A 285583-nucleotide genomic window follows, 5' to 3' on the forward strand; every position below is an offset into this window, starting at 1 on the left:
GGGGGTTGGATCATAAGAGGATGACTACAGGAAGCAAAGACGCTTTTAGTCACATGATTTCAGGAAGCTCTACCTTCTGTCTGCTTTAATCTAACACACGTGAGGTTTCCAGGACTGATGGGAACCCTGCGGCGCTTTACCTGTTCCCCGTGAACTCTTCGCTGCAGAACATGCAGAGACGATGGAAGCTGCTGTCGTCTCGCTCCTTCTGCTGCTGCTCCAGGACCTCCTCCTGTGGGAGCACAGAAGAAGAGCTCAGAGGAATTCTTCAGAAAACTACCTCACAGTGCTCAGATATTTAAAGTGCAGAGGTTACAACGACACAAAGCGTGTAAAATCATCACTCAAATCTGCAATTTTTCTGATTTTTCCCGATTTTCAGACTTTGCCTCAAAATAAAGTTTAAAAGAAACGAAACTTCCAGCAGCACAAGATTCACTCAGGATGCTCCGAGTGTCACGTCTCCTCACCAGTCGTTTCTGCTGCAGCTTCTCTCGGAGGACTCTGTCTTCTGGAAGGACGTCACACAGCAGGAAGTAGTCCTCCTGCTTCTCTGTCAGGTCAGCGAGGAAGAAGAGTTTTTAATGAGTCATTAATCAGAGCTGGAGGAAGTGTACGTGGTTCACTTTGAAAGGTCAGGTCCTCTGTGGGTTTGAGTGAACTCACCGACTGGGCCCGTGGAGTTGGTTTTGATGACGCTGCAGAAATCTGTGACCGGCTGCTCGAGGAATCTGCCCTTCCAGTACAGCAAGTACCTGATGGAGGAAACTCGTCAGTAAAAACCGCAGCCGACTCACAGCCAGGTTTACCGGCGCACAGAAACACTTCGTCACGGTTCATAAAAGCAGCACACTAACAGGCGTGGACATGCTGGACTTGTTGTATATATGTATACTTGTAAGGTAAGGGTTTCCCCCCATCACCCCAAATAATTACAGTAAGTCTTTGGTGAAATGATCGAGTTCCAAATGCTAAAAACATCCAAACGTGTTCCCGAGAGTTAAACGAGTGAGCCGGAGCATGTGTGGCTCGTACTTTGGGACGTCTGCGATGAGTTTGACGTCGGCGATGACAAGCTTGTGCTCCATCAGCAGGTGTCTGAGGAGGACGTCTTTCCGCGGCGGTGGGACGGACTCAGAGCAGAACAGGCAGACCAGCGGCTCGGAGCCGGGACATTGAACACCGGGAGGGCTGGAGGTGTCAGCCGGCTGATCGGGGAAACACAGCGGCTCCAGAATGCTGTCCTTACCTGAGAAAGCAGAAGAGAGACTACACCTTATATACCACACACACACTCTACTCCAGACCAGGTGAGTCAAAACCAAGCGGAAGCGAGAATGTACAGCCTGGCATGAAGAAGCATTTCCCTCTGATCTACAAAAATCTGTCTGTATACAATTATTTTCATCACCCGTGGGGACAAAACTATGATCTAAAAGTTAAAATAAATAAATAAATAAATTACATAACTCATTAATCGAGCTAAGACTTTACACGCTGTTAAATCCTGAATAAACTTCACAGCTGTCAGACTGAGTGTACTGACTGAATATAGAGATTGCTGTATAATCAGAGTTAGCAGCCCAGCTATTTCCTAGCCTGCTAGCTTAGCCGGGCGGGTTCCCGCCTGCTTTTCTGATTTTTTTTAGCCTTTTTTCTGCTGATTGTGAATTCCCACAGACTCGGAGAGTCACCGACACCCAAACCTTTGCACGCAGACCACCAGATATCAGCATTAAAGCCGCGGACACGTTTAAAAAGTCACACTTACCGTCTTTACTCGGCTCGCTGGCGGCCATGTCTGGTGTCACGTGGTGCAAATATCACAAATCGAACCAATGGGAGGCCGTAAAATGCCAACGAAGCGCCTTCGCGGACCCCCGGTAAAACACGAATTATAAAAGGTGCATTCAAGTGGTTCAAGGAAATATAATAACTTAAGTTTCGAAAGCTGAAGGTTAATTAATGTGAATGAAGTTGACTAACATGTAACATTGGACGTTGTTGCATATATATAGCAAAGAATATAAATCACATGAACACTCAGATCCTCAAGATATACCCCTGAGAGTGTTCTCTGAACATGAAAGTTTAGTGTTCATAAATCCCCATTTATTAACATTACATTAGCATATGTGTCCTCCCCTCTATTACAAATTTTTAAATGAAACGTTATTTGTGAATGTGTACCATGTGTACAGGTGTAAGGTTCCCTAAAATAAAAGTCTGAAAATAACATTTGAGTTTCTGTACAGGGGGGCACAAGAAGGCTGGATATGGTGCAAATTCTTAAATAAATGACCCAAGTTTTATACGTGAAGTCAGTTTTAAGGTGGAGTGGCTGCTGATGACACACAGCTCATCATCCAGCTTGGATTCGGGAATTCACTGGAAGCACGTTGTGGTCAAAGACCACTGGGGGGCACAAACAGCTCAGTGTTCATCCTGCAGTCTGACTCACTCTCAGGTTTGGTGCTGTTATTCTCAAAAAAACTATAGATAAAAGCAATGACAGCAATACTGCATAAATAATAAACCTTTCTCCCTTTAAGCACAGAATGAAAATATGAAAACACACTGTCAGCTGTTTTTTTTTTTATATATTGCAAATACATACATGATGTGATGTCATGCCATGGTGATAATCTCATATATGACACGTTATTATGACTCTGTAATCACCGAAAAGTGCTCAGAGTCAGTCTTTGTGACTGCAGTTTTTTAGTCCAGCATAAAAAACAAAGTATTTCACAAACACTTTTAACCAGTATATAAAACAATATTTTGAGTTTTAAAAGTTCACGTTCACTGGCGCACACACTACCAGACACTCCTTCTCCGTGCTTCATGGTGGGAACCATGCATGTAGAGACCATCGTTCACCTTTGTGGAACCAAAGATCTCAAATTTGGACTCATCACACCAAAGCACAGATGGTCTAATGTCCATTCCTTGTGTTTCTTGGCCCAAACTAATCTCCTCTGCTTGCTATTTGACCATAAAGGCCTGATTCACACAGTCTCCTCTGAACAGCTGATGTAGAGATGTGTCTGTTACTGGAGCTCTATGTGGCATTTATCTGTGCTCTGATCTGAGTAGCTGTTAACTTGTGATTTCTGAGGCTGGTGGATGAATGTATCCTCAGCAGCAGAGGGGACTCTGGGTCTTGCTTTCCTGGGGCGGTCCTCGTGTGAGCCAGTTTCATTGTAGCGCTTTATGGTTTTTGTGAAGTTTTTGCAATTTCCTGGATTGACTGACCTTCAGTTCTTAAAGTAATGACGGACTGTTGTTTCCTTCGCTGATTGGTTCTTGCCATAATATGAATTCTAACAGTTGTCAAATAGAGCTGTCAGCTGTGTACTAGGCCTGCACAATAAATTTAAAATTTATTGTCATCGCAATATCAGCCTGTGCGATGGGCCCATTGCAAAAGACGGCGTCAACTGCGATAATTGGGTACCTTAAAATGTTTACACACGTACTTTAAAGAATTTGCCAATCAAAGAAACCCCTTTACACATTTGACCAGTCGAATAGAGCCCTTCACGGCATTAACCAATCAAATGGATTAGAGGCCCGCCTCCTATGTAGGTGGGGAGCGAACAACGCTGCAGCGACGAGTCGGAGTTGTAATGGCTGAGAGCGAGACGCATGACGAGAACGCTACTGACTATGAACTCGTGGCTAAAAAAAATAGTACCTCGCTTATTTGGAGGTACTTTGGATTTGGTAAAGATGACGTTCTCCAAACACAGGTGCTCTGCAAAACTTGCCGAACACTCGTGGCAACCACCAGAGGAAACACGACTAATCTCCACCATCATCTTCAACACAACCACAGAGAACTGTTTGAAGAGTTCCAGAAAGACAGGGCTAGCTAATGTTGCTAATGTTAAGACAAAGAGCGCCGCAGTCCAACAGCCGTCTCTGTATCAGAGTTTTTCAAGTGGAACTCCTTATGAGAAAACGTCGAAGCGCTACAAAGAAATAACAGAGGCCATTACACATTTTTGACAAAGACATGATGCCTATAAATACAGTTAGCAGAGAGGGCTTCACCAGTCTGATACATGAAGTGGACCGGAGATACCGCATCCCCTCACGAAACGACTTTTCCCATGTTGCCATTCCACAAATGTACGAAACATGCCGCAAGACTAGGGGTGGGTTTTAATAATCGATCGCAAGTCATGTCGTTATCGCAATATTGATCGCAGTTATCGCACATCGCAGGTTTTCCTAATATCGTGCAGCCCTACTGTGTACCAACCTGACTTCTAGTCCCAACCAGATTCAGAAGGCAAGAAATTCCAGGATTCCAGCTTTGGAGTTAACACACCTGTGAAGTGAAACCATGTCAGGTGACTACACCATGAAGCTCGCTGAGAGAAGGCCGAGGGTTTAATTCCATGTGTTCATCCATAGTTTTGATGCCTCCAGTGAAAATCTGTAAATAGTCATTAAAATAAAGAAGAACCATTATATTTATATAAATATTATATATTTGTGATTGTTATTTATGTTTTTGCATATTTTAGTACTTATTTTTGAGAATTTCTTGTTCTATTAATTGTAGTTATTTGTAATGTTTTACTCGTTGTTTGGTAGCATGCTGCAATACTGAGACCTGAGACTGTCACGGTCTGTGTGGCAGACTGTGGGGGAGAAAGGACCTAAATGCTGGACTCTGTGCAGTAAACAGTGCGTTGATTTACAGTGAAGTAAATGTAACACACAATAAATCTCCAGTGCGCTCCCACGACTCCCGTGTCGCGCCTTCTCCCAAGTATCTGTACTCTGCTCCCGAGTCTCCGCACTCTCCGTGCAAAAACAAAATCCTCTAGCAAACAGAGCCCCTAATCCCAACAGTTTCAAAGTCCGACCGCACGTCCAGTAGCGGTGTCAAAACAGTCCCCAAAAAACTGAAAAAACCAACCGCAGTTCTGCCACAGTTTTGGCAGCTGGCCCGATGGACGGTGACGGCAGGAAAACAGCTCGAGCGGCCTGCCACAGGTCTGGCAGCTGTGGCATAGCAGTTCTGGTGGCCGGCCAGTGATCTGATGACAGCCTTGTAGTAGGTCCAGCCACGTAAGAGCTCCAATGGCCCATGGCGAAGCACTGCAGGTGGTTTGTGACATGCAGGCCGTGCTGGTCCCTCCGGCAGCGCCGCAGCTGCCAACAGTTGAACTGATGGTGAAGATGGTGTGGCAGCTGCAGGCAGTGGAAATGATGGTGGTGTAGCAGCCACTGGGGGTAGATTGGACGGTGATGCAGCAGCAACAGGTAGGTAAAGTGATGGTGGCGTGGTTATGGCAGGCGGTTGAGCAGGTGAGGTCTCCAACATCACAGACACAGGAACAGCAGCACAATGCAGAAACAAACACATATCATATAATACGAGTCATAAATGCTCATGGACCCTGGGTCGCTCAGACCCAGGTCCTGGACAGAGAATCTGTTTTTCATTTATATCGTGTCAAATGGCTGAATGACAGTGAAGCTGAGTCTGAGCTCTCTTCTTCTTCAATTATTTGTGGCACAAATTTAAAACGTTTCTGGAAACATCCCTCAGAGGTTTTGGTCCATGTTGACATGACATCATCACACGGCCGCTGCAGATCCATGATGTGAATTTCCTGTTCAGCCAAATTACATTCAACTCAGTTCACTTTTATTTATACAGCAAAACATCCCAACAACAGTTGCCTCCAGGTACTTTATATTGTAGAGTAAGAACCTTATGATAATAAAGAGAAAAAAGAGAAACTCCAACAACATGTGAGCAAGCACTTTGGCAACAGTGGGAAGGAAAAACTCCCTTTTAACAGGAAGAAACCTCCGGCAGAACCAGGCTCAGGGAGGGGCGGGGCCATCTGCTGTGATTGGTTGGGGCGAGAGAAGGAAGACAGGATAAAGACATGCTGTGGAAGAGAGACAGAGATTAATAACAGGTATGATTCAATGCAGAGAGGTCTGTTAACACATAGTGAGTGAAGAAGAAAAACCCAGTGCATCATGGGAATCCCCAGCAGCCTACGTCTATTGCAGCATAACTAAGGGAGGATTCAGGGTCACCTGGTCCAGCCCTAACTATATGCTTTAGCAAAAAGGAAAGTTTGAAGCCTAATCTTGAAAGTAGAGATAGTGTCTGTCTCCTGAATCCAAACTGGAAGCTGGTTCCACAGAAGAGGGGCCTGAAAACTGAAGGCTCTGCCTCCCATTCTACTTTTAAATACTCTAGGAACAACAAGTAGGCCTGCAGAGCGAGAGCGAAGTGCTCTAATAGGGTGATATGGTACTGTGGGGTCATAAATAATAAGTATGATTTAGTCTGATGCTTGCAGTGTTAGTGCAAACAAATGGAAGGAAACAACAATCAAAGCAATCTGGATTCTTCCAGCAGTGTCACTAACACAGATGCAGTGATGGACAGGTGTGACACAGATGTTTCTGATGCCCCTCGTGGTTCTGTCAGGACATCATTAGAGTGACATGAAAACCTTCAGATGTTATGATGTTACTCTTTCAAACCCTTTCACCGCCCTCTCTCTCCCTCTGGAGGCGGTGCTCTCTCGGCCTCCCCGCGGCTCCTCGTTCTGCTCGAGCAGGCCGCTCAGGTGCGTTCAGGTGCTGCATTATTCACACCGAGCCCGGGGGCTCTAATTAAACCCTGGAGAGAAGCGAGGCGAGGCAGCCTCGGTCAGCCTGGATATGATGAGGCTTTCTGATTTAGACCGTGACTGCAACACGAGCCGCATCAATCTTCTTTTTTTTCTCCCTCCAAGCCTGAACACTGTAACTCAAAGAGCGAAGGGTTCCTGATGCTCCAGGTGAAGCAAAAGCACGTTTGGAGGCCTGGACGTCCACACCGAAGCTCAGAGTGCTAAAATATCCACACAGCAGCAAACCAAGTGAGCCTGACTGCTTCTAAACTGAATCACTGCATCCCAGTGTCGTCGTTTACTGTGACAAACCTCTTCTATCTGCATACACAGAACATCACAACAATGAACAACTGAATCAAGTCTACTTTTGCAAAGAGACGTGGGACTTTTACAGATTTACTTTGTTGTGACATGCTGGCCGTTTCACATCCCTGAGTCTGTCTGAGAGGGTCTGGAAGCTCTGGGGGGGATTATTCTGGAGACTCCCACCAGGTGATCTGTGAAATCACCTTCAGATTAAAAGTGGTCACCTGGACCTTTATCAACACCGTCTTATTTTAAGTTTAGCGTGACATAATGCAGCTGGAGTGTTAGGACTGCCTGAGAATATCTGTAAAACAATCAAATATTTATCAAACACAGTATTTACAAGCTGCAGTTCCTCCAACGTCCACCAGAGGCTCCAGCGCTGAGGCAGTCCCCACAGACTCCCATGTTAAAATGTTCGCCTTTAATGGATCCTTTCGTCCTTCATAGCAACTGTAGCAACGACAATGTTTTGAATTGTATTAAGGATTAAATTTTGCATTACTAGGGGTGTGGCCTATTTGAATGACAGGTGGATGGTGACACAGGCGAGAGCTGTCTGCTCAGCTTCACCTGACCTGGACCTCAGGACCATGTTTATGCTTTGAGTCTTCTGGAGCATTTTTAATGACATCATCTGATCAATAATAAGACTGCTGTAAAGTTAGTGTACCAACAGAACATCCAAGAAGTCCGAGCTTCAGTTTTACTGAGTGAAATTTGAAGAGTTCTACTCACCAGAACTGGAAATTGTGAATGCAGAGTTGCCATGTAGAAAAACTCCAGACTGCCCGGGTCTTTGAACTTTCTGCTAAAATAATTCTCCTGTGACGATGTTGGATTCAACAAAGATGATCACAATCAGTGCAGCAGAACAGGAAGTACTTTATTTATTCATTACCTACATTACCCATGATGCAATTCCTTTTTGTTCTGTGACAGGAGTTTAAATGAACAAGGTGATTTTTAAAAGATGTAACCATAAAACACTTGTGTTTAATTGGTCAGACTGCCACAGCTGATGTGAGGTCGGCTTCATATCGAGAAGAGCTGATCGGTAAATATTTCCATTTACAGACTCGGCATCTTCATCCCTTCACTGTAAAGCGTAAACACTGTGCTGCCTCTCACTGTACCTGTCTTACATCAGCCTGTTGCAAGCTTCAAATTAGTGTCACTCTGTTCATCCAGGCCCCACTTTGCCTGTTTTTACACATCCTCCATCCCGGTCTTCCAGAGTTATCTGCACCGTATCTCCGTTTGCAGCTGCTCTGGCCCGATCCTCTCCATTAAGCTTCCACATAATCAAATCTACTGACAGCTCGCTGCAGAAACGCTGCTTTCCTCCGGCTTTTCAAAGAACACACCACCCCCTCCGCCTGACTGCTGCTCTCCACTCGGGTCCAACCTGGATGCTGCTGGCGATGAATTGTTGCATAGCAACCGCCTGCTCGGCACCTACACCGTTCCTCGTGTTTGGAGCCCGAGAACCTCAGAAGACGTCATGATGCGAGCTGAGTCACCCACACGGATCAGAGTCACAACAGCCACAAGGGCTCTTCTTCCTCTGCTCTTTATCCAGCTCACACACACACACACACACACACACACACACACACACACACACACACACACACACACACACGCACACACAATGCTACACACCACAGAACTGTGTGTAACATGTTTCCTAAACATCTGCAGGTGACCACCTACACCTGTGACAGTGATGTCATGACTGCATCCATGTCAGAACAGCTCGGGAAATCACAGCAGATGTGGGTGTGCGTCATGTGTTTGTAGTTTTTCTGTATTTGTAGGTTTTTTTCTGCTGTCTGTCTTTTTGCTGCGTCTCTGTTGCTACATTTCACGTCACTTTTCTGGTCTCAGAAAATTGTTATTTTTCTTTTGGTTACTTCATGTTTTACTTTGTTTTTCTTGTTTTGTGTAACAGTTGTGTTTTTCTTTACTGTACTGAAGGTCTGCCTGGCTGTGAGTAAATGAGTGCATGCATTGTTATGATCTTTAATTCATGTTGTTTGTAACTTTTGATCTGGATTATTTTATCCATCCATCCATCTTCTTCCACGTATCCGGGGTCAGAGACAGAGAAGCCCAGACCTCCCTCTCCCCGGCCACCTCCTCCAGCTTGTCCGCAGGAACACCAAGGCGTTCCCAGGCCAGCCGAGAGATATAATCTCTCCAGCATGTCCTGGTTCTGGCCCGGGGCCTCTTGCAGTGGGATATGCCTAGAACACCTCACCCAGGAGGCATCCTTGTCAGACGCCCTCCAACTGGCTCCTTTCAATGTGGAGGAGCAGCCGCTCTACTCTGAGCCCCTCCTGGATGGCCAAACTCCTTATCCTCTAAGGGAGAGGCCAGCCACTCTTCGGAGGAAGCTGATTTCTGCCGCTTGTATCCGCAATCTCGTTCTTTCGGTCACCACAGCTCGTGACCATAGGTGAGGGTAGGGAAGTAGATCGACCGTTAAATTGAGAGGTTCGCTTTTACTCTCAGCTCTCTCTTCACCATGACGGACTGTGTTGAAGGGTTTTTTTGTGTTGGAATATAATATATTATGCTCCGTAAATGTTCCGGCTTTGTTAATCTACTGTGTTGTTGTAAAGTGTTGGTAGATGTCGTAAATTGGGTTGTGTTGGGCCACCATGCGGTCACATATAAACTGTGGCAGTTTATAGTTGTTTTAGGTATAACACCAGGAAAGTGGGGAAAGCCTGAGTTAACTGAGTTTGTAACTGGCTTTGTGTGACTGCTTAACTTGACCACCAATGTCAGGGTAAGTAAATCCAGAAAGATGCTCTGGGATTTGAAAGACAGGATCCTGTGGCTTGTGGATGACTCGCTGATTTTGTCAGATAACGATGACAGATTACCTTTAAGCTCTACCTGTGAACACTGGATATCTTCCAATTTTTCTCAGCCATGTTGCAATGGTAGTACAGAAGGTGTAGGGGAAATAATTTGTATAATTTCAAGGCACACCAGAGGCCAAAATGTACACCTGTATTCATGTCTGTCCAAAAGATGCTCCGTGCAGCCTTCCATGTTGGATCTTCTTCTGATCATAGCATCTTTCAAAGTCTTTACCCAGTTTGAGACAGTTTCTCTGCTGTGCAGTGAGCTCCATCCGCCATCATCTTATTAAACACACATTCCAACAAACGTTCACAGCGGGAGCGCCTTTGATCTCTGCCATCTACACTTGGCCGACTTCTCCGATCACCCTCTCAGGTGCAGGGCAGCTGATAAATCCAGAAAATATCAGTAAAGAGGAAGAAAGAGTGTTTGTGGAAAGGAGAGAGCAAAAACACACCAAATGCCCCCATCAACCCACACCCAATACACTAATATAGATTATGTACAGGCTGCTCTCCATATGCAGAGTGAAATTATTGAACAGTTGTTGATTTGTTGCTCAGAGTTCCTGTAATTGGTCGCATAATTGTTTCCAGCTGCTGAGGCAACAAGAGTCAAAGTTTGGTGCCTGGAGTCGCCCTCTGAGGTGACTGATTAGCTTCAGCAGCTGAGCTCAGTGAGGTTTGGAGGGAACAGCTAGTTGCAGTCAGGCTAAATTATCCATTTGCAAGCTGACATTTAGTTTTCTTCTCTTCGTTTTCCATTTCTTATCTCTAACCTTGAGTTAAGGCCTGGAGATTTCTCTGTTCCTCACACTGCAGTTACCAAATTCTGACATACTGAACTCATCTGTCTGCTAATTACTCACTCTGTTCAAACAATAACATATATGACATCTCATTCACAATCTGCTCCCAATATTCTCTTGGACAACCTCTGAGGCCGTCACAGAGCAGCTGTATTTGTACTGACATTAGATCACACACAGGTGACTCTATTTAGTCATTAGCACTCATCAGGCAACGTCTATGGGCAACTGACTGCACTCAGACCAAAGGGGGCTGAATAATTACACACACCCCACTGTTCAGTTATTTATTTGTAAAAGATGTTTGGAATCATGAATGATTTTCGTTCCACTTCTCACGTGTGCACCACTTTGTGTTGGTCTTTCACGTGGAATTCCAATAAAATTGATTCATGTTTGTGGCTGTAATGTGACAAAATGTGGGAAAGTTCAAGGGGGACGAATACTTTTGCAAACCACTGTAAATACAAAGTCTAAATGGGTAGTGTACACTAACACACATGCTTTAATCGCCGCCTACAGGAGGTGTTCAACATGCTGAAGGAGAGTAAGGCGGACGTCTATGTCGACCCCGTCCTTCACGCGGCCTGCGGTCTGGACATCAAACACCACTGTGCTGCCATCCCACCTGGCAAAGGACGCCGTGAGTCAGACTCACGCAGAAACCATGTGACTCACACACAAACATCACATCCTGTGAAGACGCTTTTTATTGACCCACACTTTAAAACTCATGTGATCCTAATCAGCTTCAGATTGACTTATAATCACACACCTGTGTCTGCCTCAGAGATGTCGTGCCTGATAGAGGCGCTACAGCACAGACGCATTCGTCTGCAGCCTGAGTGCAAGAAGAGACTTCAGGATCGCATCGATATGTGGAGCTACACTGCCAAGGTACACCTGCTGAGCATCGTGTTGGTGTTTCACTATATCACTGCTGGCTGTGTTCTCACAGAGAGCGCCGTGAGGATGACACACACTACCAGCCAAAAGTTTGGACAATCCTTCTCTTTTAATGGTTTTTCTATTAAGGCATTAAAACTATGAATGAACACATTTGAACAGTGTGAAATATCCCCCCTCTGCTGTGATTCCTGCTTTGCTCACTCTTGGCCGTCTCTCCATGAGCTTCATGAGGTCGTCACCTGAAATGGTTTCCAACAGTCTTGAAGGAGTTCAGAGATGCTGAGCACTTGTTGGTCCTTTTTCCTTCTCTCTGCGCTCCATCTCATCCCAAACCATCTCCATTGGGTTTAGGTCAGGTGACTGTCGAGGCCATCAGCACTCCATCACTCTCCTTCTTGGTCAAACAGCCCTGACTCAGCCTGGAGGTGTGTCAGGGCTGTCTGGAGGTGTAGCCGTGCTGGTTCAGTGTGACTTCACTTTGGAATAAATCCCCCAAAAATGTCCCCAGCAGGTGACGACATGATGAAGCTCACTGAGAGAAGGCCGAGGGTCTGCAGCACTGTCAACAAAGCAAAGGGTGGAATCTAAAATATAAAACATATTTCGAGTTATTTATCAATTGTTTCTTTGCTACATGATTCCATAAATCTTGCTTCATATATTTGATGTCTTTAGTTTGTATCTACAATGTGGAAAGTAGTAAAAATCAAGAAAAACCATTAAATGAATTTATTTTTAAATTGAAAGTCGATCATTCACACATTTTTCATTATGAGCTGGTTTTTATGAATTGTCTTTCCTGCCCAGACGTCACCGCAGTTTCCAATAATGGAGGAGAGAGGAAGACCACAAGTCTCACGTATGCTCATGATTGCATCTGTGAGCCTCCTCTAATTTATTGTCTGCTGCACACTGATGTATGTTAAACAAAAACAAACAAAACCATCTAAATATGACATTTTATATTAAATATTTTCTATCACAACTCATTTTTAGAAACTTTACATTAGTTCCTTCTGTGTAACATCAAATCTGCATTTGGGTTGGTTGTAATAGTTTCACACCATGTTTCAGCACATCTGCACAATGTTTTTGAGTATCAAGATATTATAATTTCACCTGATCCTATAAAATCTTCCGTATTAATGTCGTGATGTACCAGTGAGGTTCCAGTATTAAAATACCTTTATTAATCTGACTCAGTCGTGTATTTTCAAACCTGTGTAAGTTTGCTGTCTCTTTATAAAATTCCTCTAGGTCGCATTTGAATCATGACCCCCACTGACCACCTCACCACAAAAGATCAACAAAATAAATCAACAGCTTTACTTTTATACAACACGCAGGTGCAGCAGTGCAGACGCTAAAACACTACGTACACTATATAAAGTCCACGCTCCACTCTGCCCTCACTCGTGAACGACACACTTGTTACATAAACTTCACTTGTATCTGCAGCTCGTCCCTAACCTGCAGTTGAAGCTTGGCCTCAGACTTGGAGGTGCTCATTTTCAGTCCCACTGTATCACACTTTGCTGTGAACCACCCACCACCTGACTACATCATATGTAACAAAGCAGAGACAAGATCCTGAGGTCACCAAAGTGGAAACCATCCACCGCTTGGCTACACCTAGAAATTCTATCCATAACATGTAGTTATTAACAGAGTTTGTAGCAAAGGGTGATAGGATCAGCCCTCTGAAGGATGTAATCGAATACCACAGTCCACAAAACACACCTAGACTGGTTGGATAAGCTCCCACACATGCTTCAGGATGCTTTGAGAGTACAAACTGGGAGGTGTTTAAAAATGCTGCTGCTGTGAGAGGACTGTGGATTTAGAAGTATACAGCAGCAATAGTGGCTATATCAACACATGCACTGACAACGTTATTCCCACAAATTACCGTAAGACCTATCCCAATGAAGTCCTGGCTCAACAGTGAAGTACGGTCCATGCCATACTCCACTGCATTTGTCTTAGACAATGCAAAATGTCAACATACAGCTTGTGTAAGTCAATCATACAAGCCAAGACACAGTGTAGAACAGCGGTCCCCAACCTTTTTTGCGCCACGGACCGGTTTATGCCCGACAATATTTTCACGGACCGGCCTTTAACGTGTCGCGGATAAATACAACAAAATAAAACTAGTACCGGTACCAAAAAAAAGAAGATTTATTCGTAACACACGTGAAAAGACTCAGGAAAACCAGTTAATGATAAAAACGATAACAAAATAACGCTGAAAACCGATAAAAACCCTGAAAACTATACATTTCACACCTGAGCCTCAACTCTCGCGGCCCGGTACCAAACGACTCACGGACCGGTGCCGGTCCGAGGCCCAGGGGTTGGGGACCGCTGGTGTAGAAGCTGGGGAGTATCAGTCAACACTGTGCCGCTTTTAAAAAAAAAGAAGCTAATTTTTAAAGTTAGGTTATTTTCTTTTAATTTAACAATTTGTGTTTGAAGCTGAGCCCATATTCTGTTATTTTAGAAATATCCACAAAACTGAAGTTTTCACTAATTTGTAACGTACACGAACAAGAGGCAGCTAACTAATAAAACTAGTCAGACAGTTAATAGTAACACACTGACAGATGAATGCACTGATATTAACCCTCTACTGCGTGACTTTTTAATGTTTGGGGAAAAAAATATTTCTGCCTATTTTGGGTGAACTTTATGGTCCCTAATAATATATCAATCATAAAATTTGACACCCCCCCCCCCCCCCCCCCCCAAACAGATATTGGTTTGTTGCTTTAAGGCAACACTGTGCGATAAGGGTAGTGAAACACCAAGTTATTCTATAATAAGTTTTATTAGTACAACAAGGATGAACAAATAAAAAAACAACAAAAAAACAATGTAACCATTTCACAGAACAATAAAACACCAAAATACAGGGTGGGCCATTTATATGGATACACCGTAATAACATGGGAATGGTTGGTGATATTAAAGTCCTGTTTGTGGCACATTAGTATATGTGTGCCACATGGTCGAAACGATGGGTTTGTCTTTGACGAGGATCTTCTTCTGCCATGCATTTCTGAGGACGGTTTCCTTTGTTTTGAACTGAAGAAAACAGACGACAATGGAATGGAGAGCGGCATCAGCACCTGGCTTAGTGGGAAATTGAATTTATTTGTATATTTTGAAGATGAAACGATTATTTTGTCTTCAGGTCCAGCAGAGTTTCTTTTGTGAAAGCTAAGTCAGAGCTAACATTAAAGGTGGAGGACGCAAACAAAAGTCAAGAGGAAAAGTGCAGAGAGCTTTAGCATCCTGTCAAAGACTTCATCGGCAAACAATTCAACAATTTATGAGCAAAACTGCTCCACCTAAAGTTTCATTATCATTATCTGCAGTACACAGTACGGTAATACTATTTTTTTTTTCCACGTGCCCGTGAGCTCCGCCGGCAGCCAGCTGCGCCAGAGTGACCGAGCCCAAGGCCGAGAGGCCGAGGGCACCCCACCCCCCAAAGTGGCCCGAGCGAGCCCCAGGCTCCAGGCCCCGATAAGCAGCCACCAAGGAGTGTGAGCCGGTGTGTACCTGGGCGCCCATCCCCGGACCCAAAGAACCACCAACGCACCGACGTCTGAGGGCGTCTGCCACCGGCAGGGGAAGTGGTGGGGGGAGATAGGCCTCCATACCTTAGAGGGCCTGAGATGTCCCCAGAGAGGTGGCGTCTGATACCCAACCTGACATATAGACACAGACATACAGGCACACACAGATACAAACATCCATTCCCACCCTCATGCTCTCATATGCAATTACTCAACACTCACCCAACGTGGAGACAGACATAGAGAGACACTGTACACACAAGCGTACTCTAAGAACCGGGTCTAGGTACCTTTGCCCCTGGAGGGGGAAACTGCACCCAGACCCAGGTGGTGTAACCCTTTTCCCTGTGGTGGGGAGAAGCAGACCGCCCCGACTCCGCAGCAGCAGGGAGGCCTCACACTCCAGACCCCAGTCTGATCACATTTTCAACAAAGCTCATTACCGAACTGCCCTCTTCTCCTTCGGGGACTCCGTAGATTCGCAGGTTATTTCTTCTCGATCTAGACTGAAGGTCTTCTAGCCTTTCGGTTAGTTTCCTCTGCTCCATTAGCGATTGCCTCAGCGCGTCATAGGCCACCGCTGACCAGCTTTCAAGCCCCGCCACTCGTGTTTCGGCTTCCTCGAGTTTCTCGCCGTGTTCTTGGAGCGCTAGCTTGTTAGCCGATAGCTGTTGGTTTGTGTCTTCTTTGAATTTCTTTAGGTCGTCTTTCAACTCACGCCTGAGGTCTTCTTTGAATGCGTTGAAGTCAGCTTTCATCTCCGTCCGGAGGTCAAAGATTTGTTGGCTGATATTTTTAATGCCCTCTTGCAAAGATTCGAGATTGGCCCCCTCGCCATTTTCTTCATCTGACACACAGACACAGTTACTTTACCAATTGACCCCTGAGCTCCTAATTGTCCCTCAAACCTGATTCAGGGATCCACTCCTCTACTTCACTGTCCTCACTTTCTGAGGACAGAAAGTGCACATTGCCTTGGTTTCCCTCCATAAAAGGTTTTTTACATCCATGTCCTGTAATTATGAGTAGATTGTAAAGTAAAAAACATTGACTATGATCATATAAATGCACACAAACACATCTCTACACGCAAATGCAAATGCATTATATTGCCTGAAAAAAATTAGGCTAACTGCACAGTGTTGCCTTGAGGCAACGAATGAAAATTAACAGTTTTACTGTATAAATAAATTTTAGTGGCTACAGGAAGAGGGTGATAGACTGTCTGAAGCAGTTAGAGCAAGACAAGGCTATTGACCGGACCTCATACCACAGGCTGTACCCAGGGGAATCTACACCAACCACTATGGTTTACCAAAAATACATAAACAGGGTGCACCTTTAAGACCAATTGTCTGCATGATCAACTCAGTCACCTATAACATCTTTATAGTTTCTGGCTTCAATCCTCAACCTGCTGGTGGGCAGCTCTGAACACCACATCCAGAACACCTGGAAGTCAAGGTCAAAACCTTTTTTTAATGTAAAAGTGTTTTCGGAAAAACTATTTTGTTGTTGATGTTGTAAATGTGATTTGCACTTCCCAGCCACCGTAGGAATCATATCTGTTATTAATCTCAGCAGGTCCCAGGCTGTGCAGATACTAATGAGAAGTGAAAGGCTTGAAAAGGGGAGATGGGTGGGGCATGGAAACAATAATGAACAGGTTATAGTGCCGGCAGGCGAGGGTGTCATATATAGACATCGGAGAGGAAGTGACGTGTATGGAGGTGTGGTCCCACTCCTGAAATTCAGATCAATTATAACTGCAGTGTCCAGTCTGGGTCATTATTATGTATAAAGTCTGAAGTCACACATAAATGCTGGATCTGGTAACATTTTAACAGGAAACCACAATTCCAGTTTCTACCAGCACACTTTATCAACAAAGTGACATTAACCACTGATTTCTGGACTTTACAGTTTTTCAAACCTCAACCTTGAAATTTTGTTTTGTTAACATTTAAAGACTAACCACCCCTGCATTTTTAAAACATGCAGTCAGTTTTATTATACTTGGCTTCTAGTCTACTTCCTTAAGCAACATCTGCCTCTAGATGAACTTGTTCTGCTCCTCTGTCTTTCCCATCATATATTTTGTGTTCTGGTGGTGGATGTTCATGTGAAACATGGTTTAACATCTTTTATTTTACATTTTTAATAATAATGCCAGTGCATGTAAGCTAAAAGCTCAGGCTTCAGACTGCTCGAAACACTCAAATTTGCAGTTTTTTTTGTCCTTGGAGTTTAATGTCATACAGAGCAGATGTGAACACAGAAGCCCCATAACCTACTTGCAACACAATCTACTCATATTGTGTCACAAAGGCCCAGAGACCTGTAGGAAACCATTGAACCACCAATCATTCCCAACCCGTTGTAAGTGCTTGGTGATTAGCTGCTATTGCCCCGTCATGCTGGCCTAGAGACCGGTCATTAACCCCTCGGCAACCGCCCATTGCTATGCCAACGTGTAGATTCTGCAAACAGCTGATGAATGGTTTCTGGAGAGTACTGGTAGCTATCAGTATAAGATGTTTACATATTTTTTAAATCACCATCACATATATGTTATTGTTTTTATTTGTTATCAAACTGTATCAATGCAGTATAATGTGAAAAAAAAAACGTGTTAAGATAACTGATCGAGTCTGTTTGGAAAAGCATCACAAAGTCTTAACATGATTATTTCTAATATTTATTCATTCAAAGAGAAAGAACCATCACTGCTTTTCAATTTGTTCGTGTCTGCCTTTCCTCCACAAAAAATCCAGACATTTTTATTTTTTTAATTCTTTTTTCTTTTGGCTTTCGTTTGAGTCTATCAGCATCGAGGCTTCTCGCCCTCTGTGCCGGTATTGTTGACAAAGAGGCTTTTGAGGAAGAGTAGCTGCAGGTACCCAGAGGTGACGATGAGGAGGCTGAGGGCCATCGACCACCAGGTGATGTACTTTGAGTTGGACTGCAGCAGGAAGTAGTCTACGCTCTTTCTCATCCGACTGAAGCTGTAGTGCCGGAACATGTGAAAGACGTAGGTCTCCACTTTGTGGGTCGTAGTCTGACACAGCAGAACAGACGCAGGTATAAAAATCTGTTTATTCACTTTTGATGTGTCAAACTCCAACAATCCCGCCTCTGCTGCCAGTTACTGTTTTTAATTCACTTTGTGAAACACTTTGAACTTAAGTGTGAAGTTTAAATACATTTGAGTTGTTTTGGCTCACCAACTGCTGTCAGTACTGCCACAGACACCACAACACTATAACAACTATAACAGCAGGTAGCTATGTGTACCTCGATGACGCTCAGTGTGTTGTTCAGCTCTTTGCTGATCTCCTCCTTCCTCTCCTCCTCCTCGCTCTTTGAGGGATCTTGGTAGGTGTCATAGTAAACACCAAAGCTGAGGGAAATCTGCATCGAGCCGAAACGGTTGTGGAAGTTGCTGAAGCACATCTGATAGAAACCTGGAAGTAGACAAGTCAAGATGTTTTTCTTTTTTTTCCCCATATAGCACAGTTAAAAGTAACACAGCAAACACAAAATGTTTTCCAGTTAAAGCAAACGTATTACGTATCACAGAATCCTGTGAACATTGAGTTTATCCTTAATGTTTCCATAGGAATTAAAATCAGTTTGCAGCATTCAGTTGTGTGTTAACACAATACTACAATCATCTCAGGAGTGGATGTTCCAGCAAAGAAGAGGAAGCCTCTTCTCTTTAACTGAACATTGCAGCAGCGCTCAGGTTCCTTTGGACAGACAAAACCAAAGTGGACATGTTTGTCCATAAAGGAGAAAAGGAAACACGTCAGACCAGCTGCCAGCACTGTGGTGGAGGGATGATGATCTGGGCTCCGTGCAGTGACTCAGTAAACCATGAACTCCTCTGTATACAAATGTATTCTTGAGTCAGATGTGAGGCCATCAGCCACAGGACAATGATACCAAGAAGAGTGCCAAACCTCCAAAAGTAAAAGAATCAAAGTGGTGCAATGCTCCAGTCAGTCCAGACCTCAGCCTGACTGAGAAGCTGTGGTGGGACCTTCAGAGAATGGTGCTGAAACCGACTGAAGAGTTGAGTCTCAATGATGAGACTAATAACATCTACAGCAGCGGTCCCCAACCCCCGGGCCTCGGATCGGTACCGGTCCGTGAGTCGTTTGGTACCGGGCCGCGAGAGTTGAGGCTCAGGTGTGAAATGTATAGTTTTCAGGGTTTTTTTATCAGTTTTCAGCGTTATTTTGTTATCGTTTTGATCGTTTACTCAGTTTTCCTGGGTCTTTTCACGTGTGTTATGAATAAATTTTCTTTTTTTCGGTACCGGTACTAGTTTTATTTTGTTGTATTTATCCGCCACACCTTAAAGGCCGGTCCGTGAAAATATTGTCGGGCATAAACCGGTCCGTGGCGCAAAAAAGGTTGGAGACCGCTGGTCTACAGGGTGCACGCACGAGGCATTGACGATGACGTGACCATGAGCAGAGACAAACAAATAATGAAAGGATGAGAAACAGGTGAAAACACGGCTGGAAGTAACTAAAGAAACAGGAAGTACACTCAACATAACGAGCACAGGACAAAAGACCATCGTAATAAAACAGGAAACAGACACAGGAAAACTAAACACTAACAAAATGTCCAAACTTAAAACACTGGGTCAACCACCCAGGCACCATTACAGAAAAACATGATGAAAATTAGAAGATTTTATTGAACATTTCTGTAAAACTCCTGCAGGGTGAGATGCAGTGGGACGACCTGTATCATGAGAATAAAAGATGAAATCTCAATGGAAATCTCAAATGCTAATCTACCAGCTAACGCTAACAAGGTGTTTTTGTGTTGTTTTAATGTTTTAATAATTATTTGGCTGCTCACCTTTAAAACATGTATCTCTCTGACTTTATATCCTCTACGAGAGTTTGTGTTGTATCAACATTTAATGTTAAAGTGAATTACATAATAGAACAGAATATAATATAGAACAGATTGTAGGACATAATTTCCTACAATCTGTTCATCGCATTCAGCTGAAGTGAAATAACAGCATGGAAGAGCTATCCATCAGACAGACAGCTACCTGATTCTGCAGCCTCAAAGTTGATCTGGCCTTTCGCATCATCAACAGTAGACAGCAACAGATCACTCGGAGTGTTGACGGTGACAGACAGGTGTCTGTCATGGCCGACTCCCATCACCCACTGGACCTACAAAACCAATACAGAGTTAAAAACCATACAGAGCGTCCACACACTGCAGGAATCACGAGCAGCTCTGTCAGTGTAAAATATCCTGCTTGATGTTACCACTGTGAGCTCTTTTCAACAGATGGTGCCGATGCTGGTGTCCATGCTAATCTGACATTTGTGGGAAAACAGACTACATGTCAGGTGGCTTCACTTAGCTTGACACAGAGTTTTCTTCTTACCATGAAGTTCAAGTAAAATCTCTCTCCACGGTGAGCAAAGTGCCAGAAACACTCCAACCCAGCAGCAGGAAGCACTATAGCAAAGTCGTACTGGTCAGAACCCCAGAACAGCTCCTGGTCTGTGACGTCGGGGCGGGCGTTTGTCTGGGGAACCCCATGAGCTGAGCCCCAAAATAAAAAGCCCAGAAAGAAGCAGGGAATCCAGCACAGCATGTCTAAAACATGGAAGGGTGAGAGTAGAGTCTGTGCTGCAGTTAGATCAAAAATGATTAACCAGCCCTGAAATGTCTCCTCCTCTGCTGGGAAAACTGGACGGGCTGCACAGATGGAAGCACTGCTGATAGAGAGGAAAACCCTGCAGGAGGGAAACTCTCCAGGTGATCCAAACAAATGAACCTTGAAACTTCCACAGACAGATCCCGACATCCTGCGGAGGTTTGGACCACCGGTTCAGTAATATTTGACCATGTGGTGGATGTACATTTAGATTATTCTCATGGCCGTCATTCACATTTCAACATTTACATGAATCCATTGATCCACTGGTGAAGAGGAAACAGCAGACATATGCCAACAGGAGAGTGGGTGTGTAGTGCTGAGAAGGTCTGTTTGATACATGTTTTACATGATAAAACTTGTTTCCATTCTAGACAAAGATCATAAAGATAATACAAACAGTATTGTTTAAATGATGGTTTCATTTATAAAGCGAAAAACTCTCCCCAAACCTGCCCTGTGTGCAAAAGTAACTGCCCCCTAAACCTAATCACTGGTTGTTCCACCCTCTGCAGCAGGAACTGCAGTCACGTGTTTGTGGTCCTGCAGTGAGTCTTTCACATCACTGTGGAGGAATCTTGGTCCACTCTTATTTGGAGGATTGTTGGAATTCAGACACATATTTAAGGTCACGCTGACGCACCTCAGTCTGATTTCAGTCCAAACTTTGACTCGGCCACTCCAAACACTTCATCTGTTTTTGGACTCATTGAGAGGTGGACTTGCTGCTGATCGTGGTGCTGCTGCATAACTGGAGTGCTTTTGAACTTCAGGGCACAAACTGATGGTCAGACATTCAGGACTGTCAGTGGAATTCAAAAGGGTCAGAGCCTCTCTTTAAGAAATGTCACTTCACATCTGCAGCACTCAGTCTGCTGCAGGAAGCGTGCTGCTGCAGTCTGTTGGGGGGGGGGGGGGGCATCATCAGGAACAAGGATGCAAGGAGAGGAGACAAACTAGTGAGGAATGCTGGCTCTGTAATTGGAGCTGGTACACACACACACACACACACACACACACACACACAGAGACACACACACACACACACACACACACACACACACACACACACACAGAGACACACACACACACACACACAGAGAGAGACACACACACACACACACACACACACAGAGAGACACACGCACACACGCACACACAGACTCTGTGTGAAGCTCGTCTATATCATATTTGCTGATCTATCAAACAGCTTAAACTTATTCCTGGTTATTTTCTGATCAGTGCTGAGCAGTTAAACATAATTAACTATCAATGAAATCATGTATGAATTATGATTCTGTGATTAACATACACTTCATATCTCTTCTCATTTTCAAAATCATGTCGTTGAGCTTTGAAACGTCTGCATTTGTGAATAAAACATTTTCTTAGTAACAACATTTATTTAGATCCAACCAGGCAAAATATGATTTTTGCCATTTTTCAAGTGGTCTTAAAGCTTTAATCAGGACTGTATCTCATATCACTTCAGTTTAATGTGAAAAAGCTGCATCAGTGTTTTGCTGGGATGTGTCTGCTCCTCTGGCTTTCCTGTTAGCAGTGAGTGCAACGATGTCACAGAGGTTTTAGTGCAGCATAAACTCCAGCACATATTTTTGTCACTCTGGAGCACATTTCAGGAAAATAACAAGAAGTAAATGAAGGAAAGCGACAGAAGCCGACAGGATAAGACGAGCGTCGTATCTGAGACAATAACCAGGGCCGGACCGTTTCTGACAGCTGCATCATTTTTATTGTGCAACAACACGGCAGCAGAGGACGATTTGATTTTGTCTTGGGAATAAATCACTACTGGAAATCACAGGACTCAGATCAACACACGTCTGCTCTCCAGAACCAGGACGACGTGCTGAGATCACGGTGGGCGACAAATGTTCATCAGCAGAACGATGAGACAGAAACACAGAAGAGCCGTTTGGAAAGGCAGGAGGTACAGTGCTAACAGGCTGCAAGAAATATGAATACGGACTCACGTCTGTCTCTATCAGTACTTATCATGCAAAAGATACGACACACACGTGTGCAAAGAAGTGTCCAGGTTCATCCTGACCATCAACCTTTCTGACTGAAGGGCATTTCTGCCAGCAGGACTTCAGATATAAGCAGTGACGTGAGATATAAGACAATAACACTATCAGTCGTGGTCTGGCATTCCCAGAGCACAAAGCTCAGCAGGACATAAACAGTGTGGAGTCATCAACATCATCAACAGAAGGCAGAAGAGCTTTGAATGTCCTTCAAGAAGTCTGGAGAAGTGTTCCTGCAGGTCCTCACAGAGACGCCAGAGAGCTGCTCAGAGAGTTCAGAGTGAGCTGAAGGATGAAGGTCAGACCATAACATTCACGTTCAAGCTCGTTAGAACTGTAAAGACTAGATTTTTGCCTCATATTCTGTATTTTTAATGAATATTTGCACATTTCAGTGAATCGCTGCATCCGTTTCCAATTCTCCTGCAAAATGTAAAGAAACGAGTAAAACGAGGGCTCAACAGTGCTAACAGACCTCTCTGCATTGAATCATACTTGTTATTAACCTCTGTCTCTCTTCCACAGCATGTCTTTATCCTGTCTTCCTTCTCTCACCCCAACCAATCACAGCAGATGGCCCCGCCCCTCCCTGAGCCTGGTTCTGCTGGAGGTTTCTTCCTGTTAAAAGGGAGTTTTTCCTTCCCACTGTCGCCAAAGTGCTGCTCATAGGGGGTCATATGATTGTTGGGTTTTTCTCTGTATGTATTATTGTAGGGTCTACTGTACAATATAAAGCGCCTTGAGGCGACTGCTGTTGTGATTTGGCGCTGTATAAATAAAATTGAATTGAATTGAAAAGCCCAGATGGCACATGCTTTTGGTGGCTCCTCAACACAGATATGTTTCTCTGTACTTAAGCCTGAAATACACAGTTTCTGCCGTCTTGGCAGAATATTTCTGTCTTACAGTGCTCAGTGGAATACCTGGCATTGTGCTTGTGCAAAGCATGAATATCATGCCCTCATAAAAACATTGCTAAATGGCATCTCTTTCAGACACAGAGAGACATCTTCCAGTCAGATGTGCCACTATCATCAGGCCCCCCATCACTGATGGCTCAGGAGGGTTCTTCCTGTGAGGACAATGCTGCTGTGGGAAGGTGTATCCGCTGTATATTTAAAGAGAAAAAAAATTCCTCAATCAAAATCAATAATTTTGACAACCACATTGTTTTGTCTCTTGAATTCTGCAGGTGAGGATCGCAGAAATAAAGTACTCACCTGAAGATTTCTTTAAAAATGCTTTTGTGTTTGTGAAAATGTTGTGTTGGTGCCTAATCACAGTCTTCTTCGCCCTATTGTTATTATATTATATTATATTATATTATATTATATTATATTATATTATATTATATTATATTATATTATATTATATTATATTATATTATATTACTGAACCATGTAAAGGATCATTGACTCAATCCGTACCGTATTTCATGCTTATTGCCATTTTGAGGCTGTGACTGACACAGATCACATGTAGACCTGCATAAACTGTGGATTTCACCCCCCTGTGGTAGTCATGGACTTACACAGAAAAGGGGTGTTCAGCTTGGTAGGTAAGTGTTATGCACATTTGTGTTTATAGTTCATGGAGTATGTTACGTCCATGTTCCTAATGAGTCGATTTATTGTAGTGAGTGACCTCAGAGCCCCCCCTGAAGACTTTGATGCTGAGCATGACAGTGAAGGTTTTTGGAACTCTATTCACCTGGAAATGATAAGCCGTGGGGGTTTTTCCAAGTGAGTGATTGCAAAACCTTATTTACAGTTATTCAGTGTTTTAAAGTAATTTAGACTGTAAGTCAAAGCATACCGTTTTCTGTAGGCAGCGTGAAGAATCCATTTTCAGTTCTTAGCAGCTTAGCAGTGTCACAGAAGACCGTCTGTTTGACGAACTCACCAAGCTAAAGGTAACATGCTTTGTAGTTTCCAGAATACGTGACATAAAGCTCTGGGGTCGTTCCATGTACAGTTTTCCCTAATTACTTCAGCTTGGAGTGATGAGAAACTTGTGCAAAGCCTGCAACATTTCCAGCGGTGTGTAAGTCTTAGTTTTTTGACACATACAAACTGTTAGAAATTTGCTGTGTCTGAGATGTATTCAAACTTTTGTGACACGTGTTCAAAAGTCTGTTTATGATCACTCGCAATGACAAAGTTTGAAGTCGTGAGTAACTGTCTTTTAGGTACTGAAGCCACGTAAAAGAGGAATCCTCTGTGTTGACCCAGTAAACACAAAGGCAGGATTTGGTGGCCATGAGGTCACATGTTTATAAGCACTTTTGGTTTGTTCCAGTTTTCAGGAACCTGTTCAGTGTTCCAGGTTAAGTGCATCATGTTCTGTTGATCTCGAGTGTTCACACATAGAGTACATTCACATGCTTATAAACTATATCAGCCTGATGCTTCACCATTTGATTCTTTGTCTCATCTTCACACTCTGATCAAGTCAGTGATGCTGTCTTTAGCTGTTTCAGACATAAGTAGGCTCTTCAAAATGTTCTAGTTTAACATAAAACACTAACATTAAATGTTGGTTTATAAATTATGCCAACCTGAAAATAAAGCTGAAACTGCTGTGTGTAACACACTGACCAACTGTGAGCACGTGACTGTACTTTTTCATTTTGCGTCGAGGTCGTGTTCCTCAGGCTTAAAGTTGGTGCTATTAGCAATTAACATTTGACCCCCGTCATGATGATGGCTGTTAACTTCTCTCCCGGGCAGTGGTCAGTAAAAATAGCTTTGACTTGCAGGTAGTTTGAGTGTATGGTGACATTAATTTCGCCAGTCTTTTTTTAAGGGATTTTATTAATGAGTCTTTATTTCCAATGTAATACAGGATTTTCCAGACCAAGACTTTGGACCTGACTGTGGGATCTTCATGCTAATTGTTATTTTTCTCTTCTGTTTCTTGAGATTCATACAAAACTTAATTTAAGCTTCAAAACAATGAAATTTGTATTTTTGATTTGATTATACTGTAGTAAGTATTCTATTTCATTTTAGAGCAATGGAGTCTTGAATCTTTTGAAAGTTGTTAAATATGTTTCATATTGAATTTATATTTTGACTTCTGCACTATGTTGTGTCAAGGTTTAGACACATTAACAATATCAACATTTTCTGTTAAGCTTTTTGCGCAGAGAGGAAGCCAAAGCTGTGCTTCGAGGACAACATGTGCCCATTTTCAGACTAATAAAAGCACAAGTTCCAGGAAGTCAGTCAGGCCAGTGTTCACTTTAAACACTAGTGTAATTACATGCTTAGTGACACGTGACTCACTGTTAAAATAACTGTCCTGCATCAGAGAATAGCTAAGTTTTTATCCCCGTTTGCCCGACACAGGAGCCAGCAGTTGTTGAAGATCTGCCTCCTGCTGTGCAGCAGGTTGTTCAAAATAAGGCACTTTTCTGTGGACACGTAACAATGCCAAAATATCTGTCCTTAAATAAAGAGGACCAGCAGAGGGTTAAGAGACATGTCGGAGGAAGGAGACACTGGAACAAGGGACTTCTTCCTCTTTGTTTTTCAGTTTGCAGAGGACATGGAGCTCTTTGTAAAAGCATGTGCTGACTACGGGTCAATGCGATGTTTGACATGTGATGGACAGATGAAGGCACTGGCTGTTTGGTTTCTTTATGTCTTGTTATTTTTTTTCAGTGTACAAAATCCAATTAAAATTATTTCAAAATGTTGTTCACTTGTTTCCATGTCCATACTTCAAAATAAAAAGCTTGTTGCTGTTAACAGTAATGTATTACTGTGGTCCTGAGTCTGAGGACTCGTTGTTTTGTGTTTCTTTATATTCTTCTATATTCTTGTTTATTCTGCCTTGTCTTTTGTTTAGGTTTGCTATGTGTTAGTGTGTTTGTTTCATGCCTGCCTGTGTTCCCTCTGTCTGTCCACGAGTCTGCCTGCCAAGTTCAGTGTCCGTTCTGGTTCTCTGTGTCTGTTAGTTTCCTGTTTTATTCTGAAAGTTCATGTCTCATGTCACTGTGTTCAGTTTTACCTTTCTCCTGTCTCGTTAGCCTAATTTCTCCCAGCTGTGTCTCCCTCCTGTTGCCCATTTCCTAATTACTCCCCTGTGTATTTAAGCCCTGTGTTTTCCTGTGCTCCCTGTCGCGTCGTACCCTCAGATCCTGCCTGTGTGTTCCAGTTAGTGGTTTCATGTTTGGTTTCTGTTTTATTGGTGCCAGCAATAAAGCTGTGGTTTTGAGTTTCAAGTTAGTGTTTGAGTTCTGCACTTGGATCCACATTCTCCACCTGCCCGCACACAGAGCCGTGACAATTACCTTGTAATCAATAATATTTTTATACATTTTACACATTAACCCTCTGGACTCTATGCTGGCCATTTGTAGCCACCTCACTTTTCTTTTTTTGACCATTTTTGCTGTGTTAATGCAAATGGAATTAAACTTCCCAACGGTCTAGATTTTGTTTTTAACGTTTATAATGTTCAACTTCAGCTTCTTAAATACATAAAAAAATATATACACTAAGCATCACATCATCTATCATGGCAACTTTTGGCCAATTGACCCATTATAACAATTTTAAATTCCCTGTTATTAACACTTAAAAATTAATTTCATCGTAAAATCAGCACATGAAAATTGTAGTTTTTTGTTGTTGTTGTTGTTGTTGTTGTTGTTGTTGTTGTTGTTGTTTTTTAAACCAAATTACATCATTTACCCATTTTTGGCCAAACAAGCAATTTCATGTAATCATGCAAGTTTGATTTTAAGGATCTCATAGTTGACATTGCACAGATAGACTGGAATAGATTATGACACGTCAAATACTACACAGGCTGCAGTGAATTTCTGTGGATGCACTATTGAGCTTTGAGTTTCCCAGTCAAACTCAGCTTTGAAGAACCTGCTAAAAGCACTTTTACTCTTGTACTTTTCAAGATACCATAGCTGAAATATTAACTCTCAAAAAAGAAAAAAGAAGAATCAAAGCTGCAGCACAAACGGCAACAAACACCGTTCGTAAATGTGTCCTGGAGTTCATGCAGGTGCAGAAAGGGCTGCTGCTGTAAGTAAGCCTGACAGCTTCCAGATCACTTATTTTCTGCCAAGAAGGCAAGAAGGGCATCACTGCTCTTTTCTACAATCTCCTGGATGATGTGGAAAACAATGCCTTTGTCCCATAAAACCACTTCACAGGAGTAGGAGTCCTCTAAAACCTACAACTGAAGAGTGATCCTCAAAGAAATGGGGCGCACACTAGTGACCTTAACAATTAACAGCCTTCTCCCCGATGCTGAGATGAAAAAAGTTAGTTTCATCAATGATATGGTGAAAGAATTTGAACTTTATCACCTTTTTATCTGAAAAGTTACTGGTAATATATAATCTAACTGGCATTTAAAGGGTAAAAAAATGAATTTAGATAAAGTTTTGGTTTCGATGACAAGGACTGGTGCTAATTTAAAGAGTCAACTCGGTCAAAGTAGAAAAATGTTTTAATAAATATTAATCTTGTAGCATTTTGTGAACGTAAACAAAAGGTGGCCATTTGTGGTCATGAACAAGCTGAGAGGGAGTTTTATCTTTTTTGCTCTCATAATAATCAATGTTGATGGTAATCAATTACATGTCCCAGACTCTACTATTAATAACACAAGTAGCACTGCTAATATATGAAATGGTGAGTTTTGAGGTTTTCTTCCAACAAGCATATTGTACCAAAATATTTTGTTTTAAGGGTTAAAAATGTAAAACGTAATGACTATTTTATATTTGTGAAAAAAAACTTTATGCAGAAAAAGTATCAAAAAACCCATAAAACTAATAAAAATTACAGACCTAATCTGACACTTTTGTCCACGAACAAGCTGAAGGGATTTTTGAACAAACCCAGAGGGTCGAAAAACATTTAATTAGAACCATGTTTATTTCTCAGCAGCATCAATAGTAACAAAAACGCTTTTGCTGGCAAAGTCGATTGTTCTTATCTATTTTAAGTACATCCTATAAACCTTTTATTCCAAAATATTGCGATACAGGATACATTTTTTTTAAACAAGAACTTTATTGAACAAACAATGAGTTTACAACATACACACAGATGAAGTATACAAGAGAATAGAACATGAATACAAATAACCAGGGGTAAAAAAAAACAAAAAAATTCACATATATGTTGTGTTTTGAGAGACTTTTTGCTGGTGGAGCCTGATATTGATTTTATGTACAATTCCACATCCTTAAGAAAATAACATTGGAGGTGGGGTGAGTAAGGGGCGGGGATTTAGCCTGGACGCTCTGTTTAGAGCTAATAAAACATTGGGGAATGAAGGCAAGAGTGGCAAGAGTGCCTTCTGGCACGCCAGATAAAGAACAGAATATGTAGAAAATACAATAATGAAAAAAAGTAAAATGTGAACGTCAACGCCCACGGATCCTGACAGTTATCTTCCTGTTTTATTCTGAGTTGTGTTTCCTCTTCAGGATGATTCTAATCAGTCTTGTTGTTCCTCCATTTGTGTCACCACACTGCGCAGTTTATCCAGCAGCACTGCACAGGAGAAAATATCAAGACTGTAATAATGAACAAACTTCAGTCTCACCGTGACAGTAAACACATGCACTCAGTCACAGAGTAACTGAACTCACCTCCAGCTGATGGCCTCTGGAAGCCGCCGTAGGCCCGGCACTCGTTGATCAGCTGTCCCAGTTCTGCAGGACAGTCATCAGGAAGCGGCTCTCGATACTTCTCTTTACACACCTTCTGATAAATGTCTTCATCTGAAAAACCTACGAGACATTTGAAGACACGTCAGGAGGAGAAGTCGATGGAGAGGACTCCAAATCTTAGTTTAAATCTGCAGTGAGTGTAGTTTAGATACAAACCTTCAAAAGGATTCTTACAGGTTACAATTTCCCACAGGATGATTCCAAAACTGAAACAAGTTCAAAAGGAAATTTGATCATTTGACAAACCACAGCAGGTCTGAAATCAGTAAAGTGTTCTGAGGTCAGCCAGGAGCTGTTTTCACACAAACCCCCAACCAGAGGAGTCTCGCTCCGATGGCACATGTAAGTCACTTCTACATCAGCTTCACTTTCAGACCCACAAGCTAAGTCCATCTTTTAGAAAGTTTATGAATGAGGGCCTTTGAGCACACCTCTGTGGACCGACAGCCGTGGGGTCTCACCTGTACATCTCCCACTCTTTGCAGTAGCTGAAGCTGGCGTCGCGGAGCTTCTCGGGACAGTGGTAGCACAGCGACCTCACGGCTCTGTCCTCCGTCTGCCTTTTCAGAGACGTCTCTGTTTTCGACAGCCTGAAACCTCCCAGCTGGAAACAACAACCAAACCGTCATATGAAGCAAATATGTTCAGCTGCAAGGAATCCCAGCATGCATTGCCTTCAGTACCTTGACGGTGTAGTCTTTCGTCACCAGGAACTTGCTGCTGTTGATGGACCCGTGAACCCTCCATTTTTCCTCTGTATTGTGCAGTCTAAGATACGACAGGTAAACTCATCATCACCAACATGACTCTATGAACGACACGGTCACTGTGAAGCTGCCCAACTCTAAAGAAGATGCAATGATTTGCAGACCTCATAAACTTTACTCACAGAACTCAGAAAACATCAAAGGTTTCAGCTGAGAAACTTTACAATGCAAAGAAAAAGTATTGGCTCATTTTGAACTTGAGGGCAGGAACATATCTCCTAAAAGTCGGGCCGTGTTTCCCGCTGTGTAGAGTTCCTCTTCTTTTAACAACAGCCTGTAACTTTGTGTGAACTGAGGACAGAAGCTGCCGTACTTCTGGGAGAGGAACACTCCCGGGTCTCCTTCGTTCTGTGTTTGGTTTCACGATGCTCCAGATGTTCTCAGCTGGTAGGCCGCTTCGCCACCTGCACTCTTCTACTGAGAAGCCGTGCTGTTGGAACGGATGCAGTCTGTGGTTCAGCATCATCCTGCAGAAACATAAAGGCCTTCCCTGAACGGAGCATATGTTGCTCTAAAGCCTGTATATACCTTTCAGCATTGATGGAGCCTCTCCAGATGTGCCAGCTGCCAGTTTCGTTGATACGATCCCCAACCCATCAGAGACGCAGGCTTTGAACGAAGCACTGATAACGAGCGGGATGGTCCCTCGCCTCTTCATTAACCCGATTAGGTGCAAAATGTTCCTCCATCTTTTCCTCGTAGCACCACTTACTGTTCCAGCCTCCAACTTTTTCTGTGTGCTGTTGTAGATAAAATAACTCTGACCCTGATCAGATCTGCAGATCGTTGCATTCTGTCTTCATTTACATTTTACACAGGGTCCCAACTTGTTTGGAGTTTAGGTTAGAATCTGTAATAAAGCAGACACACTGACCGATAGAGTCCTCGTGCTGCATCCAAACACATGTGAGCTTTCCTGATCCAGGTCAGAGTGAGGTCAGAGTCCAGAACCTGGCGAAGACTTCCTTTCTCACAGTACTCCATGATGATGAAGAACTGAGGCTTGGGTCCTACAGGCAGACACAAGGACAAGTTATTACAGGTTTGTCACTGAGTGTATTTATCTGTGATGTTTTCACGTATTTATATGTGGGGATAGCGTGTAACAGGCACTCTGGTCCACCGTGAGGATCCCCCCCCGACGTGGACATGCATGCTTCAGTTGCAGTACCAGCAGGAGATCACTGGTGACCAAGCAAGCTATGAAGTCCGTTCCTTCTGTGCCAGGCACGACTAAGCTGATAAAATGTGTTAGTATTGTCTGTCAGTTCCTGTTTTCATTTTAGGGTTAGCCCCTGGTGTGGATTTCTGTTTTCATCTGTCCTTCTTTCTTTTTTGAACCCTCCTTATCTACGTGTAAAGTGATCAACTGCATTTCCTGTGTTGGCTGACGCTCTCGTTTTCATGCGCTGCAGTTAATTTTTCAGGTTTGGCTCAAATACAAGTGCTCGTTCCAAAAAATATGCACCTCTGTGTTCACACGCTCACCGTTCTCATCCTGGATGCAGATTCCAAACATTCGCAGGATGTTGGGCGACTCAAACTGCTTCATGGTGTCGACTTCCTTGTTGAAAATAGACTTCACGTCTCTGGATGTGGAGAAAATGTTTGATGGCAGTGAATACAGCAGGACACAGAGAGCACTGGGAGCCTGAGCTGGAACAGCATGTAAGTGAATGTGTGTGTTATTTTCTAATGGGAAGGACTATTTTCCTGTGTTTCTTCCCAGTATGGGGCTGAACTGTGGCACAGACCGTGCACTGGTGTTCATGGGGTTGATGTATCTCTTGATGGCCACTGGGAATCCCTGATATTCTCCTTTGTAGAGCTCGCAGCTCGCTGTTGTCTTGAAGGGCTTTTTGGGATGTTGATACTTCAGTTCATCTGGTTTAATCTGTCGCACAGCCACGCTGCTGAAACTGGGCTTATTCACTGTGAACAAAAAAGATAAAGACTCCATTATAAATCCCACTTTCTCAACATAAGATGTGTGGTTTGTCAGTAAGTCACCATTCACAGACTTGTTTATGACACAACTCTGCGCAGGGCCGCTCAGCATGTCGTACTCACACATCTGCACCACTTTGTCCAGCTGTCTCAGTATGGTGTTGGTTTTCTCCTGCTGCTCTTTCATGTAGTCCATCAGCACTGAAGAACAGAGAGAAACACAAACTCTGAGTCTGGTCCAAACGCTTTAACAGGATTTATTCTAAGTGTGGAAACACTGAGAGGAACAGAATCCGCTTTGGTGAACAAGGATCAAAACACTAAAGAGCTCTGCTTGAACGTCTCTAAAGACAAATTCAGTTTCTCCTCACATTTGGTCATCTCCGTGTCGTCCTCCTTCCCGTCCATTTCGTCTTCTGTCTCTCTCTGTCTAAACACCTCGTACAGCATCTTGCTCTGCTCTGATTGCAGAGCTACACACAGGACCTGGTAAGCGTCGTTGAGCCGCTCGCTCACCGTATCAAACTCTTCTCCGTGGCTGCCCGATTTCAGGATGCGCTCCACCAAGTTGGCTGCCGTGTATTTTTCAATTAGCTTCTGTGCTGACTCCAGAGTTAGGATCAGCTCCTCGAGGGCTTTCTCTACCTGTGGAGAGAACTCTGTGATGGACTTCACCACATCCTCGAGGGCTTTGACTCGGACCGAAATCCGCTGGCAGCGCTTTTTGTTGGCCTTCACCTTTTCAGCCAGGGTGTAAATCCCTGAGAAGGCGGACCAGATGGGCTCTAAAGTGTCCATGATGAGCTAAAGAGACAGAGAGGACAGTTTATACCAGGAAATGCAACACATCCCTCCCTCACCTAGGAAGTGATCACTTGAATGTTTGGTGAAGTTAAATCGTAAAAAGCAACGGCAGAATTCAGGGTAATGTTCATCAAGGAAAGAGAGGTTTTTGTCCTGTTTCTCCCCCAACCGGTCGCAGCAGATGGCCCCGCCCCTCCCTCAGCCTGGTTCTGCCGGAGGTTTCTTCCTGTTAAAAGGGAGTTTTTCCTTCCTGCTGTTGCTAAATGGTTAAACAACTGTGCAGATGTAAGAAAACCACTCATCAGTGAGACTAAAGATGAAAAATCTGTCTTCTGTTTAACTCTGTGTATGCATAGAAAATACTAATAGCAAAAACCTTTTTAAACCTTTTTTTGTTCAGCACTAACAGCTTTTAATCAGTCAGTGTTTAACTGGTGATTCTCCACATTTAGATATTTTGATGAACACTCGTGGCTCTCTTCTCATTCCCTGCGACACGGCTTCAGCTTCAGAGCCAGAGTCAGCCAGAGTTTCTCAACAGGAAGACAGTCTGCAAGTTAAACTACGAAACAGGATGTGAATGAAACACAATTACCAACACGCACAATACAAGGAAACACAAAGGGAGGAGGACATCAGCCTCAAAAAGAGCCACCGAGTAATAACACAAATCAAAGTCCACAGTAGCTCAAAACCAGGGACAAGGTTCACATGACGCAGAAAGCAGTAGTTTATACCTCCTGCCATGCTCTGTTTATCGGTTCTTTCTTTATGTTTGCCCGGCCTCCTCGTGCACTGACAACGCTCCATCGGTTTTATTTTGGCAAGTGTTCAGTTTTACTTTCCCCGGTCTTGTTCCCTGATGTTCCCTTTCTCCGTAGTTTGCTTGTTTGTGTTAATAGCACGTTTCTCTGTAGCTACCCTGTTACCAGCGTTATCCCAGCCTTTATGTGTCTGCCTCAGCTTCAGTGACTACCTCGCCTAGAATAAAAAGCCATTTTCAGTTGATCAGTCTGCATTTGGGGTCCTCATCCACCATCTAACCTGACACCTTTCCTCTCAAAGGAAAAGTCTGAAATTAAAGTCTCAGCATCATAACCGCTCATGGGTGTATCCTCTGCAGCTACCTCTCAAACACAAAACCTCTGAAAACCTCCACAGGTGATCCACACACAAAAAAATCACCAAGCTCAGGAAATCAGGAAACTTTTTAGGTGAATTTTCAAACGAGTGTCTTAACTGAGTCATCAAATGAAAAAGAGCAGCTGTGAGCAAAGAGGAGAAACAGGAGAAAGACGGTTTACCTGTCAGGTAAAGGCTGCTCTTCTTCACACGGCAGTCTGCTGTTGGAGCACCGCAAAACATAAATCGCCTCTTCAGCCTGCTGCTCTGCCTCTTTGCTTCCTGTCTGTCAGTTAAAGGCCACGCCCCCAACAGTCAGTTTTATCCAGGAAGCAGAAACTGTGCATAGCTGCACTTTATCCACACACTTCCTCAGTTTTCCATCATGGAAGTGTGTGCATGACACAGGAGGGACATTTTTGACTCGTTTATCAGACCTTCAGTGTGGCTGAATCCAAACAGCTCTGCCAAAACAGAAACCAAACAAAAGCTTCTTCCCCATCTGTCAGTGTGAACGAGTAGATTCACTTTCACTGAAACATTTCTGAACCAAATCAGAATCTGCAACAATGCAGGAGTGCTCTACACTTCCACGTGCATTCATACATACATGTGTAGAGTATCTATGTGTAGTATTTTGCAAGGAAACAGTATTTTACTTCTAAAAAAACTCGTCCACTGCAAGTATAGACTGTATATAAAAGAAGTGAGGCAGATGCAGAAAGGCCTTAACCCTCATAATGTCCTCCTGATTTCCACACACCTGTGGTCCTCAGGGGTCAGAAATGTCCCCACTTCATTTGACTGTTTTTTAAAGTATAAAGTATAAATTGTCAATCAATTCAGTGTTACACCTGAGTTTTACTTAAGACCAACACATTAACACAAAATTTACCCAACATTTTACATTTTAGGGCCACCAGACCTTGTTTACATAAAGTACACTCTGTTTTTGAGTGAAAATAAAACAAGACAAAAAAATATTTAATTGTTTAGATAATTTTGAGTATCTGACTAACTACAGAGTGCTGTATGTTGAACTTTAGTGAGAAAGGCTTTTTTGAAGCATTTATAAATTTTAAATGGCAGCACATAATCACACCTGTGGTCCTCAGGGGTCAGAAATGTCCCCATCTGGTTTGATTGATACTTAATTAATATGAAGTGGATTTTCCCCCACTTTTAATTAAAACTTAATTCAAACATTTTGACACATTTTTTTTTTCCATTTCAAATGTAAGTCTGATAAAAACCTCATTAAAATGATTTTTTTTCTTTGTTTTCAGGTAAAAAATAAATTAAATCATCAGTTATCGTGAGGATCGTTTCACAACCAGAGTCGGTTGCTTTAACAGATGATCACAGACGGGTTTATGTCAAAGTTAATTTAGAAAGCTGTTTTTAAACTACTTCAAGTTTTTTACTGGCAGCAAATAATCACATCTGTTGTTCTCTGGGCTCAAAAATGACCCCGTTTGCTTTGACTGTTTATAAAGCAATAAGTATAAAATATCATCCATCTCTGTGTTTCAAGGTTTTATTCAACTTTATTCCAACTCATTACCTGACAGTTTTCTATATTTTGGCATGGTAGGACAGCAGGGCATGGGTCTGAGTGAAGGCAAACTTTCATGAGGACAAAGACGTGTCCATATTTGACCCAAGTGCAGGAGGAAGCTCAGGTTCATTCCTCTGCACTGGTCCCATCATGGACAGCTTTCTTTCTGCAGTTGCAGGCCAAGGGTCATATACAGTAAACAAGGTGTTACTGGTGATTGTTTTCTTTTGGAAACCTGCAATGTTAGGGACAACTCGCGTGTCCTGACTGCAGGACAGACGGTTTGCCATCGCACACGAGCATGTTCCATGTACAGCTGGACCTGCATCACATGCTGCCCATGTTTTTATCTCATAGTTCCCTGGTTTACTTGGATGCTCTGTTGGACAGAGTCCTCTGAAGGGGACTTGGTGCTCATACAGTCACATCAGTACCAGGATCTTACATCACAGCAGGAGAAACACCCACTTGTTCCATACACCTCAAATGGGAATACGTTTGTGTCGTGAACAATAATCATCTATTGTGTCTTTATCAAGAAATTATATCCTTTTTGTGCTTCTATGTTTAATCTTCTGTCACCTTTAAAACTTCTCTCCCAGACTCAGGATGTCATGAACTGGCCGTAGCGACTCTACTGGATGCGCGGCAGTAAGAATCAACACACCCACATATGCCTACAGCTGCATTCGGTCCATTTTTCTTCCTCTCTCGTTGTCCCTCCTTGTTCGTCATTGAGTTGGCTGCAGAGCAGCTCATCTGCTAATTGGATGGTTGTTGGTTCAATCTCTGTGTGCTCTAGTCTGGAGTTCTTACCAAGGTGTCCTTGGGCAAGTTACTGAACCCCAACTTGGTCTCTGATGCATCGATTGGCATGTGAACGTTAAAAAGCATAAAACAAGCAGAATACACTGTGTATAATGCTTTCACTGCTCGAGTAGCAAAGCAGCTGAAGGAGTATGGGACCTGGCATCTGTGCTTGGACTGTGGTAGATTGTCTTTGTCTGTGGCACATGAGAGAGTCAGGCATCGTCTGTCACTGGGGAGGATAGAAGACCAGATCAGTGTTTCCTCACATTACTGCAAATATTCCTCTGTCTCAGCTGACTCCTCTTTCCTGCTTGATTCTTTTCTTCATCATAATTGAAATGGAAGATGTGCAGTCCTCTGACACATCTTCTATTTCAGTTTCACATTCTGAAAATTCAAGAAACTTCAAGAAGCCCAGTCACTTTCTTTCCAAGCTCCTCAGACTACCATGTGCTGGATGCCTGAGAACCTGCTTGAACATCGTTCAGATTCTTCATCACTTTCCTTCACTTCATAGCCTTCTTCCACTTCTGCAGGTGGGTGATGTGCTTTTTCAGAGAAAGGGTAGCATGTGCTCTAAATATTGACAATATTTTCTATATCTTCTAACCCTGGATCTTCCTGAACAGTGATTCTCTCTCCTCATTATACTAGAGGACAATATGTGCTTTGTTCTACTGGTCATTGCTTTGCACAACATGGTAAAAAAAAGTATGCTCATCAAAGTATGCACATCTCCAGTGCAATGGAGGCTTGTGAGCTACTTTCTGTGTATGTATTATTGTAGGGTCTACCTTACAATACGAAGCACCTTGATGCGACTGTTGTTGTGTTATATTATTCAACCTTTCAGGTTTGTTCTGGCAGGCTCAGGAAAGCCAGCAGGCTGCCCTGAGTATCCTCTACTTAACTCAAGTGACTCCTGGAGGCAGGCGAGGTTTGCATGAAATAAAAAGCTTTTTGTCTGTTGAGGTCATTTTGTTTAATAGTAACAACAGAAATCCCTCTGGTGTCTTTTCATGAAGACTTTTAAGTGCCGGGCTCGGGTGTGGCTGTGCAGTGTGCTGCTTCTGGGACATAGTGACTCATGCAGGCGTGTTAAACAGGGTCGCTTAGCTGGGAGACATAAACAGGAAGCAGGAGCTACTTTCGTTTTCTTGTGGTGCTCTGACAGCAAACTTCTGTGAAGAAGAGCAACTTTATCTCAGAGGTAAACCGTCTTTCTGCATTTTCTGCTCTTTGCTCACAGCTGCTCTGTTTTTGGACAGTACTCCCCGGATTATGGCGGAGTTACACTTTTGCTGTTTGTTTGTTTCAGCATCTCTCAGTGAAACAGGGGAAAGATTAAGCACGAAGCCAGAAAGCTCGTGTTTGGTGAAAAAGCGTTTGTCCGTATTTAAACCGCAGAAAATGGCTTGTTGGCCTTTAATATGCGATGTATTCCGAGCTGAACTGGGACAAAAAAATCCACGCTGGTGTTTTTGGACCAGGTGGCACACGGTGACGTAACAAACCAGCAGCTGGATGCTGACGTCTTAACGCTGCTCGCCTGTGGAGCTGAAGGTTGAGGGTTCGACTCCTGACTGTGTTTTACTTCATTCTGTTTGCTCACCACGTTACTTTCACCTTCCTCGTCTCTTCCTCACTTCTTCACAGCTGGAGCAGCTACAGCCTGCTGTGACTGGGAGGCCCGGTTACTGGTTGTTGCCAGCTGTTACTGGTTGTTGCTTTTACTGCTGATCGTTGCTTTTACTGCAGCTAACGGCCGCTAACCTGTCGTTCATTCCACACATTCTCAGCATCTATTTTTAGTTTCTATTGTTTTCTCTCAGATTATCAGCTCCATCTTTTCGCCACTTCTTTTGCGAGTGAGTGCACACTAGTGATGGGTCGGTCGGGAACGAAATGGCTGTTAGAGCCGGGTCTTTGAAGTGAACGACACGAGCCGGCTCCTTATCGCGAGCGGTGGTTTTTGTTTTTTTTTTCTTTCTCTCACCCTCTCTCTCTCTCGCACTTTTTCCCGCTTCACTCCGCACGCAGCCTTGTGCTTTACGCTGGGAAGAGGGGGGAGGGGCGGTAGTTACAGTCAGTAGCACAGGAACAGAGCAGGAGGGAGAGAGAGAGAAAGAGAGCCAGGGACATTAGAAAGGTATAGTAATCATCCACAACTATTTTCAGTTGCAGATGATAAAGGATTCAGAAAGTTTATTCATGCAGGCCCATATGACAGAGAATGTGCATCTTATTTTTGTTTTCATATTATAATTTATATTTAATTGTGTTGTGGTTTGCAGTGTTTTGTGTTGTTTCACTTTAAATTTGTAAAAGGAAAAAGCTGAAAATTTAAATAGTTAAAAGTTGAAATGTGAATAGTTGGTTTTTGTATTATATGATTTATTTATTACATTTTATGTGGAGTGAATAAATAAAAGTATATTTACGGTGGCCTCTACAGACAAAACACGTACAAACTTCAAAACACATAAAAACTCAAAACACGTACAAAAGACAACAGAAGTGCTCCAGGATGCTAGGGGGCAGTGTTGAACTTTTGTTACCTAGTGGCTACACAAGCCAGCAAGTACCAACGACCGGATTTGGTGTGTGGTAGTAACAGGTAAGTGAACTTTTTTTTAAAAAAATTATTTGACTATATATGAATGCTTGTGTATAAACACACAAACAATACACATATGCTTTCATGCTTTCAATTGTGTAATTTAAGTGATCTAGTAGCTCTGCTTTGGAAGTTCAGTTAACGCTAGAAATGTGTTTTGGAGTTTGTACGTGTTTTGTCTCTAGGGGCCACTGCATATATTTATATATAAACATATATAAATAAAACCACTTTTTCTTTTTACATTAGTAATTCCTTTTGTGCATAATTTTATATTATTGTTAATAATAAATTAATTAAAGCAACAAAACAACCTGAAGAGCCGGTTCAGAGCCGAAAGAGCCGGCTCTTTTTAGTGAGCCGAACCGAAAGAGCCGGTTCTCTAAACAGAGCCGGAAATCCCATCACTAGAGTGCACAGCGAAGGTAGGGGCGGGGTCTGTCACATAAAAGAGATTTCATTGGACAATCCAGTGTCAGTAATGAAAATGAACCAATGGGATGCTGTTAGGTGCCCGGTATGCCACATTACCAGTTGAGCTCTGAATGTATCCGTCATGAATGATATCAGTTCATCTGAGCTCCAAACATTATTCCTGTGGGCAGACGCTGCAATCAGTGTTTGGCAAAGTCACTTTTAAATGTGTTTATTTATCCAGTTAAAGTAAAGTCTCACTGACATTAAAAATGTCTTTCTTAAGAGAGACCTGGCCAAGAGGGCCGCAGAAACTGCAGCAAGTCTAACAATAGTTCTGTAAAGATATTTTAATCTGCCAAAAAGAACCAGGGTGGTTATAATGTAGGTGAAATAACACAGTCGTTGTAAAAAAACTAAGGTCATTTCTTTATAACCCCTTTGTAAATCCTGTTCACTAAACTCTACTTACCAAGTAAACACATTACAGATAAAACCTCTGGGACCCCGCGACAGGTGAAAATCCATCAAGTAGAAACCATATGTTAATTTTATTATTTGTAAGCCATAAAAACCCTCTCCACACTCTTATAAACCCTAATATGTCCCTGTTATTAGTTTTTTAGACTATAAAATGCTTATTTTATCACAAAAATAATTACATTTTAAAAAGGTAAAAATACCCAGGCCTCCGGGCCACAGAAACCTGGGATATAATGACATTTCTGCAGTAGCCTATAAATTTACAGATAAATTCATGATGTAGCGAGTCCACAAAAGGCAAATCTGTGTGGTTTTTGTGTGTGGATCAACACTGGAGAGTAATCCAAGGTCTTGATTTGTCTTTGAGAGGTAGCTGCAAAGACATGAAGGCGTGATGCCAAAGATGAAGGAGGAACAAACTAAGACTTACTGAGACGTGAGAGGAAGGACTAAAAACCTGCTTGGTTACACACCATGTAATACTGTCATAGTTGCTGGCTTTGGTCCCAGGCTTTCAGCTACGTTGGAGTTTGACTCGAAATTATCTCTCCTATTCACAAGTGAGGAGAGAGTGGAGCTGTAGACAGATGGGTTGGTGAGGGGTCTGCAGGACTAAGTGGGTGAGGAGCTCTGAGCAGAGACACGACTCTTTCACATTAAAAGAAGCCAGTTGAGTTCAGTAGGACGCCTCCTGAGCATTGAAGCATTGATGGATGTGCTTTGATTTGTTGCATTTTTCCTGTTATAAGCTGTCCTCTCTGTCTCTTCAGCTCATCATGGAAATGGTAAAGCCCTTCTTTTCTGCTGCCACAAACATCTACAAGCTGGCTAAAAAGGTGAAGGCCAACAAAAAGCGCTGCCAGCGGATTTCGGTCCGAGTCAAAGCACTCGAGGATGTGGTGAAGTCCATCACAGAGTTCTCTCCACAGGTAGAGAAAGCCCTCGAGGAGCTGATCCTAACTCTGGAGTCAACACAGAAGCTAATTGAAAAATACACTGTAGCCAACTTGGTGGAGCGCATCCTGAAATCGGGCAGCCACGGAGAAGAGTTTGATACGGTGAGCGAGCGGCTCAACGACGCTTACCAGGTCCTGTGTGTAGCTCTGCAATCAGAGCAGAGCAAGATGCTGTACGAGGTGTTTAGACAGAGAGAGACAGAAGACGAAATGGACGGGAAGGAGGACGACACGGAGGTGACCAAATGTGAGGAGAAACTGAATTTGTCTTTAGAGACGTTCAAGCAGAGCTCTTTAGTGTTTTGATCCTTGTTCACCAAAGCGGATTCTGTTCCTCTCAGTGTTTCCACACTTAGAATAAATCCTGTTAAAGCGTTTGGACCAGACTCAGAGTTTGTGTTTCTCTCTGTTCTTCAGTGCTGATGGACTACATGAAAGAGCAGCAGGAGAAAACCAACACCATACTGAGACAGCTGGACAAAGTGGTGCAGATGTGTGAGTACGACATGCTGAGCGGCCCTGCGCAGAGTTGTGTCATAAACAAGTCTGTGAATGATGACTTACTGACAAACCACACATCTTATGTGGAGAAAGTGGGATTTATAATGGAGTCTTTATCTTTTTTGTTCACAGTGAATAAGCCCAGTTTCAGCAGCGTGGCTGTGCGACAGATTAAACCAGATGAACTGAAGTATCAACATCCCAAAAAGCCCTTCAAGACAACAGCGAGCTGCGAGCTCTACAAAGGAGAATATCAGGGATTCCCAGTGGCCATCAAGAGATACATCAACCCCATGAACACCAGTGCACGGTCTGTGCCACAGTTCAGCCCCATACTGGGAAGAAACACAGGAAAATAGTCCTTCCCATTAGAAAATAACACACACATTCACTTATATGCTGTTCCAGCTCAGGCTCCCAGTGCTCTCTGTGTCCTGCTGTATTCACTGCCATCAAACATTTTCTCCACATCCAGAGACGTGAAGTCTATTTTCAACAAGGAAGTCGACACCATGAAGCAGTTTGAGTCGCCCAACATCCTGCGAATGTTTGGAATCTGCATCCAGGATGAGAACGGTGAGCGTGTGAACACAGAGGTGCATATTTTTTGGAACGAGCACTTGTATTTGAGCCAAACCTGAAAAATTAACTGCAGCGCATGAAAACGAGAGCGTCAGCCAACACAGGAAATGCAGTTGATCACTTTACACGTAGATAAGGAGGGTTCAAAAAAGAAAGAAGGACAGATGAAAACAGAAATCCACACCAGGGGCTAACCCTAAAATGAAAACAGGAACTGACAGACAATACTAACACATTTTATCAGCTTAGTCGTGCCTGGCACAGAAGGAACGGACTTCATAGCTTGCTTGGTCACCAGTGATCTCCTGCTGGTACTGCAACTGAAGCATGCATGTCCACGTCGGGGGGGGATCCTCACGGTGGACCAGAGTGCCTGTTACACGCTATCCCCACATATAAATACGTGAAAACATCACAGATAAATACACTCAGTGACAAACCTGTAATAACTTGTCCTTGTGTCTGCCTGTAGGACCCAAGCCTCAGTTCTTCATCATCATGGAGTACTGTGAGAAAGGAAGTCTTCGCCAGGTTCTGGACTCTGACCTCACTCTGACCTGGATCAGGAAAGCTCACATGTGTTTGGATGCAGCACGAGGACTCTATCGGTCAGTGTGTCTGCTTTATTACAGATTCTAACCTAAACTCCAAACAAGTTGGGACCCTGTGTAAAATGTAAATGAAGACAGAATGCAACGATCTGCAGATCTGATCAGGGTCAGAGTTATTTTATCTACAACAGCACACAGAAAAAGTTGGAGGCTGGAACAGTAAGTGGTGCTACGAGGAAAAGATGGAGGAACATTTTGCACCTAATCGGGTTAATGAAGAGGCGAGGGACCATCCCGCTCGTTATCAGTGCTTCGTTCAAAGCCTGCGTCTCTGATGGGTTGGGGATCGTATCAACGAAACTGGCAGCTGGCACATCTGGAGAGGCTCCATCAATGCTGAAAGGTATATACAGGCTTTAGAGCAACATATGCTCCGTCCAGGGAAGGCCTTTATGTTTCTGCAGGATGATGCTGAACCACAGACTGCATCCGTTCCAACAGCACGGCTTCTCAGTAGAAGAGTGCAGGTGGCGAAGCGGCCTACCAGCTGAGAACATCTGGAGCGTCGTGAAACCAAACACAGAACGAAGGAGACCTGGGAGTGTTCCTCTCCCAGAAGTACGGCAGCTTCTGTCCTCAGTTCACACAAAGTTACAGGCTGTTGTTAAAAGAAGAGGAACTCTACACAGCGGGAAACACGGCCCGACTTTTAGGAGATATGTTCCTGCCCTCAAGTTCAAAATGAGCCAATACTTTTTCTTTGCATTGTAAAGTTTCTCAGCTGAAACCTTTGATGTTTTCTGAGTTCTGTGAGTAAAGTTTATGAGGTCTGCAAATCATTACATCGTCTTTAGAGTTGGGCAGCTTCACAGTGACCGTGTCGTTCATAGAGTCATGTTGGTGATGATGAGTTTACCTGTCGTATCTTAGCCTGCACAATACAGAGGAAAAATGGAGGGTTCACGGGTCCATCAACAGCAGCAAGTTCCTGGTGACGAAAGACTACACCGTCAAGGTACTGAAGGCAATGCATGCTGGGATTCCTTGCAGCTGAACATATTTGCTTCATATGACGGTTTGGTTGTTGTTTCCAGCTGGGAGGTTTCAGGCTGTCGAAAACAGAGACGTCTCTGAAAAGGCAGACGGAGGACAGAGCCGTGAGGTCGCTGTGCTACCACTGTCCCGAGAAGCTCCGCGACGCCAGCTTCAGCTACTGCAAAGAGTGGGAGATGTACAGGTGAGACCCCACGGCTGTCGGTCCACAGAGGTGTGCTCAAAGGCCCTCATTCATAAACTTTCTAAAAGATGGACTTAGCTTGTGGGTCTGAAAGTGAAGCTGATGTAGAAGTGACTTACATGTGCCATCGGAGCGAGACTCCTCTGGTTGGGGGTTTGTGTGAAAACAGCTCCTGGCTGACCTCAGAACACTTTACTGATTTCAGACCTGCTGTGGTTTGTCAAATGATCAAATTTCCTTTTGAACTTGTTTCAGTTTTGGAATCATCCTGTGGGAAATTGTAACCTGTAAGAATCCTTTTGAAGGTTTGTATCTAAACTACACTCACTGCAGATTTAAACTAAGATTTGGAGTCCTCTCCATCGACTTCTCCTCCTGACGTGTCTTCAAATGTCTCGTAGGTTTTTCAGATGAAGACATTTATCAGAAGGTTTGTAAAGAGAAGTATCGAGAGCCGCTTCCTGATGACTGTCCTGCAGAACTGGGACAGCTGATCAACGAGTGCCGGGCCTACGGCGGCTTCCAGAGGCCATCAGCTGGAGGTGAGTTCAGTTACTCTGTGACTGAGTGCATGTGTTTACTGTCACGGTGAGACTGAAGTTTCTGTTCATTATTACAGTCTTGATATTTTCTCCTGTGCAGTGCTGCTGGATAAACTGCGCAGTGTGGTGACACAAATGGAGGAACAACAAGACTGATTAGAATCATCCTGAAGAGGAAACACAACGTGTTGATTTTAACTTTTGTTAAACAAACATTAATCAATACCAAATTCAGGGAGTTAACAAAATCCGCACTTCCTGTATGAAAGAGTGCTGCCTCGAAGGCTCATCCTTCGCTCTTTGCTGTCTGTGATCAACCCAAACAGCTGGAAGATTTAGCTTTGTTTGTTCTGCACATGTCTCTGAATTTCAACTGTTTCAAAGATAAATGAGTGGAAGTCTGGACGCTTTACAGTCTTGGAAACATTTTGTTCTTTGTGTTAAAACACTCAAACCACCTTTTTCTGGCAGAATCTCACAAACACCTCAAAGATCCCACAAACAGCTGCGTTACAGCGTATGAAACAAGTCGGTCCAACCTCCTGTGGCGGTGTCAAGTCAGACTTAAACGTCGCCAGCTCTTCTCACAGCTGTCCTGAACACTGCAGCTCAGATTTCACGTGAAACCAAAGAACGACCTCCCCGCTCAAAGCTGTTCCCTTCATCGCTGTAACGACACCTGTTGAAACAACTTGCAGGAAAATGATTTGGTGCAAAGTGCCAAAAGCTGAACTTTGTTCCATTTGCTAAATGAAAAACACTGGTGCAGCTGCCACCTTTTGCTTTTTAAAATTCATTAACCAAACAATTCATCAGTCTCACATTAATCATCTCCAACTCTTTTTCTGCAGATTAAATCTATTCTGCTCATTTCCACCTTAAACATTTGAGGCCAACCATCCAAACCTGCTCGAGCAGCTCTGAATGATTCAAAATAATGAAATCATTATTATTAATAATCACACTGGACCCCGGGGCTGGCCCTCAGACCAGGAAGTCCCGTCTGGTTTGATTATCGGCTAATTTTAATGAGAACATGACAGAAAAGCAGCACAGACCGGCTTCAACGACACTGAGAAACAAAAACAACACCAAATGTCATTTGTCTAAATCGCAGGTTTATTCTTGTTTATTTGGGTTTAAATTAAATAAGGCACATTCACATCATCATTAAGACTCTGCTTTGACTTTGACATCCGCTCAGACGAAGTTCAAACATAAAGGTGGTTCCTGTGTGAGGGAGACAGGAAACAGTGACACTGATGGGAGACACGTTCACAGCACTCTGCTCGTAACCATCAAATCGACTCTCGAATAAAACCGTCAAAACCACAAATATGAAACATTAAACAGCAGGACAGTCGGCTGTGATGGAATACCACAGTTTGTCTTTTTCCTCTGAAGACGCGCTCGTTTCATCAGGTAACTACACCCCTTTCATGAAGTACAGAGACCGAAACTCAGAAATTAATCTGACAGAGGGATAAAAATCAGACTGATTTGTTGTAGTTTTCAGTCATTCATCAGGCTGAACAGTCTGAGTCGGGTTTTGGGGTTTGTGTTCGATGATGTCGTGATTTCATGAGACATCAAGAGGAAGCTCAGACAGTTTGGTTCGGTTCTCGACGTCCTTACTGAAGGTTAATAAACCACCTGAGCTGATGGAGCTCTGACTTTGACCAAAGACCGTTTAGAAACGCTCGCACTCCACGTTTGTGGCCGCTGTCACGTTTTCTTTGTGCACGGATTTGGTCGAGAGGCTGAAATGCTAAATTATCACCACGGACGTCATAGCATAAAAAAATATGGCCGTAGGAAAGTCAACGCTGAAGTGCGTTAAGGTGCATTCGTTCTAACGACCAGCAGGGGGCGACGCAAAAAGACTTCCTGTACAGGAAACCGTGAGTCAGTGACACTTCCTGATGAGTTTATGGCCTCAGCCTTGAGGTTCAAGTGTTACATGAGAGTTTGTGATGAGCACAAACAGTCCACAGGTCCAGTTCAGTGACGGTGACTGAAGCCCATCAGCATCCTTCTCTGCAAAAGAAGCCACGCCCATCGGGTTAAGCCTTACAGTATTCAGATGGATGTCATACGAATTCACTCCATACAGTTTTTCTATCAAACTATAAACGTGGCTCACTCTCCACTCGAGGGGTCAGCGGTTTTAATGTTGGTGCTCAAAAATCATCAGCGCCTGTAAAAAGACGGAAATCCTTCAAACACTTGATTTGGAAAACAGCCGGCGGTGGTGTTGGATTAAAATCTGCTGGATAAAAGCTCGCAGCGAGGTTCAGCAGCGGACAAGGAGACACACGGAGCTCCACCCTCCTAAATAAAATAAGATCATCCTGATTAAACCAAAGTAAAAAAAGTCAGAGCCACAGAGCAGCAGCACAAACTAAAGTGAGGACATTCAAACAGCAAGAAATGAAACCAGCTTGCATCCCTTTTTCTCTGTGAAGGCTGGAAGTAGAAAGTGCTTTAAACTCAGCTGAGACGTTCGTGTTGAAGCTCAATGTAAAGAGTTCCCTGTGCGAGGATGGTTTGGATCTCGCTCGCCTCCGCACAAAAGGGCCGAGCAGTTTTCAAACATCTGAAAAACAAAGTTCGGAAACCCGTCAGTGGAAAAAATGCAGCTTCTAGTTAATGTTAACGAGTGAAAAGGGAGCACGAGCGCCGCCGAGCCTGTGCGGGTTAAACCCGATCCAGGTTTCTGAGTCAGGGCCGTCTCTGACGTCCCCACTGACACAAAACATGGATGGTGCCCGACGCCCTTTCAGTTTGCCTGAGGAGGCAGAAACCTCCGAGCGGGACAAATACAACCCGACGCGCTGCAGCGAGAGGACGTTTGGTTCGTGAGGATCCGGAGTCTCGTGTGCTTTTCTTTCGGCGGTCTTCTTGCTACTCGTGCCGTCTGCACTTCACGCTCCCTGCATCACTGTGCGCTGGGTTCTGGCTGCTGATTGGCGTTGCTCTCTTCGACTCTTTCGCTCTGGGTCGGGGAGGGCAGGTTAAGGGGATAAGGGGTGGAGTCTTCATCCCTGTGCTCTGACGGTAAGCCTTCAGCTTCCTCGCCAGGCCGAGGGCGGCCGTCAGAAGAGTCTGCGTGTAAATCTCGGTCGGTCTGGCTTTCGGGGTCAGACTGAGCAGACAGGATGTTTGCGAGCGGGACGTCGGCCGAGCTGTCGACCTGCGACGATGTAGTTGACGGCGTGGACGGCGAGGTCTCGCTGCCCGTGCTGCAGCTGGAGGCGTCGGTGGAGAGCGATTCGGCGCCGTCGGGTAGTTCAGGAGCGCACGCGACGTCTGTCGGGTCAGCCACAGTCAGCGCGTGCGTTCGCTCCGGCGTGTGCGCTCCGGTGTCGAGGGTGTGAGAGCGAGCCAGGCGCCGCTCTTTGAGGCTTCCTGTGGGGCTGCTGACCGCCACCGTCTCTCCTCGCCTCAGCCTCCACCTGTCCGGATTCACCTGCAACGAAACGGCAGCAGAACTAAAGTCCGTCCTGCTCCAGACCGGAAACACCGATAAATACCGAAATACATAAGAGAATAAGACGCGTGTACCTGGCTGAGGTTTGGAGAACACCTGGGTGGAGAACCTGAAGAACCCTTCCTCATCTGCTGCATCCTGAAGGTGCAGGTGGGGCAAAGGAAAGAAAAATGGGGCCGAGGTTCGATGGTGGAAGGTTAAAGTCATACATTCATGAGAAATAAATTCTGATATTCTGTCAGACTAAAGCTGCAAATGTCTGTGAAATACACTCAGAAATAAAGTGGAATAAATCACATTTAGGAGGAATAAACTTTCTTTTAATCGAATCCTGCAGCTGCTTCCTCTAGGGGGCGCCACAGCGCATCATCTGCCTCCATCTCACCCTGTCATCCAGCCCTCTGCACGTCCTCCTTCACTACATCCATGAACCTCCTCTGAGCTCCATCTCCACCCTCCCTCCTCTGCACACGCTCAAACCATCTCAGCCTCTCCGACTCTGATCCATCCTCCTCCCTCCCAACGGAGACCTGAGCATCTTCAGCTCAGCCTCCTCAGTTTGTTCTTCTGTTCTAATCTCAGAATATTCCTGAGAAATAAGCCTGAATATCCTCTGAGAATATTCACGAGGAAAAAAACAAACACTCAAATACTTTCTAAGAATTTTGCATCGTGAATATGAAAAGATTCAGAAATGTTACTGCGATTGCTCAGAACAGTCACTGCACGTGTGGTTTGCTTTCACTTGATGAGTGCGATGGTTTCTTGTGACTACATCGTGAAAAAGGTGTGGATTCGTGGCTTGTTTGCGGCCTACCTGCTGATGGACTGAGCCAGCTTCTGCTTCCTGTTGTTGGAGTTATCCTGCAGCCTCAGACGCTGCACGAAGGAATGAGCTGAAAGAGCAAAAGCACAGAAACGATCCTGATTACACGGCTGTGGATCACAGTCCCCATTCTAATGAATGAAATTTAAGTAAAGCCTGCTTTGTAGGATTTATTGCTGGTGTTAGTTACCCAGAGCTCCTTTGGGGACGGAGAGGAGTTTGATCGGTTCATCATCAGGGGAGAGTCCAGATGCTTTCTGCAGAGCTCGCAGGATTTCAGTGTTCTGCACGAGATAACAGGAATATAAGTCTTCAGACCTGCACGACGGTGCAGCGATGAAGAGCTAACAGCTCCAGGAGAACCCCCCAGGAACGACTCCAAAGTAAAAGAAGACGAAGTTTATACTTCTCATATTCAGCAGATCATGGTCCCATTCTTAATAATTACAATTGTGCACCGGCCACTGCAAGGTCAACAAGCCGTTTAAGCTCTCTGTGTTGGCGCTGAGCTCCAGTTACACACATTTGGATTATTTTGAGCTGTGAATCATACAAAGCTACCCTAGCACAGTCCAAAGATATACATTTGGAGTCGAGCGGGTTTACTTTCATGCTTTTTATGAACTCTGAAGCTTTTTGGGAGCTACAGCTAGCTGAACATACTGGAAGGTGCTGTGCAGTTTCATGCTCATCACATATTTATGATTTTAAAATCATGTATCAGACATCAGCATCGGAGTGGTTTCCAATTCATTCTGCTGGACTACAAAGGTGGGACCTGCAAAGAGCCCTGATGTCAGCACCGTGGAGTCGGCCTGGTCACTGAGACGGAGCGACGCCATGACGCTGACATCAGGACCCTGTGGGTCCTCAGATTCAGCGTGAGGCGCTCCACGACCTTTCCGCCCAGCTCGTAGGCGCAGTCCAGCGGCGTCCTCTGCCTCTTGTTCCTGATGCCAGGAGAGGTTCCGCCCCTCAGCAACAGCTCCACCAGCGCCAGATGCCCGCCCCGCACTGCCTCATGGAGCGCCGTGTTCCCCTGAAGGTTCGCCACGTTCACCAACGCATTACTCTGTGAACACACACACTTTCAGGGTTAATGTCAGTGTGTGTGTGTGTGTGTGTGTGTGCGTGTGTTTACCTGTAACAGGATGGTGGCTGTGTCCAGATTTCCACGCAGGCAGGCGTGGATCAGCGGCGTGTTGCCATAGTGATCCTTTTTATTCAGCTTGGCGTTGCACTCCAGCAGAAACCTCACCACCTAAACATCACCATGACACTCAGAATGACTTCATCCTTCACAACGATGACAATAAAATCACTTTTTGCCAACAGACACACACACACCACTGTAGTGGCCACCAGCAATTAGCCGGGTCCCAGTCAGAGTCACAGACAGACCGACTGTGTTTTCACCGCTCAGCTCTACACAGGCGTCTAAGAAAGTACAACACCTGCAGAAACAGGCTGCAAGGTGAAATTAGAGAAAGTGACCGTGCAGAATAAACAGCTCACATTTCCCCTCAGTGAGGAGAAAACCTCTGAGCGGCACCTGAAACTGACGCTTGGGGTTGGACTCCTCTTTCTGAGCCGTGTCTCTGCTCAGCGACACGAGCGAAGGACCGAGTGGACTCGTGCAGTCAGCTTTTTGCTCTGCAGTCTGACTTTCTGATTGTTCCCGTTCGAGTCCGTCTTTGTGCCCATTGCATAACTTCTATTTCCTCTGGGTGAACATCCAACAACGAGCATGCTGTGAACTAAAGCTCTGCTGGTGGACACGTGTCCTGCAGTTTACTGAATCTGAGGCAACATCTGCCAGCTGTTGGTGTCCTGAAGTCTCTGACGTCACTGCCTCAGAGCCTCAGTGATGATGTTGCCTGTCTTTCTTTAATATTGGCTATAAAATAGTTATAGGATGGGCACCAGTTTGTTTCTGGAAAACAGTGAAGACCTGCAGCCAAGAAGAATCTAGTAAGATTATTTTAATAATACTTGTGCACATCAGGCTACTCTAAGCATGTTTTTACCAAACAGCAGCGTAACCTGGAAATCTGCTGCTGTAGAGCCTGATTTTCTGCTCCTTATGTGACGTTTTCATCAAAATTTGAGTAACTTTTTTAAAACTAACTAACATCAGCCAAAACTTCCGACACGTCTTCCTGAAAATGTGGCCAATTTTTCCATGTTTGAATCCTGTGCACGGAAAGCTCACACATTCACTTTTCCCTTATCACGTACCGGGATGTGGCTGTTCTGGCAAGCCAGGTGAAGCGGCGTGGCGCTCTGGTTGGTGCGGGCGTTCACGTTGGCCCCGTGGCGGATCAGCAGGGTGGCCAGCGGCAAGTGTCCGTGGAGGGCGGCGACGTGGAGAGGCGTGAAACCGTCGACGTTGCAGCTGTTTACGCCGAGAGTTCCCGCCTGCTGCACCGATAGCTGCGGGAAGATCAGAGAGTTTAATGGAAATGGCGTCGCATCCACGCTGCTGCCCGGGCCGCCGGCGTACCTTCTGAGTGGGAGCGCAGTTTGGGCACTGACACAGAGGGTGGCAAAGCGGAGCCTCCGGCCGTACTTCTCCCTGATCCTCCTCTTCCTCATCCATCCACTCCAACAGGTAACGCACCTGAGAAACAGGATGAGCAGACGTCGTCACGTTTCCCATCGAGGGAACGCGACCCTGAGCGTTCAGCTCAAATGCAGAAGACTCACCATCTCCACGTCAGCGTCTGCCACGGCTCGCAGCAGCTTCTCCACCTGTCAGTCAAACACAGAGGCGTCAGACACCAACGTTTTCTTCTTCTTTGGTACTCGGAGCTGCACCGACCTACATGAACGCTTTCTCAGAAATAAAGTTTGACCGATTGATTATTGATGCTAGCTAAGTTCTGAGCAATGTTGTTGTGTTTCCTGTGCTGCGAGGTCAGCGCTCACCTCTCTGTGCCGGATCCGTTCTCCCTCTGGTTTGACCTCCGAGCCCAGGGAGGAGGTGCTGGAGACGGAGGAGCGGCGGCTGCTGCTGCAGTCTGAGGCCAGAGGCGAGCGGCTGGGAGACTGAGAGACAGAAAAGAGATGCTGAAAACACAACCAGCCTCCAAATACTCCCAATGCTAACATAGTTTAGCTTTAGTGTGTGAATGCAGGTCAAATGTGACCACCAGGGTGAACGTTTCAAACATACGTGGTGAAACCAGAGAGGACGCAGAGTCAGGACTGCGAACATTCGCTCACCAGTTCAAAAGTAGTTCCAGGTTTCACTAGAACTACTTTTCACTGAGTCCCCCTGTTAAACATGCAGCCGCTCTGTCTCGTGAGGAAACCTTTTTGTATTTAGTTACACTTTTGTCACATGGATTTTGACAATATTCACTGTGATGTTGGAGATCTGTCCGATGCAAGCGTGAGTGCAGATGAGACTCACGTCGACGCCGCTGCCGCAGCGCTTCCGGCCGTTCTGAGTGGACTGCAGCTGCATGAGGATCTGCAGGAAGACATGAACAACACATTAATTTTACAGTATGTGCACCATGAAACCAATATGTTTCTTTTTCAGGGAGCACGTGAAGCATCTGTTTACATCATTTGAAAAACTTTTATCGTGCAAGAAAGGCTGAGTGAACATGACTCAGAGACTCTGCAGGGCTAAAATCCAGAGTCTGGGGCCTGATTCAGACACAGCCCCAGGCTCTGGTACTGCCTGGAGCAGAGATGAAACAAACATCTGATTTTAAAATGTATCTGAAGCTGGTTTAGTGGACAGACTGGAGAAAGAGGATCAGTCGACCTGCCGTCAGCAGCTGATCAGATTAGCTGTGACTTATGGGAGCCGTGACACTTATTCTTTCCTGTACTGAGATCAGGAGCTGCTTTCCTCATTATGCTACCACAGCTGTGGGGTAAGGGACTCAAATCAGCACCCACACAGTGTGGAAGCGTCCTCTGCATGTTCTGGCACAATCGAGTGTCGCTGACCTTGGAGTTCAGGGCGCACTGCAGCGGCGACTCCTTGCTCTTGTTGAGGATGTGGGTGCTCGCTCCGTTCTCCAGGAGCACCTGGATGATGCCCTCGTAGCCCCAGCGCGACGCCATGTGCAGCGCCGTGTCGCCTTTGTCGTTCACCAGGTCCAGACGGCACGTTTGGACATCATAGTACACCAAGGCCTTCACACACTGACACACAGCATTTATTATTTATGAACATGCTGAGTTATTTACTGGAACAGACTAACCCGGTGGGTTCAAACCAACTGGAGCATTTAGAAGGATGAAATGTGAGGACATAACAAAGAGAGCGGCGACGTACGTCCTCGTGTCCGTACATGCAGGCGAGGTGCAGCGGCGTGTTGCCGTTGTTGTCCTGAGCCTCCGTGTTGGCCTTGTAGTGCAGCAGCAGCAGCTGGACAACAGAAACAAAGGAAGGACATCATTTGTTGTAACGTACTCCTCCTCTGGAGCGTTCATTCGTCTTTATTCTAACGACAAGTTTGTTTGGCTGAGGTCAGACAGCTGTGGCTGATCCAAAACACACATTTCAGTCCTCACTTTGGAAACTGGTTTAATGACTTTGTTTGCTTATAACTCATCTGTTTGGATTATGTTAAAGCTTAAAGGTAGAGGTGATGTTGAAGGTGATGTTTGAACCTGTCAGTTAAAAATAACCAGACTTTGACTGACAGGTGGGTGGAGACACAGGCGGCTGTAGCTGCAGCTTCACCTCAGCTACCTGGAGTCTCTGAGCTGGACCTCTGCGCCGTGTTTGTGCTGCTGGAGCCTTATGGAGCATTTTAAGGACATTTTTTTCAGACCAATAATAAGGCTGCTGTGAGGTCACTGCACTAACAGACCGTCTAAGTTCAGTTTTTGTAATTTAAATCCCAGGATTTTAGTTTTCTGCGCGTGCTCACCGTTACTCCCTGGTATCCGCGCTGACACGCCAGGTGCAGCGGTGTGAGGGCGTGGTAGTCTGTGGCGTTGACCTGAGCTCCTTTATGCACCAGTATGTCGATCAGCTGGGACTGACCTGCCACACACACACACGCACACGCGCACACACACACAGGTTAGTTAATACTTTTTATATATAAATTATGCCTCGCAGTATTAAACAAACTCATGTTGGGTCACTGCGCGTTAGCAGCCACTCACCGCAGTGAGCAGCGACATGCAGAGGAGTGTAACCCCGGTCATCTCTGGAGAACGGCGTGATGATGGACGGGTCGTTGAGCCGCCTGAAACATGGCGCCAACACTCAGAGTCACTCTACGGTCAATAGTGGCTGAACGCGTTAAACAAGGAGCTTATTGGTCAAAGGTTAGAGGGAGCTTTCAGGAAGTAACCAGTGAGGCTCAATCAGACTCTGCGGTCTGATTCTTACTTCAGAGCTTCAGCTGCGACAGGTGGGCGTGGCCGACAGGTGGCGCTTTCTGCTAGGCCTCACTTTAGCTAACAGGACTGCACAGCGTTTGTGCTGCAGCTACATTTTTGAGTATTTTCGTTTTTAATGGGCCATTGCATAACGGTCTGAAATACACTTTTAGAGAGTGTGTGTGTGTGTGTGTGTGTGTGTGTGTGTGTGTGTGTGTCTGGGGGTTTCAGTGGGAAGTGAAAATACAAATGGTTTTTATTCCTGATTCGAAGCTCTGATGCACAAAAAAAAAAAAATGGAAAAAAGGGGAAGTGATGATCAGCTGAACAATGAAAATAGAAGTCGAAGGCATCACATCAGCTTTTCTCTGCATATGTGCAAAGGCAAAGTCAGCCTTAGAGTGAATTTCCAGCTTCACCGTCAATAATCAGTGTGTCATAAACTCCAGGCAGGTCATATCAAATGTGTACCGTGGAGCCTTTACTCTTCTTTATTCTTCGTTATTTTCATGTGAATGCTTTGACGTACTCTCTGTACCTCTGCGTGTTTGTCTGTGTGAGTCTGGACACTGACCCGGACAGCTGGAGGTCACAGAGGTCACAGGAGCAGAGAGGATGACACATCTTCACATCTTCATCGGCCTCTCCATCACTCAGCAGGCGTTCAACCTCCTCTTCATTTCCATTTGCTATGTGCTACAAAACACACAGGAGCAAACTGAGCATTAGCAAAATCTCGCCACTAGATGTCAGAAGACTGCAGATTGCCGTCAAATGAGTGTTCTTTGGTATAGTGGAGGGTATAGGATAAACATGTTAGCCAAGAGAGATCAAAAACATTAAATTCAGACTTTCAGAGCGCACCCCATAACAGCCGTAGCCAGCGAGCGTGTTGCTATCACTGTTTGGGGAGCGGATCCATCCAGATGCAACCCAGAGGTTTTCCACATCTGTCTGCTGTTTACCTCAGCTGTCAATGCTGGGTGAGAAGTGTCCACCTTTATTTACTCTGGAGGAGTCAGGAGTCACTTTTGACTGCTGACAGTGTTACTGAGGTAAACCTTTCTGTTGGTAAGCTGCTGTTAGCCTCTGTTAGCTGCTGTGTTTTTGCTGCTGTTAGCCTCCGTTAGCTGCTACGTTTTTCTGCTGTTAGCCTCCGTTAGCGGCTGTTAGCCTGTTAGCTGCTGTGTTTTTGCTGCTGTTAGCTATTGTGTTTTTGCTGCTGTTAGCCTCTGTTAGCTGCTGTGTTTTTACTGCTGTTAGCCCCTGTTAGCTGCTGTGTTTTTGCTGCTGTTAGCCCCTGTTAGCTGCTGTGTTTTTGCTGCTGTTAGCCTCTGTTAGCTATTGTGTTTTTGCTACTGTTGGCCCCTGTTAGCTGCTGTGTTTTTGCTGCTGTTAGCTGTTGTGTTTTTGCTGCTGTTAGCAAAAGTTTCTATAAAGTGGATGTAACTGACACTTAGTGAATAAACTTTCATATCATGTGAGAATGTAATCACACTGTTTATCTGAGGGAAAGTGGGTTTTTCTTAGGACCCTCAAGCTAACAATCTGATACGTTAGCTTGTATTCAGGTGTTAGAAGGGGGGGGGGGTGTCCTTCCTGGCCACTGTACTCAAATATAGTGAGGGGATATGACGGCTTCCACAAACCCACTCCTATGTATTTTTAACAGATTAATTATAAGTTTATCTGAATGTATCAGCTTCTTGGAAGACGTAATTACTGGTCTATGTACAATATAAAAATAACCCCCAAAAATAGTTACTACACATTTAAATCACTTTCATGGCCTGGAAAACACCAGGAAACATAATAAACATAAACAGAAGAAATGCCAACAGAGGGAACAGAGCTGAAGATTTTAAGTGCCAAATAACAGTTTTTATTTCACTCTCTTAAATTCCTTCTCCTTCAAACTGAATCGGACCTCGAAGGATCTGTAAAAACATTCACACCATCAGGAGAAGCTTTTACTGTACAAAAAAACAAATACACATCGTGTGGGAGCAGTTTTATACATCATGCTGATCTTTTATGGGACATCCGCTAACGTCTCGGGCTGCAGCTCACCTCAAACAGACAATTAATGGGCGTGGCTACACCCTGAGTCAGCAGACTCATCCTCTCCTTGAACAGCGCCTTGTCGCTGAGCTCACCAGAGCCCTGAGGAAGGAGGCAAAAACAGGAGAAAACACATGGATGATCTCCAGCACAGTGAAGCAGCTGCTGAGATACGACAGCGGTGTGTTTGTGTCTCACAGAGTTCTGCAGCTTCCCCAGGTTGATGTACTCCACCGCCGCCTCGAAGGTGCTCAGACAGTAGCTGAGCTCATCTTTACTCGAGTGGCTGAAGCAGAAGTTCCTGATGTAGCTCAGGTTGGCCATCCTGAAGATAAGACAAATTAGATCACCCAGCTACATCTGTATTAACCCAAATGATGTTTCATAACTATAGATCATCCGCAGCAGCCTCCAGTTAGGCTGCCTTTCACTGGAAGATTAATTGTGCTTATTTATAGAGGAAAAATCACGCGCTGTGGACAGTTTACTGTCAACAAACATTATGAATTCAATAAAGTAATCAAATATTGCAATAAAAAAATGATGCATTTGATCATAAAACATTAACATTGATTGTTAAAGTCACTATTGGAGGCCACCGGTCCGTGTCCTCAGCTGCACAGAGCAGTAAACGCAAAAACTTCACCTCCTGCCTCATAGGGGGCGCTGCAGAGTTCAGACTGAGCAGGTTCTGCTGCAGAATAAACACAGGAACCGCTCGAGATGTTTTTAATATTAAAATGTCTCCAGGTTGTGAAGTTTGCGGCACATTAGAAAATATAAATTCCAATTATAGCAACTTTCTGTACCGTGGCATCGTGGACACGCCCGTTATCGAAAGCTCAAAAGCATCTGATTTAACCTCCAAGAGGAAAGTGTGACCCACAAAACCTAAAAAAAAATAAATGAAACGGACACAGAGCTGCCAAAATGAGATGTTAAATTTCAAAAACTGAATTTTTGGTCCGATGGTTCCAAATTTCACAAATGTGGGTGAAGCCAGTGTTATAGTTTAGCCACGCCCACATGTGAGACCTGGAGAATGGGACAGTTTGGCGCAGGTTTCAGGGATCAAGAAGGTGATTTATTTTCTGTAAATGATTACAGCACCTAAGATCGATTAGATGGTTGTGTGTATCTTCACAGCGAGCAGGGCTGCGATACCATCCCTTTGACCCAAAACTGTAAAACTGTGAGTCGTCTTTTTGTTTTCACCGCCTCATTTTTTCCTCATTTCTCTGCATTTTATTCACGACAGAAGGTCAAAGGTCGCAGCCAGTTCCCCTTTCGCTCACCAGTTGGGGATTTCCGTCTTCACCAGCAGATAGAGGACGACAGACAGCAGGTCGTCGGCGCTCACGGCTTCTATGCTCACTGTGGAGGGAGACACACAGTCAGTGAGTGGAAACTGAAGAGTCATTCTTCCCGTTCATCTCTCCCTCAGCTCAGCACTAATGAGTAAACTGGCCTCTCGTCAGCTCGGCGCTGCAGGCTGACAGCGGGGTTGTTGCCGTGATCCAATAAGCTTGGATTACCAAAGCAAACTGTACAAATGGAAGCTCACAGAGTCGGTACTGTCCTTTTCTTTAGGGAAACACAAGAGTCGCACAGCCGCTCTCTGATGAGTCCCGTATTTCCCTGCATTACACGTTTGATAAGGTGGTTTCTCTTATGTCACCACGAGAAAATAAAGGAATCGTCTCATTTGTCAGACTCCTGGATCTAATGTGATTTTCTCAGAGTGATCCAATTGAAAACTATTAGATATTTACAGTTTTTTTTGTCCTGTTTGGGACTTTTTCTACAAACGTGTCCAAATGACATGAACTGAAGTTTAATTTGACGTTAAATTCGATTAGATCTGCACCGCAGTCAAATCAGCTGGCTAACACTGGGTCGCCCCTGGCGTCACCGAAACAGCTGAAAACAGCGCAGACCTCCCAAGCTCTCAGACTGTGTTTTTGCAGCACAGCCCAAGGATGGAAACTACGACATGATCGCAAATATTACGTTAATATTATCAATAATATGGATTAATGGCAGCACGGTGGTTAGCACTGTTGCCGCACAGCAAGAAGGTCCTGAGTTCAATTCCACCATCAGGCCGGGGGCTTTCTGTTTGCATGTTCTCCCCGTGTTTGCGTGGGTTCCCTCCGGTACTCCGGCTTCCTCCCACCGTCCAAAGACATGCAGCTTGTGGGGATAGGTTAATTGGATAATCCAAATTGCCACTAGGTGTGAATGTGCGAGTGAATGTGAGTGCGAATGGTTGTCTGTCCCTGTGTGTTGGCCCTGCGACAGACTGGCGACCTGTCCAGGATGTACCCCGCCTCTCGCCCTATGACAGCTGGGATAGGCTCCAGCGCTGTGACCCTGAAAAAGGATAAGCGGAAGCGAATGAATAAATGGATGGATGGATGGATTAATGCCAATGGACTTGCAACCTCTGTGTCTGTGGCAAATTCCTTTCTACTGCAAGCCTCATCCACACCTGTGCACAACCCAACATCCATGAATCCACCTGAGGAAACTCGGGGTTCATCGTCTTGCTCGAGGGTACTTTGGCATGCAGTATGTGGTGCACCACAGACCAGCTGCAGACTGACTAGAACTGGTTCCAATGTGTTGCAAATCTGTCCAATCGACTCGAGGCTGCAAGGGACCCGCTCACGGCGAGCTGTGACATACTTCCATTAAAGCGAGCGCTGAAGCTCCACACACACATTTAAACTGCTTCTCCTACAAAAGAGGTCTGATCGAACACGATGAGCTCACACACTCGTTTTAGCTCCGCACACACAAACCAACACAGTCAGTACCGGTGCGTCTCGGGGTCTGGGTGGCGGTCAGCGCGACTCTACGCAGGCAGAGCAGTTTGAGGAGGGGGGACGTCTGCTGGTTGAGCTGGCTCAGCTCTCTTTTAGCCCGAGACAAGTTTATGCTGCAGAGACAGAAGAACGGGGGACAGACGATGGGTCAGAGACATCGAACGGACACATTCACAAAGCTTCAGTGGCTCGGGTAAAGGAAGGAGGCACACAGCTAAACAACAGATTCAATTTACAAAACAGAGACAGAACCAATCACATGGTGCACTGAAACATGACGGAAGTCTTCATGATCGCTCCATTTCACCAGTAACCCTTGGATGGTCTCCACTGTTGGGACCCTGAGCTGTCCCTCGGGTCAGACTGACCAGGACATATTTAAAAACAAGTCTGAAATAAAATTTGACTTCATAAACCATGAACACGTATCGTCTTTGTCTATGTAAGCTGTTGGAACGCTGCCACGATCAGGTCGCCTTAACTGGGTCCGTGTAAACGTTGAAGGCATTTTGCACATTTAAACATCGTCTATAACGTGTTCAGAACAGCAAGCGCTGGTTAAACCTGTCAGCAGAACCAGATTTGACGCTGCACAGAGGTCTGGGTCTCAAAGTCCGCTCCGGTGTGGGACTGACCTGAACTCGGGTTTGACTCCCAGCTCTTTCTGCTGCAGCTCCTGCAGACTCCTGGTGGTTTTGTTGAAGGCAGCGTCCTGTCGACCGGCAGCACAAGAGACGGGAGAGGAACTTTTGAAACTGTCAAAGCCTCTTTTTGGGGTCATCACAGTAATAAAGAGCATGAAGGAGAAATATTAAGGCTTCCATCACTGAAACAACGATCCCTCTGCAAAGACAAGTGATCCCTGCAGACTGTGTGTTTGACGTTATATCTGCAGCAGCACGCAGCATAAACACCAGCGGACGTGTGTTCAAAGCGGACGAACAGACGGTTTATTCGCTCCCTCGTTACGTCTAATGAGTAAATCTGAGCTCACACCTACCTGGCTGGCCTCAAGCGTTCCCACAAAGTTAAAGATTAATTCATGGATACCATGATGAACGTACATCTGGGAAAAGAAGAGGAAAACCAATATTTTAATACGTGTCAGAAACAGCTCATCAAAGTGTGCCTGCAGTAAAGAGACGAGTTTCTCACCTCACACCAAAATAGCTGCATGTTTGGATTATTAAGCTGCTGCTTCTGTTACATGTAGTTTTGCCCACACTGAGCTCTGTCTTATTTTTTGTAAATATCTTATTGAGTTATTCGGCTTATTAATCGATTCCTTTATAGTTTCACTGGCATAAAGCAGGAAGTTATGTGTGACAGCTGTGGGAGCTTCTGCATGTGTTTGATGAAATCTGACTTTCTTGCAAACTTAAACTTGCGTCTACGTGTCAACCTTTCTCCTTCCCTGAACCCAGCCAGACGTTACCTCCACAGCCTGTTTGAGGAGCGTCATCTGAAGCTCCTGCTTTGCCAGAAGTTTCTGCAGAAAACACAAAGCATGCACGGGAAGAGGAAGGCGTTAGAGGATGTGATCAGGCCCAAAACTGCTGAGTCGCAGACGGCGCGGCCACATATCATCGAATCATCCAGTCCAGAGGAACTCACAGCACATCCTGCGTGTGTGCGTCAGGTCAGAGGTCACGCTGATTAAAGGAAGCTGATTTGAAGCATTAGTTACGGCGGTCACATGACACTGTTTGGGGTTCGATCCTTTTTTTCCGAACCGGAGGAAACGATTCCTCCCCACATGACAAGCATAACGCTCACGTGTGCAAAGCCAACAGATGAACGTAACGTGGCCGCATTAACCCAACATTTTACAACGAGGTTGATCTAACGAAGCATTAACGACCAACGATGATGTTTCACCAGAATGCTTCCTCTGGTTTACCTGCTGTTTCGTTTCATTTCCCACAAAGAGGGAAGCGCAGACTGCACCGAGGTCACAAATGCCTGAATCAACGAAAGCAGGATTTTTCTGAACTGCTGCACGCGAACTACAGCTGCCGACTCAGTACGGCTCCCGCTTATATGCAACACTCACATGAGCTTCTTCTGCAGTAAAAAGCATGTTGGACTGTCATGACGATTGTTCACAGCACACTGCTGAGCATCTGTGCCTGCAGAGTATTGAAATACTCACGTCAGCGAGCAGCAGGTGGTGCAGGAAGCACCCTCAGACCTGCTGTTTGTCTGAGTTCATGGGAAGTTCAGTTCTGGGGGATTATTCCGACAGTGCCTGCAAAGTTTTCCTGCCTTAAGACAGGATGTTGTGAGGGAATCACCAAGTTTGCGCACAGCAGAAACAATGAGTGACAGAAATCTGCATTTTCTCCCAATTTTTATGTTATTTTAGAGATTTGAATAAGAATCCTTTTAATACAGGTGATTTTGCTAAAACCTCTGTAGTTGGTGCCACAGATTCAACATCCTGACCGACTGGACTGCTCGTCCTTTGTATGGTGCAAAGATCCTCTCTTATCCAGCTCAGGCTCACAGCGGACTGGATCGCTGTTAAACTAAAACAGCAGCCTCTCAGTCAGTAATCAGCACTTTCCATCAGCTGCTCTTCCCTCAGGCAGAATCGGCTCTCAAACACAAGCTCACAGTTTTATTAAAAAGAAACGAAGCGGAGACACGGACAACTTTAACAGTCACATGCTCAAAAAGCACGGCCGTGTTGCTCGACCACGTTTCTCACGCCTTTGATGTCATCGTGCAGCCGAGGGACAAATGAAACAAAGTCAGATAATCACACGAATAACCATGAACGCACCGAGCCACCATGCAAACCAGAGAAGCACACGAATAATAAAGACGTAGAAGAGTGAATATTGGCCCCAGGTGAAGAAGCCAGAAATAAATATTCACCAAATCAAGGAGAGAAAGGCGGATTTTCATTCAGCCAGTTTTAACGTGACAAATAAAGGTTGTTTCTACTCACCAGGTGAGAGTCTCTCAGCAGACACTGAAGACATTTAGTGTAAAGACCGTTCACCGAGTCCTGACAGGAAACAGAACAGCTGTTAGCTCAGCAGGAAAGAAAAAAAATCGAACGCAAAAATCCTCTAAAGACTCGAAAACATTCAAACACATTAACGCTAAAAAGATGATCACTCTCCTGGAGGTGTTATTTACATTGTTGTCATGTATTAAATCAAAGTGAAGCTAGCGTGGAGGAACCTTAAACCTGCACTCTTTTTGATGGCCACTGGGGGGCGATAGCTGCAGCTGTACAACGACAAGTTCTGTAGACATGTGACATCAACTTGTCTGCCAATAACAGGCCTCGAGACGAGTCTGCAACCATCTGCAACCACAGGGAGGATTTCCAACCAGCTGCTGGGAAACCATCGCTCAAATCAAATCAGTCGGTGGCCCTGGTAACCACCAGACACTAGGGGAAACACGGATTACCCAACCGGTTGGAAAAACCTTGTGATTGCATCAGTATTTCTGCCTTATCTGAGTCATGGGAGCGCAAACCTGTCTGTGGTAAAAGAATGACGAAGCCTGTGAGGCGTGCCATTTTATGTGCAGAATATGCTATTTTCGGTCAGACACGCCCAGAGCTCTGTTTCCTTCAGCCCCGTTCGTCACTCTAGTCCGTTTATCACCAGGGTTCTGTTTTGTGTCTGTCATCCCTACTATGTGGTGCCGGAGTCCCTTCCTCTCCTGCTCCCTGAAGGCCTGACAGAAGCTCTGGATGTGCTTGTCCATCTTCTGGGCGTGGCGGCCCAGGAACTCCCTGACGTCCTCCAGGCTCCTCAGGCTGTAAGAAGACGGCGTGCTGACCTCAGACAGGCTCGGGTCCACCTCCATGGGCCTGGAGACGCACAGGATGCTGTAGCTTTGCTCCCGGTCGTTGTAGAAGGTCTCCTCGAACAGGATGGGGATCGACACTGGAGCCGGGAACCCGGATCCCAGCAGGACCTGCCTGTCCTGGATCCGGACCTCCTGTAACACACAGAGGAAAAAAAGCTGTTAAACAGCCTCTTTTTGTATTTTTAGGACTGTAAAAGTAGGACAGCGGTGCATTTAAACTCAGCCTCTGGCAACAACGAGCAGCACAGACTGGCTTGTGTTGAAGACAGACCTTCCCGTCCGCAGTCTTATAACCGTCCTCCACGGGCTGCAGCACATAGCTGTCGAAGTGAGAGTCCGAGTAGCTGCTGAGGGTCAAACTTCCACAGCACGGCACCAGAACCTGCAGGTTCAAAGCAACACGCAGGGTATTCAATTTATTAACCACTCAGCACAGATTTAGAGTGACCTTTCCACACTAATGACAATCAGATAAGCTCTGATCTGTGTTAGGAAGCAGAAAATAGGATCAAATGGTACAAAGAGTGGAGTCTTCACTGTATTAACTGCGGTTAGATGATGAACAGCACTGAAATGGCTCCTGGCCTCTAACTCACTTTCGCTTTTAAAATAGTAGATGTTTATCGTGAAGTATACTGCACTTCGGTGTGTGGTGGGAGTATTAAAATACAGATTATAGAGCCGAGGCTCCACAGTGTTTCTCTGCACATTCGAGTATCCGATGGTCTGAAAATAGCGCAGAAACACTGACATTAAACAGGCGTCATTTGTTTTTAAGATGTTCACATGAAGTCAATAAATGCACATGACCTGATCGGCAGCATTTGATTAAGGATGTGAAGACGCAGTCACGAGCCAGAGCAGCTGCTGAAGCCCTGACGTATGCACAGCATGTGCACGCTGTGCCATGTAGAACTGATTTTTCTGGCTCTGCTGCGAACCACAGCTTTAATGCAGTTACATGCATTTTTTTACCCCACTGATGTTTTGACGGCGTGCAGATGACCCGACTGGCCGGCGTTCAGACATCTGATTCTCATCTGCTGCTCCAGGCGTCCGATCGTCATCTTTAACAAGCTCAAACGCGGTTTAGAGCGCCGCTTTGCAGCTTGTCAGCTCATCTGATATCTCTGCGCTTCACTGAGATCCAAATGAAATGTATCAACCCCGCTTTAACAGTCTGACCAAAACAATGCTCCTCTAACTCAGTGAGAGTGAAGGGATGGCAGCAGAGCGCGTTGAAACCACCAGAAACCCCCACGCTGACCCACCGTGAGGCAGGAAGTGGTGTAAAGGTGTCGCTGTGTTTGGAACGCCGGCTGAGCGCGCTTCTTTTACCTCCTCATTTAAACATTTTAACAGGGATGACGTCCCCGACTCTGATCTTTAACCTGCTTTAAGGAGCTGGTGTGATTCTCAGCTGTTTGCAGGCGCAGCCTTCAACCACTGAGGAGGAAGCGAGAAGCTGTTCTGTGATAGAAACTGGCAGAGCTCTGCAGCCGGCTCACACCTGGACCTATTCAGGTTCTGCTGCAGTTATTTTGAGCTCTGTGCCGTTTCCTCATTTTCACTTCCCCCTGTTTTTGATTAATGCAAACCTTCCTGAGCAGAGACAGAGACGCTCAGACCCCCAGCCACCTACAGACGATGCAATCCGAGGGTCTCCAGCTGCACACTGATGTGTTCCTAACACAGACGAGCAGCGCCGTCTCTCTGGCGCGTGCTGGATCTGCCTCGCGGTCTCACGCCTGACATCACTTCCTCCGTGAGGCAGCCGGGTCAGATGGACCTGAGCTCCTCACCCTGTCACCGAAGCTCAATTCTTCTGCTTGTTCCCTCCATTCACAATTCCTACTATTAGGGCTGTGCGATATGACCAAAATCTCATATCCCGATATAAGACATCTATCGTCCGATAACGATATAAATCACAAAAATGTAACATTTTCTGTAAATTCTGTGAATCTCGGGCAGCTCGACTTGCGTGAAGTGTTTCCAGCTGCGCGTCGTGTAGCTGGAGTCGAGTGTTTTAACCGATGCATGAAACGATACATTTTTAGACATAAGTTGTAACGGCCGCCGTTTTCTTTGTGAGTATTTATTACACGGCGTGCTGCGGGGAAAAGCCTGTTCTAACGTTTGAGTCTAAGGTTGATTTTTTAGCACCTGGCGTCTTTTTTACTTCTCATCCGTAAATAATCTGCTCTTTCACGTGATTCAGTTTATTTTGAAAAGTCTCAACAGGATCCTGAGCTTTATTGTGAAAGGTTTATGTGGAACATAAACAAGCGGACACGCGATGCTGTTACCGTCGTTGTTGCTAACGACAATGCATAAAAACAGGCGCTTGTCCGTCCGTAGTGTGGTTATATTAAATATAAGAGAAAGAGAGAACTTAATAACTACAGTGACATCAAAACATGAACAAATATTGCTGTAAACAGTTTATTTTGCGACACCACGAAACAAACGACAGCGTAAAATGAAACGACAGACGTTTTTATATCGTCATCAGATATATATCGTTATATCGAACAGCCCTACCTACTATTACATTTAATCACATCTGCTCAGTCTGAAGCATTTTCCACCCATTTTTAAAAAACATTGATCATCTAAGTGAATATAGACGCCGCAGATTCACAGCTATGTGACACCCAGACAGAGCGCTCTCTGATTAATCGCTCTCTGATATCGTGATCGGGTACCTGATCCTCGCATACTTGCAGGTGGGCTTGTCTGGTGACATAAATGAGATGACAGGTCAAACTCACGATGCCGTGGAGCTCTGCCACTTGGCTGCAAAGGTCGGGTCTCTGCTTCTCCAAGGCCAGGTAGAAAGGATTCTTCAGGATGTTCTCATCATATACAGCCATAAGGAGCTGGAGGTCTGGATCCTGCAGACAGGACAGGAGGATGATGGGAGGAAAGACATTAATTATCAACCAAGTACGTGTCAAGGACTTTTATAAATATGTGACCAGTTAAACCCTTCGTGGGGAGAGGACTGTGGGGTGCAGCCCTGTCAGGACTCATCTTCTGGGGATTATAAATAATTGTAGAGAATAAATCTTCCACATCAGCCTCTCTGAGAGCAGCTGCTGGTTTCCTGTCGATAAGCATGTGGCAATACTGCTCATTGATGTTTGAGAAAAGCCAAGCAACAACAACGACAAAAGATCTCATGATTCCTTAATGCCTCCAAATTTGAATCTTAGGACAAGACCCGAAAACAAGCTCATTTATGGTCTTTGAGGCCACCGAACAAGAAGTCCCTTTCAATCTCGTTTCCAGCCTAATGTGGGCGGGGGTGGGGGCTTATGTTCCCATCTCGTTCTGTCAATCTGCAGTGTTCAGGCCCCCCAGAAGTCGCTCACGGTCACGTATGAAGCTGTGCTGCCTGGATCTGAAGAAACCAGGGCTGCTTCTCTCTCAGCTGATCCAATTCTTATTGAACTGGTTTATTTCAGTACGATTGATCTAATAATCCTCCATCCAGACAAAGCTTCACCAGCTCCAACCTGGCCAGGCTGGATGTGAGGCCTGGGAAAAATCTCCCAGAGTCTGTAGTTACTAATGCTGCAAATAAGAGCTTTAATGTCTAATTACAATTCACCGAGCCAAAAGAGGTGAGCAGTTAGGTGGTTTGAACTTTTGACTCCATTTACCTGCAGCTGTAAACCGCGAGTCCTCTGAAGGTGTTGCAGGACTGTGGATGCCTTCAACAGAAGACACATCGTTTTGAACCCGGGTGTGATTTTTTGACAGCGCTTTTATTTTGAAAAAAACCCATGCTATCAAAGCTAACTTCTTTTAAGCTTCTGTAAAGCTGGAGCAGTCTTCCAGCTTCAAAGAGTTTAAAGGTTATCCGCTTCTGACCCAGTCTCTGAGGCCTCTTCCTTAGAGACTGGGCGAGAAGTTCAGTTATTCAGGAGGAGCTCGGAGCAGAGCCACTACTCCTCCACCTTGAAAGGAGTCCGCTGAGCTGGTTTGGGGACCTGGCTAGGATGGAATCCCTCCCGAGTGAAGTATTTCAGGCATGTCCTACTGGGAGGAGGCCACGGGGTAAACCCAGGACTCACTGGAGAGATCATGTCTCTTGGCTGTCCCGGGAACGCCTGACTACATTCACCCATTCACACACACAGGCCCCAGATGAGCTTGGAGGAGGTGGCTGGGGGGGCTGATCTTCTCTGCTCGGGCTGCTGCCCTGCAATAAGAGGCTCTAATTTCTGATCTTTAACCCTGCACACTTCCACTGATCACCAAACTGTTTTTAAAATTGTACTAAATGCAGAAGTATTGCATATCAGCATCACTCACACCAATGACCAAAAGACTGGTGTCAACTAAAATTGTTCCCATTCTTCAAAAGAACCAGTCAGAGGTGTACACTGGTCAAGCTTGTCTGATTAGAACTGCTGTTACAGCATCTGGATTTACTGAAAGAAGTGGAACATTTTCTAAACCTTTCAAAGGTAAAACACTGAATGCACCAACTGTAACAGAGCTGATTATTTTTTCGTTGTTTCGACTGATTGAAAAGTAATCAGCAGCTAGTTCAATAAACAGGTATTTTAGTCCAGTTCTTAAGTAAAAGCCGTTCCCTGTTTGTAGCGTCTCCAGTGTGAGGATCTGAATGATGTGTTTGGGACTAAACTGATTATCTCAGTTCATGCATTCAATAATAAACAACTTTCCCCCACACATCAGTGAGCTGGAACCGGAGTTTTGTGGAAAGAATGCACAAAAAAGCAGGTCATCTCCTCGCCTGCATTTAGCTGGTATATCATTGTCGTTGTGTTGATAAGGAAAGTAAAAACCACCACGCTCCATTTTCTGTCTCACATTTCTGCAAGTGAAAAGTTAAAAATTCCCACAGGTTATAAAAGTGTGATTTCCTTCGCCGAGGCGGCAGATGTGTAATCAGCCAGATGTGTTCGGCCTGAGGCGAAGCTCTTACACCTCACCCAGAGAACACAGATCGTCACCAGAGAAAAGCAAAAGGGTCTCAGACTCATGCACTGCTCTCTGAGCTCTGCAGCAGCTCCGTTCTTCTCTTCTTCAGTCGTTCTGTTGCAGACCTGCTGCTGTGCTTGGATCTTTGTCCTGTTGATGACCCGGTTTGGTCCAAGCTTCAGCTGTGGGACACACGGCCTCACACTGACTCTACAGAGGAGCTCATGGTCCACTCAGATCATCGTCCCTCCTTCACCGTGCTGACGGCCGTATGAGGTGTTTGTTTCCTCCAGACGTGCTGCTGTGCGTGATGGACGAACATCTCCACTGTGGTCTCGTCTGTTCCAGGAGTGTGGAGCTACGCTGTGCTGCTGTGTTTGTATTTTAGAGAGAAGAGGCTTCCTCCTGCAGACCTTCCAAACAGCCATACTTGCTCACTCTGTTTGTATTTGCAGTGCCGTAAACTTTAACATTAAAAATGATAACAGTACAGTCAGAGATGAAGTCCTAAGACGTAACCGAGTCTTTAGCAGTGATTGTAAAGAAGACACAGATTTCCTCAGGCAGGTTGTTCCACAATCCAGAAGCCCTAACAGCTCGAACCCTTCTCGCGAACATCAGAAGTCGCACACCAGTTGGAACAAGAACAGCAGGTCGAGTACCTTTACAGGGGCCGTGCAGGGCTTCAAAATATAACAATAAAATTGTAAAAATCAATCCAAACAGCAGAACCGTTAGAAGGGCTGTAATGTGCTCACTTTTCTTGGTTCTTTTAAGAAGTTTGGCTGCTGAGTCCGAGGGTTTTTCTATTAAAACACCATTTACCTTTTAAAAAGTCAGCACAGCTAATAAAACAAAGGCGTGGGATCGAAGTAATCTGTTATTCTTCCCATTTCTAGCCTGAACATCAAAAGGAGAAACAATGCCAACAAAGAAAACTCAGTCAATGAAAACAGAAAGCGGTCTGAGATGTCTGATAAAAACATGATGACTGAAATGATACTCTGCAGCACATCCATGAGATTACAAACGTTACTGTACGAGCGCCAAATTTAATTTAAAAACACTTCATTCATCTGCGCGCCAAAACCACGACAAACCAGATCAATTCTACAGAAAACACGATCAGTTCTGCCCATTAAAGAGTCAGATGTTTATGTAATGACAGAAAAATATGTTTTTAAACATTTTCTGATCTCTTAAAAATCTCTAAACTGACCGCTCACACCTTGCAGGTGATCCACTCACCTCAGAGGTCAGCTTCATCCTCCCTGAGCTCCCACACACGCACTGGAAACCAGTTCAGCACAGCACACACAGTAAATCCCCACCCGAGCAGCTCCATGCTGGGGAAAAACATCACGTGACCCTCGTGACCTCCCAGGCTGGAAGCAAAACAGCAGACAGAGGAATGTCTGTCCACTCGGGCTTGAGCCACATTCACAGCTGATGTCTTAGCCTCAGGTTGAAGGGAACAACAGCATCACCAACAATCACAAAATACCGAGATCACCGTCCAAACTCAGGATAATAAACCCCAGTCACACCAAAGTCCTCTGATCTGAAGACACAATGACTCACAGACTCACTTTCCTGAGTGGATGCTTAGTTGTTTCGTCTAAGATGAGCGGTATTAGCTCCGCCCCCTCCAAGTCAACCACCTTCTGGTTGGCTGCCCCTCACAAGCTGTAGGATTGTTTATGCACACACTGGTCTTAGTGAAACTTTGGTCATGTTTAGTATGAATAGTCACCACTAGAATAGGAGACATGAAGGAATATAAGGAAAAGTAGGATCATTTCAACACAAAACAAGGAGACAAATCGGGAGTGTTTTATCTTTTTAACTGATTCGCATCTAAGGACTTGGATTTTATATTCCAGGTTTCTCCGAAATGCAGCTTTAAACTGGCACACTTGCACTTCACACTTAGCAGAGGTGGCCCGAGGGTTTTCTTCCACTCTTTTAAGTCCTATTATCTCATGTTCACTCATACTCTCCCTTTCTATTATGATTTTTTTTACTGTGTTATATTGGGTTATCAACCCATCTGTTTCGAGTAAACACCTAGATGTTCTTCTTCGATTTGCTATTATATATATAAACAAATACAATTTGATGTGTATTTTCCTGTTTTGTGGTATAGATACCCATAAAACAAGAAGGTAACTTAAAATGAAACTAAAGTCGTAACTCTTAAATTTGACATTTTGTGAATGGAGTCTGGCGTGGCGCTGGAAGCAGCTAATAAACTGTGTCACGGTACCGTTCACATGACAGGTGCAAGGAGGAGTTTTATGCTGCTCTCTGATAAATTAATATCTGAAGTTAACCATAGTTATCTAACAATTGTTTGTTCGGTTTTGTGCGTCTGTCAGTAAACGGGGACTTTAAGTTTTTAAATTAGCCTCCTAGCTAAAACCAAAAACACAGCCTGTAGCATTAGCGTTTCTGGGGATTTACTGTTGCCTCAGCGTAGTGACACGTTAGCGTTTCCAAACACGGAATTGAGCCAACAGATGTGATGACTTGGAAGAAGACTGATTTTACCTGCTATTAACGAGTCCCTTCGGTCATCCGGGGTTTAGCATGTCAAAGCCAAACAGCCTCAGCAACAGCAGCCTGCCAGGAGCCGTACGAGCTTATCAACCTTGCGAGACGAATTGCGATAAATAAGCTGCTAAAACGAGCCGATTCGCCGATTATAGCGTCCTGAGTCCGATTCTGTCCAAGTAAAACTTTTACAGAAGAAGAAACGCGTTCGTGTACACGAACGTTTCATTTATGGGATCTGATGTGGACAAATTAAAGGGGAGAAGCGCACCGGGTCACACTGACCTCTACTGGCCAGTGCAGTGTACTACACAAACACAATGGCTCACACCGACCCCTACAGGCCAGCGCGGTGTACTGCACCATTTTCATCTTCTGTAGCTCTCCGTCACCACCATTACACCCACACTTCCAGGTCTCTGATAGGATCGGAGCTCAAGACCACACATTTCATCAAGCATTATTTTTTATGTCACTACTTTATTTTATCCATTTTGTGCTTGTTCTCAATTTTATTTACTTCCCCAGCGTTGTCTCCATATTTAATTATTTCCGTTATTTCCATGCACTAACCTGCATGTAAGATGCTATACCAAGTTTGCAGGATGTATATACATTTTAAATAGCAGTGACAGAAGCAGTTTATGTGAACAAATCATTTTTTTTTAACTCAAAGTGATGAGAATCAAATCTTTACAGAACATAAATAAAGAAACAGTGAACCGAGTTACAGCTTCAAACATTGCAAAATGAATTTTATTTATGCGTGCACGGGAGTCACTGGGAACAAACGCCAGCCTGAGAAACTTCACCTATGCTTGATTACATGCGATTCTTTGACTTTGCTGTTTTTAGTGCAGGTGGAGGTACAGGAGACTGAAGAACAAGTTTCACGCAGCACTTTGTAAAACCAACAGAGAGAATTGGAAACAAATGACCTGCTGCAAACACCTTTCACCAGCAGGAGACAGATTTACCCAGGAAGTTTAATGTAGCAGCTGAAACTTGAAGAAAGAAATGAGAACAGTTTGAGAGCAAGTTCAGCATCATCATCATCCATTCATTGACTCTCTTATTGGACAAAGGATGATGAAGATGAAGCTGCCAGGCAACAGGAAAAGAGGAAGACCTCAGAGAAGATTCATGGATGTAGTGAAGGAGGACATGCAGAGGGCGACGCTGGGATAGGAGGAGATGGAGGCCGATGAGTCGCTGTGGTGGGCAAAAGAAGGTGGTGGCGATTCATTCCTCTGCATTTTCTCTTCCCCCCTCGTCTATTTTGATCATTTCATTCTGGGAATTGGTGCTGAGTAAGAGGAGTCGCTTTCCAGGTGCTTCGGCTACTGTTTGGTGCCTCATACACGAGAACACCCATCCTTCCTAAACCTCTCCTCCTAGTTTCCTCTCATGTCACCTCAGTTCAGTCTCACGTGTTTTTATTCGCTGAAAGTAAAAAAAGCTGAGTGCAGATCTTCTGGGTGTGCAGTTGAGTCGTTTTTATAAATGTCTTAGTTTGAAACTTTCCAAAGTTAACAAAGCTATTCTTAAATGCTGGAATTTACAGTAAATACTGAGTACTTTTACAGGAAACAGAAAAAAAATTAACTGACGGCCACTTTGCAACCCGCCTCCGTCCCAGCTCCTCCTTTTCAGTGTGATTCAAGTATTGCATTAACTGTTTAGGAATTACAGCCATTTACATGCAGTCAACCACCATGAGACAGCTCCTTCCATGACAACATGAGCAGATAAAATACACAGAACTATTCCATCAAGGAAGCGAGCGAGGCTAAAATAAAGAAAGAAAAATAAACCTTTAGGATTGGCCAAATAAACAATCTGGATCTTTCTTTAAAAAGAAGGAAAGCGCCGAGCAGGTCAGCAGCACCAAAGTGTCTGCGAGACAAATACAGTGGATGATCACAGAGGTGTTTCCATGTTCACGAGATCTAACAAACCGAGAACACGACGAGGAGGCAGAGGTATAACTGTGAAGGTCAACAATCACGCGACGCCTTCACAAATGGAAATGCAAACAGTTTACAGATGAATCATCATCATCATCATCATCATCATCATCATCAGCTACAGAGTGGACCACTGTGGGGAAAATGGGTGTAATTCATAAACAGTTAACACAGAACTGGTGTGAAAACCTGAATTAAAGCTCAAAGTTGGCCCTTCAGTCACATCCAGTGTGTGATTAAAATCGACTGCGATGGGAAAAGTTAAACAGTTTCATCTTCCAGCTGCTCGTCTGTGTTCTTCTCCTCAAAAAGAGAGTTTTGAGGAGAAGAACAAGCCCAGGGTGAACACTATGAAACCAACCTGCACTAAATAACAGCAGTAAAGACTCCCTTTAACACGACAAATAAGAACAAGACTCTCACGACCCGAATATGAAATGGAACAAGCACCGCTCGTATGGGGCACGAATCTCAGCCGGCACCGTCAGCTCACACTGAATATTTTTAATCATCTGTAAAATTAAGCTTAAAAAGGAACATTTTCATTTCAAACTTAAAACAACTCCCTCTCAAATCTCTAAAACTTAGACTAGTTTAAATTCTCACCGTCAGTTTATACATGTACACTTCTTATTGTAAACTTTATATTTAAGACTTTGCTGTTGTTGCTGCTGCACAATAAAAAGCTCCTATGGAGGCGAAGCGACCAATTACAGACGAGAATTTGAAATAAAGAAAAATCTAAATGCAGTTTTGGCTCAAGTCATTACATTTACCTTACAATGTTCCCTGTGACCCAAACACACACACACCAGAGTCTGTTATCAGCGTCTCACCGTCATGTGACCGACATCAGGAAGTATTTTGGAGCCCCAGTGTTCGTTCACCAATTTAAAGGGACAGTTGATCCACAAATCTCTGCACATGGTGCTGGTTATCCCTGCAAATCGTTCTACTGTTACGTTTTGTCAGCACAAACATCTTTAGTCAGAAAGTTATCTTGATAAAAAACATGAATTTACAGAAAATACCTTTTAAACTGCTCATAAAAACTAAAGCAAAAGTGGTTCAAGCTTTCTTAAATCAGACATTTGACAGAGATCCTAACCAATCATTTCACGGTCTGTTGGTACAAGAAGCTGCGCTGAGTCACACACCAGCAGCAGCAGCCTGAAAGCACGACCACTTTGTTTTTTTAATATTTTGGTTAATAGCTCGAGAACACAAACCTTGGTCGGAGGGGAACACTATGACTGTTTCAGAACAACGGGGAAAAAATCAAAGTGAAAACAGAATCTGAATTTTTTTTCCTGTCACTGACACGACGGCGAGAAACGCTGCAGCTGGACTCTCGTGTAAGCAAATCTGGAACCCCTACTCTGTGCTGAAGTTAATTTGCTCCCATTGAAACGGCAGAAGCCTCAAACATTACTGAGGTCAAAGGTCACAGAACAGACACCACGACCCCGAGGATGACGATGGTTGGAGGATGTTATATAAAGTCGTCGCTCTCACTGCTGCTCTCCGAGTTCCCATACCAGTCATCTTCACCCGTGTTCTCCACAAACCACTGACCTGACAACCAAAAAATAAAACAGGGTAAAAACATTAAATCCTGTTTCTAAGAAAGCTGAAGAGCTGCAACACTGAAGGGAAATAAATAAAAACATAATTCAATGATTCAAAAATCAGTTAAAAAAAACCCCACCAGTACAAAGACAACGCATCAAATATCACAAACGCAGAAATTCTCTGGATGACAGGAAAATATCTGTTCGTTTTAAATGTTGCATCACAGTAGTACCGCACACAGCAAGACACCCGTCACCCTGAATGGGACCAGTGGAAGAAGATCGATGGACTTTGCTTCACTCAGTCTGAACCATGCAGAGAAACGTGTTCCTGAACATTTAAGGTCTGCAGCCTGGCCTGTGCACACGTTTCTCTGCATTATATCAATATTTGAATTTTTATTGTGAAAACCAATAATCTTTTGCATTTTGACACCGACAATGTTTCCATTAACTGTTCGACTTCTCGTCTGTGAGGGCGAAACAGCCGGGAGTCGTGGGAGTGCGGGGGCGGAGCACCGAGGCGAAAGGCAAAGCTTTCCATTTCCAACCCACCAACTTTACAACCATCACTGCTTTTGCTTTGAACATTGCGTTTCTCCAGACCTCTGATGTCCTCATCCAAACTATTTAGAAATGTTTTAAATATTGGGCTTACGTGATTTGCAAATCATTCCGTTTTTGTGCACATTATCCAGAATCCCTAACATCAGCGTTTCACGTTCTCAGATTCCATCAATAACAGTCAAATTTAGACTTGGTTGGGTTTTCAGGATCTTACCATTTGGCACTCCGTCCTCTTCCTCACCCTCAAAGTGCTCCATGTCATAACTCACAAATATATTCTAGGACAAGAAATATCCTATTAGTATTGCTGCTTTTCATAACAAGGGGCAATTACTGCTTTTACTATATTTCCTTACAGTTAACATGAAGATAATCCTATATTTCTTCTGTAAATCAAAGAAAACTAAATCAGTACCTTGTTTCTGAGGAGTTTGTCCCAGATTCCCGGCTGCTGCTTGACCAGTTTGAGAACTGGTTCGTTGGATTTCATTTCCCAGCAGCAAACGTCAGCTGCGATTTCGTAGTGAAGCTCCAGGTCAGCTCTGTAGAACCGACCGTTCACGCTGCCACTGAACACAATCAGCAAAGAGAGAGCAATCAGCAAAGGACCAGTTCTTCTGTGTAGTCATCTATTGTAGTAAATACAGTAAGACTGTCCCCAGAGGACCGCACTCTGGTGTGAGGGACAGAGTACGTCTGATTTTATAGGGAGGTGGTGGTGAGATAAACGGGGCGCGTGGCCATGAAGGGATCAGTAGGTGAGAAGGATTTTACAGAAGACGCAGGACTTGACTGGGAGCCAGAGGAGGTGCAGCGTGTCCAGGGATGCAGGCTGAGCAAACAGCAGTCCAGGACTGAGGCTTCAGCGGCTGGAGTCTGTTTTAGAGAGGATTTAATGTGTGATGACTGAGAGGGTGGAGTCGTGGATGAATTCCATGTTGTGGACCTCTGAAGTCACAACCGGGGAGGCCAGAGTAGTTACACAAGCAGTTAAAGACGGACTAAGGAGACTGAAAAACTCCTGAAAGGTCCCAGAGGAGGAGGATGCTGATGTGTCCCCAGTCTGCAGCAGTGAGGTCATTTGTTGTATTTATGAGGGCCATGTCCGTTTTTGTGAGAATGGAGGAGACGGCAGCTGTTTGAGAACTGCCAGGCTGGGTTCTGAGGATTTACTGATGATGGAAACATGATGACACAGGGTGGGCAAGACCTGACCGAGGCGGTCAGCCTGTGATCCAGAGGACAGGTGGAGCGACTTCAGTAACTTCAAGATGATGGGATGAGAGTGGGCAGGACTTTCTGTTGTTTTGTGAGAGTTTAATGCATTTTCATCTACACATGTAAGCTGCTCTCAGGCGCTTTTTGTAAAATAGAGCCTGATGACAGCTTTCTTTGCACAGAGCTTGGATTGCATGTTCTTTTCTTACTTATCTAAATGTTTTTTTAACCGAGACAACAAGTATATCCTACTGCAAATAAACTACCTGCGTTCATTAGGAGGTCTTTATTTCAAGTGTTTCACATTCAGTCCAGCACCTGCCGCTGTTTCCACAACTTAGTGTTAAAAACACCGCTGCAGCTCTACAGAAATGTCTTTTTTGGTTGTGTATATACGAGAACGACATTTCCTGTGCTGTGTCGTCTAAAACCTTCTGACAGATGCTTGGTGGAAAATGTCTGTTTTTTCGTCCTTTGAATGATAAGAATACAAATCTCTCCATCTGCTCAGCTGACTTCTGATGGGATGAGAGTGGGCAGGACTTTTATACGTGACAGCAAAGCAGTCTGGCACCTTGACTTTTAAAATCAGAGTAAGATTTGCAAAGGCTGCCGATCTTGTATTTATTTATTTTTACTTTTAATTTTAAATATTCGTTATGGTTCATGTGCTGGTTTTCTTTAAAAAAAAAAAAGGTCATGTGAAAATACCCAATCAGAAAGCCAGAAAGGATGGCTGTGTCATCATTTATGGACTAAAATACAATCTGAAAGGTTTCAAACTGAAGACGGAGTCAGAAGTGTTTACAGCACAGAGGTTTATGTCTTATGAGTGCAGGCAAGCAGAAATGACACACTGGTGCAGTGTCTGCAGTGACGTGGACGGTGACGCTGTCCATTTAGTGGACAATTTAGATTCCTACTCTCACCTGTGGCCACAAACAGTGAGTAGACTTTAAACAATCACAGACGCAGAAACACTGGGGAAGTGGCAACCGGTCCATAAAGATCAAGAACCTCACCTGGTTGTGCCAAAAGGCACAAGCTCAAGGAGCCACAACAGGACTTCTTGAGCTGTGTTAAGTTAGTGAAAAGATGAGATCTTGGCTACAGGCTGCAGAAAGGTCAGAGAATGGAAATCATTCCGGAGGACTTCAGAGTAGAGCTGCATCAGGACAAAAAACACAGCTGAGGTGGTTCAGTATCGGAGCGGTACACCTGCCAGGTGAGGTGTTTTGGGAATGCTCAACTGAAAGGAGCCCCCGGGGCAGAGCCAGGACATGCTGGAGCGATATCTGGTGGCCATGAAGACGACAAGCTGGACTTGACTGATTAGACTAATTCCCCCATGACACAGTGAAGGCAGTGCAGACGAATATTTGACCTGCTAGTGTCACGAATAAGCTTTGAATGCCTTTTAAAAGTAGCACCGTGGAAGCTAATTGTAGAATTATAATTGTAATAATGTGACACTAAACGCTGATATTAAAAGATTTTATTGGGAGGGTGGAAAAATTAAATCAAAACAACAGGAGCAGAAACTATTTGCTGAATTATGGGACATAAACTCTGTGATGGACTTTTCCTTGTACCAACGTTTCAAATGTATCTGCCTAAACATTTTGCACATCTGCTCTAGATTATGGATTTTTAATTAAATGGCTGAGAATTATTCAGAATAGATTACAAAATAACTCCATTAACCCAAAGAACTGATTAACTTTGCGTCAGATACCAAACAGAACTGAGTGTTTTCACAGCTCACGATTAAACTCGAGTGTAATTCACATGCAGGCTGGTTATACTTTTGTTGCCATGATGCCAGGTCTCTCTTGGAAATGAGATTTTTTACCTGGATAAATAAAGGATTAATAATAAATTATGGTGAACATGTACCCACTCCCACCTGTGTAAAGTGTTCTAGACAACAAGCTCCACCGAATGTTGGATGTGATGCCAAATAGGTAAGCGCTCATGGAAGGTCTGAATCTCACAGACCTATAAATGACTCGGTCCGAGCAGAAGTCGCAGCGCTGGTTCTCCGGGTTTGCCAGCTTCACGGTGACAATCGCAGAGTCGGGCGTCTGGAACCAGCGGATCAGAGGGTGGAAACTGAAACAACCAGGAGATGCACGTTAGGACGAAAATCAAAGCTCTGGACACTCAACACCTTTAGGTACTGATGCTGCTGTGGGGAGTTCTTCCAGCTTTTACCTTCGTGATGCATCATCAGAGCCTGTGCTGATGACCTGCTGCCTACTGCTTTGACCAGCACCTTCCTGCACACCTGTATACACGTGCCCCCCCCCCCACACACACACATACACACTTAACTACATGCTGAGTAGCCAAAAGATTATTTTAAAAAAAAACTTTTTGCATTTACGTAATTTTTTATGGGGCGTGAGGGCGTGACCTGAGTGACAGGTGGATGGCAACATGAGCGGCTCTAGCTGCTAGCTTGCTGCTCGGCTTCACCTGAACTGGACCTCTGGACCGTGTTTGTGCTGTTGGAGTTTTGTAATGCAATTATCTGACCAATAATATGGCTGCTGTGATGTTACTGTACTAACAGACCTGTATTTAAAATTTAGGATGGATTTCATATATTATTTTCGCGTCTCTTATGGGCAAAGGTAACAGCCACACCCATCTAAAACCTGGAAAAGCTCTGATGTCTTTGTTGTTACTGAAGTTTGGACTGAATAAGATTTTTACCTTCTTCATGCAGGTTCAGAGCAGCAGTGTGGCTGGTTGATGGGAAAACGTCTCCATCTCTGGTGCTGCGTGTAGGAGAACGATAAAGATTAAGTCAGACACAACATCTGAAGGATAATAAGGAAAGCATCGAGCCAGAGTAATAAAGAAAACTGGAAGACCTCGTCCATGGATGGAATTGAGGTTTGTGCTCTGAGACTATTTCTGTTGTTTTGTGAGAGTTTAATGCATTTTCAATAAACTACCTGCGTTTATTAGGCCTTTATTTCAAGTGTTTCACATTCAGTGAAAATATCTGTGTTGTTTCGTCCTTTGAATCATAAGAATACAAACCTCTCCATCTGCTCAGCTGACTTCTTATCAGTGTTTCTTTGTCCAAAACCACCCTCACTCTCTGACTGGGAGTTCTGATCACACACTGGGACCAGGTGGTCTGTAGGTGCTGGGACCAGGGACTGGTTTCCTGACCTCATTGGCTCTAGTGGAGAAAGGTCTGGAGCCTTGAAGTTGTTGGCCAGAACTTCTTCCTCAGCTGTAATCCTGACATCCTTCAGAGATGTAATATTATCTCCAAGCCTGAAAAAATCCACAAACACCTGCTACTTTAGTCTTCTTTTAAGAAAATTGGCTGATAAAACCTCGAGTGAATACTTTGGTTGGTTGTCCCTTCACCTGGACACGTGACCTTCATCCTTGCTGCTGCTGTTCTCCTCACACAGCGCCCTCAGCAGGTCCACATGCTCCGGGTTCCTGATTCCCATCCCGGTCTTCAGGATCTCCGCCTGGATGTTGTATTCATTGATGACAGTTTTCATTCCTGGAATCTGGGTGACCCGAACCTTCAAGGAAGAAAACAAAAAGGGAATCCCGACACAACTGGCGGTGCTAAAAACCAGTCCAGCTCAGGTAGGACACACTTAAAAACTGAGACTTTTTAAGCTTTGTAAACCGTAAATATTAACAGCTTTGTATAGATGGCTGTATGGAGAGATGTTTTAAAATGTAAAACATCACCATTGGATCAACAAAAACTGTGTTTCCCAGGCTGAGAACTACTCTAGCTCGATGCTGAAGTCCGCGGATCTTCTGGCTGATGGCTCTGGTAACCTGCAGGCGCAAAAAAAAAAAAGAAAATTAAACACACTCTTTTTCCCTTGTCCCGTTCTTAAGATGGAAAGAGAACCTCTGGTGAAGAATATCTATCTACCAGAAGTAAAGTCAGAGAATGCATGAATTATTGCCTCCAGATCTCAGAGGAACATTTAGCAGTTTAGCGGTTTGTTTTGGTCAAGGCTGCCATCTCCCTTATTTCTGTTTGTTCTTTGTAAAAAACAATATTTTCATTAAAAATCTGGTTGACCTAAAACAGCATGGTGGCATCTTAAGTCATGCACATAGAGACTGTAAAACGTTTGGGGGCTCATCCAGGATATGAACCTCTTGTACCCAAAGCAAGATTCATGGCTGCCAGTAGCTCCCAGATCAACTTATGATGAATAAACAGAAATGCAACAGCAACAGAAAGATAATGCCAGTGCTGATGAATGACTGCCTACTCTGCAACCAATCAGCTCTAAGAATAAATCAGAGAGGAGAGAGAGAGAAGTGGTGGAAGCAGCAGAGGAATTAATTGGAATTTAAATCGGAGCTGAATTATAGTTGACACTTTTCGATAGCTTGCTCAGCCCCGTACTTTGTCTCTGATGTAATCCTTTTTAATCCTAACTTAATGAATGATTGTGTTAAATAACAATGCGGCTGTAGCTGTGAGTGTACATGACTTCAAAGTGAGAAAGGGAAACCTTGGGGTGCCAGCTGGTCTCAGAATCAATTGGTTTGACCCGGCAGACAACGATCTCTACGGCCTGTCCAGGCACAGAGTGAAACTGCTCCGGCAGCTCGAGGATCTGATGGGATTTCACCTCCTCCTCCTTTCCCATGTCAATGAAGCAAGCAACCACGCTGAAAAACAGCCGGCCGCCTCTGTCGGGCACAGAGAGGAGCTTCACCCTGATAGAAAACAGACAGGAGTCGACTTACAGTGATGAACTCGCAGTCCCAGAGTGTGAGGCTGAAATCATCGCCACCCAACGGTGGTGTTTAGATTTGATTTGTCAGACCTGTGGAAGACATCGTCCTCCTGCACAGCGTACAGTCCTCCTTCCAGCAGCTTCTTGGCTCCAAGCTTCTTCTCTGCGTAGTACGAAGCCATCTCAGAGGCCATTTTCTCAAAGCCCCCGTCCTCCTCCTCGACGATACGGCCGTAGAAGACTGACGCTGTCTTTATGTAGAGCGGTACAACCTCGGATACACAGAGTCACATCCACTGTTTGTGTTGTTTTAAACACAATCAGTGATCGTTAAACAAATATCAGGGTTTCATCCAAGAACTCCACTACTGAGCCAATGTAATATCCTCACAGCTGCACCATGATTTACAACATCACTCTGAGAAAAGAAGCATCATCCTCACTTCTATGACTCCAGATGCCGGCAGTTTGGACTGATCCAGCTGTGAGACGAAGCGGTGGCGTTCAGGACAAATGCCATTGTTTCTGCAGGGGAAAGCACACAGAATAACATACAAGTCATTTTCTCTTTACTGTCTGAAACTCATGATGTTATAGACAACGCAAGCAACAATATGGCTAATTAAAAAAAAGGGTAGGTAAAAATCTGATTGGCAAAAGAACCCAGCATGAGAAAGATGGCTGCCAGTAAGTCATCCATGTGACAGACAAACTTATCTGCAGACTAAAGAATAAGGCCCGGATCAGTGAACAAGACTGAAACCACAGAGTCGTGTATAATCTGGAGACCTGCACACGCCAAAACTCTTCAGGTAGCTGCAGAGGGGGCGGTCTGTTTTCTGGTCCTCGCGTGCCATTTGTACCCCCTGTGCGAAGGTCAGCAGCTCGGGGGGCAGCAGGGCATTTGTCCTTTCCAGGTAGCGCAGAACCCCAATGACGTGGCGGGCGTTCCTTTCTGAGATCAGCAGCACCGACCTGGTGACGGCTGAGCTGCTCCTCATTTGATCCTGAGGAGAAAAATTAAAAAGTCATCCAGGGGCTCAAACATTGACGGTTAACATCTGCTTATGTTTCTTAATACTGAGCACTTTATTAAGAACACCAAAATACATATGGCCTGCCTTTGCTCTGAAAGCCATATTTTCCACACAGCTCCACTGTCAGCCCCAGAGAATGGCAGGGTGCTGTTCAGGGTCTTAATCTCCTGAACTCTGCTGCACCAGTTTGTTTCATTTACAGTCTGATCACTTTGGAATATGAGTATTGTTCTGTAGCTGCAGGACTTCACACCCTGTGTTACCTGAATAAGCAGGTGTACAGGTGTTCCTAATAAAGTGCATCCGCCACTCGTTCTTACTCGTTTTGAGAAGTTCCTGAAGTTTTCAGCCATGCAGAAGAGTCGGCTGCCAAAGAGCTTAGGAGAGGAGGGGAAACTGTAATGGACGACGCAGGTCGCATCTCTGATATCCAGACCCTTGAGACAATCGTCGGTGGTTACTAGAGGTCAAAGGTCAAACAAGAAAAAGAAATGACAACTGCACGGCTCACGTTCAGGTTCATGTAATCAGGTTAACGGTCACCATCGAAACAAATTGAGAACTATTTTCAGTTACCGAGAATAACGTGAGTGCCGGGGCCGATGTCCTTCTTCCACTGCTCGAGCACAAAGTCCATGTCACGAGTTAACCCTTCGTGGATCTTGAGGCAGAAAACTGACCTGGTGCTCACAGCCTGACGGAAGAAAAGGTCAGGAGGGCAGATTTAAATTACAATTATTACTTTTAGTTTAATCAATTGCACACAGTTGAGTAGCACAGAGAACTGGAGCTATTTTTAAAAGGTGAAGATTATAAAACATCAGTTTGTGTGAGTGAAGCAGGTTTATGTGTCTAGCGTTTTGTTTGTAGAGTATATTACTGTATTACTACGGGGTGACCGTGGTTCAGGGGGTTGGGAAGCTCATCTGTAACCGGAAGGTCGCCGGTTCGATCCCCTGTCTCTGTCCTGGTCGTTGTGTCCTTGGGCAAGACACTTTACCTACCGCCTACTGGTGTTGGCCAGAGGGGCCGATGGCGCGATATGGCAGCCTCGTCAGTCTGCCCCAGGGCAGCTGTGGCTACAACCGTGGTTTGCCATCACCAGTGTGTGAATGTGAGAGTGAATGAATAGTGGTATTGTTAAGCGCTTTGGGTGCCTAGAAAAGCGCTATATAAATGCAATCCATTATTATTATTGAAGCAGTAAGGATTGACTTGTTATTGGCAGTTGCGCTGACAGTGGCGCTGTCACTTGGTGTTCGCTCGCTCTGCGGTAGAGTATCACTTCCTGTTCCTGCTCAAACACAGTGGTGTTTCTGAGTAGCTTATTTGCTTAGCAATTTAATTAACAACTTTTAAATACATTCTTCTTTCATAGTATAATCTTCACGTGCTTCATCCGAAGCACACTTTCTGTGTACTCACTACCTAATTTATAGCCAAAGTATTCACTCACTGTCTCTGTACTGTTTCGCTAGCTTAGCTTAGCTCGTAGCCGACTCGTTAGCACCATGGCTACTTCACCTGTCCCTCCTGCACTTTCTTGCTCATTGTGTCAGATGTGTAGTTACTCCTCGGCCTCCTTTAGCAGTAATGATATCTGTAACAAATGTAGCATATTTGCAGCTCTGGAGGCCAGGATTACTGAATTGGAGACTCGGCTTCGCACCCTTCATTCACCCGTAGCTAGCCAGGCCCCTGTAGCTGGTGCAGCCGAAGATAGCGTAGGCCCCGCTAGCTGTTCCCCGGCAGACCCCAAGCAGCTGGGGAAAGAGGGCGGCTGGGTGACGGTGAGGAGGAAGCATAGTCTTAAACAGAAGCCCCAGGTACACCACCAACCCGTTCATGTGTCTAACCGTTTTTCCCCACTCGGTGACACACCCGCCGGGGGTCAAACTCTGGTAATTGGTGATTCTGTTCTCAGACATGTGAAGCTAGAGACACCGGCAACCATAGTCAATTGTCTTCCAGGGGCCAGAGCAGGCGACATTGAAGGAAATTTAAAACTGCTGGCTAAGGGTAAACGTAAATTCAGTAAAATCATAATTCACGTCGGCAGTAATGACACCCGGTTACGCCAATCGGAGGTCACTAAAATCAATATTGAATCGATGTGCAACTTTGCTAAAACAATGTCGGACTCTGTAGTTTTCTCTGGTCCCCTCCCCAATCAGACCAGGAGTGACATGTTTAGCCGCATGTTCTCCTTAAATTGCTGGCTGTCTGAGTGGTGTCCCAGAAACGATGTGGGCTTCATAGATATTTGGCAAACCTTCTGGAGGAAACCTGGTCTTGTTAGGAGAGACGGCATCCATCCCACTTTGGATGGAGCAGCTCTCATTTCTAGAAATATGGACAAATTTATTAAACCCCCCAAAATATGACTATCCAGAGTTGGGACCAGGAAGCAGAGTTGCAGTCTTACACGCCTCTCTGCAGCTTCTCTCCTCCTGCTACCCCCCCAAAAACCCATCTCCATAGAGACTGTGTCAGCTTCCAAAAAGACAAAAAACAAACTAAAAACCAGCAACAAACAACTTAAACATAAACAATTACAAAGAAAGAACAATACAGTATCCACATCTGAACCAAAGAGTAAAACAGTGAAATGTGGATTATTAAATATTAGGTCTCTCTCCTCCAAGTCTCTGTTAGTACAGGACTTAATAATTGATCAACAAATTGATTTACTCTGCCTTACAGAAACCTGGTTGCAGCAGGATGATTATGTTAGTTTAAATGAATCAACACCCCCGAGTCATTCTAACTACCAGAAACCTCGAAACACAGGCCGAGGGGGCGGTGTGGCAGCAATTTTTCACACCAGCCTATTAATTAATGAAAGACCCAGACAGACTTTTAATTCATTTGAAAGCCTGATGCTTAACATTGTCCACCCCAGCTGTGAAACTCAGAAACCAGTCTTACTTGTTATCATCTATCGTCCACCTGGGCCTTACACAGAGTTTCTGTCTGATTTCTCAGACTTTATATCTAATTTAGTTCTGAGCTCAAATAAAATAATTATTGTGGGTGATTTTAACATCCATGTAGATGCTAAAAATGACAGCCTCAACATGGCATTTAGTCTGTTATTAGACTCAATCGGCTTCTCTCAAAATGTAAAAGAACCCACCCACCACTTTAATCACACTCTAGATCTTGTTTTAACATATGGCATAGAAACTGAACATTTAACAGTGTTTCCTGAAAACCCTCTCCTGTCTGATCATTTCCTGATAACATTTACATTTACAATAATTGATTACACAGCAGTGGAGAGTAGATTTTATCAAAGTAGATGTCTTTCTGAAAGCGCTGTAACTAAGTTTAAGAATATAATCCACCCACTGTTATCATCTTCAATGCCCTGTACCAACACAGAGCAGAGCAGCTATCTGAACGCTGCTCCAACAGAGGTCGATTATCTTGTTAATAATTTCACCTCCTCACTACGTACGACTCTGGATACTGTAGCTCCAGTGAAAACTAAGGTCTCTAATCAGAAGTACCTGACTCCGTGGTATAATTCTCAAACACGTACCCTAAAGCAGATGACTCGTAATCTGGAGAGGAAATGGCGTGTCACAAATTTAGAGGATCATCATTTAGCCTGGAGAAATAGTTTGCTGCTTTATAAGAAAGCCCTCCGCAAAGCCAGAACATCTTACTATTCATCACTGATTGAAGAAAATAAGAACAACCCCAGGTTTCTCTTCAGCTCTGTAGCCAGGCTGACAAACAGTCAGAGCTCTGTTGAGCCAACCATCCCTTTAACGTTAACTAGTAATGACTTCATGAACTTCTTCACAAATAAAATTTTTATCATTAGAGAAAAAATTACCAGTAATCATCCCACAGATGTAATATTATCTACAGCTACTCTTAGTACCATTGATGTTAAGTTAGACTCTTTTTCTCCAATTGATCTTTCTGAGTTAACTTCAATAATTACTTCCTCCAAACCATCAACGTGTCTTTTAGACCCCATTCCTACAAAACTGCTCAAAGAAGTCCTGCCATTAATTAATTCTTCGATCTTAAATATGGTCAACCTATCTCTAATAATCGGCTATGTACCACAGGCCTTCAAGCTGGCTGTAGTTAAACCTTTACTCAAAAAGCATCTCTAGACCCAGCAGTCTTAGCTAATTATAGGCCAATCTCCAACCTTCCTTTCATATCAAACATCCTTGAAAGAGTAGTTGTCAAACAGCTAACAGATCATCTGCAGAGGAATGGTTTATTTGAAGAGTTTCAGTCAGGTTTCAGAGCTCATCACAGCACAGAAACAGCTTTAGTGAAGGTTACAAATGATCTTCTTATGGCCTCTGACAGTGGACTCATCTCTGTGCTTGTCCTGCTAGACCTCAGTGCAGCGTTCGATACTGTCGACCATAATATCCTATTAGAGCGATTAGAACATGCTGTAGGTATTACAGGTACTGCACTGCAGTGGTTTGTATCATATCTATCTAATAGACTCCAATTTGTGCATGTAAATGGAGAGTCCTCTTCACACACTGAGGTTAATTATGGAGTTCCACAGGGTTCAGTGCTAGGACCAATTCTGTTTACATTATACATGCTTCCCTTAGGCAGCATCATTAGAAGACATAGCATACATTTTCACTGCTATGCAGATGACACCCAGCTCTATCTGTCCATGAAGCCAGATAACACACACCAATTAGTTAAACTGCAGGAATGTCTTAAAGACATAAAGACCTGGATGGCCGCTAACTTTCTGCTTCTTAATTCAGATCAAACTGAGGTTATTGTACTCGGCCCTGAAAATCTTAGAAATATGGTATCTAACCAGATTCTTACTCTGGATGGCATTACCTTGGCCTCCAGTAACGCTGTGAGGAACCTTGGAGTCATTTTTGACCAGGACATGTCCTTCAACGCACATATTAAACAAATATGTAAGACTGCTTTCTTCCATTTGCGCAACATCTCTAAAATTAGAAATATCCTGTCTCAGAGTGACGCTGAAAAACTAGTTCATGCATTTATTACTTCCAGGCTGGACGACTGTAATTCATTATTATCAGGATGTCCAAAAAACTCACTGAAAAGCCTTCAGCTAATCCAAAATGCTGCAGCAAGAGTCCTGACAGGGACTAGAAAGAGAGAGCATATTTCTCCTGTTTTGGCTTCCCTTCATTGGCTTCCTGTTAAATCCAGAATTGAATTCAAAATCCTGCTCCTCACATACAAGGTCTTAAATAATCAGGCCCCATCTTATCTTAATGACCTTGTAGTACCATATCACCCTATTAGAGCACTTCGCTCTCGCTCTGCAGGCCTACTTGTTGTTCCTAGAGTATTTAAAAGTAGAATGGGAGGCAGAGCCTTCAGTTTTCAGGCCCCTCTTCTGTGGAACCAGCTTCCAGTTTGGATTCGGGAGACAGACACTATCTCTACTTTTAAGATTAGGCTTAAAACTTTCCTTTTTGCTAAAGCATATAGTTAGGGCTGGACCAGGTGACCCTGAATCCTCCCTTAGTTATGCTGCAATAGACGTAGGCTGCCGGGGATTCCCATGATGCATTGAGTTTTTCCTTTCCAGTCACCTTTCTCACTCACTATGTGTTAATAGACCTCTCTGCATTGAATCATATCTGTTATTAACCTCTGTCTCTCTTCCACAGCATGTCTTTTATCCTGTCTTCCTTCTCTCACCCCAACCGGTCGCAGCAGATGGCCGCCCCTCCCTGAGCCTGGTTCTGCCGGAGGTTTCTTCCTGTTAAAAGGGAGTTTTTCCTTCCCACTGTCACCAAAGTGCTTGCTCATAGGGGGTCATATGATTGTTGGGTTTTTCTCTGTATCTATGAAGCGCCTTGAGGCGACTTTTGTTGTGATTTGGCGCTATATAAATAAAATTGAATTGAATTGAATTGAATTTTACGGCACTGCATATCTGTGTTTCACTGGATACATTTATATGAGATCATTGTTTGTGTTTGGTCGTTTGAGAGACAGGATGAAGTCGATATCTTCCTGTCCTGACTTTATGACAAAATATATACTTGGATGTAAAAAGCAGCCCGCGTGTCACCTTGAACACATCTTCGACCTCCTGAAAGGAGTTTGCTACGATCAGCGTCTTCTGGCCGACGTCGGGGCTGAAGCCAAGCGTTCCCAACAGGACTGAGATCTTACTGATATCCAGAGTCATGAGGATGACCTGCAGGGGGAACAAAACACAAGCCAGTAGAGACTTCCGCCTAATGTACTGTGCGATTATTTCAGTTGCGTTATTCAGCTCCTGATCAAACTGTATGACTGAATCGTAGGTAGGGCTGGGCCATATCATACTGTTCACGGTAATACCGGTACAATGCTGGACAACGATAAGAAAATGAAATCTCGCGATAGAATATGGGTAAAACGCGCATGCGCAGTGCCTTTGTTTTCATACGCACATGGCAGAAAAAGCATGGCGGTAACGGAGAATGAGAAAGGCGGATCGTTGAGTGAAACAGATGAACCAGAATTGGTTTGTAAAAATGCCACTTCAGTGATGTGGAACTGGTTTGGTGTTTGTCCGTCAGATACCCACCAAAGCACTTTTTTTTGTAGAACATGCAAGCGGCCGTTATTGCCGTATTTGTCGGACTAAGGTGCTCGTAAATCTGGGAGTAATCTGGGTCCTAAACTCCGTCCGCTTCAGGTCCCAAAGTCAAACGAACACTGCGGCATCATTGAGAGTTAAAAACTGTCTAAATTCTTCCATCTTTAATAAAACGATCAGCGTCGCTGCTTTACCAGGTGTAACTATGAAGTTTAACATCCAGGCATCCATGAAAACAGGATTTATTACATTTAACAGAGTTAGAAGTTAGCAGGAGGTTAGCTCGTTAGTTTGCACCTAAAGATGATATAGCATGTTCTGACTGAGAGATTTCTGAAAGAATTCAAACGTACAGCTCTGCTATCACTTCCAACATGAATGAAGACAGAAAACTAAACAGCAGTGACGTTTGTAGGGTTACTGAAGTTGGGCTAGCTGGTATATAATGATGTGCTATGTGATCGCTAGCGACACAGCTATGTTAGCATAACATAAACAGTGAAGCTGGAGGATGAACGCTAACTTTTTTCCACTCGATAAAAGTTAACGTGAAGGTTCCTGATGGTTAGAGACAAATACAATCGCATGGCAGGATGCTGTAAATGGACCAAACTTCAGTCAGGAGAACAACTGAGATAATCCATCCACAACACGAGGTTAGTCATTAATATACTGCAACAACATGGGAATAGCTGTGATACAATACAGCATCAATGAGGTACAGAAGTGGAGGAAGCAAGAAGAATGAGTTGAATAAAGTTTGATTTATCTGACTGCTTTGTTTCGCTTAATGTGTCTTATAATCCCGTGCACCTTACGGTCCGAAAAATACATATTTGACTTTTTTTATTTGTCACACTGCAGTTTCATGTTGCAAAGCTCCTCTTTTTAACTTCAGTGGATATCATACATGGTTATGCTCAGGATATGTCAGCACATTTCTACTGGAAATGCCTTTTGGTTAAACTTTCAGCGAGGAATTTGCATTTGCACTGTTAAATGTTTATATAGCTTTAATGCACATAAAAAAACAGCTGCTTGTTCAAGTGAAAATAAATGGATGAGGGTTTTTTTTGCGCTAGTAAAGTTGTGGAGTTGTATTTTGTCTCACATCAGTTATATCGTTATCGCAAATGTTCAAATATATATCGTGATAAATATTTTTGGCCATATCGTCCTGCTCTACTCGCAGGGGTTAGAAGTTCGTAGGTCACGATGCATGTTCTCGCACTATACGGCTCGATGTGACCCGAGGGCTCACACTGTGTCCAGATTTTAGCTTGGTAACATGAAGTGTTACCAAAGCTTATATTACATGGCTAATATACAACACAAAATCAACAATACAACACACACCACCACACCCACACACGATCCAACTCTTTTCATGGTTATTGTGGTTGTGATAATTTTGTGAGGCCACATCGAAAAGGCTCGGACTGAGACCACTCTTTAACCCTAATTTGAACAGGAAAGTTTTTACTGACCTGCTGAACGTTACCATAGAGAGCGGCTTCCTCAGGAACGCTTATGACGATGCTGGGGCATGGCATGTAAGTGGATAACAAACCCTCCATGTGATTTGTCCATCTTTTGGCTACAACAATCAGCTGTGGAGGACAGGAATCACTTTCCTTGTCAGAGGTGACCTGGAAGTGCTGCAAGATGGTCGTCATCTGACAGAAGAAACAGAAAAATATTTCAGGTTTGGTAAAATCCAACCATCAAACTCTTTGTAACTAGAAACACCGTCTAACTACAAAATAGCAGTTTACTCTCTTAAAAATATTATCAATGGTAAAAATACTTTTTTTGGGGTTTAATGTAGCTAAAGAATATCAGGCCTGAAAATCTGTCGTTTCCAGTTTCAAAAGCCACTTTTGTGTTATGCTGTGTTGTACTTTCTACATTTGTTTTGCCACCTGTGTGACTGGCCGTGCAGACTGGTTGCACCTGCTCTTGTTAACCTCAGCTCAAGCTGAGCTGCCCCTCTGATTTCTAATCCTGTCCGTTCTGCTCATTCCCATCAATAATGACCACTTCCCGTCACTACAAAATACTACTTCACAAATAAAACAGAAGATCATATTTTTCCTTGAAACAAACACAGCTATCAGAGAATAACATTGATGTAACTGCAGCACATTCTAGTTTCAATATTAATTTCACCAGATGGATCGCAGAAGAGTTTCTCTGCTAACTGTCACGTAAAATAGCACTAGATGTAGTATTTTACAGAAACTGCATCGACCTGCACAGAGCAGGTGAGCTGGGCAGGAAGGGCCTGGAGAATCTAGCCTATTTTCAAAATAAAAGACTCTTATTCTGAAACACTCTGTTCGAAGGACACACAAACCTGGATCTTTGACAGAGATTCTGTTCATAGCGGTCGTGGATAGAACATCCAGGGGTAGCCAGGGGGTGGAAAGCTTCTGCTTCAGGATCTCACTTCTGGGTTTTACAGATAACATGGTTCTGTTGGCTTCATCAGCAGGTAGCCTCAGGCTCACACTGGAGCAGTTCACAGCTGCGTGTGAATTAGCACCTCAAAGTCTGAGGCCGGAGCAGGACCATGGCCTCCAGGTCACAGACTAATTACATGCTTTAAGTCTCTTGGGGTTTTGTTCAGGAGTGAGGCAAGAGTGGAGCAGAAGAATCATTAGTGATGTAATCATTGGTTATTTTCCAACCCTCGCTTATGGTCACAAGCTCTCGGAGACGGTGGATACAAGCAGTGGAAATGAGCTCCTTTTAAGAGCGGCAGGATGAGGAGTTCAATGATTCCACATCGAAAGGAGCCAGCTGAGGGGGCTAGAGAGCCTCTCCAGGATGTCCTGGGAACACTGAGTGAGCTGGAGGCTGGAGACCTGGACTTCTCTGCCGAGGCTTCTGCCCCCACACTCAGTCTGCACGTCCTCTGTACCCCTGCACATTGTACTCTGCTTATCTTTTGGATTCAGGTTTGTAAGCTTTGTATTTTCTGGAAATAATTCTCTCTAACCCCTCTAATAAGTTTTATTACAGGTTACTATTTGAATTGATCCTATCTGATGCCCGTCAACGAAAACAGAACTAAAAACTGACGCGATGTGTGCACATTTACAGTTGTACATCATAAGTCATCACCTCATCTGGAGCCAGACTGAAGAGCTGGTCAGCTTCATCCAGCACCAGGTGGCACAGCCGCAGGAAGAGGAAGCAGTGGCAGGACAGCAGACGGACCAGACTGAAAGGAGTGGTCACCAACAGCAGGCCTGGAATTAATCAGATTAGAAGACAGTCAGATTCTGAATAGTTACTGACGTAAATCAATCATTTATCGACCACCTAGCAGACTGCGATGATGCTGGTTATGCTTAACTCACAGTTTTTGGGGATCTTGACACTCTTAGCCTCGTCCTTGTTGATGCCCAGCAGCACAGCTGTGGGGTAGAGCTTTTGGGAGACCTTACTCACCCCCAGGAGGTCATAAACAGCTTGGACCTTCTCCCAACCGGGACACAGCAGCACAGCTATGGGCTACAAACATACGAATTGATAGTGACAAAAGCAGAATTCATCCATGCTTCCTGCCTCCTGTGTGTGCACTCACCCCTGAGCTGGAGGTGTGGGAAGTGAAGATGGAGTTCAGGATGATGTGGGTAAGGAGTGGGGTAAGGTAGCTGAGCAGCTGGTCTGCGCTGCTGGAGATAACAAGGGTATGGCATCCTCGAGCCACAGCTGGCCAGCTGTAACAGTCAGCTGGAGACAAGGTGCTGTACTGCTTCCGCTGCACCTGGAGACAAACCGGTCACTGTGAGAGGAAACCACCAAAAAACCGCACTTCCTCTAATGCCCACTAGATGCTGTCTCAGTACTACGACTCAAAAAAAACAGATGCTTCGTGAGCCGTGGTGTCTACGTCCACCTTTTCTACTGACTGTTTGAAACTCGGAGGTTAAAGAGCGGCGAGGGACTGACACAAGAGAAGACTGAGCAGTCACATGAGAGCGTGGATGAAACGGATAGTTGTCAAATAAGATCAGTAATACAGAAAGGGTTTTATTGCCAAATGTTGCCCAGGTTTACAACATTAGGAAAACATACTGTAAGACAACACTTAAATAAAAACTTAAAGTGCTAAGCATAAATATATACATATATATACACACATACATACATACATATATATACACACATACATACATATATACACACATACACATATATACATATATACACACACATACATATATATATATATATACACACACATACATATATATATATATACACACATACACATATATATATATACACACATACATATATATATATACACACACATACACATATATATATATATACACACACATACACATATATATATATACACACATACACACATATATATATACACACACATACATACATATATATACACACACATACATACATATATACACATATACATACATACACATATACATATATACACATATACATATATACATATACATATATACATATATACATATATACATATACATATATACATATACATATATACATATACATATATACATATACATATATACATATACATATATACATATACATATATACACATACACATATACATATATACATACACATATACATATATACATACACATATACATATATATATATATATATGTATGTGTGTGTGTGTGTGTGTGTGTGTGTGTGTGTGTGTGTGTGTGTGCAGGTGATGATTGGTGAAAAAATGGAACAGATGCAGAGAACACAGTATAGGGTCATGTGTTTGTGGTGCCAACAGTCATATGGTTATTGTTCATGAGTCCAACAGCAGAGGGGAAGAAACTGTTCTCATGGCGAGAGGTTTTGGTCTGAATGGACCGGAGCCTCCTGCCTGAGGGGAGCAGGTCAAACAGACTGTGTCCAGGGTGAGAAGGGTCAGCTGTGATCCCAGCTGCACGCCCCAGTGTCTTGGAGGTGTACAGGTCCTGCAGTCAATCATCTTCTCAGCAGAGCGCACAACACGCTGCAGTCTCTGTTTGTCCCTGATAGTGCCTCCAACGTACCACATGGTGATGGAAGAGGTGAAGATGGATTCGATGATTGCAGTGTAGAATTGCATCATCGTCCGTGTTGGCAGGTTGAGTTTCTTCAGCTGCCTCAGGAAGTACATCCTCTGCTGGGCCTTCAGCAGAGGATGAGTAATTAGCAGAGTAGTTACTTCCTAGCTGCTCTTTTTTATGGCTATAATTTATAATTTCAGCTCTAGACACTGAAGGATTACAGTCTGTTGAGACCAAAGGCATGAGTGCGGATTCCTGTCACTCTAATAACCTTTAGGTAAGCTGACATACACATAAACATATACTTCCGTCCAGAGTTGCAGTAATTTTTCACCAAGAACTTGAATTGATGATTCAAGAGTGGAACTGTGTCAAGTCTTCTCCCGCACGTTCCTGGGGCTTCGGTCTGACCTCTGTGGTGTTGGATGCATTTTTTTGGACTTCCAGAACCATCTTCCACAGTGTGTATGAATGCTGGAAGCACCACCCCAGTTAAACCTGGACTCATGAGACCATCCAACCAAGTGCTTTTCTTACTATAACACAGCAGTTTAGTCTCAGTCCCGAGTCCTCTTCGCGTTGTACACATTTCACCAACATTTGTTATGTCAGATCACGATGATGACCACGTTTCTTCGTCAAAGATGATGGTTCACCTCTGTCCTCCTAGGTTTTAATATGCTGGACTGTTTTTTTAACCCAGTTTCTGTACTTTCAGTTTCTCCCACGTTATTTCTTTGCTTGATGAAGGGCAATAATTTGATCCCAATTCGAGTAAAACCTTCTCTTCTCCAGGACCATGTCTTCAAACACGGTAGGTTAAGAAATGAGAAGCTACTTACTGCTTCAGGGTTAAATAACCTGTTGCCAGTTGAAACCTACGAATCACTCTTACCTGTTTGCTTAGTTAAATCCAGGTGCTGATTTCTGATGCCTCGAGTCTCAGCATCGCTACGCTCACTGTCTGATTGCTCGGTCCTCATGGACAGCGACAGCGCCTCGTTGAGTTTTAAAAATTATGGCGACAGCAGCACTCCCGTGTCCTATAAGGGAAGCTGATGCTCAAGTGCCTTAAACCTGCACTCGTGATCTTATGGTCTCACATGATAGTTTAAAATCTTACTGAATTTAAAATGTCCTTTATGTCAATCGGAGTCAAGTGTAAGCACACACTCGTCCTCAGATTCAACTTCAAATCAACCCCATGCTCAACGCTTTCATTGAAAAAAAAAAACAATAAAAAAAATGTGCGGCCATCAGTGTGTCCATCTTTTAAATACTCTAGATGAAGGAAATAATCAGTAAATTAACAACAACTTTATTTGTATTTCTGAACCATTTCTGAGAACATTTCAAATTTGAAATTGAATCTGATGCTGTGTTATAAATAACGAAACCACTTTCACAACATTTACAATTATACCTGAATGTTCAGGTCACTAAACTCTCGTTTCCTAGCATGTTAAAGAGCCTGATGACAAACTCAGGCCGTATTCTTGTTTACCCAGCAGAGGGTGTCTGCGATGGCGGTGTCATTCACACTGATCCACGGCTCTGCTGGGAAGGTAGCGTGCACCAGAATCCCACTCCGGCAGGGGTCGAGGGGAGAAACCTGAGACATCCAGGTGAAAGGACAAAGGAGGCTTTAAATAACATCATGAGCAGCGTTTGCATGAGTAACAACCAATAAATCTACAGGCTTTCATTTTCATATTTTCTAAGAGGTAAAATAATTTTTTTATTTTTATTTTATTTGCACTCTATAACTTTGTCTTTAAATCAGAGTTGTCTGCGTAAACGTACCACAGCGTCTTGGGCGTCGGGATCGGGGTTCAGAGCCTGTGGATTCAACAACTCCAACAGGCTGCATCACAGACAGAACATGAAGAAACTACTTCAGTCGAACAGTCTGGACACAAATTACTGCCTGACATAGTACTACACTACACAGCCACTTCATTAGGTACACCTTGGTAGTGCCAGGTTGAGCTGCTTTTGTCTTTAGAGCCGATTTCATTTTACATGGCTCAGATTCAACAAGCTTCTGCAAACACTCCTCAGAGATTTTGGTCCATGTTAACATGACATCATCACACAGCTGTTGCGTGCTTCACCACGTCTCAAAGATGCTCTTTTGGAGTGAGATTTGGTGAATGTGGAGGCCGCTGAGATGATGCTGAGAGGATGCTACGCTGTGGTCATAAAGGGATGGACACGGTCAGCAACAACACTCAGGTAGGCTGTGGAGTTACAGGCAGGATGGATCCATGCTGTTATGTTGTTCATGCCAAACTTTGACCCTGAACCATTGCAGCAGATATAAAGATTCATCAGGTCGTACAGTGTTTTTCTATCTTTTATTGTCCAGTTTTGGTGAGTCTGTGTAGCCCTTCTGCTTCAAGACAGAGATGCTCTTCTGCACACCTTGGTTGACTTGCTATTGGCCTTCCTATCAACTCGAAGCCGTTCTGCCCTTCTCTGACCTTAAACAAGGCATTTTCTCCCCAGAGAACTGCTGCTCACTAATCAGCCAATCACACGGGGCCTGATATTTGTTAACAAGCAGTTAGATACAGGTGTGTCTAATACAGTGGCCGGTGAGTGGATTTTACAAGCAAACTCAAAGAAATGATTAACACACCTTTTATCCAAGCCAGTAATTGTATTTTCATCAGGTGCAGTTAACACAATTTAAAAAATTAATAAAATTGAATTAAATGAAAAACATTTCATGTCTTTACTCAGTGTTTATGTCTTATGGGGATCGAGGAAAGCTCAAAGACAGGAGCAGTATGGTTAAAACACAGTGTGCAGGAGCTTCTATCCTGTAACGTGTTTTTATCAGGTTGACCTGTGTCGTTGCTTCCTGAGAGAGAAAAACTGCAGCTCACCGTGCACAGGCCCAGTCCTTCTCACTGCTCTGGGTCTCCTCTGCTGGAGCCGAGGCGACAGATGTGCTGGAGCTGCTGATTAAAAGAGAAAATCAGAAACACGATTAAAGTGAAGACAAAGATGCTGAATGTGGAGAAAGCACACATTATTATTAATATTAATTAATCTCATCAGATTTTCCCGGGAATGTGGAACAGTCTACTGGAATTCTGTTTAGGTATAAAAGGATAAAGATGGAAGAACTATACAGAGAAGGAGCTGCACAAATGCCCAGCATCACAGAAACGCTATTTTTAACTCTGGTAGAATCTAAGAATATATTACGGGTGCAAAAATTCACGGTTCGGTTCGATACTTTGGTGTCACGGTTCGATATTTTTTTCGATACAAAAAAAATGTTCATGCCTTTTTAATTTGTCATTTATTAAAATTATAAATATATATTTTAACTCAAAAGTACAGTTTTTCAATTTAATGTTGCTGAAACAACAAAGGGATAAAAAAATAAATCTGATGGAGAAATCCCTCATCTTTGGAAAAGAGAGTTTATTACAGAGAAACGTCTCTTTCCAAAATAAAAGCTATACTATACGCTTCTTCTGGGCTATATTCTCAGCAGCATATTAAACATATCAGGTCTCCATAAGGAGAATCCTGTGCTAACGGCTGTCTAAATGACTCGGGTAAAGTTTGTAGCATGCGTGCTTGTTGTTTTTGTCTGCTTCCACTTGTCTTTGCACGAGGATGATGTCGGAGTAAATGTGCAGTCATATTCGTTGTGTTCCCACTAGTGCTGTCAGCGTTAATCTGAAATGACGTTAACGCCATAACACGGCAAATCTCCGTTAACGAGCTACCGCGGATCGCCCCGTGCGTGGGGCTGGACGGCGTCAACACGTCGACAGTGCAGCCTAGGCGGAGTAGTCGAGCGCAGATCCACTGAGCGCTCAACACAGACAGCATCGTCAGAAGAAGAGTTGATAAAATAAATTAAAAATTTTGTATTGTTCGATACATATGCGTACCGAACCGAAAGCACTGTATCGAACGGTTCAATATCGATACGAGTGTCGTTGCACCCCTAATATATATGTAAAATGCAGGTCCTGTTGTTGCACTCCAAAGTACCCCTAAGAGTACTTAGTATGACCATTTGGTTTGGTTTTTCCTCATGCGGAGTACTCTACCTTGCCTCTTCATCCACCAAAGATTCAGCCTGACAGCTCTGAAGATTCTCAGCTCCTGGTTTCTCACTGCTGGGACAGACTGCAGTCAGTGAGGGGAACCCAACAAATGAAGCAATCAGCTCAGATAAAGACTACTATCTGGGCTAATTTTTGTCTTTTACCTCATCAGAGGCAACACCTCAGCTTCCTGCAGGGAAAACAAACCAAACAAGATTCTGGATTTTAGTTTCACCGTTAGGAAGTTCAGAAACATCAGAGTTTAGTCACTAACAGCACCAAGTCTGTCCTGAGTCTGACCTCATAGCAGCCGTACCACACAGGCTCAAATGTTCTTACTATGAGCGGGTGGAAATCCAAATCTCAGTCAGGAGCGGGCGCATCATCTAAAAGCTGCTCTTTTTTCTGTACGAGTGCAGCAAACCTGCAGCGCGTCAAGCCGACTGGACATTTACAACAACCAGCTGGTGACTGAGATGCTTCCTCCTGCATGAAGTATCAACTCAAACCTTCAGGAGGATTCATGCCTGCACGACATGTGTACATTAATGAGCGCCCCCTGCTGACACCGCTGGAGTAGACGGCGGGCTCAGCTGTTAGGACCTAGTTGGTCCAACCTGCACCTGCAATGTTGGAAAATGCACTCACCTGGGGAGCTGCCAGCTCGGAACGGCTGCCAGGCTTCATAAACTGTAGAAACCTGTGAGGAGGGGGCGACAGCCCATCACACACGATGATATAAAACATCATGTGCCTGCGATCTGAGACCGTGGCCGACTCACCTGAACAGCTGATGGTTTTTAGTGAGGGCTGCAGCCAGAGACGAGTCTGCGTCGTCTGACGAGCTGCTGAAAAGTGAACAGAGGCCACTTGGTTGCTTTTAATCGGAACTCTGCTGAACTGAACAACTGAACGAGCGCTCACCTCTCAGCTGCGTCTGAGCCGCTCCCTGACTGGCTGTTTGGAGACAGCTGTTGTTTTGTGACCACTGACCGATGTTCACCTCCAGCCTTCACCAGCTTGTGTTGTACAATCTAAAGCAGAGACATGAGAGTTCAGCACATGTGGTTGTTTCATTAGAACAGATAAAAGTGAGTGAGCTAGCAGGGCTGCATACCTGAGGAGGCAGGGAAGGAGCTGTAAGCCAATCAGCTGCCCCCCCAGCTTCAACCAGACTCTGCTGATCTGGGACACAGAAACAAGCACCGGAACGAATACAGTCATATGAATAAGAAGGTGCACTCTCCTTCATGTTTCAGGCCATCAGCCCGACAGCTAAAGCTCGGCAGCAATAGGATGACTGAAAAAGAACAAATCATGGCACTGCAGCGATCCAGAGCTCAACAGACTGAAAAGCTCATAAGAGCAGAAATGATGGTAGAGAAGTAGGCAATTGTTAAGAGCAGGAGGTGTTAAGCATTAATGCAAACTACCAGGTATTTTATTTCCTTTGTTTCCTGAGGGGCCACCGCAGCAGATGGATCCATGTTTGATTTGTTGCAGACAAATCAAACATGGATCAAACCAACATGTGCTGAGAGCAGTGAGCCAGAGTTCATATATCTGTTTACCGGGAGGCGGTTGGGTTTGTGCTGTCGGCTTGTTTGAGACGCTCTGGGTTAAGATGCTGTAGGACAGCATCACAGGAAGTCGGTCTCCCTCCTCCAGGCCGTCGCCTGATTTTGTGCTGTAGTAGGCAAACCTCTTCGCCACCAAGTCGTCATTCACGCAGATCTGTTTAAGAAAGGTTAATACAAACGTGATCACGTGTCTCCAAACAAGTCTGCGTGCAAAATAAAAGCTTTTTAGTCAAACTTCACCTTGATGTCACCAACAGTCACGTAAAGCTTGATAGGGGTAGAGTCTGACTCAGGTTCAAGCAGCACGGCCTCCTTTAGGGTCGATGCTGTGAGATGAAAGACGAGTGTCAAGCTCAGAGATGCATCGCACCGAAACATAAAAACTAATGTTAATGGCGTTCAAGCAGCAGCAATAACACTCACCTTGCAGCAGCTTGTGCAGGAAGAGCGTGGCAGAGCTGTCCCACCGAGCCGACGGTCTGCAGAAGAACACAAGAAAGATCTGCAAATGTGCTCCGCTGCAGCCTCTAAACTACGTGAGATGAGCTCGCCTTACTTGAGCTCTGCCTTCTCCTCAAGCAGAGACACTCGCAGGGTTGTTGGTTTGATTCCCGCCAGGTGGAACCTTTGCACCCCGAAAGGCAGCTGAAGGAAGTTCTCCATCGCCACCCGGATCCTTTCAGAGGGGATAGAGTTAAAAACCAAACAGATGCAAAAAATAAATAAATAATAATAATTATATATATGGCACACACCCCTGACATGAGTCTACCTCTCATCATTCATATAACATTTGGTAGTAAATGCAGCGCAGCTCTCTGCACCTTCACGTATAGAATCACGCAGCAGCACCTGTTTTAAAAAAGTTCTTTCTTTTTTTTTTAAGCTCCCCACAGATTTAGATTTTCAAAATAAGAGCCTAGGGGAATAAATCAGTAACGGATTATCTAAAAATGGACCTCACTCTCCTCAGATCCCAGCATCCTCCTCTGTCATACCAACCCTCTGCATGTCCTCATAAAACTCCCCTGAAGTCTTCCTATTCTCCTCCGTAACAGATAGGCCTCCTGTATTTTTGTCTCCAAACCCATAAACCAAGACTAACAGAAAAGGAAGAAAACAGGTGGAGGACCACGTAGCTTAATCTGTCACCCCACACTCACTGCAAAGAAGGAAAAAAAGAAAAGAAATACAGGTTCTCCATAGGATAGTGCCAAGAAATTATAATGTAAGTGACATCCAGAAATGATAGGAGCCCTTTTTAAAGAAAGACAAGAACATTTAAGACAAAATAATATGAGATGATGGTTATGGAATATTTTAACTGACAGATTGCGTCCGCGGTGCAGACACTGTGCACCGGTTCGTTGTGGTGAAGAGAGAGCTGAGTGTAACAGCAAAGTGTTCAGTGTTCCCCAGATACGCTGGAGGAGGTGTGCACCACCCTCTCATGCACTAACACAGTACCTCTCTTGGCACACAAAGACACCGTGAAGCTCCTTCTATCCTTCTCTAAACAGTAAACATTCCGGTCTCCGTTCCACCTCCACTGGCTCCCCCCAGGGCTGTGTGCGCGCCCCCCTGCTCTTCATCATCTACACCGATGACTGCAGATCCACACAGCTCTGTCACCTGGTGAAATATGCTGACGACACAGTTCTCCTGTCAGGCCCCTCACAGCACCACGGGCCCACTCTGCAGGAGTTTGTAGAGTGGTGTGACAGCTCCAAACTTGAACTGAACGTGAGCAAAACCAAAGAGATGGTGGTGACCTTCTCCAGTAGGCAGAGGGATCTGGCTGCTTCAGTCACCACCACCATCCACGGAAAGCCAGTGGAGGTAGTTGAGGAGTACAAATACCTGGGAACCATCTTTGACAACCTCCTGAAATTCTCTGCCAACACAGAGGAGATTCTCAGGAGGTGCCACCGATGGCTATGCCTCCTTAGGAAACTCAACTCCTTTGGAGTCAGCACACCCATCATGGTGACTTTTTACTACGCCTTCCTGGAAAGCATCATGACCTTCTCCATTACCTGCTGGTCCCACTCCCTCAGCCTTCAGAACAAGAACAGACTGCAGCGCACTGCATCAGTGTGCTCTAAAATCATTGGCCTGCCTGCCAGAACTCTGCCGCAGGTTTTCAACCAACAGGCCCTTATAATGATAATGGTTGTAGCCGCTGCGATGCTTTCGACCAAAACAGGCGCAGCTAGATGACATCATCAACATGCGCTATCGCGATATAGTCAAAATCTCTATCGTTGGCCAAATTCATATCGTTTCTATCGTATATCGTTTACATCGCCCACCCCTACTTGAGACTCCAAACACGGTAAACCTCACAAATTTCTCACGTATCAAAACCGTCTCTCTCTTTCGCTCACTCCTAAAACTTCCCCCTCTTCCCAAACAACCAGATGCCACATGTTGCCATATCATTTTTTTGATTGGTCGACATGGTACATTTTTCCACCAATAGGGAAGGAGTGTTTTTTCTTTTTTCACCAATGACTGTTGTTTTTCACTCACAAGCAAAGCGTGTTTGCTAGCGCTTAGAAAACGCCGTTTTTACAGTTTCTTCCCGGAGTAAACGCCACTGTTTTATTAAAAACAAAAAACATCGGTTTTACGTGGCCTATCAACACAATTTAAACACTGGTATACAGTTTGAAGTCCGCACGATCAACCCAAGTTGAAATGGAGACTCTGGGCCCGTCGACCCCAGAGGGTAAACCAGAAAGCCTTAAGTTGGCTAGTTATGTATCAGGCTAATGTTTAAAGCTTTCACTTGAGTAAATTAACTCATATCACTGCTAAGTAATGTTAGCTAAGTTCACAGCATATTCCATAACAGCGCTGCCATACTGCATCACACTCAATGCATTTCAATCATTTCTCCAGCGAGTTTGATAGCAAAATAATAATAATAATAATAGTTTTAAAAAACAGCATGTGTAACGTACACGTACTGGAAAATTATTTACTAGCACTCACCTATCATGCGACTAGAGAGCGCAAACTCCGCCATTGTTGTTTTCCATCAAACACTCATTAAAACAGCGACCTACAGGTATGTTAGCGCACTCATCCCCGACTGTCCGAGGGAGGGGCGGGGTCACATATTGAAACAGACACAAGGCAGCCAGGCGGGGAAAATTTGCCTCTACATTTTGCGACTTATTTCTCTATCTGATAAGAAAACTATTCAATCAGATGGTTATTTGTGGTGAATGAAATACAGGGAGTGCAGAATTATTAGGCAAATGAGTATTTTGTCCACATCATCCTCTTCATGCATGTTGTCCTACTCCAAGCTGTATAGGCTCGAAAGCCTACTACCAATTAAGCATATTAGGTGATGTGCATCTCTGTAATGAGAAGGGGTGTGGTCTAATGACATCAACACCCTATATCAGGTGTGCATAATTATTAGGCAACGTCCTTTCCTTTGGCAAAATGGGTCAAAAGAAGGACTTGACAGGCTCAGAAAAGTCAAAAATAGTGAGATATCTTGCAGAGGGATGCAGCAGTCTCAAAATTGCAAAGCTTCTGAAGCGTGATCATCGAACAATCAAGCGTTTCATTCAAAATAGTCAACAGGGTCGCAAGAAGCGTGTGGAAAAACCAAGGCGCAAAATAACTGCCCATGAACTGAGAAAAGTCAAGCGTGCAGCTGCCAAGATGCCACTTGCCACCAGTTTGGCCATATTTCAGAGCTGCAACAAAAAGCACAAGGTGTGCAATACTCAGAGACATGGCCAAGGTAAGAAAGGCTGAAAGACGACCACCACTGAACAAGACACACAAGCTGAAACGTCAAGACTGGGCCAAGAAATATCTCAAGACTGATTTTTCTAAGGTTTTATGGACTGATGACATGAGAGTGAGTCTTGATGGGCCAGATGGATGGGCCCGTGGCTGGATTGGTAAAGGGCAGAGAGCTCCAGTCCGACTCAGACGCCAGCAAGGTGGAGGTGGAGTACTGGTTTGGGCTGGTATCATCAAAGATGAGCTTGTGGGGCCTTTTCGGGTTGAGGATGGAGTCAAGCTCAACTCCCAGTCCTACTGCCAGTTTCTGGAAGACACCTTCTTCAAGCAGTGGTACAGGAAGAAGTCTGCATCCTTCAAGAAAAACATGATTTTCATGCAGGACAATGCTCCATCACACGCGTCCAAGTACTCCACAGCGTGGCTGGCAAGAAAGGGTATAAAAGAAGAAAAACTAATGACATGGCCTCCTTGTTCACCTGATCTGAACCCCATTGAGAACCTGTGGTCCATCATCAAATGTGAGATTTACAAGGAGGGAAAACAGTACACCTCTCTGAACAGTGTCTGGGAGGCTGTGGTTGCTGCTGCACGCAGTGTTGATGGTGAACAGATCAAAACACTGACAGAATCCATGGATGGCAGGCTTTTGAGTGTCCTTGCAAAGAAAGGTGGCTATATTGGTCGCCGATTTGTTTTTGTTTTGTTTTTGAATGTCAGAAATGTATATTTGTGAATGTGGAGATGTTATATTGGTTTCACTGGTAAAAATAAATAATTGAAATGGGTATATATTTGTTTTTTGTTAAGTTGCCTAATAATTATGCACAGTAATAGTCACCTGCACACACAGATATCCCCCTAAAATAGCTAAAACTAAAAACAAACTAAAAACTACTTCCAAAAACATTCAGCTTTGATATTAATGAGTTTTTTGGGTTCATTGAGAACATGGTTGTTGTTCAATAATAAAATTATTCCTCAAAAATACAACTTGCCTAATAATTCTGCACTCCCTGTACAGTTACACTTTCAAGCACTTTTAAGCACCACATCTGAAATTCAAGCACTTTTCAAACCTTGAAAAGACAACATTAAAATTCAAGTATTTTCAAGGATTTCAAGCACCCGTACAAACCCTGTAATTTCAATGCTCCCCTCTGGGCAGCGCCTCCGCTGCATTTCCTGCAGGACTGAGAGGAGGAGCGCCACCTTTGTCCCCAAAGCCCCTCTGCTTTTTAACTCCAGCCGATAAGAACATTTCCAACACCAGAAACATAAACTACTCTACGCTCTTTTTATACTGCCGACACTTTACTCCATTTTAGTCACTTACAGTTATTTATTCACCTTTCAGTCACTTTAATTTTGAAATTGTGTAATTTTAAAACTGTGTATATACTGTATATTCTGTGTATTTATTATCTCACTCTTTTTGCCTGTTTAGGCACTGTCCTTCTCTTCAATGTCATGCTGCTCTGTTGTATCTTAATTGCCCCTTGGGGATAAATAAAGTCTCTCTGATTCTGAAGTCTGTGTGTGGGAAGCCATGTTTTAGCAGTATCAGTTATGTTAAATGTGTTAAATATGAGGATTATCAGTTAGATTTAACCTGAAACCTTATATTTTATTCTGAAGCACTTAAATCTAACCAGCTTTAAAGGCGCTGCAAAGTCTAACTGAAGGCCCAACAGGTTTAAGATTACAGGCTGAAAATGTTCTTGCATGAAGCCTAAAGATATATTGTGTACACTATTCTGTGTGTGTGATATGAGGTGGAAGCAGTTTTTCCCAAGCTGCTCTGGTCTTACTGCTCTGAGGGGACGACGACTCGCTCTCCGTGGTCGACCAGAAAGCAACAAGCTTGACAGGAAACCGAGTCCATGAAGATCGACTCCACCACGGCCCGAAACCACGACTTCTTTACCGCCCAGTACACCACATACACCTGACAGGAAAGCACACACAAATCTCCTTACTCTATCAACTCGCCCAACACAGGAGCGACAATGTTTCTGACGTCTTGATACCCGTCCTTCCTCCAACGACGTATGCTTTAGCGTGCATACGTCCTGCGTGGTGTTGCGGTAGAAGAGGTTCATCTGAAAATGTAGCTTTTTGTAATGTTCTGAAGTCTCCACATCGCCGCTGAGACCCCAAATGGCACCCCAGAGACACGATGGGTTCTCCACCTGCAGAGTTCAGTTTGAAGTACACATCATCATCACTGTGCTGCATAGAAAGGTATGTTTTGCACCTCTTGATGCTCAGCTTGAACTTCACTGAAATACCTAGCTTACATTTTGACAAATTAAAGGAAAATAAAGTCTTCAGTCTTTGCATTTCATTATTACACTTATTTTGTTTCACCCTCTCCCAGTGACAAATTTCCCACGTGGGGAACTAATAAAGGCTATCTTCTCTTATGGAGGTGACAAGTAATCACACCTGAAACACCTTTGTGATAAGTGATATTTTAAAGGGTTTTAACCCTTTAGCACATGAATCATGACAACCACAATCAGGATTTTTTTATTCATTATTTTTTATTCATTATTTAGGCATGAAAAGTTTTTGAATTTCTTTTTTTTTTTTTTAAAAAAAACATACTTACTTTTCTAAGTTTTTTTTTTTATTTATTTTTTTAACATGTCCACTTAGGTGGCTACCACTCCACGGGCTGACCAGTGGGTGGCAGAGTATGAAGGGACACATATGTGTCCAATGTAGTGTTTTATGTGCAAATATACCATCAACACTGACACAAATACAAGAAAACAGCCTTTGAATAGCTGTCCACTGTAGTGACCACTATGCGTGAAAGGGTTAAATACACCAACTACATCTGCTGGGCATAAAAACTGAACCCGTGAGCCACGTTTAGCTAATTAAAGCAGTAACACAGCCATTAAAGGCTCACGTACCTTCAGAACAGATATTTTCACCATTTCTTTATTTCGTCAGTCTCACAGCAGCGACACTGGAAGAAAACGGTCGGATTTAACAGATTTACCGTTTCTCGAACGTCAACTGTTTAAACTTGAGCCCCGTTAGCTAACGTTAGCTCGCCAGCTACGCTCCGTTTTACTGAAATTTCAAATGATAAAAAGAAGAAGAAACATTTTTCAGTCTTCGGTTAAAACAACTTTTTTCCTGTAACTTGTTTCTGTTTAGCGCAGGTCGAACGTACCTGTTTGTAGGAGAAAGCAGCAGCGAGTGTAAGGCGCGAAGAAAAGCAGACGTAAGGGGGTCAGTTCCGAGTCTGACCGGTAGAGGGCGCTACGGTGCCAGCCTTTTCCTTATTGTAAAAATTTAATTTATTTTGTATTAATTTTATCCATTAAAATATGTTCGTGTATAAAACATGATTGAAGAAAAGGCTGGGAAATTTACCAAATAAATTCCAAGAAAAAAGCTTAATAATTTACAAGAAAAAATAAAATTAATAAATGAGAATAAAAAAAAGATTAAGAAATTCCTATAAAATAATTTTAATTTAAAAGAAAAAAACGCCATAAAACCCGATTCCCTAAGAGGAAAAACCCACAAAAAAAACGTTAGAAAAAAATCGTAAAAAAAAGGGGGGGGAGGCGGAGGGGGATCTAGGAGAGAGAAAAACACAAATATTTTTAGCACGCATTTTGTCATTTTTACACTGTCCGATGACAAAAGAACTTCCCTCGGGATAAATAAAGTTCTTATCTTATATTATCTTAGGCCGTGCAGGTGCGCTCTTCTTCCTGTCCTCCAGGGGGCGGCGTGGAGGTGTATGTCCGTCATCTGAACAACGGCAGGAAAGGAGGAAGAGAAATGGGGGAAATGCCATTACAAACTGACATTGAATTACTGGGCAAGTTTACAAGGACATGGTCAAGATCATCCGACAAAAACTGTTTTCCAACCGTGCTGGGATAAAGAGAAAGGTGAATTGAAGAGCTTTGGGTGGACAGTGGGACAGAAAGCAGCTGAACTTAATCTGGACCTGATCAACATAAGTCAAACAGCACCGTTGCCTACAATACCACCATGGATGCTCCCTGATGCAGTAGCAGATTTCACATTGTTAAACAAAAAGAACAAGGAGAGGGGTTTCTCTTACATTCACATACAGCGCAGGAATATATTAATCAGTATTGTAGTTATGTCAAAATCTACACAGATGCATCAAAGAATACAGCCAACCAAAGCGGGATAGCATTTATTGTTCCTGAATTTAATATCAAGGTGGGGAAAAGGATCAGTGACGATTTATCAGTGTACACAGGAGAAATGGTTTCATTATTGTTAGCAGTCCAGTGGATTGAAGAAACAAAACCACTAAGCTCTGTGATATGTTCAGACTCAAGCTCATCACTGGCCAGTCTGCAAGACAGTCACTCAGACTGCAGACTGACATTCTGATAGAGATCCAGCAAACATTATTCAGAATAATTATGATGCGGCTTGTGGTCACATTCGTATGGTTACCAGCACATCATGGAGTTAAAGGAAATGAAATGACAAATAGGACAGCAAAAGAAGCAACAAGGAGACCGATGGTAGATATGGTTATTAGTGTTAGTGGGACGGAGATCAAGAGTAGAATGGGATACAAAATGAAGGGAAGGTGGCAAAAGCAAGGGGAGGAAGAGAGGAAAGGGCGATGGTTTTACAAAATCCAATTTTTTGTCATTTCGGTCCACACTCCACACCAGCTGGTGGCGGTAGTGCACCAATTTGCTGTTTGCCAACTGCCAATAAACCCTATAAAGAAGAAGAAGGAGGAAGCGAGTTAACGTTATGGAGGCAAACGCGAACCCTGGTCGCTAACGTCCTACATTCATCCAAGTCAATAAAGGCAACTTTAACCCGCTGTGGTGCTCAGCTGCATGGAGAACAAAGCGCCTGTGCTGCTTAACGCGGTTCCTCCTTACGGACACATGATCTGCAGCGACAAATGGAGAAATTCGTCCTTCATTCAGGGTTTGAAAGGTAAATAAGCCCCACGAACCCGAAGTAATAAACATTCACCAAAAATCAGACGAGAACCCGCCTTTAACGTTTTATTATAAAAGTACTGACTTTTAATACTTTTAATGTTGTGTTTTTTGATGCCAGAGTTTAATGTTAATGTTCAAATATGATGATAATAATATTTTCAAACAAATTCATGCTCTCAGAATTTATTATTAAACTTAAGCTACACTTTTTAAATGATATATTCATAAAACTCATAGTATCAGATATTTGGCCTAAAAATTGAATGACATAGCTTAAGTAGCTCTGTAAATATAGCTATTTGATTTCATCACAAAAATCTGTATTTTATGAGCAATAACAGCAGAAGGCTGAAACTTGGCAGTTTTTCTCTTATTAAGATGTGAATAAGTGAGGTGGTCAGACTGGAAGCATTTGGTGAGTTGACATAAAGTACAGTTCTTTAAAAGCGCCATGTCGATGTGCAGAACCCAGCTAAACAGCTAAATTTCCCTGTGTTTAAACTGTCCAACAGCACTCCTGAGGTTCAGTACGGCGAAATACCTCAGTCACTTTATTACTGATCAAATGAATGATGATGATGACGACATACAGACAACGGTGTAAGTTCTATGTGCAGGCAAATTCAGCTCCTCTTCAGTTTCAGTTAAAGCGGCTTTAATTGCACACCGTTATATACTGCCCCCTTGTGGTCGTCTGACGAGCAACGTAGAATGCAGAAGCCGCATGTTGCATGTAATGATGCAGTGTCAGTCAGATGTTTGTAGCTGTGGGTGTTTGGACTTTTAAAGCACTTTTAAGAAATGTAATGTTTGCTTTTAGAGAAGGACTGGATGGCTCTAGTAACAGTATGCTTTTAGCACTCACAGATCCGCAGACAGTGAGTGCTTCCCGTTACTCATCCAGTCTGAGGAAGCTCTGGCTAAAGTGTTTGTGTATTTAGTGCAATGAATTTGCATCTGCTGCAGATGGAGGTGTGAAAATCATCTTTGAGACTGAGCTCGGAGTGGCAGATTTCCTCCTGCCCAACAAAAGCAGTGTCCTCTACGTCTCTGAGTGTGACATCATCGCAGGAAGCAGCTACAAGAGGAAGGTGGTTCGCTACAGGAACGTAAGTTTGATGTGGAACCTGGAAGCTTCTCGATGATGTTCAGGTTGATATTGGAGGCGCTCCTCGTGTTTGTTTTCAGGCTGGGAGCAGCTTCCAGGAGCTGGTGTTGGTGGAGAAGACCAGACTCAGCGAGCAGTACTTCCCCGCTGTGCAGAAGTTTGTGGTGTTTGACCTCGGCCTGTCTCTGCTGCCCATCAGCGGGCAGACCGACGCCTCACAGCTCATCACTCAGATGGTAAGATTTGGTGGTAACTCTGGGTTACGGTACATAAAATCATTTTGCGTTGTTTTTCTCTATGATGTCACATTTTGTAAATGTGTGTCATAAAAATATTGCATTAAGTTCATTTTTATAGACAACGGTCTGCTATAAAGAATCATATCAGTGAGAGCTCAGTATTAACACAACATGAGGGGAATTTCTTCATACATGACTTTTTGTTTTACAGAGACATAATGAAATATGATGAAAACATCTGTGAGTCACAGGCGCTGTAAACCCTGCATAACAAAAAGGATTCAAACCAATCAGAACAAAAGACACAGATCAAAGCTGGCCTTTTTTTTAAATTTGAGGCTTGTTCTTGTTGTCTCCAGGTTCACGGGGAGGGTCGGGAGAACCCCTTCAGGAGGAAGAGCTCGTCCCGCCTGCTGGACCCTCTGGTCCTGGCTCTGGTCCAGCAGATCCCCGGGGTGGGAAAGGTCAAAGCTCTGGCGCTGTTGCGGCACTTCTCCAGCATCCAGCAGCTCTGCAACGCCTCCCCCGCCGAGCTGGAGCCCATCGTGGGCCAGGCTGGCGCTCAGCAGATCCATAGCTTCTTCCACAAACACACTGCCGGGACCTGAACAGCTCAGTTCAGATTACAGTGGCCAAAATCCAGCCTTGAGACTGAAGTTCCTGCAGCATCGATTCACACTGAGAGACAACAGTCCTGGTTCCCAGAGCTGAGATGTCTGCATGAGGAGGCTGAAGAAACTCAGTTTTTACTCTGGCTTGCAGTTGCTGGTTAGGTTGAAGCAATAAAAACTGCACGGTTAAAATGAGGTAAAGGTTGGTGTTTGGGGGAGAATAACCCCTTCGCAGCAGGAATCCTGATCCATCTCACTAATAGAAAAAAACCTTAGTGGATCAGGTTTAAATTAATGAGTAAATCAGGATTATTTGACACCCCAGGAATGAGAACAGTCACTGGACGATCAGGGCCATCGCTCCTGATCAGAGCCGGGTGACCATGACCTGCACAGCAAACAGCACTTTTCACAGCGGTGCCTCAGGTCAGGCACGCTCCTCATCTTCATCGACATTCACGGTGTTTGCGTCCTGAGATGTGTGAGAGAGAAGGCTTCCTGCAAACTGCCTGACGTGTGTCACTCTAAACCAGGCGCCAGGCTGGGCTGATGCAAGAATTACTCGCACATTTGTGTCTCTGAGACGACGGTTTACAGCGCAGCCTTCAGCGTGAGCAGGAAGCGTTGGAGGCAGCGTTAACCTAACATGTTGCCCGGTGTGTTCCCGTGTGCAGGCGCAGGGAGCACCTGCAAACTGTCACTGGCCACAGAGCTGAGCATGAACTAATTCCACGACTCGGTTCATGTGCCGATTTTTACTCTGCATTATTTATTTTGACCTGAATGGATGGTTCAGTTTTAAAGGACAGACTCGGACATCAGTTTGCCTCCTGAGCAGAGAAAATGTTCCAGATTTTGAATTCATGCAAAACTGTTTTCTACGACTGTGAAATAAAAATAAAAACAAAGTTTTGCATTTTTTCTTTTTATTGCTTTAAAAATACCTGAAAGTATTATTCTGATGAAATGAGCTGCAGATTATTCCTCTGTGTGACCAACTCATTTCAGTCTGAGGATACTAATAAATGCACAGACTGCATATGTTGGGGTGTGTGTTACACTGGACTCTTTGAAATTTGGCACACTCGACTACATTAATATTTTTAACTTTATATTTATATTACCTTTCTTCTATATATTTTCAAATGAGCTAATGACAATACTTTTGAAAATATGAAATGATGTCTTTAAATCCTTACAGAATTTGGGAGTTTCTTTCCGTCACTTAGACTAAAAGCAGACTCTGGTCCTTAAATGTCTTGCACTAATCCCTTTCGGCAGGACCGGGAGAAGGTGAGAAGGTGAGAGTGCTCGGGCCGTTTTCCTCTCGGTGTCCTTGAACGCCTCTTGGTGAGTCCTGGGTATTTAACATTCTACCCTGGACAGCGGCAGGTTGTTGCGCAAGCGCAGCCCATTCAGTCTGCATGAATGCGGAGTGAGGAGAGGACAGGAGCACTGGGAGTACTGGGACTGGGAGGATCGGACCGGACCCGGGTAGGCGGACATGGATGGACAGAACAGCGGCAGCATCTGCTCCCGGCCGCACGGCACCGGGACGCACGGCAGGAAGAAGAAGAAGAAGATCCCCGACAGAGTGACTCTGAAGAAGGAGATCGGGCTGCTGAGCGCCTGCACCATCATCATAGGTGAGGCTGAAAAACAAGGAGATTCCTTCTTCTTTTGATTTAGTGCTGCAGAACTTTACATAAAACTCGTTCTTTATCAGAGCTGTGCTGAAACGGACCAGCTCCTCTGTGGCTGATTAATAAGCTGAAAGCTGCACAGGAAACTCACAGCTTGTGGGGGGTAGAAAAATGAGGGAGTCCATATTTGTTGTGGGTTCACATCAAACTGAGTTGTAGTGCTTACGTGGCTGAAATACATGAAGTCCAGGAGCAGGCTGTGGTGAAGCAGAAGATCATTGTCTGCTGGAGCAGAAGGAGAAGCTGGGAGCTTTAAAGAGGAGCATCATCCAGGGTGGATGGAGGGGGGAGGCCTGCAGGAGCTCAAGTCTGACTTAAAACTACTGTCAGCTTCAAACGGGCTCTTATTGTTCCTCCGTTTGATGCTGGGCATGTTTGCAGTGAGCCAATCAAAATCCAAACTGCTTGTGGTGCGCAAAAAAGAGTTTATCTAAGCTAAATGAGTACTTTTTAAAAAAAATATATGAACTGTGTTTTTCTGCTTGGCACACAGACACAAGGAGGAACTTTTATATTGTACTGAGCCTCATACTGTAGGTTTCCTTCAGCACTGGGAGACAGAATCCTTCAGGGACTGAGCCTGGTGCTGAAGTGCCAAAAAGTGCAGTTCCTCTAATGTCCACTTGAGGCAGATACTCTCATGTTAAACTGTCCAGCTTTACACGCAGAGAAATAAACTTGTTTACAGCCTGAAGTTTCTGTACAAAAGTTTTATCCACAGAATGTTGGACACAGCCAAGAAGTGGATGCTGCGCACTATGGTGGCCTCAAGATCATTGACGGTGAGCTGTGATGATGAGAGAGCTTAGTCTGAAAGCAAAGGTGCCGATCTGCATTCTTACCTACGTCTACACTCACAAACTCTGAGTGGGGACTGTGAGAATGACATCACAGATACGAGCAATGGAAATGAGCCTCCTCTCCAGGGTTTCTGGGCTCTCCTTTAGGGACGAAGAGCGAGGAACTGCCCACGCTGAAAGAAACCAGTTGCGGTGGTTCCAGGGGCGTAATTTCCAGGGGGTTAGGAGGGTTATGGCCCCCTCAATAATCAGACCTGGAGGCCTCCTGGTGAGGTGCTTCTGAAATGAGTTCCAGAGCAGACCCAGGACTCTCTGGAGAGTCTCTTGGCTGCAAACATATTTATTTCTGCACTGTAAAAATAAAAAAAAATTGTAATATAAAAGTATTTTACTGTGTGCTTTTAATGATATTTTAGAATATCATTAAATTTACATAAAAAGATTGTGATTTTACATGTCAAATGTAAAATAACATAAAATCACTGTAAATGTGCTGTAAAATGTGAAGTTTTTACACGAGAGTCTGTGGGGACTGACTCACTGCTGGAGCCAGGTTCAAAAGGACCGCCGTGGTGGCTTTAGATAGCACAGAGGAGCAAAACAGTGAAGTGAATCAATGCAGGGAGGAGGCTGTGGTTGATGTATATGTCGGCAGAACTTTGGACTTTAACACAGGATTTTGTTGTTTTTTTCCGTTTTCAAACCAACAGACTGACTGATTTTGTTTTTGTGCATAAACCCAACCATACATACCTGTGCCATATTTTACACTCCCATTAACGTCATTTAGGATGTATAGGGATAAATGACCTTTCTCTTGTGAGGGACAGAAAGTAGGCCCACGGCTTAGCAGCATGGAGTAGCAGGTTTTCCCTAGTAGGTAACGAGTAGGTATCTTACAAGAGTTACTCTAAGTTATCATGATGGGTTATTTTAACCTTGTGGTCTACTAGCAGGCACAAAATGCCTTCTAACAGTATAGCTTAAGTAAAAATAAAATAGCTCAATAAGGTAAAAACTCCACAAAAGAAGGAGCAGAATTTAATAGAAATGAAATAAATCTTTAAGAAGTCACCAAGAAAAAACTGTAATAAGGATCTTTATGATGCAGGGAAAGATTTTCCTCATCTGTCCTTGTGGCAGCAGAAACAGATGTTAGAGGAAGTATTCAGAAGTATGTCTAGCTGTTCACCACAGTCGTGTGGATGGTCTCTGCATCAGCTGATGGAGGAATCTAAGCAGTGATGGGGGGAAATTCCCTCATCAAACAATATGGATGCATTAGCCGGAAGTTTAACATCCGAGCAGCAGTAACGTTCAAATCGATTTTTATTTTATATTTTTATATACAACGCCAAATCACAACAACAGTCTCCTCAATGTTCCTTCATGGTCACGTGTCCGGGTTCATGCTGTTATTCCTGGTACCCACACTGTGTCTGTGAGGTGTGAGTGCAGCCATGTCTCCATGAAACACATCAAACTACACTCATCAGTTCACCGAGCTCATCCATGTTATTATCCAAGAAGCTCACATGGTTTCACCTCAGGGTAAAAACACAACGAGTAACTAAAATGTGTTTTATAGGCTTAAACAAGCTGCTGTGATAGGCTGACACTCTGCACACAACGAAACATTTCTGTGGTTTAAAGCAGCTGTCTTTCATTTCTTTTTCACCACAAGTGATCAGTTCAGTTTTCCGGTGTGTAATGAGGATTCCAGCTGTTGCGGCCGACCTACAGTGGTTTTATTATCGAGTAAATGGAGTGCTCCAAAGTGTTGCCAAGGCATTGAACCCCAGGCTGCTAACCTGCTGCCTCCGTGGATGTTGGTGCAGGTCTTGGCTAACTGGACCTCATCCACACTTGGCTTTACGTTTTTTCCCTCCAGAACAAGAGGAAGGTTTTGTGTGCAGAATGCTGAAACACCTTTCCATTCACAGAGAGACGGAGGGAACAAACTGGCTGCTCTGCACGCTGCAGGAAGCTCTGCATCTGAAGTCATGTTTCTGTAGATTAAAACAAACTCAAATCTTTTTTCTTGACCTTTTAATTCCTTCAACGCTGACATGTTTCAGAGAGGAAGCTGCAGGAATGAGCTGCTGCAGAAGGTGAGTCGGTCACTTCCCACCTCTGCAGACTGGAGTGGATAATTTATGTCTGGTTATGTAATGGCTGTGTGTGCCACTTGGCTGCCTTCTGCCACGCTACTGGTAGTGCTGTAGACTGAATGTGTCGGATCTACTGGTACTCCACGCTGCATACTGAGGCTCTGGGCAGGAGGAATTGTTCCCATCCTGAGTTATGGCCTTTATGTCCTTCTCTAACTCACTCTGTTATGGAGCTCTTTGTGTCTTTATGTCCTCTATATAAACTCAGAGGGGACCAGTTTGGACTTTGGAGCAGTAGAAATGTTCAGGATGTTCTCTGACAAAGAAGTCACATGTGAAAAGCACGTGCAAGAAGGATGGTGCTATGTGACCAATAAGAGAACAATCAGGACCCTGTGGGGTCTCTACCTCCAGCTTCATTCTTTGCATTGTTTTCTGGGTCTCATTTACTCTTTTTTAGTATTTGACAGATTTCTGGACTGATAGCAAGCAAAAGCCAAATTCTCCTGAATGTATCTCATAAAGCTTGAGGCTCTTCATCCTTCCTTAGAGTTGATGCTTTGGGCGTCCCCTGCAAAATCAATCAGTGCCTTTTACCTGACTTGCAGACAGGCACACTAACCCCTGATCCTCATGTCTGTGTCACCAGAATACATGAATACAAATGAATGTACAATGTGTCCCCCGCCCAAAACAACAACAACAACAACAAAACAAAAACACAGATGAAGAGAGAGGAGTCGAGGCGTTTGACAATATGAGACATTATCCATCCATCTTCTGGTTATCAAATTCAGGTGTCCCAGGGCAAGGTGGGAGGGCTCACACACCGGACAGGTCACCCATCTATCACAGGCCTAACAAAACCAGGAAATAAAACCATAAAAGACACACAAGGAAAAAACTAACAAAGTAAACCAGGAAGTAACCAGGAGACTAACATGAAACATGACATAGACAGGACAAGAAAAAAGGCATGAGAAGTAAGAAAACTCAAGGAATGATTAAAAAACTAATGGAAACCATGGCAACCATAACAGCTCACCAACAAAGCACCCCAAAGTGACACATACCTCATATGACCTGGGTTATTCAACATACAAGATATTAAAGAGCTCGACTCTTGTTAAATGTGTCTGATAGGGAACATCATCGGCTCCGGGATCTTCATCTCTCCTAAGGGTGTCCTGGAGCACTCGGGCTCAGTGGGAGTGGCTTTAGTGGTCTGGGTGCTGGGAGGCTGCATCGCTGCGTTGGGCTCCCTCTGCTATGCTGAACTGGGCGTCACCATTCCCAAATCTGGAGGCGACTACTCCTACGTCACAGAGATATTTGGAGGTCTGACGGGGTGAGTGATCCTTTGTGTGTCCAGTACTCTTCACTGAATTAGGATTAGGATGATGAAAATCTAAATGTCAGGGGCCTGAGACTAACCTGAGACTGCTATAAGTGCTTTTAAGTTCAAATGTGGAAATAACATAAAAGAGAAAAGGAGCAAACTCTTTGCCACAGTACTGTACAATAAATAAATATGACTTTTTATCAGGGTTAATGCCAGTAAATAACTTTCTTGACCAATGTAGGTCAGTCTACATGGACAGGTAAAGGGTGTAGCTTCATACTACACATGGAGACAGATATGGAAGACATGAATTAGCACAGCTAACCAGCAGGTTCTTACCATCAACCGAACATTTACATGTTCTGCCGTCATACAGGCAGGTTGTGTACCAAAAACTTTCTGAGTTGTTGTTCGTGTAAATTTTTCTAGTTACGACACTTCGTTGGAAGGACGCAGACTCATTAACTCGAATGTGTGTAGCAGAAGCGTCTCGTTGTGGTGGATGAAGGTGATGCCATCAGGACGCTGGTGCTGCTGCTCGCTTCACACCTCAAATCAAACTGGAGGATGCCCTAAAGTGGTTCATGATACAGAAAGATATTTCACTGCAATAGAAACCCGTTTCAGTCCTTCTGTCAAAGACATGACGAACAAAAGGAAACCGTTTGGGCCACAGAGCCCGCTTATTCTGGACTGTCTTACGAGTGCCATGAAGACTCCAGAAGTCTAGAGGTTCTTTAGCTGCACTCACACTGGACGTGGTCTTTTTTATATTCACCAGTGAAATCCACGGCGAGGGCTTTGCTTCGTGTTTTGGTGTCCTCCTCAGTGATGGAGAGTTTCTGAATCTGTGTTTGTCACTGAAGCTCCTTCTCTCTTCCAGATTCCTCCTGTTGTGGAGCGCCGTCCTCATCATGTATCCGACCACGCTGGCCGTCATCGCACTTACTTTCTCCAGCTACGTACTGCAGCCGGTCTTCCCAAACTGCGTTCCACCGTACATGGCGACACGGATGCTGTCTGCCACCTGTCTCCGTGAGTGATAACTTTATCAAACACACTTTGATCAGTGTGAGGCCAGTTCATCAAGTCAGAAGAATTGCTTCATTATTTTGTCTTCTGTGGAAAACTTATAAGGTCGATCCTTCAGGCCCACAGGAGATGCAGTACGAATCGGGATGTATATAACAGGCAACACCTCGGACGCTGTAGTGATGAAACACATTTCCAACCAAATTCGTTGTCCCAGAAACTTTTTCTAAAAGGTGCCTTTAGACTGTTTGATTCAAATGGCAGATTTTCGTGGCGTATCAGAATATACATACACCTCCATTAATATTTGTTGTACCTCAACCAAGATCCTTTTGGTATCCATCAACAGGCTTCTGGTATAATTCTGGTGACCGCTCTTCTTGGAAAAGTCAGTAGAGTTCATGTATATTGTTTGGTTTCCTGTCACAGACTCAACTGTTAAGCTTATACCACAAATTTTCAGCAGCGTTGAGGTCGAGGCTTTGGGAGGCCCATTCCATAAGCTTAATGCTAACTTGGTTTATCCAAATGCAGTGTTTGGGATCATTGTCCTATTGGAACCCAAGACTGTGTCCAAGTTTCACCCGTCTAGCTGTTGGTTGGAGAAGCTGAAGATTGTGGAGGTAGTCCTCCTTCTTTATTCCATCCACTTTGTCTAATGCGTCACAGCTGCAGTGTTTTCAGGGTTGAAAGCCTCACCTTTGCTCCTCCAATCAGCTCCACCTTTGTCTCGTCTGGCCATCAAACTTTTCTCCAGACGCCGTTTGGCTCGTCCACGTGGGCAGCTGCAAATTTCAGTTGAGCTCGTTGATTTTGGAGCAGGAGCTTCTTTCTTGGTCCATGGAGATGTGAGACTGGCTTCACTGTGGAAGTGACACTGGTGTTCCAGCAGATTCCAGTCCAATGGCAGCCTATGTTCCTGAACATAACATAATAATGGCCCGGGTTGTTCCTGAACATCCTAACCAGTTTCCTGTCATCTGAGGGGGACAGTCTGGGTCTCTCCCAGACCTCAGGGGTGACAGATCTGAGTAACTTGTACTTGTGTGATCTTGGATCCTTGCTCAGAAACGGCTCAGAGAGACTTTCCCAACTTGTGTAAATCTGCAGTTCTGCTTTTCAGATCTTCACTGAGATGGCTGGACTTTCCCGTTGTTCCCAGTATTGGTCAATCCAGTGAATGCTGTCAAACAAATCCTTTTTATGCTGCAGAGAGAATCTGTCAGTTGTAATTAACCATGATCACTAATGAGAAGCTAACAGGCCTCGGCCAAGTTTAAAGACATTATAGAACCTCCAACATCATTTATCACAAGCTTTCAGCATGTGTACGTAAACATCAAAATGAATTCAGACTTGAGCACCCAGATCCTGTTTTTTAAAACAGTCCATCCTGGAAGAAGAACCGTTCAAAGAAATCATTAAAGGCCCAAAATGACTGTGAGGTTCAAGCCTGTGACGAGTGGATGGAAACCTCTGACCTCAGCTGTGTCCCATGATACTGCTGCTCAGCATTCATCTTTAGAAACAGTTGTGCTGATCAGAAACATACTGGTTGCTCTTTTTAACAGAGCTTGAATGTGTTTCCAGATTTGGGGGATTTTGTCTGGAGTGGTCAACGGGAAGAATGAATAAGGCAGAAATTCTGTGTAAAAAAAGCCTTTAATAAAAAAAAAAAATCACATGTTCGGTGTGATGCAGCGTGGAGAATAACTCATGGAGCTGCAGATTGCGGCTTGCGAGTCTGCCGTGCTGCTCGTTGTGTGCTCATCTTCCCTCTGTGCTCCAGAGAGCAGTGATGCAGCATTACTTGAATGTCGGAGGAGAGTAAAGTGTGTTAAAATGCTTCTAATAACAAATGCATTGGAATCCTGGAGGAGGAAGAAGAGCAGGACCAGGAGATGAGATGAGCTAAAATCATTTAAACCCTCCGAATCAAAGATTATCCATGTTTTGTCTGTCAGTGTGTCCATTATTCAGCGTCATGTGTGTGTCAGTTTACAGTTTCTGTGGAGCGGTTTGGTGCTCAGGGTGTGAATGAACTGAAGAAGCAGCAGCAGAGGGATGTTTGTTTCACATTCTGCTTGAAAGCAAACAGTTTGCACAAAGCTGAGTGTTTATAGCTGCTCTGAAAGGCTACACTCCAAAGCAGAGTCAAAAGTCTGCCTTCATAGAGAGCGACAAAGTGCAGTGAATGGTAGAAATGAGCATAATGGCACACACTTTTGAACAAACCCTCGTTGAAGGCTTTCATGCTGTTAAACTCAGTTGTTCACACATGAAGTGAGCTCTGTGTAAAGAATGAGAAGAAAGACGGCGAGAAAAGTGACCCGGCTGCTTCCTCTGCTCTTCGGCTCTGCAGATTTTCTGCCCTCTCACGGCTGTCCAGCATTTCTGTTACACAGTTCAAATCATGGCAGTTTCATGTATATATAAACTGTGTATAAAAGTGCACTTAAAGTCACACGTGATTGGTTTTGGGAGGTCCAGTCATGAAACCTCAGTGTTGAAATTTTGGTCACCGTGTGTGTTTTATGGAGGTAGAAGTGACAACAGCACAGACACTCCAGTTAGCTGAGCGAAGTCTGTGTATAGAGAGCAAAACTGTGTTTGTATCAGGCTGCAAACATTTGTTTTTCTGCTGTAGTTTGAACTTTGGACATCAGAGGAACTGCAGCTCTTTTAACACTTGCCAGTTTTTATATACATTTGTACTCCAGCACATAAAAACAGGAATCTATCTCAATCCATCTTTGGAGGTGGATTCATGCCATAGATCGTATTTGTTTGAGTGCAGCTGTAAACTGTCAGTACAGGGTCATTTCCATGTTACCTGGAACTTTACAAAGACTGTCTGAATGTCTCAAACAGTTACTGCTTGTCAGCACTGAATTAAGCTGTTAGAGGAGATAAGCTAACTCTTTGGTCCCATTCCTTTCACTGTGAAGTTGTCCGTGAGGGAACTGTCTCCTCCTGGGTTTGGACTGATGACCTTGGCTTGTTAGGTAAATGTGTAAGCTACTACACTATGGAGTGACTGGAAAGGCTGGCTATAAAAACTCTGTAAGTTCACTAATCCAGTGGGGTAAAATAAAAACTCTTAGATCTGAGAAAAAATCTTAAAAACAGGGTGTGACTTGAAAAATTCAGCTGTTTTTATCAAAAATTGATTCAAAGATAGCGAGTGTCATTAGACGTTTAAGGACAGTCAGTGAGGACGACAGAAGAGCCCGAGCAGAGGTCACGACCCCTCGGGCTGCCTAATTGGTTGATGTCTTGTAACCGGCTGCAAATGCCTGATCAATGAGTAAATAACGTCTGAGCTGGAATCTGAAGTGAGACAGCTGGACTCCTGACGCCCTCCTTCACACTCGTTCTTGGAACGGGATCCTGAAACGTGAGCTCGATCCGGCCTCCTCGGAGGGTGGCCGAGGGGCACCCAGACGGTTTTGTTCGCCCTTCGCAACGGAAGTGGTTTGTTTTGTGTGGCTGACAGCCTGCCTTTGTGCCGGAGAGCGAGGCCACCATGAGAGCGAGCAGGGGAAAGCCGCTGACAGTGATAGACGAGGTGAAACAATCACGCCCTCTCTCACTCGGCCTTTTCCCACATTCCTGCCTCCCAGGGTAACCGGCTGCTGCCGCCCACTGCCGGTGAGAGCACCCGCACTGGGACCGCGGGATGGAGACCAGATACTGCTGCTGATCTTATTAAAGGAGCACTCCACCGGCTTTACGTGTTGATCTCAGTCCAGACCAGCAACCTTTGGTCAGTCTCCAGTGATGTCCAGCTCAGTCCCAGTCAGACGGGGACTGGTGATCCAAACCTGTGTTGTCCTCTTACCCAGACAGGTCTTACTCCAGGAGGCCTTTCCTCCTTGCCTTGAGGAAAGGCCATCGCTAGCAGCTTAGAGGTTCCACTCCAGATGTTTCTGTCTGGATTGACTTCCATAGCCTTTTGCTTGACTCTCAAAGAAATCAGAGTTGTCCTTCCCCCAGATCAGGGCTGTCAAACATAAGCCCCGAGGGCCCACCATAGGGCTTTGGGAAATGTGAAGGAGGTCTTAAATTTTCAACTTTTCAACTTTTTTCCTTCATTATTCTTTAGCTCTCAGCCCAGACGTGGCTCCACAGAGCGGTGACCTCCAGCATGCAGCTGTTAGCAGGAGCACCTGAGCCCAGAAGGATTGAGCTTGGAGACACGTTACTGCTTATTGGTGGTTCATTTAAAAGTCTCATTAATGTGTGGAGGTTATTTTGCTGTGCAGAAAGAAAATAACAAATCCTAAGCATTCATTTCCTGAGGAGAGCTTTCTGCAGTAATAAAACGCCCCCCCACCCCACCCCCCCCTCAGAATCAGCTGATAGTTTTTGATCTTTAATGGTGCCAAGTTTGACCTTTAAACTGTAGAGATCTTCTGAGCACTTTCTGTCTTCCCGAGTGTGTCGTTAACGAGGTTCTGTGCTCGGCTCAGTGCTGCTGACCTGGGTGAACTGCTCCAGCGTCCGCATGGCCACCAGGATCCAGGACGTCTTCACGGTGGGGAAGCTGATGGCGTTGGGCCTCATCATTGTAGTTGGTCTGGTCCAGATCTTCAATGGTAAATCTGCCAGCCCTCAACAGATCTGACGCTTTTCCACTTCCTGAAGTAAAGCTAAAAGCTCTGATGTCTCATGTAACCACCAGGAAACTACGAGGCGCTGACGCCTCAGGTGGCCTTCTCTCTGGAGAGGACGCCGTCGGTTGGGCAGATCGCGCTCGCCTTCCTGCAGGCGTCCTTCGCCTTCAGCGGCTGGAACTTCCTCAACTATGTGACAGAGGAGGTGGTCGAACCCAGACGGTGAATATTCACACTTCTCATCACCGTGGTTTTGCTTTCACAAATTATTGGGAACGTTCTGAAGATATGTAAGTGCCCAAACACGAGAACTTCATCCAAATTAAACTTTAAAGAAAACGTCAGACATCAAGGAAAATCAAGGAGACTGGAAAGTGAGAAACTAGCCTGCTTACAGTAACCAGATCACCACCAACTCATCAAAAGGTCCTACTTAGCAAATGAGATTGTTAATGTGCTGCAAAATTTTTTTTTGTTCTGCAGATTAATCGACAACTGCTGAGACCAAAATATAATCTGAAAACTAATCTTGCACTTTTGTAATCCTCCGTCAATCATCGTTTGACTCAAACAAACCAAATGATGTCTAACACTTCCTTTAATGTTTGTTTTTGGCTGCTACAACTTTCTTTTTTCAGCAGAGTGATGCTCCATGATCCTCATTATTTCTCCGTTTTTATTCACCACGACCGTGTTAAATAAGACGTGGTAACACTTTATAAAAACCAGCTGTGAGGCTTACAGGTTCACGCTTTTCTTTATTTCTTTATTTATTGCTTTCTGTTTGCTAAGACACACAAGAACAACAGAAAAATGACATCTAGTAGGAAAGAATGAGGCTTAAGGTCATTGCTGATGAGACCTCACAGGGTTAATAAATGGAAAATTTCTAGTTAATTAACTTTTATGTTCAGTAATAGGTAAATGGATCGGAAACCATACAGCTGGTGTACATTGATGAGTCAGAGGGACTTCTGTTTCCTTTTGTCTGCCCCTCGGTTCTTCACTGTTGGAGTTACTCAAAAACGTAATGTATTACACACAGGACCGATGCTGAAGGCCTGTGAGGCCGCAGCAGTTTTCATGTAAAATAATCATTTAACTTTTTATTATTTTATGATTTTGCCACTGCTTGGAACAGTACTACAGTTTAGTTAACTGTCAGGTTGCCATTTATCACTGATGGTTATTATAAAGTGTTACCAAATATGTGAGTAAAATATAAATATATGCAACTTCCTTTAAAGTGGATCCTTTCTGCTCATTTCCACGTTTTCATTCTTGGACTCTGCTAGAGGAGCTTTGCATGAGTGACAGTTCAAAATAATCCTCCTCTATCTCATGCTGGGCTGTGTTGCAGACCCTCAGCTCATCCTCTGTCTGAAACGAGACGTTTAGCTCCTCCCCTTTTAAATCAACTTTCTTCTGATCGGTTGATGGAAAATTGGAAGAGAAGTGGGTGGGGCTCTTTGCCTGAGATGATCAAATTAGGGACATCCCCTCTCCGTGACATCATACAGAGCTAGGAGTAAAAAAAAACTGTGAAGCCTGAGATTCTGTCTCACAGGGACTTCCTGTGCAGACATTGATCTAAAACTTTAATTTCATGCTCTACAGTAAAAGTTTCACAGGTTAGAGTTAAAATATATTAGTGCTTTTTCTTAAATCTGTAAACTTTGTAAAGTATTGTATTATTTAATTAGTTAAGTCTGTTACTGTTAATGTCTTGGAGCAACCACATAATTTCCTTGGGGATAATTAAAGTATTCCGAACATGCACCACAGGGACGTGCCATATATGACAGGAAATAAGCAGAATATTTCCACTTTGATAGGAGTCTGCTGTCTGGTGGTCAGCTCACTCGTTTCAGTGAGCTGACCACCAGACCTTCCTGCTTGAAAAGTTCATCCCTCAACTTCACATGTGGTTGTAAATGTTTTGGTTTGGACTGTGTCGTTTGTGCATGGTGCGTGGCCTCGGTCAGGAATCTACCTCGTGCCATCTACATCTCCATCCCATTGGTGACCTTTGTGTACACGCTCACCAACATCGCCTACTTCTCCTCCATGTCGCCCGAGGAGCTGCTGTCATCCAATGCTGTGGCTGTAGTGAGTAACATGGAAATCGTGGTCTCGATGTCCAACTCTCTCTGCTGAAAATGACGTGTTCATGCAACCAAACTGCTTTTTAAATTGTGTTTCGAGGGGAAAGGTAGAAAGGGAGCAGTCATGTGTAACACAAAGACAGACAAAGCCTGCATTTGGAGACGTAGCCTGATGAACCAGGTAAAGTTTATTAAAGGGGTAGGCCCTCCCACAGCTAAATTTACACATTTTTCCTCTGACATGTTGTGCTGGTTATGCAGCTGAGTTATATCCCCCAGTGTTGGAGAGACCACCACAGTACTAAATACCCTATAAAACAGCGGTCCCCAACCTTTTTTGCGCCACGGACCGGTTTATGCCCGACAATATTTTCATGGACCGGCCTTTAAGGTGTTGCGGATAAATACAACAAAATAAACCGCTGCTATAAAATACATTAACATTTAGGAAGAAAGTTTGGTTGATTCTGACTAAATCAGACTCATGGGTACCTGTCCCTTTGTTCCAGTGTGCTTAAAAGTGAGGTAATCTATTTCAGCTTAGCTCAGCCAATCAGAGTCTGCGGGAACAGATTAAAAGAACACCGCTGTGGTCTGAGCGTGTTGGTCAATCTTTCTGTTGTTCTGCTCTCCAGACGTTTGGTGAGAAGCTGCTAGGAATGTTCTCCGTCATCATGCCGATCTCTGTGGCTCTGTCTACCTTTGGAGGAATCAACGGCTACCTGTTCACGTCTTCCAGGTGAGCCGGACTTCCTGTTTTTCTGTGGTTTTGAATAATGACCCAGCTCTGAAGCAGCTGCTAAGTTCGGGCTGGTTTTCCTATCAACAGGTTGTGCTTCTCGGGAGCTAGAGAAGGTCACCTCCCCAGCCTGCTGGCCATGATCCACTATAAGAAATGTACGCCCATCCCCGCCCTGCTCGTCTGCGTATGTACACATTGATATTACAGAAGTCTCCGTTTCTATGCTTTCTACACATAAACAGTATTTTAATTGTTTTAACTGCACAGTGCTGTTTTTAAGTATTTTTATAAAATTTCTCCCTAACTCTGTGAGCTTTAAGTCCCATTACCTCTAACCCTGAACCCAGCGCTATCAGCGTATCAGATTTGTAGCTTTTAAAAAATCAAACAAAATCAAAAAGTGTTTGCATATTTAAAAAAATAATCATTTTCTTTTCCTCCAGAACCTACAGCTACAGTTAAATAGATTTCCACAAACAGATGTGTCAGTCTGCAGGAGAGTGACCAATTTTGGTACCAAAGGCTTTTAAAACCTTTTTTTTTTAATTTAAACAAACTGCTTGTGTGGACTCCCTTCTTTAACCAGTTTGGGGGTTTGTCCGGGACAAAAGGAGCTGAATTGGGGAGGCACAGTGTTGTGAAAAAACTTGGCATGGTTTCTAAAACAAGTGTCCATAGATGGCAAGAGAACCTGTTACAATAGCTAAACAAAGGTAAACAAAAAGAAAACTATCAAATTTTTCTTATTATTTTTCTGATTTCTTGTTTTTCTTATAACTCTCAGAATAAAGCCACATCCTGGTTTAAGCGGACATACAGTAAATATAGACTTAAAATGTTAAAGTTGGTCACCAGATTGACTTTGCTGGGTGTTAATTTACCAAAGTGGCCCGTCCAACCAAAGTCTGCATGCGGGAAAAACTTTCAAAAACTCTTCTTCATTCATGTTCACGCAGTCACGTCTAACCTTGTGTTACAGTGCACAGCCACCATCGTCATACTCTGCATTGGAGAGACACACAATCTGATCAACTACGTCTCCTTCATCAACTACCTGTCATACGGTGTTACCATCGCAGGCCTGCTGTACTACCGCTGGAAGAAACCCAACTTGTACCGACCCATCAAGGTGAACCCAGCAGGCTTCTACCATCTGTTACCTGTTAACTGTTCATATCTGCAACTCGTCAGGTTTCACTGACTTCCCACCATGTACTTGCTGCCTTCTACAGGTGAACCTGCTGGTTCCTGTGTGCTACTTGATGTTCTGGGCAGTGCTGCTGGGATTCAGTCTTTACTCTGAGCCAGTGGTTTGCGGTGTTGGACTAGTCATCATGCTTACGGGTGTACCTGTCTACTTCCTGGGTGTGCATTGGAAAGAGAAACCAAAGTGTATCTATAACTTCATTGGTGAGTTTCTAAAGAAATTACTTTGTAGGGTTTAATTTGACTTGTTTTAATACAACTTGTGATTTTATCTTTCTGCAGAGAGGGCGACACATGTGGGCCAGAGGTTGTGTTTTGTGGTCTTTCCTCAGCTCGACCCCATCGAGCTCGCCAGTCCTCCAGAGTGGACTGACCGCTCATCAGGCAGGGGAAGCGTGTCTGTCAATTCTTAAAACTCTTATCTGGAAACAAAAAGATCTTCTGGGGGTTTTTTTTATCCTGTTTTTACTGATCATCAAACAAGTCCAGACACCTGTTCCAGTCATGGGAGCTCTGTCTGATTTTTGAACCTTTGAGACTCTGATTTTTGTTTTTCTAAAGTTGAGTGGGATGCCCGCTGTTCTGTGTGGGCTGCGTACAATTTTTTCTCTCCATCTACTTTTCTACTAAGTCTTCAAGTACACCATCCTAATGCCAACAGTTTCACGCCGTGAACGGACTTTTTATTTCCACTTTGGAACCATCTGTTCCTCCTTTGGTAACAAGACAGAACAGTGACTCTCTCTGAATGTTGCTGGTATTTTATTGTGCCTTCAGGTCTTTTCACACCAAGTCACACCAAGTTTTTCCTACAGTTGGAAAACTGCAAAAAAAACTTGCACATTGTTTGTTAAAGTCACTAAAAACAGCCAACTCCTTTCTCATTTTCAGATCCATCCATGCCACCAGTGTGTCACGGGGCTCTTTTAAGCTACACCAATAAAGAAGTGATACTGGAACAGCAGGCTAGACGCTTTAGATTTGGCTAGATTTAGAACCTAGGCTGAAGTCAAAGATAGCTGTTGTGATAAATTTAGTTTTTTTGTCTGTCTTCTTGGATATTTGCCCCATTCATTTTCATTTGCCTGAGCAAAATTTTTCTTCAGACCAATCTAGTATCTGCTGATTAGTTCCCATGCATTAAAAATGAAGATTTTACATGTTTAAATGGGGAAAATGATCCACATTTGGAGGCAGGAGGCGTTGGCAGTGGCATTAATCATTTCGCTGCTCACAGTTTGAGTCCTGGGAGAGATTTTTTTTCCTTGCTGCTCTAATAAAGTGGACTGATTCTGCTTTTCCTTATTTGTAGTCATACATCTGCTGTGCTGGACGTTCATATGAAATATGGGAAATTTGGGAATGGCACACACATGGCTCTGTATGATGTCAGCAAGCACAGATATTCCTAATGTGCAGCCAATCAGAAAAAAGTTACTGTCTTGTTTCAGACAGTGAACGAAATGTGGGGCTTCACCAAGGCCGAGCACAAAATAAAGGATTATTTTACTCTAGAAGAGTCCTTGAATGTAAATATGGAGCTGCAACATTAATTATAACACCTTCTCGTTGTCCCAAGGAGTCACCACAGCAGATGGAGCTGCATATTTCCATTTGGTGAAGCTGCAGCCCCCCCATTAATCCAGGTTTGGGATTGGTATAATCCTGTAGGTTTGTAGCTCCTCCTCCTGGTCTTGAACCAGGGAGCTTGTGTGTGTAAGACAAACATCAGCCCCCAAACTGTTACGTGTTAATCAGAATGAGTTACAGATTTTACTTTTTAAATAAATAGAAAAGTAACATTAGGAAAGGATGACATTACAGACTGTGTGCAAGACGTCAGAGTAGGTGTTTAGTGAAAATTTCAGACTTGGTGTGAAAAGCTCTTTATTTGGTGAAATGTGTATAAAATGTGGTGTATTAACTGATTCACTGTTAGAGATTTTAATATATTTGTGAGTGCCTTTTTGCTTTGTTTGTTGCATAGATTGTCTGAGAATTACTTTGGTGTCCTGTTGACTGTTTCTGTGTCACTATAAAAAGAAACCTGCTGTAAATAAACCAGCAAAGCACTGGCACATCCAAAAGACCGAGGGCAAACTCAAGCTTAAAAAATGTTGCTAACAAACTAGTTGTGCTCACGTTACCTGCTGCTCTCATGGATGGATTACATGATGCTGTGACCGTGAGTGCATTCAGACATAGGATTTGTGTAATCCACAGCAGTCTAACACGCTGTGGCACTTTATGTTGTGCATGTAAAGTGTTGCTAATGCAGGATGTTACTGAGACAGAATTGGCCCTTCTTGCAGTCACGTCTGCTGGTCAGGTTGGAGCTGTACTGTTAGCCAAGCTTCTCACCTTTGCTAACAGTACAAAACCGTCTTTCTTCAATTTCCTGCTCTGTGCAGTTTCTGATTATGCAACATGTTATTCTAAGAAACTGTGAACAAGACCCTCTTTCAGTTCTAAGGTTTTCTGGATTAGGACATAAAAAATCATCTGGTCTTTAGCAGGTTCTAAACATATTGCACTGTGTCAGCAGCATGAGGCAGCATGCAGAAACGGGCCCCATGCATTCAGCAGCTTCGAGAAGCTCCTTTAGCAGTAATAAGTTGCAGTGATGATTTCCTGTGTGACTTATCAGTCTCTCACATCACTGTGGAGGAGTTTTGGTTTCTTTGCCTCATTGAGGTTTGCAGCATTAAGCTCTTTGAGGACTGGACTTTGGACCATTGCAGCACCTCGATGCTTTTCTTCTTCAGCCGTTCTGCTGCTGTGCTTGGATCATCGTCCTGCTGATGACCCAGTTTGGTCCAAGCTTCAGCTGTGGGACACCTGGCCTCACACTGACTCTAGAATACTTTGGTATACAGAGGAGTTTGTGGTCTAATCAGATCATCATCCCTCCACCACCATGCTGACAGCTGCTATGGGGTGTTTAGTTTTGTAAATTATGGAGAGATATCTCCACTCAGGTCTCGTCTGTCCAAAGGACATTGTCTCGAGGTTTGTTCAATTTCAGCTTCATAAACCTGAGCCACGCTGCGATGCTGTCCCTGACTCTACTGAAGCCTGTAGAGTCAGAGATGGAGATCTTGATGGGGGGGTTTTCACCTCCAAACCAGCAAACTGCCACAATTTCAGCTTTTATAGAGGTGCTTACACTGGCTGAGGATCATCTACTCAGGTGCATCTGATTAACTCACCTTTTAATTCCTATGGAAGCAGTGAGGATGGACTTTTTCACACACTGCTTCTGTGTTTTGGCCTCATTTGTTCAGTAAATACTGACACAGTGTGATGTGTAATAATGTTCATCTGAAGCTGACCTAATTTTAAAACCTTCTAAGGACCAGCTGAGTTTTTATGATGTCTACCCTAAAATTAAAAGAGAGTGTACTTTCTTTTTATGACTGTGTGTTTTTCTGTGTTTGCTCTCAAGCAGCTGTGCTGTTGGACAATAACAGTAAGAGGAAGCCTTAACATTTCTATGTGCGCCCTTTTATTCATGTGTTTTTTGTTACACCATTTAGTATAATCCAGTACACTGTGCACTTAATGAGTCATAGTTATCCCAAATGATTTTTAATCCCTCAGGTTATGGCAATTTGCAGTGTAAAGCAGCAGGGATGAGAATTCACGCCTCCAAGTCTGAGGCCATGGTTGTTATCCAGACGCAGGGCTGGGCTCTGTGCTGATGAGAAACTGCAGTATCTTGTGTGCTGTTCTTGAGTAAGAGGAGAGCAAGAGACTGACGCAGCCTCTGCAGTGATGCAGACGCCGTATCGCTCCGTTATGATGAAGAGCCACAACAGATCAATACAAGTCACAGAGGGACTCGAAATTACAAAATTAAGATCATTTTTTTATTGAATGAGACTTGAAACTAATGATTAAATCAGGAAGTCATCAGGAGCATGTTTGTTGCGGTCACAGAGAGAGGATGCTGAGGGCGGTTTTACCATAAACCCAACTTCAGATTGGCTATATAATAATAATAATAATAATAATAATAATAATAATACATTTTATTTAAAAATAGCGCCTTTCAGAGCACCCAAGGACACTGTACAACAAATACACAATATACACAATAATAAGAGTAACAGATAAAAGTTAAAAGCATGCAGAGGTTTAAACATAAGCAATTTTAAACAGGTGAGTTTTGAGGGTGGACTTAAAAAGAGGGAATGAAGTATATCAGTAGAGGGGCCTAATTCTGTTCAGACAACAATAAAAAAAAATCTAAAATCCAGCTGTATTCACTTTGGAAATTATAGCTGGTGTCTCCGCTCGTATTGATACACACATTTTCATGTTGTAAATTTCTTGTAAAACATTCGGTGTTTACAGTGGGATCATCACACTGAATGTTAACTTGGATGTGTGTTACTGCACTTTGAGAAAATAACTATAAATAAATGCAGAATGAGGCAGACCTGGACTGATGGTGTCTGTCTTTCTGAGCTGTGCCGGCTGTGGATGCGTCAGCTGCTGGGGGTGGAGCCAAGAAATTATGGGGCAGGTGATTAAAAGCGATTCTGGGTGGGGAAAAAAAATCTGATTTTATAAGATTAAAACGCAAGAGAAAATTCCAGAATAGAGAGTAGAGGGGCAAATCAACAACAGCAACAAAAAAGTTAAATATATTGATTAAATTTGTAATATTTTGTAATATTTTGTAATATTATATATTTATGTTTCCTTAACCTCAGAGGTTTTTTTGTTTTTGCTGAATTTTATTTTTATTATTATTTTTATTTAAAATGAAAACTATAAATATAGATTCTGCTCTACTGAAGGTGTCGCGAAGATGAACGACGTGATGACGTAGATACCTAAACAGGAAGTTTAAACTGCAGCACGCTTTATTCTTCCCCACATGAGCACGAGAGCCGCTGTCGTCAGCACCTGAGGACAAATGCCGGTAAAGATTTGATTTAAACGTAGAGATAAAAACTTCTGTATGATCGCAGCTGTCGCTTCCGTACTAACGCCTGTTTTCAGCTCGTGACGGAAACACAGTTAAGCAATTAGCTAGAATGCTAACGTAGCTTGGCTAGCCGCTCTGCCAAACTCTGTGCACAAAAATTGCAGTTAAAACGTTTATCGCTTGTTCGCTATCGGAAAGCTACCAGAGAGCATGAATCTAACTTTTCTACAATAAGCATCTCAATAAGGTTAATTCGGCGCAGATAGTTAGCAGATAATTGAAAAAATTCAAGTGAAATTCTAACTTTAGGTCTGATAATCTGACCAGGTTGTCGACCTGTAGGAGAAGCTAATTGATCCAAAGCAACACTAAAAGGTAGGAATGTTGTTATTTGTATTGATTTGTTTCAATGGTGTCAATTAATGCATTAAACATACTTCTTTCAGTTATATCCACTTGTGTTAGAACCGAAACCGCCTTAAATCAGCTGATTTTTAAAAGGAGTTTTGTGTTGTTGTGAAAATGCGGCTAAACATGCCAGCACCTCTGGATAGTTGAAACCCAGCCGTTTAAGAGGAGGGTCTCTGACCGTTGGGTCCTGTGTGGTCTTGGCAGGACGACTGAGCCGCCACGATGGCAGCAGGCCGGCTGAGCTTCAATAACATCACCGCCCTGGCTCCCATGGTGCGAGTGGGGACTCTGCCCATGAGGCTGCTCGCTCTGGACTACGGAGCTGATGTGGTTTACTGTGAGGTGAGGACAGAGGCTGTATCCTTGGTGACCATATTAGGATTATCCCCTCTCTGTGACATCATACAGAGCAAAGAGTGGTGAAAAAATAAATAATAAATAAAATTATATTTATATAGCACCTTTCTAGACAGTCACAAAGTGCTGCACATAAGATAACAAATAATAAAAGGGTAAAACAGACAATATAAAACAGGCAGAAATTTAACCAAAAACTGTTTTAAAAAGGTGAGTTTTGAGTTGTTTTTTTTTTAAAAACAACTACTGAGTCCACAGTTCTTAATGTCTGAGGGAGAGAGTTCCCCAGTCTCTGGGCCACAGTGGCAAAAGCTCCGTCAACCTTAGTTCTCATCTTAGTCTGTTTTATAGCAAGTAAGCCCTGATCAGATGACCTCAGGGACCTGCTGGGGACATCGGGCTGTAGCAGATCAGAGATGTAGGCTGGTGCCAGTCCAGGCAAGGCTCTAAATGTCAAGACCAGGATCTTAAAATGAACTCTAAATTCAACAGGAAGCCAGTGTAGCTGAAATAGCAACGGTGTCACATGTGAATACTTTGTTAAAAGCCTAGCTGCAGCGTTTTGCACAACCTGCAGATGATCCAGGGAACCTTTGCTTAGACACATAAACAAAGAGTTACAATAGTCCAAGCATGAGGAAATAAATGCACGTATAGCAATCTCCAGTTCAGAGCGAGATAAAATAGGGCTTAACTTAGCCACATTTCTTAAATGAAAAACTGCTAAGATGGAGTGTTTACAGCAACCTGACGCAACTTGGGTCATGTTGACCACAAGAAGAGGGAAATGTATGATAAGAAATAAGTAAAATCCGAATAGTTCCCCCTTGACCCTTTGGTGTCTGTTGCAGGAGCTGATTGACATCAAAATGGCCCAGTGTCAGAGAGTGGTAAACGGTAAGAATCTGTGCCTTTCGCTGCCCTTCATACCGGCTGTTCATTCAGACCTTTCTCATAACTGTGTGTGCATCAGACGTGCTGGAGACGGTGGATTTCGTGGCTCCGGATGACCGAGTGATGTTCAGGACCTGTGAGAGGGAGAAGGGCAACGTCGTCTTCCAGATGGTGAGACTGGAAGCTTATAAGCGAGCAGAATGGCATCGATGTGGAGAAACAAAATTACTTTATTGGCTTTGTGCTTATTGTTTGCCATGGAAACGATAAGTCTGATTGGTCCTCTGCAGAGACGGGTCACAGGGTCAATCTCACATACTGTTTGACCCAAACAGTATGTGAGGCTGCTCTCTGAAACAGTATTGAAGGATTAATCTTCCATTTATTATGTCAGACGTCCTAAATGCATCTGTAGTTCAAAATTCAGGATTGGCACTTATTATTGGGGAGGTTAAACGTGCTGTGAAGACATGAAATATGAACAGTGTGTAAGGGGAAACCTCGAACACAGTCTTCCTTTTGTCTTTCAGGGAACCGCTGACCCGGACAGAGCGTTGGCTGTGGCCCGACTCGTGTGAGTTCAAAGTTGACTCTTTTTGTTGTGAGTGAAGTGCTCGTGCCGTCAAGCTCTGCACCGCCTTCCTCGTTACAGTAACTTTAAACTTACTTTGTGATAACAAGCTGCTTCCTCACAGGGAGAAGGATGTGGCTGCTGTCGACGTGAACATGGGCTGTCCAAAGGAGTATTCCACCAAGGTGAGTCCAGTCGCCTCCCACTGACGCTGTGACCCTCTGTCCCTGTGGCTGACCTCTGACCTCTGCTGTCCTGCAGGGCGGGATGGGAGCTGCTCTCCTGTCGGATCCTGATAAGATCGAAGCGGTGAGCTGTGAGCTAAGAGATCACGTCAGGATAAAAGGAATGTTTTTAATTCTGACTTTGGTCTTCACCTCAGATCCTGAGGACGCTCGTGACAGGAGTTTCCATCCCGGTGACGTGTAAAATCCGAATCCTGCCCTCAGTAAGACGTGAATGTTTCACTTCCTCACCTTCACTCTGTTATCTTATTCATAGGCGTATGTTTCAGTGTTAATGTGAGCTCACCCCTGTGCACTGTGGAGGGCGTTTCCCTTTACCTTGTATTTTAAGGTCTTGTGAGACCCCATCCTTAAAAAATGAAATGTCATGTGCCTTGCACCCTCTGCATGCACACAGCCCCACCTCTGCCCTGTTTGTTGCAGCATGCGGTAATATGCAGCAACAAATCTGCAAGTGCGTGTTTTACTTGCTGCCTTGCACCGTGCAGTCAAAGTGCTCGCTCAGAGAGACCCAGCTTTCTGTTTCGCCTCAGCTCTGCGTGTTTGTACGTCTGATCGTGGTTGGCTGCACGCTACACGCAACATGCAGTTTTTAAATGATGGTTTCATTCATTAAGAGAAAGTTATCCAAACCTAACTGCCCGTGTGCAAAAGTAACTGCCCCCTAAACCCGATAACTGTTCCAGCCTCGACACTGAGAAGTCAGGTGTTTGCGATCCCTTCAGTGGGCCACATGTGCAGAAGAATACATGAGGAGGGGGGTAAATACTTACTGCAGATGTTTAATCTTCGCTGTTCTTTGGTTCCAGCTGGAGGAAACGGTCAGTCTGGTCCGAAGGATCGAGAGGACGGGCGTCGCTGCGGTCGCCGTTCACGGCAGGTAAACTGCTTCAGGAGTGTGAAAACTTCAGTTACGGAGAAGCAGAGTACAGTTTCATGCAGTCATCCAACTCGTATACATAATTAATTATAACGAGGCCAGTTCATCCTCTGATTATCTTTGCTTTGCATCTAAAATATGAGAAAGTTAGAAAAACATCTCATAATATTTTTTAAAAATAACTTTTACTGCACCAGCTTTCCAAAACCGAACAACAACCTGTTTACGGTGTCAAACAAAAGGAGCCAATAAGGAGCCTGGAAAAGTCTCGAACTGCTTCCTGTTGGATTTCTTTTGGCTGTCGCTGACGGACGTCTGCGTCTCGTTGTTGTTCAGGTTTAAGGAGGAGCGTCCCAGACATCCTGTCCACTGTGATTACATTCAGGCCGTCGCTCAGGCCGTCTCCATCCCCGTCATCGCAAAGTGAGTAACAGTCAGCTCCCGCTCATGTGTTTGAACGCCATTCTTGGCTTGAGATCGAGAGCTTGGCCCTGTTAGGAGAGAACAGCAGCTCCTCTGAGGACAGAGCCGTGTGGTTTCTGTCCTCAGTAAAGAGAATCTTAAATACCAGCGTTCCTAAACGCAACACTAAGACCTGGAGTCATTAAACCGTCCGCTGTCCTGTGTCTCCTTCAGCGGAGGCTCTCTGGATCACGTGAAGACCAACGCCAACATAGAGGAGTTCAGAAAGGCGACGGGCGCCTCGTCGGTGATGCTGGCCCGCGCCGCCATGTGGAACGCGTCACTGTTCCGCAGCCAGGGAGCGCTTCCTTTGGAGAAGGTCATGGAGGACTACCTCAAATACGTGAGTTTGAAGTGCAGCTCGTGAAGATGCAGAATAAAATTCTCTCTTTGGAGAAGCTTTGAGCACGTTTGGCGTTTTGTTGATTGCCACAGATGTTGTTTGTGATTCTTTGGTGCTTCACAGGCGATTCAATACGACAACAATGCCTTCAACACAAAGTACTGTCTGTGTCAGATGCTCAGAGACAAGGTGGAGTCTCCTCTGGGGAAGCAGGTGCAGGCGGCGCAGACCAACGCTGAGATCAGGTGCAGCACTGTTTGTTTGTTTGCAGCAGTGTCAGATGTGTATGTACGTAGGGTGGGTGTGGTGTGATGTGGTGCTGACGTGTTGCAGCGAGGCGTACGGGCTGCAGGAGTTTTACCGGCAGACTCAGGAACAGCTGCAGGCTCGGAGGGACGCCCTGCAGAGCGGCAGCCAGCCGGAGCGACCCGTCACGGACGGAGACGTCACCGCCATGGCCGTCAAGTTCGAACGGTGAGTGAAAAACACGTTTTCAGCTCCTCGTTTGTAGCTGGAGATGATTCTCATGGTTTACGCAGCAGCTCGTAGAGCCGGCCGTGAAAGGCAAGTGCACCACGTTTTTAGAGGTGTTGTGATTTTCCAGAGACCTCAGCACAAAATATTTATGCAGTGTTATTTGATGAATTCATGCCACGACGCTTTTAACTGGAAATGCGCTTGTGGCTGATTTGTCCACCTTTGATAAACACGGTCTGGGAGTTCTGCTAACTTTTGTTCCCCAGTTTAACCTTAAGGAACCACACCGCTTTATTTTTATCTAAAAATCAGGATTTGGCCGTCAGCCTGAAGACCAGCGGGCGGTGTGGACACAGCTTGTTCACTTCCACCTGCTGGTTATGTTTGGGCACTAAGAACTACTCAGTAGGTTCAGGGAACGTGTCACTGTTACATGCACCAAACCACGCCTCGAGAGAAAACGAGCAGCTGTAACGAGGCGGTACTAACTGACACCCGGGGATGACAGCGGGCTGGACGCCGCTGCCCGTCTGCCTGCGTGGACTAAAGTGAAACTTGGTGGATTTGATGTGTTTGGTTGCAGGAGAGAGTATCCTCCTCAAATCACTCCGAAGATGTTCCTGCTCGAGTGGAGCCGTAAGGAGAAAGTGGAGCAGCCGCAGTACGAGACGGTGAGAAAACGCAAAGCTTCACATCCACAGAAATGTTCGCCTTCGTTCCCGAATGTGACGGCGTGAATGATTTGTGCGGTTCTAAGAGGTGTGTGTGTGTGTGTGTGTGTGTGTTTTTCAGGTGCAGCGCGCTCAGGACCGAGCCTTTCAGTCCACAGTGACCGTCGCGCAGAAGAAGTACAGATCTTCACTGTGGTGAGTACAAACTTCAGTGCTTCTGCTCTGTAGCTGTGTTCAGTCACAGCGAGGCCGCTAATGTGCGAAACACCAGCAAGGCTCATATCTTTCCCTCCGCACAACCGGCAAAGTTTCTTGTTGGGTTCTTCTGAGCAGCTCTGAAAGTCTCCTGAGTTCACCGGTTGTTGACCGGTGGTTCAGGCTTCTGTTTTTGGACGGATGGACTGTGCCGAGCATTGGCTCAATCCTGGAGAACTCTCAGCTGTTGTCCTCCTTCATGTCCAGCTGACAAATCTCAAATCAGATTTTTAGCCTGCATGCAAGCCGTTTTGCAACCCGCCTCCACCTTTTTTATTGATGCTCTTTTCTGTTGCTACATGCACTGAATTGCTGCCGTGTGATTGGCTGTTTGGATAGTTGCATCATTTAGCAGCTGAACAGCCGGCAGGGAATCTATACTCCTGAAGTAAGTTGTGAAGAGTCGGGAACGCTGAGGCGGACAGGAAGATGACAGGAATGGCGTCTCTGAGCCCTCTTTAAGCACCTCGGTGACAAAATGTCAGCTTGTGGAATAAACTGCACGGCTCTGATCCCCTGAGCGCTCCCGCCTCCTCACAAATATCTGTGCTCGCTCATTTCCTACGGTTATTGCGACGTCTCGTGTGGTTGAGCGCCCCCTCCTACAGTTCTGACCACATTAGCTTCTCACAACAGGCACGACTGAAAGTGTGAAAATAGAAAGTTTCATACAGATTATCAAAAGTAGACACGGTGTTGTCCCCGTCTGACACCAAGTGACTCATTTCAGCTCCAGATTTCATTTTGAAATGACACAAAGTAACTGAAGAGAATTAGAATATGTTTATTTAAAGACATCGTGAGGATGTTTTTCCAGCTTCCGCTCAGAGTGCGGAAAACCTCCAAGAAATGAACCGGAATTGAAAATTTGATCGCAGTCGTGATTTCTTGAGTCTGCTGCGCTTTGGGCTAAAACTATCTCGCCGTCTTTCAGGGAAAAGTCAAAGAAGTTTGCAGAGCAAGCGGCCGCCATCGTCTGCCTGCGAGTTCTGGGAGTACCAGAGGGACGGATCGGCGAGGAAGACTCCGGCCTGGTCTGCAAAAGGAAGAGGGAGGGGAAGGTGAACGGCGCCGCAGAGGAAGAGAGGAGTAGGAAACGGCACGTAAGCGACGTCCTGCAACAAACCTCAGAGGTCGCCGTGGTAACGAACGGTGACAGTCACCAAGAGGCTCCGCCTCCGAGCCAGCGGGAGAGCCTGTGAGGAGTTTAACAGCTGGCAATGACCTGCATGATCAGACATTTAACCCAGAAATGAACTCTGAGTTTGTGCTCACAGTTTTATTTTTTTTATTATTCATCACTTCATCTGATTTAAACTCAAAGTAAATATTTTTTTAAACCCAGCACGGCTGACATTCGTCTCACAGCTCAGGTCTGATCGTTTAGTCCCGTTAACCATGCCGCTGATCCGCGTCTGTCCTGTGGATGTCTGCACGTGTGCGGGGAGCCACGCCTCCTAATGCACGCGGTTAAAACCCATCAGAACTCGCTGGGTTTTATATGAAACGTCTCGCGCGTGGCGTAGCCATCACTCGGTGTCCTACCTGCAGAACAGACACTATCCAGTGTGAGAGCCTCGGGTGTTTGATAAGAGAAGATTAAATTAAACACAGACCTCCTCCAGCTCTCTTCTGGGGTGGTGGGGAGGGCATGATCTCTCCAGGAAGGGTCCAGAACACCTCACCTGCCAGGAGGAGCGCCACTCTGTCTCTGAGGGAGAGCCCCGCCCCCTTCAAAAGAAGCTCATTTCTCCCGTTAGTAACCCCGATCTCTCCCGGCCGCAGGTGAGGGTAACAACAACAGTCAGCAGCTTCACCGTTACAGTTTCATCACTGCAGCTGCTCGTCTCCAGCCCGGGTCCTTATAATTTACAGACAAACGGCTGTTGGATAAAGGAAAGCGGGCACAAACATCGAGCTCCTGCGTACATGTGAGGCTTTAATGAAAAACCTCACCAGAGGTGCCAGACGAACATTTCACACACGCGTCCTGCAGCAGGTGAGCGACGGTTTTAGAGATCGGCCTAAAATCTGAGTCAGATCCTGGAATAAATGCAATCCTGTGGCTGCTCGTTAGTGATTCCTGTCAGTCTGGTATGAGCTGAGTGGACGACGCTGTGCAGCTGGAGCATCAGAGCGCCTGCCTGTAGATATCTCGGTGCTGGACAGGTGAAAGAAGAGGGCGGTGCTCAACTTTTCAATTCAAAGTTGAATCTTTAGAGCGTTGCAGAAAGCCGTTTTAACACCCAGTGCCTTACTCTGTCTTTTGTTCATGATTTGCGGAAGAGCCTCAAACGTCTGTGATTTGTGCGGCTTCTCGCCTCTCAGTAAATACTGACTGCCACACTTTGTGAACTTGTTTTGATCTCATGATCTTCTTTGTTTTAAGGTATAAAATCTGCCAAATGATGTCATGTTTTATGTTCATGCCAAAGGAACAACCTGTGCTTTTCTTTGTCTGCAAGTTGAATTAAAGCATGTGCAGCCTGGTGGATCTGTCCTCACAGAGCTCAGCTGTTCATAATGACGAGTCATAGAAATCATTTTGGACACTTTTCATTAACACTGGCTCAGGCTATGTTTGCCTCCATTAAAGAGGTCGTCTCTGTTAAACAAATGTGCATGTGGCTCATTTTCCCCTCAGTAATATCTGAATTTAATTGGATTTTAAACCCAGAACTTTAATCGCTTGTTTTGTTGCAGCAGGATTTCTGCTCGTGTTCAGAACTTTCTGCACAGTCAGATGAAAGAAAAATAATTATCAAACTAGCTCCAAAATTTCTAAACTCAAAAACATGACTGGCTACACAACTGACTGTTTTTACAATTATTGAATCCAGCGATGAGGCACAAAAAGCTGCAGTTCCTCTAACATCCACTAGAGGCTCCCGCAGTGAGTCCATCCCATAGACTCCCATGTTAAAACTTTGCTGGAGATATGAACACGCTTACAGCCTGATACACAAACTTCGGTCTCTACAGATGTGTTCTCTTTATAACACCTGTGCAGTTGGGGAGTCACTGTGTAAACTGCATAAAGGCTGAAAGTTCGAACTATTCGGGGCGTGGCCTCTCTGGCCTGATAGGCGGATGGTGACACCGGCGGATGGTGACACAGGCGGCTGTAGCTGCTAGCTGTCTGTTAGGCTTCACCTCTGGTAACTGGAGTCCCTGAACTGGAGTCCCTGAACTGGACCTCTGGACCGTGTTTGTGTTGTTTGGAGCATTTTTTTTGTTTGTTTTTTGTCATGAGTGAAATTCTATTTCCGCACTAATTTGCAGGCGCTCCCATACTGTATATGAATGCAGCTCGTTCTCATTAGCTGATAAATGAATACTCCACACTGTTGTCTAAACATGGTCACTTCTGGGTCCCACTAACCAGCATGGTGGCAGCCAAAAATGTTAAAACGGAGGCTTTAATATTCACTCCATGAACCAACATGTGAGCTGTGTCCATCTTTCACATACAGTCTATGCCTCTCCTCTTTCCTTCTCACTGTTCTGATCTTTAGCAAACATGAGCATGACATTAAAGAAGAAAAATTCTGTGGTTTTATTAACTCATATTTGATCAACTTTCGGTTCAGGACGTGCTCAGAAAATCTCAGGAGAATGCGATCAATAATTATTAAAAATTATTTCTCAATTTTCTGTCATTTGTGTCGACCTTCATCCACAGATCAGCACATCTCTGTGGTGTCGCTGTATGATGTGGAGGCCCGGGGATAACAATGCTCGGCAGTCCCTCATAAAGAGGGTCACCTGGTCACCCAACCCACACCTGGACCTGAGGTCCGGTTCATGAACCGGCAGGTGAGAGTTTTCCTGGGCTGACTTCGAAATTCATGCAGTTTTAAAACCTTTAGCTTCCTGTGTGACATGTTTCACGTAGCCTGGGCCTGTACTTGCTTCACCTGAACTCACCTGAGGTCAGGTGAGTTCAGAGCTCAGAGCTTCTGCACGCAGAACACGAGCGTCACTACACAGGTGTGCCACATGGTGTTAAAATAAAACCGCCCCTTGTGTTTAACGAGTCCCGTGAAGTCCTGAGCTGAACCTGTGAGGTGAAGACATCCTGCTGCTGACGTCAAATTAGGGCGGTCTGATGGGGCCTTCAGGGGCGCTGCGAAATACGGTTTCCAGGCGCCTGCTGATCTCTGGGAGGGGACTCGAAGGTGCAATGTGAAGCTGTGGGCCTGAAAAAATGGTCATAATTAAGGAGAGGAACACCCTGTGGAGGCTTTCTAAAAGCACATGGCAGCTTGCTGTCAGCTGCTCAGTGGAAAACAAGATGAAGTTGGGTGAGGCCACACAGGAAACTAACGTCTCACAGCTGAAAAAGGAAGTCCAAGGTTAGCAGCAAGGTGCATGGAGAGATACTACAGTGCTGCACTTTAAATATGAACACAGGAACTGCTACAGATCAGCAGTTTCTGACTACAAAAGCGGGGGGAACATATTTAAGTTATATTTCTGTTCATGAATCAATTATTGGATTATATAAAAAGAGGCAGTAATAATAAATGCTCTGCTTACAAAAACAGATGTATTCTTACAGCAGCTGGAGACAAATGAACCATGTCTTAAAGATCTTATTTTGAAATTATAGCTCAGACATGATGAAACACATTAGCTGTTTTTAAAAGGAATTCGAGGGTTCTGAATATCTGACTGGTGTAATCTTTATTTTTATGAATTGAAAACCTGTTATGACACCAGGGGTTGTCGCAGTCGACCATCTGCCTCCATCTTCTCCTATCCCAGCATGCTCCTCTGTCACTCCATCCCTCTGCATGTTGTCCTGCACTACATCATCGAACCTCCTCTGAGGTCTTCCTTCTTTTCCTTCCTCCGTTACTTTGGATGCTTGACCCCATCCAAATGGGAATCCCCTCCCATCACACACAGCACCACTTCATATGCTTCTCTGCTACTCCTGACTTCCTCATGCAGTACCACAGTTAAAAATAATAATAAATAGATAAATAAAAATGCAGTCTTTTAAATTGTTAAATAAATGGTACAATAAAGTTTTTTGTTTTCAGGGTTAACTTCCTGTTTGATACTTGCCACACACATCTATGACATGCCACACCAAGATATCACAGCTAAGGTTTATTTAGAAAAAATAAACAAACATAAAAAGTAAACAACGTTTAGATCAAACTCTTTATTTCCACTTTTGGCAGTATATAAACCCTGCCCATTTTCACTTTTGGCTGAATGGGACCGTTTTCAAAAAGCCCCGGTCACGCGTAAACACGATGTATTGGGGTTTCCGAGGCGGCCGTGAAGGCAGCAAACGGATCAAGCTGGAGGAGCGTAAAAAGTGAACGCGAGCAGGAGCCGCGAGGACAACAAGTTAGCGCGGATAATGGGACCATTGTGCTCCAGCAAGGCAGACCGCAGGCGTGTTTACTGAGCCGTCACATGCCGCCGGCCAACTTTTAGCTCGGATTCAGTCGTCGTTTCGTTCGGCGGGTCAGTTAAAAACAGAGTTCTGCTCTCAGTCGGATGTCAGTGAGTGAGACAGGTCACTTTTAAAGACAGGCAGGCAGACAGGTCGGCTGCACGGCTTCCGCTGGGGGACATTTTCGGCTCTGTTCACTTCAATGTCCACAGTAAACTGCGCGGAGGAGCTGGACTTCAGACTCATCTTTGAGGAAGACGGCAGGCAAACGGCAGGTACGTGTCATTTTCTCGACGTTAGTTAGCAATTTGTCGGCGGCGTCAAGCTAGAGCTAAAGGGGGCGCCACCGGAGGTGAACGGCTTTGGCCTTCAAAATAAAACACGGCACGAAACTGGACTGAGACTTTTGAAGCTGCCGCAAAACTTGTCAGATGTTCATTTTTTATTTTGTGGTGAATATTTCTAGATTTTTTTCCCGCTGGGTTCCCCATAAGGTTTAAATCAGTATAATCAAGGCATTACATTACATTTTTTAATAAATGTTCCACCAGTAGCAAGTAGACATTGGACTATCTGAGATGTTCTTTTACATTTCCTTAAAATTTTTGTCAAATATATACAATTCCTTTTCCTATAAAGTACTCTACTCATTTGAAATAGTCTCAAAACATATTCATTGTTTAAAATGTTAAAATGCTAAAATAGAAATATGAGCATGACTGGCACAGTTTTATCTCCTTGCACTGTATTTTATGGTGTAATAATAAACAGCTTTGTAATAATCTACTAAATTTACTGTGTAAACTATAGCCGTTTGTCTAAATGACAGATTTAATGACCTGTAGCTGTTTGTCTAATGACAAGGATTACAGTTCCCGTATTTCAAGCAGCTACGACAGTGATTAATGATTATTTTAGTCAGTAATCTTTTTATAATCCGAAAACAGTCCAGAAACACGTCACCATAGTCTAATACTTTGCGCGATTTTACCTTGAAAATCCCGACCGGATGTTGTGATTTTGTGTTTTGGTTGACGTGACACATCAGCTGTCTGCTGATAAATGTGGATCAGGAGGTGAATAGAGGGCCAAACCAGCTTCTTCACTTCCTGCCTGACTTATTGATAGACTTACCGATCAATCAGCAGATCAATGATGTCTGAACTGAAAACCATTAACAGATATTTTAACGTTTACGTCATCTGACCTTTACTGCAAAAGCTCTTAATGTTGGCTTTTATTTAACATCTTATCTTCATTTTATTTTTCAATAAATCAATTTATGGAAAATAAGATTCAGAAAATAGGAGAAAAAAATCACAGAAACCTCACTTTACCCCAGACTTCAGCATAAAAGTCAAAAATATTAACTTTGTTCAAACTTGATTTGAAAAAAAAAGGTAATCAGTTGATTCATCAAATAGCCAGTGGGCAAACATTTATAACACATCGAAGTAAGAGGAAGTTGCAGTTTTGAATTAATGTCCACGAATAGCAACGTATGTGGCGTGTTGGTGGCTTTAAGTCTTGTGTGTGTAACCCGAAATCTATCGGGTGGTTTCCTGCTCGTTAAAAATTTACTCCCCACCAATCATGTTGGAAGGAAAATCACCAGATCGTCATTTTAAAAAACAAAATACAAAGGGAGGGTTTAATTTAGTCATACATAAAATACATTTGTTTATCAAACGGTCAGAAATAACAGGAAGATGCTTTTCACTATGATAACAAAGGCGTCGCCCAAAAACTCTGATTTAAATGGAAAAAACCCCTGACTAAGAAGTCTTTTTGCAACGTTCCGGAAATTGAGAATTAGTTGTATTTTCAGTTTCTCGTGGCTGATATACTCATAACAGCATGCTGTTTAAATGCTTGGTTACTGAGGGGCAACCAATCAGAAAGGGGACTGGAATACACTCTACTTCTGTATGGCATCTGTCATAGAAATAGATGATGCCAGATATTGCAGCGCCTTTAGGCGACTGTTGTGATTTGGCGCTGTATAAATAAAATTGAATTTAATTGGATAAAATGTGAAAGAATACAACAGACGGATCGTAGACTATAGCTGTCTAATATGTCTAACACTTGAAGAAAGTACGCTTTGTTTGGTTTTCTCCAACTTCATTTATTAAGAGTCTGTAGCTTTAGCTCCACAAACGCATTGCCCGTGACAGCCCTGATATAAAATAAAAAATTATAACCGACTTCCTGTGAGAGTTTTCATAGAATAACATAAAAAGATTGTATTGAAGTTCTACTGATACACAGCTACTGTAGTAGAGTCCAAGAATAAAAGCATGAAGCTGGAACGAAGCAGAAGAGGTCACTTTAAATTGTCATATTTTTCAAACATTTATGCATTTGTTTGCATTTGATGCACCATAGACGAGATATGTTCAGGAACGCCTCATACTCATACCTGTGCAGAAAAGCCTGCGTGACGTGCTGTCGGTACTTCTGATTTTTATCATCAGCTAAAAGCACCTAGCTGGCATTCTTCTGCATTACAACAAGCTCCAAACCTGCCTTTGTCTCCTTGTCAGTTTCACACTGTCAGCAGGTCAAGTTTCTTTTAGGAGTGATGTTTGTTTTCAGAGGGCTGGGTCTTCAGCTGGCTCAGCTTCTGCCTTCATGCTATAACTTTGATTATCTGCTTGCTGATGCGCTGACGCCGTTTCCTGATCTGAGTGTTTTCTGTGTTTGATGTTTAACCTGCTGGAGGTCCCACCCTTTCGTTTTTCTTTATCAATAGTTCAAGCTTTCTGAAGGTCTAAATTGGCTCTTCAGACACTTTACTAGGAGCCGGTTTCAAAAATACCTGTGTCTTTAGTTAAATCTATGAAAAGTGTCAAAAGAAGAATCCATTCTTAATTAAGGGAAGCAGGAGGAAAGGCTGAGGTATGAAACGTATACAAGAATTGGACTGAAATGGGTCTGATGGAGCGATAGATCCAGATCCAGTATAGATGGAGGAGGTCAGGAGAGAGGTCCAACAGTGAGGCTCCAGCCTGTGAGACACGGTGGAGGCTCGGTCATGGTTTCAGCCAGTGCTGTCGGAGATCTTTGTTAAAACTGATGAATTATGAATGCAGCAGAGTCAGATTTGATCCACTGTACAGTAACATCTGTAACATCTGCGTCTCATTTGGATATTAGGTTTGTTCTTAGTTGACATCACCTGTGCTAAATCCAAAGTATTTCCACATAATGGCCGATTCTGCTTTTAGAAACAAGCTGTTTTCCTTCTGCTGTGCCAGACGTTTGCTCTTTGTTTCAGCCGTCTGTTATTGGTTGTGTGTCTGTCGTTCAATGTAGTGTCGTTTCTGTTGGCGGAGTGTTTTCCGTATCATAACTGAGGTTAATGATAATATATTAATTAGGGCTGCCACAAACGATTATTTTGATAGTCGACTAGTCACCGATTATTTTTGCGATTAGTTGACTAATCAGATCATCATCCATTGGACGTAAAACGTACAGCTTATTGCACCAGCAGCATCTGCTCTTATATAACTATCATTAGCTTACAGCTTTAAGTGGTTACGGTCTGTGCTAACTAAAAATAAAGACAAGATGATAGTTTATTAAACTTTAATGAAATTTGCAGATTGTTTCGGTGAAGTTTAATAAACTCCTTGCTATCTAAAATATAACAGGACACCGGAGTAAATTCTCGAGCATCTCACACTTCTGATAATCAGCTGTCTGCTTGATGTTTATTCAGCTGTGTAAAAACTTTAATCTCAGCCAAACCGATTTACTCAGGAACAAATAAAACACTGAAAAAAGCCAAACAATAACATTTTTAAGTTATCTAAGTGACTTATATATGTTTAACCTGAGTAGCGAAAGACGGCGGTGGGTTTGAAAACGATTTGCCGGGAGTCCGGTGTTCTCACGGGCTCTAGTGAGCCTTGCCCCCGGCTCGCTATCGAGCTAGTGGGTAACAGACGTCTCCGGAAACGTCGGAGCGCTTTTAAAAATATGTGGTGTCTTGATAAACTGAGCAGATATTTCAGGTTTACACAGCTACATTCTCGCCTGAAAATATGTTAAACGTTTATTTTGTGACCCAGAAAGAATAATAAGAGTAATATTAAAACTAACTAGCTGCCGCCATTGTTGGAAACTGAGCTGGGCTGCGCTATGAATTCTGGGACACAGCTTCTTCTTCTTCGGGGTTTAACGGCAGCTGGCATCCTTGTACATGCAGTGCTGCCATCTTCTGTTTCAGTCCGTTATTACACTCTTAAATCCTACTACTTATTCCTGCGTCTTTTGGGATCTTACAAAGCTTCAAACGACGCGTCGACTATTAAATCAGTCGTCGACGATTTTGATAGTCGACGTAATCGTGACTAGTCGACTAATCGTGGCAGCCCTAATATTAATAACATTATTGATTAACCTCGTCTTGTGGACGGAGGTTCTCAGATGTTTGGTCTGTTTTTGGCGTCTTCTTCCTGCTGTTCGATGGCGTTTGCGGTGGACCCTCAGCAGGAGCTTTGGGAGAACATGGGGATCGTTTTTAGTTGAAAGAATTTGGACCATTTTTCACTCTGTGGTTTCTCAGAGTTTGTTTGAAGGAGTATTTTGAGCCAGTAATGACTAATGAAGACAAAGCTGTGGTTTGCTCCTGACAAATTTTGTCCTACTATTATATGTAATAACACTTTATTATTTCCCACCAGTCGGTTCTTACTTTGACAGTTTTATATCAGACGGCTGACACAGTAAACTAAAGTAAATCCTTGGACTTGGAGGAATAATCAGTTGTGATTTTGAGCAGATGTGATGTTATTGGCAGCTCATAGGTCATGAAATTAAAGTTGAGACACTTGTTTGTAGATGGACAGAAAAACAGCGAGCAGCTATTTTTATACTCTTTCACTGGTTCTTTAGTCAAACAGACAGTGAAGGAATCGTCTGCACCTCTGAAAAGTTTTCACTGGTTTCTCTTTAATTTTTGACACTTCTTTCAGCTGTTCTGAATGTCCTGCAGGCTGACTTTGAAAGACTGGCAGATAAGCAGCTTCAGCAGCTCTGATGGATGAATGGATGCATAGACTGTGAGGTGATTAGATGTGCAGATAGATTACGGACAGGTCAGCAGATGGCTACTGCAGATGTGTTCGTTGTCTGCATGCGCTTCAGGCAGCGTGCTGTCGTGCATCACTGCTGGCAGGTTTTACTTCCTGGTTTGCTTGTTTTGTTTTTTTTTTGTTTGTTTTAACCGCTCTGTGACACCCAGCTGCTGGTGGGTATCACCTCCTCCCCCTCTGTCTGCACTCAAACGGGGTAACTGTTGCATCAGATCTCATTTATTTCTACTCAGCGAGTGGAGCTACTGAAGCAGATCACAGTTGGAGCTTTCATGCCTTTTTTGCATACACACTGCAAGGTGTGTGTGTGTGTGTGTGTGGGGTGGGTGGGTGAAGGGGGGTATTAATAGTAGTGTTGTAGTAGGGCGTGCGTGCAGCTGTGTGAATGCATTTACTCAACTGTTGGAGATAATCTGTCACCATAATTACCTCGGTGCAAGTCGAGTCGGACCGAGACGGCGTTACTGAAAATAGCTGAATAATGCATCACAAATACGCGTCGTCACAGACACTATACAGCAAATAGTAAACAATCAGCAGGCAGACAGGAAGTGGTTCTCCTCTGGAGGTTGTTTGGTTGGTTTGGGATTTCATAAAACTTTTTTAAACCACATTCAGTATCAGTTCCCTTATCGGATCTCATTTTTGGGCATCTAAAAAATTATAAATAACCACAAATCAGAGCGTCAGTGTGTCAGGACCTCTGTGGTCACACAAGATGCTCATTTCCATCTCTCACAGACCTTTGTGGTTTATTGCCAACTTTAATTTGATCAAAAAAATAAAAATATCCCGGATTATACTACAGGGTGGGCTATTTATATGGATACACCGTAATAACATGGGAATGGTTGGTGACATTAAAGTCCTGTTTGTGGCACATTAGTATATGTGAGGGTGCAAACTCCTCAAGGTGGGTGGTGACCATGGTGGGTAGTGACCATGGTGGGTCGTGATGGACCGATCCGATATTACGTATCGGTGTCGGTCCGATACTGACGTAAATTACTGGATTGGATATCGGAGAGAAATAAAAAATGTAATCCGATCCATTAAATATCAAAAAAGCACCTCACAAAACTTGCGACATGGCGTGACTCAGCTCATAACCGTAGCACGTTGGAGCAGTGTGGTCACGTGATAGAGCGGCTGTGTGTGTTTGTAGCCTCGCTACCAAACCAGCATTTCATCTCCGAGGAAGTTTTCCCAGAGAGAAGTAAAGCAAGTGTGTAAGTTCATCTCTGAATGTTTGTAAAGCATTTTAGCGTTAAGCTTAACAACCGATATATGGAGCGACTGCCTCTCTCTCCCTCTCTCTCCTGCTCCTACTTCAATCAATGAAACTGATCAATGATCAGCTGATCATTGATCAGTTTCATTGAAAAGAGACCCTCTTTTCTCTCTTCTTTGTTTTTGTCTCACTTTGCACCAGAAAGAGGAAACCAGCGGCTGAACAACAGCAGCACGTTTAAGCTTGATAAGCTGTTGTTAGAATTTATTTAATATTACTTTCTACACCAGGATCTTTTTCTACGCAGCTGGTAACTGTGCAGGGGCGGATCTAGCAAAGTTTAGCCAGGGGGGCCGATAGGGCATTAACAGGGAAAAGGGGGCACAAAGACATACTTTTCTTTCTTATTCTCATTTAAAATGTCGAGCTTTTAATAAATAATTATCTGAATCTTACACCCAAAGTTTTAATCTGATGTAAAATGTATAGAAGTCTATTACTGTATATAGTAACTGTTAAGTCTAATATACCCTAGTAAGCTATAGTACTTTTTCCTTTGGGAACCATCTGTGCAGTCTGCAGTTCTGTTGAAGAAAGATGTTGAATCTATTTAATTATTCTTGAAAAATAATTTATTTCTGTGCATTTTTTTCACGCTGCATCAAATTAAAGTTGATTACGTCGATCACTTTTGTTGTTCCAACAGTCTTGGAGGGATCCATCCAATGTGGGTTAGTGTCAGACCAATAGCGGTGGTTTTGTTTGTTAACTTCACCATTCACATAAAAGTTTGCCTCATCACTGAACAAAATCTTCTGCATGAACTGAGGGTCCTGTTCCAGTTTCTGTTTTGCCCATTCTGCAAATTCTGTGCGCCGATCTGGGTCATCCTCGCTGAGATGCTGCTGTAGCTGGAGTTTGTAAGGGTGCCGTTCGTGAGTAGCTAATATCCGCCGAAGGGATGTTCGACTAATGCCACTCTCCAGTGACATGTGGCGAGTGCTACGCTGTGGGCTCTTGCTGAATGAAGCTAGGACAGCCACTGATGTTTCTTCATTAGTGACAGTTTTCTTGCGTCCACATTTTGGCAAATCCAACACTGAACCAGTTTCACCAAACTTAGCAAGCAGTTTGCTGACTGTAGCATGGGAGATGGGTGGTCTCGTAGGGTGTCTTGCATTGAAATCTGCTGCAATGACCCGGTTACTGCGTTCACCAGATATCAACACAATTTCGATCCACTCCTCACGTGTTAACCTCTTCGACATGTCAATGGCTGTGAACAAAGAGAAACTTGTAAATAACTCATGAAAGAATAAAGTTACGTTGAAACCAAGCACACCATTGTTTTCTTGTGACATTACCAATAAGTTTGATGTGTCACATGGCCCTCTTCCTATTGAAAAAACAAAAGTTGTATCCAAGATGGCCGACTTCTAAATGGCCACCATGGTCACCACCCATCTTGAGGAGTTTGCCCCCTCACATATACTAATGTGCCACAAACAGGACTTTAATATCACCAACCATTCCCATGTTATTACGGTGTATCCATATAAATGGCCCACCCTGTACTACATGTGTCTTTGGTGCACATGAGGCGTTCTCCTGCTTTTGCAGGTTCCTACTGCATGAGCACCCTCGGTCCACGTTCAGTAAAGACTCAGAGTTGAGTTGGCATATTTGATTGACTGAGAGAATCAGATTTCTTAATCTGATTCTTAATCTGTTATGAGTATATCAGTCTATCGTTTCCAGGGGAATCTGAGATGTTCAGGTTTTGTTTTTAATTTTGATTAAAAATGAGATGAAATAAACCAGATGCTGAAAACCCTCAAAAACAAGCCTCAAAGAATCAACAGAACATCACCAGGCTGATTTTACATTGCATTTTATCAAGCCAAGTAATGCATTCTTTAGACTTTGTTAAAGAAATTTTACACTTGCCGTTCAGCCCGGCCTCCCACCCTGATCAAGTTCTGAAGTTCCTGCCTGACTCAGCCATTTCCTCTGGTTGCACCTACTGCTCCATCACTTTGAGATTTGGCCCAAAGAAGTATCTTTGTTTATTGTCTCTTCTGACCTCTTCAAACTTGGAAAACTTGTTCTCGGTCCTTCACCTGTCTCGATTTTCGGGAAAAACTGTGATTAGACGCTCAGTGATGACACCGAATGACCAAAGTTATGGCGACCTTGTGATTTTGTTATCTTTGAAATGGTTGGTTTGAAGATGAGGAGCGAGTGTGCAGTCACTTGCGATCAGTTGCTGTTGTCAGCAAGCAGCTTTGGTGCGCCAAGACGGCAGTAAGATGGAGTCAGTCAATTACACCCAATCTGTTTGTGATAATCCACTGTGATCTGCAAAAATCACAAAGCTGTTGTCGTCTGCTTACACAGAAATGCTCTTTAACTTCTTACATTCAAAGTCCAGACAGAACCTCACATAGCTGCAGCAGACATTCCTCCACAAATGGTGACGTAGTTGATGCAGGATCGTGATTTAACCGCAAAATGACCAACCTGGCAACCTTGCTTTTATGTATAAGAGGCCAGTTGGCAACCAGATTAGTCCACGACCTAGTTGCAAAGAGACACGTTGTAGATGAGTTGTGCTTATTGGTGCATACTGACTCAGATTTATTGCCATGTGTCAGCAATCTGCCTGCATTTATATATAAGATCCAAATGATTTGCAGACCTTTTCCAATCTGTCTGAGATGTATTGCAGCCAGTCTGAGTTGAACCACAGATGCCCAGAAACAGGTTGCCTCTCATCAGGCAACCTGTGCGATCACTGCAGAGGGTGAGAGTACTGCACGCTCAGCTTCTGAGTGAAAGGTTGGTCCTTGCAGCTGTTTCTAATCGGTCTCTGTTTAAGGATGAAAACTGGCGCCACTTGAGAAATGCCTCCACAGTTTTTTCACATCTGAAATGCTTTTCTATGCGACACAGGATCGACTTCCAGGAGTGTATTTGAAGCTGAAGCAGTTGCATGGACACTGAAGGTCTGTGAGGTATATCTAAATAATACACCTCGCAGATTCATTGTGATACTAATGTCATTATTAGGATTAGTATCAATAAAACCTTATCGATTTTTATCCCTGTCTCCGCCAGCAAAGACATTCAGTCAACCACCAACGTTTTTGCGTAGCTGCAAGGAGGTTGCTCTTCTATCTTTACTCCGGTGTGGCTCAGCCAATAAGCACCAAGTTTGTTTTGTGCTTTGTTCCCTGTTGGCTAGATTGTTAGCTTCAAAGTGTTCCCATCTGTTTCGTTTATTGACAGCTTGGAAGGCCAAAATTGATCAAGAACTTTAAATGATAAAAATTTGCAAAGCGCAGTGGTTCCCAAACTGTCAGGGAACTGCAGCGGGGATAAAAGTACTACATTAAAAAGAAAAACTTGAAAATTTCTGCTTTGAATTAAATATAAAATTGCTGTTAAATGATTGCATTAAAAAAGTAGCAGAACCAATGAAACAAAGCAATGAGAGTTTTAAAAAATGACGTTATTCATCATTTTTGGACCTTTTTTTTTGATCCTGAAATCATGACGCATCTCATCGTTGGTGAGAGAACTGAAATGAAGTCGAAGCTTCAATCAAGCAAATCAACAGAAGATCAAAATGAATCGACAGAGGAGGAGGAAATGCGTCACGGCGGGCTTATGTGGTGATCACAGTTGTGATAATTGGGCTGAAACAATGTTTTATCACATTCTGTTTTGTTGTAGTGATCTTTACACACGTTGGTTTCTTTTTGCCTTTTTTGGAGGTTTTTATGTCAAATGATATAATGACAGGAAGTCAGCCTGCATCAAACATGTAAAATACTCAATCAAAGATGTTGAAATTGTGAAACTGTGTGCAAGAGCAAAACTGAAGCTTAATCATGTTGCTGTTACATCTGTAGCCAAATGACATGACAGTCATTTTTACATTAAATGATAACATATCGACGAGTGTTTTTCAGCCTCAAAGCAGCACCGCGAGGATGTGACTGCACACATAATATCTAAACTCTGAGTAATCTATACGTGCCAAACACTCATTTCCCAGTACGGCCCTCAGAGAAGATATTTAAGTCTTTGATGGTGTTGTTTTTGAAATCCTGTTAAACTCTGCAGGAAACCCTGTGGACTTTATTTCCTCACCGCTTTCCTGCAGGTTCTCTCCCGGCGATTGATGAATATTACCTGTCAGGTGCAGTCGTCTGCTGCGGGACAGCTACACCATAATAAGAAAACCACACATTTGCAATGCAAATGATCTCCTGCCTGATTTACATGTTGTTTTCTTTACTCCGCTTCGCAGGTCCAGATCTCGATGTGAGGACGTTTCCCTCCTCCGCGCAGGCTCTGGTCGAGCAGCCCTTCATCCAGGAGCTGCAGAGTTCCCCCTCATGTTTCACCTCAGACCCACATGTTGGATACCAACTTCAGGGGCCCCAGTACGGTGCCCAGGTGAACCCCAGAGCCTTTGACTGCCCCAGCATTCAGATTACCTCCATTGCTCCAAACAACCATTTGGAGCCCGACAGTAGCCAGGATGTTTTGGTAGTGGGCGGGGCAGAGGGGGGTTACAGCGATGCATCCTGGTCCAGAGACCAGCTGTACCTCTCTCTGGAGCCCCGCTACCGGGATCCGGCTCTGTGCCCGAGCCCGTGCAGCAGCCTCTCCTCCAGGAGCTGGATCTCCGACCTCTCCTCTTGTGAGTCTTTCTCGCATACCTACGATGATGTGGAGGGGGAGCTACCTGATGCCGCCCGCCTCGCTATGGGTTCCCCCCTCGGCTCGCCTTTTGGTTCTCCGGGCTGTGGGGGCGGAGCCTTTGGGGTAGAGCTGTGGCAGCAGAAGTACCAGCATCCTTTGGCCTTCAACCCGGCGCTCTCGCCCCATCAGTCACCTCGCCAGTCGCCCCGCCAGTCACCGTGCCACTCTCCTCGCACCAGCGTGACAGACGAGAGTTGGCTCAACCGCCGGCCCACTTCCAGGTAGATATCGCCATGGAGACCAGATGGCTTAATTTGGTTCATTTCAACCATTTTAAGATAAAATCACAACAGTACCCTTTTTTTTTTTTTTTTTTTTTTGTTTAAGATCTAAAAAATGTAAAAATAAACATATTATTATATATTAATAAATAATGAACTCCTAATAATTAACTGAATAGTCAGAGTTGTGACTAAAGGTGTGAATTTTGTGAAGGGCTTGTTTAGCGAGTCAGGGGACGTTGCATTACATTGCAGGTGGGTTTAGGTTTATTAAACATAAAAAGTGTTTAATACATGAAAGGAAACACTGCCTAAACCAGGGGTCGGCAACCTGCGGCTCTTTAGTCCTTATAGTGCGGCTCCGCGTGGTTTGGGAAAATAAATTAAAGTATTTAGCTGAAGTGTATTTTATGTATGTTAGTTCTTTTTTAACTTGTAGTTCTAAATTGGAAGATTATTGTGATATTGAAATATAAAAATAAAATTATATTCTATTATTTTTTTCATCGCTCAAAATAAGCGTCACACTCGCGGAAGCCGGTGTAGCCGCCGAAACGCCGTGCATTTATCGAGACTTTCAACCCCAGGCAGGCCAATTATGGATGTTCGGATCCACATTATGTCAGCAGCTCCACCGTGAACTATGTTAAAAACAAACGCCGCTCACGCCTCACAGACGACAGCTTACAGTCCTGTAAAGATGAGGTGACTTCGTACGGCCCCGATCTGCAGACGCTGTGCGCAGAGGTTCAGGAGCAGAAGTCCCGTTGTAAACATATCACGGCAGACCCGACGATGTTTGCATGAACACGCTTTGCAGCATCTCTTTATTGACCACTTTTCACACACGGTTGCTGTACGCACACAGCCGGTGTTAAAGCTCACAGCCCGACACACAACAACACAACAGCATAGATCGCACAGACGTTAAGGCGGCGAGGCGTGATTGCGGTCCCGCTCAGTTGCGTCCTCCTCCCATGCAGCGGCGCTGCAGACCACGCCCCGCCACACACATTAACCTGGTAAAATACATATTTAGGCAGAATTTTGTAAATATCTATTTTTCATTTTTTTTAGCAGCAAAGTCAGGTCAAGGCCCCAAAAGCCCAAAGGTGATATAACAGTTTTTGTTTGCTGGATCATTTTAGTTCAGCTGGCTGTCTTTGCTTTTGTTATATTTCTTTAAGAGTTCAAAATGTGTTAATTACATAAATAAAATGTAATTTTCTCTGTACCACTTCATGGATTTCATAAGCAACACACCTTAGTTGTTCGCACAAAGCATAAAGGTAAAAACAATATATACAGTGTTATCTTCATTTTAGATGTCAAAAAGTATTTGCGGCTCCCGGTGTTTTCTTTTGCGTGGAAACCGGCTCCAAATGGCTCTTTGGGTCTTAAAGGTTGCAGACCCCTGGCCTAAACACATTCAGATGTGCATGTCTGAGTCGCTGATCCCGCTCTGCTTTCTCAGGCCTTCATCCAGGCCAACCTCCCCCTGTGGTAAGAGACGCCACTCCAGCGCCGACCCTCATGCCCGCTCTCCGTCCCCTCACCACTCACCCAGCCCCACACCAGGCGCCTCCCCACGGGGCAGCGTGACAGATGAAACCTGGGTGGGAAGCCCTGCCGGCGCCCTCGGACCCCTCCTCATGTGCGGATTCCCTGAGCTGGACGTTCCCTCCAAGACTAGGCGGACGTCGGGGAGCCAGTTGGTCCTCCTGGCAGGTCAAGTAGACGCCAGTCTGGAGTCCTTCCAGGATCCTCCCGCAGAAGAGGGGCGGGAACAAGAGGGCCTGGCCGAGCTCTTCCTTCAGGTGCCCTCCCACTTTACCTGGAACAAACCCAAACCCGGAAACCCCCCTCTGTTCAGGTGAGCCTTACAGCATTCAGCAAATAGATTTGGGTGTAGTTCGGTTACTAGCTGATGATCACATCTGTTTTCTCTGCCTTCAGGACCTCATCGCCCCCTCCTTTGGACTGGCCTCTGCCCAGCCAGTATGACCAGTGCGAGCTGAAGGTGGAGGTCCAGCCCAAGTCCTACCACAGGGCGCATTACGAGACGGAGGGCAGCCGCGGATCCATCAAGGCAGCTGCTGGACATCCTATCGTTAAGGTGCGTCCTCACTATCAGTTTGATATTAACCTTTTTTGTCACTGAGTTTATGTTTAATCTAAGCTTGTTCTCGATTTACTTTAAGGTGAGTTACCTTGGCCCTGACTTAATATGTGAGATTCAAGGGTATTATAGAAATAAACTGAAATGATATTGGAGTCTTTAAACTAATAAACAATAGAATAAGGACACTCGGGGCACTGGTGCAGAAGTTTACTGAGGCAAACTACAGTGAGAACAGCCACTAAGGCTATTATCAGCTGAAATGAAAGTAAGAGCTTTCAGTGTTGGTGTGATAGAAGAGGGTCAACATTAAAATAAAAACTGGATGGATTTTCACTGTTCTCACCACAGCCATGTTGTTAGTCAGATAATGCCATTAAAATGCTCCAAAAGGCTTCAACAGCACAAACACATCCCGCCTAACAGACAGCTAGCAGCTACAGCGGTCTGGGGTCATGTCCACACTAATCGTTTTCTCTCTGTTTTGGCCTCCCGTCCACACTGAGACGCCGTTTTCAGTCAAGGAAAACGCAGCGTTTTGAAAACGCTCTCCAAAGCGGATACATTTGAAAACGCAGTTTTTGCGTCGCAGTGTGGACAGCGAACCAAGAGCCTTTTTGAAAACGATGACACATTGTAGTCATGTGATTTCAGTCATGTGACCAATTAAACTAAGATAGTGGAGGGTATTATACAGCAGTTGTTTTGTTTGACAGCCCTATTAAAGATTAATATCAGTCTGTACGTGCTTCAGAGAGCTTTTCTTCAAATTCTTTATTTCTCACTCACTTTTGCAACTTTGTACTTTTGTGTTACTCGCAGCAACAACTCCACTTCATTGTGAGTCCATTTAAAAAACTCTGTGCTTTACCTCGTCATTTTGCCGCGACGTTTCAAAGAGCCGGAAATTAAATAAGCCGCAGACAGAAATGAGGCAGGCCGAATCTTCTTGCGTTTTGCGCTTGCACAGTACTGGAACGTAAGCGTTTTCGGCCGTTTCAATGTGGACGCACAACTCTGGGAAAACGACTGAAAACGCTTGTGTGGACGCGGAGCGTTTTCAGACGAAAACGCAGTTTTCAAATCTATCCGGGCCAGTGTGGACGTTGCCTGTGTCACCATCCACCTGTCAGAGGCCACGCCCCTAATAATGCAACTTTGAAGGCTTCACACAGTTTAAACAGATGAGTCGTTATGAAGGGTGAAATTATCTTTAAAGACCAAAACACCTTTTTTTCCTGTTTCATGCTATAAACGTGTTTAATACTGCTGTAACAATTTAACATGGGAGTCTATGGGGACGTCTGAGGCCTCTAGTGGACATTAGAGGAACTGCAGCTTTGACTTCGTTTTTTGTTTAGGCTGTGGTAAGTTTAGGTTTCTGAAAAAGAAAACAGTTCAGGTAGATGAAAACAAGCTTCTGTACCTGCTCGTTCAGTTTTTGGTACTCTTTAAACAGTTAAGTTTGAGTCTGTGGCATAAATAATAATTTTAATAAAAAGCTGAAAGCATCGAGCCTGTGGTGACCCACGGGAGATGAAATCACAGGTCGACTGAGGTTGCGTGCTTTGCTGATGTGTCGAGTGAACGGCCCCGCGGAGCCTGTGGATCAGACAACAGAGGCGGGCTGAGACAAGTAAAGCCTCCATCAAGGCCTCGCATGTAACGGACACCAGCAGGGCTATTCTGGGTGTCACATTCTCAGGCCGCTGCCAAGGCTAGAAAAGCTTCCTGCTGCAAGACGTGCTAAAACTCGCAGCGTTTACTGTCGAGAAAAAGGACAACAGGTCACACAGGAAGCAGATAATCACACTCAGGGCTGCTGTTTAATTTGTGAAATCTACAAAGGACGACAGAGCTAGGGCTGTTCTTCAAATTCTCTTTATGTCTATATTTCCTCTCATCTTTCTTAAGATGAATGAGGGTAGAAACTAAATGGTACAGTGACCCCTATCTTTATGATAAAGCAAATACTTAACAAGACAATATTAAAAGTTAAAAAAAGTCTTTATAAAAGGATAAGGCAGCTCACTATGCAGATGATTTCTTAACTGCAGGTGAAGTCTGTAAATGTCACGATCAGTCGGGCCGTTTTCATTTTTTCATTTCCTCGTCCTCTAAGAGATCCCAGCATTTCCCAGGATCCCTTTCCCGGTTTTTAAACCTGTTCTTTGTTCCAGTTTAAATGCTGAATCATATGCAATCAATCATCATCAGAACTTTTCATGGCGAGACCTTTTATTGGGAAAGGATCTGCATTTCGACCTGTAATTACAGGTGTGTAATTACAGTAGGTCTAATAAACGAGTCGTATTCTCAGTTACATGTCAGAGTCAAAACGAGAAAAAGGACCACACTACTGTGGGCCACACCCAGGTGCCCCACCACATCCACCTGTTTTTGTTTCATTTATTTATGTTTAACTGTCAAGACAGAGTTGTTTTTATTTACAAGTTTATTTGAAGCAGTCGCTAATTTAGTGACTTTTGTTATAAGTCTGTAGCTCTCGTCCTGTTAAAACAGTTTCTAGTGTTTGCTTTCATTTATGGTTATGACACAGGCTTTTTGTTTGGACTTTTTATATAACAATTGGAGGTATAAATGTAAGCCTGTCCAAAGGTCAAAAATACACATAACACCTCAATCAATCAATCAATCAATCAATCAATCAAGGCTTTATTCGCCACGTGCAGGTTGCCCTGCAGTGCCCTCTAATACTCGCTAAGAAGGAAATTTGCAAGAGATTAAAATAGTAACTGTTAGATTTCTCTTTCAGTTCTCCTTGTTTTCCTTCTGCTAATGTGACCACAGTCGTTTTCTCTCCGTCTCAAACATGCTTCATGTGTTCACTCCAGCTTTATTTATGGCTGGGAGCTTCTCAGTTCAGATATCACACTTTTGCTTTGCGATAAGCTTTTTAATATCAACACCCTTCCTGAGGACGTGTGATACCAATGATCGAGGCCACTTACAGCTGAACATGCACATAATGCTGCCTCCTCCGTGTTCGGAGGATATTGTCATCAGGTCTCTCCTCCTCTGTAGGTTTCTCTTCCCGTCATTCCTGTACAAGTTATTCCTGGTTTCATCTGTCCAGATGTTTTTGTGTTGTTGTTTTTCTACCTTTCAAGACAAATATCACAAATTGCTTTGCAACAAAATGCTAAAAAACAAATGCTTTGTCTCCTTTAGCTCTCAGCCTTGACGCACAGGCCCTGATCACATGACCTTAGGTTACGATGTAAATGGCCTGTATTTGTATAGTGCCTTACTAGTCCCTAAGGACCCCAAAGCGCTTTACATATCCAGTCATCCACCCATTCACACACACGTTCACACACTGGTGATGGCAGCTACATTGTAGCCACAGCCACCCTGGGGCACACTGACAGAGGCGAGGCTGCCGGACACTGGCGCCACCGGGCCCTCTGACCACCACCAGTAGGCAACGGGTGAAGTGTCTTGCCCAAGGACACAACGACTGAGCCTGTCAGAGCCGGGGCTCGAACCGGCAACCTTCCAGTCACCAGACGAACTGCCAACTCTTGAGCCACGATCACCCCAGTACGTTGGTAGTTGTCTATGCAGAGCTCTGAAAGTCAAAACTAGAATCTTAAACTCTCTGATGTAGAACAAATCAATCAATTCTTCCAGAAAATGTGGCAAGAGGACCAAGAGTTCCCATTACCCTTGGACACAAACAGACTTCTTTGTTTTTTCAATCGAGAAAAGTCTCAGCGATCTAAGTTTTAGTAGAATCTAAGCAAGATCAGAATCAGAATCAGAATACTTTATTAATCCCTGGGGGAAATTATTTTTTGTTACAGTGCTCCATTATAAACCAACATTAAGACAAGACAGACAATACGCTAACTAAGAATAGTACAATATATACATATATATACATACATAAGTCACTCATAAATAAATAGCTGGAAAAGAAACATGTGTAGTTGTAGCAGTAACCAGTGTGTTAAGTGGATGCGTTGTACAGGGAGCCACAGGCAGGAAAGATTTCCTGTGTCGTTCAGTGGTGCTTTTCGGTAATCTCAGTCTCTCACTGAACGAGCTCCTGTGACTGACCAGCATGTCATGGAGTGGGTGGGAGGTGTTATCCAACATTGTCTTTATCTTGGACAGCATCCGCCTCTCCGACACCACCTTGAGGGAGTCCAGCTCCATCCCCACAACATTACTGGCCTTACGGATTAGTTTATTAAGTCTGTTGGCATCTGCGACCCTCAGCCTGCTCCCCCAGCATGCAACAGCATAGAGGATCGCACTGGCCACAACAGACTCGTAGAAAATCCTGAGCATTTTCTGGCAGATGTTGAAGGACCTCAGTCGCCTCAAAAAATAGAGACGACTCTGGCCCTTCCTGTAAAGTGCAGTGGTGTTTTTAGCCCAGTCCAGTTTATTGTCAATGTGTACTCCAAGGTATTTATAGTCCTCCACAATGTCAACACTGACCCCCTGGATTGAAACAGGGGTCAAGTGTTTCCTGGTCTTCCTGAAGTCCACGATCAGTTCCTTGGTCTTTGCCACGTTGAGCTGCAGATGATTCTGCTCACACCACGTGACAAAGGAGTCGACCACAGCCCGGTACTCTGTCTCATCATCCCTGGGGCTTAACAGGATGTCATCAGCATAGAAGTGACGAGAAATGTTAAAGGCGCTCAGGCCCCAAAACTGAACCCTGTGGCACACCGTAGGCAGGAGGAGTGGAAGGTGGTCTTAACTTGGTAGCAGTCACAGAAAATGCTCGTTCAGACAGACATGAGGAGAACCTCTCCAAAGCAGAGCCTGATACACCCACCCAGTATCTCCACCTGTCGAGCATAATGTGATGGTCACCAGTGTCACAGGTAGAGCTCATGTCCAACATTAGCAGGAGTAACTGGAAGCTCTCGAAACTTTACAAAACCAGAAAGAGGTTTTTGAACAAAGATGCAGGCAGATGTTTCCAGTTCAGTAAAGAAATGGATACAAATCTTTCCAAAATAACAGCCGAGCTGGAGTAAGAACAGCTGGCAGGCAGGAAGATGCTGAAGGAGAAAAAACTTTTCTCGCATTACAGGAAATTTCCAAATAATGTCCTGGGATTAGCTCCTCTCTGAAACCAGTTAACCAGCCTAGTGATGGCGTCCCTCACTTCATCTCTTTGGACCTCATGCTGAGCGTGAACGGCTAACACGTGGAATCACCTCCTGGATATTATTTGGATAATATTTAGGAAGTAGGCTTCACCAGACCATGAAACTTACTTCTGAGCCTCTGAAAATGGGCCTCTGTATAAAAGCGACTGTACTTCCTAAACAGCTGATGCAGGACTTTTGTTTGGTGGTAAAAATGCATCATTGTCCAAAAACCATCAAACCATTTCTTTAAATAAAGGTCTGACCACTTGCGTCTATCCCTCAGGTGGCCTTCATGCTAAACTACACATCTGTTTTTTTCCCCATAGAAAAATTCCCTGCACTGATCCGGCCAGCACGAAATGAATCATTGTAAAACTGTACTGATTTCCTGTGAGATATCACATGTCGGCTTCACATCCAACAGTTTAAAGTCATTTGGAGTCCAGAGCGTGACATTTCAGTGGTGTCGAGGTGTTCGTCAGGATGAGCAGCTGCTTATCAGCTCGTCTTTCTTCCTTTCCTGTAGTTGCACGGATGCAGCGAGCAGCGGGTCGGTCTGGTGCTGTTCATCGGCACCGCGGACGACCGATACATTCGTCCTCACCCCTTCTACCAGGTCCACCGAGTGACGGGGAAGACGGTCACCACCATGTGTCAGGAGAAAATTATGGATTCCACCAAAGTGCTGGAGATCCCTCTGCTTCCAGAGAACGACATGTCTGCCAGGTAACGATCACGAACCCTATAAGCCATGCACCGTCACTCAGGTGCTCCTCATATTGTTTCAGCACAGAGAAGAGCTTTGAATGTCCTTCAAGGAGCCTGAAGAAAGACGATCAAATCAAATATTGACTTTTAAACTTGCTGCTTCTCCATGTATATTTCAGTTTTCTGATTTTTCCTAACAACGTGTAAAGAACGGGCAGGTGTTGTTACGTTCCCCTGAGGGGTCTAGGCGGTGAGGGGGAAGTAACAAAAAGTGTCCGGGTCAGAAAAAGAAGTCAAGGAGGCAAAAGGGTTCAATTAAAGAGTTTTATTAAAGTAGCTCAGCTAAAAGAGACGGATAAGCCGCAATCACCATTTAAGGAAACAAACAAAACTCAAGCGTTGGTCAATAAACCCAAATTGCAGGCTTTCCACCTAACAAACCTCATAGCAACGGTTAGGCATCGCCTGTGGAAGCTGCCAACCCCATCTCAATGGGTTCAAAATACTGACTGAGGGTGGCCCCAGACCTTCAAAACAATGTCCCATGTGATAGCCAGGGCTTTTTTGAGCCATCACATGTGGAGAAGACAGCAGGCAGTCAGAAGACCTTACTGGAACAGTTTTCAGGTCTTTCCTCAGGACAGGGCTACAGGCAAGTTTGTTAGCAAGGGGTGCAGGTCTGAGTGGTGGTTCTATACACGATCTGTCCCCCTGCAAGTCATTTTGAGGACCCGAGAAATGGTCAACCAGCGGCAGCTTAGGGTTAGTTGACCTCTTACACTTATGGAGTCTCAATACTTTTTGCACAGCATATCAAACCATTTACATACAGCTGCTAATTATACTTAATGCTCAGCTACCCACACCCTGGGTAGCTGAGTCTTTATCACGTTCCCAATGATATCGATCTTCACACCAGCCTCGCTGCCAGAAAACCTTTCATGTTACTGTTTTTTCTTCATCTGAGCAACAAAACACACGGTAACAATTTCCCCAAAAATGATCGAAATGATCCCAAAACTGGAGAGAGCAATTTTACTTTGAACACAAAGACGGAAACACTCAGGACGTTTGTTCTGAAGGTGTTTCGTGACTGAGGCATCTACGAGGTTTAGAGTCCTCCTTTTAGAGGAGGGGAAATTACAAAGAGCAGCTGTTTGTGACAGGAAATAACATTGATAAGAACTCAGCATGGTTTTAAAAAAATACAAATACACGGCCGCTGTCTCTTTAGGCTTAACGAAGGTCAGGAAGCCAGATTAGAAAGCGCAGTAAAAAATAAAGAGCTGTGGTACAGAGTCTAGACACACCGTAGAGGAGGCAGGAAGCATGTAAATAATGTCACCGTAATCTCAAACATTTAAAGAAGGAAGCATGTACATAAGGCGATAACGTTAGTCTGCTGCTTGTTTGCAGGCAGCGTGAGTGAGCTTTAAGTGGTCATGGCCACAGGATGGCTTTGCTGTGAGCTCAATTATTCAGTAACTAGTAGTAGCACTAGCCATATATGGTGGTGTTGGGTTAGAGCTGTAAATAAGGACCTTGTGTTCACAAAATGGTTTGTACAGATCCTTGAGGCCTTTTGTTCTCGCGTCAGCAACTTTCAGCCACGCTGTGGTTTTCAGGCACGTCAGGCTCATTTAACAAAACTCTAATAAGCTGAGGTGTTTGTAGTCAGATGGGTCGCTCCTCTGTGGATCTTGTTTCACCAGTTTCTCGCTCCCACACTTCAGCTTCATACCTTGCACATTCTTCTCTGCAGCTGGCAGGAATGTGGACCTGAACCACAGTGCACACTGTGCGAGCTCTGGTCCACGTGTGGACAGGTAGTTAGCAGTTGAGACGATGCGTTCTGATAAACGGTGCCTTTTTTCTCGTAGCATCGACTGCGCCGGCATCCTGAAGCTGCGTAACGCCGACATCGAGCTGAGGAAAGGAGAGACGGACATCGGGCGGAAGAACACGAGGGTGCGGGTGGTGTTCAGGGTCGCCATCCCTCAGCCGGACGGCCAGATTCTGTGGCTGCAGACGGCGTCGATTCCCGTGGAGTGCTGTGAGTCTCGCAAACAGGAAGCTTGTGTTCCTTTAAAGCACGATCGTAGAAGAAGACGCAGAGGCAACAATATACTGCATGTTTGTTAATGCTCGAGTTACCTTCTCCGTTCTGTTTCCTCTGCAGCACAAAGATCTGTAATAAAGTCCTAAAATAAACCTGTTGCTTTTCAGCCCAGCGCTCAGGTCAGGAGCTCCCTCAGGTGGACAGCTTCAGTCCAGCCAGCGGCTCCGTGGAGGGAGGAGAGGAGCTGCTCATCACCGGACCCAACATTTCCGCTCAGTCCAGGGTTGTTTTCATGGAGAGAGGGCCCGGTAAGATCGCCTTATTAATTTACTGCAGCTTTAATAAGGTTACATAAACTTTTGTGAGCCTGATGATTTGTCTGAAGGTCTAACTCGTGTGTTTTGTCCCCTCAGATGGAAGATCGCTGTGGGAAACCGATGCCAGAGTCGTGCCTGAAAAATGCAGCGGAGTAAGTACGAGGAGTGATGGTGATGCAGCACGCAGACGGAGAAAGAGTGAACGATTTAAGAATCCAAAACTTTTTGTCCTCCCTCGAGTTTCAAAATGAGCTCCAACTCGAGCAGCTGTTGCAGTAAATCACTGCAAACGCTCATCGAGGCAGCGTCGGCATCTTTGAGACACGGAAAAAACAAAAAGTTTACATTTATTTCTTTTTTTCCTCAAACAAAAACTGAACTCTTCATGTTTCAGTTCAGTTACCATCCTGACTTCCAGCAATGATAAAAACAAAGTGACTGGGTTCTCACAACAAAGTTCTTGTTCTGACTTGTGCGGTAAATCAAGCGCACCCTCCCATATACAGCTGTACGCTTTGACCCCGCTCTGAAGGCTCAAGTTCACTCTGAGTTTGTTCAGCTGGATCTGAGATCGGGGACGGATGAGCAACGTTTCGACAGGAAGGATCAGTAATGTTTGCAGATGTCTGAGTGTCTCTCGCTCAGTCAGCTTTAGGCAGAGCTCAGCTGAAATGTTTGTTGGCTCCAATCAATCAGTCCAATTTTATTTGTCAAAAGTCCTTGACATAGAGCAGGAGGTATTTACTAATTGGAAAGTTGGTGGTTTGATCCCGTCTGCACGGTGAGATGCTAACCCCAAGTTGCTCTCCGATGCGTCCACTGGAGTGTGACCGTTAGAAGCACAGAAGAAAATGAGTGTATGAGTCAGTGAACGATATGGGCTCAAATTGTGGTCATAAATATTTTGTACTTGTAAATCAGGATTTGTATGTGTAAAAAGAATTTGTGTGCGTGTAAAACAGATTTGTGTGTGGACTTAGCCAAAAAATACGTGTGAAACTCTGCACTCAAGTTTCAAGTTACAAGTACGAATTTTGACCCCGTTTTTCTTCCTTTCATCTGATTGGCCAATGTCATGTCAATCACAAATTTAACTATCCAATCAGAGAACAGATGGGTTTGGCTGTCGGAGGGGCGCTTTTTTTGAACTGCAGGTCCTTGAAGGGTGATGCAGTTTGAAGCTGGAGGATCTCTATATAAATATCCGATAGCAGCTAGGTCCCCTAACGTTCAGCAGCTGTTGAAAGGATAAAGTTGTGGTACAAAATATTTATGACCACAATTTGAGCCCATAGAACGAGGCATGTTGTGTAAAGCGCTCAGTGCACAGGTAGAGTAGGAAAGTGCTGTATGAGAACCAGCCCGTGTACATTCACAGACGAGTCCTAATAAAACAAAGAAAATAAAGAAATGCAGTTTTACATCCAGTGACCAAGAACACGACTGTAACGCGCTACGCTGCAACGGACCGCGATCTTCAAGAACACATGTTCAGGCGCGTCTCAAGTTTCCAGTAAACGTGTGAATGAGTCAGAGGCGGCTCTTTGGCATCAACTCGACAGACGTGTGCGAACAGGCCACGCGTCGTTAATTAACGAGGACGAGAACCTCGAGAACCTCCGGCCCTCAGCCAGAACAATCAAGATGGGTCTTCCAGCATGGCGGTGACCCAAAACTAAGGCAACAGAGAGCGGCTGAAGACGGGTCATGGAGTGGCCTGGCCAGCCTCCAGACCTCAGTCTGATAGAAAATCTGTGGAGGGAGGTGAAGTGGCAGCCAAGAGAGCTTCAGAGTTTCTGTAACGAGCAGCAGACCAAACTCTGAGACGTGTACAAACCTGGTGACCAACTACAAGAAAGCGCATGCAACGACGTGCTTTTGTTGCTTCTTGTGCAGTTTTTTGCTCTCCGGTGTCCGAGTGTGACTTCAGCTGTAATGTTTCTTTGTTTGCCTCCTGATGTCCGGCTGCACAGTGAGCAGAGGGAAAATATTTGGGTCTAATATTTGTAGTCTCCCCTCGGGCCCTGAAGTGTCGAGCTCACAGAATTTTGCTCAGGTTTTTTTTCTGAGCGTTTGAACGTCTCTTAAGATGGCGACCAAGATTCTCTTTATAGGAAGTGGAAAGAGGAAGTTACAAGATCTTGCTGAAACCTCCGGCGTTACCACGATAAATTTCAGACATTCATATAAATAGTTTCCCCTTTTTCGTAGTGCCATGAAGCCTTCTTGCCGAAGCTCTTCCTCCTTCCTTTTAATTGCGTTTTGCTGACGCGCTCAGAGCCTCCGTGTGGCTGCAGATCAGAGTGCAGCGCATGTGTTAAACCACATCATTTAGGTCCAAACGCCCAAAATACAAAATGCATTAGTATGTAAAGCAGAAAAGCAACAAATGCTCAAGTTTTATAAAAGTGTGTGTGTGTGTGTGTGTTCCAGTCCAGCATCGTGGTGGAGGTTCCTGTGTACAATAAGAAGGCGACGTCGCCGGTCCAGGTCCAGTTCTACGTCACTAACGGGAAGAGAAGGAAAAGTGTGACGCAGAGCTTCACCTACCTGCCTGGAGTCAGACACCACGTTCCTCCCGCTGTCGCCACAGTCAAGCAGGAACGCTGGGAGCCAGATCACATCTCCCAGAATCCACCTGGCTTCAGCTTGACGGCCTCGCGCAACGGCACGCTCAGTCCTGACGTGGCGTACTATGGTTCCTGTGACCTCCTGGTGCAGTGTGGTCCCCAAAGCAACCCCCATCTCCACCATCCTCACTCCTCTGCTCCCCTTCAGACCCCTTTAATGTATCCTCAGACGCCCTCGGTCCCGCTCCGAGTCTCCTTGCCTTCGCAGACCACCTTGATTCCCCTTCAGACCTCCGTCATGGCTCCTCAGATCACCACGATTCCTGCTCCAGCCTCTTCTGTCCAACTTCAGACCTTCTCCGTCCCTCCACACTCCTCCCCTGGTGGATCTCAGAGGGACCTGTCTCTGAGTCCCAGGAGTACCTTTGTGACACCCGCCAACCCCCAGAAGGACTCTGTGCTGGCCGGGCCGGGGGAGGCGCTCATCATCAAGCAGGAGCCGGAGGAGCAGCCGCCTCCGGGATCTTTAGGCCTCCAGGAGATTACGCTGGATGATGGTAGGAAGCTGGATGTTGACCCAGATTTAAAAACAAAAAAGCTTCTTCCTGTTTTTTTCACAATAATATACATTTATATTTATCAACATAATATACAGATGTGAGGTCAAAGTAATTTTAATCATTTTAAATTATGGAAGTGACAGCAAGTAGGGCTGTGCGATACGATGGTGACAGATGTTCCCTTAGGCCCCCTCCTCGATTCAGAGACGGTCTTTCCCTTTTCACGTAAATGGCCTCCTTGACTCCGCCCTCAAACCAGCGTTCCTCCCTGTCCAGGATGTTACATCCTCATCATTGAAAGAGTGTCCACTGGCCTGTAGGTGTGAATAGACTGCAGAGTCCTGGCCTGACGAGTTATTCGTGATACAGTCATCTCAGGCACAGAAGCTCCACCTACTTGCTATTTTTTAAGGGGCAGCCAATTTGCTTAAAGGAGGAGGAGCTAAAACTGCTTGTTTCTGATTGAACTGAGGGGCTGCACAAAGACTCATTATGAGATAAAGAAGGATTATTGTGAACTCTGAATGATGCAAAGCTGCCCTGGTGGAGTCCAAGTATCAAAGCATGAGCAGCGTTCGTCTTTTTGCCTCGTAAACCTGCTTGTTTCAGTTTGTTCTTCTCATGTCAGTGACACCATGTGTGCACTCTGTCGCTCTGTGATGTTGGCTGTGTGTGTGTGTGTGCGCGTATTGCGTTTGATCTGGGTTAATAATAGCTGTATTTGCTGCTCTGAATGGTGCAGGTGGAGGTTAAATTTGTTGGCACAGGCAGCAGCTGTCCTCGGGGCATCTGATCTTCACGCGGTCTTCCTCCGTCGCCTTTCAGCTCGAATTTAAAACCCCGAAAATCACTTTTGGTACTTTTTGATACTAAATTAGAATTTAACACCTGAGCTGACCTTTCATTAAAAGATTGATAAAGTGATGTTGCCATGGACACGGCCTGGGGCCCTGCTTTTACTGTCTGTATTCATGCTGGAAATCCAGCTTAAGGTTTCTGTCGTCCTTGAGGTCATAGCAGCAGGAGCGGCACAATGGTGCAGTGGTTAGCACCATCGCAGGAGGTTCAAGGGTTAGAACCTGCCTTTGTGTGGAGCGAGCGTTTCCCCGTGGCTATATCGGCTTCCTCTCAGTTTTGGTTAATCGGTGACTCTAAAGTGTGTGTGTGTGTGTGTGTGTGCGCGCCTGCCTCAGGTTTCACTGCAGAGCTATGAATAGACCGAGCTGTTTGCTGCTCTGCAGATGAACTCAGTTTTATCTTTTGCTGCTCATAACGAGCGCACTGCAGTGTGACCGCCACACCTGCTCAGCACATTTCAGTCCTGCTGCTTCATGATGTGTGAACAGTGTTTAGTATTTAATGGACGGGTTAGAAAAGCAGAGCAGAGGAGTTAAAGAAAGCCAGTTTGTTTAATTTGTTGCTGTTGGAGTGAATCAGGGGGCTGAATGTGATGGATTAAAGCGTTTGGAGAATTCGTTTAAAGCACTTTGTCCTGCTGTGCCCCCGTGTGGCCGTGCTCGGTACTGTAACAGAGTCCTTAAGCAGGGTCCTAACTGGGAAGGTGAAGTGGAAGAGTCTGCAGCCACAATCAGAACTAAACCTAAGGAAAGGTGCTTAAGTGCTTCCTTTATTAACTCCTTCTTAGCACTCGTGGAGACTGGAGCATCCTTCATGAAAGGAAAGCACCATCGGTGCAGATCATGCTTGAAGCACTGATTGTGACTGCAGAGCCTTCAAATCAAACTGACCTCTGTCCAGTAAACTGTGTGTCATGTTATTTTAATTTTACCCTCAAAGAGCCCAAAAATCAAAATATAGCTGGTGAATTTCAGCTTCTCTGCCAACACAGCAGCAGAGAAGCTGAAATTCCATCCATTCGCTTCCACTTATCCTTTTCAGGGTCGCGGGGGCGCTGGAGCCTATCCCAGCTGTCATAGGGCGAGAGGCGGGATACACCCTGGACAGGTCGCCAGTCTGTCGCAGGGCCAACACACAGAGACAGACAACCATTCGTGCTCATATTCACACCTATGGGCAATTTGGATTAATCAATTAACCCATCCCCACAAACTAAGCTGAAATTCACCAGCCATATTTTGATTTTTGGGCTCTTTGAGGGTAGCTTTGCATGAGTCACACTTCAGAGTAATCCCTCCTTCTTATGCTGAGCCCCACTGCAACCCCTGAGGTTAAGCATCGTTCAAAACTAGCCATCCTAGCTCCTCCCCCTTCCAAGAAAGTTTCCCTCTGATTGGCTGGGGCTGCCCCTCCCAAACAGCACGACCACGCTGCAATCTCACTGCTTCAAAGACAGGGATCGGGTTCAGTTTGCAGTTGAATGGGATCGAGTTGGCGATTACATGCAGTCTGATAACAAAGCAGTTAACTGCTTAATCTGCAAAAGGTCTGCAGAGTCCAGCCTCAGGTCTGAATCCAACTCCTCTGCAAATGGTGACGTAGTTGCTGCATGAGACCAACAAACCGACAAAGGTGCTCAGCAACGTTTGTTTTATTGGAATAAACGGACCACAACGTTTCTGTTTTGTTTGCAGTGAACGAGATCATCGACAGGGACATCGGTGGCCTGGTTGGCGGCGACCAACCCGACCGGTACGACTGGGAGCCAAAGTCTGGCGCCGGCACCTTACCGTTCTGCGGAGGCCCTCAGTAGCACCACCGCTCTCAGGAACGTCGTTTTTCTTCTGCACAAAGTGCTCCAAACTGATCTTCAAGTGCCTGAAAACGTCAGATGACCGTTTCCTCGTCTGTCTCAGGAATTTTAGAGAGAAACCGACTCGTACCTCACAGACAAACCAAAGATTTAACTTTTCATGAGTGAATCGGAGGAAGATTAAAGGGCTGAAATTTAACTTTGTTATAATAATTCTAACAATCGGTAACGTCAGACGTAAAATAAGAAAATTCTGTTATTTATTGGCCAGTAAATTACAAATAATCTATTTTTGATACTCTGGATCTGATCCTCAAACCTGAAATCCTTCAGCTGATTTACATTTTTATAGCTTTGTTTTACACGTTTACATTTCCTTCGCCCGGTTTAACGTTGACGCTTCTCGACCGAACTGTTGTGGTTTTAGAAACATGTTTAAGGTTGAAGTAAAAAGAAAAACAAACTTGTTGTGTGTCCGAGTCTTTTCTTTCAGAGGATTTCAGAGCCCGACGACCAACACGTGCGCTGAAACAGCAACGTTTCATTACAGGGAGGTCAGAGGTCACGGTTGGTAATATTCCTCTCTACAGGAACAACCAGAAGCTGCTTGGAGTTAAAGAATGACTCGCACATGAAGACAGCTGCTGCTGTGTTTGCAGCAGTAAAAGATTTTAAAAAAGAAAAGATGACGAACAAACGAGCTGCAGCAGAGACTTTTAATCTTTTCTAACACTCGTGTTGATGTCGTCTTTGGAGCTGTGACATTGAGCTCCTGTGTTCAGCTATGGCTCAGTGTCCCGCCCTCGTGTGGCCTTATGCAGCTGTAACGCTCTGCTCAGGCCCGATGACTAAGGCACATCTATATTTTCACATTTTAAGGCAAAACCTTTAAAGCCTTGAAGTAACAAAAGCTGCTGGTTGGTCCTTTTTTAACACGAGCTCGCCTCAGATTTTTGATCTTCTGACATCATGACGGGGTATAAATAAACCGCGATCCCACCATGATGGCGACGGCGAGCTTCAGGTTAGTCCGTCACACAAAGAGCTGCTGGTCTGGGTCGGTTTGAACGAAGCAGAATTCCTCCACGGCCGAGTCCGACCTGGATGTCCAGCAGCTGTCTGCGCAGGTGTAGACTAGCACCGTCCCAAATTCCAGCTCCACCCCTGCACCGCCGCGCTCCCCCTGCAGCAGGCTTACCAGCGCGGGCATCAGCTGCAGCTCGAATGTCCGGGAGCCTCCGCAGGAGCCACACGCTGGCACCAGCTGCGCCACGTTGGACGGCGGCTCGGAGATGAAGAGCGGCTTCCCGCCGCGGCAGTAGCGCAGGATCTGCTGCGGACACACCGAGATCGTCTTCATGAACCTGGAGAAGACGGCGTCTCCGTGTCGGGCTCCGGTCTTCTCATACTTCTCGTCCCCGCCTCCTCCGCTTCCCTCTAACTCCCCCACTGCCACGCCCTCTCGCCTCTCGTACTCCCTCAGCAGCTCCTGAGCGTGCTCCAGGTCGCAGTCTTCCCCGCACACATCCGTCTCCTCCACCACGCTGATGAAGAATGGACAGAAGGCGGTCACGTCCTCCTGCGAGTCCCCCAGACTGAGGTCACAAAGACGGCTGCTGACGTCCATCTCACCACCTGTCAGGGAAAAAAAAAAAAGAACCATAAGATGACCTCACCTGCCTGTCAGAAGGTAGTTCGCACTACAGCGCTTCCTGCTCTCAGTCTGACTCTAACAGGAGCTTCACTTTATCATTTATTAAAACCAGCGACTGACGCCATAAACTCAAAGGAGGTACTGAGCTCAGAGATGAGCTGAGCAATAGGCTCACTGTCTCAGACTTCCATACAATCACTTTATTTTGGATTATTACAACCATAACGGAGAGGCCTGGGGAAAAGGGAAAAAAAATAGAAGGTGAAGATGGGGAGATGGTTAACAGGAAGAGAGGGGGAGGGGAAAATAGAGGAGAAGAGGGATGGAGAGAGACGCCTGCCGAGGAAGGAAAATAATAAAAACAGAAACCACAGCAAACGCTAACATGACAGCAAATAAATGTAACTGAGCAGCACACAGAACTAACAATACAAGAGATTTTTAATTCAGTTCAGTTGCATTTATACAGCACCAAATCACAACAACAGTTGTGGCACTTCATATTGTACAGTAGATCGCACAATAATACATACAGAGAAAAACCCAACAATCATATGACCCTCTATGATCGAGCACTTTGGTGACAGTGGGAAGGAAAAACTCCCTTTTAACAGGAAGAAACCTCCAGCAGAACCAGGCTCAGGGAGGGGCGGGGCCATCTGCTGCGACCGGTTGGGGTGAGAGAAGGAAGACAGGATAAAGACAGCAGCCGACCAAGATAGTGTGTATCTGTGAGTACCTGTGTGTTAAGGTGGTCCAAGCTGACTGATAGATCTGCCTCCCATTTCATAATAGGAAGAGATATTGATTCACCTGTTTTGGAGAGCGTCTTGTATATTTTGGACAGTAATTTGGAGGTTTTGAACACTCGATGGTGTTTGTAATTTGACTTTATTAGGCTTAAATTTCCTTTTATTATAGACTTGTTGATATTCTGAAAATCTATTCTTGTTAATCTCATATAGTAAAACTAGTCTGTCAAATGGGATAAAGTCTGTTCCTTCTAATATATGTTCCAAGTATTTAATTCCTTTACTACCAATCTGGGAAGTTAATCATATTATTGTTCTGTAGTATGTCGGGGTTCTTCCACATAGGTGTGATTTGCATGGGATTAATGAAGTCAGTCATTTTTATTAACTATGCTGTCAGAGGAGCTGATGTTGATGCTATTGAAGCGTACATGTCCTTTGATGTTTCTGTGAATGGTAGGCCCGAAATCTCTATTTTATTGCATAGTGGCTGTTCTGCGTCTGGGCAGGGCTCCTCTAAGAAGCCATGTTTGAACCACCCTGAGATGAGCTGTTGGCTAAGAAGTAGTGCTGAAAGACGACCTCTATCCTTGGTCCTCTGTAGTGTAACGAGAAAAGATCTTCAAATTTACAAGAACCTCAAAGGAATGAGGAGAAAAACTTTAAATTAATGAAAAAATGGCTATGAATTTATAATCTATATATAAAATATGGCACCCTTTAGAATAAAACTTTCAAATTTAAGAGAAAAAAAAAAAGCGTCAAATCTTTGATTAAAATGCAACACTGTCCAGCCCTACCTGCTGCCTCTGGAGCTCCTGTCTCCTCCTTCACAGGTGTGTTCTGCTTCGCACCTCCTCCCCATCCATCATTATCTTCCTCTCCCCCCATCCCCCAGTCGTCAGCGGTGTCACACCAGTCAGTGACCCGCATAGGAGCCTCCTGAGCCGGTGTAGGCGGCCCGGGTGTCCGCACCTCTGCCTCCAGGCACTGTGAGCGGAGCACCGCCCAGCACTCTGACCGACCGCTGCACTCAGCTCCCGGGCACGCGAAGAGGTGGAGGTTCCTGTGGTGCGGAGACGTGTCCACGGGGCAGTACACCTGCACCACGTGGACTAGCGGGACTCTGCAGCGGCCGCATCGCGGTGACCGGGCAGCGATGCCCGGCGGCCAGTCCGGCCGACCCCCTACTTTGTTGGTCAGATAGGAGCACCGGTGCTTCTTGGAATCGATCTCTCCGTCACACAGCCCGAGCAGAGACACCTCCTGAGCGCGTGAGGCCATCTTTAATAAAAAAAAAAAAAAAAAAAAAAACGCCGACCGGAAGTGGAGTTCAGCGTGGGAGGTCCCTCACCAAAATACCACCGACTGGAGTCAAATGAAAATATAGACACGGGAAGTGTGTCACTGAACTATAAATTACACGATACACGAAATTACACGATAAAACGAAACCATTATTTTATTAATATTATAAATATTTTATATTTATCATAATATATAACTATTTATATACGCCGTTAGTTTACATTTTCACAGCTTTTAAAGATTTTAACTTTTAAAAAGTCCAACAGTCATTGGTCCAAATATAAGCGCTTGTGTTTCATGAGGGGCCAAATTCAAGACTTTGAAAATAAGAGTGAAAACAGCGAAGAGATGAAAAACTGAAGTCTCCGTGTGTTGTATGCTCATTGTGTGTTCAATAAAGTTCTTTTAAAATGAATAAATAAATAAATAAATAAATAGAAGTCTCGACTTCCGACGCCGTGACAAGCAATTTCCGGGTGTAGCACTTTCAACTTAAAAGCAGCTTCCAAAGTAAAAGCTAAAAGAAAAAAAAACAACTTAAATTTAATCAAATTTATTTACAGTTTTACAGATTTTTTTTTTTTAACCAATAAATACATTTCATCAGTTTTTAAAGTGCTGTGTGTATTCAAACAAATGTTCAGCACTAGTTGCTCTCATTCTTTCCCCTCTTTATAAGAATTTAGGAGAATATGAAAATGTTACGAGGAAAAATTGGCAAATTTACGAGAAAATGTAAAATATTGTGTGGAGAAACTTGCAAACCAAGAAATAAAACAGAAAAAAATGAAAACTAAAATTAGAGGATGAAAAGGAAATTGATATGAAACCTTTCTAACATAAAAGCCGGCAAATTTATAAGGAAAATGTTTAAATGTATGAGAGATAGTAAAATTATGAGATTTGTTAAAATAAATTACACATTTATGAGGAAAATGGTCAGTTTACAAGAAAACCTACAATAATTTTATTAGAAGGAAAACAAAATCTGCAAATTTATGAGAATGAACTCAGAAATTCAAGAACAAAACAAACATTAGACGCATTAAATAATTGGTTTTAAGAATATTTTTCATCTCTCTATCCTTCGCTCTTCCTCACCTGATTATTATTCTCAATTATTAGTGAGTTATTTATTAATTTATCTATCTTTTCTGCTGCTGTTTGATGGTCTGCGCCCTGTCCTGTAAGAATAAACTCACTTCACTGCACCATTATTGGAGCTTCTGTGTTTTTTTTAGATCAGATGATAAAACAGCTGCAGTGGCTTTGAAACCCTGCACAAATCTTTCAGGGATTAAATGAATGATTTGACAGAAGCTGGTAATAACAGGATTTTAATATCTACGTACAGTCAGAGCCTTTAAAAATGATCTCTGGGAGTGAGCCGAGTGTTCTGGTTTCAGTCTGAAGAACATGTCCCTGAATGATTTAAACAAAGTTAGAACAGACCGATTTCTCACTATAAAGCAGTAAAGAGCTGGCTGGCTGCATAATTTACAGCCTAATGTAATTACATGTAATCCCTCCTCGTGTATACATTTTTCTCTACATTGACTGTTTCCCCCTCAGGGCCGCTGCAGGAGCTGTGAAATGATTTCCCGTGGTGTGTAACCGCCTCTAATGTCCTCTCCTTTCTCTGCTAATTAGCTCCAGTGTGAGGAGCGTCTGAGCGGAGCCTCCGTTAGTGAAACCACAGCAGAGGTTTCTCTGAATCAACACGTTTTAGCCCATTTACTGCAAAGCAGCCGCACTTTGAATCTCTGCTGAGTTTTTAATCATAGCAGCGGCTTTCAGATTCATCTCGGTGCTCCCCAGCAGGTGCTGGTTTCACTCCACATCATTACGCTCTGAGAGTAAACTGAGAGGCTTGACACTGCAGATAGATAATTCATCCCGTTTGATGGAAGATTTCACTTTAGCTTTATATCTCCTGGCTACGTGTGCGCTTTTAAATCTCTCCTCAAAATCCATTTTATAGATCGGCTCTGCTGCAAAGTTAGTTCACGTTTTATTTCCTCTCATTTTATTTTATTCATCCCGTTATCTCGCTTTCAAGCTGACTTCTTCCAGAGGAGCACATAAACACTTTTAGGAATATGAGGAGATGTGTTATATATTTGAAAGCAAAGAGTACACAAGGCATTCAGCTGCTGTGTCCTTATTCAGTTTAAAGCAATTCAAAAGCTCAATAGCAAAACAGTTTGTTGTTCCAGATGCCAAAAAATCAGCTTCGTCTTTCTAAGACTTGTAGTCATGGTAAAGTGATTCTAAGTGGTGGATGATCTGAGTGGACCATGAGCTCCTCTGTAGAGTCAGTGTGTCACTGTGTCCCACAGCTGAAGCTTGGACCAAACCGAGTCATCAACAGGACAAAGATCCAAGCACAGCAGCAGATCTGCAACAGAACGACTGAAGAAGAAAAGAATGGAGCTGCTGCAGAGCTCAGAGAGCTGTGCATGAGCGGATGCAGCAAACCTCAACGAGCTGAAGCAACCAAAACTCCTCCACAGTGATGAGACAGACTAATAAAGTCACGCAGGAACCATCGCTGCAGGTTATTGGTGCTGAAGGAGGTTCTACAAGCTGCAGAATAAAGTGGAACTCGTGCAGAATGAACTCTGTCTCAGTGAGTCTCCTGTTAGCAGCAGATTTAATTAACAGCGATGGCTCTGAATCTCATCAGAGCTGCTGAGGTCTGACACTCTCCTCCTCTGCTGGACCAGAAGATGCAGGCTCGACGCCAAAGCGAGCGCTCCGGGTGACCCGCTCCATCAGTTGATGACACAAGAATGTATATCAGCTAGAAACAGAGAGGGGAGGTGCACCTGCAAAATACAGAGACTTACTGAGGAGGAGGAAAAAATATTACTGGCAGCACTGAAGCTGGGAAAAAATATCAGTTTTGCAGGCAAAACGTTGTTGATTTGATGTACTTAACAATTATTATATGAAATTTACATTACTCTGATGGATCTGTGGGTTACAGTTGTTGCTTTATAAAGTTATAAATGAACCAGAATCAAAGCCTAAGACATCGATATTTAATCTCCAGGCCGATGAAATCAGCTTGAGGCTGAAAAACGTGAACGGTTTTCATTTTGACGACCAAGTGTGGAAAATACAAGAATATTTTTTTGATCGTAACAGAACAAAGCACAAGGCAAAGAGGCAGTGGTGACCAGTGGGCTTAAGTTGGAGGTGGTTATGTCACAGGTCACTCTGATCCCTCTGGCAGGCCGACTGCAGATAACCTTTTGACCTTCACTGAAAGGAGGAGGAGGCGGCGATGTGCTTCACCTTTCCTTTCTTAAAAACTTATGATAATCTAAGTGGGTGGAAATGAGGGACCCCTCTCCCCGGTGGGGTGTAGCCTCTCGTCTCTGTCGCCTTCATATCTCCTTAGTTTCCTTATTTCGTCACATGCATCATCTCCTGCCCCCTGTGGTGGAGGCAGAATGAAGACGACAGCGTGCACATGCTGAGTTTAAAACAACCTATGTTTTACACCGTGAGAAGACCACGCCCCCCACGCTGAATAAAACCTCACACCGACCTTTAAGTCACCAAACTTTAAGCTGCCTTTTGCTTTTAAAGGCGGAGGATGGAGGGCCAGGTGAAGGTGGAGGATCATAAACTCCTGGATCTGCATTGCTCACTGATTTCAGAGTTCAGTCGGGGTGTCTTTGTTTCACTGCTCACGTGTGACGACATTAGCAGGGGTTTTATTTTTGACTGAATATATCTGAGATCCGTTTAACTGCGTCTTGCAACAACGGCTCCACAAAGCTCTCAGCTTTCACACAGACTCAGCCAGGAGCCTTTGAGAAAGTTGGCCAGTAAAACAATGAAAACTTAATATGTTCAAGCTGTCAGACGAAGGTTGCAGTTCCTCTAATTGACATATTTTGTCAACACACAGTTGGTGTGGAGTGTCCACAATTCTATTCTATTCTATTCTATAGTCTGGTTCCAAGTGTGGATCAGCCCCCACAGACTCCCATGTTAAACTTTAGAGCATAAAAAACACATTTATAACCTGATAAAAAGAAGAAAGTCGGGCCTCCTGACTGGCGGGTGGATGGTGACACATGTGCCACGTTTGGCATCCCTGAACCGGATCTATGGTCCAAGTTTCTGCGGTTAATGTAATTATGGGAGCAATAACGTCGGTGCTGTGCGGTTAATTGTACCAACAAAGAAGTTTGTGTCACACTGGTCTCGAACTACCCTTTAAAACCTCCCCTACGAGCTCACAGGTATTACAGATAAAATCCATCAAAGCCGTTTGAGTTATATTTTCATCTTCAGCTGCTGCATCTTCTAAATACATTGCTGCAGGTTTGAGGCGAATGACTTCATTTCAAAGTGAGTGTAACCATCCAAACCTGCTAAATGATGAACGAGTGGACAAAAGAAAAGAAATGTGCTAACTTATCGGCTCTTTTCTCCCACTGCAGCTGGGTATTTAAAGATACATGCACGCAGTCGACATGCATGAATATTTCTGTCCCTGCAGGATTTAAAAACTGGAGGCTCTGCCTGTTATTTACTGTCTGTACGTCCCCACCTGCACGGTTAGTTTGTCTGCTTCCTGACCTTCTAATTAAGGATTTACTATCAACTATTAATCCACAAATTCAGCTTCATACACACCGACGCAACACATCTCTACTGTACACATTACATAAGGCAGCGTGATTAAAAGAGCATGAAAGCATCTCTGCAGTCCACCGAGACAAGGATTTAGATCATGATCAGAAAGAACCGATGATGATGATGAAAGCGATGATCAGCTCTTTTGAGGTCAACACACAGATCAAAATATTTTAGATGTTCAAAAAAGAGAAGAAGAAGCAGGAGAGGGAGAGAGATGAGAGCAAAGAAGCACACGTCTTATAAAAGATTAAGAGGTAAAAAAAAAGCCTCAGCATGTCGTTCAGACACATGTTATTATAAAGGAGAGAGCTGCCGGCAGGACTGTCCACGAAACGTGACCAGAAACAAAGAAAAGCTGTTATGAGCCACTTTTGCCAGAAGGTGGAGCCAGACCTTCATCAGTCTGGAAGCATGAGCCCATATAATGAGAGTGAAATTTATACTTGCACTTCTTTGTTTTTATTTACATGATTTATCTGCATGTTAATGTATAGTTAGTTACAGCTACTGTAAAATAAAATGAAGTGTGCAGACTGAACTTTTGCATTGCCCGTCGGAGGAGTCCTCTGCTGCAAACGGGGTTGGAGAGAGTCGTTATCTATTTAACTGCAGCAGGTAGGAAAGGTTTCTGTCCTTGTTACTGCAGAGTTGAAGGAACCTGCTGCAGTAGATCATGCAGTGGGTGTGAGGTGGTGTCCGGTATGTTCAGCAGTTTGAGGATCTTCCTTTACTCAGTAACAACCTGCAGGAGCTCCAGAGTCCCAGCACTGAGCCTACCTTTCTCATCAGCTTGTTCTCCCTCTTGGTGTCGCTGGCTCTGATGCGTCTACTCCAACAGATGACTGCAATAAATAATTAAAAAAAAAACTGCATTAGCAATAAATAATAAAAGGGGGTTAAAAAAAAGATGTCAGTTTACTTTAAATGGCCTAAGCCAGCTGAAGAAGCAACAGTCATGTGACAGCGTTGGTTACATTCCTCCCTCAGGCTTTGTGCTACAGAGCGTGGTTAAGTAACTGTGCATGTATATAAAAGATGGATTTCAACACGCAGCATCATTGGCCCTAATTTTGAAGCCCAATTATTGCATTAACGTATTTGCATTACGTCACGGTGAGGTCCCATATTTCTGAAAGAGATCAAAATGTTCAGATAAGTGATTTTTTTGTTTACCTTTGCCATTCCAGACGGACTTCCTTCCTCTTTCATCCCCTTTTCTCCGATCACTGGGGACGCAGCAGCCGTGAACACATTTATCTGAGCGTCCCATTCCCATTATCCCATTATCCCATTCATGTATTCAGGGAAACACGGAGGCCTGCCGAGGCTTTCTCACTGTTAGGGGACGAGTGGGATGAAGCCTCTCAGAGCAGCACCCACTTCTCTTCATACGTCCTTTCACTTCCACTTTAACCACATGAAGTTTAAAACAACGTTTCTGCAACAGCAGCTCACAGCTGTTAGAGTTGACCACGTGATGTTTTCCTGCTTTCTTCTGTCTTTGAATCTCTTCGTCTCCTTCATGGAGGCTGACAGCGTCGGACAGTTTGGATTTGGAACATGAAAGTCAGATTTTCACTGGTCGATTCCTGTAAGCTGCAGACTCACAGATCAGGGTTGGTGTGCGATGAAGCTGCTGCTTGCTAACCTTTGCATCCCAAAGCAAAGCAGCGACTTCACTTTATTCTTTCTGTTTGTGTGGCCAGAAGGAGCCCTGACGGTGGGAGCGCCTCGCTTTTCTTCCATGTTGGAGGAAAGTCCTTCAAGTCCAAAACTAGCCAGCCGATCAGTGCGAAGCACAAACGTCTGAACAGGTCGTGAACCAAACCTGCAACCTGCAATTTCCTCGTGCAGAGTTTCCCAACAGTTTCATGAAGCATGCGGGTAAAATCTGACCGAACGGGCTGAATTAGCACTGGAGAAACTGGTCTCACTGTGAGCCTTTACATCCCTGCACCAAAGGACACCTGGTGTGATCTGGAAGGACCGCAGCCTGTGAAAGAGAAAAAGCTGCTTTTCTTTTCCAAGCTACAGGACGAAGAACACACCGTGTGTTTACCGTAGCTTTATTTTAACTGTAGCTACATTTACTTATGTGGTACTAGTTTACATCCATCCATCTTCTCCTGATTCTGTGGGTCTGGGTTGCAGGTGTTAAGGCTGGCCGGTATGTTTGGAGAGCGGACCCAAAAGCAGACGTGGGAGAGAGGAAACAAAGTATAACAAACAGCGAGACGTTTATTAGGCTGAATACATGAACACAAAACAAGGCAAGGTGAACTGGGGCAGAACTAAACCAAAACTAAACTGGGAACAGCTAAGAAATCCATGAGAACATGAATTTGAGCAGGCGCATGCAAAAACCAAGACCTGGCGTGACATGAAGTGATGCAAACAGACAAACAGACACTGAACAGAGGGAGACAGAGGACTAAGGTAATGAGGAAAGTGGAAACACCTGGGGAAACACAGCTGACACAAATAAACATGATGCCACAGGGAAGTAAAACACTCTGACCTCCCATACCAGCTGAGATATAATGTGTCTTAAGTTCATTCTAGTCAGATCAGCGGGCTCCTCTGAGCGTAGAAGAGTAGCTCCTCACTTTTATGGCCCCTCCATGAATCATGGCCACGTGGTCCTCAGACCCACCCTAGAGCTGGGTGTGGTGGAGGAGCTCAGCCCAGTCACATGGACTCACACTGGAGGCTGTAGGAGTCCAATCCCCAGCTGGCTAAACCTTTTAATGAGCCGTTAATTTAATCAGTTCACATCAAGGTTCTTTATGTTGCAAAGCCCCTACAGTGCCTAAAAACCCAGGCATTTACAAAACAGCTGATGAACTTTCAACAACACTAAATGCACGTGCAGATCACAGCAGGAAAAGCACTTTAGCGCAGCTTTTCAGAGAAACTTGAGACTTCTCTGTCACTCTCAGTCCTTCCAAAGAGTTCCTGACAAACCCTGATCTGCACTTTGTGAGAAATAAAGCTGAGCTGACAGGTGTCAGTGGGGTCTGCTCATTACTGACGTGCAGTGTGCATCAGGCTTACTGGTGCTTGTGTCAACGAGCCTCTGTTTGTGAAAAACTGTCTTCATTTCCACCTGCAGCTCGTCTCTACGTGCGGCAGACGCCCTGAGGGAACCACGATCACGACATGCAGCACTCTGGGTAATTATCCCGGGTAACCGTCCTCAGACTGCCTGTCGTTGCCACGGCGCTGTTGCCCAGGTCAGCGCGGCATCGCCTCAGCAGGAGAGGAATCGTTTTGGGGGGTGGTGGTGTGAGATGGTGCGGTTGTATTACAGACTGTCTGAATGCTGAGCCGCTTATCAGCTCGACCACACCATCACTCTCTCAGTGGGACTTTGAGCTGCTAAATGGAGTTTTTTAATTGGTTCTGCTGCGTGGCGGGAGTCTCTGCAGGAGCAGCCATGTTAGCTTCGGTTTGAGAATCAGCCTGCTGTGGACTTGGCGTGCTGATCCTGGTCACACCCAGCGGAGGGTTCACGCTGTCGATAGCGGGGTCTATTTAGCTGCCACGGGTTTGTTTGGGGGGTAGTGCGATAACGGAGAGGGCGGTCGTGGAGCCGCAGGCGGCTGGGATTTAATTAGAACTGAATTAGCAGTAATATTTCAGATTTTCTCATATTTGATTTTATTACACTGCTTAGAGAAAATGATTCACAGTTCATCATCCTCTGAACACCTAAACTGGAACTTGATAAAGCTCCTGGAGCCTCTGGATGGGAGGAATGAAACCAAGGAAGAAGTGCCAAAAAACCCGCAGTTCCTCTATTCAATTCAATTCAATTCAATTCAATTTTATTTATATAGCGCCAAATCACAACAAAAGTCGCCTCAAGGCGCTTCATAGATACAGAGAAAAACCCAACAATCATATGACCCCCTATGAGCAAGCACTTTGGCGACAGTGGGAAGGAAAAACTCCCTTTTAACAGGAAGAAACCTCCGGCAGAACCAGGCTCAGGGAGGGGCGGGGCCATCTGCTGCGACCGGTTGGGGTGAGAGAAGGAAGACAGGATAAAAGACATGCTGTGGAAGAGAGACAGAGGTTAATAACAGATATGATTCAATGCAGAGAGGTCTGTTAATACATAGTGAGTGAGAAAGGTGACTGGAAAGGAAAAACTCAATGCATCATGGGAATCCCCCGGCAGCCTACGTCTATTGCAGCATAACTAAGGGAGGATTCAGGGTCACCTGGTCCAGCCCTAACTATATGCTTTAGCAAAAAGGAAAGTTTTAAGCCTAATCTTAAAAGTAGAGATAGTTTCTGTCTCCCGAATCCAAACTGGAAGCTGGTTCCACAGAAGAGGGGCCTGAAAACTGAAGGCTCTGCCTCCCATTCTACTTTTAAATACTCTAGGAACAACAAGTAGGCCTGCAGAGCGAGAGCGAAGTGCTCTAATAGGGTGATATGGTACTACAAGGTCATTAAGATAAGATGGGGCCTGATTATTTAAGACCTTGTATGTGAGGAGCAGGATTTTGAATTCAATTCTGGACTTAACAGGAAGCCAATGAAGGGAAGCCAAAACAGGAGAAATCTGCTCTCTCCTTCTAGTCCCTGTCAGGACTCTTGCTGCAGCATTTTGGATTAGCTGAAGGCTTTTCAGTGAGTTTTTTGGATATCCTGATAATAATGAATTACAGTCGTCCAGCCTGGAAGTAATAAATGCATGAACTAGTTTTTCAGCGTCACTCTGAGACAGGATATTTCTAATTTTAGAGATGTTGCGCAAATGGAAGAAAGCAGTCTTACATATTTGTTTAATATGTGCGTTGAAGGACATGTCCTGGTCAAAAATGACTCCAAGGTTCCTCACAGCGTTACTGGAGGCCAAGGTAATGCCATCCAGAGTAAGAATCTGGTTAGATACCATATTTCTAAGATTTTCAGGGCCGAGTACAATAACCTCAGTTTGATCTGAATTAAGAAGCAGAAAGTTAGCGGCCATCCAGGTCTTTATGTCTTTAAGACATTCCTGCAGTTTAACTCATTGGTGTGTGTTATCTGGCTTCATGGACAGATAGAGCTGGGTGTCATCTGCATAGCAGTGAAAATGTATGCTATGTCTTCTAATGATGCTGCCTAAGGGAAGCATGTATAATGTAAACAGAATTGGTCCTAGCACTGAACCCTGTGGAACTCCATAATTAACCTCAGTGTGTGAAGAGGACTCTCCATTTACATGCACAAATTGGAGTCTATTAGATAGATATGATACAAACCACTGCAGTGCAGTACCTGTAATACCTGCAGCATGTTCTAATCGCTCTAATAGGATATTATGGTCGACAGTATCGAACGCTGCACTGAGGTCTAGCAGGACAAGCGCAGAGATGAGTCCACTGTCAGAGGCCATAAGAAGATCATTTGTAACCTTCACTAAAGCTGTTTCTGTGCTGTGATGAGCTCTGAAACCTGACTGAAACTCTTCAAATAAACCATTCCTCTGCAGATGATCTGTTAGCTGTTTGACAACTACTCTTTCAAGGATTTTTGATATGAAAGGAAGGTTGGAGATTGGCCTATAATTAGCTAAGACTGCTGGGTCTAGAGATGCTTTTTGAGTAAAGGTTTAACTACAGCCAGCTTGAAGGCCTGTGGTACATAGCCGATTATTAGAGATAGGTTGATCATATTTAAGATCGAAGCATTAATTAATGGCAGGACTTCTTTGAGCAGTTTTGTAGGAATGGGGTCTAAAAGACACGTTGATGGTTTGGAGGAAGTAATTATTGAAGTTAACTCAGAAAGATCAATTGGAGAAAAAGAGTCTAACTTAACATCAATGGTACTAAGAGTAGCTGTAGATAATATTACATCTGTGGGATGATTACTGGTAATTTTTTCTCTAATGATAAAAATTTTATTTGTGAAGAAGTTCATGAAGTCATTACTAGTTAACGTTAAAGGGATGGTTGGCTCAACAGAGCTCTGACTGTTTGTCAGCCTGGCTACAGAGCTGAAGAGAAACCTGGGGTTGTTCTTATTTTCTTCAATCAGTGATGAATAGTAAGATGTTCTGGCTTTGCGGAGGGCTTTCTTATAAAGCAGCAAACTATTTCTCCAGGCTAAGTGATGATCCTCTAAATTTGTGACACGCCATTTCCTCTCCAGATTACGAGTCATCTGCTTTAGGCTACGTGTTTGAGAATTATACCACGGAGTCAGGTACTTCTGATTAGAGACCTTAGTTTTCACTGGAGCTACAGTATCCAGAGTCGTACATAGTGAGGAGGTGAAATTATTAACAAGATAATCGACCTCTGTTGGGGTAGCGTTCAGATAGCTGCTCTGCTCTGTGTTGGTACAGGGCATTGAAGATGATAACAGTGGGTGGATTATATTCTTAAACTTAGTTACAGCGCTTTCAGAAAGACATCTACTTTGATAAAATCTACTCTCCACTGCTGTGTAATCAATTATTGTAAATGTAAATGTTATCAGGAAATGATCAGACAGGAGAGGGTTTTCAGGAAACACTGTTAAATGTTCAGTTTCTATGCCATATGTTAAAACAAGATCTAGAGTGTGATTAAAGTGGTGGGTGGGTTCTTTTACATTTTGAGAGAAGCCGATTGAGTCTAATAACAGACTAAATGCCATGTTGAGGCTGTCATTTTTAGCATCTACATGGATGTTAAAATCACCCACAATAATTATTTTATTTGAGCTCAGAACTAAATTAGATATAAAGTCTGAGAAATCAGACAGAAACTCTGTGTAAGGCCTAGGTGGACGATAGATGATAACAAGTAAGACTGGTTTCTGAGTTTCACAGCTGGGGTGGACAATGTTAAGCATCAGGCTTTCAAATGAATTAAAAGTCTGTCTTGGTCTTTCATTAATTAATAGGCTGGTGTGAAAAATTGCTGCCACACCTCCCCCTCGGCCTGTGCTTCGAGGTTTCTGGTAGTTAGAATGACTCGGGGGTGTTGATTCATTTAAACTAACATAATCATCCTGCTGCAACCAGGTTTCTGTAAGGCAGAGTAAATCAATTTGTTGATCAATTATTAAGTCATGTACTAACAGAGACTTGGAGGAGAGAGACCTAATATTTAATAATCCACATTTCACTGTTTTACTCTTTGGTTCAGATGTGGATACTGTATTGTTCTTTCTTTGTGATTGTTTATGTTTAAGTTGTTTGTTGCTGGTTTTTAGTTTGTTTTTTGTCTTTTTGGAAGCTGACACAGTCTCTATGGAGATGGGTTTTTGGGGGGGTAGCAGGAGGAGAGAAGCTGCAGAGAGGCGTGTAAGACTGCAACTCTGCTTCCTGGTCCCAACTCTGGATAGTCATATTTTGGGGGGTTTAATAAATTTGTCCATATTTCTAGAAATGAGAGCTGCTCCATCCAAAGTGGGATGGATGCCGTCTCTCCTAACAAGACCAGGTTTCCTCCAGAAGGTTTGCCAATTATCTATGAAGCCCACATCGTTTCTGGGACACCACTCAGACAGCCAGCAATTTAAGGAGAACATGCGGCTAAACATGTCACTCCTGGTCTGATTGGGGAGGGGACCAGAGAAAACTACAGAGTCCGACATTGTTTTAGCAAAGTTGCACATCGATTCAATATTGATTTTAGTGACCTCCGATTGGCGTAACCGGGTGTCATTACTGCCGACATGAATTATGATTTTACTGAATTTACGTTTACCCTTAGCCAGCAGTTTTAAATTTCCTTCAATGTCGCCTGCTCTGGCCCCTGGAAGACAATTGACTATGGTTGCCGGTGTCTCTAGCTTCACATGTCTGAGAACAGAATCACCAATTACCAGAGTTTGACCCCCGGCGGGTGTGTCACCGAGTGGGGAAAAACGGTTAGACACATGAACGGGTTGGTGGTGTACCTGGGGCTTCTGTTTAGGACTATGCTTCCTCCTCACCGTGACCCAGCCACCCTCTGGTGTCCACTTGAGGCTCCAGCAGCGAGTCGGTGCCCGTAGATGTTAAAATGTTCATGTTTACAGCAGCAATAAACACATGTACTGCTATAAAACACGAACAGGAGTTCAAAATTTGCTTCACCAGGGGCGTGGCCTCTTTGACTGACAGGCGGATGGTGACACAGGCGGTTGTAGCTATAAGGTGGCTTCACCTCAGGTAACAGACCTGCAGACCCTTAGACTGTATATAAAAGATGGACTCTGCAGTGTGAAGCATCATTTAGATTCTGGCTGCTCCGTCTCACTTTTCTGGAACCAGGATTTGAAGGACAATGTGCTGCAGTGACTTGGTGGATAATTAACAACCTCCCACCTGTCAGTCATAGAGACCATGCCCCTAACAGGTGACCTATAAAAAATACTTTTTGTGTTGTTGTTTTTCATATATTCTGACTGAACTATCATTGTTGCCCTTCAGTGTGACGTGATGTCCTACATCAGCGGTCCCCACCCCCGGGCCACAGTCGTTTGGTACCGGGCTGTGAGAGTTGAGGCTTTTCAGGAGTTTTTATCATTTTTTTAATCCTTTTTATCGTTAACTCGGTTTCCCTGGGTCTTTCCCCGAGTGTTATGAATAAATCTTTTTCTTTGGTACTGGTTTTGTTGTATTTATCTGCGACACCTTAAAGGGGACCGCTGTCCTATGTGACATGGATAAAATGACCAAAAACATGTTTAAATATCTTTAAAGGACAGCTGAGTCTCCAGGGGACAGGCAGTTTTCACTCTTCTTAAATTTGTATCATTTCAGTTTTGTGAGCCTGAAGTTTGGCTCACATTCACAGAAACAGGAAGTTCAACCATCTCATCTAAGAATACTGTTCATATTAATTACATGAAATAAATGACTGATTATTTATTTTGCGTACATATATACAGGAAGGAAAATACTGTCTTCTAGTACAACAGGTGCTTGAAAAGGAGTGGGAAGAAGTAATACCTATAATACTATATGATACTTCTATAGACCACCTACACATATTCATAGCTTCTTCCTGAGTGTTTGTAATATGTTCTCTAACTTATCATATGGGACACGTGGGAAACACCTGCTGTAGCTTCATGCCCCCCTCATCTGTTTACACACTGATTTAAATTTGTGGATATTTGGACGTTGCTCGTGCTGAGCAGAGATGGGCAGTAACGCGTTACTGTAATCCGATTGCTTTTTTCAAGTAACGAGTAAAGTAAGGGATTACTATCGCAAAAAAGGTAATTAGATTACCGTTACTTTCCCGTAGGAACGCTGCGTTACTGCGTTACTAAAACCGTGATTTTTTTGCGAGAATGTCTCATGACAGTGACGTAAGCGAGTGCGACGTTCGTGACAACAGCTGTGTGCAGATCAACAGTGGATCATATATGGAGTGCGGAGAGAGTATGAGCGTGCAGCGTTTAAAGCGTGGAAGTACTGACCTTACTTTGAGTTTGATTCCATAAAAAGTGACAAAAACATTAGTGTCCGTTGTGCGTGGGAAGAAAACTTCTTTTTACAGCGGAAAAAACCCTAAACAAGCACCGAGTAGCTACGACGTAATGGGAAACTCACAGAGAAACTCGCGGATTCTTCCACTGACCGCTGCGGCTCACCTGCACCAGGGCAAACCTCCGCCTGCTTTACAGGTGAAAATAGAGCAACAGGACCGCTAGTCTGTGACTTTATTTATTTTCTGCTGTGTTTTACTTGCATCTATTTGAAAGACTGAGTGTAAACACACAAAAAAAATTATTTTATTTTATGTGCTGGAATGTGCAGAAAATAGGTTTAAATATTAAACTAATTTCTTCCAGTCAGTGAATGTTGCAGATAATTTAATTTTTGCTTGATGCATAAAGTTAAAAGATTAAAACTAATAAAACAAGTTTTAAAAAGAGACTTTTCCATTTGATTACATTTTGTATGATGGATTATGCAGAAAAAGTAGAATTGGGCTGAAAGATCTATCGCTTTATCACCTATTCAGGTTGTAAATCGTGTTTTTAAAAAGTAACTAAGTAACTAAGTAATTAATTACTTTTGAAAATAAGTAATCAGTAAAGTAACGGGATTACTTTTTTGGGGAAGTAATCAGTAATTAGTTACTGATTACTTTTTTCAAGTAACTTGACCAACACTGGTGCTGAGCCCCATTCCACCATTGAACCGCACAGACACACTAGAAACTTTCCTACTTTCTCACCAGCTTTAAAATTCTCATTCTTCTTCAAATCGCAGCCTCGATCTCTGTGGTTGATTTTAAATATCAACCAGTAACAGATTATTTTTTAGCTCTAAACATTATCTGTGCTGAGCTGTAATTAACCAAGTTTGAATATCATATATGTATAAATAAGAAATTTGTATGATGAGGATATATACGAATTATACGAACTGCCTTTTTTTGTAGTGTGAAAAGAGAATTTAGTGTATTTTTATAATTATTTCCCCATAACTCAGTTACAGTTAACAGTACAGTATACAGAGACAATTATAATCTAGAACCTGTTTAATTTTGTTCATGACTGAGATGCTTTTGGACATTTTGTTTTGTGCGTGTCTGTGTGTGAGGTTTCCAACTGAAGTATCCTAAGAGTTTATTCTCATCATTCACCTGATAGTTACCAAATATCATTGCTTTGTTTCACTAAGATTCAGGGATCATTTTTTGCTATCCATCCAAGTTTTTAACTGTCTTAATTTATTATTTACATTATTAATAAGTTCCTCATAATTATCCCCAGAAAAAAATGTTAGTATCATCAGCAAATAATATTAAGTTTGATCACTTAGAAACATGACATTAATATATATGTTACATAGACCGCGGCCCAATAATAAAGTAACGGTTTTACACAATTATGTTGCAGCCGAGTGATCAAATATCATTTTTAAGAACAGGTGGTATGACAATGAGCACGTCCATCTTTTATATACAGTCTATGGTATCGATACATCCGGAGTATAAAATATTTTGTGTCCACGCCTTGTTTTAACATCACTGCAGTCGACACAGAGGAAGGAAACACACTTTGCTTCCTGTGAAATGAATCAGAATTAAAAAGACGGTTCATACAGGAACAGTCTCATTAAACTGCAATTTCAGCTTCATAAATGAGCTCTTATGAATTCACCCGTTAAGAGCTTCTGTTTAAGGTCTCTGACTCTCAGCGGCCAATAAAGACAACTTCAGACTCATTATGTATATTAATACGAGTAAAACATGAGAGCAGGAGGACACAAAGCGAGACGTGTCGGAAGAGCAGCAGGATGAGATGAATGTCATCCTGCTGCAGCCGCTCAATAGAAATTAATTTTCTGGCCTCGGCTCCGCGTGCAGTTTGTGTTTCGGGGTGTGACAATAAGAGCCGATTCTCATCTTCTCACAAACCTCACCGAGTGTCGCCTGAACTCCACGACCTGCAGCTCCGCTCCTCTTGCTCATCCCTCCTCTTCCTCCTCTGCACTGAAAAAAAAAGTTCTTTCAATTTACTTGATTGTATTGTGTACATCGGTCCCACGTAATATGAATAAGAATGACTGACTTAATTTTACACTTTCCCTCAAGTAATTAATGTTTGTCAAATCAAAGTGTTTTATTCACATCAGATTACTTTAAAAAATCATGTTTGATGTACTAATATTAACCTGTTATCATAATATCAATGTATTGCATAATGTCAATATATTTTAATGTTTAACACCAACTTATTTTTATTTGCCAGTGGTACGCAATGATATTGTGTAATGTAAACACATTGCAATTATGTTCCTGCAACACAAATTATGGCTTTAAATCCTACTTAATTTTTTTCAATTGAACAATTAACTGATCGTTATTGACAAAAAAGGCAAAGACTGTGAGTGCTACTGAACAATTCACCTTTATTAAACTGTAACAGCAGTGAAAGCAGCAATTCTGCCATGAACAAGTCCAAAATCACATCCATATAAACTTGTTAACACATTTTTTAAAGATAGCCTGCAGAAATAACTAAAAGAAAAAGTTAGTTTGAGTTGCAAATATTTCACAAAAAACTGACCTTAGCAGCAAATAAAAGAAAATGCTTATAGATGATCCTGTCGTCTCTTACATATAACATTTGCATTGATTACACAATTGAAAATTTAAACTAAATTAAGACTACCTGAAAAAAAGCAACACGCTTTTATGAATAAACAGATTTACACAAATATAACTTGTGTATTATTTGACAACAGTTTCAGCTTCTGTACAAGTATTTACCTGTACAAGATTTCAACTAAGTTTAGCCTTAAATGACATTGTTACATAACTAATACCAAACACCTACATGAATCTTAATCTTCCTTTCAAACATGTAAGCAGGACATTAAGGTTGACTCAGAACATATTGCTAAAAATCGTCAGTAAAAATTTCTTACAACATGATATCAAAAGGAAAAATCATCCTGCATTGCAGTCACATGGGGGGGAAGCAATAAAAACATAAGCAGTATAACGTTACTGAACACAAAATGAAAAACTGCAAAGAATTGCAGAAGTGCAGTCTTTGACTTCTCAATGAAACAGATGGTTTTTGAAAGCAAGAACTTTAGAGAGTTTAGCTCCATCCAGTTCCATGAAAACCTTCTGGAAAACCTCAAAGGTGTAGCGGAGATCAGCAGGGTAGGCAAGGTTTAATGCATACATGAGTCCAAATAGCATTATCACAGCAAATGCTACATTATCCAAATTCTTCGCCACCCTGATGCCTGCAAGGACAACTCTTGTTCATCTGCTGAAGCTTGCTCTTTAAGAAGATAAATTCAAACAGTGGTGTCTTCAACAGTCTCACTGATGGCACGTTCTTCCATGCCCTGTAAAAGAGAAGCCATGTTAGTCATTTCATGCCAAGTAAGTAATATGACACACTGTGGAAAGTCCGAAAAAAAAAAAGACAAGTACATACCACATACTCCCAGATAAGCATGCCAGGGTCTTCACCCATGTAGATACACACTCCCTTGACACACTCACGTCCAGCATCAACATCTTTACACTGAAATGAAATGTATGTAATTAGCATCTTCATTCAGCCCTTGTCCTTCATTTAAGTTTTAATAGTGTACTTTACATGAATGTTTTTAAAGTAAAGGCACACAAATTAATAATAGGTTTACTGGCAATTAATAATAAGTTGACAAAGTGAAGGTTAAAAAACAAGCAGATGTAAAAATACAAAATGAGAGAATTTATCATGGGAAAACATTTGAAATCTTCCACAATTATAAAGTTTCATCCAAAGAGGATCATGTTAAGTGAATGTTGAGGCTTTATCACTTACATTATCCATTTATGCCACAATTCTTTTCAGTATTAGTCCAAACTCTCCTCTTCTGTTGACCAACTTCACCAGGTTGTCCAAGTGGAGAGCCAGCTGAGCCACGAACTTTGTTTGAGGGGGGATGGTGGCAATTCTCTTAAACTCAGTGTTGATCTGAAAACATGAGCACAGAGGAATGAGCTTCAAAGGTTTAATACCTGGAAGAAGGCTGCAATCACTCATGCTGAAGAAATGGGCTGTCAAATAACAACTGTGCCTTAACCATTTTAGGCTAATACCACAAGAACTCCGTGTATGAGGCAAACCTTACCTCATGGAAATCAAATAGATCAGGCCATCTTGCCATGAAAGCCTCCACCATTGGTGCATCATGAACAACTTCATGTCTTCTGTATGAAAAAGTCTTTTCCATCTTGAGTTTCACCAACTCTGTTACTCTTTTTTATGTCCATGTGGTGGGCTTTGACATGTCAATAGCTTTAAGAGTCCCTTTGTCTGCTACTTCTGAAACTCAGGTAAGGTTAAGAAACCCATTCCCAAACAAGGAATCCATAAACCGAAGTCTGAAACTGCCCTGAAGACAACACTGTCTCTTGACTTCAACGATGAGATCCTCAGTTGATTCAGGCGCTCCATTAGAGAGTGAGCCTTCGACAGGTTCCGTCAGCCAAAACAGTCTTTAGGACCATAGCACTCCCCATAGGACTCTGTAGGCAAAAAAGAATTACATATTCAGAAAGAATCATTTCAGTTTAGTTTTCATAAAGCTATCCATACCCAATAGTCAAAGTTATAAAGATCAGACATAAAAAAAGAAGAATTTATCTAATGAAATACATGAGACTGAACCTATTACACTTATATGAACACCTTTTATTTCTATATGCCTTTTTAAAGTCACAATGTGGACTGATCCAATCTCATAGTCAACCAATGGATAAGTATCAAGGAGTTCACAGAGTGAAGCGAGAGTGAATATTCTTGTGGATACTGGGCTGAGCTCAAAAGCTCTGCCGTGCTCTCTGTACCAGCCACCAAGCTCTCTGACAATGTAGAATATGCTGTGGTACAATGCAGATATGGTTTTTCAGTATTCTGGCAATCCACCTGCTGCCCTTTGGGCCAGTACCATTCCCTTTCTATAAGTTATGCCCTTTAATGTCACACACTGTGCAAGGTTGACCTCTAGAATGTCAGGGAACATATACCTAATGACTTAAGCTATCTCCTCTTTAAGCAAATCCACTAGAAAGGCCGATACAGCTGAGACCTCTAATTCAGACTTGCCAAGAGATGGGGAGTTTAGATGGTAAGCTATAATCATCTGATGTTTTGACTTCTGTAATCATAAAGGTAAAAATTCCACCATCACAAAAAACATTAATTTTAATTGAAAAAAGGTATTCCAGTCCAGAAGAGCATCAATGGTTTCTTTAAAGTACCAATCTTTCTCTCATTTATACATAATGTTTTGAGAAGCAGCTCACATATGTTCTACACAAAGTAGAAAAAAAAGGGGGGGGGGTCCTAATTTTTGTTAGGAAAATTCACAATACATCACTTAATAAGACACTCTGTTGAACAAACGTATCTCCTTGTAGATATCTGCTGTATTATTTGGGCTTGACCAATAGAATATTCAAGTAAGTGACACTTCACCTAAAACAATGACTAAATGGAAAAATGATTTGGCATTTATGGGCACAGGTTCTTAAACCCACGTCTAAGGTGGCAGGATCCTTATTATAACGTGAGTGCGTGTCAGCAGCAAGAATTAAGGTATGGCACTGTGGGGCTCCCAGCTTCTTAAACTCTGACAGTCACAGCCAGACTAATTAGCCGCTGTAGCCATAACTAGCAAGAGTAACACAAACACTATTGCGCTCTCTCAGTGACGTTTTAACTTGCTAAGCCATCAAAAATGTCAGTGCTCTCTGTCACATGCATACATTCCATATCTGACCGACAACAGCTGTTTTCTCAGGACTATGTGCAATTTGTTACTATTTTTCAGCTTTAGCCACAAAGCTAATACCAACTTTAGCTAGCACTGTAAAAACAACATGTAGATGGATTACAGATTACGTTTCATATAGCATGCACTACAACAATGCTGTGAAAACGTACCCAACTAAAACAAATGTATTTAAATTACTTACCTTCTCAGTATGCCTGACTCAGTGCCAAAGGTTGCATGTGGCTAAACAGTCTTCCAGAATCTGGCGGTCAATTGCGCTCTCCTTAAATTATGTTGTTGTCTTATTGGATAAGACTCTAGGTCTTATTATCCAATCATATTTAGTTGTTGTCTTTGAATATATTGCATCATTTCCGGTTGTGGTCAAACATGATTACAATGGTTTTAGTATTCTAATTTAGTCACTTTAAATCAATGCAAGAAAAATGAGTAGTCTCAGTATTGTTTATAATCAAGTAAATGGTACTTTATTTAATCATGTAAATAAGAGAAACATGAAAGGCTTGTGTAGCATTAACTAAATTCATTTGTGCAAATTCAAAAGCCTGCCAATTCCCATTTTTTCAGTGTGGAGAGCTTCGCTGAGGGCCTCAGGGGCTGGACACACTCCCTGGTTTCCTCTGTGTGTGTGTGTGTGTGTCATATGTCAGATGATGGTAGATATCAGAATCCATAATGACGACGGAGGATGAGTCCCAGAGGACGGGCGGGTTCAGGAGCCGCTGACCTGCATCTTTAAGCAGAAGCTCTGCTGTCATGACGCCTCTGAGTGATCACACTTCATGAATTGGTAATCGTTGGGGGGGGGCCCACGGAGGGTCCGAGTCCCAGGAACAAACAGCGCAGTCTCTGTATGAAACCCCCGGGAGAATTTATATGCAACCGGCTCTGTGTTGCTGTTTTTAATACTGCAACTCACCGAATCTTTGTGTGGGATTCACGTCCTCTGGAGCTCCTGGAAACGTACAAACTGCACAACTGATAAATGAATTTAACTGGCAGATTAATCAGTAATGCGTGTGTGTGTGTGTGTGTCTGTGTGTAGGTGTGTAACAATAATTCTTTGTTACTGTATTTTTGAATGTGTGCGTTGGCTGGTGCTCACAGTATGTTCACCGTATCCATGCAAGTGCGTGTAGGCTTTGTGTGTGTAGGAGGCGACTCTTTATTTGTGTTCATACTAAAGTAAGAAAAGCAAAACAAAAGTTATTCAAAGCAATGGAGAGAGAGCAGCTTTGCATGATTCAAAGAGGAAAAGAATCCTTCTTCATCTTATACTGGACGCTGGCGGACCCTCATCCTCCGCTGTGTGTCCCCTCTCAGTGAGAAACATCAAATCTGTGTTTGCTGCTGACGGCACAGTTGGTACAGTCAATTTATATGGGTTGGTTTCCTGGCACAGACGTGGCTTTTAAGCACAGTCCATAAACAGGGTTGAGTTCCGGGCTTTGGGAAGGCCAATCCAGACCCATTTCTAGACAACTGGGTTGTTCAGGAACAACCCAGGATCAAGCCTGCTCTGGACTGGAATCTGCTGGCACAGCTGCCCACGTGGAAAAGCCAAACGGAGAAAAGTTTGATGGTTCAACAAGACAAAGATGGAGCTGTTCGGAAGAGTAAAGGTGAGGCTTTCAACCCTGAGAGCACTGCAGCTGTGAAGCATGGTGGTGGTAGCATCACGCTCTGGGCCGTGGTTCTGGTACATTAGACAAAGTGGATGGAGTGATGAACGAGGACGGACTCCAAAATCGTCAATTATACCTCAGATCAGCAGCTGGGAAATTGAAACGTGGACACAATCAAGTGTTCCAGCAGGACAATGATCCCAAACACACATCAGAACTGGTTTTGGATAAAGCAGCTTTGCATTAAAATGGCTTTCTGCCAAGAAGAAGCCAGAAGCTCGTCGATGGGTACCAAAAGCATCCGGCTGAGGTGCAACTTTAAAGTTTAACCAAATATTCGTGGAGGTGTGTGTGTATTCGGGCCTGTTCCATCCATTGATGTTCATTTTATGCAGAGAGTTTTGTTCATATATCTGAATTATTAAATGTCTGATTCCTAAAAATTCACTTGTTCTGGATAAAAATTCAAAAGCAGAATTTTGAAACTATCCAAATGTGTGCATGTTTTTATGCAAATCCTGCCTCATCTGCATGAGCAACACTTCAGACAACTCGTAATACAAAATATAGCCATAAAGCAAGCAACCAGCTGAGAAAGATTCATGATGCTATCGAGTATTTTTTCCACTCTGCTCACCTCGTCTCCACTCACAGCAGTCGTTTCCCATCTTTATGCTAAGCTAGTCTGAGCACTTATTGACTGTAATAGATGCATCCAGCATGTGTTCAGTCTTGAGCAGTAGGTGTGACAAATCTATTTTGCTGATTATGTAAAAGGTGTTCAAACGATGTCATCAACAGCTACACCTGTTTGACTGAAGGAAAAGAGGATTTTTCTGTTCCTTTTGTCTCCAAGGAGGAAAAACGGAGCTAAAAAAGTTTAAATCTCTTAAACAAAAGGAAACAAAGACAGTTTAGTGGATACACACACAGCTTTTTAAACTTGGCCTAAAATAAGGAGCACGTCCTAGTTTTCATACAGACCCAGAACAGGCCTTATTTACCATCCAGTGAGAATGACAGGAGGCACAATCAGACCTTATTTCACATGTTTGTGTATCGCACTAACAGAGCACCAGGAGCCTGCAAAAACGAAAAAATCCAGAGCTCAATCTGCCTGTGAGTGCGAGATGTAGAAACATCATATTTCCAGTTGTTATCAATCATTTTGCACCACTGAGGTGTAAACATCACTGTTATTTGCACATCTGTAAAATGAAACACAATTTTATTATAAACTTGTGAACTTTATACTAAAAGAAGTTCTCAGCTCTCACCTGGCTGACCTGTAGGTAAATACAGCTCTGATAACAGCTAAAGACCTGCGTGCGTCACTGAAACCTCGAGTATAAAGTAAACCTTGACTCCTGAGCCCAAGACTTTAGGTTTGTCCTCCGTGTCTAATTTGTGGCTACAGCTGACTTCTTTTCCACTGTAATGACCACAATAAATTCAACCATCCAGCTGTTTTCAAGCTGAGAGTCTGTCCTGGGTCTGCTCTGGTATCCACCAGGTTGGCTATGGCTCCTGGACACCTTCTGGGTGTCTGGGTGCCGTGTCCAGGAGCCACCCCAGCTTGCTCCTCTCAGTGTGCTTGATTATGCCTCTACTCTCTATACCCTTCCTCTAACAGGGGATTTACTCCGTGTACACGCTGTAACCACAGACTCTTCTGAAAACCCACTCTGTAACCTGACGTGCACCTCTGAAATGCAAGTACATGTAACATCAAAGCAGCCCACAGTTACTGTCCTTGGTGTGTTTGGTGCCATAATTCCTCCTTTTCAATGTATCAGTCAGGGAATAATAACCATTGCCTCATGGATGGAGATTCCAGAAACTATCGGATCAGATGTGAGGGGATGTGCAAAAGAAGTGAAAAATTTGAGGGACAAAAATGTCAGCCGCAGCAAAGAGTCGGCGCTCGTGGCTGGCACTTCTTATGAAACCCTGGGACACGACCACATGGTGATGAACACATGATGATCCAGCACAAGCAGACATGTTGGCAGCGATATCAGCCACTTGGGTTAAGGTGAAGTCTGTAAAGAGCTGGGCTCTACAAAGATTCACCTCAGAAGTCAAAACTAGCCGTGAGTCTTCAGCAGGAGCTCACGTCCATCTTCGGCCTCGTTCTGTCACTGCTCACAGCTTGTGGTGAGGGTAGGACGGCAGACTCACCAATAAATCGATAGTTTTGGAGCTTTAATTCCTCCATTTGATGCACTTGATTTAATGAAACCAAATTTGACAAATGAGGATGGAGATGATGGACATGCATCCACCTCAGGACACTGCAGGCTCATAAAGTGGGAACGAGCTAAAGCTTACTCTGTTACAACCTCCTCTCTGAATGTTGTATTCAGACGTGAAACTAGTGACTGAGACCAGAAGAAAGGTAATCAAACTTCTTTTGGCCTAAAGCACGTCATCATTAGCTTAGCTTTCCTTAGCCTGTGTTTTTATGGTTAAAAGTGTGGCGTCCTTTTGCACGTGCCGTTAGCTAGTCATGAAAAAGGATGGTGGAGGTTGGATTCTGTGCTGAGAAGAGGTCAAAGCAACATCTAATGTCAGATGAGGTCACGCAGCGCACAGATAAATGAGGGTAACCGGGCCTGGAAGACGGTTTTTACTCCCAGAACTCTTTCATGGAGAGAAGAAAGCCCGAGGGCGAGGACCGCACCACGTTTAAATATCAGGGACCGAATATGAGTCAGACATACATATGAGCCACATTATGAAGATTATCTCCCGCAATATTGTATTAGAGCTCATGAAGAATGCAAAAAGAAGATTTATTGATGGGAGTGTGGCACAGATATGGCTCCTCGAACCCTTATTCGACATGAATTGGAATAATGGCACTTTAATGTTAGAGCTAGAGGCTTTAACGTCAAAAAGGGACAATTTTATCCAACCAGACAGTAACATGTGGAGATAATGAACTCTTATTTCTGTCACAGCTGAGGATAAAGAAAGAAAAAAAGCTTCAGCGCTTATCTAAAATATTCTATTTTTCAACACAGCTTTCAAATTTTTCAGTTCATCATTTGTTATCTCAGTGATCGCTCTGTGTCTGCATGGCTCGTATGACTGGGAGCTCGCACAGATGCAGCCTCTCTCATACACTCGGTTTTCATTCTGCTGCTGCGACTCGGAGCAGACACAAACTTCCCTGTGGAAAGAGCGTCTGTATGGACGCCTCCATCTGCTGTGACCTCAAACCAGAGACACTTTAAGTCCTTTTGGACAATGAGGAACATGTGTGAGGTTGCTTTTGAAACTCAAGTGTGATTGGATGCGGTGGTTGGAGATGTCGGAGAGAAAAGAGCTGCACCAGGTGAACTGATCAAACAAGACTTTTGAATTTGAATAATCAGGCTGTGAGACGCCAGAAAGCAGTTTTAAACCATTTTCAGATTTGATAAATCAGAGATATATATCTATACTTTATATAAAATATATAATTATTTTCAGTTGGGTGAGATGAAAAGGAAGCAGCTGAAAGAAGAAGTTGTTGCAGTATTGTCTGAGAAGTTTTGGGCAGCAAAGCTACTGATCAGTGAAACTCTTACCAGAGCTTCTTATCTACCAGAGTAACTGCAGGAGTTAGATCAGAGACATCAGACATCAACCACTTCAGCCTGAGAATGTCACGGTCAGGTTCAGGAACTCCTCAAAGTCGTCTTCCCCATCCTGACAGACTTTTTTGAGGCTAGCTGAAAGTCTTTTCCCAGATTCTCCTTATAATGAAGACCACAAAGACCCTCACGCTTCACTCTCGCTACAGATCTGTGTCTGGAAGCCTTCTCCACCATCTCATCCAACTCACCTCCAAGTGGTGGCAAAGCTATAAGTTTATGGGTCAATCTGTGCTCCAGACTTCAGATGTGTTCACCATCCTGGACATGTGGTTTGGTGGGTTGGTCGGTGCACTTGGTCAGGATGATCAGGATACCTAATGGGCACTTTGCTTTGAAGTTAGGAAGAGATTCCAGACTAGATCCTGAGCACGCTGCAGGGATTCAATATCTCATCAGGCCAGGAGGCATCTCAACAACTTTTAGAAGGAACTAGTTAGAAAATGTTCCTTGGAAAAAACCTGGAATACCCCACTATGTCCCAGCTCTGGATAAGCAGGAGAAAATAACTGATGGTGAGTGTTTGCCCTCTTCCTAGGGATGGGTATCGAAACCCGGTTCTTGTTGAGAACCGGTTCCCACTGTTTCAGTTCCTTGGAGTTGTTTGCCATTTTTGCAAACGATTCCCTTATCGATTCCAGTCGCCCCGAATGACGTCACCACGTTGCGGAGCGTCATTTACCTGGCAGGAAACACGGCGCCTCAAACGCTCAAAAGTTTGGTCATACTTTACGAGAACGGATGACAACAGGGCAACTTGCAATACTTGCAAAGTAGATACTTCATTTAAGGGAGGAAACACTACGAATGTGCAAAAGCATTTGCTCACAAAACACGCGGTGACCTTAAATGAATGTCGTGTTTTTAATTCCGCTCCGGACTCGTGAATCTCAACCCAGCAGCAGCGGTAACGTTTGCACGTCCTCTCCCGTTAATGCGGCAGGTAAATAATCAACTAACAGTGCATATTATGTTAGCGCGATCTGCCTTATTACAAAACCTGCCATTACTGTGCATTTAGGTGACCGTGATGAGACAGACAGAGTCTGTATCCCAATTCAGGGTCTGCAGCCTTAAAGTCCTCAAAGACCGCTAAGGCCGGAAGTGCGAGGCTTGTGAAATGGGCGGTCTAGCCTCCGTCGCGCTGCCCAGGTTGCCTAGCAACCATGATACTAACATCTGGAAACGTGTCATACAGCTTTGTTTGACAGAAATGAAGGAGAACATCTTTTGTTCATTTGGTTGTTTGTTTCTACACGAGCTGTGTGTGATTTGATGAGTATCTGAGGCTGAGACCACAGGACTGTAAAACATGATTGTTGGGCTTCATTTCTGTACTGAACAGTCATTTAAGATTAGCTAGTAAATAACAATTAGCTAATGTTGGTCATGAGACTAAAGTCATCTCACTGTGGTAATGTAAATATAATATGGCCAATATTATAGTTATTATATTAATCATGATTAGTTATTACAGCAGGGAGTACAAACATCGCTAATGTCACATAACTTTGCCGACATGTGGCCAACAGTAACAGTAATGTAGTTTTAATGTTCCTCATTATTAAACATTTTCACATAAATAAGTGACATAATATTCAGTACTTACTTTTAACAGTTTACTCTTCGGCCGCTCCGCTTCTGCCGGCTATGAATTGTGGGATATGTTGGACCACGAAGTCTACACCGCCACAGCCTTAAAATTCAGGGAAATGAAGGACACATTTGAGGGCCGCATTTCGAGCAGCCTTTGAATTGGGACAGCCTTCGTCGCGTCGCTGTGACGTAATCGGCCTTAAAATGCGGCCTTTAAGGCTGCAGACCCTGGATTGGGATTGTGGACAAGAGATATTTTATTTTGTATTCTTATGGTGACAATTTATAATCAGAACTATCATGGATCAATCATTCATCATTGTTGAACCAGTTGACAGAATAATCTCTGAATTATATCTATGGTAATCTGAGCAAAATATTAATGTATGCATATTATCATCACTTTAATTAGTCTATTGTTGTTCTCTATCATTCTTTCTATCTGCTTAAGCTGTTGCAAATGGTATCCATATCATTGTATTCACACCTCTCGAAGCTGTGGGTCCAGTAGGGCCTTCTACATTCACCTACACACATATTCAGGCCCACACCAACATGCACATAGAGAGTCATGGAAAGTACGCACGTTCACTCCTGCACGTACTAAGAACAGGGAGGTCGTCTCAGGACAATCTCTCGGTTGGACACACAGTCTCACAGAATTGCACAACATATCACAAACTTGTTTGTTTCGAAAGTAGTATCGGATGTCTATATAAGGAGAACTTTGGAACTGTTATCATTTCCAGTAAGATCTAGCTGTGATGTCATCAGGGTAATATAAGGATGGGGAGCGGTCTGCTCGAGGGAGATTGGAAGATTGTAGGGTGGCTGTTGCAAGTTTCTTCTCACACTGTACTGTGTGTTTTAATAAAATAATTTGTGTTGACCCACTATGGACTTCCAGTCGTATGTCTCTTCCCCAAAAAATCGAACCGTGACAGTCTTGGTGCCGAAACCCGGTTTGAGGAGGGACAAATGGAGTTTGGCTGAGGTATAGTGGTGTCAAACAGACGGACAGTCAGGAGGTCGACTGAGTGATGGGCCCCGAAATAGGAGGTAAGCACCACCTGTTGATTCAAGAAATATCCAAAGGTGCTAAATTGGAAATTAAGCTAAATTAAATGTTCACTCAGTAGAGCTTCTGGTCTGTGTCCGTGGTGATTTTGGGGTAATTAGTGATAAAAGTTTGGGGAATATTGGACTGACTAAATTTATTGCTGTTTATTTTGGGGGTGAATTTTGAGTTAAGAGGTTATGTGTTTAAGTCAATACGGTGTGTGTTTAAAGTGATGAGGGTTGACTGGGGAGGCCAGCCAGCCAACCAGTAGTTTAGGGTATTCGGTCTGATTGATCAGCAGAACGCGGTTCGGGCGTCGAAATAACCGCGGGCTAAGACCCGGGAGTGATGCTTATAATACACTTGAATAAATTGTCTTAGGACTGGGGCGCGGCCCCTAAGAGTGCAGTTGCTCAGCGTGTGGCGGCGACCCCTGATCGTGGACGCACGGTCAGGTTAAAAGCTCGGGTGGTACCCGGGGGATTTCGAGCCCCCCTTAAAAACTAAAGTGATCAAGGGGATCACTTTCCTTACTGCGCTGTTTGATTGACAGGGTGCGACCCGGCTGCGACTATTCAACGTCGGGGACTTGTGAACTTTAAGTAAAGCCAAAAGCGTGAACTGTGATATTTCACGTGGCTGGTGGAGGTCCTTGTTGCCTGGCGGGAAGCAGTTATAAATTAAGTAGGGCTTAGGAATCTGACCGCTTTCGGCGGGGGCGTCCTCGAAGCGGGTTTAATTGATTAGCAAGGCGCGGCCCTGGGCTGAAAGATGCTTTTAAATTAGTCGGTAAAACTTAGGAACACCGGTAGAGAAATGAAGAAGATAAGTTGTTCTGGCATATGGTGTTTTCATACGTTTATACGGGCCCGTGTATGTAAATAGAATGTAAATTACCCGTGTATGTAAATAGAATGTAAATTACCCGTGCATGTAAATTACCCGTGTATGTAAATAAAGTGTAAATTACATTGAGAGCGCTTATATTGTTTAAAAGCTTGCATGTACAGGCTTGCTTTTGTTTGTGGTAGAGAAAAAAAGGAAAAGCGTCTCTCTCTCTCTGTCTCAAGAAGCTGCAGAGAGGGGGGCTTGGTGAAGTGCATGAGAGCCGCGTGGCTCTGTGTTCCTGAAAGAAAGAAAAGGTGGGGGCTGTGTGTGTGTGTGTGACAGGAAGTTTGCATGCCCATATAAGGAGTGAGCACCCAGAGAAAAAAAACAGAAGAGGCAGACTCTGGCCACATGAAGCAATGGAGGCTTTAAGGAAAGAAATGAAAATGATATTAATGCTATGGTTTAGTGTGTCAATATATATAGGCCCCAAATAGATAAAGGTGGACTTTTCTCAACCTAGAATTGTGAGCATAGCAGCAAAACCATAGATTAACATAATTGGGAGAAAACAAGCCAAAGTTTGGTTTAAAATTTTACAGCTTGACCTCCCACTTGTCCCCATCCTGAGGAGAAGCTCAAAGGACAGTTAATCTTCTGATGAAGACCAACAGAACAGCGTGGATTTGGGAAGAATTAATAGCAGGCAAAAGATAGTGCAACTGAACCGTTAACACTGAAACCAAACTGATGGGACCAGCAGCATGGAGGGAACTACGAGATGGAAACGTGCACTGTGAATGACAGGCTGGACAGTTGAACGGTGGGAAAGCACTGGACACTGATTGTCAGATTTGCCATGCTTGGAGTAATCTTGAAAGAGACGACTGAAAGGATCAACAGAGAAGAAGAAACCACGTGATGAAACATGGACGGCGAAAGTGCAGGCTGTTCTTACCCTCCTCGACTAAATTGGTTTCAGTTATGTACTGAAATATAAGAATGGACACTAGAGGCTTCTTTCAAAGGAAAACTCAGGCTGGGACTTAATCCAAAAGGAAAATACTGAAGAGAAACAGAGAAGAAACGGACTGTGTTTGCTGGAGACTTCAAGACAACAAAAGGACACTGAGAAAAGAGGACGGGGACCAGTGAGAGGTGAAGCCGGACGAGTTCGACTGCAAGAATACAGGGTATAATTGGATTGAAATGAAACCCTGAACTCATGATGGTGTTTAGAGATGTCCACCAGAAAAAAGGGAAAATGAAGAAAGAAAATAACTGACAATTACGTGAATGAATGGAAAACACACATACACAAAGTGTTACATGTGAAATTATTTCTGGAAAGAATCAGAAGTGAGATAGTTTTGAATTAAGAAATCAGTGAAATGATGTATGAATTAAACCTGATTATAACATACAGAGGCAATGAAGAAAGCAGCTTACACTCACTGAACATTAACAAAATACATAGGAAAAGCAATGAAGACCTGCTTACACTTATACACATGACATAAGCTGGTATTTCTGACCGGAGAGAGGGAAACGGGTAGTTTAAGTACTCACGATAATAATAAAATGTCTCAGTTGTGTTTCTTCAGGGGCGAAACAGACCTGGATCAATTCTCCACGTGCAGCGGTCGGAAGAAACCTATAGGTTAACTTGACTGGATATGATAAGGCAAGTTTCTGGTTGAATTGTCCACAGCGCCATGTCTCCATAGACCTGACAAGTGGGCCCTAACTTCTGGCTGAGGACCAGGAATGCTGTTAATAAGGTGGGAACTTAAAATTTGGGTTAGCAAATTTGGGTAGGAAAACTGACGGCTTAAGTGGAGAAATGTGCAGGAGTCTGAAACACTGCAAAAGCAACATATGCAAATTCACATACACAAGCAGAAGATGCATTAGCCTTACAAGGACAAGCTCATAATGATTAATGCATAGACATTGATTAAACCTGGCTACGAACACAAACATACGCAATGAAGAACAGCTTGCTGTTTCTATGAGTGATAGAATGGTGTGAATGTTTAATAGAATACATTTGAGTTTGAAGTAGAGGAAATTCAAAGAAGCTATTTGACAAAGGGAGTGAGTTATGAACAAAGAAAAAGTGATTAAAGTAGTTTTAAGCATAGCAGACAGAAGAGGAGTGCAGATTTGCATAGGAAACTTATAGTTTGGTGATTATATGTTGTAAGGGGGTGATTGTTGTGTGCAAATTGTGTGGTTTTAACAAGACTTTCGGTGTATTGAGGAGGTGTAATTATGTGAGTTGACCCGGGAGTGTCAGGACTGCGGGGTCAATATTTGTGTGTGTAAGGTTGTTGAGGTTGTGGTGATGGGGTGATTCTGTCAGTGAGGTTCGGGTTGTTGTTGTTTTTGTTTTTAATAGAGGGAGTTTTAGGAAACATGGACATGTCTGAGAGGGGCCCATTATTTTTGTAACAGTGCACTTAGAGAAAACCTGTCAGGTGATTTTGTTTTGTGTTTTCATGAGCTAATAATCAGCTCTCTTTTTATTCCTCATTTTTGTTCTAAGCAGGCCTGTAACAGTGGATAACAGCGCTGATAAATTCTCGGGAAGAGCAAATATAAGGTGGGCTTTCCAGATTACAACTGGCCAAGGGGAAAGCTACCTGTGGGGATCCGATCAGGTCGTAAGTCCCTGTCGAAAAGGATTGTAGCGATTCAATCCAGTCCAAAACATAAGGAATTAGTTTCCTATCGAAAATAAAAAATGAATGAGCTCATTTTGCTGAGGGTGGAGAATCTGACGCGGGAGGCTCCACTATTAGCAAAATATGGTGTGATTACAGGTCAGTGAATGTGTGTCAAAATAAAGGGGGAATTTAGGGTTTAATAATTTAATTGTTAAAGAATTTAGGATCATTCTCTGACTTTTGGGTTTTTTTGGTCATTTGGATATGGTAAACAGAAACTGTTATTTTTATGTTAAGGTTAAAGGATTAAAGTGAACTGAATCCGGTTTAGAAGATACAATGCCACTGTTTTAAAGCTGTGTACAAATTTTAGAGGGAAATTGTGGGACACGTTGACAAAGGAAGTAGTGGTTATAATGTAGGCTTACACATACAGATATTACATAGATTTATTTTTAGGATAAAGGGGAGAGCTTATAAGTAGAAATGATTTTTATACATATTGCATTCTGTGCCTTTAAAGGAGTTGTGGCTCAATTCGTCTCTTGAGGGTCACGAGCTTTTGGCTAGCGCTATGATTGGCCAATCTACTGTGAGGAGGATATGAGTTATTGAGGGATTGCACACGCTTACAGACACAGAGTCCAGAAACACACATGAGAGTATTGATTCCAGGCAAAAGGCCTGAAATTCGTTTAGCTTTTAACTGAACTTAAAGACGGACCAAAGAGGAAGGAAAGCATATATTTTGGTTACGTCTGATAAATTAGAATTAGAAGGTATTTTTACATTAAAAGGAGCAAAATGAAATAAAAAGAGTTATATCAAAACAGGTTATAACATAGGAAATGTGAGGGTAAAGGGAAGTTAGTGTTAACACACAGGAGTTGTGTCTAGGCAGCATTTAGCTATGATCAAATTTATGCAGGAGTAATTGCTTATATGCTTAAACTCAATTGATTAGAGGGGAAATGGGGTTTTGTTTCCTTTGCAGAAGATCTCTGGACCACGAGAGAGGGTCAGAGCGAGGACACAATGTATTGCGACCTCTGGTGTTCCAGAGGGCGAGAGAGGGAGTGTGGAGCAGGGAAATTATTTTACTGCTATTGCTAAATAATAATCATCATCACCATTGCATTAATAATATAATTTACAGCACAGATATTGCATTCGGAGATTTATACAGTGTGTGTCTTTCAGAAAGACTAAGTTGCATTCTTTTACTAAGCTCTTAGTAGGGGTTCTTTTAAAGTTTTACTGTTGATTTTTGTTTTATATTTTGAACAGTGCACTGATTTTTGTTTGAGAGTCTTTTCTTTAAGCAGATCTGCACATTGGAAATTACAAGCATTACACGTCGGCGAGAAAATTGTTGCAAGTGAGTTTCTCCACATTAAAATGGGCTCTGGAGAAAGCCACTTATTGGGACAATTAGAAAGGGTCCCTGCCTAAAAAGGATTCAGCGAGGTAATCCGATCTAAAGTTCTTGTTTTTCTTTTTGAAATGACGTCATTTTGCTGAGGGCGGAAATCTAAATGCGGCGATGGTTTCCACTATCAGCAATGAATGAATGAATGAATGAATGACTGGAAATGAAACAAACAAACTGACTGACTGGTAAAAGCTGACAGGACTTGACCACGACTCAAGGTTAACCTCCACCTAGATAGGAAAAAAGGGTGGATGAATTTAGGTGTGTTTCTTTTTACAGGAGCAGATAGATGACAGCGACATCTGAGGTTGCATGACGATTCAACTGTTAAATACTACTTTCGGTGTTCGTGAACCTACCAGGGTGGTTGTTCAGGGGTTTGTGTTGTGGTGCTCACAGAGATAACTGTGAGAAAGTGTGTACACACCTGCGCAGCGTTAACATTTGCATTTTCTTCTTTTGAAACAGGGTGATTCTTTTTACAGGAAATGTTTTACAGGACCTCTGGAATGTGGATGGCTGACGCCTAACCCGAGATGGTCAAATGTGGTTTGCTAATGTTTGTTTTGGCATGTGGAGGATTCAGTAGAAAACAGACAAGTGACATGAGAAAACAAATAAGGGATGCAGTTTCTATGGAACAGTTTAATATGGGGTTCGTAGGGATAAAGCAAGTGGAGTGACATTGCTTAAGGGAAGTCACTGATTAAATTGGGGATAAAATAAATTGCAGCAATAATAGTGATGTAATGATTTGGGAAATCCTGAACGTGATACTTGTCTGTTGTGCTGAATACTTTATCACTCTCGTGCTCTATAGTTGGTTATAAATAAGATGTCTGATTTAGCAGATTTGTTTTCCAGGATACAGGTTCCAGGTGGAGCTGGGAGTTAAATGAGCTTAACCTGTAACTGCTGACTGATGTTTTTACACAAGCTTACAGGTTGGCAGGAGATTGTTTTAGAGAAAATGTGTAACGTTCGTGTACAGGCCTCAGTAGGGAGTCAACATGTGGGAGGAGGCCAGGAAGGCCCAAGAGGAGGTGGCCCCGGAAGAGAGCTTACTCGAGATAAGCTCCACCCTAAGTAACACGGGGGGGAACATAGAGGCAGAATAATCCTCTCCCCCTGTGCCGCGGTTCTCCCCAGCAGTCTACCTGGGGACACGAAGAAAGAAGAGGAGCGTGACATACCAAGCATTAATTCATTTCAGGCTCCTAATAGGCTAGGGCTCTAGTCTAAAGTATTTTATAGTTTAAAGGAGTCGTAATAGTTTTGTACGATAATCGCATACTTTTATACTCATAACGTTATACTCTTATCACGAAGTAAAAGTAAAACGAGCCTGGGAACAGTGATCATGAAATTGTGGGAAAATTGGAAAATAACGGGGATGTTGGGGATAATCAGTGTTATAATGTGTTTGTTTGTTTATTGGCAGACAGGTGAATTGCCCAGACGCAGAGGTCTATCCGCTCCAGAGTCCAAACCGATCGAGTCGTCGAGGAAATTCAAGCGCGAGGTTGGCTCAGGTGGGAACAATTAGGTCCGACGTCTTTAATGGGAGTCCAGAATCGAATGGCTCTGGACATGTTGTTGGCTGAGAGAGGTGGAGTATGTGCAATGTTTGGTGACATGTGCTGCACCTTTATTCCCAACAATACTGCTCCGGACGGAACGGTCACTCGGGCGCTTGAGAATCTGAAAACGTTATTTAGAACCATGCATGAGCAATCAGGCGTGAACACGGGGCTGGGAGACTGGATCACGTCTGTTTTTGGGCAATGGAAGGGTGTGTTTATGTCTGCCATGTTTTCTCTTATAGTTTTTCTAGGTATATTGATGATCGGATGTTGTCTCATTCCTCTGGTAAGGCGAGTGTTGGTAAAACTGGTAAGCAGGGCCCTAGACTCTGGTTCAGCTGGTTCAGCTGGTCCGGGGTATATGATGCCGTTGCGAGAAGCCGCCTGGACGGAGGAGTGAAACAAATTCTGGTAAAGGTTGGCCGATGGCCAAAGAGGAGGAGTGTGGACAAGAGATATTTTATTTTGTATTCTTATGGTGACAATTTATAATCAGAACTATCATTGATCAATCATTCATCATTGTTGAACCAGTTGACAGAATAATCTCTGAATTATATCTATGGTAATCTGAGCAAAATATTAATGTATGCATATTATCATCACTTTAATTAGTCTATTGTTGTTCTCTATCATTCTTTCTATCTGCTTAAGCTGTTGCAAATGGTATCCATATCATTGTATTCACACCTCTCGAAGCTGTGGGTCCAGTAGGGCCTTCTACATTCACCTACACACATATTCAGGCCCACACCAACATGCACATAGAGAGTCATGGAAAGTACGCACGTTCACTCCTGCACGTACTAAGAACAGGGAGGTCGTCTCAGGACAATCTCTCGGTTGGACACACAGTCTCACAGAATTGCACAACATATCACAAACTTGTTTGTTTCGAAAGTAGTATCGGATGTCTATATAAGGAGAACTTTGGAACTGTTATCATTTCCAGTAAGATCTAGCTGTGATGTCATCAGGGTAATATAAGGATGGGGAGCGGTCTGCTCGAGGGAGATTGGAAGATTGTAGGGTGGCTGTTGCAAGTTTCTTCTCACACTGTACTGTGTGTTTTAATAAAATAATTTGTGTTGACCCACTATGGACTTCCAGTCGTATGTCTCTTCCCCAAAAAATCGAACCGTGACAGGATACAGACAGAGTCTGGCTCAGATGCTGGCAGTTCTCGCTGCAGTCTACTGTTAGCGTCTCCTTTCAGGCCAGGATAGACGAATGTCACCGAGCAGTGACTCAGTCTGTGGTCAAAGGTTTGCACCCATTTGCCACAGCAGATGATTTTCAGTAAGTGAATGTGTTTAATTGCAGGCAGGGACATTACTGGATGTTCTTGTGTAATTGCTACAGAATAATTTATGTTATACTTTGTTATTGCTACAGAAGAATATTTATTTTATTATTTTACATTTACAAAGTTTTTTCCTGGGGACCCTGTGACACCCCATTGAAGAGCCGTAGGCTGTGGATCTCTTAAGATCTCACTGTTGGGTTTGTAAGGCCATGTTACTCCTAAATTTCCATCTTGTTCAAAAAGAAGATATAAAACAAAGTTCTAAGCTAATCGACCTTAGTGTTCTCCTTTTTAAAAAGAATCGATAAAGAATCGAATCGTTAAACAGAATCGAAAATGGAATCGGGGTCGTGAAAATCTTATCAATACCCATCCCTACCTCTTCCTCATTTCTTATTTTTTCTATGTTTGTCACACTTAAATGTTTCGTATGATGAACAAATTTAAATATTAGACAAAGATAAAACAAGCAAACACAAAATGCAGTTTCTAAATAAATCCGAAGCTGCACGGATCAGATTTACAAGGTTTGCCCTGAATAACAAACACCTTCATTAGAAACTGCATTTTGTGCTCACTTGTGTTATCTTTGTCTAGTATTTACATTTGTTTGGAAACAAACATACAAAAAGTCCAAAAGCGGGCGAACACTCGTTCCCACCACTGTACAACCAATCAAATGTGATACATCATCAAGAAATCAATGTAGTTAGCTTTGGACACTGAGAGCCAGAGAAACAACTGATTTTAAATGGAGGCAGTTACTCTCTCTACACTCCACCCTCTGGTTTCCATCACACACAAACGGAGCACAAACCTCCCAGCCGCTCTACACACTCCTGACATGACAACAGGAATGTGGTCAGGTTTCAGCGAGGTAGCAGGATCAGGTCTGAGAGCACCATCAGCAGCATAACATCATCTGAAGCTCATGGACATTTTCCACACTTCTCACAGACTTTTGTACTTTACTTGTTATTTTTTCATCAATCAAGAATAATATATTTGCACTTCTTTGAAAAAGTGGTTTAATTACAGTCATTCTGGCAGAAAGCATTATGGGAAAATGAGAAGGCATTAACTGAAGTAGACAAAGCAGCCGAGGCAGCCTGGAATAAAAGAAGAAAGTACTTTGAGATTAAAATTAACTTTTTAAATTATCTCTTGCCCATCACTGCTAAACTTCCTGGAGGAGATCCAATTATAAAAGATGTTCATTTAGAGCTAAACAACTCCAAACTTGGTGAACTCTCACGCAGCTTCTGCTCACTGAGCAAAACTTGATGTTTTGGTGATTTGGGAGCCTTAAATTTACAGGGTCAGCCAAACTTTAATTTGTGAGTGCTGTTAATATGAACGTGATTGCTTGGATTTGCAGAACATGCAAAGGTCAAAGGTCAGCTACTTTTGCGCACTAAATGTAATCCATGCAGAGAGTTTGGTCTCACCCCGATGCTGACCCGAGTCAAAGCAGAGAGCTCCTCTGATCACAGAGGAAACGTGATCAGTGGAGCCACTTCAGGATGTTTCTGCAAAGCGCCGTCACGCTGATGGTCTCCTGTGGGGGAGAGATGATGATGATGCTCCTCGTCGCGCTCTTCACCTGGTCTGCTCAGAAACCGTGGACTCGGGCACAGCTGCAGGAGTTATCAGGACATCCTTCAGAAGATGATCTCAAACAGGAAGTCATCTTATTTTGAAATTGGCCAATGTTTTTGCCTGTTTCTGCCTCACAGTTCTGCTCCTTTTGTTTCAGAGGAAATGTCTCGTTTATTTTTCCCTTAATGACCATATGAAGCTTACTCACCCCTGGATGGACTGAATCAGCAGTCCAGAAGGAACTAAATGCATTTGATTTAGTTTTTAGTTTTAATTTCACACAATCAAATTCAATTCTATTTTATTCATATAACACGTTCACAACAGCAGTCAGCTCAGGCTGCTTTATATTGTAAGGTGGGGGGCGTTCAGTCCAGTTTAAACCCGTCTTCAAACAAAAGCCTGTCGTCTCATAGAAGTTGCACGTGCATTATAATTTGATGCGATATGTTCTGACGTAGCCTAATAGTTGCATCAGTGTTTGCATAGTCAGAGGCTGTTAAATAAAGCAGCTAAAGTAACATTCAGCAGTATTTTCACAGTTTCTATTATTCATTTGACAAAGAGCAGGAAGGCGCTCTAATCAAATAATAATAAAATACTCTTTTCTCATTTCAGGTGAAATGAAGTTTGCATTCATAAATAAAATGAGTAGTTTGAGTTTTTCCTTTCAAATATAAACCAGCTCAGCCTCTTTTACTCTTCATCAGCTTCTCTGACTCACATCTTCAGAGTTTTCTCTTTTCACACGAGCTCTGAGTAAATTATTTCACGTCTGTCTGCGTGCTTCCTGTGAACACATACCGACTACTACAAAGACAAAGGCCTCGCTGATTAAAACACCTTTACCATAAATATGCAGAAACTTGGGCAGAGTAAAGTTGAAATGGTCCAAAATCTAGTAACAGGTCTGCGCTCCTAAAGCCAGCGCCCGGATCTGGACCGTGGCCTTCCTGCTTGTGACCTGACTTATAAAGACCCGACAATAACTGAGAGAAACGTCCAGCAGTCACACAAACACGTCTGAGCAAGCACTTCCTCAGAGACGAATAACTACGATTAAATGCAGAGTTGTGTGTACAGTGAGTGAGGAAGAAACACCCAGTGCATCATGGGAGTCCTCCAGCAGCCAACACGTATCGCAGCATAACTAAGGGAGGATTCAGGGTCACCTGCTTTCCATCGCTTTACAATCTGCAGATTTAAGCAAACACTTTGAGATTATGGCTGAATTTCATTTTGCTCCTGCGGTGGCATGTTCGACACAAGAAGTGACCGGCTGTGATTCGCTGAAAACTGACTGGTCTCCTCCTCCAGCGAGAGGAGGAAACCAGTCAGAGGGGGTCTGGACACCTTCACTTTCACTGCTTCACCCCCGACCACGGCCTGGGTTAATCCTCTGAGGTGTAAGTCATCATTGGTGACAATTTAGTTCTGAGCTCAAATAAAATAATTATTGTGGGTGATTTTAACATCCATGTAGATGCTAAAAATGACAGCCTCAACATGGCATTTAGTCTGTTATTAGACTCAATTGGCTTCTCTCAAAATGTAAAAGAACCCACCCACCACTTTAATCACACTCTAGATCTTGTTTTAACATATGGCATAGAAACTGAACATTTAACAGTGTTTCCTGAAAACCCTCTCCTGTCTGATCATTTCCTGATAACATTTACATTTACAATAATTGATTACACAGCGGTGGAGAGTAGACTTTATCACAGTAGATGTCTTTCTGAAAGCGCTGTAACTAAGTTTAAGAATATAATCCACCCACTGTTATCATCTTCAATGCCCTGTACCAACACAGAGCAGAGCAGCTATCTGAACGCTACCCCAACAGAGGTCGATTATCTTGTTAATAATTTCACCTCCTCACTATGTACGACTCTGGATACTGTAGCTCCAGTGAAAACTAAGGTCTCTAATCAGAAGTACCTGACTCCGTGGTATAATTCTCAAACACGTAGCCTAAAGCAGATGACTCGTAATCTGGAGAGGAAATGGCGTGTCACAAATTTAGAGGATCATCACTTAGCCTGGAGAAATAGTTTGCTGCTTTATAAGATTTATAAGCTCTGTTGAGCCAACCATCCCTTTAACGTTAACTAGTAATGACTTCATGAACTTCTTCACAAATAAAATTTTTATCATTAGAGAAAAAATTACCAATAATCATCCCACAGATGTAATATTATCTACAGCTACTCTTAGTACCATTGATGTTAAGTTAGACTCTTTTTCTCCAATTGATCTTTCTGAGTTAACTTCAATAATTACTTCCTCCAAACCATCAACGTGTCTTTTAGACCCCATTCCTACAAAACTGCTCAAAGAAGTCCTGCCATTGATTAATTCTTCGATCTTAAATATGATCAACCTATCTCTAATAATCGGCTATGTACCACAGGCCTTCAAGCTGGCTGTAGTTAAACCTTTACTCAAAAAGCATCTCTAGACCCAGCAGTCTTAGCTAATTATAGGCCAATCTCCAACCTTCCTTTCATATCAAAAATCCTTGAAAGAGTAGTTGTCAAACAGCTAACAGATCATCTGCAGAGGAATGGTTTATTTGAAGAGTTTCAGTCAGGTTTCAGAGCTCATCACAGCACAGAAACAGCTTTAGTGAAGGTTACAAATGATCTTCTTATGGCCTCTGACAGTGGACTCATCTCTGCGCTTGTCCTGCTAGACCTCAGTGCAGCGTTCGATACTGTTGACCATAATATCCTATTAGAGCGATTAGAACATGCTGTAGGTATTACAGGTACTGCACTGCAGTGGTTTGTATCATATCTATCTAATAGACTCCAATTTGTGCATGTAAATGGAGAGTCCTCTTCACACACTGAGGTTAATTATGGAGTTCCACAGGGTTCAGTGCTAGGACCAATTCTGTTTACATTATACATGCTTCCCTTAGGCAGCATCATTAGAAGACATAGCAAACATTTTCACTGCTATGCCGATGACACCCAGCTCTATCTGTCCATGAAGCCAGATAACACACACCAATGAGTTAAACTGCAGGAATGTCTTAAAGACATAAAGACCTGGATGGCCGCTAACTTTCTGCTTCTTAATTCAGATAAAACTGAGGTTATTGTACTCGGCCCTGAAAATCTTAGAAATATGGTATCTAACCAGATTCATACTCTGGATGGCATTACCTTGGCCTCCAGTAACGCTGTGAGGAACCTTGGAGTCATTTTTGACCAGGACATGTCCTTCAACGCACATATTAAACAAATATGTAAGACTGCTTTCTTCCATTTGCGCAACATCTCTAAAATTAGAAATATCCTGTCTCAGAGTGACGCTGAAAAACTAGTTCATGCATTTATTACTTCCAGGCTGGACGACTGTAATTCATTATTATCAGGATGTCCAAAAAACTCACTGAAAAGCCTTCAGCTAATCCAAAATGCTGCAGCAAGAGTCCTGACAGGGACTAGAAGGAGAGAGCAGATTTCTCCTGTTTTGGCTTCCCTTCATTGGCTTCCTGTTAAGTCCAGAATTGAATTCAAAATCCTGCTCCTCACATACAAGGTCTTAAATAATCAGGCCCCATCTTATCTTAATGACCTTGTAGTACCATATCACCCTATTAGAGCACTTCGCTCTCACACTGCAGGCCTACTTGTTGTTCCTAGAGTATTTAAAAGTAGAATGGGAGGCAGAGCCTTCAGTTTTCAGGCCCCTCTTCTGTGGAACCAGCTTCCAGTTTGGATTCAGGAGACAGACACTATCTCTACTTTTAAGATTAGGCTTAAAACTTTCCTTTTTGCTAAAGCATATAGTTAGGGCTGGACCAGGTGACCCTGAATCCTCCCTTAGTTATGCTGCAATAGACGTAGGCTGCCGGGGGATTCCCATGATGCATTGAGTTTTTCCTTTCCAGTCACCTTTCTCACTCACTATGTATTAATAGACCTCTCTGCATTGAATCATATCTGTTATTAACCTCTGTCTCTCTTCCACAGCATGTCTTTATCCTGTCTTCCTTCTCTCACCCCAACCGGTCGCAGCAGATGGCCGCCCCTCCCTGAGCCTGGTTCTGCCGGAGGTTTCTTCCTGTTAAAAGGGAGTTTTTCCTTCCCACTGTCGCCAAAGTGCTTGCTCACAGGGGGTCATATGATTGTTGGGTTTTTCTCTGTATCTATGAAGCGCCTTGAGGCGACTTTTGTTGTGATTTGGCGCTATATAAATAAAATTGAATTGAATTGAATTGAATTGAACCACTAACATTAACCAATCACAGCATCATGTCTCTTTGAAGTAAATTGTTCTCGTCAATCGGGGAACAATTCAAACCATCATTCATCACTCCCAAAGTACTGGGCTGGTGTAGGGTTAGGGATGGCACCTCGGAGGCCTTTGGTGCTTTCAAACCACGTTGGAGCGTATCAGCATCCAAAATTATACCAATCCCACAAAGAAACAAAGTACAGTAGGTACATGTTCAGTCAGGCAGTTCCAACGTCACCTCTGAAATTTAAATCCAGCCCCGCCTGTCATCTTTCAAACGTTTCTGTGCATCTTGCTGCGTCTGGCATTTACATCTGTCTTTATACACCTGTGGAAAAGAAAGGTGTGTGGGAGAAAGAAGAAGCTGCTGTGAATCGGTGTAATCATCCATGAACGGGCTGAAATCCAAAAGATCTTCAGGCTGAACCAGCTTCTGCTTTTCCTGCAGAGGTGAAACTTAAGGCTCAGGTGTTTCCACTGGTTTTGTGAGGACGGGTACAAAGCCAGACTAGAGGACAGCGTTGTGCGTAAAGAAATAAATTAGATGTGGCTTTTTCAAAATGTGGTTCGAAAACTTAGATAATTAAAAATTAAAGCATCTCGTTGGAAGGATCTGGTAATCTAAGAGTGCTTTAAATCAGTGCAGTCAACCCAGGCTTTAATTAGCAAACGGTGGAAATGTTCTCTTTAGCGTGTCTGATGGTTTATTAAGGTGCTTTTGTTTTAAAGCATTCTATAAGTGCTAAGCAATTACTGTTATCATTATGAAGGTAATGACTTCTAAAAAGCATGCTGGTGTAAGCTCGCGGAACACGAAAAGGTCTCCAGAAGCTCCAGTCGCTCGGTAAATCTAATCCGGGTGTTTAACCCCATGCCGAGTGTTTGGCCTCACCCCGACACCGAGCTAATGAGTCAAAGCAAAGAGCTGCTGGTCCACTAACACACTCGGGGAAGTGAACAGTAAAGCCATCTGTGACTGAAAGGCTGCCAGGACAACATGAATGTTAATAACTCAGAATGGGTTTATTTACATGTGGCTGCCTCTGTCTGTAGTAATGTATAAATAAAGTTATATTTAAAGGCCTTTATTCGAGATCAAACCACCTTTCACTGGATGGGCTCCGGTGTAACACACAGGTTTGATCTCAGTGCTTAAAAATGGTGATGGAGACACTGTCCAGCTGTTCCTGCACGGTGGATGGTACTTTTCTCCATCACAATCAGGTTTCACAAAGATCTCCAACAGCACCGGCTGAACAACAGCCCACAGTGCTTCACCGATGGATGAAGACTCTCTCCTGACCACCTCCATCCATGCCACCCATGATTTGGATCCATGTCTCCAGCAGACCCATTCTCAGTCCAGTTCTTGTATAATTGTCATACCTCAGTCTTTTCTCCCAGTTGCACCTTAAGCCCCACACTTCTTCTTTTGTCGAGTTTTTTCCTCAGTGTTTTAAGGACACACTGCACAGTGTGCTGAGATAAGATGTCAGCTTTGAACTGTGTTGTCTTTGGTATTTCTCACAGGTTCAGTGAAAGAAGTTGTAACAAATATGTTTTACTGCTAAAAACAAGGTTCTTAGTTGTATCTTCAGACGATGCTTATGTTTCCAACATATGTACCACAGCATGGTTCAAAGAGAAGAAGCTTTCTGTTCTGCATCACTGAAAATAACTGCATAAATAAATGACCCCTCTGAGATGCTTTCAGAGACACATGTGGTTCCACGAGTTTAGCTAATATTACAAGAACTGCATAAAAAAAACAAGAACCTGACCTGAAGACAAGAAAAATATTTCTTATTTTACAGAAACTATCTGGATTTTCAAAATAAGAATATATTTGTTTGATATTTGTCTCAATTCTGAAATCAGCATCAAACTGTATAACCTTCAGGAGGAATGCTGTCCACGAACATTTATCAATATCTGATGATCATCTGCAGCAACAGGGATCTTATTAGTGTTGATTTTTGTATTTTCCAACCCCAGAGACAAAGAACGATCAATAAATACTGACATTAAATGTCCCGGAAATTACTGCAAAATGCAAAATTGTAACACAGCAAAACTGGCAAAAACATCAAAGGTAAAAATATGACAGCAATATCCAGCTACATTCATCGACATCAGAGCAAAAACAAAAATCAGAGTTTGTTTGTTTCTTTTGTCTCAGCCAAGAAATCTTTGTTGGGTTTTATTTATTCCAGGTGAACACAAACGCTCCCTTACTAACAGGTTAATTAATGATGTGTTAACACAGCACATGCTCTCAAGGTCGCAGAAATGAAACCATTACTTTAAAATCCTTTACATGATCCAGCCGTTGCAGCTAATTACAGGACGATGTCTAACCTTTCTTTATTGAATCATCATAAATCAGCTGAAGGAACTTTTCTTTGAGGCGTTTTTCCGACAGACAGCAAAACTGAAGGCTGCAGTGATCTTCGTGTGGCCTCTGGAGGCCACTCACCCCTACCTGATACTGCTGATCACAGCGTTTTAATACAAAGGTGAGAACACACCGTTGGTATCAAAGGAAATTCCCCGTGCTTGTTTGAATCATATCTGTATCATATAACTTCAGTTCCTGCATGTAAATGAGGCGTTTTCTACACACGCTAAAGTTATTCATGGATTTCCTCGAGGTTCTGTGTTGGAACCGATACTTTTTGCATTATACATGCGTCCCTTAGGCAATATTATTAGAAAACACAGCATTTTCATTTCTATGCAGATGATGCTTTATTTATCCGTAAGGTCAGACAACACAAATCCACTAGTTAAACTACAGGAATGTCTTAAAGACAAAGACCTGGATGACTTCAAATTTCCTTCTTCTAAAATCAGACAAAATGTGTGTCTGATCAAAATCAGTGTGCAGACGTCGTCTGAACAGTATCACTAAAATCCAAATCATCTGTGATGTTGAGGACGACTGTAATTCATTATTATCAGGAGGTCCTAAAAACTCCCTGAAAAGCCTTCAGTGAATTCAAAATGCTGCAGCAAGAGTCCTGACAGGGACTAGAAAGAGAGAGCAGATTTCTCTGTATTGGCTTCCCTTCATTGGCTTCCTGTTAAATGCAGAATTTAAAATCTATAAAAATATAATACCATATTATCTTAACAGAGGAATTTACTCTCTCTTTGCTGACTTAAATATGGATCCAAGTTTCTTCGGCTTTCAGGACCCCGGTTTGGATTCAGGAGACAGACACTGTCTCTACTTTAGGCTTCAAACTTTCCTCTTTGCTAAAGCATATAGTTAGTGCTGGACCAGGTGACCCTGAATCCTCCCCCAGTTATGCTGCAACAGACTTCTTCCTGTTAAAATCCAATGAAGCTGAATTTGTTTGAACCTGGTTAGTTTTTAGAAAATCCTGAAATGTTCACACTGTGTGTTGCACATCTCCTAAAACGAGGTGACAGCAGGTGAAATGGGGGCATTTCAGCAAAGCGCTTCTTTGTAATTTGAACCACCGACAGATTTTAAACATCAACCAGATCTTACAGCCGTTTGCTCTAGAACATTTTCAACATGCGTCAGAGCCGAGCTGGGATTTTTATGCCCCCTGCCTGAGCCTTTAACATCATCAGGCTGACTCAGAATTCAACAAACGACGAGTTGTTGCTGCTGCTCACCCCTGCTGCCGTTCAGGAGGTGAGTTTAAGGCCCAAAGTGCAGGAATGAGCCTGTGTGCTGTTACGATTAGCATAACAGCATTCACACCGGTGAGAGAGGAGTAAGAGCCGAGTCAAATGAGCCATGGGGTATTTATATACAGCTGCACCATTAATTCATTAGGGAGCCACAAAAACCAGGAACAGGAAAAACTGTTGGATTTTATAAAACCACAAAATACAAGAAATCTCTCCCCCAGAGGATTGGACTCCCGATCAGCCAGAAATCAGCGAGGCTGTCAGTTTAATACAGATTTGAGGGGAACGGAGAAAAGACAGCCTCTCCAATTACACAAACACGATGAGGTGAAAGTCCTGAGGATAAATGTCAGACTGACACTTTGACTCTATCATCTGGATCTGTTACACTTCTTTTTGGATCATTTCTCGCATAAAAAACACTCTACTGAAAATTTGGCACAGAACAGACACAAAGAGACAAATTCATGGCAACATTTGGTTTTTTAATTTGACCTGCCTCCTTTTTGACCATAAATGGAAGGAAAATAAACTGTAGATGAAGTTTTTCACTGATACCTGTGTGTGGTAGGAATAATTTCACCACTGCAGATAAAAGATTTCCATCTGTAGTAATTTATTTTTAGTGGTGTGGGTGAGATGGTGCAGAGGTGGGTTGCAAAGCGGTTTGCAGCTGCTTATTGTTTTGAATTTACAATCTAATGCTAAGTCACAAACATAAACGGATCTCAACACTCCGGCTTTGGAAAATGAAGCTTTATTTCTTAATAAACTCTTTGAAGACCAAAACTGAAGTGGAGATGTTTGTCCATACTGCCCAACACGACGTTTTACTGAAAACCAAACACAGGAGGGATGATGATCTGAGTGGACCACAGCTAAAGCTCAGACCATCAACAGGACAATGATCCAAGCACAGCAGCAGATCTGCAACAGAACGACTGAAGAAGAAAAGAATCGAGCTGCTGCAACGGTGCAGAGTCCAGACCTCAACCTGACTGAGACCTTGGACCAGCTGTGCATAAATGAATGCTGCATTTGCAGTAAGTCTGCAGCTTGTGCACCTGACTAGACATAGTACTTGAAAGTCACGGTGCTTTAACTTAAAACATTTACAGCTTGTCAAGCCTCTTTCCACACATCAAATACTGAATTCTCCAACAGTTACGACAAGAAATTTGTCGTGTATAAAATCCAGACGCGTGAACGCAACGCATGCTGACGTTTGCCATCCCCGTCGGTGCTGATGGAAATGGGTTTGGAGTCCTTTCCATTCCACTTTGCTGAGGGAGTTGAGAGGAAAAGCACCATGTGCAGCTTTCTGACTGTGAAGAGTACAGAGGCATGAAGACCTGTAGTGCACTTCATGCACTGTAAACTCACCTGTGCTCTCGAAAAGTGAGTACAGGAGTCCGCCATTCGAGCGGACGAGCGTCTCAAACATCCTCACATCCTAACCCCACAGTTTGGTTGTGTTTCTAAGCCTGTCACCTTGTAAACGTTAACGCTGTGTTCAGACCAAACGTTCAGCAGTTCTGCCCGAGGTTACCCTGTAAATCTGTGAATATTTGTGCGTAAAGTAGGAGAAATTAAACATATTTTCACAGAAAATCCTGTCATTTTGCTTACTTTTCTCCTGCGTCTTCTTTTGTTCTGCCTCTATATAAACGATGAATTCTACACATGCTGGGTGTTACTGGGAGAACCAGTCCTACAGTCTTTGTACGAGACCCCATTACAGGTCTCATGCTCAAAGGCCAAACTCTTAGATGTAGAGGTATCAGGCGAAACGTCACCTGAAGTCTTAAATGAAGATCATTGTTCTGTATTCATGGCTAGTCTGAGTTTTTCTCAGCAGTCTTGAGGATGCGAGCTCGTTAATGTGTTTGGCACCTGCAGCAGGTTTGAGACTGCACACCACATAACCTGCAAATTCAGAAAACTGTGTAAAGAACACGTTTGCAGAAGGATTCGGTGCATCTGTTAACTCACGGAGGAAGGACGGGCTGGCATGTGGCATCCCTTCTGTTAGTGCAGAATGCCGAATCCCGAATGTCTAAACAAGGCCATATCTCACCACGGCGACACCGGTATCCTAGCAGCTGCACCCGATGGTGTTTGTTGGCACGGAAACAGCACAGAGGCTTAGAGGCGAGCACACACACAGAGACAGACTGATGAGTCTTTTCAGCTCTCTGTAAATAAGGTAAATGCAGGATGCAAAGTACCGGGAAATGTGCAAACACGGGCTTTACTACCCAGAGAGGATATCAGTCAGTCAGAGATGCCGTCTGCAGCCGTCTTTCATGAACATCAAATATATTATCAACTAAATCATCAGATGAAGCTGATGCACAAATGCACAGAACATTTAGGTGAATTAATCATGCACATGTGAGCCTCAGCGGGAGGCTCGAGTACATCTGCATTTAGCCCCACTTATCCTTCCGGGGTCCCCTTACACTGTGACACAGCTGCAAGCGTCGCACAATCAGCAGCTACATCTGGGAGCTCAGTTTGGCTGAATGCACCACAAGTGTTCCCTCGGTCTGATTTATGCAAATCAGCGACGCGCATCTTTAAAGACGGAGCGTTTCAGCTGCTGCAGAAGTCAGCTGGCTGCACATGTTTTGTCACATGTGCTTTTTCCCTCTAATTAAGACTTCACATACCCCGCTTGACGTGGAAGGCTAAAGGCTCATTTCTCCTCCAAGAGCAATTAATAAAAGGGGAGAGCATCTGTGAAGTGTCAGCAGCCCTCTGCTTACAGCCGACAGCAGCAGCGACACAAACAACAGCAAAGTGAAAACAGATTTTTAGATAATGACCCAGACACAGCTCGCTCCCATCGCACTGCAAAATAATTGAATTCGCTCAGTTATCATCAGGAGCACCCCAGAGGTCAGATGAGGGAAGCTCTGCTGTGACAACATCCTTAAAGGGGAATACCACCAGGACCTGAGGACATGAGCGATTCTGGTCGTGGAATATAGATGTATGGAAAATAGTGTTTGACTGCAGCACAGACGTTAGATCGCCGTCAGCAGGCAGTCGCCGCCACAGCCTCTGATCTGGGAGTTATTTATACAAACATAATCATCTTTTGCTCTTGAGCTTCAGGTGCAGACATCCTCCTTCAGGCTTTTCTGGTATATTCATGGTTCCCTCAGTTACAGCAGCCCAGACCATCACGCCACCACCTCCGTGTCTGCTGCTGCTGTGATGTTCTCTTTATGAAACGCTGTTATTTTGATGCGACGGGACTCAAACCTTCTCGGGGATCATCGAGATGTTTTCTGGCAGATGTGACACGAGCCATGGTCAGCAGTGGTTTTCTCCTTAAACTTTCCCATGGACGCCATTTTTGCCCCGTCTCTTTCTTGTTGTTGAACCATGACCTCTGACCTTAACTGAGCCGAGCGAGGCCTGCAGGTCTGTAGATGCTGCTCTGGGTTCTTCTGTGACCTCCTGGCTGAGTCGACGTGCTCCTGTGAAGGTTCAGCACCGCTCCGGGTTTCCTCCATGTGTGGATAACGGCTCTCGCTGTGGTTCACAGAGGCTGGCTCAGACTGATGATGTCACTTGTTTCTTTAGATCGCAGCGTGATGCTGATGTGCTGCTGGTTGAGACCTTTCAGTCTGCTTCACTTTATCAAGCAGCTTCTGTTTAAGTGATTTATCATCCAGCAGGTGTGACAGTGATCAGGTCTTTTTGGAAGCTCAATAAAATGTGGTTAACGAGAGTTAATTCATTTTTAACAAGAAGGTCCAGGTGGGTTTGGATAGCTTCTTTTCCCCCTAATAAATGAAACTCGATTTTGTATTTACTCTCGTTATCTTTGTCTAATAGTCAAATTACTTTGATGATCTGAAACATCTGAGGCCTCCAAATCTGAGGCCATGGTTCTCAGCCGGAAAAGGGTGGAGTGCCCACTCCGGGTCGGGGATGAGTTCCTGCCCCAAGTGGAGGAGTTCAAGTATCTCGGGGTCTTGTTCGCAAGTGATGGGAGAAGGGAGCCGGAGGTCGACAGACGGATTGGGGCTGCAGCTGCAGTAATGCAGACGCCGCACCGGTCCGTCGTGGTGAAGAGGGAGCTGAGTGTAAAAGCGAAGCTCTCAATTTACCGGTCGATCTACGTCCCTACCCTCACCTATGGCCACGAGCTGCGGGTAGTGAGAAAGAACGAGATCGCGGATACAAGCGGCAGAAATGAGCTTCCTCCGAAGGGTGGCTGGCCTCTCCCTTAGAGATAGGGTGAGAAGTTCGGCCATCCGGGAGGGGCTCAGAGTAGAGCCGCTGCTGCTCCACATCGAAAGGAGCCAGCTGAGGTGGTTCGGGCATCTGACAAGGATGCCTCCTGGGCGCCTCCTGGGTGAGGTGTTCCGGGCATGTCCCACCGGGAGGAGGCCCCGGGGCAGACCCAGGACACGCTGGAGAGATTATATCTCTCGGCTGGCCTGGGAACACCTTGGTGCTCCCCCGGATAAGCTGGAGGAGGAGGCTGGGGAGAGGGAGGTCTGGGCCTCTCTGCTTAGGCTGCTGCCCCCGCGACCCGGCCTCGGATAAAGCGGATGAAGATGGATGGATGGATCTGAAACACGTCTTTAATTTGACTTCTCAGTTCTCAAACACAGAAATGAGACTAAAACCTCTAAAATTGTAGTTGGAATTCTGTAGCAACACACATCCGCCTCCTACGCTGGAAAATATTAAACATTTAAAGTGGACAATGGAAGTTCGAAGTTAATGAGGGACAAACGCAGAGAGCTGTGTGCTTGTTTCCACCTCTGAACGATTCTTACACATCTGCTGTTTGTTTACGGAGCCAAAAAGAAAGAACCTCCGAACAATCGAAGAGGTGCTTTAATTCAGAATTATTTATGGAGCTAAAGAGACGCTGAATCACGAGTGATGGGAAGCAGAGTGGGAGAGAAACGGGCTGACTGGTGTGGACGTTATACTGGACCATCATAGTGAAGAGAGAGGCCTGCCTCCTGGGCTTTCTGGTCACACCCACTCGGGAGGAGATCCCAGCAGAGAGCAGACCTATGCCACGGCTGGTTGTCACATGGGTAGCTGGGGCTCCCTGTTGAAGTATAGATGACATATGAGCTAAAAATTGGGGTGATGCTGAAATATTGAAGCTGTTCACTGAGACGAACACCGAAACCTCAAAGTTTTAATCTTAGCTTTGACCAAGGTCAAAGTCCCGCACTTTGTGACCTGCTACAACATTTTACTAGTAAACAAAATCCAAAAATGTCTTAGATTAAGAAAATTCATATTTCTGGTTTAAGGATTCAGAATAATTTCCCACGAGCTCAAAGCCTTTGCAGGCTAAAGATGAGGTTAAAATGTGAATGAAGACATGAGACTGCCGTCACAGAGAGGGGAAATCCCTAATATGGTCAGAAGCTTTAAGGGTACAAGAGAAAACATTTAAAAAAATCATAAAAAATAAAAATATGCAGCTGGAAATGAGCAGATTCAAACATTCAACACCAGGATAGGGTGGAAATTACAAATGAGTTTAATTGCCCATCACATCACTTTGCCAGTGATTATTAGCTTAGTTGATAAAATACCACAAACTTAACTTGAACTTAAAGAATTCTTGGTGGTTTACAGACAAAAGCTTTAATTTTTCATGTAAAATGTGAAGTTCATGGACAGGACTTCAGTTTGTCGTCTTTTCAGCCTTCAAGAAAGAAATATTTAAAAACAAAAGACTGCAGTGAAATGAACAAAACACCACCTGAGTGTACAATGAACAGGGTTTATATAAAAGCCATGCAGTAATCTGACTCACACGGTCACAGCGAGCGGCTCTTGCTGTGAATTTGACATTTTAAGAAAAATACAGAAACTCTGTGGGCGTGGTCAGTCCTCTTCCTCTTCGGTGTCCAGCGGTCCTCGGTTTGCAGGGAGCGATGCTGTGATTCGCTGCCAGCGGTTTGGTGGCCAGATGATGTGAGAGGCCCGACCGTGAAGCAGCCCCACAGACACCTGGGAAAAAAACAGCATCACAACTTTTAACAAATGGTCAAATTAAACATTTTATTTGATCATTTTACCACTTTTGAATTCCCTGCTATTGTTTTTAGCAGCCCTCCAGTTTTATCTGTCACACTTTACAGACCACCTAAAGACAGAATTTTTAACAAACATACACTCAAAGTATAACATGATCACTTTAACCTGCACATAGATAATCCTTCTGACCCTGCAGCAAAAGAATTCTTAAACGTTCTTCACTGTATGGATTTTACCTGCACGTCACGCAGCCGACTCAATTCAATTCAATTCAATTCAATTTTATTTATATAGCACCAAATCACAACAAAAGTCGCCTCAAGGCGCTTCATAGATACAGAGAAAAACCCAACAATCATATGACCCCCTATGATCGAGCACTTTGGCGACAGTGGGAAGGAAAAACTCCCTTTTAACAGGAAGAAACCTCCGGCAGAACCAGGCTCAGGGAGGGGCGGGGCCATCTGCTGTGATTGGTTGGGGTGAGAGAAGGAAAACAGGATAAAAGACATGCTCACAACAGAGGACACACTCTGGACCTGGTCATCACCCATGGGCTGTCCACCAGCGTGTCCTCTGTTGTTGACCTGGCTGTCTCTGACCACTACTGTGTGTTTTTTAACATCACCGGTTTTATTCAGCGGTGCGAACTGTGAGGAGGCGCTATCTAACCTCTGAAGTGGCTGCAAGTTTTACCAGGGTTTTAGACAAATGCCCCCCTGTGATTTTATTTTTAATCATTTTATCAGCAAACTGAAGAAAACCTTGACTCCGTTGCTCCACTCACCACCAAAAAGATTAATGTAAAACATGCATCACCCTGGAGAAACGAAGAAGTCAAAACACTCAAAAGGAATTTCAGGGCAGCAGAAAGGAGATGGAGGAAAAATAAAAATGTAATCAACCATCAAATACTTTGCGAGCAACTTAAAATGTACAATAATACATTAAGGAATTCAAGAAATTCATACTTTGCCAAAATAATCAGTAATAACAAAAATAATCCCAAGGTCCTCTTTTCCACCATAGATCATTTATTTAACCCTGATTTTAACAGCTCCCAAAGAACCCCACAGACTCACTCTGTGAGCAGTTTGCAGACCACTTCAGGGGAAACGTCAGCGCCATCAGATCTGATATTTTATCTTCTCACGATATGATTTTAAACACATCTGAGGGCTCGATTGTACCTGAGGAGACACTGGACAGCTTTGTCCTGGTTAATGCTGAGAACCTTAAGAAGGTTTTCTCCACAGTGAGACCCACCACATGTCTTTTAGATCCAATCCCCTCTTCACTCTTTAAAACACTTTATGGATTTTTTGAAGCTGAGCTTTTATACATGATGAATTGCTCTCTTCAGTGGGGTGTCGTCCCTGCTGCCTTTAAAACAGCAGTGGTGAGGCCCCTTCTGAAGAAGAGCAACTTGGATTGTAATGATTTTAATACAGACCTGTATCCAACTCACCATTTTTAAGTAAAAGTTTAGAAAAACGTGTTTTTACTCAGATTAATGACTTTCTGAATGATAGACAGATCCTGGAGATATTCCAGTCTGGATTTAGGGTGAACCACAGCACAGAGACGGCTCTCCTAAAGGTTCTAAATGATCTTAGATGTAACTGGGACTCCCAAAAGCTCTCAGTCCTGGTGCTACTGGATCTAAGCGCAGCCTTTGATACAGTAGACCACGCTGTTCTTTTAAACAGACTGAGACACATGGTGGGCCTCTCTGGTGCTGTACACAACTGGTTCCCTTCATCTCTCAGACAGAACTTTTATGGTGAGTATGGATACATGCTCCTCTAAGATCCATAGAATGACATGTGGTGTGCCCCAAGGGTCGGTTCTAGGCCCTGTACTTTTTAATTTGTATATGCTCCCTCTCTGCGGTGTCATCAGGAGGCATGGAGTGAACGTCCACAGTTACGCTGATGACACGCAGCTGTACATCTCCGTGTCTCCTGATGACACCCGACCAATGGATGCCCTTTTTAACTGTGTTTTAGATATAAGATCTTGGATGGAAGAAAACTTTTTACAGCTTAACCAGGACGAGACTGAAGTTTTAATCGTCGGTCCCGAGGCTCAGAGAGAGAAACTTGTCTAAATTAGAGGCATTTTCACTATGTCCTTCGCTACAAGTGAAAAACCTGGGTGTTATTTTTGACTCTGAGCTTGGTTTTATCCCACATATTAAACATGTAACCAGAATTGGATTTTATCATCTAAAAAATATAGCCAGAGTCCGCCCTATTCTCTCTCGGGCCAACACGGAGATGCTGATGCATGCTTTTATTACCAGTCGCATTGATTACTGCCCTGCTCTCTGGTCTCCCCAAAAAGAATATTTCACCTTTACAACTTTTACAAAACTCTGCAGCTCGTGTGCTGACGAAGAGCAGAGGGCGGGCCCACATTACACCGGTTTGAGAATCGCTGCACTGGCTCCCCGTGTGTTTCAGGATCGATTTTAAAGTTCTGTTATTGGTTTTTAAATGTCTTAATGGTCTCGGGCCTTCTTATCTCTCAGATCTGCTTTTACCATATGAACCCTCGCGGACCCTGAGGTCCTCTGGCACTGGCCTTTTGATTGTTCCTAAAGTCAGGACACATGCTCACGGAGAGGCAGCTTTTCAGTGGTATGGTCCTCGTCTGTGGAACAGCCTGCCGGAGGAGCTCAGGGCCGCAGAGAACGTACATGTTTTTAAGAACAGGCTCAAAACCACCTTTTTAATTTAGCTTTCACCTAACGTTTATTTATTCTATGTTATCCTGTTATTCTATTTATATTATTAAATTAGGTCCTACATAATATTTATTGTATTTTATCTTTTTATCCTGTATATACTCTTATTAGGTCATATCTCCAGTGTTTCCTCGGAGGGCGCTCTCTGCACCGGGGCTGTGATCGACCGTGGCTGCTGGGGCTCTGGGGGTCCTCTCAGCCTGGCTGGGGGGCTTCTTTGCCTCCCTCCAGCTGTGTGCCCGGCCTGGAGGCTGCGGTCTGTGACCAGCTCCCGGTGCAGACGGCTCCCTGTTATAGTGTTTCCTCACCTGGTTCATGTGTGCCCAGCCCAATTTTGCCCAGTTTTACTTTTCAAGTGTGTGTGTGTGGGGGGGGGGGGGATGTGTGTGTATGTATCCATGACCGCTTATGTTAATGAGAGTGTGGGGAGTGAGTTGGAGGGCGGGATGGGGTGGGCTGCTTTTAACCATGTAAAGCACTTTGTGCTACATTTCTGTATGAAAAGTGCTTTATAAATAAAGATTGATGGATTGATTGACAACTGAGAGCCGATTCAGAGAGAGAGAGCCATCCTGTCCTCAGGTACCACCGGTGTCCTAAAGTGAGCCTGTCATGGAAATCTCTTTGAGCATCGCTGACTGAAGCAGCTGTGGTGGAGCAGGAGGTTTGGGGGTGACAGAGGAACAGGTGGGTGGAGCAGACTGCAGTTTAGAGGGTGAGTAGCTTCATATACGGAGGTGGCTGCCTTCCTGTTTGTCCTAGCAGCAGGACAGCACAGAGGGCAGTGACCTGCAGACGTGGGTGGAGCCCTGCAGGATGGAGCGCATGCGGTCAGGGTTAGCAGTCGAGTAGTCAGTTTTGCTTAGCAGGGTGTCTGAGGATGTTTGTGGCAGCCATGGAGCAGGTCAATCTGTCATAACAGGTGATTCAGGGCTCCCTTCATAACCTGCTTTAGCAGGTCCAGCAGACCATCTGTTATTAAAGGGAACAAAGTGATCTGAGCACAGTTCAGGCTTTTCAGTTCTGCAATCGATGGCTTTCTCTCTGTAATGCTCCACCGTCTTTGACTCACGTTGGGGGAAAAGTGCAGTTCGTGACAGCATGAGTCTTTTAAAACCACAAAATCTGAAGAATTCAAAATGAAAAGATTATCGGGCAATAAAATGTGAACATAAATAAGTAAAACACAGCTCCAGCTGCCTTTCTTTGCTCAAAAACCCTCCTCTAGTACACGTGTCAAGACCTGTTATGCAAAAATAGTTTTCTCATTGTTTATTCTCCAGTCACATCACGGAGCTGGAGGCCTCAGCAGCCAGTGCTTGCTTCAGAGATGGATACACACAGTAAGTTGCCATTTTCCAGTGTCCCATTAGAGCCAGTCTACTTTATGTTGCAAATGCATGCAATCATCATCTCACTGAATCTGATTGTGCTGACGGGGATAAAATGGCAACAACTGCAAATATGTTGCTGTCTACATACAGAGAAAGTGCAAAATGGAAAAGCTGCTCTGCAATCTTCCTTTTATAAGGAAAATAACCAGAATACAACAAGTCAGCGTGTCACAGATGATATCGACACTGACTCAGATTTACTGCAACACGTTGGTAATCTGCAAACCTTCACCAACCTGAGAGCGACGGCGCTCCAACCGACCACGATGGTTTGGAGAAAGGTCGCCTCCACCAGTGCCGTCGCCTCGCCATTAAATTCGGTCACCCAGAGGTTGAGGGTGTTTCTGGGTGACCGCTTTGATTGTACTTACAAACTCCAACAGCAAAAGATGTTTGAACTTGTTTAAATGTAGTCTTTGGTTGGGCTTAGTCACAAAGACAGCTCAGTTATGCCGAATGTAATAAAACTGAAGCCTTCTTTGAATCAAACACATCAGATTTAAAGCTGACATCCAGAACCTGCAGGGACTGTTTGTGAAAGGCACCAATCCTCTGCTCCGTTTTTTGTTGAATATATTAAAGATACGTATCCAAGCAGCCTGAATTAACACGACGCCGTGGGTTGGTTTTCCTCTTTTTGAGTCACTGGTTGCCTTGGCAGTCTGAAATGAGCAAAAACTGATTTTTTCTGATTTTTGAAGTGACATGCTTCTTATTTAGGTTTTCACAGGTTGACATTCAGCTTGAGGTGCAGAGACTTGCAGACATCAACGGCAGAGATAATTAAAACCGGCACGCTGACAGCTGAAGATCCGTCCACTCACTGCTGTCCAGCATCGTCCTCGCCGCATCAATTAGATCTGCTTTGCATAAGGGCGAACGCACACACACCAGCAAATGTCATATGCTTTTAATGATTCCTGTTATCTCTCAAAGCCAGCCTCTATATTTAAAACCATATATACATATGCGGCATTCATCTCCATCTCCAGAATAACCTTTAGAGAGCTCGTGCTCGGGCTGGAGGTGTTATGAGGAGTTGGTTTCAGAGAAAGAAAGCAACGTTTGATTTGACTTTTTTGGGGTGTCGCAGCAAATTCAACGCTACAGTCTGAGTAACAGGAAGGAAAAGAAACCTCCACCTCACAACAGCTGCGGGTCAAGCTCCAGTTTAACAACATGTGGTAATGAAACAGCTGATTAATATTCATCCGGCTGCAGATGACACTGAGCTGTTATCTGCTAAGGTGAGACAGTGAGGAATTACTAAATTACACACCTGAAAGCTGTGGAGGCAGAGAACCTCCAGGTCAGCACAGATTCACCTTTCTTTTAATCTCAGAAACACGAGGTTGGAAACATCAAACAAAAACGTTTGTTTTGCACCTTCGCTCCACGATTTGGGTTTGAAGATTCCTTCAACTGGTGACAAAAATCAGGAAAAGTATCCACGCTGGCTTCTTTACGCCAAACATAATCCATGTGACCATGGTTAAAACATGGCTGCCAAGGTGACATGTAGTTGTTCCTTCCTTTGCTTTATTGATGCTTTCTTTCTTTCGATGCTCTGTTTTTGGCTTATTTGGATATTTGGGTTTTTTTTTTGTTAATTATTGGATTAGCTTCATTTCTTGGATTCTTTGTAACACGTTGCTTCCTTCTTTTCTTACGCAGAGATTTTTAAGGCGACGATTGGCAAAGAAAAGCATGTAGGAGAAAGTGAACGTGCCTAATATCAGGTTTTTCAGAACAGGAAAATTGAGAATTAATTAAAATGCATTTATATAGAAATTCTTCCTTCTTTTGTTTCTTGGAGGTTTTTCCTTTCAGGATATGTTTTTATTTTTTGGCAGTTTCATGCTTTAGATCGTTTTTTGCTGCCCTCTGCTGTCCCATGACCACGAGCTGTGGCTAGACCACCAGAGTCGGGTCGATGGGCTCTGTCACTCCGAGCCCTGCACAGTGGAGGTGGTTTACTGAACCCGATTCCTCCTGAATGGTTTGGGAGGAGGCTTCTTTGCAGAGTTGGGAACACCTGAGTGACCCCTCCCTGGGAGACATCTGGAGATTTCTGCTTTGAATGCTGCTCCTCAAATGTTTTATGTGGGCAGAAAGTGGACGGGTTGACACTATTGTTTTTAATGGGCCCATTTTTCAATGACTATGACTCTGCTAGTGTTGGAGACAGATTTCAATGGTTTTGAAAACAGAAGAGGAGCTTTGATGGACGATGGTAGCAACAAGCATTCATCAGGTGCTGAACACAGAATAATGAGCTCCGCCCAGGTGTTTCCAGGTAAACGTCACATTACCGTGACTCAACAACAACGCTGGGCGAGCGACTCAAACGGTTTCTGAACGACGAGAATAAAAAACTTTACAGGTGGCCTGTGTGATGGATGCTCAGGGTTTCTTTAATGGTTATTGTAACCATTAAAGAAACCAGTTTAGACTTTTGTAATTCATCCATAATTTTTCGCTTCACTTGTTTTGATTCTATTTTCTTGGATTTCTCTGTTTTGGTTTCACCTTTTAAAGGTGACCGCCCTAATAATTAACAGCTTTTGTGCTTCGTACTTTCCTACCTTCCTCCGTTGCCTCTACGGTTTGCTGTTTTCCTGATTTTGTCCATCGGGTCCTCCTTTGGGGTCTTCATTAGCCTTATTTTTAATTTCCTTGCTTGTTAGTGGAACATCTCTCAGGTTCTTTGTCTCTGTTGCTCCTTTGTTTTCTTTGTATTTTTCCGGATCGTTGGTCAGTGGTTTCCTTTTGCCGTTCAGCGGTCATGTGCCGAATTCCACGCTGCACCACTTAGTCCCGTAGTCTTTTCTTCTCGGCGCTCTCTCGGCTCATTACTTTCTCTGTTTGTGTCCACATCAGAATTGGCTTTTCAGCTCTGAGAGGAAGAAACCTCAGCATCTGGCTGACTCACCGTATTGATCAACACCCCCCCATCAACTCTCTGCAGATGAATTGCAGCCATTTCATGCTTTGGGCTCAGTAGAAATTGTATTTATTGCACCTATAAACGCTTTAATAGGCCATACTTCCCACAGCGTGAGATCGACTGACATGAAAGCCTGACTCGTGTTGCATATGCATGAAAATCTCCTCGGTTTCACATTTTACAAAGTTCTCAAAACCAAACAAAGAAAGAACATTTTTAACTTAGCAACAAAAGAATGTGGAGGAAAAAGCTCCATACAGCGCTGCACTCGGACCATATAGTGTATATAGAGGTTGTGGGTGTTTTTCTCTGTTTTGTTTTGGACTATTTCTGATCGACCCGAAGGCTGACTGCATCATCTGCTGCACTGAAAGACTGTGAGGTGGGTGGCAGCGAGGACTGCCAGGCTGACTTTAAAAAGAATATTTTATTCAAATGAGACCTCCTCATTGGAGAGGATACATCCTGAATATAGTCAATTGATTTAGCTGTTCGAGTCTATTTCCTGTGGTATGAATATTTGGTAATAACATGAAACTGTCAGCACATTGTGTTTCATGATACAACACAGCTGAGGCTTCTGCTGCTGTGGCTTTGGCCATTTGGCAGCAATGAAAGGGTAATGCGATTTTAGGGACGAGAACGCCGGTGACGTCTGTCACGAGGGGCAGAAGCTGACATGTGCTCTTCAACTCTGCAATGAAACATCTACTGACAAAGACCACTGCGCTCACACCACCTTTCTGAACAGCAGAGAAACGTCTCCAGGCTGGAACAGGCCAGAGCTAGTCTGGAGCAACGACTGGATGTCATCCATCTGTGCCATTAAGCAGTGACAGACAAATAGCTGTGAAAATGGTGACAAGTGTGGATGAAATAAACACAGGTTGATGTTGTTGTTGACTCTGACGTCAGCAGATTTCTTCAAACGTGTTGAAGAAAGAAAAAAACAGCCACAGCTTTGGACTCTGGGTCTGGCAGAAGCTCCAGTTTCACCCCAGCAAACGAGCAGAAGCATCACAAGCTGCAGAATAACGTGAAGCTGCAAATATCTGTGCAGATACCACAGCCTCACACCTTTCCCTCTTGTATTTGTCCGTGCAGTGACAGTGTTAGACGATTATATGTAAAAGAAAGTTTTCATGTGACAGTCGTGGGAAAGACTGAGTCCACCCCTGATTCAACAGCTTGTAGCAGCAATAACCTGCAGTGAGGATTTTCTCTGTGACTTCGTCAGTCTCTCACGTCACTGTGGAGGAGTTTTGGTCCACTCTTCTTCATATTGTTGTTTTTCGCCTCATTGAGGTTTGCTGCATTTGTTCATGCACAGCTCTCTGAGCTCTGCAGCAGCTCCGTTCTTCTCTTCTTCAGTCGTTCTGTTGCAGACCTGCTGCTGTGCTTGGATCTTTGTCCTGTTGATGACCCGGTTTGGTCCGAGCTTCAGCTGTGGGACACACGGCCTCACACTGACTCTACAGAGGAGCTCATGGTCCACTCAGATCATCGTCCCTCCTCCACCGTGCTGACGGCTGTATGAGGTCTTTGTTTCCTCCAGATGTGCTGCTGTGTGTGATGGACAAACATCTCCACTGTGGTCTCCTCTGTTAAGATGCAGTTTTGGAAATATACACCATGCTGGTATGTTCTCTTTAGAGAGAAGACTCTTTCCCCTGAAGCCCTAAACAAGCCATACTTGTTCACTCTTTGCTAACCGAGGTCTGAGCTGCAGCTTTTGGGTCTTTTGGAGTTCTTCTGAGTTTTGCACGGTCTGACCTTGGGGTGAATTCTTTGGAACGTCCAGCGCTGTGAAGACTTGCAGCTGAATGTTTTCAATTTGTGAATAATCTCCCTTAGTATTTGTAGACGGCCTTATAACCCTTCCCAAGATCTTTGCTGACATCTTTCCTCCTTGGCTTGGTCCAAACTAGCAAAAGTGCCATAAGTAGTGGTGCTCACACCGACTGATGATCCTTTAATTAAGTGCATTTGTGCATTTAATAAGCAGCACCTGGCTGCTACTGACCTTTAATATTCTTAATTCCTATAGAAGCAGTAAGCGTGCCATTTACTGAGACTGAAAGTTAATAAATACGCTGAACTCACGGTTTAGTATGTTTTACAGAACCATGGACCAGAACAATCCTAAGGCAGGGTTAGGGTTGATTTCTGCTCCTCTCTATCAGCCCATCCCAGCAGCCATGACATCTGGTCAGACCCCCTTCATAGCAAAGACGTCTAACAGGATGTCTGAGGCAGCAGTTTGTAAGAAGGAGCTGTAGTTTACACCTTCGTAGGAAATTCTCTGCAGATGATCAGCATGTGAATCTAAATTACATTTAGCCACAGACTTCACACTGAAACAGCGGTCTTTGGCAGCTTATTTAAAACTAGATCTCGGCCTCTCTTTGTAGGACAGAACAGCTGCCGGTCGTCTCAGGAACACAGAGCAGAGAGGCTCTGCAGAGCTGCTGCTCTATGTGCTCTGGGTTTGAGCTCAGAGGGGATTTCTGCTCAGCTCCTTGGATAGCTTTGCATCAGTGGGAGAGCAGGGCTTTCTGTCTGGCTCTGAATGTGCTGTCCATAGCAAACGACTACTTCTTTGCTGAAAAATTTATCCCGCTCCAACCAACTGGGGAAAAACTACAAATAGCACTTAGAGAACAGGACTCAATATTAGAATTTTAACACTCTTCCTGCTCCGGAGAGATGAGCCTGAAACACGGCGTTGATGAAATCTTTATGCGTCTGTCAGGATGAACAAACCAGGTCTGCAGAAACATCCTGCTTTGTTAACGTACTTGTCATCCCTGCCGACCACAACCAAACGCTGAAAGATGGCGCCGAAACAAGCCGTCACTCTGGCTTCCCTACGGACTCTGTGAAGCTCGGCTCCAGTCAGGAGGAGAGGACCCAGCTCGGATCGGGATAGGGCAGATGAAACCGGGCCCACAGTATGCAGTGCACGTAAAGGAAACATACTGGAGTTATTTATCCGTGGATTCTCCCAAAGCTCCATGTTCTTTCTTTACCGTTCCCCCCAAACAAACAGTGTGCTGCAGTAATGCCTTGCTCACAGCTTCATTATTTCTCCTTCTGTTTAAGCCATAATAAAGCTTTACACCACATTTATGAACAAAGTGTGAATCTCGACTTTGATAGTGAGATCTTTGCGAGACTTTGGGTCCTCATTAGTCAGGTCTCCATGGCAACGCTGACGCGTGTGTGTTTGTGTGTGTGTGTCTATGATAAATTTGTTTTCAGGTTCACGTCTGTCCATCAGCCTACTAAAACTCTGCAGAGGGATTTAAAACACACCTATTTTTAAATAAACGATTGTAAAGGAATTAATTCATTGTTAATTATATTAAAGAACATTTCAATCACAGGTTTAATGAGTCGAAGCCCAGATTTGGATCCCGCTGAAGCATTTTAAACTTGTAGTATATGCAAGAACACCACATATGAACACAAGTATGACGCAGCCTGCACACATCACACCTACAGGAGCTGCTCGACCGTCTCTGCACTCAGTGATGTCTCTGACACACTGTGCAACCAGGTAAAGATGGTGGTTGGTGTATAATTCGGTTTTTTGATGTTTGGGACTGACTGCAGGTAGCTTCAGCGATCAGTGCAGAGGTTTCCTGTCAGGAGGCAACCTGACTTAGTCTAATCTGGAGGGATCATTCAAACAGACTGTTGAAGGTTTGCAGTTAATCAACATCCATTTTATAGAGTCAGACAGATGCCAACACGTAATCCACCAACGGTTTGGACCTGTGCCGGATATACTGGACAAAGGATGATGAAGATGGAGCTGCCAGCAAGGAGGAAAAGAGGAAGCCCTCAGAGGAGGTTCATAGATGCAGTGAAGGAGGCCGTGCAGAGGGTTGGAGTGATTGTGGTGAAATAGAAGTTAAGGAAGAAGAAGTCTCTATCAGGCCATCACAGCAGCTGCAGCATCATCTGCAAAGTCATGTGTTTTTATACTGATGAAGATTAAGAGACGTAACCCAATACTGTTTCCTTATTGTGTATCGCAGACTGACTGAAAACTCCTGAACATAGAAGTTGTTTCTACCAAAGGAGGGCATCAGTGTCACTGCAGTGAGATGAGTGCTTACCGGTCCAAAGCTGTTGCTGTCCAGACTGTGGCCGTGATGATCTCCCTCGATCCAGAAGTGACCATCTGGAACTCGAACATAGCGGTTCTTGTAGGCCAGAGTCCTGAAAAGATGGGAAATAAGAGAAACTTCTAAGAAAGCAAGAACTTTGTTTTCAGTCAGACGTTCATTATAAATTCATTCAATTTAATCGAGAAGACATTGTCGAGATGACCTGCTGAAGTTCACACCGAGCATCACAGTGGGAAAGAAAGCTGATGGAGGTAACTCTGAACTTGGCATGGTTGTTGGTGCCAGACAGATTGGTCTGACTGTTTCAGAAACTGCTAATCTGCTGGGATTTTCCCACAAACCCATCTTTAGTGTTTACAGAGGTCGGACTGAAAACAAAAAATCCAGTGAGCCACAGTAATCCAGTAACGTGCCTTGCTAATGTCAGGGGTCAGAGGAGAGTGCCCAGATTGGTTCGAGCTGACAGAAAGGCAGCGGTAGGTCGAATAACCATTTGTTACAACCAAAGCCTGCAGAAGAGCATCTGTGAGTGCACAACATGTTGAACTTTGAGGCAGAAGTCCACACTGGGTGTCGCTGCTGCCAGCCTAAAGCTGCATTTCAGAGTCTCACCAGAACTGCAAAATAGAAAAGCATTGAAACATCTTTTGAGTCTCGACTTCTGCGGCGACATTCGGACGGTAGGATCAGAGTATGACGTGAACAACATGAAAGCATGGATCCATCCCGCCTGTATCAGCAGTTCAGGCTGGCTGTGGACTGACTGCAGGAGAGTTTTTCTTGGGTCCCAACTGAGCATAATTTAAACTCTGCAGCCGACCTGAGTAATGTTTCTATGTCCATCTCTTTGTGACCACAGTGAACCATGATGGCTCCACTCATGCTGAGAGGACCACAATTAAACTCCTCAATTCAAACACAGAAATACAACAAAATCAAATGTCGCCATTTATATTCAGACTTCAGGCAGCATTAAATTTAATGCAACACCAGCATTGGAAAAATATTACTGTTAAACTGCAGCGATGACAGCAACTACACCCATTTTTACTGATGCATGAAATAAATCAGGTTCCAAGTATTGATGGCAATGATAATAAAAGTAAGAAATGTTCACCAGAATTATGATGGTTTTGTAATTTCCACTGTTTGTTTTCAGTTCAGTTTAGGGTCAGTTAGTTATTTCAGTTATATATTTATATTTTATCACACCCAGCTTTATTCTTTGATTTAACTTTGGATATCTATGACGACCCGACTCAAAAACAGAACTGACTAGGACTAGGAATGACTAGGAACAAAGCTAGCGGGCTAACTGTAGCCTGCATGATGTTATTTTTTTCAGTCACAATACAGTAAAAATATAATGACAACTACTCACAAGGCAACTATACAGGCTTCCTGGATGGAGGCAAGCTGTCCAACTTGGACTGACTGCAGTCACTCTCACTTTCACACTTAAAGTTCATTTACTCTCTGAATCAGTTGAGGTGGTTGTAAACTTCAGCCTTTTCCTGTAGTTTTTTTCCAAAACTGACAAAAACAACAAGTGAACCAAACAAGTCTCTTTAAACCAAGTGAGAATGTTTAGTCCACGTATCCGCTCTTTAAGTCTGACGTCATTAGCCGTTTCTGGGTCCAAACTCCACTTCAGGTCCCAAAGTCAAACGAACACTGCACCATCACTGAGAGTTACATAATAAATAAAATGATCAGCGTTGCTGCTTTACCAGGTGTAACAATTAAGTTTAACATCCAGGCATCCATGAAAACAGGATTTATGAAGTTTAACAGAGTTAGAAGCTAGCAGGAAGTTAGCTCGCTAGCTTCCACCTAAACATGATATAGCATGTTCTGACTGAGAGATTAATGAAAGAATTCAAACGTACAGCTCTGCTGTCACTTCCAACATAAATGAAGACAGAAAACTAAACAGCAGTGACGTTTGTAGGGTTACTGAAGTTTGGCTAGCTGGTATATAATGTTGTGGTAAATGGACTGATTCTTACATGGCGCTTTTCTACTCTCCCAGAGTACTCAAAGTGCTGTATACACTCATTCACACTCATACAAGCACTTCTATATTCAAGTGCAATCTAACCAACATTCACACAACTTGGGGTTAGAAACTTGCCCAAGGATAATTTGGCATGCAGACTGGGGAAGCCAAGGATCGAACCACCAACCTTCCAATCAGTAGCTGATCTACTCTGATAGCTGATCTGCTCACAGCTATGGGGGGCACCCATGCTAACATAGCTGTGTCGCTATGTGATCGCTAGCGACACAGCTATGTTAGCATAGCATAAACACAGTGAAGCTGGAGGATGAACGCTAACTTTTTTCCACTGGATAAAAGTTAACGTGAGGGTTCCTGATGGTTAGAGACAAATGCAATCGCATGGCAGGATGCTGTAAACGGGCCAAACTTCAGTCAGGAGAACAACTGAGATAATCCATCCACAATACGAGGTTAGTCATTCATATACTGCTGCATGGGCTGGGCTGGAGCTACATCATAAGGGTTTAAAAACTGAGCTTTAAAATGAAGAGCGATGATAAAAACAGAGAAGCCGACAGTGATCACTGACTGTTTTGAGGGGCTTGTTCAGATTAAATAGAACAAGATAGAAAACATTAAAACATGTTAAAAACACAACAGCCTTAATAAACGCAGGGTAGTATGGGCTGGAAGCAGGATTCATACGTCATCACTTAAAGACCGGAGTGGCCAGATTGCATTAATTCTACTGCTAGCTGCTATTCCACACTTACCGTTTGTGTACTCTGCACATATATGGTACCTGTTGTATCTCAGATTGCAAAACATACCCAACTACAGGAGGGCGCTTAGCTCAAATTGCAGCATACACCTGGTAGCTGTGTTGGATTGAGGTTGGATCACATTCACAACATAAACAAACTGCTCTGGAGTTCATTTGAAACCTGAGATGTGTTTTTGGTTCACACCAGAACAACTGTAAACTGATAGCAGACTAATTGCTGTGTCTTATCATCATTTCATTGCCTTAGTGATGCACTAAAGTCACTCTGACGACTGCAGCTGACTGCGAGTTGTCCGAGACCTGGTCCTCATCTTCAAAGGTAACATGGATGCAAGTTGTTTGCACACGGTTGGAATCATTTTGATTGTGTTACGGTCTCTAACTGTAGCATTAGCTAATGTTAGTGGTGTTGCTGGTATATCTCCAAAGGTTGATTCTGTTCATCTGGACGTAGAGTTTTGTGGGAGAAATGTTTCGTCATCATCCAGGTGACGTCTTCAGCCTCAGCTGACTGCAGGTTTCAATCTTATAAACAGTACATTTGCATAATGACTGAAACCAGCCCACTGAAGGAACAATGGGCTGGGAGGTCAGTTCCTTAATCATAATTATGCAAATTCTCATGACCACTGATCAACAACCACTGATCCATGTCCATGAGTACCATTCACAGAGAGTTGGGGAATGGCTGCAATCACAGCATTGTAAGATGGTGACAGATGTACCCTTAGGCCCCCTCCTCGATTCAGAGATGGTCTTTCCCTTTTCACGTAAATGGCCTCCTTGACTCCGCCCTCTCAAACCAGCGTCCCTCCCTGTCCAGGATGTGAACATCCTCATCACTGAAAGAGTGTCCACTGGCCTGTAGGTGTAAATAGACTGCAGAGTCCTGGCCTGACGAGGTAGCTCTTCTGTGTTGTGCCATCCTCTTAGCCAGAGGTTGTTTGGTTTCCCCGATGTATAAATCCTGGCAATCCTCCTGGCACTTAACAGCGTACACTATGTTACTCTGTTTGTGTCGGGGGACCCGATCCTTGGGGTAAAAGCCACAGAGACACAGTGTTTAGAAAAAATGCGTCTCAACTGCTCCGATACTCCTGACACATATGGGATCACTACAGGTGGGCAGCGGTTGTCCTTCTCTCCTGGATCTGCTGGAGCTTTCTTTAGGAGCCTTTCCAGCTTTGACAAAAGTCCAGCTGGGATAACCACATTCACTCAGGGCCTTCTTGATGTTCTTCTGCCTCCCTGGCTGCTGTGTCAGTGGGGATGGTGTTCGCTCTGTGTTGTAGCATCCTGATGACACCCAGTTTGTGCTCCAGTGGATGATGAGAGTCAAACCTTAGATACTGATCCGTATGTGCAGGTTTACGGTACACATCAGCTTTTAGATGTCCCCCATTACTGATGGAAATCTCACAGTCTAAGAAGGCTAACCTGCCACTTTTCATATCCACCCTGGTGAATTTGATGTGTCGGTCCACCGAGTTAATGTGATCCGTGAATTGTGGTTTGGAGATTTACTTACCTGGATGATTGAGAACTCAGAAGTCCCAAATCCGTCACATAGAAGTCACAGACTGTTTGAGGTGACCGTAAGCTGGAAAACTTCTTTTTACTGCTTAAGGAAAACCCTGAAACACTGAAGTGCATTTTCTGCTTTTAGCATGTTTCAGACTTTTTGTATTGTGCTTTTAATCTTAACAGTTTCTGGAAACCAAACAGGAGCTCACAAAATGATCTCCAGCGGTAAACTGATCAAAGTGTTCATGTGGGAAGACAAAAAAAAGAAGATGAAAATCAGGAGAGAATAGCCGTTAACGTTTTCATTGACGGTGGATCAAATTATCGCCTTCATTTCATTATCCTTAATCATCAGCCTCCAAATCATCTCCTGCAGCGTCACTTCCCTCCGTCACCTTATCGCTCAAACAAAGATCTGATCAGAGGATTCAGCCTAACAGAGGTGGTGGAGGGGGGCGGTGCTCATCTCGTCCTGCAGCCGCTTCAGTTAGCTCGTCGCGTTTATGAGGAGAAGGTCCGACGCCCTTCATCATCCCTCTGGACTGTTACGAGGCTGTTCCAGCCCTGATTTATCATCCAGCTTGGGAACATTGTGAATTATAGCCTCAGTGACTTTTTAAATGGAAATTTGTCTGCAATTCCTCACGCGTGTGTGTGTGTGTGTGTGTGTAGGTTGGTCCTGCAGGCTGACCAAAGAGGCCTTGGATACATAAATATTGATTTAGCCATAGCAGCTGAATTTACTGACTCGCAAAGAAAAAGAAATAAGAGAAAACAAGCTGGGACCTTTTTGCAGAAATAAAAAGGTTGCAGTTTATATGACACCAATTCTCTGCTACATTTGACAAGGAATGAGTATGAAATCTTTAAAGAAACAAGGACAATTGAGTTTACTGCATTTAGTCTTTCATTCGACTCAGCTTGGTGTGCTGTGGTGATGAATCAGAGCTACAAGAAAAAGAAATCATCATCATTTGTGGTTTAAAAATCCGTCCCAGCAGTTATTTTTTGATGAAATGTAAATTTTCTAATTAACCTTTTTTCCATTAACATGCCCGCCGTGCTTCTACATCAATTAGTGCGTTCTCCACATGCACCTTTCAAGTGAGTAAAAAGGTGCGACCTTGATGTTATCTCCACAGCGAAATTAGCAGCAGAGCTGTGGCCTCCCAATCTGTTTTTAATATCTTTAGTGCCTTTGAGCAGAATTTCACAGAAAACCTAGAGAAAGCTGCGTCTTAATAATCCCAGTTTGGGAAAATGCTGCATTAGAAGCACTCGCAGCTACACTGACTGAGCGTTTACAGTTAAAGTGCTTCACAAGTTAACTTACTTTCATATCTGTCGGTGTCTGGTTTTCTTTGAGGTCTTTCCGGATTACAAAAGAAAATAATATGCATAATGTAAAAGGTATTTTACTGCTACAAAGGCTCTCCCAGAGAGAGGAAGAACATGCATTTTATAAATATACATATAACTGGATAAATGCTGCATAAGAATCTCTCAGAACTGACGGAGCTTACTGCACTGGCTTTGAGCTCTTTGAGTAAAAACGTAACATATAGAGTCATTTGGAAGTATTCTCATGTTACGAGTACGTGTTTGACTGATCCTGTTGTTACAGCTGTGTGTGTTGTAGTTTGTCATGTATGCATCATGTGGTGTATTATGTAGTTTGTGTACTGACCAAATCTGGGGGGGATGATGCAACAGTCTCCATGCTGCAGAGAATGCGCTGTGGATAGTAACGGCTGCATGGTGAGGATTGCCTTTGATTTCTCAAGCACATTTAACACCATCCATCCACTCATAACGAGCACGAGCGTCAGGGTGATCCTGGGCTTTCATGATATCTTTGAACTGGTCTTTTTCCAGAGTGGAAAGACTGTACAGCATACATCTTTAATGACTTTAAGAAAAACTGTTTGGGGGTTTTCTCTGATCCCCACGGATCAAAGGTATACATATAGGCTCAGATATATACATATATGCCCACTAATATATGGTTAAATAACTCTTAGCAAGTTGCTCCTCAACCAGATGTTTTTGGTACCCGTCAACATCATCCCGGCATAATCCAGTCTCATATTTTTCCACTCTTCGTAGCAGAATTGGAAAACTGTCACTAAACTGTCCACGTTTCAGCCATCTAGCTGTTGATTTGAGAAGTTGAAGAATTCATTATTCCATCCACTGTGGCTAATGTACCAGGACCACTGGCAGCCAAACAGCCCAGAGCATGATACTACCGCCACCATGTTTGACAGCTGTTGCACTGTTCTTAGGTTGAAAGTCTCATCTTTACTCCTTCAAACATACTTCTTGTCTTTGTGGCCAAATAGCTCAGTCTTTGTCTCGTCTGAAAACCGTACATGGACAACTGCAAAAGTTTTGATTTTGTAGCAGGAGCTTCTGTCTTTGTTGGCACCCTCTCGGTCAATGGAGATGCAAAACTGGCCTCACTGTTGGCGCAGGTGTTCCAGCAGTTTCCAGTTCAATTCAATTTTATTTATACAGCACCAAATCACAAACGCCTCAAGGCGCTTTATATTGTAAGGTAGACCCTACGATAATACATACATCACTTGACCGTGACAAGACCAGAGTGAGCTCTATAGTGCACACAAAATCAGTAAAGAAAAATCATATGCAGCCCAGCTAATGCCGTCATTTGTTTATCCTTATTTTGAGCAGCAGAAATAAATCCTACTTACTCTGCGTTTATAACAGTGAACCAAAGTAAGGAGCAGGAATAGAAAAAGAAAGAGTTGGCTGAAATGGACACATGTTACTATACACTAAACTTGGAACTGAGGTCAGCATCTGATGAGAAAATAGTCTACCACTACTACTTCATCGTTAAGTCAGCCTAAATGATAATGAATAAACTCTGTTATTATACTTTTTATTGCATCAAAACAACTTGAAGTCTCTGTAAACAGATTTAATGATGCCTGGTGACTGCAGCAGAGCATCAGCTAGCCTGGGCGTTGGCCTAAAGCTCGACCAGCAAAAGAAAGAGGAGAGGGAGGGTGTGTGTGTGTGTGTGTGTGCGCGCGCACGTGTGCGTCAGCAGGTGTCTTCTTGCAGTGTGTCTGTGTTATGGGGTGTTGGAGCAGCAGCTTCTAGTAATTCTATATGTATTTTCTAGCTTCTTGATGAAGTGTAGGAGGAAGAGATGTTGGCAGTGTTCTGATGCTCGTGTCTGTTTTTGTGTTACCACCATATGATGTTACGGTGGTATTTATAGGACTGTGCCAATTATACACGTTCTACTTTGCTAGATTTTCTTCAAATAGAAAGTACGCGTTTGTTTGCAAAAATCAATCTTTTATTTTTCAGCGCATTAGCAAAATAAAAGTGACAACTGATTTTCAGCTTCATATTTTTATACTCAAATTCTGCTAGAGTAGCTTTGCATGGTTTATTGTCCTTGTTGAAGCCAGAAGACCACCTTCTTTTTTTCCCTTTTAAGTCAGCTTGATTCTAATTGTGTGATCATGTATGAGTCGTATAGTTTTAATGTTTTATTTGGGAACAGAATGGTGTGTATGTGTAAGTTTGGTGATGGAGTTTTTATTATGAATGAATGATGAATTTTTATGAATTATTATGTCTATTTTTTTAATGTTTAAGGACAACAGATGGAAATTAGCCTTTGGCTATAATCTGGCATGTTTACATTCATGTAATTTTTTTTTTTTTTTTACATTTATGTTCATTAACATGCACTGTCCTAAATAAATAAATAAATAAATACAGAGAAAACCCAACAATCATATGACCCCCTATGAGCAAGCACTTTGGCGACAGTGGGAAGGAAAAACTCCCTTTTAACAGGAAGAAACCTCCGGCAGAACCAGGCTCAGGGAGGGGCGGGGCCATCATGGCAGGTTTGAGCCTCAGTGGAAGGAATGGAAGGAATGAGGCCAGGAACTGATAAGTGTCAGTACCACTGTTGAAGATGAGACAACATCCATGAGTACATCAGGAAGATGCCCACAACCGACCGAGTGCTCAGTGAATACCTCAGACAACAGAAACTCAAGAAAGAGGAGGAAGAGAGGAGCCATCATGGAAGGACAGGCGCCTGCACGGTATGTACCACCAGCAGATAGAGGTGGCTGACATCCAGAAGTCCTACCAGTGGCTGGACAAAGCTGGACTGAAAGACAGCACAGAGGCACTAATCATGGCAGCACAGGAACAAGCTCTGAGCACAAGATCCATAGAGGCTGGGGTCTATCACACCAGGCAAGACCCCAGGTGCAGGCTGTGTAAAGATGCCCCTGAGACAATCCAGCACATAACAGCAGGATGCAAGATGCTAGCAGGAACATCTGTGCCGAGTATGGCCTGGAAGTCCTGAGGTCAAAATCAGACATGCACCCTAGGGTGGTGGAGAATGACCGTGTCTAAGAGCCTGTGGGGTATATCTTGCTGTGGTCTGCTGGGGGGAAGGAGGGGGGCATCTGAGCTGGTAACACCGACAGACTGAACAAACTGATGAGGAAGGTGAGCTCTCTGATTGGCTGCAAACCGGACACTTCTGTTGCTGAACAAGCTGTTATCCATCATGGATCATGCTGACACCCTCTGCACCACTTACTGGACAGGCAGCTGTGTCCAGTGTGTTCGTGGGGTAACTGCCTCGTCTCACAGAATGAACAACTGTTTTCTCCACCCAGCATGACATCCTGGTTCCTGCTGTGGGAGTGAGTTGCTCCAAAGTTTCCTGGAGTAAGTTTTAGTGGTGGAAACTCGAAGAGAGAAAACAGGCACCCAAAATAAAGAGATCTGACTCAGACCGTCCAATTTACCTGGTAACTGAGACGCAAAGTCAGAAAAGAATCATATGTACAAAACAATCACACAACTGCTTGAGAAAAGCATGATCACAGAGTCCATTCATGCTCAAAATGATCTCATCCTCATCTAAAATATCTCATATTTTGGCTTTGTGACTCACACACAGCTCCAAGAAGCCTGTGATCCAGCTTCAGAAGTCTTCCGGCGTGTCCCCAGACTAACCTGAGACGGACAGGATCTTGTTTCGGAGGGCTGAGCTGGGACACACTCGCCCCAAATGTACTTATCCACAGAGAAATGACAAAAAGAGCGCAGAGTGACGCCACAGACGCCCCGAAGAGCTTCCAGATGCTACGAACTGCCTCATCATCACTGTGTGAACACAGCAGTGGATTTTTCACCGGCTCTTCTCCACAGAGGGCTGGTGTGCGTCACTAAGATGATGAGGGAGATGTTCCACTCACACACAGTCACATTTTTACTGTGACACACACACACACACCTCCTTCCATCAGTGTTAACAGCAGCTGATGGATGTTACAGCAGAGGTTGGGAGGAGTTTAATGAGGCCGAGGTGGACAGCTGCTGAGAGATCCACACGCTGGATGAGGTCAGGTAAACCTGCTGTCTGCGCTCCTCAAGGCCAGTTCAGATGATTAGGTGTTTGGACCGGACACGTCGATAACGATCATTACATCTCCATCTGTTCATGCAGGGAAATTCAAGTGCTAATAAAGTTTTCCACTAATTTTCCCTCCTAACGAGTCCGCGTGTCTGCTCTATGATTTCTGACATCGGCTGTCAAACACTACAGACACGGCTCAGCATAATTGGATGGAAATATGTGCACTGAGAGATTTACAGGTGGATCTCAGCATGTATGGATTCCTGAACTGTCCTGTGTAAAGATCAAATCGAGTACTAAAGCTGCCAGAGACACAGGATTAGCTCTTTCTGGAAGTACTTCTGATAAAAACATATGAACTCTGATAGCTGGTGCTAAATTCATGCAGCTCTGAACAATATTTCATACAAATAAATACTGATAATTAGACATGCTTTCAGAATATTTACCGATTCTAACTTCACTGTAGATGTTATGTAAACATAAATGGTTGTTTCTCTCTGTTAGCACTGCAATACACTGGTGACCTATCCCAGGTGTACTCGACCTGGGCGCCCACTTCCGACTACAAGGTGACAGCACGGGTTGGCTGGCTGGAACCGGTCTCTACTCACAGACAGACCGGCAAAGGTTTGCTGATAATTGCAAACATATTTCGACCTATCAGAGTCAGTCTGCACCGACGACTGTGACTCGTCTGCGTTGCAGTTCTCAGCTCGTTGCATTCTCATTATAAAAGCAAAGTTGCTGAGCTCCTTTGTCATTCTGCAGTTAATTCTCCTCTTTCAGAGCTGCTTTCATTCTTGATGTTGCAGATTCAACAAGGAAGCATTCCTCAGAGATTTTGGTCCGTGATGACATCACACAGTCACTGATAATGAAAATCTCCCATAAAATCACATCTTAAAGGCGCTCTACTGCAGCGGTCACCAACCTTTTTTTCCGGTTTATGTCCAACAGTATTTTCACGGACCGACCTTTAAGGTGAGATTATTATAAGATTTATTCATAACACATGGGAATAACCCAGGGAAACTGAGTTAACGATAAAAACGATAAAAACCCTGAAAAACTAAAATTTCACACCCGAGCCTCAACTCGGTACCAAACAACTCACGGACCAGTACCGGTCTTTGGCCCAGGGGTTGGGGACCGCTGCTCTACTGGACTGAGATCTGTGCCTGTGGAAGTAATGTGGGTGCAGTGAACTCATCGTTATGTTCCATGCACAAGATAGTCTGTGGCTCGGTGTGTTATCCATCAGAAGGACACATGGTCAGCAACAACACTCGGGTAGGCTGTGGATTTCTGAGCTCCCCGGTGTGTACCAGGAAGATATCCCCACACCATCACACCAGCAGCAGCCTGACCTGTTGACGAGGGGAAGGATGGAGCCAAGCTTTCATGCTGTTTAAACCAAACTCTGCTCCTACTATCTGAAGCTCGCACGCAACGTGTTTCCATTATGGGATCGTGTGAACTGTTTCCTGAGTTTCCTGTTCTTAGCCGACAGCAGCGGTCTCAGTGTGGTCTTCTGCTGCTGTAGTCCATCTGCTTTGAGGTTGCTGCCATGTGATTGGCTGTTTAATGTACCAAATGAAGTAAAGCTGTCGACGAAGAATTAAAATGAATCCGCGTAAACACAAAAGAGGACGATCTTTAGCTCGTGTGATGATCAGAGTATCGATTAAAGGTTTTGGCAGACTTCTCAAACTGTCGTACTGCACAATACTGCTAAAATCGTCCAGCATGTATATCATCTCCATCTCCTGATTCAGATGGTAACATCACACATGCAGCACCCACATGATGCATCAGGTCACATCAGCTAACTGTGACACAGAAAGCGACCGCGCTCTGACAGGCAGCACGCACCGGCCTGCCAACCAGCAAACACCATAGCGAGACCCTGCAGCAGCGCGGCAGACACTAAGAGGAAGTGGCAGATCGTACCGCCGCGTTCACGTATCATAACACGCCATCGTCATGTGATTCAACCTGGCAGCTGTTGGAGTCAGACGCCTCTGTGCAAATTACAGGTCACCTGCTGGTGATGGGACAAATAATTAACCAGCCTGTGATGGGTTTCATATCAGAGGCGGCGCTGATGACGCTCAGCCCGTACCACCCTATCAGGTCAGCATGAATCACAGCTGAGCCCAGAAACTTCCGCCACATAGAAACAACAGCTTCACAGACTCCCCCCCCCGAACAGCCCACGCTGCTCGTAAATCTCCCGTTGGTGCTGTCAGGACACACAAAGTGCGACCTGTGGCCTGCTGCAGGAGAATCGGCTGATCTGAATTAATAGCAGCACATCAATAACGTTTATTTGTCTGTTAAAGCTTTAAAGGTCTCCTTCCAGCAGGAAGCACTGACATGAAGAGTCGCTCCAGCTCCAACAAAGCGATTCACACAATAACACCTTAAATAATGTCTTCATTGGGAAAGAAGTCTTTCATTTGCACATAGAAAGCTCACGAGTCCTTCACCAGTTTAAACTGCAGATGAACCTTTATGGACCAAACAACCAACACCCTCATATGTTTGGAAGACACTCGAGGCTAAAGGGCAAATTTACAACTCAAAGTCACCATGCTCACTGTCCTTGTTGCAGGATGTGCAGAATGGTGAGATTGGTTCTCTGTCAGGGTAAAGCCAATCACGAACATGGTGTTGGTCAAAATGCTGAAGTAGAAGCTCAAAAATGAGACTTTACTGACCACCTTTTACATTTGTAACATGGTTCATAGCTGTCTGTCCATTTTAAAGCAGATGCCACATTTTAGGTTTAAGTGCCATTATTTTTCCATCCAATCAAATGTGTATCCTGGTCTATGCTGAAACACTTCACCCAGGAAGTGTCCAGGAGGCATCCTATCCTATCAAATCACCTCAAATGTTTTAAACACCATGGATCTCATTCTGTTCAGTCAATACTCGTGCTGGTGATCGGGGTAAGTAAATAATTCATTGGCTTTGGTGCTACGATGCTCCACCCGATCTTCTCTTCTCATGAACAACATAAACTTCTTGACTCTAGGTGGCAACTTAATGTGGACTTTTCCAGCTTTTCAATTTTGACCGTCTGGATCTTGGTGTTCAGAAACCAGACATGAAATTTTAATTTTAATAACAGGAGGAGGCTCATTCACACCGATATCTCTGTTATCATCAGTAGTGGTATACCATGGAGTAAATTAAGAAATATCATATCAGAGTGATTAAGCACATTATAAGCTCTCATCGAGGAGTCCTGCAGCAATTTTCCAAAAGATAAGAAAGCCATAATAAATTTCCATCATGTTGGGGGAGGAACTTTCAAAATTCAGCGTTGCCCTACCTGCAGAAAACTAATCTTCAAAGAAATAATAAAATAATTATTAACCATAAACAAACCTCTTAAGATTACTTTAATTAACTGGGGCTGAAAGTTGAACCAAAATAAATCTAAAATCAAACAAACCCTCGTTTGGATCCCCCCACTACAGGGGGATCTGGGAAGGTCCAACTGGTCTCCCTTCTTAAAGATGGGAACCACCACCCCAGATCTCCACGCAATGTTGTAGCGGCGTGTCAACCAAGACAGCCGACAACATCCAGAGCCTTTAGGGACCCAGGGTGAATCATTCACTCCAGGGACCAAGCAGCTGTTTAACTGCCTCAATGTTGGTTCTGTTGGCTTCATCGGGTGGTGGCCTCTAGATCGCACTGGAGTGGGTAGCAGTTGAGTGTGAAGCGGCATGAATGAGAATTAGCACCTCCAAGTCTGAGGCCTGGTTCTCAACTGCAAATGGGTGGAGTGCCCACTCTGGGTGGAGGAGTTTAGGTATCTCTGGGTCTTGTGGGGAGCGAGAAATCGACAGATGGATTGGTGAAGTGGCTGCAACGATACGTAAGCTGTGCCGGGCTGTTGTGCTGACGAGAGAGCTGAGAGTGAAAGCAAAGTTGTTGATTTAGCGGTTGATCTATGTCCCCACCCTCACCTGTGGTCAACTCAGCTCTGACCGAAAGAACGAGATTATTGTGGCGAATCCACTTAGCCAAAAAATGGATCAGACATCAATTGTAGAAACAAGTCTTTATATAGGGCTTCAAAAAGGGGAATGTACAACAAATAAACTGCTCGACATCAGAGCAACATATAATGGCTTCCCGAAACTTTCTTTGCTAGCTAAAACCTGAGTAACTTTCATCTACCACAAAGGATTCTGGGAAACGCAGTTTTCTAATGAAATACCTGTTAAATGCTCAATTTTAGCAGAAAATTTAATCTATAATTAACAGCTCTCACTAAACATGTGGCTAACACTTAAATCACTTACAAAATAACCAAAATGCTGTTATCAAACAATAAACTGCAATAAAGTTACAACAGAGATCGTAGATCGAATTGGCGCAAATCAGCTTCCTCTGAAGGGTAGCTGGGCTCTCCTTAGAGACGGGGTGAGGAGCGGTTGTCCAATAATCACACGACTGGCATAGTGACTCCAACTTTAATGGTCGCCTTCTTTTGTACAACCACAGAAAAAACTGACCCTCCAAACTTCTCCACCCCCTTTCCCGCCTGCGCGTAGCCATGCCCCACCCTCACTGGACACTTGCGCAGTAGGACACATGCATCTTAACAAGGAGTTCAGTCATTTGGGAGAGACTCAGAGTAGAGACGCTACAGAGGAGCCAGCTCTGGTGGTGGTTTGGGCATGTCGAGTTAGGAGGTGGTCCTGGGGTTGGCACAGGACACACTTGACAGATTATGTCTCTCGGCTGACCTGGTAACGCCTCGGTGTTGCTGTGGATAAGCTGGTGGAGGTGACTGGGAAGAGGCAAGTCTGGGCTGCTCTGCTTAGGCTGCTGCACCTGAGACCAGGTGAGCAGTAAAAAAATTAAATAAACAACAAATAAATTGGTGTAATAAGAGCACATTTTGGGGCGTAATTTTAGCTCTCTTTGGTCAAACCTTCTCTAAAATACTGTAACGTGCAAAGACAAAGCAAAAACATGAAGAAATATAAAAATGAGACATAAAATCTTATCATTACTGGGTCCATGAGACATCTTTATGTGCATTTTTATTGGGAAAAAGGGGGGGGGGCTGTTTACCTGTTTACCATTGGCTCTGCTGCTTTTCCGAGTATCAGAGGAAGGACAGAAAAAAATAGCCCAGTGGAGCAGTGTTGGTTTTTAATTGCATTGCTTGTCTCATTCTTCAGCTAATGTGGAGGCTTAATGGACTCTGCTGGCCTCGGCTTCAGAGCAGATGACAGCTCGTCAAGGTGATTGACAGGCGTGGGGGTGGAAATTTGACCGAGTCCATTTGAAGGAGAACTAAGAATAGGCCAACTGTCTCAAGACATAAACTTTAAAGATAATTCAGCAGTGAATCATCAAGAGGAGGAAACTGCTCCTCTCTGCTCCAACTGTTTGTGCACTGACTCAGTGTAACTGCAGTTTTTATTGAAAGACTTCATGGCATAAGAAAAAAATGAAAGGTGTAATTAATAACAGCATGGCAGCTTTTCAGTCACCCAGAAATAGAGAGGTTTTTATCGTGTGACAAAGCTTATAAGAAAGGCCCATTTCTAATCAGACCCAACCCACAGTTGGTGAAAACACAATAAAAAGCAGCTGAGAGTAAATAATAATGAACCCACGTAAGACTGAAGCCCAGCTGTGGTTTAAACCAAACCAGCTCAATCTAACAGGCGGTTTTAATGCTTTTAATGCTTTGCTGCCTAAACCACACAGTTTGAACCACATATTTTTGTTGGGCAAACCTGACCAGGAAATTTTGTTGCTTAAACTGCATCAGAAGCGAATATGTTGGCCTCTAGCAGTCCTTCAAACTTCTTATGTCTGTCAGTTCTTAATTGTAAGCCTGTAGGGTATAAAAGTGCTATAGAAGAGCTAGTCCATTTACACTGCATGAGACAGCTCCAAACAAGGCTGGTCAATCCCAAGATAAGATAAGATAAGATAAGATAAGATAAGATAAGATAAGATAAGATAAGATAAGATAAGATAAGATAAGATAAGATAAGATAAGATAAGATAAGATAAGATAAGATAAGATAAGATAAGATAAGATAAGATAAGATAAGATAATTTGAGAGGTTTTTTTGAATTTACAGGTTAAAAATAAAGACAGTGATGCTAATGGCCACAGAGAATGTCTGGGGACACGATGCTCTCGGTAATAAATAAAAGGCCGTCTAATGTTCAGACGGTGATGTTTAGGAAGTTGCTGTATTAGAGCCAGTAGCCGGGGCTGCTCTGTTCCCCTGCTGTGTCTCATTATCTGAACTGTGGAGCTCATTTCCTCACGAGAACGCTGCGTAACAGGGCTGAGAACAGCTCCCACCTCCTCCTGAAGGATATCCAGGAGAAAGAGCATGACTCAGTCACACACACACACACACACACACTGCACTCATACAAGAATATATAAATAACAATCTGCAGCCTAACTTTCACGTGTTCTTTACATTGGTTCAGTGGTGCAATTTCAAGACTTAATGTAGCATCAGGACAATTCGATCTGATTTAAATAGCAGATTTGTGTCCATAATGCACCAAAAGGTTTCCTCCAACCCGTCAGTCCCACAGCTGAAGCTTGGACCAAAGCGGGTCATCAACAGAACGGCTGAAAAAGGAAAGAATCGAGCTGCTGCAGAGCTCAGAGAGCCGTGCGTGAATAAATGCTGCAAATCTCAATGACATGAAGCAACCCTGTGAGGGAGACTGGGTTTTACTGCACTACGTAATGTGATGGCTGCTTGGGCTGGGAGTACCTGAGGTGTAAAGAACCACGAGCACTAAGAGGAAGTTTAAACTCCAACCTGACATTTTACGTATCACAGGCAAGCGGTCGACTACACGCACGAGCTCGGATTTATAAATGATCCAACTGACTTGTACATCTTTCCACATTTTAATTTTGCAGAGCTGCTTGAGACTCGTAAGCCTCCACTGTTTATCTGATGTGTGTACATGCTCGAGTCGACTGGCATCACACGGGTTTCTGGTAAGCCTTTGCTGTGATCCCATCTGCGTGTTGGGTCCTTGCTGTACACGACTAGTTTCAGTTTGAGGCAAAAAAGAGAAAAAAAAACTCGACACTGCTCTCAGCACTCTGACATGTTAGTTTCATGGTGTGCTGCACCAAAATCCTTTTCTCTAATGTGTTCAGCCTCCTGGTAAATGCAGCACAACACATGATGCCAACAATTCTGCTCCCATTATCAGCGGGAGCCGCTTTATAGTCAATGCAATAAAGTGATGCATCTTGTAGACAAACACTTTAATCTAAAGAAAAAGAAAAGAAAATGTTGAACATTGAGGCTCGAAATGTAAAAGAGAGAGGAGGTGAACGATGGGAAGTAAAGGTCCAGCAGGCCGTGAATCAGCCTCACATACCAGCCACATACCTGAATGACGCAGTTTAAAAAGTTAAACAGTGTACAAAGTGTTGGTGAGTAGTGTATCTACCCATGAATCATAACGTGAGACGGTTAATGGGAGAGGAAACCCTGCAACAGACTGGCGACCTGTCCAGGGCGCAAGCTGATAGGCTCCAGCCCCCACGACCCTGAATTAAGGAAGTAGAAGAAGATGGATGGATGGAGAAAAAGAAGAAAGAACAAATTTCTCCAGAAATCAATCAATCAATCAAAGTTCTGGTTTTTCTCCGGTTTGACTTTGTTATGCTGACAAGAATCCAGAAGAAATTTACAACCTGGGAACTAGAAACACACTCGTGGAATGACGCAGCCTTCAGCCGGTGTGCACATGGCTGGATAAATGCATAAAAGCTGAAGGATGCTTGAAAAACTTAAAAAAAGGGTTGATCCTGTGATTTGATGTATAAAAAAGCTGAAACGCTACTCAGTTTGAATCTGTGTGTAAGGAGCTTGTTAAGAAACACATCTGCACACTTTTCTTTCCAAGCTCCTTAGACTTCGATCACCTGGATGATTGAGAACCTTCACAGATGAATCAGGGTGTGGTTTTCCTTTAAATCGCTGCTGATGAAAGCTGCGGCTCACAAGCTTAGTGGAAGAGTCTGCAGCATCCGAGTATCAGGCAGCGAGAGTGCTCGTAGTCCACATTCACAGGGTCGTGCACCATGAGTTTGTCCCCGAGTGTCAGAACTCCCGTGTTCCCGTCACTTCCTGAGGTGTCTTAACCACAAACTGCACGAACCGTGGCGCCCGCCGTTTTAACACCAACGCAACACTCATGCCAGAAGGGTTTTTTCTTGTTATCCGCTTGGTTCCTTTTCTCACAGTTTCAGGGCATCATTTTTTCCGGTTGTGATAACTTCTTTGAATAGCGAGCCCGGCTGTTCAAACGCAGCTGAGGCACGCAGCTGTATGACCACAGGCCATCGTCAAACGAGTGGTCAAACAGAGGGTGCAATTGGCCTCCACAAATGGTGTCAGATAAAGTGTGTCTGACAATAAGCTGGTGCATATATGAACGTATCGCTTCACGTCCACTATGTAAAGCAATTTCATGCATTAAAAAATATATCCTGGAAACTCAGAGGCTGAAGATTGGCTGATGTAAGGAAGGTGGCTGATGAGAGCGAATATTCAATGAAGACGGTGGAGAGAAATACTGAGGCCAAAAAGTCTGGAGAAAACAGAACAGGAAGAGATCCTGGAATGGTGGAAAATACTCCATGAAGAAAAGATTTAGAGCCGACAAAGTCAGGAAAACTCTAAAATGGGTGAGGATTTTTATAAAGACTTTCAGAGTTTCAGGAAGTAACGGAGGGCAGAGCGGAGCAAACTGATAAGGAGAGAAACTGTCAGCGACAGCCAGAGGCGGACCAAAGAGACAAAGGAGGAGCAGCCGGCTCTGGACTTTATGCTTTTCTGGGAGACAAAGAGTTCTGATGACAACTGACAAAAATCAGTTTTAATGTATAAACACTTTGATTCTTCATCTGAAGCCCGAGGTTGATGAATCAACAATGTCACAGACATCCACAGTTATCCCCTCTCCTGTCCATCAAACACCCGCCACAGCGACTGGATGGACCTGATCTTTTGTGAGTCAGTCTGAAAGTGTCGTCGCAGAGACGTTGGCGTCTTCTGGGACTGACAGAGGAGCAAAAACTCTGTCGATGGGAGAGGATTTACTCCCCGCGTACACTACAGAGATGATGTAGGAGCAGGTGTTTGGTACATTTCTATCAACAGTAGTGATGATTGGAGACTCTGCTTGTTCAGGATGTTTAAAAATCTAAAGGAAACTCTAACGTGAGAACGAGACGTTCAGGATAAAGTGTTAGAAGCCTTTCAAGTTTTCTATAAATAGCAAAAAAAAACAAAGATTCATTCCTCACATGATTCTGATTCTACTTTTTTCCTCCTTTTAATTTCTCTATTCTTGTATTTAGTTTTCTGTAGATTCTGTAGACCCAGAGGCAAGATGTCTCACTGAAGTCCAGGGTTCATGCCCCTAACAACTACACATGAGGCAAACCGAACCGGCCGGGGGAAGAATCAAGCATCAGTGGAATTAATGAGCAAGTCTAATGTCTTAAATTTCAGCCTGTCTTTGGTTCACACAGGTGTTACTTTCAGTATTGATTGGCTGTTAGCTTCTCTTCACTGGCTCCCTATGAAATCAAGAATCCTTTTCACACAGTATTCAATGATCATACCTAAATGACCTTGTAGTACCATATCACCCTATTAGAGCACTTCGCTCTCGCTCTGCAGGCCTACTTGTTGTTCCTAGAGTATTTAAAAGTAGAATGGGAGGCAGAGCCTTCAGTTTTCAGGCCCCTCTTCTGTGGAACCAGCTTCCAGTTTGGATTCAGGAGACAGACACTATCTCTACTTTCAAGATTAGGCTTCAAATCCCCCCAAAAGTTGATTCTGCTCACCTGGACGTAGCGTTTTGGCAAAGGATTGCAATTTACTGCTCTCTAACTCATAAACTAAGATTTCCAGCAGGTTGCAATCAATCTGAGGCAGTCTGAGGAACTCGATCCAACTATTGGCAACTGGTTGTATTCCAGTATGGTATGGTTATGTTGCTGAGCATCTATATCATATTTCAGTTAAATCTTGACTCTGCAGCAACTACATGATGATTTGTGGAGGAAGTTCTGAGTTTGAGTTTCAAAGCTACGATCTATGATGTTCTGGCTCGATTCTGAATTTTTACTGTGACTTTCTGTGTATGTAGACAATAATAGCTTTTCCACAGATGGCAACAAACTTGCAATTTTTGGTGAACAACATCCATTAATTGCTGTACTATCACAAACAGACTGTATGTTATTGCCATCTTGCGTCGTGTTTGTTCTTCGTGGTCTCTCCATGCTCCTCCTTCCTCTCTTTCCCCCCAAACTCCAGTCGAGGTTCCTTATTTCGCGTCCTTCTGCCCTTGCTTGAGCCGGGCCCAGTTCTTCCTCGTGTTGGAGTGTCTCAAATATTACATAAAGCACCTTGCAAGACTTTTATCATCAATATAAAATTCACGACTTTTTAGTTAGAGGTGATTTATGTTGAAATATAGAAAATCGTTCCTGTAGTGGTAAATATATGTGCAAAAACATCACAGAATTAGAAGAAAGTCTTTGACTGCAAACATAAATAATTTAATTTGTGGCTTAAATGTCTCTCTGTATTATTTCACTTTTAATCATCACAAAAAGCAGGAAAAAGTCATGTTTTAAGGGGCGTAGTCGTGTGCTGATTTATGCCACTCATAAGAGCTTTTCAGACACTTTTCCATGTTTTCTGTGAGTTGTTGTGACATGCTCAGTTGTTGTAAATGTCACTCAGTAACCCCTGACTCATTAAATTGGGCTGAATCTGACGAACGCTGGCACATTCGTTTATTTCGCTTGTTTTCATTATTCAGTTGGAGGCGACGAAAAGAGATGAGAATGAAGCGGTTATGAAATTAATGGCAAGTTCGCGTCTGCCTACATTTTTCATTAAACTAACAGTTATCAGGGAAAAGTCGGTGAAAACTGTAAAAACAATTAAGATTTCCACCTCCTGTGATTCCCCACAGTTGTTTTTAATTGCTGAGAAATGAATGCAACTCTGATGTTATGGCAGGAACACATGAAGCACGCGACACGCATTTTAAACCTTTTTTCTTAAAGTGTGGTCTTACAGTTTCAGCTGTGTTAGCAGATGATGGAAAAGTTAGTTCCTCCAACACCAAGGTGATCAGATCGGGATCTCCGACCTCTCTTTGTGATGGTTTGTCTGTTATCCGGTTCTGTTTCCATTTTCCTTGGTCTTTCCTCGTCCTTTGTGTGGTTAAACACACATTCTTGGATTTTATTTATTCTTTTGCCTCCTGTGTTCTCCAACTTTGATTTACTTCCTGTTTTATTTTGAAGGACCAACCCTCATGTTGTTGTCTTTCCTTTTACTTCCACTTTCTTAAGAGCTTATCCAAGCCTATCCCAGCTCTCATAAGACAAGAGGTGAGGCACGCTATGGGCCAGCCTCACACCGTACACTTGTAAGGGTGCTTCTTCCTCCTGTCTTCCTTCTCTCACCTCAACCAATCACAGCAGATGGCCCCGCCCCTCCCTGAGCCTGGTTCTGCCGGAGGTTTCTTCCTGTTAAAAGGGAGTTTTTCCTTCCCACTGTCGCCAAAGTGCTTGCTCATAGGGGGTCGTGTGATTGCTGGGTTTTTCTCTGTATCTATTATTGTAGGATCTACCTTACAATATAAAGCACCTTGAGGCGACTGTTCTTGTGATTTGGCGCTATGTAAATAAACTGAATTGAATTGAACTACTTCTACTAACACTGAGAATAACTAAAATAATACTGAGAGGAAGAAGGAGGAGGAGGGAAAGAGAGAAAAGAAATGAATGAATGAAGATGAAAATATGAACAGAAATAAAAGACGGGTCCTGTGGGGATGGCACACTGGGGGGTACATGGTGTTTCGGAGAAGGGGAGGTGCCATCATTGGCTGGTCAGAAGGGTTTTTGTTCTTTTTTTGATAATAGTTCTTTTATCTTTCATGGTGTTTTTGTTACCTTTATCTGGACCATTTAGAGACACTTCACTTGGACACTACGGAGGAAGCCTGTTTATTACTGGTTAGTGGACTGTTTTCCAGTATCTATCAGTGACCTAGTCTACCTTAGGTATCAACCCTGTGACTCCCATGTGGATCGTCCCAGTTTTAGGTTATGCCCTGTGTTTGTTATCTGGGCCTCCTGCCATCTCCGGCGGTTACCTTGCAGGAGCATGCTCTGTATCTTTAAGCTTTGTGTGGGCCTCGCCACAGCTGGACATCCCAGCGTCCACTCCTGCTCCTCCCCAAAGCAGTTCACTCTCAGCAGCTTCGTCCGTGGACTAACAGATGGGTGTCTGGCAGTAAAGATACGGCTTCTGCTCCTTCACTGCATGCTGTTTTACCACTGAGTTAAAGTGATTAGGAAAAAGACGTTTCACTTTCTGATTAAATACCTTTTTTAATTAGACTATTTTGTAAACAAGAGCCGATCGAAATACGGGATACTGTCTCAGTGTGGAGACATTAGGATAAGACATTAAAATGTTATGCAGTCCCACATAAAGAGAGACACACCTAAAGGTGACAGTTATTTAAATAGAGGAACGTTATTGTTACGTCCGTTTAATTACAACGCGTAGACCACCTGCAGATAATCAGAGTCTGAGAGTCTCAGACTGGCAGGAAGGACGTGACCCGTCATCATAAAGACTAAAAATATGGTGACAACAAAAGTGTTTCTAAATGTAGTGAAGAGTTTGTGCTCACGTGAGAACACGCTGAGCACAAACAGCTGCTCTGATTAGAAGTTCGTCTGGTGAAGCGAATGTCTCAACTGCAGCACGATGCGGCGACACGTTCGCTCCCTCGCAGCACAGATCTGATGTGAAACGCTGTAGCTGCTGCTGTAATTGCGACGCCTCGGTTGGATTTTCAGCAAAGAAAAAAGAAGCTTCTTCCTACCTGATGAAGTCTCCCTCCAAGCCAATGACCCGTTTGATGATCTTCTGCTTTGGATTCCTCGGGGACCTGAGGGAGCAATAAATATAAATACATTAAAGACAATAGCATAAAACCCAAACAGGAAAACAGCCACATTAAAATCTTACAAGCTTGTTGTAGTAAACTGTGGAAACAGCTCTGTTCAGATCAAGTCTGAGGCTGCAGCATCTTTTTACCTGACGTCATCATATATGTTATTTTATGATTTGTTCAAAAAGTGCACACGAGTGTGACTAAAGATCTGAGCTGCAAATCTGTCAAAATTTAAGTAAATCTGGAAAACCAGGAAAGCTATCACCCCAGGGCTTGAAATGATGCCACTTTGTGAGACATGCCTCCTGTCTCAACTTTACACAAAGTGTCTAAAATCCCATCCTGGTTGAGCTGCAGGAGGTGCCTGGGGGTGAAGGATGGATGCAATCCGAGTTAATGATAAAAACGATAATAAAATAACGCTAAAAACCGATAAAAACCCTGAAAACCACAAATTTCACACCTGAGCCTCAACTCTCGCGGCCCGGTACCAAACGACTCACAGACTGGTACCGGTCCGTAGCACCGGGGGTTGGGGACCGCTGATTTAGGTTATGGTAGGTGAGTAATTAAACACACGTGTCTTTGTTTGATGTTTTAAAAAGCATTTGATCAAGAACGTATTTAGAGACTTCTGGTACAAAGTCACCAACATGAAACAGAAAAATCAGCCACAGAGGTGGTGATGTTAATTCTGTCGGGAAACAGGACACATTCAGTCTCTGAAGAGGAGGCACCTTCCCAGTGCCCACATCCATGGTGTTAAACCAGAATCATGCACAAAACCTCAGAATCTCAATTTCACCAACTTATTTTGACATGGCAGCAAACATGCTAACATTTTGGACATGTATGGAGGTCGTATCATTTCTATGAAGCAATATGTCAAATGATTGGTTTAGCAGGATCCACTCCCGAATCTCATCGATTTATCATAAAAATTCTCTATTTTACCATATCATAAGAACTTGTTCACAAAAACATTTTAAGCTAAAAGACCAGACTCAGACCAGCAGGTGTCATTGTGCTGAGGTCCAATACATCTCTCTGAGAAAGCAGCTTAGATGGATCACAGATACAGTCGGCGGAAATGAGCTTCCTCCAAAGAGTGGCTGGCCTCTTCTGTAGCGATGGTTAGAAGTTCAGTTATTTGGGAGGAGCTTGGATGGATGGATGGATGGATGGGAGGATGGATGAGAGGATGGATGGGAGGATGGATGGATGGGAGGATGGATGGATGGATGGGAGGATGGATGGATGGATGGATGGGAGGATGGATGGATGGGAGGATGGATGGATGGATGGATGGGAGGATGGATGGATGGATGGATGGATGGATGGATGGGAGGATGGATGGATGGGAGGATGGATGGATGGATGGGAGGATGGATGGGAGGATGGATGGGAGGATGGATGATGGATGGATGGATGGATGGATGGGAGGATGGATGGGTGGATGGATGGATGGAAGGATGGGAGGATGGATGGGAGGATGGATGGATGGAAGGATGGATAGATGGATGGGAGGATGGATGGGTGGATGGATGGATGGATGGGAGGATGGATGGGAGGATGGATGGATGGATGGATGGATGGATGGATGGGAGGATGGATGGATGGATGGATGGATGGGAGGATGGATGGATGGATGGATGGGAGGATGGATGGGTGGATGGATGGATGGATGGATGGGAGGATGGATGGATGGATGGATGGATGGATGGGAGGATGGATGGATGGATGGGAGGATGGATGGATGGATGGATGGGAGGATGGATGGATGGATGGATGGATGGGAGGATGGATGGATGGATGGATGGGAGGATGGATGGATGGATGGATGGATGGGAGGATGGATGGATGGATGGATGGATGGATGGATGGGAGGATGGATGGATGGGAGGATGGATGGATGGATGGATGGATGGATGGATGGGAGGATGGATGGATGGATGGATGGATGGGAGGATGGATGGATGGATGGATGGGAGGATGGATGGATGGATGGGAGGATGGATGGATGGATGGATGGATGGGATCAGTACTAAGAATATTCTGAGCAGAGTTTTCTCAGAGTCAGATCGTGGCTGCACTGAATGAAGACTTCTGAGTGAATCGTGTATGGAGCTCTAAAACATTTTGTAGAAAGTAGATGATAAAAATAGGACTAGGAAACTAGTCTGTCTGATTCAAAGTGACCACACCACCAGAAGATCAATACATCAACCACTGACCACTGAGAGAGAAACAGCTTCTTTTACAGATAAAAATTTACTAAATAAAAAGACCCAGTTTAACAGCAGGAGTAGCCAGAAATACAGTTGAACCACTTCTTTGAGGGGAAACAAGAGCAAATGTGGAGGTAAATAGGTGACGACATGCAGAGCGTGGTCAGAGCGTGGCTCGCAGCGGCAGGTTAACGTCCACACGCCTGTGCAGAGCGTGGTCACACATCGCTCTGTGGTTATAGGCCAGTCTACTGTATAGTTTACTTTATACATCAAACTACTGCTGCTGCTACAGCTTCCCCTCACAGAGGCGGTGCCATCATCCAGTCCGATCTTTTGTGATGATCATCACGACTTTGCAAGTAACCTCTGCCTGACCCCCCCAACAAAAGAAGTGGCAGTGTTTAAAAGCAGGAAAATATTAATCTCATGTTCATGTTCCATCTCCATCTCCATTGAACGTTTAACTGTGGGGGCAGTAGTGTTCATCCAGAGGTGGGCTGACACCGACGACACAGGTTATTTTATCTTATGTTGAAACAATATTCCCAGATCCTTGCTTTAAAAAGAAAATTTTATTTTATTTTTGAACCAAAATGAAGAACTCTAACCTCCTGTTGCTAAGTAAAAATGTCTATTTCCTGACTGGTTGGCAACTGGTTGCTGGATAAACCAGTTGCTGCATAGAAAACCTCGTTGTGCTGGCTTTGGTTTCTAGCAGATTGCCGTGGTTACCAGTACTTTGCATTGAAGACTTGTCTGAACACAAATTACTTGCCAAGTAGATGTGAAGCCAAAGAGTGCGATGCAAACTGGGAATGGAATAAAAGTTGTGCCTTTCTGCTGAAACCAGCTCACTAAAAGCACAGCTTTTACTCTTTGCAACCAATCTCACGTAGCAAAAGCAAGAAACTTCCTGCAACCACTCACCAACTAGTTTTGCCCTGGTAACTGGTGGTTACTATGGCATCACTGACTGGTCTTTAGGCCTGCATGGCTGGTGATTAGCAATTGATTTCACAGCAACTGCCAGCAGCCACCCAGCAACTGGTCTGGGAACGCTCATTTTCCCCAAAGACTGGTGGTCTCGGGTGGTTTCTTAACCAAGCTTAACCAAGTGTGTTGATGGTCAACAAGTCCTGCACAGCCTCAGCTAAGACACAGACAGTAGTTCACAGACAGTGCTGATAAACACCAGGCAGAGCTCAGTGACTGTAAGGACAGCAGCACAGAGTTACAGCGGTGACCCCTGACCCCGCTGAACATTTATGGCGACTCATGAAAACACAGAAAGCCGAACACTCCTGAGAAGATAAGCAGCTCTCTGAATCACTGCGAGACCATGCTGGGATAAGTCGGGTTATCAGGCTTGAATAATCTCTGCTGTTTTTTCTCTTTGTGTCTCTTTGATGTGATGAAGCTCTGACAGGAATCGATCTCTGATTCACTGCCTTACTCAACCAGCTGCAACACTACAAACCAAACTACCCAAACTCAGCTGTTACTCTGGCTCATTCCAGCTGTAGAGACGAATCAGATCAAACTGGATTCAAACACGCTGCACATTTCAGCTTTCCTTTAATCCACAGCATCTAAAGTGGAAGTGATTCTTTATCTGATCATCAAAAAAACAACAAAATAAAAGCAACATTTTTTTTATTAATCGCTCATCATGGAGCTGACATCAAACAGGAAATCGAGCCACAGATGCTGAAATTTGGTGTTCGGACCACCGACTCATCAGGACACACCGCTGCCCATTTATGTTCCACCAACAGTCCCAAAGCAGTGAGGCGGAGCAAACCCTCAGGACAGCAGCGCTGAATGAACACGATTATTGTAATGTATGAAAGATCTCTTTCCTCTGATTTAAGTCTTATTAACAGCGTCTCCTGGATTGTGTGTTTATCTTCAGCTAAACTGAGGCAGTGAACATGTGGTGGTGATGAACAGCGTGCAGGCAGCAGTTACACCGTACTTTCATTTTACCTTAGAGGACAAAGGCGCCTCTCACCAACCTGTTCACACACAGACTGTAACTAAAGATGGACACAGCCACTGTGATGTCACATGTTGGTTACAGAAGCACGAGCTTGAAGCCCAAACGTCATCTTTGTGTTTTGAAGCGAGCGGTGGATCTGACAAAACCAAAACCAACCACTTCATCGTCTTTTTTTAAGCTCTAATATTGAAAATAATAAAATAATGTTGTATTCAGTAACTGAGACCATAAACTCATCAGCTGTGTTAACTGAGGTCAGAGATCAAAACAGCAGTAGGCTCATTTTCCTCTACACTTCTATACAACATGCTGTCCTCCTGAAACACACGAGTCGCCCCCTGCTGGTCATTAGAAAGCCTGTCTGTTTAAGACACTTTCATTAGCTTCATCTTGCAGACCCAGAAGCTGTGTCCATGTCCTTTTTAGAGGTCCAGTCTCTATTTGCACGCAGACGTGAATGAATGTTACAGACTGTATTTATTTTTCAAGAAAAGTCCCCCACAAGCATCTGAGAAATGGAGTTTCCAAAAAATGATGAATCTCATAGAAAGTCTTAGAGCTCCAGCAAACGTTTGTAGCTGAACCTGCTGATTCATAACATGTTTCTATGTTTAAAGTTTGGAGAGATCATTTAATTTGAAAGTGTTCTTACACCAACTATGTGGCAAAAATAGTACAATCAATGAATGAACTGGATATTCTTGGTGTTATCCAATAACAGCAAAGGATGGAAATCAAAATAAAACTAATTTTAAAAAATGCAAGTCTGCAACAGTACCAAATATAGAGCATGTAAAGACCTCTCTGCCCAAAGCGGTCGCAGCAGGTAGCCCCGCCCCTCCCTGAGCCTGGTTCTGCTGGAGGTTTCTTCCTGTTAAAAGGGAGTTTTTCCTTCCCACTGTCGCCAAAGTGCTTGCTCATAGGGGGTCATATGATTGTTGGGGTTTTCTCTGTATGTATTATTGGAGGGTCGACCTTACAATATAAAGCAGCTTGTGGCGAATGTTGTTGTGATTTGGCGCTGTGTAAATAACACTGAATTGAATTAAATAACTGTTTGTTGGAAATGAGCCGAGCAGGTGAAATGTTTCACATGATTGATTTAAACGGGTAGTCGGACCACCATGTGGCACCGATGCCAAGTCTCTAGTAGTTTATGAGTTACGTCATTTGCATCTAAAGCATTTAGTAACCTTCGTGTCCTTTGGACATGGGAAGCGTCATCATGGAAGAGGGAAAGGTTTACTATAAAGATGACCACTTATTAACTTTTGCACAGCTGTGCTGTGATCCTCAACCCTTTAAGGTGGAGCCAAACGGTGCAGGTGAAATGCACACTGCAGCATGACTGACAAACTGGATCTCCTCAACATTTCCAGGCCACATTTAAAGAATCTTGTGAAACACGAGTCATCGAACCAAATCGCTTTCCCCACATCTCTGCAGTTGTTTGTCTGGAGCTGCTGAACTTTCAGATGTGGATTGGTCGTGACTGTGAGGGATGTCTGGGCATTTCCGCTCCACCTGTGATGGATGGATGGACAGGTTGTATTCAATAAGAGTTGAAATGTTTAATGAGGCCATAAGATCATCAGGCCCCAGATCGACTGAGCTGAGGTTCGACTTTTATGCAGTCAGACTTCTTTGTGCAATCGGAGGAGTCGCCCCCTGCTGGTCATAAGAAAGAATGCAGGTGTAAAGCACTTCCAGAGAAGCTAAACTCTTCAGACTTGGTGCAATGCCCATCTTTTATATACAGTCTGTGAATTACCCTCGCCTGTGCCTGTTGGACCTTTGTGACTTGCACTATGACCCCTCCCAGGCAGGCTGACGGTGCTTCACCTTCCTCCTCCTTCATGCCTGTTCTTCCACCTGTTCCTCCTCTAGTTTCTACTTTTCATCATCTTCCATCTTTTTCTCCTCCTCACCAGCTCACCCTGTCGTCCATCCTTCTCTTCCACAGATTCTGTCTCTAATTCCTCCTACCCACCCCCTCCACCCCAAACCCCCTTTCCATCACCACCTCCTCTCCGTTGCCGTGGGGATACAGGGGATCATGACTGACAGGCAGCTTGCTAAACCAATCAGATTCACCCACAGCTTCAAAGGCGAACACTCATTGGCAGTTCCCAGGGGAGCTGGAATGTGTGTGTGTGTGTGCATTCATGGAGTGTGTGTGTAATAGAGTGATGGATGATCTCCTCTCCAACAGCAGAGGAGAGGAAGGATCACTCATTCTCAGTGTCTCTCTGTCGCTCTCTCTCTCTATTTAATTCCTGATCTCTCTCTCTCTCTCTCTCTCTGTGTGTGTGAGTGTCTCTCGCTCGCCCCCCCTCCCTCCTCTCTCCACATCTCTGTCGCTGTGGAGAGCCAAAGAGAGAAGACGTTTGTTCTTGGAGATGCTCGAGGAAAACAAGAAAATAGCTGCTTCTGCTGGATGTTAAAATGCAGCACTGCATGCCTTAAATAAAACACACACACACACACTGACACACACACTCCGCGGCGCTGCAACCATGCCAGGAATACCTGCCGTCCATCTGCTGTTGCGCGGTGCACGGGATGTGATGGATGCAGCTCCTACTTTCTGTTGGTGAGTGTTTGATTGCTGTGTGTGGTTTTTCGGGAATGTGTCCGTGTACTCGTGTGATTGTGTGTATGTGTGTGTGCGTTGTCAGGACTGCGGTAGTCCTTGAGCGCTGTGGCGACTCAGCCTGCGGTTCTGACAGCTGAGGGGAATAAGAAAACAGGGCTGGGGGATTTTTTTTTCTCTCTCGTTCCGGAGGGGTGCGAGGACGCCTCGTCACTTTAGTCGCTATTCGCGTTTCGTCACTTTGGTGTCTTGCAGTGGAGCGTGAGGGGACACGGTGTTGTCAGTGTCACTCCACAGGTTCATCCCTGAAGTCAGAGAAAGGCAGAGTGTGCAACAAGCCTGGATAAAGGGAAGGGCGGGTGCGGGGGGGCTTTGTGTCTTTTCAAAGTGACGAGAAGCAGGAAAGACTCGTGATAACACGCGAAAGCTACAAGCGTCCCCTCAGGAAACCGAGCCACCGGGACACTTCCCAATGAGGCGAAAGCGTCCCGGGCTTCGTCGGCTCTCGTCAGAGCCGCCGTGGACTGGCGGCCGATGCCAGCGTGCGGTGTGGCGACGTGAGTCAGGAGAGAAAGAGGGGTCACAGGATTGGCTGTGGGGTGATCTCCACCACCGCCTGCCTAATTTGCCAGAACCTCAGCCCCTCTCTGCCTCCCTCCTTCCCTCCGTCCTCACTTCCGCTGTATTTAAGCCTCCTTCATAATTAGCAGCAGTGCGCGGAGGCGTCTTTAAGTGCTCAGACTGAAATCAGCACTTCTCCCCCCTGCCCGGCTAAACAGGGGTCAAGTACGCCGAAGCTCAGTTTCCTCACGTCAACATGCAGCAGCGTCAGGCTCGGAGCGCCTCGGAGCGTCGGCCGTGGACACTTTAAAGACGCAGCCCTCTCCGGATCTCCAAGACTGATACGTCAACGTTCATCCTCAATTTTCATGGCGTGATTTGTCAGAGGGTTCGCAGCACATTTGGACTGATTAGACTGCATGAGCAAAATAGCCTATTATTTTTATTTAATTGACAATCTAAGTCACTTTGGAGTAATCCTCCTAATTAAATAATGACAGCAGGTCTTTTAAACCGGAGACTCCGTCCCTGTGTGAGGAGGAGGAGGACAAACACAAGCACGTTTGGACCCATTTATCACAATCACATGTTTTAAGGGAGCCACGCAGCTCAAAGTTAATTATTCTGTGGGGACTTATTGCACTCATATCATTACGGGAATCCCCAGCTTCACCTCACAGCACAAACTACATGTTGTCTTCTCTCTTTTCCTGATGGGATAAAGTCCCATCCTCTCATTCTCTGAAAGCACCGACAGTTAATCTGGATTTTAGGCATTAACATTCAGTTTGTCCATCAAAAATGCAAATTAATCACAGTAACAAAGTAACAAAAAAGGATAATTACGAAGTGCTGAACTCTATATCCATTTGTTTAAACGACATCTCACAGAAACAATAAAAAACCTTCCAGTAAACCGGGTCACAATAATGATCCAACATCATCTGACACCAAGCTTTCACTTATCCAGAGCTGCAGCTTAAATCGAGCGCCATCTAGTGGACGGCGTGCACGTACTTAAGACTTCACGTGTGGAAATGAACAGCATGAAACCGTTACACAGCAACTCAGTTTCCTGCAGGTTGAACGACCCATGCAACTCCAGTTGAGCGGTTACACAGCGTACATACGAACACTCATTATCTACATTTGCACCACTTTGCCGATTGGCTTGCTGGAAATGTGCTGTTCTTTGGCTCCAGCTCCGCAGGACCGTGTTCATTCAGAAAAAAGAACAAAAAGAAGCAAAATTTAAAAGGTGCCAAAAACTGCAGTTCTTCTAACGGCCACCAGAGGCTAAAGCAGTGACAACAATCAATCACATTACTGCAGGAGAACGTCACTGTTCTATTATTAGTGTTTTATTCAAATCAATAAATAAAGAGAAAGTCCCACACGGACGTCCAGGAGACGTTCAAGAAGAAGTTTAGATGTTTTGTAGATAACGGGCTACATTTGGTCAAAGCTCGCTGGGGGGCGTGGCTTCTTTGGCTGACAGGTGTACAGCTGCTAGCTGCTAGGGTTCACCTCGGCTAGCCCCTGAACTGGACGCCTTGACCGCGTTTGTGCTGTTGGAGCCTTTTAATGACATCATGTGACCAATAATGTGGCTGCTATGAGGTTACTGTAGCAACAGACCATACAGGAAGGCGGAGCTCCAGTTTTGAGATTCTAGCACTCAGCAGGTATCTGTGCCTGTGTGATACAGTTTGTGGATGCAGCTGTGTAGCCAAGCCAAATGATACCAAATATGGTCACCCCGAGCTCTAAAACGCCAACATGGCCGCGGCTAAAACTGTGACAGTGAGACGTCTAAAACCCGTGGGCCACATCCCGGTTCTCGGGTCTCTGGTGATTCTCAAAGTGGAGTCTGCTGCCCACTAGAGCTCCCTCATGTTACTACATGTGTTTGGGGTCGATAAATCAAATATTTTCTGCTGTTTCATAATATAATTAATATTTATAAAAACATATGTAGGCTCAAAAAAAGTCACAACTAATAAAATAAAGCCCCAGAACTGAAATTAAAGCTTCCTGCTGGTGTCAAAAGGAAAGCTGTTAACGAGAAAATCAACATAAATCACAGAGAAGAAAACACTTCATCTTAGTTTGGTGTGTTAATCAGAGCTGTGATTAAAGGTCTGAGTGGGCCACGGCTGCTCGGCGTAATTCTACACTCAGCTGCTTCTTTTGTTTTTGGCAGAATTAAATTCAGCTGGAAGAAAAAGTTGAAAGTTAAGCTGCTGCTTGTTTTCTTCTATGCATTTCTTTGCATTTCAATGTGTCTGGCAGATATTAGCATCTTTCTCAGGTGTAGGAGAGTAGCGTTTGCTGCAGCTCTGCCTAAAACTTTGTATGGGATTCATCATTTCTCAGATCGATGCTTGAGGGGGACTTTTCTCAAAAAACAAATGCAGTCTGTAACAAATGGTGATAGAAACTCATTTGTCACATGAATCACGATGTATTCTTGGCCCTCTCTCATTGTGGCCGTGTTCATAAATGGATTTGGGCCTATACTATCTATACTAAACCACTTGTGCAGTACGCAGCGCTGCCAGGAAAATCAACATGTCTGCATCGGTTAATACATCAGGATATTGCTGCGGAATAAAACTTGCCCAACGCAAATCAGCGCTAATCAAGTTTGCTTGATTCTTCTCCCCATGCTGGAAATCGGGCTCATTGTTTGGAGGTTGTTTCAAAAATGAAGCGCTGAGCTGAACAGAAACGGAGACACCGTGGTGCTGAGAGCGGACAATAAAGCGGAGTTTCCTCGTACGCGTTCACACTGAGAGACAAGTAAAGCTGCTGCTGAAGCTGGAGCCCGTTCACATCTGCTGATTCTGCGCTTCAAAGTCGAGGCCAGAGCAGGTGAGGAGGTCAGGGCGGTGGACGGGGTGTAGCTTCCTTTAATAATCAGCACTCAGAGCATCTCAGGTAGATGAAGATGACCCCTCGACCTTCAGCTACCTGACACGTTAAAGCATGCACACTAGGATCATTTCCTGGCTTCATTATTACTTTTTAAGCAACTTCATAGCTCACTAATGACCAAGATTAGCACATATGCTGTTACAGAATGAGTATTTCTGTACATGTAGACACACCAGTCTTTATGCATCAGCTGGGGAAGTTTCACGGTGATGTTAGTTGGTGGATTTTCACCACTAACATGTGTTTTGCAATAAAAATGTCTGTTATTTACAACCATAACGTTAGAGGCCACAAATCTCCACTTCAGCACCGCTGACACCCACCAAACTTTTCACTTTTATTCCGAGCTCGAGGGAATCATAAATCACACAGATGTGCGGAGCGTTTCATTCCTGAAACACAGGAAAATTGTCCGACGTCTTCTTGAGAATATTTTCTGATTTATTAAATAATAAAAAGAATCAGTGTGTAAAATGTTTGACGGAAACGCGTCACCATAACCGAAACTAATTTTTCCCACGTGGGGAGGTGAACCATAAGGTCCACGTGATTTCCTCCTGTCGGCATTCTGGAGGTTTAAACGTTTGTTCCTACATGGAGGAAATGGACTTCATGGATTTCATGAAATGATCAAAATACCCAGAAGCCCCTCTGTAAAAACCTTTGACTCCAAATCAAAAGGAATTTCGAACCCGGCTTTATCCATCGTTCAGATTTCTGTGCTGGAAAAGTTCAACGTGTCACATAAATGGAGAAAACCATAGTTTCCAGTTTTATTCCTGGTTGTGTTCTGGAGGTTTGGACTGAGAGGTTTGCTCATGTATCATCATCTATCACCGCCTGATTTATTGACTGATTTTATTCCTAAAATACTGAAAAAATGATATGAATCCAAACAATTCCAGTGGGAAAGATTATTCCCACGTGAAGACAGTCACCAGTATTCCCGGGACTGGACGTCCCAGCAAATGTACCCCAAACCCAGGAGCGTGTACAAGCCTCGGTCAGCGTGGCAGAGGTTAAAGTTCACGGCAGGGCGATTAGAACAGGTTCTGCTGTGACAGCGTTTGCGAGCAGAATCAACAGTTTCACGCCGCTCGCCAACATTCTGCTTTAGCATTTGCTCAATCTTCCCGGGGCATCCACAGCCCGCGGCCCTGCCCACCATCCGCCAGCATCGAGCCACACATGAAACAGTCTGAAATGTAGTCCAGCACCATCAGCTTTGTATCTAGCGATCTGTCAGAGTCAATATACAAACCCATCTGCTGCTGCCTCCTCCGCACTGAACACACAGGAGATGGTTAGCTTTACACATGTACCGTCGTCAACTGACAAACAGAGGTCAGGCTGTTAACCCGCCTGTGTTTACGTGCTCCACATGCATGTGACTGTGAGAGTAATTAACAGCAAGACTGGCTGCTGATTAAAGAGAGAAGTGCGACTCGTGGGAGTGGAGGCTAAGTGAGAATTCTAATGTTGGTGATGCTAACAAGGAGCGTGTGCAGAAGGAGGGGGAGCGGATAAATGGGCGGACGAGCCTCGCTTGGGATGGGTTTAATTGTAAATCAATGGCAAACGGAGGGAGGAGAGAAAGAAGGGAGGGAACGGGGGATTTAATGCGGGAATTCGGATCTTATCTGGATGTTTTGGCGACATCGTCTTCCCCGTCTCGTGCCAATAACACCCAGAGAAATCAATTAAAGTAAAAAGAGGAAATACAGGAAACTGGTACACACTGTTCTGCTCGTGTCTCGCTGTCTGCTGCTAACCCGAGCTGCTGATAATGAGTCGGGTCGATCGGAGCGAAGCTGCACGCTGATCGAAAACGATTCTTCTGATCCAGACGACGAAGTTTCATTCAGTTTAATTCAGTTTTCAGTCTTTTACAGAATCCTCTTACAGGACCGATCAAGTTTTCAGGATAGCAGAGAATAAGAGTGCTACTGCACATTTCCTACGACAAAAACGTTTTATGCAACTAAGAATTTCCTGTATTTGAACATACACGTGCACAAGAACAGGCACAGGGGAGTTTCAATCTTCTAGGGAAATAAGACAACCCAGAGAAGAGGCAATTTTCCATCATTTCTGTACAGATTTGAGGACTTTTATAAATCTTTAGAAGAGAAAAACAAGTGTGGGAGTATTAATACCGCTGCAGTCCAAGGATTCAACTGAAGGAATTTTCAGTGTGAATTTATTTCACCGTATTTTTTAACTGGGCAACAAATGTTACCATTTCTGTTTATGGAAATGACAAAAAGCATAATTAAAATGGATCATGTAGTGACATTTAGTTTTGTTTCTCTAATCGAGTCGCTCTTGTTCCCACGTAAGAAACTAAACTTTGGGAATCATATTGCTGTGCGGCAGGTGGCGTTTGGACTCCAAACTCAGCTTTACTTCCGGGAAAAAAAACAAAACACACGGGGAGACAATTAACCCAATCAGTCAGAGCGAGAAGTTAAAGTAGAGAAAAAACACAGTGTTTTGCAATAAAAATGTCTGTAATTTACAACCATAACGTTAGACGCCACAAATCTCCTCACAAATCGCCGCTGTGAGGATAAACCAAATAAACTCAGAAACATGACAATAATTAACAGAAAGGCTCTAAATGATCCCCAAACCCAAAAAACCCCACAAGTCCAGAACTCTGACAGTCTGCTGCTTTTTGAGGTCGTTTGTCACTGTTAGGACCATCCTTAATTTGATATAAATCAATGTGAATTGCACAGGATTACCGCAGCGCTGACTCATGTCAGGTAAAGAAAAAAAGATGAAGCGACGTCGCTGTATGTGTCACATTACCCTAATAAAGGTCTCGGGTTTGAATGACTGTCCCGTGCATTAAGGCAGCAGAATACAGGCGTTCAGACTTTGTTTTAAGACACCCACGAAGCTCAAGAGACTAAATGTGTGCAGAAGTACACACTCGAGCTTTTTATGCAGTTGTTTTAAGGATTTCAGAGCTTCTCTTGCTAAAGTTTTTATTTTTATTGCATTAGTAGAGCACCACTATTGGTCACTCGCTGCTGGATGGAGTTTCCTTCTTTCTTTCTTTCTTCAAAGCACAGATCACAAAGCAGGGGCTGATGTCATGATGTCCTTCCAGTAACTTTTTTGTCCTAGATGCTGGAAATTCATAAATATGCACCGGACTGTCCTGTATCGCTGGAGTTGTGACAATACCTTCCTCTTCAGGACTTTTGATGAGGACATTATTATTATCTTTGTATATAATCGTGGCTCTCACACGCTTTCAGGCCTTAATGGCAGCATTTGCCTCTCTGTGGCTGTAAACAGGATTATTTCTGCTGGACATCAGAGTTTATGGGGACTGTCACTGTTGGAGCCTCTAGTGGACATTAGAGGTACTGCATTTTCTGGCACTTAAAGGCTTCTTTTTTTGCTTGCTGTTTGTTAGATCTGAGAAAAGATGATGGTTTTAGGTTAAAAACATGTTGATAATACCAGCAAACCCTATCAGGGTGTATAAGGTAGTACTGGAGACAAGCAAGCCAAGAGCAGTGCTGCTACCGTTAGCATTATTTTCATCTGGCTGATTAACAGCACTTAAAATGTCTCAAGGAACAAGACAATAATAATATACAGTGCCTTAAAAAACAACGTCGGTCTAATGAATCCTAACCACATAGAACAGCTCCACACCTCCCAGCTAAACCAGTTAATCCATCACTTAACAGATGGGCCCGAATATGACCGGCCACTTCCTGTCAACACCATTTAATGTCTGAAATTGCTGAACCAGAGGAGACCAAACAGAGATTTCTTTGCAGAGGGAAGATCAAGAAAAACAAAGCTATCCCAGAACAAACAGCACAGATGGAAGATCCAACACAGCAACCTGAGTCTGTGTGCGCCCGTGTATACAGTGTGTGCTGCTTTTATATACGTCCAGATTGCAGCCGGCCTCACCATCACATAGAGACGTAATTACCCAGTAGGATCAGCAGCTTTTTAAATAGACGTTCTATTATTAACGATCTTAAGGTTTATTAGAACAGGAGCCGCTCGGCAGAAAGCACAGGAATGCAAAAAAACATCGCTTTTACTACACGAAGCACGGAGCGTTTTATTTCCCAGAAACAAAATCCGTCTTCAAAGGTGAACTCGGGTGCCACGAGAAACAGCTTTTCCTGCTGTAATCGTTGGTCACGTGTCTCTGGACAGCTCGCCTCTCAAAGATGCTTTTATTGAAAGTCGAGTCCTTTCTTTGAGTGATTCACAGTGCAAAACGAGTAGGGTGAGGAAAGGACGATTAGCCAATCACCTGCCTGGGATGACAATGGGGTGGCTCTCAGGCGAGGTGAGTGCTGTGACGGTGGAGACATGGATGTACTTTTCCAGCATGTTCAGGTGCTACCTCTTTAGCTCTGAGGATTTGAAACCCCTGGTTTTGTTTTCGGGTACAAATCGTCTAAAGGAGGAAAATGCCGACAGCATGGTCATGGTCATGGTGTGCATTGGCAGAACGTTCCAGAGACCTCGGCTGGAAACAGTCCTGGAGGTTCTTCTTGGTTAGCATTTCCACATCGTTTCAGCTGCTGTGATCAAATCTACCACAACTGACTATGGACTAAGCAGAAGTCCTGAAAGATCCATAAAGACTCATCCAGGATCAACTGTCCTCAAAATTGATGAGTGTTTCCCTCCCTGAAATTCTCGCTGCACTCTGTACATCTTGAAGTTTCTCAGGAAACTTTACGAACTTGTCGTCTTTAGTTTTTTGCCTCTAAATGCAGCAGGTTCATCCCCGGCTCGTTGGCTTTGGTGTCAGGCAGTGAAAGGAGGGGTGACGGCTTGAACCCCACAGAGTTCCCTGAGTGTGTTTGTGAGTCGTCCTTTAGTCTTAGTCCTAAACATCGAGCTAACATGTCAGGTCTCATACAACTGTTCATCAAATGTGCAGAATCTCCACCAGCGTAAATTTCTCCACTCTAACGCAACAAAAAATGAGAAGGCTCCACCTTCTGTCCCTTTGCAGCGTTGCAGTCATTGTATCTCTAAATCAAACTCATCGTATTTGGCCCAAAAATGCTGTTAGTGAGTCTGGAGGTGTGGAAGACCAGAGGTGCCCACCAGAGGGCAGTGGCTCAAACAGTTGGTGGGCGGGGTCACCTGTCATGGCCCTGGTTTACCTGAGACAGGAGGATGTGGTGATGGCCTCCAGGGGGGGGCACAGTCAGTGTTTTGGGTGGTGTTAATGACCCTCTGTGCAGCCTTCCTGCTCTCAGTCGTGGCCCCTGAGTACAAACACCAGGCAGGAGGAGAGCACGCTCTCCACTGAGGAGCTGTAGAAGGCCAGCAGCAGGTCCTGGTCCAGGTTACTCTTCCTCAGGAGACGGAGGAAGTGCAGCAGGTCCAGGTTACTCTTCCTCAGGAGACGGAGGAAGTGCAGCAGGTCCAGGTTACTCTTCCTCAGGAGACGGAGGAAGTGCAGCAGGTCCAGGTTACTCTTCCTCAGGAGACGCAGGTCCAGGTTACTCTTCCTCAGGAGACGGAGGAAGTGCAGCAGGTCCAGGTTACTCTTCCTCAGGAGATGGAGGAAGTGCAGCAGCTGCTGGGCCTTCGTTACCGGGGTGATGGTGTTGTGACATCAGCACTTGTTACTTTGTCTGATTTGAAAAATGGCTGACACGAGGAGGACCGGGTCTGCGACCTCCCGCACTGAGCCGCCATCTCCAAAGCCACATTGGTGCATGGAGATGGCGTTAAAGTGGCAATGAGACGCAGTCTGCTATCAATTTATGAAGTGGGTATAACATGAAATCTGTTTGTGATAATACGACGATTAACTGTGATAAATCAGCAGAAATCATAAATCTGTCACCGTCTGCTTACACCGAGGCCGAGGTCTGCTGCATGAGATGTCCTTGAAAGGAAAAAGCAGATGAGCTTTTTTCACGGGGTTTTCTTACACTGCAGTAGTTTTCTCCCTCCCACGGGGAGGTCAGAGGTCAGCAAACACAGAGCCGGTGGGTGTTCAGCATTTTGCTTAAAGGCATTTGTGTTAGCCCAGGGTCTGAAGGACAGACGCCTGCAGAGTGGAGACAAGGCAGCTGACTGAAAACACAGCAGCTAATAAAGATGAGAGAGAATCTGACGGTGATTATCTGTCTGCAGGGAGGAGAGTTATTTATGTGCAATCTATAGAAAAGAAAGGCCGGGTGCATCGGTGCCGTGAATAAAAGTGTTAATTAGAAACTTGAAAGCAAACAGTTTATTCTGCAAACACAGACTCATTTATCTGATTGTCCACCTCGTGTTTTGGACACTTTCACAGCAACATTTATTCGAAGAACGAGTCAGCGCTTGTTTATTTGTCCTATTTATTCTCACTGCTCGCTCCACTCTGTTCACATTTGTCATGTTTATGTTCAGATGTCCACGCTTCACGTTCTCATCAGCGAGGCGGCTATTGTGACCGTGCAAAAGTAACGGCTCCCAAAACCTAAAAACTGGATGTGCCGCTCTTGGCAGCAACAACTGCAATCAGGCGTTTGTGATAACCGATGCTGTGACGCAGCTGCAGCTCCATGCATCGTTCACATGTCTGTTTCACTGTGAGGAAGTGTCTGCAGATCCTGAGCAGTAAGAATTTACTGTTGCAGCAGTAACAGAAATCTAATATCCCAAAATATCTGCATGGCAACAACAGCATGGCCTGTTAGCTATCATTAGATGATGAAGAGCTCCTTTTCTGTCTGTTTCACGCTAAGTCCAAAAACGCAGCCTTGTCTGTGCATGTGGTCCACACGTAAACGCCGTAAACGTTATTGTTTACGTGAGATGAATTTCTACAAAGGCGGATAGAGGCTATCTGCAGGTTTTACACACTTCCATGTAGACACACAGTTACTGTCGCTCCACTTAGAAAGACTGATTCTACGCGCCATCTTTGCTTACTCTTTCCCTCCCAGGCTTCTGATTGGCCAATTTCTACACGGTTAGAATCATATCGCCACCTGTTGCTTTGGCATGTTCTTCTTATTTTTGGACTTTCCTAGAGTAGCTTTGCACGAGTTACATTTCCAAAAATGTATTATTCATCTTACTGGGTTTTGATGCGGTTTATCCACCACCTTAAATACTTTTTCAGACGTTTGATTTTCTGCCGTTTGTTGGTTGGTTTATGCTACACAGAGGAAAAAGAGTGGCTGGAGGCTGCAACACAACCGTGTGCAATGAACCCCTTTAAAGTAGACATTATGGCTTTAATGCTGCAGCGACTGGGTCCAGGAACACAGGAACAGGTGGTAAGCTGCTATCTTCTGACTGATTGCAACATTTAAGCTAAACTGTCAGCAATCGGTGGCAGATTGTTTGGAGACAGGTTGCCTCTCAGCAGGCGACCTTGCGCATTCGTCTTGCCAGGAAGTTGCAGGTCAACCTCTGGGTGAGCAGTTTGTCACCATCACCACTACGATCAGGTTCCAACAGCAGAAACAAATTCAGTGTAATCAGCGGGCTGTCAGTTTGTTTTTTGCTTTCACATCTATCTCCAAAGATGTAATTAAGACATTTCCAGGAACAGCAGCTCAGAGGAGGGTGTTAGCAGCGAGCTGCGTATAGCCGTGTGTATCAGCGAGTCCTGAATAAAACATGGGGAACTGGGACCACTTTATGAAACGTCTGCCACATTAGGATGGAGGAGCCCTAAGAGCTGTGGCCCCTGGCTTCTCCCCCCGCTGTATAAGAAATGCATAAATATTTCACATTCGAGCTGCTTTAATCCATTCGCCAAATGTCAATACTCAGCACTTAAAAAAAGTGGCCAGGCCTGCAGTCCCACCGGGTTAAACAGAGCAGCTCCCACGTCTGTATGCAGGTCGTATAATGCAGTACTAAATACTTTTATCAACAGTGGGAGGGTCTTTCTCCCTAAGTGCTGCCCTGGCAAAGAGTGAGCCGGAATAGGTCCTGCAGCCGGATCGCGCCGTGCGCTCAGCAGCAATCGCTTCTATTCCCGGCAAAGAAAAATAATGCGGCGAGTACAATCTCTAATTTCTGAGGTCGTGACATTTCTGTGCAGCGGGCAGTGATCCTACACGTCAGCTAAACATGTTGGAGAAGCTGCGAAAGGCCCGTCGCAGCAGAAAACTCCTCTTTAATGAAAGATTCAACCCGGGACGAGAAACGTTAGTCGTGCCATTAACTGTGTAGAGCTACAGGTGACTGAATTTATGAATACAGCAGTTACACTCGTCCACAAAAAGATTCTTTATTCCAGAATTCAAAGGAAGAATTTGCTTTATTTACCAAAGACGTCGAATATTAAAAACAAGTATCTCACAAAGGTTAGGTGAACCTCTGAGTTTATATGGCACGTATGATTAGTGACAACAATATCAAACTATTATGAAACTGACCTAAATAACAATCGTGTCCCCGGACATGGTTTCTCTTTCCAGTATAAATCCACCTCCCAGTTATTTCTGCACTGGCAGCACTTGGTGGGGTGGTTCAGACCAAGGTTACTGTGGTTAACAAATGATGTGGGGAACTTGGAAAACTAAAATAAAACAGAAATGCAGAGGAAATATTGTTAATTTAGTACCAGTCTTAGCTCATGAGACAGATGGTTTTATTGAGACTGAGAGTCACTAAAAGTTCGATTCATTTCCTTAAATTTACCTGGTGGAAATTACAAATAAAATCAGCATCAAAATACAGATTTTAGTGATGTTTTCATTTATTAATATACCAAAACTACGCAAACCTGCCCTGTGTGAGAAAGTCAGGGCTCTGAAAACACTGAAAAACTTATTTTTAATTTGCTCTGGGCATTTTTCTCTGATATGATAAGTGTGACAACGAAGTAGGAAGGGGTCAAATACTTTGTACAGCATTTATACTGTATATGTACTGTATATGTATATGTACTGTGTATATGCAGTGATCCAGTGGTGATGGTGAAGCTTCAGACTGTTATAAACACTCAGGTTCAATCACTCTGTACTGGGCGTCTCTACGATTATCACCGTGTGCCAAAACTAAACCGAACACAAACACCAGCTGTGGAGAAAAAATAGATTTGAAAGAATAAAACTGTGAAATTCTACTGTGAGCTTAAACAAATCAAAGTGAAGCAAACAAACAATATCCTGTTTTAGTCTTTGTCCATACTTTAAATCTGAAAACTGAAAATGTCTCTGGAGGCTCTTCTTCAGATGGTTACTGAGACAACCAATCAAGTTGGCTTCAAAGGGGGCGGGGCTGAAACAATAAACCCACAGATCAAGAAGGATTACTTTAAACAGTGATTGGTGCAAGTGTGTAAGTGAGCAGGGCTTCACACTTTAACAGCAGTGAAATTAGTGACGCCTTAAACACGTCACTGCATAAAGAGTGGACAGTGAATCTCCATCACTTCCTCTTTCAGTAAAAACTAAAACAATCACGGCGTTTAAACTGTCACATGATGAAAAGCGGCACCACTCTGATCTCCATTTGATGTAACTGTGTTTGTGCAGGAAGGGGAAATGAAAGAAGTCCCTGCAGGCTTTTAGAGTTAAGTAATAAGAGGGAAATGAGTGTGTGAGCACTGCCGAGGTAAACAGGAGAAATTAAATCAGCGTACGGCGGCGTCTCCCGAGAGCGCGCTCTCCAACCGAAAGAGAAAACATCCACTATTAAACCGTCCGTTTAACATTCCTACCACGCTCGCTTCATTAGCAGAGAGCTTGGTTCTGTCGTTACCTAAATACTATACACGACGCTGTTGTTTCCGTGTCTGTGAAGAGGCATTTACATAATCCTGTAAGGTTAGATACAGCACAGCAGCTTGCTGTCTTGGCGATGGACGCCCGCGAGCGCTTTAATGAGCGAAACGGAGACGAGCAAGGAATGATCGCAGTTTGAAGTGAGCCTCATAAGGCAGAAGGTACAAATATAAGTGTCCAATACAGCCCAATTACACATTGAATGAACGTGCTTGATCGGCACATTCATTCGTTCCAACGTTGTCAGCTCAGCCGAGCGAGCTGCTGCACACAGACGGATGCAGGCAGAGAGAAGCTCCACCCTGATGACTGCACGGGAACACTTTCCCGCTTCATCTGTCAGTAACATTCAGGATTATTAAAGTCATGATTTGAATTTTCAGATTAGTTTTCATTCATTTCTTACAACATAAACAGTCACTCTGCACCAGTGCCTTCTCCTGCTGAACTGAAGTGCATGATTTCACCTCAGGGAGCTTTGAGTTTCACTTAACTTTTGTTTTCATACAAAGTAACTTCGATACGATTATGTCAGCGTTTAGCCCCGACGCCTCTACATCACCGGCTCCCAGTGCAGGCCCCGTGTGGGCTGTGAAGGTACTGCAAGTGGTCGTTTATGACTTTAAAAAATAACATTACCATAAAATATGTACCTATTTATTTGACCTGCTTTACATCTGGTCTTTTGGTTGCCTCCCACTGGGGTTTGCAATTTTGGAAAACATTCAATCCTGAAGACACTATATAGTGAAATGTGGTGAGAAAATCCCAACAATCAATCCAAGCCAACGACCCCCAGTGAACAAGCACTTTGGCGACAGTGGAACAGAAAAACTCTCTTTTAACAGGATGAAACCTCGGGCAGCACCAGGCTCAGGGAGGGGCGGGGCCATCTGACAGGATGTAGATGGAAACTTTTTGACTGTTTTTGCAGCTTTTTGGATTTGGGAATTTTTTTAAAAAAAAAACAATAATTCCAATAAAAACGGGTGTATGTTAACATCAGCCCCAGACATGCAGATGTAACAGAATTTAGTGTTTAGTTTAGAAACTTGATTTTTAGGAGACATCAAAGCCATCGTGCAGAACAGTACTTAAGGTTTTTAAAAGAGCACACGATAAAGAAACGAGGAACGAGAATAAGTGACAGAGCAACGTTCAGTTCTGCAAACCTGAACGCACAGAGCGCCACAAACAAGCTAATATATGCATGAAGTGCCATAGCTCGTCCTCATCAGCAGCCGGCTGCTCGAGCTCACACTGACAGCTTCATCTACTGTTGTACACTCGACTGTGGCTTCTGCACTCAAGGTCACAAATTAATCAAAACATCAATACGTGCAGTCGACATAGGCAAAGCTCGCTGTAGACCTGTCACCTGTACCGACAACGTTGATTCAGCGTCTCATGAATTAGGCAGAAAGCGGCGCAGGAGTCGCAGCACGAGACCTGCGGCAAGCCTGCACGACAGATAGTTGTGGTGGGTCTACAACACATCGAGGCTGTGCGCATCAGCTGCGGCTGCCTGTGTTTTTGTGTGTGGGTGATTTGATAAGTGTGCGCAGCTGCATTGTTCACAGCAGAGGAGCGGTTCAGGGGGCGGCGAGAATCTGTTAATTACAACACAGGGGAAAGAAGCGAGGACTCGCTTTGCCTCTTGAATTAACATTTTTAAGCATCATCTCAGAGCTCCATGTTTTAGCTGAATGACGGAAAATTAAAAACTTCATCTTGTCATTCACCCTTCAGCTGTGGAAATGTGCTCATTCAAACTTATCCAAAAATATACATAATAACAGCGGTCGGGTCACCTCATTGAACGTTGGGGTTTGTCTAATAGCCACCCACGTCACTGCATCTTAACAGAGAAACTGCGATGTAACTCTGAAGTAGTAATCCCAGGAAATGTTTCTCAACATTCCCCAACAGCAGCGTGTTATATCGGTCTCTCTTTCTCTCCCGTCTCCCCAGATGGACTCTGACACCAGTGACAGCGACGGAGGATAATAATGATGGAAGGCAGAGTGATTCGTCCCCAGCCAGAGCCTCAGCACTCCTCCACCGCCCCTCTGCTTCTCAGCGCCGCTCCCTGAAGGACGCATCGACCTTGACACATCACAGCGTGCGAGACAACCTGGCACACACCGAGCTGAAAGGTTGCCTCTCTTTGCCAAGAGTGGGAAGACAACGGGGGCAAAGCTTCGGGGACCAGGCGTCAGCAGAAATCCGCGCTGTCTTGCTGGAGTAACAAATGAGCTTTTATTTGTGCAGTTAACACCGCTAACAGCTGATTCCATAAGGGCCAATTACTGGCTGAAGGGAATACGGGGCCAAGATGAAGGAGGCAGCAGTTGTGGCTTGTTTGCTGGCTGAGCTGTGTCTCGCTGCTTTTGTTCTGGCCTCCGAGGGGGCCGCTCGTTGCCCCGCGTTGTGTCGATGCGAGATACGACCCTGGTTCTCTCCCAGCTCTATTTACGCCGAGGCTACCACCGTGGACTGTAATGACTTGGGCCTGTCGGCGCTACCGCAGGGACTCCCCTCAGAAACACAGGTGCTGCTACTGCAGACGAACAACATTGTTAATGTGGAGAAAAGTTTGGATTACTTGGCCAACATCACTGAAATTGACTTGTCCCAGAATAACATTTCCTCGGTGAGCGATGTTCGTCTGGGGTCTCTCCCCCAGCTGCTGTCACTCCACATGGAGGAGAACTGGGTTCAGGAGCTTTCTGACAGCTGCCTCGCTTCCCTCCCAAACCTCCAGGAGTTCTACATCAACCACAACCTGATTTTCTCCATTAGCTCCCGGGCTTTTCAGGGCCTGGGCAGGCTGCTCAGGCTCCATCTCAATTCCAATCGACTGACAAGCATCAACAGCCAGTGGTTCAGGCCTCTCCCCAATCTGGAGATATTGATGCTGGGAGAAAATCCCATCCTTCACCTGTCAGACATGAACTTTAAGCCCTTGGCAAACCTCCGAAGCCTTGTGCTCGCCAGGATGAATTTGACTGAAATTCCTGATGACACTCTGGTCGGGCTCGACAATTTGGAGAGCATCTCATTTTTTGACAACCTGCTTAATCGAGTACCCCGAGCAGCTCTGACAAGAGTTCAGAACCTGAAGTTTCTGGATTTGAATAAGAATCCGATTGAGAGAATCCAGAGAGGTGATTTTATGGACATGCTGCACCTCAAAGAGCTCGGCATCAACAGCATGCCTCAGCTGGTCTCCATCGACAGTTTCGCCTTGAACAACCTGCCAGAACTGACAAAAATCGAGGCCACAAACAATCCCAGGCTGTCCTACATCCACCCTCGGGCCTTCCACAAGCTCCCCAGACTGGAGACTCTGATGCTCAACAGCAACTCCCTGAGCGGCCTTCATCGCAGTACCGTGGAGTCACTGCCCAACCTGCGAGAGGTGAGCCTGCACAGCAACCCGATCCGCTGTGACTGTGTCATCCGCTGGGTCAACACGAACAGAACCACCGTTCGCTTCATGGAGCCCGACTCGCTGTTCTGCGTGGAACCTCCAGAGTACCAAGGGCAGCACGTCCGAAAGGTGCACTTCAGGGAGATGACGGAGATCTGCCTTCCCCTGATCTCACCTGGGAGCCTCCCAGATCGAGTTGAGATCAGCAAAGAGAGCTCAGTGTCACTGCATTGTCGGGCGTTTGGAGAACCAGAGCCCGAGATCTACTGGGTGACACCGTCGGGTGTCAAGGTCATACCTGGCAGCATTTCCAATAAGTACTACATGCACCCAGAGGGAACCTTCGACATCTACGATACCACGGAGCAGGAGGCTGGCTCTTACACCTGCGTCGCCCACAATCTCGTCGGGGCAGACCTAAAGTCTGTGCTCGTTTCAGTGAACGGATACACTGCCCTGCCTTCGAAACAACTTTTACATGTATATATCATGTCTGTCCAGTCTTATTCTGTCATTGTGTCGTGGGAAAGCACAGGCTCTTTGCTTTCACAACTAAACTGGTCCATTTTAGCAGAGGGCCGCCACCTCTTGATGCCATTTACAGCCAGGCTTCCTGCTGATGTCAAAGAGTATCACATCAAGCAGCTGCAGCCGTCCACTCGCTACCAGGTTTGTGTTGAGGTGGTGTCAGCGCAGCCTGGATACAGCAGGGACTGCGTCAATGTGACCACAAAGGAGACGGCGGTCCCGAGGGAGACGACCCACAAATGGGACGGTGTGGCGATGGCTGCTTGTGCTGCGTGTTTTATCGTGGTCGCTGTGGCTTGCTCTGTCATCTACACGTCTCTGTACAGCCAGGTGTTTTACAGGAAATTAATGGCCGACCAAGCCGAAGCGCTGCTGATTGCCAGCACTCGTTCCTCGTCTTCTTCTTTCCTTGAGTTTGGTGCGTCTGGGATCAAGGTGACGGCAACTGTAATAGACTTAACGGATGACTCTGTGTAAGACGCGTCCTTGTATGTAACAGCGCTCTGGGATTAAGTGAGGATGCAGAGTGAGGGACACTGGACAGTTTACGAACCCTCCTTCCACGAGCAGACTTCAGCAGCGGATAAATCATACTCCTGCGTAACTGGCTAAAAACTATTTTCTATCTGAAATCGTGTCATTATAGCTTAATCAGGCAGATATCGCGACTATAATCCACACGGCTACTGGTCATTCATGCAGTGCAACCAGAGTAAAGCACAGCACAGGAACTCTTCTCGTCTTAAATACCTTGTCGAAGCAGCTTTGACGTCTGCAGAAAGCATTTTCTTTGCCGTGTTACATTAAGCAAAGATAGTTTATAATGGCAGAGAGAAACTTGTTAGCCTAGTGTACAATAAACCTGATTATAATGTAAACAATTTTATGAGGAAATACATTTTTCATTAAACCTGTGTAGTGTCATAACTCCAATCTTTCTCTTGAAATTTAGACCAAAAAAAACAAAGCATGTGTGCGCTGCCACGAAATAATTCAAACACCACTTTGTGTGGATGACGTTTGTGTAGTTTGTGTGTGAGGTCTGCAGGAGACAAACACAATTACAGGGATCGCCCTTCAAGGCAGACACTTTAACGCTGTTAGGGAAATGCAATGCAATCTCAACAGCACGACAAGAGAGATGGTTTGTTTGTGTGTAAGCATGTGTGTGTGCACCTTAATGACTGTGTGTGTAAAGTGCCAGGGCATTGGCAGACCCACTGACTTTGAATTGCATTATATTCTCTTTCATTAAAAATCCAATATGGATTCCCAGAACAAACCTCGGCGCGGTGATGAATCGGCGTCATGCACAAACTGATAGGAGGCATTTATCAGCGGGACTCAGTCATAGATCAACCGAGTTTCAGCACCTTGGACAGGGCTTTTAGAGCGCGCCCATTTGTCACCGCCACGGGAGCTAAAATATGACCCATTAGAGGCAGGTAGTGAGTAGGTCAGCAAGAACGTGGCGCCCAAGCCGGCCCGTTCCCGGCACGACCCTGGAGAGATACCGCCGCCGTCGCAGGAACAGCTCAGCAACTATCGGGCTCATTTGTAAAGTGCTCAACGCTGACTGCAGAGGAGGGGCGAGATCAGGCACCCTGGATAAAGTAGTTTCAGTCCTAAACAGGACGAAGGGGATGACGGGCAGTGCTCTTTAAACCAGATCTGGGTTTGCACAACAAGCTCCAAGATGAAGCCGAGTTTAATTTCATGCACACCTGCACAGTTACTCTTTGCGCTGTTCGATGACACTTTTGGTTGCGATAAGCACCCTTTACTACGGTTTGCCTCTGTGGCATTCTCACAAAGTCCACGCGGTGCACCTGCCTCTGGCTCAGCTCCAGCACACTTCAGAGTGAGCCAAGTTTCTTTCAGAAGTGATGTTTGGGTTTGTAAGTGTTTCCTCAGCGTGCTCGGAAACATGTCAGCATGAAGCATCTTCTTCAGCCTCGCACTGAAGGCCGTTAACAGACAGGCAGCTTTGGGAACAGTTTCTGCAGGTTCTTCTCCAACTCGTGGGTCATGCTGGTGGTTCGTTATGCTTTTCTCCTCCCACTCACACATTATGTCCCTCTCACTGCCAGTTACAGCCTTTCATGTGTCACGCTGTAATAATTCCCACCATCTGGCAACTGTCTGCATACAGAACTGGCTTCCTTTTGAGCAAGGTACTGATACTAAATTAAAAATGGATCCACTACTTCCTGCATGCACAGATGAATTCTGCAGCACACCTGGAACCTGCACACCATTTGGGAAGCACTGCATTATAGCCGCATGCTTCAGCACAGCATGGTGAAAGGTATTCTGGGTATTTAAAAGAGCAGCTGCAGGAGAAATGAAGGATTTTAAAAAAGGAGCTGACAGGTCATGTAGAAGCTTTTCGTTTCCTCCCTCACCTGCTGGGTTCAGCTGTGGTTCACTCCTCACTGAGAGGAGCAATATGTCAACATATAATCCTCACAGCCAAACCAAATAAAAAAAGGAAGTGTCTCGGTGTTTTTAAACTCTGTCAGAGATAAAAAAGAAATGCCAATACACGCTAAGAAAAAGAAAAAGCTCCAAGTGAGTAATAGCTCACTGCTGAGGGTGTGTGCACAATATGTTGTGGCAGATCCAGAGGGAACATCTTGGAACAAGAATAGCTTCGCACACAGGACCCAGCCCAACTGGCAGGTTAAATTAAATCCTCACGTCCCAGTGACACTGAAACCAGGACTCCACACAAACCAGTAGAACGGCAGAAAACCACACTAGCACTGGGAATGCTTTAGCTGACTCTAACATCAGTGGACCCGACTTGGGGATGAGCCGTTTCGTGGCACTTTTCCGTTGATTGGATTTTTGCAGAAATGTCTGCTAACTGGTCACCTTATTGGTGGAAAAGCTGTACTGAAGCCGTTTCAGCAACGCTACTAAAGTGAAACTTTATTCAGACCAGTAGAAAAAATGTCCCGTGGCCAGCAGAATCTAAACGTTTGGCCAATGAGGAGCGGCCACATGCTCAGTACATGTCACTGCAATCAAATTATTCATTTATCCTCTTTGGAAAGTTGCTCTGAAGTGCGGTAACATTCAAGGATGTCAGGGCATCACAGAAAATGCTTTTTTCCTTTGAAATATTTTACATGCTGGCCTGATTCTGATCCTCGCCTAGAGCTTGTGCTGCATTCAGAATAATAAGGTGCATCGTGTGGAAAGTCTAAATGTGCTCAGTGAACTTCAAAAAATCTCCTCACTAGATTATATTATTTTTGTGTCGAATGGAAATTTTGCCCTCATGGCAAAGCTAAAGTAATGGAGAGAAATGAGAAACACATTCAGAATCACCCTCTGGTGATCGCCGGGTTCTTTATTTTACCGCAGTTCATTCTAAAAGGCTGGACGAAGGGATAAGGTACTAGATCTTTATCTATAGTAACAGTATATATCACAATAAACAATATACACCACGAACATGAAGGAAAAATTCAACTTTTTAATCTATCCAGGGCGGACGCCCCTCGCCCAGCTGGGATCGGCTCCTGATAAGGATGGAAGAGGACGGATGGAGAGATTTTTAAATAAAGACTATTTTTTAAATCGAAGTTTAAAAATCCCGATAATCACCGTGTGAAAGTCTGCGACAGCACTTTTTAGTTCCTATTGCTCATAATTAAAAAAATGTTTACATCGTGGATCCCTGTAGATATTCGAAAAACACAGTTATGCTGAAGCATTCACCTCAGAGATCCTGCAGTTTGACGAATGAAACAAAGGCGGCGTTGGCGAGGGCGCGACGTGAGTCGATGTCGTAGAGACGATCAGATGTTCAAAGCGAGAGAGAAACGCTGCAAATACAACGAGACCAGGAAAAACAAGCCCGGCCGCCGAGCTTAATGAGCTCTGACTGCATGTTTAGTCCCAGCAGAATCATATCTGCAGCCATTATATACGATTACATTACCAGCGTTTACCCACCCCCCGTTTCATTTTCAGCTAATAATACATGAAAAACATCTAACGATCTTAGCACAAGTGAACTAATACCTCATTACAACACTTCCGT

General features: G+C 44.0%; 13 protein-coding genes and 1 pseudogene across 25 annotated transcripts in view; 6 read left to right on the forward strand and 8 right to left on the reverse strand.

Annotated features, from left to right (window-relative positions):
- Positions 1-1843, reverse strand: part of LOC146384598 (zinc finger protein 277-like) — a 7927-nt gene extending 6084 nt beyond the window's left edge. For both annotated transcript variants that reach the window (XM_084936587.1, XM_084936586.1), the window contains exons 1-5: positions 1772-1843; positions 1036-1249; positions 667-755; positions 471-553; positions 141-232 (exon numbers count right to left, since the gene is read on the reverse strand). In XM_084936587.1, the coding sequence (XP_084792713.1) occupies positions 141-232; positions 471-553; positions 667-755; positions 1036-1249; positions 1772-1799 (506 nt within the window). In that variant the 5' untranslated portion in view covers positions 1800-1843. The remainder of the gene's footprint in view (positions 1-140; positions 233-470; positions 554-666; positions 756-1035; positions 1250-1771) is intronic.
- A 16022-nt stretch (positions 1844-17865) lies between these two features.
- Positions 17866-21003, reverse strand: tmed6 (transmembrane p24 trafficking protein 6). The gene is made up of 4 exons (XM_084932649.1): positions 20578-21003; positions 20230-20356; positions 18444-18613; positions 17866-18207 (listed from the first exon to the last, which is right to left on the reverse strand). The coding sequence occupies exons 1-4, from the start codon at positions 21001-21003 to the stop codon at positions 17974-17976; spliced, it is 957 nt and encodes a 318-aa protein (XP_084788775.1). The 3' UTR covers positions 17866-17973.
- A 7891-nt stretch (positions 21004-28894) lies between these two features.
- On the reverse strand, positions 28895-34535 carry LOC146384600 (mixed lineage kinase domain-like protein). Of its 2 annotated transcripts, XM_084936588.1 has the most exons (11): positions 34436-34535; positions 32699-33131; positions 32451-32528; positions 32135-32312; positions 31869-31969; positions 31255-31390; positions 30297-30381; positions 30075-30217; positions 29770-29819; positions 29533-29673; positions 28896-29434 (listed from the first exon to the last, which is right to left on the reverse strand). In XM_084936588.1, exons 2-11 carry the CDS (start codon positions 33123-33125, stop codon positions 29379-29381), a joined length of 1395 nt encoding a protein of 464 aa, XP_084792714.1. In that variant the 5' UTR covers positions 33126-33131; positions 34436-34535; the 3' UTR covers positions 28896-29378. The 2 variants fall into 2 exon arrangements, with proteins under 2 accessions (XP_084792715.1, XP_084792714.1); XM_084936589.1 differs by having other exon boundaries at positions 28895-29434; positions 32699-34509.
- A 3216-nt stretch (positions 34536-37751) lies between these two features.
- Positions 37752-45513, forward strand: LOC146384601 (mixed lineage kinase domain-like protein). The gene is made up of 11 exons (XM_084936592.1): positions 37752-37831; positions 40906-41338; positions 41509-41586; positions 41725-41902; positions 42068-42168; positions 42647-42782; positions 43656-43740; positions 43820-43962; positions 44218-44267; positions 44364-44504; positions 44605-45513. The coding sequence occupies exons 2-11, from the start codon at positions 40912-40914 to the stop codon at positions 44658-44660; spliced, it is 1395 nt and encodes a 464-aa protein (XP_084792718.1). The 5' UTR covers positions 37752-37831; positions 40906-40911; the 3' UTR covers positions 44661-45513.
- Positions 45514-45602: 89 nt separating this feature from the next.
- Positions 45603-70703, reverse strand: ankrd27 (ankyrin repeat domain 27 (VPS9 domain)). 2 transcript variants are annotated; one of them, XM_084936591.1, is made up of 28 exons: positions 70411-70703; positions 65676-65798; positions 63173-63283; positions 62725-63033; positions 62021-62080; positions 60503-60556; positions 60068-60133; positions 59703-59779; positions 59059-59180; positions 57535-57613; positions 56438-56564; positions 56249-56341; positions 54753-54874; positions 53960-54042; positions 53719-53834; positions 53118-53210; positions 52787-52984; positions 52236-52295; positions 51749-51868; positions 51527-51571; positions 51324-51440; positions 51059-51253; positions 49962-50081; positions 49719-49892; positions 49011-49104; positions 48812-48890; positions 48069-48132; positions 45603-47973 (listed from the first exon to the last, which is right to left on the reverse strand). In XM_084936591.1, the coding sequence occupies exons 2-28, from the start codon at positions 65775-65777 to the stop codon at positions 47443-47445; spliced, it is 3411 nt and encodes a 1136-aa protein (XP_084792717.1). In that variant the 5' UTR covers positions 65778-65798; positions 70411-70703; the 3' UTR covers positions 45603-47442. The 2 variants fall into 2 exon arrangements, with proteins under 2 accessions (XP_084792717.1, XP_084792716.1); XM_084936590.1 differs by lacking the exon at positions 70411-70703 and adding an exon at positions 69109-69417.
- A 190-nt stretch (positions 70704-70893) lies between these two features.
- Positions 70894-105881, reverse strand: tdrd12 (tudor domain containing 12). 7 transcript variants are annotated; one of them, XM_084936595.1, is made up of 37 exons: positions 105782-105881; positions 105516-105571; positions 104622-104783; positions 104403-104539; positions 99377-99496; positions 99244-99299; positions 99061-99146; positions 98812-98974; positions 98358-98425; positions 98165-98274; positions 98023-98088; positions 97889-97940; positions 97405-97430; positions 97244-97312; positions 96056-96130; positions 94968-95028; positions 94669-94776; positions 91694-91876; positions 91467-91620; positions 91228-91355; positions 89589-89777; positions 87586-87714; positions 82098-82215; positions 81842-81981; positions 81274-81491; positions 80928-81009; positions 80575-80756; positions 80257-80464; positions 79469-79561; positions 79127-79293; positions 78788-79030; positions 78455-78519; positions 77951-78023; positions 77735-77848; positions 74934-75087; positions 74733-74796; positions 70894-73955 (listed from the first exon to the last, which is right to left on the reverse strand). In XM_084936595.1, the coding sequence occupies exons 2-37, from the start codon at positions 105537-105539 to the stop codon at positions 73873-73875; spliced, it is 4170 nt and encodes a 1389-aa protein (XP_084792721.1). In that variant the 5' UTR covers positions 105540-105571; positions 105782-105881; the 3' UTR covers positions 70894-73872. The 7 variants fall into 7 exon arrangements, with proteins under 7 accessions (XP_084792721.1, XP_084792724.1, XP_084792726.1 ...); XM_084936598.1 differs by having other exon boundaries at positions 98023-98085; positions 105516-105678; positions 105782-105855; XM_084936600.1 differs by having other exon boundaries at positions 96056-96127; positions 97244-97309; positions 105516-105678; positions 105782-105855.
- Positions 105882-107320: 1439 nt separating this feature from the next.
- faap24 (FA core complex associated protein 24) lies at positions 107321-110436 on the forward strand. The gene is made up of 4 exons (XM_084936601.1): positions 107321-107562; positions 108537-108679; positions 108759-108914; positions 109277-110436. The coding sequence occupies exons 1-4, from the start codon at positions 107460-107462 to the stop codon at positions 109523-109525; spliced, it is 651 nt and encodes a 216-aa protein (XP_084792727.1). The 5' UTR covers positions 107321-107459; the 3' UTR covers positions 109526-110436.
- Positions 110437-110930: 494 nt separating this feature from the next.
- On the forward strand, positions 110931-129626 carry slc7a10b (solute carrier family 7 member 10b). Its single transcript, XM_084936602.1, has 11 exons — positions 110931-111174; positions 115286-115490; positions 116368-116519; positions 120989-121114; positions 121201-121354; positions 123118-123241; positions 123873-123976; positions 124067-124163; positions 124959-125108; positions 125212-125389; positions 125468-129626. The coding sequence occupies exons 1-11, from the start codon at positions 111033-111035 to the stop codon at positions 125596-125598; spliced, it is 1563 nt and encodes a 520-aa protein (XP_084792728.1). The 5' UTR covers positions 110931-111032; the 3' UTR covers positions 125599-129626.
- A 380-nt stretch (positions 129627-130006) lies between these two features.
- On the forward strand, positions 130007-139236 carry dus2 (dihydrouridine synthase 2). 2 transcript variants are annotated; one of them, XM_084936604.1, is made up of 17 exons: positions 130018-130115; positions 130449-130496; positions 130737-130874; positions 131741-131786; positions 131863-131954; positions 132314-132357; positions 132479-132539; positions 132616-132663; positions 132737-132802; positions 133409-133479; positions 133816-133902; positions 134116-134284; positions 134408-134529; positions 134618-134758; positions 135345-135432; positions 135554-135627; positions 136622-139236. In XM_084936604.1, the coding sequence occupies exons 3-17, from the start codon at positions 130755-130757 to the stop codon at positions 136887-136889; spliced, it is 1497 nt and encodes a 498-aa protein (XP_084792730.1). In that variant the 5' UTR covers positions 130018-130115; positions 130449-130496; positions 130737-130754; the 3' UTR covers positions 136890-139236. The 2 variants fall into 2 exon arrangements, with proteins under 2 accessions (XP_084792731.1, XP_084792730.1); XM_084936605.1 differs by lacking the exon at positions 130449-130496 and having other exon boundaries at positions 130007-130115.
- A 1610-nt stretch (positions 139237-140846) lies between these two features.
- nfatc3b (nuclear factor of activated T cells 3b) lies at positions 140847-169035 on the forward strand. Its single transcript, XM_084936603.1, has 10 exons — positions 140847-141375; positions 151752-152430; positions 153905-154303; positions 154387-154546; positions 160214-160413; positions 162276-162448; positions 162622-162762; positions 162868-162923; positions 165205-165898; positions 168454-169035. Exons 1-10 carry the CDS (start codon positions 141303-141305, stop codon positions 168570-168572), a joined length of 2694 nt encoding a protein of 897 aa, XP_084792729.1. The 5' UTR covers positions 140847-141302; the 3' UTR covers positions 168573-169035.
- Positions 169036-169274: 239 nt separating this feature from the next.
- On the reverse strand, positions 169275-172294 carry pdcd2l (programmed cell death 2-like). The gene is made up of 2 exons (XM_084936606.1): positions 171779-172294; positions 169275-170207 (listed from the first exon to the last, which is right to left on the reverse strand). Exons 1-2 carry the CDS (start codon positions 172260-172262, stop codon positions 169606-169608), a joined length of 1086 nt encoding a protein of 361 aa, XP_084792732.1. The 5' UTR covers positions 172263-172294; the 3' UTR covers positions 169275-169605.
- A 16470-nt stretch (positions 172295-188764) lies between these two features.
- Positions 188765-200000, reverse strand: LOC146384609 (uncharacterized; annotated as a pseudogene). The gene is made up of 4 exons (XR_014800895.1): positions 190525-200000; positions 190215-190367; positions 189840-189929; positions 188765-189747 (listed from the first exon to the last, which is right to left on the reverse strand). The product of XR_014800895.1 is annotated as an uncharacterized LOC146384609 (transcript).
- A 22955-nt stretch (positions 200001-222955) lies between these two features.
- The window catches only part of immp2l (inner mitochondrial membrane peptidase subunit 2), a 199117-nt gene continuing 136489 nt past the window's right edge, over positions 222956-285583 (reverse strand). For both annotated transcript variants that reach the window (XM_084936612.1, XM_084936611.1), the window contains exons 4-6: positions 257427-257492; positions 234696-234798; positions 222956-223454 (exon numbers count right to left, since the gene is read on the reverse strand). In XM_084936612.1, the coding sequence (XP_084792738.1) occupies positions 223329-223454; positions 234696-234798; positions 257427-257492 (295 nt within the window). In that variant the 3' untranslated portion in view covers positions 222956-223328. The remainder of the gene's footprint in view (positions 223455-234695; positions 234799-257426; positions 257493-285583) is intronic.
- Positions 263956-282456, forward strand: LOC146384611 (leucine-rich repeat neuronal protein 3-like). Its single transcript, XM_084936607.1, has 2 exons — positions 263956-264321; positions 279540-282456. Exon 2 carries the CDS (start codon positions 279904-279906, stop codon positions 282004-282006), a length of 2103 nt encoding a protein of 700 aa, XP_084792733.1. The 5' UTR covers positions 263956-264321; positions 279540-279903; the 3' UTR covers positions 282007-282456.

This window comes from Perissodus microlepis, chromosome 7, assembly GCF_051167445.1.
Source record: "Perissodus microlepis isolate ML-2025 ecotype Zambia chromosome 7, ASM5116744v1, whole genome shotgun sequence".
Classification (NCBI taxonomy): Eukaryota; Metazoa; Chordata; class Actinopteri; order Cichliformes; family Cichlidae; genus Perissodus; species Perissodus microlepis.

Bases quoted from the DNA above. Each gene is read 5' to 3' on its own strand.
- ankrd27 (XM_084936590.1), bottom strand. The intron at 51,254-51,323 runs GTACGCCGGCGG...ATCTTCCCGCAG, and splicing joins ACTGCGCTCCCACTCAGAAG to CTATCGGTGCAGCAGGCGGG. The intron at 50,082-51,058 runs GTACGTGATAAG...GGTGATGTTTAG, and splicing joins GCCAGAACAGCCACATCCCG to GTGGTGAGGTTTCTGCTGGA.
- nfatc3b (XM_084936603.1), top strand. From the start codon at position 141,303: ATGTCCACAGTAAACTGCGCGGAGGAGCTGGACTTCAGACTCATCTTT. The intron at 141,376-151,751 runs GTACGTGTCATT...TCCGCTTCGCAG, and splicing joins AGACGGCAGGCAAACGGCAG to GTCCAGATCTCGATGTGAGG. The intron at 160,414-162,275 runs GTAACGATCACG...TTTTTCTCGTAG, and splicing joins GAGAACGACATGTCTGCCAG to CATCGACTGCGCCGGCATCC.
- faap24 (XM_084936601.1), top strand. From the start codon at position 107,460: ATGGAGAACAAAGCGCCTGTGCTGCTTAACGCGGTTCCTCCTTACGGA. The intron at 107,563-108,536 runs GTAAATAAGCCC...CATCTGCTGCAG, and splicing joins CTTCATTCAGGGTTTGAAAG to ATGGAGGTGTGAAAATCATC. The intron at 108,680-108,758 runs GTAAGTTTGATG...GTTTGTTTTCAG, and splicing joins AGGTGGTTCGCTACAGGAAC to GCTGGGAGCAGCTTCCAGGA.
- dus2 (XM_084936605.1), top strand. From the start codon at position 130,755: ATGGCAGCAGGCCGGCTGAGCTTCAATAACATCACCGCCCTGGCTCCC. The intron at 131,787-131,862 runs GTAAGAATCTGT...TGTGTGCATCAG, and splicing joins GTGTCAGAGAGTGGTAAACG to ACGTGCTGGAGACGGTGGAT. The intron at 132,540-132,615 runs GTGAGTCCAGTC...GCTGTCCTGCAG, and splicing joins CAAAGGAGTATTCCACCAAG to GGCGGGATGGGAGCTGCTCT.
- LOC146384601 (XM_084936592.1), top strand. From the start codon at position 40,912: ATGGAAATGGTAAAGCCCTTCTTTTCTGCTGCCACAAACATCTACAAG. The intron at 41,587-41,724 runs GTGAGTACGACA...TTTTGTTCACAG, and splicing joins GGACAAAGTGGTGCAGATGT to TGAATAAGCCCAGTTTCAGC. The intron at 41,903-42,067 runs GTCTGTGCCACA...CTCCACATCCAG, and splicing joins CCCATGAACACCAGTGCACG to AGACGTGAAGTCTATTTTCA.
- pdcd2l (XM_084936606.1), bottom strand. From the start codon at position 172,262: ATGGCCTCACGCGCTCAGGAGGTGTCTCTGCTCGGGCTGTGTGACGGA. The intron at 170,208-171,778 runs GTAGGGCTGGAC...TTTCCCTGACAG, and splicing joins AGGAGCTCCAGAGGCAGCAG to GTGGTGAGATGGACGTCAGC.
- tdrd12 (XM_084936595.1), bottom strand. From the start codon at position 105,539: ATGGTGAAAATATCTGTTCTGAAG. The intron at 99,147-99,243 runs GTGAGTGTTATT...TTCATCTCACAG, and splicing joins CCTGCACAAGCTGCTGCAAG to CATCGACCCTAAAGGAGGCC. The intron at 75,088-77,734 runs GTCTGTGAGATT...GATTGTGTTCAG, and splicing joins TCGGACCGAGTCATTTATAG to TGGCAGCGTGAACGGTCGGT.
- slc7a10b (XM_084936602.1), top strand. From the start codon at position 111,033: ATGGATGGACAGAACAGCGGCAGCATCTGCTCCCGGCCGCACGGCACC. The intron at 115,491-116,367 runs GTGAGTGATCCT...TCTCTCTTCCAG, and splicing joins ATATTTGGAGGTCTGACGGG to ATTCCTCCTGTTGTGGAGCG. The intron at 123,977-124,066 runs GTGAGCCGGACT...TCCTATCAACAG, and splicing joins TACCTGTTCACGTCTTCCAG to GTTGTGCTTCTCGGGAGCTA.
- LOC146384611 (XM_084936607.1), top strand. From the start codon at position 279,904: ATGAAGGAGGCAGCAGTTGTGGCTTGTTTGCTGGCTGAGCTGTGTCTC.
- tmed6 (XM_084932649.1), bottom strand. From the start codon at position 21,003: ATGTCGGGATCTGTCTGTGGAAGTTTCAAGGTTCATTTGTTTGGATCA. The intron at 18,614-20,229 runs GTAGCTGTCTGT...GTCTACTTCCAG, and splicing joins CTTTGAGGCTGCAGAATCAG to GTTTCTATCAGATGTGCTTC. The intron at 18,208-18,443 runs GTACACATAGCT...CTGCTGTGTCAG, and splicing joins ACACACTGAGCGTCATCGAG to ACTACGACCCACAAAGTGGA.
- LOC146384600 (XM_084936589.1), bottom strand. From the start codon at position 33,125: ATGGACACTTTAGAGCCCATCTGGTCCGCCTTCTCAGGGATTTACACC. The intron at 32,313-32,450 runs GTGAGTACGACA...TTTTGTTCACAG, and splicing joins GGACAAAGTGGTGCAGATGT to TGAATAAGCCCAGTTTCAGC. The intron at 30,218-30,296 runs GTACTGAAGGCA...TGTTGTTTCCAG, and splicing joins CGAAAGACTACACCGTCAAG to CTGGGAGGTTTCAGGCTGTC.